This window comes from Dipodomys merriami, unplaced genomic scaffold, assembly GCF_024711535.1.
Source record: "Dipodomys merriami isolate MVZ:Mamm:240054 unplaced genomic scaffold, mDipMer1.0.p SCAF_10, whole genome shotgun sequence".
Classification (NCBI taxonomy): domain Eukaryota; kingdom Metazoa; phylum Chordata; class Mammalia; order Rodentia; family Heteromyidae; genus Dipodomys; species Dipodomys merriami.
The window spans coordinates 31,031,383-31,263,480 of record NW_027202271.1 but is presented as its reverse complement, the minus strand read 5'-3'; the positions used below and the strand labels follow the sequence as shown (position 1 = coordinate 31,263,480).

Here is a 232,098-nt window from a genome sequence, read left to right as displayed (position 1 = left end):
GAGTCCATCCATGCAGGCTGGACAGATATTTACAAGTTGTACTCAGCCATGCAGTAATAGGTAGTTTACTTTTAGATCAGTTATGTATTAGTAAAACATGAAGTACCTTAACATTGCTTTACAGATATCCTGTCATGACTCTCTATTCCTTTCATTTCACAAAGTTACTTTAGCTGCCACATAAAAATAGCAACACTGCTTAAGAGTGAGCTTGTGTTCCTGTTCTTTCTACCATTTTATATTTTTGTTTTTCTTTTCTTTTCTTTTTTTAATTGGTGCCAGTCCTGGGGCTTGAACTCAGGGGGCACTGTCCCTGAGCATTTTTGCTTGAGGATAGTGCTCTACACCTTGACCTACAGCTCCACTTCCAGCTTTTTGCTAGTGAATTGTAGATAAGAATCTCATAGATTTTCCTGCCTACGCTGGCTTTGAACTGCGATCCTCAGATTGCAGACTCTTAAATAGCATTATAGGCATGAACTACAAGTGCTCAGCCAGTTACCCCCCCCCTTTTTTGGGGGGGGGTCCAGTCGTGGGGCCTGAACTCTGGGCCTGGGCACTGTCCCTCAGCTCTTCAGCTCAAGTCTAGCTCTCTACCGCTTGAGCCACAATGCCACTTCCGGCTTTTTTCTTTTTGCTTACGTGGTGCTGAGGAATCAAACCCAGGGTCTCATGCATGCAAGGCAAGCGCTCTACCACTGAGCCACCTTCCCAGCCCCAATTATCCTTTTTTTTTTTTTTTTGGCCATGGGGCTTGAACTCTGGGCCTGGGCACTGTCCCTCAGCTTTTCAGCTCAAGGCGAGTGCTCTACTACTTGAGCCACAGTGCCACTTCCAGTTTCAGGGACTTTCTTGCCCAAGCTGGTATTGAACCATGATCCTCAGATCTCAGCCTCCTGAGTAGCTAGGATTGTAGGCATGAGCCACTGGCGACCAGTGGTTTTACTTTTTTTTTTAATGAAGTATTTTCAACACATAATAATTAAGATATTAAACAAATTCTGGTTAAAATTGATAAGGTTATATAGTAACCTGAATATAAACACATTGAAAATGATAAAGGACCAAACTGAGTGGTAAAACTGAGAAAAAGCAAGTAGAGAAATGTAGTCAGGAGAACTGTAATCTCTTATAACCTCTTCCCCCTGTGGGGGGGGGGAATACACAAAAGAGGTACTTGAGCATGTAGGGTTCTATCTCTGATAAAGGAAATCAAGTGATAAATTACTGTATATTTTTATGTTCTTTTCTTCATTTTAGAGAACAGTCTAATATTTCTATTTGCATTTTAACAGAAAGTGGACCTTGTAACATTGTTGTCACTGGATTATCTAAGGCGGTTTGCTTTCAATTAGGCATATAAACCTACATCATAAAGTAAGCAAGAATCTCCAGGTGCAACATCTAAGAGTTAAAGGCATTAAGCAGACAAGCAAAAGGTGATTAAGACTGACAACAAATAAAGAGGGACTGTATTGGAGATTGTAGTTTAAATATTTATTTTTTAGGGTTGTTGACAAAGAACATGTGGCTAGGATATAAAGCAGGTCCAATATTTTTGGTTAAAGGCATAATTTCCTTAAGTTTACTTTTTTTAATTTTTTTTAAGTTTACTTTTCTATTTGTGTGTGTGAACATTATTAGTGCTAGGGAAGAATGGGGAAATAAAATCTTCATGGCCTTTTGTGTTTGAGGATTATGCATGAATATGCATCATTGCCCCTTAGTATGAAGTAAGACTAAATATACATAATACTTTGGAACAAGAGCTGTTCAAGAAAAGTTAGACTTCTAAGGAACATTTCTGATTTGTTTTTTCTATTTTTGTCTTTTGAGATTTTATAGCTGGGTTTTTTTGGTTTTCCAAGCCCTTCTTACCAAAGGTGGTAGATCTGAACTGAGAAAAAGATTTTTCTTCCTGTCCTTTTTTTTTCAGGGTTCTATTCCATTGCTATTCAATGTTTACTTTCTACGAATGTTCCTTAGATGTATGTTCCTCAGATACATGTTTTTTCACTGTGGGGAAGAGGTTAGTGAACAGCCATCAATGAGCTATGTTGAACCACCTTGTCCTCATTCCTATCCTGCTCCACACTAAGTAATAGATACATGATACTTTTTAAGCACTTATTTAAGGTTTCTTCAATAAATACAAAGACTTTTCAGTTTTTCTGACTTTGTTTTTGGTCCTGGGCTTGAACGCAGGGCCTGGGTACTATCCCTGAGTTGAGGTACATAAAAATGTAGCTGTCTACCAGAAATGACCAAATGGATTCAGAATTTCTCTTCACTTTTCATTTAGTGCCCTTCATAGAAAGGACCTCTTAACATGTTCAAGAGTCCTTACTTCTTTAAAGAGACAGATTTTTTTCTCCCCCCCAGAATCTGTTCCTACAGAGATGGAAAAAAGGATTCCCAAAGGTACAATGGTCTTAACAGAAATAAAGTAAGAAAACATGCCAAGGAAACTTCTCCAAAGGGGCTCCTAACTGAAGTTGGAGGGTGAGAAAAGCTTTTTGAAGTGAACTATTAGCTAAATCCTGAATATGAGGAAAAATTGAAGTCAGTGATCTACTTACAAAAATTACATGTCATTGTAACCCTGCGTATTGTTAGGATTTGCACAAATTCACAAACCTGTACATTTGAAAAACTTAGTAAAAGTTTGGCTTTGTGTAGATTCATAACTGAGAATCAATATTAGGGTATCAGATAAGATATACAAATCCCCTTATATATCAGTGTTCCTAACTAGAAGAGTATTCTTTTCAGGCACCTGGGCTTGGAAACTCACATGAGTCTGCTTGTTTAAAACAGCCTCCATAGGGAAAGTCTGATCAGGGTTACAAACACTATAGCTTTACTTTGGTCTTCTTTTTTTCCCTAGCCTGTTGAATAATGCATGAATAAAATGTACGTTCAGGGGCTGGGAAGTTGGCTCAGTGGTAGAGCGCTTGCCTTGCATGCATGAGGCCCTGGGTTGGATTCCTCAGCACCACATAAGCAAATAAAAGAAAAAAGCCGGAAGTGGTGCTGTGGCTCAAGTGGTAGAGCACTAGCCTTGAGCTGAAGAGCTGAGGGACAGTGCCCAGGCCCAGAGTTCACGCCCCACGACTGGACCCCCGCCCCCCCCCAAAAAAAATAAAACACCTCTTTTAAAAAAAATGTACGTTCAGCCTTTACTAGCATTTTCAACATGCTGAGCACTATTGAATTCCATTGGAAACCACACACACACATTGAGTGTCATGGTTATTTCCTATATATATATATGGAAGATCTAGCCAGAGCTGAACTCAGTGCTTAATACTGGTTTTTCCAAATGACATATTTTATCCCAGTATCAGAAAGGTTTGCAATCAACTGGAAGCTAAGAAAATCAAAACTGGTTCAGTTGAGTAACAAAAGAATTTACACGGGTTTGGAATATGTACCTCCTGATTTCATCAAGAAAAAAGTTCCTATAATATCTGAGTCTAGTATGATTGTCTTCAAGTATGTGACTATGATGAATGCTGCTGGGTTTGGATTTTTCCTTCAGTGTAAAGACAAAACTCACTACATGGAAAACAATGTCAGTTATACTCCAAATACAGTAAATAGGGTAAATGTTTTATGCAAGGCTAAAACAGATTATACAGGCCATCTAAGACATACACGAATATGGTCTTTAAGATTCATCTGTGAACTAAGCCTAAATCTAAATGTGAAAGTTACTTATACAACCATTCTTAAAGAGTATAACTAAATTTTTCCTTTTTTTTTTTTTTTTTTTTTTTGTGCTGGACCTGGAGCTAGAACTCAGGGCCTGGGTGATATCCCTGCCTGCAGTTTTGCTCAAGGCTGGCATTCTCCCACTTGAGCCATTGCTCCACTTTTGGCTTTTTGGTGGTTAATTAGAGGTAATAGTTTCATGGACTTTGCTGCTTCAGCTAGCTTTGAGCCACAGTCTTCAGTTCTCAGCCCTCCTGAGTAGCTAGGGTTACAGGTGTGAGCCATTAGCATTCAGCTTGCTCTTTTAAATTGGTATACCTCAGGACTGATTATCAAGTGAGCTGAAATCAAAGTTGGGTTTACAGTATTGCTTGATCATTCAGGCAAATCAAATCATGTACATGGTCATGTGTAATGAAGTAAGCCTATGAAAATAATAGTAGCCTAAAGGAGATAAGTGACAGGTCTGGCAGTCTCTTTACATTAGCGAAGATAACCAGGGTATCTGCTGAGGCCAAACAATTTATAAGACTGACTGTGGATGGATAGGGCATTGTACACTGACTGAAATGTTTCAAGAAATAAGTGTGAACCAATGTGGGAGGGAAAACAAAGTAGGGAGAGGTGTGTGGTTTAGGCTTATAATCCTAACTACACAGGAGGCTGAGGTCTCAGGATTACAGTTCAAAGCCAGTATGGGGCAGAAAAGTCCAAGAAAAGCTTTAATCTCTAACCACTCAAAATAGCTAGAAATAGAGATGTGGCTCAAGTGATAGAGTGTCAACTTTCAGCCAAAAAGCTAAGGGACCTTGAGTTAAAGCCCCAGTACTGGCACTCCCCCTCTCCCCAAAATCCAAAAGTTCTGAACGTTAGACTTAACTATATCATTAACTAATGTATATGTGCACTTCAGAATGTTAAGAGATCATACAACTGAAATCTAAATACCTTTTGAGTTTGAGACACTTTTCCAAAATTGGAGGAGATGATGCAAAACAACAATTTACTTCTAGGTGTAATTTCATTACTGTTTGTTGAAGAACAGAAGATCCTACCAATGTTCAAGCATGAGGTAGTTGCTGTCTCTAAGAAACAACAGAGCCATGGGTTGCGGGAGGGGAGCAGTGGACAGCTCGTTGGTGGAGTATTTACCTAACATGTATGAAGCTCTGAGTTTGATCCTAGCATTCTGAGATTTCTCAGTATATTAGCTGCACTTCCTTTGTGGTGTAATAAAGGATAAAGACTATCCCTTATTTCAGTACAAGCCACTTTCTACATATTTTTTGGAGTTGCCTGTGAAGTGCCATGCAGTACTGATCAGTTTAAGCATACCTATAAGCAGAATGAAAATGCTTTCATGTGGCAAGAGGAATTACATAAAGTTTGTATTCTAGGTTCCGTATGCTTGAGGTTTACTAGCTGATTTGCCAACAACCCCATGAGATATTGTCATGATCTTCATTTCACAAATGCAAACTGAAAAGGCATTAACTCAAAAGTAGTAAATGACAAACCCAGGAAGGAAGGTGACTGCTAAAAGCATGCCCTTAATTAGTAGCTTTAAAAAATCCTGGGTGAAGTTGGTCCACTGAGAAGCAATCCTGAGAACTTCAAGGGAATCATTGCACAAAGGCATTATTATCTAGCTGGTACACTATAACGAGAATGTGGTAGCTACCTCTCAACACACCATAAACAGTCATCTGGGAATGAGGCCCAAGAGGAAAGCAGAACTGACCTGAAAAGAGAGACATTTCTCATGGTGACATCTGGACACTATCTGAAATCTCACACCCTTGGAGTGTTCTGATACTGATATTTTTTCATATCCACCTTTCAGTTTCTTTTGTGATTCAGAACAGGTTCTTATCCTCTGAGACACAGTAGGTTAAAATTCACCATTGGTACTTGTGGTTTGTTATCTCACCACTCAAGGTGCTGATATCTATGAATTGCAGTTCAAAGCCAGACTGGACAGGATAATCAATGAGACTCTTATCTCCAATTACCAAAAGCCATAAGTGGAGCTGTGGCTCAAGTGGCCTTCAGTGAAAAGGTCAAGTGAAGAAGCCCTGTGTTCAAGCCCCAGTACCAGGGTAAACAGATCTGTGCCAGAAGAATTTAACCTCACCGATTAGGCCTCAACACAGAACAGAAAATGGAGATAATTCTTATAACCTGAAATAAATGACCGAAGTAAAAACTTCCTGTTGAAATTGAGAAGTATGGAGACATACTTGGATATTTAGATATGTAGGGTGCAGGACTGAGAAGATAAAAGCTAAAATTCTCTTACGTTAGGCTCTCCTTGGATACAAAGCTTGACAGACTGTAAGAAAGTATGAGTAAATGAACATTTCCTCATTTGTAAGATGGGATCAGTACCGGTGTTTATCTCACTTGGGGATGTAAGGATAGACTAGCATTCATGTAGAGGGCTTTAAATAGTTCCTGGAACATGACAAATAGCCATACCAGGCATGTAAGTGCTAACACTGAGGTGGACTTAGAAAGATATTTTAGTATAATTAAGATGTGGTGGCGGAATCTACGCCATAAAACCTTACACTAGAGGAAGAACAAGCAGAGAGAGAGTGACTTAAGTAAATTTTAATTGGATCTAGATTTATTTGGCACAAAGAAAGTACTAGTAAAGGCTTGGAAACTGAAAGGGATGACACTTGGAAAGAGATGAAAAGAAACAGGCTCCTCTCACCCCCTTCTGTTGGATCTTCCCCAGGGTAGGGAATATGGTAGAGATTACAGCGATCTAGGCTTTTGCTCTTCTGCATAGTTCTAGACCTGTAGCATCATGATTGCCCGTGGGCTTGTTTGAGAGGCAGAACTTCAGATTCTATCCCAGGCCTATTGAACTAGTTGTGTTTTAATAAAATCCCCGTGTGATTTTTATGAGTATTTCAACTTGAGAAACTCTACCAAGAGCTCTCAAGACACTCTAGCCTCCTTGCTAGAGAAAATGCATGGATTTTCAATGTCTGACATAGAAAAGAATGAAGATCAGAAGCACAAATCACTGGGTCTTCTATTTTAATGTCTGAAATACAGAAGCTTTAAGTCACATTTTCTGTAGACTTAATCCTTCATTACTGTAGGCATTGTGTATACTCAAGTTCCATGGATTCAACCAACTGTGAGAGCCTCCGTTTCTCTAACATAACCTTGGAAATTGCATATCATCACATCTGCCATATGAGACTGGTCACACAGTTCAGCCCTAGTTTAATATAGAAGGAGATGGTAAAGATCAGTGAGACTCATCTTGGGGCATGGCAGCAACATGGAAGAAGTGAGCAACCAAACTCTCACTAGTTCCCAGTAAAGGGGATTCTTTAGTTAGGGAGAGGAGGGAGCTGAAACGGATTGACTTGCAGATTGTGCATCCTTGTTTAAGTTATTTCTAGGCCTTATCCACACAAATTTTAGTTTTAATTGGGTAGGAGGACAATACAGGAACATGGAAGTAGTTGAGCTGCCCTTGATTCCAAACTCCTTGAACGCAGAATTGTTTCAATTATCCTTTAGGTGATAATTGTATCAAAAAAGTGAAGAAGCACTGGAAACAGGTGGTAGAGGGCTGGCCTAGCAAGCATGAGGCCCAGGGTTCAAACCCCAGTATAACCAAAATAATGGTGGCTTATACCTGTAATCGGAGCTACTTAGGAGACTAAGATCTGAGGATCACAGCTTAAAGATAGCACAGGCAGGAAAATCCATGAAACTCCCATTAGGGACGGCACAAGTGGTAGAGCACTAGCTTTCAGCAAAACAGGACAACACTCAGGTTCTGTGTAAGCTCACACTCATGCACACATACCCCCACTCCCCAATACCACAAACTGGGTGACATTTAAAAAAAAAAAACATTTATGTCTCACAGTTCTAGAGGCTGGGAAGTCCATAGTCAAGGAGGTTACAGATTTGGTAACTTGATAACCTTCTTCACAGATGGCACAATGACACTAATTCCACTGGAGGACAGAGCCTCCCTAAAGCTTGCACCTTGTAGTGCCATTATTTTGGGGGTTAGGATTTTAGCATATGAATTTTGGGAGGACATGAACATGCAGGCAATAGCACCGGGCAGGTGCACTTTGTTGAAAGATGCCGTGTGATGTGAATATTTTATCAGCCTCTGTTTGAAGAAGAGCCATCTGAAGAAACGTACCCAAGATCACACTATTATTAGGAGTTGGAGTTGGGATCTGAACCTAAGCTTTCTGGATTTAGAATCTGATAACAAGACCCATCTTGGTTGTGTCCTAATAAAATGAAGTGTTTTGCAAAAAGCAGCTCATGCACACCCAGCAAATCTTCCTAGTAACTATTAACATACCACTTAAACATACCACTTAAACATAGTTAATAATGTAGTAGCTACTAGCAGTCAAAAGCTACTCTTCATTCCTGATACTTCTCTCTAGAGGGAGCTCCATTAATGTCAAAATCCTGGGTTCTCAGTTTACATAATTCTCTTCTCACAGGGCTGTAGGAATGGTTGGTTGATTTTATTGAAGACTTTGCCCTGTATTCAAAAAACAAAAAACAGCTGGGCGCTGGTGGCTCACGCCTGTAATCCTAGCTACTCAGGAGGCTGAGATCTGAGGATCGCGGTTCAAAGCCAGCCCGGGCAGGAGAGACTATGAGACTCCTATCTCCAATAAACCACCAGAAAACCGGAAGTGGCGCTGTAGGTCAAGTGGTAGAGCGCTCTCCTTGAGCTGAAGAGCTGAGGGACAGCGCCCAGGCCCAGAGTTCAAGCCCCACGACCGACAAAAAAAAAACAAAAACAAACAACAACAACAACAAAAACCTCGGAACTACCCTGTTCACAGGAACCACAAAATCTGCTATTCCATGGAGAGACTATAAAATCTGGCTCCATTGGGAAGGTTGAAGTCATCCATTACTATGATTAGGGAAAAAATATGGCCAGTTTTGGAAATCTCATTTGCTAGAATACTTAAGCCACAATGGATAACTACATTAAATTTATTATTAGAATAATGTTACAGAAATGTAATATGATTGTTTTTTTATATAGCTACATTATTTTTTTTCTCCCTCATTTTTTTAGAACTCAGACTGAGAAAAACATGTTATTCACTGGAACTCTTCTAGTTGAACATGAGATTTGAGCCTTTAGCTATATGATATTTTGGTGCTGGCAGACTATTGAAGATTTTAGAGGTCGATGAAGTTATGTTTTGACATAGACTGCTGCATTCTTTTTTTTTTTTTTGGTCCCGTTGTGGGGCCTGAACTCTGGGCCTGGGCGCTGTCCCTCAGCTTTTCAGCTCAAGGCTAGCACTCTACCACTTGAGTAACAGCGCCACTTCCGGGCTTTTTTCTTTTTTGCTTATGTGGTGCTGAGGAATGGAACCCAGGGCCTCAGGCATGCAAGGCAAGCACTCTACCACTGAGCCACCTTCCCAACCCCAACTGCTGCATTCTTAAGCACATTTAGAATATTCAAAAGCTGAGAAAGGACAGTGTCTTTTAGGAACATTGTATCACAGAGCTTTCTAAAGACTAAATCTCCTATCCCTTCTTATCCCAGGAGATACCCCAAGGAACTATATTTGCAGTTGGGAAGCAGCTTTGCAAAAGAAATCTTAAAGCTGTTTTGATGTATGTTTTATATCCTCCTCTTCAAAAGTGAGCCATATTTCCAGATAATCAGTCTTTGTCTTCTAAGTTAAGCCTAGTTGATTAAGTTTTTAAAAAAAGAATGAAGGCTATGAGGAGAAATCATACCCACCCTCTTGAAGTTTGCTTCCTCTTGACTTTTCCAGTAGGAGAATGTCCTAGTTCCTTGTTGTGGCTATAGTTAAATACTTGAGGCTGAGTAATGTACAAGAAAAGAAGTTTATTTAACTCACAGTTTTTGGAGGTTTAAAATCTAAGATTAGGAACTCTGGTCCAACCTCTGGTGAGGCCATTGGCTGCATTAAAGATAGCAGTAGATGGAATTATGGGAATGCATGGGAACTCTTAAGGGAACTCACTGCGTCTGTTGAAACTACATAATCCTGTCTAAGATCAGCATCACTGCTGACCTGACCACCTCCATTGCTCCCATCTCAGAAAGGATTTGAGACCTCTTAACACTGTTGCTCTCCTGCTCTGAGGAGCAAGCTTCGAGCACATGTCTCGTCTGCAAATGAGTGATGTATCTTGTTAGAATTCAGAACTAGGTCCCAAGAAGGTTAAATTTAAATCTGTTTTTCTATGCTGCTATTAAATTTGAAGAAACACACTTGGTATATGTGTGCGTGTGTGTGTGGGGGGGGATGTAGGTCTAGTGTTTTCTGTGACTTAGTGAATAAGTTTACCTAGACATCATAGTATTAGGAAGCCTACTTGATTGCAGGTAAAAGCCTTACTAATTCCTTTTTAATTGAATGTATCAGTAATACAGTGAATGTTTTACACCCATTTGTCCTGGTTTTCAATAGGTTTAAAGAGAAGGCTTAGGCAAGAAGTTTTGTTTTTATAGCCCATCCGAACACTGATTACACACATATATTGAGCACTTAATATATACTGAGTACTTTTTATATTAATAATTCTCACAGAAGGCTGTGTGATAACTTGTAGTCAGTCAAGAGATGGAAAAATTAATGGGTCTGGCTTTACATTCTACAGCAGGTCTCTCACATGTAGATTTAAAGCCCACATCTTTATCATTGATCACACAGAGTGGATTGACTGCCCACTCACTCATGGCCCAGAACTATGCATCCAGTATGAGGATGAAGATTTCAGGTCATACAGTCTTCCTTAGCAACCTCTGGAATCTCACATTCTTTCTAAGAAGGCATATATATGAAATTAGGAAGTCTACTCTTTCGGATCTAGCTTCTCATTCAACATGAAAAACTCCCCTTGAGATTTGAAATATCTGACTAATAATCTACAGATAAATTTTATGTGGTCTGAATTGTTCACCAGTTGCTTCTTGCTCTCTGAAAAAATAAGCTAGTTTACTTTGTGATTGTTGGGTTTTTTTTAGCTGCTAGTAAATAGAACCTGTGTTTTAGTTCTAGCTCCTGAAGGATCTTTGAATGTAGAAATTCACTTTTTCTCCCTACTTCTTCATTTGTAAAATGCCAAGGCCTACTTTTTTTTGGGGGGGTGTCCAGTTGTGGGGCTTGAACTCTGGGCCTGGGCTCTGTCCCTCAGCTCGTCAGCTCAAGGCTAGCACTCTACCACTTGAGCCACAGGGCCACTTCTGGCTTTTTTTTCTGGCTTTTTTCCCCCTGCTTATGTGGTACTGAGGAATAGAACCCAGGGCCTCATGCATGCAAGGCAAGCACTCTACCACTGAGCCACTTTCCCATCCCCAAGGCCTACTTTTATCATTTGACAAGGTTGTTGGGAAGAGTAGTGATAGTAACCAATTAGTTAAATGATTACTGCTTTGTAGGTACTGTGATGAGTACTGTAAATATACTGAGTGGGTAATACTCCCAGCCCAGTGAGGCAGGTGGTATTATTCCCATTTTACTGAGGTGTGTTAAGGCTGAGAAAAGAGTGCCAGAGTAACAGACAAGCTTTTGAACCCAGGACTGTGACCTGGGCTTCACCATTTTCCTATTTGGTCTGTTCTATCCTAGAACTTGAAAAAAGCACTTAGTAAATATTCACATATCTCAAATGTTTTCTGTTAGCCCTCTTTACTTCCAAGTGAAGCACTCCCCCCACCCTGATTTTTTTTTGACAATCCTTTAATAATTATTCCATGTTCCTGGCTCCCTGTTTCATGGACTATCATGTTTTCATTGTCCTTTTATACTGTAGTAACTAGAGCAGAGAAATCATGTCCACAATAACTTGTATTTCATGGTGCTCCTCTGTACAATGCATGCAATTTGTTTTCACCAGTTTTTCATATCCAAACAAACTACAGTTTTATTATCTGACTCAAAAGATTAGACTTGCTGAAACCTGTGTTGGAGACAAGTGATGAGCTTAGGATCTGAATTCAGCATCTTTAAACACACTCATAAGGAGAATATTAAAATTGGGTATAGTTTAGATATTTATTAAGAAGAAGCTACCATAAGAAAAAGCTAACTATATTTTAGGGTCTCTGTAGCCTGAAGGGAGATGGTCTGTTTTCTCTTCAGAGTTTAACTGTAAAGTAAGATTTCCAAGTAATGAAGAGCATGAGTGGAACAGAATGGTTACAATAAACTCTGGTTGATTTATTTAGGTCTTATTCTAGCTAATGGATCCAAGCTAAATGTAATAAGGCAATAAAAAATGGACATTGTTAATTTTTCAGATATTTGAGTTTTCCTAGTTCTAAATGAAAAGGATGTTCCTAAATTTATTTCCTTTACTACCACCCTGTTCTTTTTTCTCTTTTTTTGGACAAAACTAAATGAAAAGATGTTTTATATTTCATATAAGAATAACTTTTTCGGGCTGGGAAGTTGGCTCAGTGGTAGAGTGCTTGCCTTGCATGCCTGAGGCCCTGGGTTCGATTCCTCAGCACCACATAAGCAAAAAGAAAAAAGCCGGAAGTGGCACTATGGCTCAAGTGGTAGAGCGCTAGCCTTGAGCTGAAGAGCTGAGGGACAGCACCCAGGCCCAGAGTTCAGGCCCCACGACCGGACCCCCAAAAAAATATATTAAAAAAAAAAGAATAACTTTTTCAGGGCTGGGAAGGTGGCTCAGTGGTAGAGTGCTTGCTTTGCATGCATGAGGCCCTGGGTTCGATTCTTCAGCACCACATAAGCAAAAAGAAAAAAGCCGGAAGTGGCGCTGTGGCTCAAGTGGTAGAGTGCTAGCTTTGAGCTGAAGAGCTGAGGGATAGTGCCCAGACCCAGAGTTCAGGCCCCATGACCGGACCATAAAAAAAAGAATAACTTTTTCTTTAGGAACAATTGAAAAAAAATTATGTGCAGTCACAATCACCTAATATATTTTCCTATTAAAATGTCACTCACAATAGTTCGTTCTACAGGACATATGACAGAGGGACTAAAAATGATGCGTTTTCTTGATGTAACTGGTTACATGTAAAAGCGGAGATGGTCCCATTTTAAACATAAAATCTCAGCAATAAAGATGCCTTTCCAGATTTCCTGTCTCTGTATCTTCAGGGGAGTAGGAGATGCAGTAGTTTATGCAATAGTATGCCTGTTCATCAGAATTGCCTCAGTTCCTTCATTCATGTTCCTATTAGATATTTCCTTGTGTGTATTTGCTTGTTGTCTGTTTCTCTCGTCTACTGGAATACAAATGAGAAGTTTGGTTTTGTTATCTCCAGTGCATCAAACACTGCATCAAGTAGGCTTAAAATATTTATCTTATGAATGATTTTTTTTTTTTTGGTCGGTCATGGTGCTTGCACTCTGGGCCTGGGTGCTGTCCCTGAGCTCTTCAGCTCAAGGTGAGTGCTCTAGAACCCCTTGAGCCACAGCGCCCCTTCTGGTTTTCTGGTGGTTAGTTGGAGATAAGAGTCTCATGGGACTTTCCTGCCCAGACTAGAAACATGGGGTGGACCCACAATGCTCAGATCTCAGCTTCCTGAGTAGCTAGGATTACAGGTGTGAGCCACTGGTACCCGGCTTTGAATGAATGTATTTTGAAAATATAAACTTGTTACTTGGACAGCTAACTTTGCATTGCTTCTTTCATCATTTCTGCTGATATTCTTCCTGTATTTGTTGCAATTTCACCTATTCTCATGGAAGATTTATTCATTTGTTAAAGGGGAGCCCTTTCATAAACACTTAAAAGAGCTGTGTTTTGCATGAGATGTATTATAACTAGCATTTTGCTAGCAAAGTAATAAAACATTTTTAAATTTTTTTTGTAGTATCAAGAATTTGAACTCAAGGTTTTAGAAATTTCATGTACCAGTTGAGCCAAAACATAAGCCCACTTGAAGATTTTTGTTTGTTGTTTCAGAAAAGTGTTTGAACACAGGGTAAAGCAAGCACACGATCACTTGAGCTATACTCCTTATTTGATGGGGATCTTATTTTATTTTGATAATTTTAAGTAGTTATACAAAAGGGTTTCACTTCACCAGTTGGCTTATGAGTACAATCCATCTTGGTCAGTGTCATCCCTATTATCATTCACTCAAAGATTCTCCCAGTCTTTCCCAAGGATTTATTTTTAATGAAGAAAGTTGGAGCGTCCAAAAATGGTTTCCTTTTTAACGAATTAAATGTAATTGTGCTTTCTTGAACAGGAGAGACTGATGAGCTGTCAGGACTTGTTCCTAATTTTGGCTATCCAAAAATAAGCATACAGAGAAGAAGGACTGCGCCACATAGCTCCAGGGGTAAGTTCTGTGTCTGCTGCCTGGGTTAAGAAGAGCGAGGTGAAGAGGAACAAGCCCTTCTTTTATCTCACAATAATCGAAGCTCATGTTAACTAGGAGGACACTGAAGCATGTTGTTGATATCTGATGAGCAAGTGCTCTGTAAACATGAGCTGATCTTAGCAATACTTCTGAGCCACTTACTAAACCACACAGTTAGCTCAGGAATCACCATGGAGGTTGGAAGGGTCTGGCACAGTCATCCATAAAAATCACTTCACTTCTTACGTTTTGTATGATAGAACTGAAAGGGACCAGAGCATTTCTCTGAACTCTGACAGTCATGTGTCTGCAAATTTTGGGGCTTGACTTGGTCACAAAATGTGTTTGAAGGAAAAACTTATAGAAAACTCATGTTCTGCTGTATAATTTAAAATCTATTTGTTATTTATAAATATCTGTCTGATTTTGTGTATAAAGCTATATTTTGCCCTCTATATTGTGAAGAAAAAATTGGGACCAGTATAATTTCACTAATGACAGAACACTAGATCAGTATCAGGACAAACATCATTTACCAATCAAAAGTTAATGTTACTCCTGTAATCCTAGCTACGTGGGAGGTGGAGATCAGGGGATCAAGGTTCAAGGCCAACCCAGATATAAAAGCTTGAGAGACTCCATCATAACTAAATAGCTAGGTGCATTAGTGTGTAGTTGATATACCAGATGCAGAGGAAACACAACAGCTGGATATAGTTGATGTGGGTCTGTCATTCCCAGTGACAAAGGGAAGCACAGATATGAAGACTGCAGCCCAAGCCTGCCCAGTAATAAAACTGAGATTTTGTCTCAGAAATAACCAAGGAAGCAAAGGAAGCCACACTGAAAGTGTGGCTCAAGTGGTAGAACTCCTTGTTAGCCAGTGTAGGTCCATCCAGGATTTGGTGGTGATATTTTGATTTATTTTTATGAAAAGTTTAGTTTTTAAGGTTATTCCAAAGTATTAGAGTATAAATAATTATATAACAAATATACACCAAAATTAAAAACTGTAGGAAACTATAGGGGCTCAATAAATAGACTTGAAAATATTACATCTTATAGTCACACATTTTATTACAAATTCATTTTGTATCCAATAGAAAAGCAAATTTGGAATCTATTTACAAGGACAATATATTTACATATTTTATATACAGTTAACATACTGAAAGAAAATTAGAAGCACAACATATATGGAATAATAAGGCTCTGTACATGGTTTATTATCTTGGTCTTTTGTGTCAATGAACCTTTACTGTAGTAATAAATACAGTTTTACATTTACACATCTTATAAACATCTCATAAATGTATTTATTTCCAATTCCAATTTAAAACATCTGATCAAAATAAACATGCTTATACAAAAATAAATCTACCTAACAGCCTTCTGATTTGTGTGTAATGAAGCTAATGTAGGATAATAGAAGTTAAAATTTAATCTTTTGACTTCATATTTAATAATTTCTCTCTTAAAGTATCTAACACAGGTGAAGCAGAGAAATAATGCTCCTCACATCACATAGCTGATTCACAGAACACAGAGGTAAAACAAACCAAATAAACATAGTCTATTACCAAGTGTCAACTGAGTCTAAAGTGATGTCAGATCTTACTGCTGAAATTACTGGAGGCAATATGGGAACTTATATCAGTGGATTTAATGTATATCATGTCTGCTTTTGATATTATCTAAAGATGCACACCCATTTAAGTAAATGACAAATGTCTTGCAAAAAAGATGTATACTTACTTAGAAATCTTCCCCCCCCCCCCTGCCCGAAAACCCCACAGTGTTCATATTGCTTACTATCTTTTTTAGGTGTGTCCACTGCCAGCAATGGACTTTCTTTCTGAGCTTTGGACATCAACAAACAGGAGTGAATTAGACAAGACAAATTTTACCTATACATGATTGCCTTAGTAGCAATTGAAGAATTTCAGTTAATTTTCCTTTCAAAATATTTGTATTCCATTGAGGGTGGGGGCATTTTAGTGCCTATTATAAAACCCACTATCTCCTAAAATGATATGAGTATGAGTGGGTGATCCTTTCAATGGACTGGGCCTTGGAGGGATCCTCTTTGAGGAAAGGCAAAGAAAGAGTGAAATACCTCCATGTAGTCATTAAAACAAAATTCCTCCTCCTCCTCCTCCTGCTGCTGCTGCTGCTCCTCCTCCTCCTCCTCTTGCTGCTGCTGCTGCTGCTGCTCCTTCTCCTCCTCCTTCTCCTTTGTTTTGTGTGCATCCTGGGGCTTGAACTCAAGGCCTGGGCCTCTGCTCAAGGATAGCACTCTACCACTTGAACCATAGCTCCATTTCCAGCTTTTTAGTGTTAATTGGAGATAAGAACCTCACAGACTTTCCTGTCTGGGCTGGCTTAGAACCACAATCCTCAATTCTCAGTTCCTGAGTAGCTAGAATTACAGGCATGAGCTACCAACATGTGGCCATTAAAAAGAAATTCTAGAGACTACAAACCTTACTTAGTAATATACGCTATTTAAACCTTTATTTTCGTAATCTTGCTAACCATCTTTTAAGGAGTTTGGGAGTTTCAATCAAACCAATTTGTAAGTGCATGAGTTCTCCTAAGTCATAACTTTGGTTGAGTTGAAAGAAAATGCCATTAAAATCAAAGAAGATCTTTTTCTGAAGAACATTTCAATCTGCTTTGTCTATCCAGGCTCATCTATATAATGTGAACAATCTATCCCCTAACTGAACAAATGATGCAAGCAGCGTTTAGACTTACGTTTTCATTCTCAAGTATTAATAGGTATCAGCGTTTCCACTTTAACAAGTTGCTTACTTGGTTTCTAAACCAAGTTTCAGCTCAGCTCTTAGCTACTGTTCTGATGTCCTCAATCTCACATTTCATGTTTCCAACTTTTGAAAACTTTACCCCTCATAGACTAATTAGAGACAAGGGACAAATGTCACCGATGAGAGATGACAGCTTTCAGTCATGGGATAAGCCGATGACGATCCAGAATTGGAAGGCAGGTCGTAGGCTATGCTGGCACGGGTGAAAGTGACCAGAGCTTGGGTTGAGTCACAAGACTGCTTCTCAACATCATCCGAGTTAATAGACATCAAGCTTGGATGTTTTGATTTCGTCCAGAAGTGGGTTTGCTTTCCCAGGCTCCCCAGATCCTCCTTGAAATGGGGATTGAAGAGGATGTAAAGAAGGGGGTTGAGACATGCGGGAAGTGGGACAATCACTAGCAGGATAAACTTAATGACTTCAGGACTGATGAAGGTGAGGTTTAGCAGAGAAGAAAAGGATAAGAAAGCCACGGGGCAGTAAAGGATACAGTTGGTGAAGAGCAACAGGGCAACGTGTTTCACCATAGAACAGTCCCACATATTCTCCAGATCTCCTTTCTCCAAATTACAGTAGAGCTTGGTGTAAGCAATAGTCATGATGAGGAAGCAAACAGAGTTGAGCAAGACAAGAGCCACCATGTAGCCTGTGGTGCTGGGCTCTCCAAAGGGAAGAGGCAGGCAAAATGGGGAGGCGTTGTACTCACTGCCGCCCAGCAGTGGAACCGTGGCGATGGTCAGGGCTAGCAAGGAACAGAATAGAATGATCGCTTTCAGGCCAGAAAAGGGAATTTTCATTTCAAATTTTGCAGAACACTTCACAGAGAACCCACGTTCCAGAGCTGCCAGAGTAAGCAGGAAAACCGATGATTCCGAAGCAAAAATGGACAGAAAGCCAATGACTTGGCAACCGACCCCATTCTCCCACCATGCACCATGTTGTGCGAAGCGGCCGAAGGTGAATGCATCCACGACCGCCAGCATAGCGCTGGAGATGCCCATGAGCAGGTTCACCAGTGCGATGGCCCCAATTAACAGTTTTATGGAGGAAAGGTACAGAGCCGAGCGGAACACCGTTGAAGTCACCAGGGCATTACAAGAAAGTGCCAGAACTGCTATGGTCCACACTCCCATTCGGATCAGCCAGCTACCAAACAAGTGCTCACAGGGCTTGAAGGGGCCTGAAAGTCCAAAGAAGAAAAAAAAAAAAAACAGCATTAAGGAAGGGTTGTGATCTTTGGCCAAACCACCTTCTTGTGTGTTAGGACACCAGTCACAAACCAGAACTCACAGTGCCTGTGTGTCTGCATCACCTTCTCAAATAACCAGGCGCTACTGCTCCTGGGGGCTACACAGGGAAAACTGGTTTGTTAAAGCCCCCAAGACACAACAGTGCTGGGCCCATGTGAAAAACAAGATCTCCTGGGCTTTTCATTATATTCCACAGAGAGGAGAGAGAAAGAGAGGAGAAGAGAAGGAGAGAAAAAGAATCTTAGGGAAATAGGGAGATCTCAGCTTTGTTTTAGATGGACACTTGGTGATCAGACTAAGGAATGTTCTAATTATTAAAAATAAAATATTAACCCTTCATAGCTATCTGTGAATGTTGTTTCTGGGAATGGAACAATGAAGACCTTCCTTCCTCTTTCTTCTTCCTTTCTCTTTTACATATCTAATATTTGCCGTCACCAATTATTATTATTATCATCATCATTATTATTTAAGTGCTGGGGATTGAATCTAGATTCTTGTGTATACAGGTGCTCTGACCCCAAGCTACTTCCTTGGTTTCCACATAGTTATTTATATAAATGATTTAATTTACTTTCAAAAGTAAGTGAGACCACAACATACTGTTTCTGGCTAAGTTGCCAATGTCATGACATGTTTCATTCTTTAGTTTGTATTAACCTGAATCAGTAGTCCCTGATTAGTTTGCAAGAAATAGTATGCTAGAACACAGCTAGTTCAGGCTGAATCGCTAATGTCATTAAAAAAAACTCATATTCCTAATTACATGTTTTATTCTTTGGCTTACATGAACTTGAATTGGTAGTCCTTCACAAATGTTCTGTTTGTGAATAGAGTATAACTTTAAGGAATGAACACATGTTTGTATTTTAACAATCCTTATAAGAAGGGAAAATGATGAGCCATAGGGCATAGACAGATGTGGCCTCTGAACTACAGCTTCTGTGGTATCACTGGCCCCGGACATCATTGCTGATGCCTTCTTACCTGGGGAAGGTGAACACTGCACTGAATGAAGGGCTTTCAGGTCTTCTTCAAAGTCAAGCAGGAAATCTTCAAAGTCACGCTCATCTGTAAGGAATGAGAAGTCCTAGAACAATTAGTTCTGTCTAGACCAGATCCCTTTTCAAAGGATCAAATTTTCCCAGTGAAGAGTCATGAGTTGCCCTTGAGAAATGAATTGTCAAAAAGAAAAATGAAGGTAAGACTTTGTACTTTCTCTGCTCTTTTTGGCTTTCTTGCAAGTGTGTTCATATGTCCTGTTCAAGCTGCTGTGGCACAATTTTCCAGTACAACTGGGGCTGAAGAGAACAAGCAAGACTCTAGTGAATGAATCAAGGACTCTCTCATTGTTTTCTTCCTTAAGAGTTCAAGATGGCCCCATATCTCATTGACTAAATTAGAGAGAGGCTGGGGGTCTCTTCATTCAGGGCAGGGACCATTTTATCAGGTTTTCAAACACTACGATAGCTACAATACAAATGTTCTGGGCTGTGTTCTCTGGGCCTGAATTAGGTACAGTGAGTTTCAGCATTCCCTGGATATTTCTACATAAGAGAGAAAAAAAATCAGGACTTGGTGCTTGGTTTAGTGCCACAAACTAGAAATTTGATAATTTAATATGCTTTCCTAAAGATGCAGATTTAGTCAGCCTTTTGTGAGATGTGGGCAACAATATTTTTAAGTTTCTGTTTAATTCTCACATGCAATACAGGGTTGAGAAGCACTGATTTTGAAAATAAACTTCCAAAAGCACCCGATCTCTATTGTGTATCTTGAGAAGTTAGTGTGCTACCTGGCACAGAGTAGGTGCTCTCTCTTTATAATAGTTTTGTTTTCAATGAATAAAGTAGGTGACGCAGGATGAGCAAAACCTAAAGCAAAAATGAGATCAAGATATATGTGGTGGCCTAAAACAAAGAAAACCAAAGACCAAAATATAAGACCTGAATATTGCAGGAAGAAATGTTAAGGTAACCTTCCAATAGACCAGATCACACTTGCTTTGGAATCAACAAATAATTAAGGCCTAAAGAATGTGAAATCATTCTATTTAGACCCTGTACAAACTCGTAGGATTGGCAGGCAAAGGAGGGGCTGCTATCCAACGGGCCCCCTCGTTACCACAGGTGTGGTTGAGATGCATTGCTGTCTGTTTAAGTAACGTCTTCCTTCAAGGAAAGCCAAGCTATACAGACATGATCTCATTTCACCTTCCTGACAGATACCCCTGTGGGGGGTAAGAGGGAAGAATGATTTAGAAGTAGTTGGATAGGAAGGTGAATTCTTAAGCTCTTCTGCTGAAATTTGGAGGGCTCTAAAATGTCTGTGTTCTCCATTCTCTCCAGGCTGTAAGAATAAAGTGGATTTTGTTCCCACAGAAAAAGGCACAGAAGTATGCTTAAAAGAAGCATCAACAAGAATGGGCCCTTTCAGAAGTTTATTGTCCCTGAGGACAATGTATTGGAAGGAAGGTCTAATTATAAATATCAACGCTAAGAATTCAGAACAGAGATATTTTAGAATAAATTCCAAAGGAGCTCACTCTTTCTCTGCAGGTCTGTAGAAAGTGGGATTGGTTTTCCTTTTGCTAAGGTGGGTGTACATGTTCTGAGCTGAAGTTCAAATAATTAATCTACCCAATGAAATTTCAAGACTCTTCCAATCACAGTTTTTCACCAGGACATACTAGGTCTTACCTTGAGCCTGAAACATTCCAGGATCTTTCTTATGAAGGTCATCCAAACTGCTATTGTCTCCTTTAGTCCACTGATTCGAAATTTTATAGACATTCTCACACACCCCAAATGCACAACACTGGTAAGCATAAGGCATCTCTATAACTCTTTAAAGAGACAGAAATCAAAACCAAAACACACACTTAGAAAGACAGGTCATTAAATATTATCTTTATTGTTTTCCACCCAAATAATCCTACCTTTGGAGTTTAGCCTAAGTAAACAATCCAAAATATAAGCTCGGCTATAAACATGTTCACTCTAGTGCTATTTATAACCACAATGGAATTATTAGAAATTACTACCATGGAATGTTGGTAGTTGAAACTTCTATCACTCAGATGTTGGAAAAGTTCCATAATAAAAATATTTTTAAATGACTGCTAAGAATATTATAGCAATATTATGACTTAGTATTAGGTAACTGGCACATAAACTTCTATGAACATTTTATGCTAGTAAATACATGAAAAATGATTCTAAAAATACATGACACATAGTCTAGAGAGAAATAAAATGTTTAAAAACTTGTTTAGGAGTTCATATTTTTCTTCAATTCTAAAAATACATGAAACGAAGTCCAGAAAGATTTTTTTTTCAAATGTTTAGGGATTTAGTTTTTAGATATTATTCTCTTTTCTATTTTTGGAACTATCCTTGGGGGGTTATGGTATTCTCACCGTTTTAAAGGTATATAAAAGTGATTTAAAACAGATAAAATATAATCCTTCTTTATCATTGATCATAATAGGATTTTAAGGCATGATTTGCACAAATATTAATCTAAAATCTTTTATCAGAACATACACACCAGCCAGATGAATTAGAAATTATAAACAGAAGTAAATAATGTTATAACGTTATTTAATGACATGTTCTAGTTTACATCCCAGGAATCAGTGGTTTTCAAACTCTTTTCATGAAGTCTGTTATTCTAGAACTTTCTTTCAGAGGGAAAGGAAATGTGGTCAGGAAGACACATTCTCCCACTTAGGACTTGTCCTAACAATGTTCCAGGGAGGAGGGACTTTGAGGGCATGAAATGCAATTCAAAAGGGTCTCGTGACCTCATAAATTTAGAAAACAACCCTAACATGTCTTTTATTTTACATGACCACAAATGTATCTTATTAGTTTTAATGACAAACTCACTTGAGCTCTGGAAAGTTTTCAGATGATATCAAGCTCTGTAAGGCATGATTTCCTGTTAATTTTAAGTGAGTTAAACCATGTAACCCGGTTACAGGAAAAGACGACAGGAGATTGGATGATAGGTCCCTGCAAAACATCAAACAACAATTGGCGTTTTAGACTGTTAGCATAAAATGTTGATTTTTTTTCTTAAAAAAAAAAAGGAATCTAAAGATGATTAAACTGCTCAATAAAAACTTCTAAGCAGAATCTTTACTCTTTATGGTAAAAGTAACCACTTTGGCTTTAGCTCCTGATAACTTTTCTATTCACCATCAAAATTACAAACCAGGAAAAACATTTTAATCGCAAATTGTTTATTTGTCTTCATTTTGCCAAGTGGAGACCTCCACGACCAAGGAGAAAGTACTACTTTTCATTAAAAATGAATGGTAGCAATTGCTCCCTTTCTTCTCCTCACTTCTGTCTGATCAATCCCCAATTTCTCCATTTGATGAAAGAGAGGAAGAAGCAAGAGATTAGAAAAGAAGGGGGAAAATAGAAAGGTTTGCTCAGTCAAACAGCAAACAAGGGCTGGGAAGGTGGCTCAGTGGTAGAGTGCTTGCCTTGCATGCCTGAGGCCCTGGGTTCGATTCCCCAGCACCACATAAGCAATAAGAAAAAAGCCGGAAGTGGCACTGTGGCTCAAGTGGTAGAGCGCTAGCCTTGAGCTGAAGAGCTGAGGGACAGCGCCCAGGCCCAGAGTTCAGGCCCCATGACTGGACCCCCCCCCAAAAAAAAACAGCAAACAATACAAGGGATGCCGTTTACAAATGGCTTGACAGCTTATTCTATTCTGACCCATTACTCAACAAGAATCGATAACACTACTTAAATAACTAGAACCAGCTGACATCCAGCTCTTCAATTATACACTTAAAGGCCCCTAGGCCCTAGTCTAGGTTCCTCCCAGGTCCTGACCCAGATTTAGGTCTGTAGAATACATAGGACCAACAATCTGTATTGCAACCTTCTTCAGCAAAATCATCATTTTCATTAATTAGATGATCTCCAAGTATTAAAAGACATATCATACAAGAAATGATATACTCACAGCTTTATTAGAGATGGCAAAGTGGAAAATGCATTGGGGTGAATAATGGCAATTTTATTCCGAGCCAAATTTCTATTTATAAAAAAAAAAGACAAATGAAAACATGACATTAAAGAAAAAAAGAATATGAAGTTAACCATATGTATGCAGTCCTGTACCAAAATTTATTTCAGATCAGAAACCCTTAGCCCATTGAGTTGTACTTCCAATAGACACTGGTGGTATAAAATAACTAAAGGGAGAACTTTAAGTTAACTTTGTATAAAGCAATCAAGCCCAGTCATTCATGTAGATATTTTAGTTTTTATTGTGTTTTTGTTAAAAAGGTTGACTTTAACAGGGTTGTAAAATTTTATTAGGGCTTTTCTAAAATGAATATATGTAGGACAGTGGGAAGAGATACATTTCCAAGGATCTTCTTCTGATAAGCAAATTTTAAATTATAAAATATGTATAGACACCTCCAACCAGAAATGTGTGCACATTATCCATGTATGACAGGCCACACAGAGATGCTTTCGAGAAAATTTCCAGTACAGATACTGACAATTAAATTTCTGACTAGGATATGAGTAAAATAGGGGCAAACATATGTTACAAATAAAATCTTTTGATAGCATAGAAAAAAGTACAGTTTATGGGGAAATAAAATTCACTTGCCACACATGCAATGAAATAAAAACAACTTTTAGCAGTACTAAAGCCTTTTCCAAAAACTTAGATGATTCTAAAGAGATTAAGAACTTCTGTATTTTAAAGAACGATGAATTTTAATTTTTTTATACCAGATTGGAAAAAAGTCATAGAATTTAGAAATATAACATTTACAAAAACAGTAAGATAGAAATATGTTAGAATTAAATGTCCAGTGCTTCAGGATTTCAGGGAAAGTCCCATTCCCTACTGCACTTATGTTTTGCAATCACAAATCTGAAACGAATTTTAATTTTTAAAAAATGTCTAGCAATTCTCAACAAAACATGTATTGTTGGAGGAAGGTGTCATAATATAAAATTTCATTCTACTACAGAAGCAGAGTAACCAAAACAACATGGTACTGGCAGGAAAACAGACATGTAGACCAATGGAATAGAAGGTCCACAAGGTACAGCTATCTGATTCTCATCAATGTTGCCAAAAACACCTTAGAAAAAAGATAGCCTTGGGGCTGGGAAGTTGGCTCAGTGGTAGAGTGCTTGCCTCACAAGCATGAGGCCCTGGGTTCGATTCATCAGCACCACATAAGCAGAAAAAAGCTGGATGTGGTGCTGTGGCTCAAGTGGTAGGGTGCTCGCCTTGAGCCAAAGAGCTGAGGGACAGTACCCAGGCCCAGAGTTCAGGCCCCATGACCAACAATAAATAAATAAATTAATTAAAAAAAAAGAAAAGATAGCCACTTCAACAAATGGTATTAGGAAACTAGTTTCTACATATAGGAGGCTGAAACTGGATATTAATCTCTCACTCTATGTGAAAATCAATTCAAAAATAGATCAAAGAGTTTGCTATAATACAGGAGACTTAACATTTAAGATATAGACACAGGCAGTATCTTTCTTTTTTTTTTTCCTTTTTTTTGAGACAAGGTCTCACTATATAACACTAAATGGCCTAGAGCTGTCTAAGGTGGTTTGCATTCACAATTCTCCTGCCTATGCCTCCCAAGAGCTGGGATTTCAGGCATGTACCATTATGCCAGCTTGTATCAAGGACTTTCTAAGTAGGATTCCAATAGCAAGAGTTGACAAAGGGGATTATATCAAATTAAAAAAAGCTTCTGCATAGCAAAGGACAGAGAGTAAAGAGAAAGTCTACAGAATGGGAGAAAATCTTTGCCAACAATTCATCTGATGAATATTAATGTCCAGAACATATAAAAAATGAAACAACATTTAAATATCAAAGGAGCACATAATCCAATCAGTAAATGGGCAAATTGGTTGAACACATAGTTCTCGAAAGAAATGCAAATAACCAATAAATACATGAAAAATGTTTAATATCCATAAAGCAAATGCAAGTCCAAACAACACTGGTATTCCATTCACCCTGCTCAGAATAAGTATCATCAAGAAAAACTAACATTTGCTGATGAGGATGTATAAAGAAACTATTTGTGGGAATATAAATTAATCTAGTCACTATGGAAATAAATATGAAAGTTCCTTTAAAAACTGAAAATATGGCTGGGCAAAGGTGGCTTATGCTTATAATCCTACCCATTCAGGAAACTGAGAACTGAGGATAACAGTTCAAAGCCACCTCTGGTAGGAAAGTCTGAGAGACTCTTATTTCCACTTAACCACCAAAAAGCTGCTTTCAAAGCAGAGCTGTGCCTCCAGTGGTAGATCAACAGCCTTGAGCAAAAATAAAAACTTAGGGACAGCACCTAGGCCCTAAGCCCCAGTACTGACCCCGGAGTTTGGAGTCTGAAGCTGAAGAGTGGATCTGGAAAGTTTAGTCTTGATCTTGAATGTACCAAGGCAGTGATAGGAAGAAGGAAGTAGTAGATTTTGACTTAAGAAAGGTTGCTTGCTAGCTGGGTGCTGGTGAGTAGCATGAACTAGCTTCTCAGGAGGCTGAGATCCGAAGAGCACAGGTTGAAGCCAGCCTGGGCAGAAAAGTCCCTGTGAGACTCTTATCTCAAAAACCAGAAGTGGCACTGTGGCTCAAGTGTTAGAGCACTAGGCTTGAGCACAAAGAGCTTAGGAACAGTGCCTAGTCCTTGAGTTCAAGCCCCACACCCTACAAAGAAACAAACAAAAAAAGATTGCTTTTGTGGCTCTTGAAGAATGAGATCAATTGTAAGAGGAGGAAGGTGGTGATCTGGGTGAGTCATTAAAAGTGCCTTGTGAGCTGGGCTCCAATGGCTTATGCCACTCAGGAGGCTGAGATCTGAGGATCACGGTTCAAAGCCAGCCCAGGCAATAAAAGCTGTGAAACTCTTAACTCCAATAAACCACCAGAAAACCAGAAGTGGTGCTGTGGCTCAAGTGGTAGAGTGCTAGCCTTGAGCTGAAGAGCTGAGGGAAAGTGCCCTGGCCTGGAGTTCAAACCCCATGACTGACCTTGTGGTAGAAGAGTAAAGAGAGACTGACTTAAAGTTGGCAGTGTGATGAGTGTCTGGACAGGAGGCCTAAGGGGAGAAGGAATTCAGGGAGACTTGCATTTAGCTTCGAGTCTGTGCCACATACTTCTGCTAGCTTTAGATATCAGCCTTTTAAGATAGAACTGACATTTGGAAACAGCCAGAACTCTCTCTGCTGAACAATACAGGTAATAAAAGTTGTTTTGGCATGTGTGTGTGTGTGTGTGTGTGTGTGTGTGTGTGTGTGTGTGTGTGATTTATACCAAAAGAAAAGAAAAAGTCACAATTAAATTTAGAAAATAATTATTCTCAAAGTAAATGTTGGGGAGAAAGTGATTCATAAATGTAAAGCTAAAATATGTTAAGGAACCTTATTAATTTACCAAAGGTACTGTCACTGAAGCCGACAACCTCAGTTTAAACATTTAAGCATCATTATCATTTGTACAAGTCATGTTCAAGTACAGTTTCAGGATATAAAAGTTTTAATTGCTTTCATAAAGTGATTTGTTAGCAAGTTTTTTCCCCTAAATTTAAAATTTTAAAATTAAAATTAAAGTTTGGTATCCTTGCTTAAATTTTTTAAACTCTGTCTTTATGTACAAATGGAATTGAATAATTACAAACTCAATTGCATGAGCAATGAAAACATCTTCTGACACTTGTGCTTAAACTTTAGTGGATACATTTAAATACAGATTTTCAGGCACCACTAGGCATGTGAAGATCTGAAGTCTATGTTTTCACTGTTACCCTTAAGTGATTCTTAAACACTTCAAGATATACACTAGAAACAAAACAAAAAATCTAGCTTCTGCTTCATCAGGAGAGAAAAGCAGACAGGAAGAATTGTGTGGACATCATTTTTATAAGCAAAATAATCCCTGCCAGTTCCACGCTGTGGAACAAAACACATCCTGCAAACTTTCTGACAGTGTAGTCTCTCTCCTCTTCATCAGCATTCCATGTCTGCTGATTGGTACTGTACTATTTTTGCATTTATTCCTGGAAATTATCAGGAGCAACAGACTTACTTTTTCTTAGCAAATACATGCAAGAAGACCCAACAATATAAATATTCCATGAAAGGAAAAAAAAAATCTAGAGAGAATATCCAAAAGAGAAAGCAAGTGTTCTGTGTTGTGTTGTCTTGTGTTGTGGTGGTGTGGTGGTGGCAGGTGGTACTCACAGAGATCGGAGGCTAAGCAACTGCTGGAAAGCATCCGCTTTAATTTCATAGATTCCATTATGTCGGAAGTCACTGAAATGACAGAATTCCAAAAGATTTATTTCCATGTTACTGATTTCAAAAGATGACAGACTTCTGAGAGCTTTTATAGAAGGAACCTGCCCTCAATCAAAGAAACACATGAAGTGTGACTGTTTTTTGTTTGTTTGTTTAAGAAAGAACATTACAGTATATCCAAGGACTTGGGTTCAATCCCCAGTACTTCAAAACAAAACAACATTATAATTTATACATTTAAATAAGTACTGGCTATCTTTCAAAGCAGCTGGCTAGTTCTTTGGGAGGATATATTCTAAACATGCCATTATCATTCAAAACACTTGAAGATTCCTCTCCCTGCCTGACTCCCTAAGCCTGTCTTATCATCTTTGGAGGTCACTGGGAATGTCAAATCCTTACTCTTTAAAAGATTTGTGTTCTTTAGTTTTCTCCATTAAGAACCAAAGAATAGACAGTATTGTGTAGATGAAAATAGAACTGTGAAGATAGAGCGATGAAGGAGGTGATGTTTTATGGGAGAGAGTTTTAACAGAACTCCAAAATGTTTCAGGCAGAATGTCTAGGATGCCTCAAATAACATCTAAATGTGATTATTGTGAGATGCACATGTCAACAAACCCAGGCCACCCATATTTACACACACCACCAGTCTCTGGATATGTAAGTTTGGTTATACTTATAAAAGAGAAAAATTCCAATGCTCAGACTAGCCCAGTATACCATTAGACTAAGTTGGGGGCAGGAGGGCAGAGGCAGGGAGAAGCATACCTACTAATTGCTTTACTGATTTAAGCACATGTGGGGGTGGAGAAAGAATGCACTTGTAATATCCAGTGCATATTCTATGAAATTAAGAAAACTGAGGGGAGGGGTTGGGTTGGAAGGGATGGGGAGAATGATGAAAGGGGTGACATCAATGAAGATGTATTGTCCTATTTGTAAATTGATTGGCTGAATGGTGACTCCTTTGTACAACTACCTGAAGATAACAAAAATGTATAATTAAAAATAGCTTTGTCAGTTTTCCAGCTTTCTTAAGCCAACCAACATGGTCATATCTTGTATGTGTAAAAAGGAAAAGCATCAAATGTTTTGCTAGTAACCCACTGGCAAGTAAAAGAACCAACATTTTTACAAAGTAAAGTAAGCAATAACCCTTAAGAAATGTGAGTTTGGATCTTTTTTCCTTTTTTTTTGTGACTTAGAAAATCTTACAGACATACATTTTCTGAAGCTTTTGGCAGGCTGAAAAACTGGGTAAATCTTCCAATAGGTTGTAAGACAGATCTCTGAAAAACAGAAGGTAAAAAGAGAGGAAATTTGTTATATATTATTCATAAGGAAACCAGCTCTTCTCTCCTTTTCCCTCCAGAATGTTACATCCATCAAAAGACTGACTCCAGACATTTCCACAGTTCTGACATGGATCAAGTAGGCACAGGCATTATTCTATTAAGCAACAGACTCAAATATTTACTGAAGTGTAACTGTTATACTTTTTTTAACTGACTTAAATAATTTGCTTAATGAATTTATTTATATTTTGTTAGTAATCATCTGCAGTGTTCCAGCTATTACCTTACTGGAACGAGTGCAAATTAAATTAAATAATTAAACCTCTGTATCTAAAAGCTGCTATATCTCTACAGCAAAGAGAAATCATTGCTGGTTCTTTTCTAATCAACTTAAAACAAAACCCGGCAATTCAAAACATAGCACTAACTTTGAAATCAATCAGTTGGAGAAGGGAAATTCAAGTCTTTAGCCAAAATTCAACAAATTACAGAATAAGAAAAACATCTGGACATATTTATACTATAATATAACTAAGACAAACCATAGTAATTTTAAGAACTCCTTTTTAAAGAAAGCTGGTTAAGTAACACATATATGTGTAATTGTCTTACTTTTAAAAGTTATCAGCTAATCAATTAACACCTTTCCATGCCTGACTCTAATTCTTAAAACCAGATCACCACTAAGCAACTGAAAAATCCATACAATTTTCTAAGAGGTTTTCAAGTTATTCTCTTCTTATAATTAATCACGTTATTATCTTACATTTATAGAATAAATGTGATTTGCATCATGATGTATAATAAAAACTTAAGAAGGAAAAAGGGCTGGGAAGGTGGCTCAGTGGTAGAGCGTTTGCCTTGCATGCATGAGGCCCTGGGTTTGATTTCTCAGCACTACATAGTAGAAAAACCTGGAAGTGGTGCTGTGGCTCAAAGTGGTAGAATGCTAGCCTTGAGCTAGCAGGACAGGCCCAGAGTACAGGCCCTACAACAGACAAAAAAAAAGGAGGAAAATTAAAAGAGAAATACTATCTTAAGCAAAGAACAATGGAGAAAGAAAGATGATAGAGTTAACAACTTGAGATTTTACAAAGTCCCAGAAATTTCTGTTAGGGTTTAACATATTATAATTATTTAATCATATAATCATATATAATTATATAATCAATTTTGAAGATCTCCTGAAAGAGGTGGCTGCTTCTCCAGTTTATAGACTGAGAAACAGAGCCCCAGAAAAGAAAATAACTTGCTCAAGACACTGTGCCATGAGTGGAACTGGAAAAATGGGTTCTGGAGCCTTTGCTCCACTGGCCTCCACTCATGCAAACGTGGGTACTGTCACTCTGCAACACAGGAGAGACAGATACAATTTAAACACTGGCTCCCTATATATTAGCCACATACTCACTGCTTTACCGACTTAAGTACAGGATACATGCATGATACAATGGGGAAAGAATGCAGTTTTAAGTCCCAGTCATGTTACTGAGCCAGTTTCCTTAAGAAGTGTGGACAACTGGTTGGGTGCCAGTGGTTCACACCTGTAATCTGAGCTACTCAGGAGGCTGAGATCTGAGGATTATAGTTCAAAGCCAGCCTGGTCAGGAAATTATCTCCAATTAACCACCAGAAAAATGGAAGTGGCGCTGTGGCTAAAGTAGTAGAACTCTCTCCTGAGCTGAAGAGTTGAGAGACAGTGCCCAGGCCAAGGTCAAGCCCCACAACAGGAAAAAAAATAAGCGAGAAGAAATGTGGACAATTTTCTTCTTTGTGTGGTAAGCAGAATTCTAAGATAGGCCCCCTCAGATTTCTACCACTTGTTGTAAATGTATTTTTTCCCTCCCCATTAAATTGTATTTGAAGTCAAATGGCTATTGACGTTGACAAATATACTTAACTTTCCCAATTCTTAGTTTTCTCAGCATATCTATACCTCACATGTTGTTCTATACCTTCCTTCAAACAGGAATCTGACTTCTAGCCTTCCATATGGTGTTGCACCATACCACTGAGCAAATGAGATCTGGGGATGAGGTAAGGCAGAATTATGCCACAGACTTTGCCATTCTTTATTAAACATACATAATGCTGTTTGTTGTTCTGCTATTACGTAAATGGTGAAATTACAGGCATTCTCCAGAGACAGGTGTATACTCTGTGTGGGCAGAGTGATTACAAGAGATTAAGTCCCCAGAGGGCTTGAGAGAAGGCTGGTTATCGTGCAGTTGAGTGAGAACTGCAAAGGGGTACAAGGCCTAAACAAGGCTCTTTGAATACTTTGGGAAAGGGCAAGACAGGTAAACAAAGGCTTCAAGTTGATAGAAACAACACGAGAAAGCTGCCTGACAACTAGGTGAAAGATCAGAACATGGTATTGGGCTATACCATAAAAAATGTTTGGTCACTAGTTTGAGAACTGATTTTTGGTATTGTTGTGTGTTGTTCGTTTTGCATTCATCTTGCACAGTTGATCCATTATGCTATTTTGTTCTGCTTTGCAGCTTTGAGAAGAAGAAATAGTTATTTTCCTTTGTTCAAACTCATTTTCTAAAGAAAATGTCTATCAACTGTCATTCTAATGAGCACTTGAAAACCAAAGTACATGAACATTGTTACCATGCTCATGGTGGTAAACCTGGACTTAGGCAGACAATGGAGGAGTATTGACCTCCTAGAGACTTTCAAGGAAAGAACTCTCTGCTCCTGACAAGGATTATTGAAATACTGTCTGCCATTTTATTTCTAAATGGAAGCGCTGTTTATTCAACATGATTGCCTTCCTGATACGCACAGTACTTGGAGATTAGGTAACTGGTCACAGACGGTTTGAGGAAGAGATGAGATCTGTGCTCCCGTTAAAGTCCTGTGAAAACACAAACCAGACAAAATTCTTTCATTCACACATTATGTAGTGATGTATTTTGACTTGTTGATGTTAAGGCTGATCAGGCTTTAAGACTAGTGTGTGTTTTGGGCTAAGTTAAGAACCTATTCAATTAGGGGTGAGGAGGGTTGGGGGAAAGACATGGGAGAACAATGGAAGGGGTGACATTGGTCAAGATGCATTGTTCTCATAAATTGTTATGTTGAATGGAAAGCCCTCTATAAGACTCCGTAAAGGTTAATAATAATAATAACTGACTCAAGGACTTACAGACTCTCCAGGTTGGCAGTTCCAGTTAAATCAGGAAATACTGTTATTTGTGAGGCACCATTCAAAGTCCTAGAAGGAGGAATTTGTAAGTATTATTGGGAGAAGATCCTGGAAAGGAGATAATTTTGATTGCCATTTTCAAAGCACTTGAACCTAAGGTATTCATTGATCTTCATAGCAATCCAGCAAGGTGGGTAAGGGAATGGATCTATGACAGGAATAGACACTTACAATGTTCTTAGTTCAGGTAAATGTTGAAAGGCAGATCTTCCAACAAATTGAATGGGGTTGTCATAGAAATGTCTGAAAAAAATCCAACCATCAATGTCTTAATATAAGTTTGAATGACAGTTGATCATCTGTTCAAAAATGTCAATAAATACATTAAATGTATTTATAATAATGTATATATAATAGTGTATTCATATAACTTTGATGACACTACAGGATATGACATTCCTTACATTTGGTTCCAGACAAGTCTCAAAAGTGTTTAAACTCACATACTGAGACTTTTGGTAAGAAATCCATGCTATGTAAAATTTAAAATTTTTGACAGCAAGGTAGATATGACTGAAAGTTACTAACTAGAAAAGCAAGTGAACTTAAAATTTTTCTCTGTCTCCATCATCTGTTGGATATTCACTGACTGATTGATCACTAATTTAAAATACTAGCAATTGTATTATTAAATAAAGATGTAGAGGGAGGGGGTAACAAGTTTGACAAGAAATGTACTCACTACCTAACTTATGTAACTGTAACCCCTCTGTACATCGCCTTGACAAAAAATTTAAAATAAATAAAGATGTAATACACACACACACACACACACACCCCACATACACACATATTTAGAGATCCTATGCGCTGGTCAACTATTACTATTATATTAACAAGATACTTCAAATTATTTGGGAGGAAATAAGTTACTCTGGAGTGTATTGACTTGGCTTTTTCTTGGATAATTTGCTGCTCTAAATTGCTGGAACTTAAAGAATATTTGGTTTCATAGATGTTTCAGTATAGCTGAAGTGCATTCGAACTGCTTGGAGTCCCACACATATTTCTCAACAGAGACTTCCTGTTAGCTCAAAGAAATACAATAAATATTTATTTGTGTATATTATACTCGAAGTATGAGGGTGGATGTTGCAGGGATTTAAAGCTCCTTTATTAAATAAGCAGTCATTGAATATTTTCTTTGTGCCTGGATGCTGGTGGTGGAGGAGGATTGATAAAACATTACTGCTTGAAGAAGGCTGCAATCAGTTGGGATAAAACAAAGAACAGTATTTCACACACACACACACACACACACACACACACACACACTCACACAAGTGCATGTGTGAACTGATCCTTGCAGCAACTGTGACCTATAGTGTACATAATAATTTCTTCAGGGGAGAAAACTGAGGCTTCTATACCTTGGAGAACTCCAATGTTCTAAATTGTTACCCTGTGATAATAAAACTTCATAAACTTATAAGGGTTGTGTAGGAATTGAAAAGGTTAATGCATGTGTATCATGTAGCATAGTACCTGGGATGAACCAACACACCCATTTGCTTTTATGTCCTCCTACTCTCTACTGTCTTCTTTTCCCATGAGACTATCTAAACACTAAAGAGCTAGAGCTGGAATATAGGCTAAATGATTTTAAATTGGAGTTTTTCTTATTATATCATGATCCTTTAGTGATATCACACATTCATATTATATAATTGTGCTCACATGCATGCACATATTGATGCACACTGGACAAGTGTGAATGCACATGCTTGCATGCACAAGCAGAAAGTGTTACTCCGGCACATAAGGAGTTCCAGGGTTCTCTGGAGGTAGTTCTCACATGCATTAGGGGGAGAGTATGAAACAAAAAAAATAGGCACTTTGTAATGGCATTTGAGATGGGTCCTGGAAGAGAGAATTCCAATCAGTTTAGTGAAGGGATAGAATCCCAGGAACAAAGGAGAGAAAGAGCTTCATTCTGTGATCTCAGTGCTTAGTCTCATTTATGGTCTCACTGGGGGAATTATGGAGATGTGGTTGGGAGAGTTGGCTGTGGAGGGCTGTGAATGTCAGGGTCAGGAGTTTTATTTCATGTCAAGAGTCAATCCCCAATGTCTGTTTAACAGTAAAGGAGTGACAAGATGGATGCTGTGACCTTGCATTTAGGGGAGAGAAGAAGGAGGCAGCTTCATCTGCATTGGTAAAAATCAAGAAATGAGAGCTGCCTAGTGAAGAGGCTGGTAGGGGAGATAAAAAGATCTCAGTAAGCTGAGATCTGAGGATTGTGCTTGAGGATGGATGGGGAGGAAGCTAAGGGGACAGTGAGCACCAAAGCTCTGAGTTCAAGGCTCTAGTATACACACACACACACACACACACACACACACACACACACACACACACACACACACACACACACACACACAAAGGGATGGGGGTAGAAAAGGGGATTCGGGATTGATTGGGTAGGCCACAGGGCTTGGAAGGTATCCTCAGAAATGAGAGAATCAGAAGGGAATGTGGTGGTGAGAGATGAACAGGACGCAAAGGCTCTGAGAAGAGAGCTTCAAGGAGAAAGTGGCTAACATGGTCAAATTCTGGCTTGAAACTCAAAACACCTTCAAGGGCCTGTTAATGCTCCACGGGCTACATTAGCATATCAAAAGAGTGATTAAAAACTAACCTCAGGGCTACAAGGAAAGTGACATCAAGGCCAGGCAATTTGCCAACCTTTTTAATATGTAAATATTCTCTAATGAGGACTAATGTTTATTGGCTAGTACACTCCCAAACCTTTCGTTTGCCAAAATATTTCCAGAACATTTCAGAGATGATTAACTCTTGTGTTAGCTTTGTCTAGTGTTTCAATTCTTGGGGCTAACTGGGACTCCTGATCATTTGTGACAAATGCTACATGGTTCCAAAAAGTTCAGTGTCAAATAAACACAAGAAGGACATTTGTCAAGAAATGATCCTTCACTAGTGACCCCAAGCAAATACTATGCCCTATACCTGACTTGGTCAGGTGTCTTTTACTACTAGCCAGTCGAATATCTCTGCATCTTTACAATCTTATATATGTGTATAACATAAATCTCTTCATGCCAAATGTGAAATCAAATTAATTTCACTTTTTCTTCATAACTTTATTTTTATTATGTTATGGCATATAAATCTTCATGTTTGAGCTTGACAATAAATGGATAGAGACACACACAAAACATTTTTTTCCCATCCTACGTGCTTCCATCAATTTAGGCCACAATCAATTGCTTGCAAAGACCCCCTCCTGTGTATAACAGTTTCTAGTCCTAGAACTCGGGGGTTGAAGCTCTGAATGACTACACAGACTAACACTGGTGTTTTAAAAACCAATTTCATGTCTTAGAAAATAGAGATAACCAAAATAGAGATAACCAAAGCATTTATAAGATTAACAAGGCATCAGAAGATACCAAGAATAATGCAGCAGATATCACAAAGCCTTAAAAAAACAAAACAAAACAAAAAAAACCCCTTAATTGAAATCTGGCAAACATGTCCATGTCCATGTCTCTGTAGAGATGGCTACAACACCTGAGACAAATCTCAGGCAAATGCAGAACATTCATTGCATTATATTTAAAAGCACAACATATGGCTATATTTCAGGAAGAACAAACCCAAAAGCATGGTGTCACTTACATTGTTATAAGAGAAGGGTTGCCTGCAAATGCTTTCTCAGGTATCGACCTGATATTGTTACTATGAAATCCTCTAGAAAAAGAGAGAGAGGAAAAAACTTATTAAAGAATCACGTGTGGGGTAAAAGTGACTTACTAGCCCTCCCCACTCTCACAGGAGTAAGAATGAGCAACATTACTAAACAGAGTACAAGGTGGTTCTTTTCTGCTTCTTGACACTTGTCAAGGAGAAAAAGACATCCCAGGGTGTCATATTGAAAGAGATGCCGCAGATCAGACTGGTGTTTATGTAAATTTATCATCGAATGTTATAAAATGAAAAATCCATCTGTTAATACACAGTAGAGCTCTGTTGTGTAAGAGTCTGAGGAGTGGGAACTATCTTTGGAGAGATTAGGATCACTTCTCCTGACCCGGTTTGAAGCCAGAAAAAGAGCAAATTGACTTAAGCTGCAGTGAAGTAAAGATTTCAATAATCTCCTGAGAGGACAATATTTCCTGACTCCTGGACTCAGAAAGTCTGTAATAATAAATTGACACTCATCTCTTTGATTGAATGATAGAAGGGCAGAATCAAGGGCATTACACGGGCCTGTAGCTGTGTGTGAGGTAAGTGGTAGTCTTAAGGCTGCCTGACCTGGGCAGGATATGCTGAAGACAGCCCAGCAAAGCCACTGTGGGTTTCTTGAGGCATAACTCCTGAAGGCTTTTTGTTATAAACAAGCTCTCCTGTCTATTTTCTTTGACTATGTGTCTTATTTCTTACTACCAAGGCAATAAGGCTTGAAGTTTGTTTTCTTCTTGAAATGTTAAAATTTCCTTAGATTATTCATCTCTTTAAGTACAAAGAAAAGCTAGCTGGGTGCTGGTGGCTCAAACCTGTAATCCTGGCTATTCAGGAGGCTGAGATCTAATAATCATGGTTCAAAGCCAGCCCAGGCAAAATATCCATAAGACTGCTATCTCTAATTAACTACCAGAAAACCAGAAGTGGCACTGTAGCTCAAAGTAGCAGAGCACTAGCCTTGAGTGTAAAAGCTCAAGGACAGTGCCCAGGCCTTCAGTTCAAGCCCCATGACTGACAAAACAAACAAACAAACAAACTAACTAACTAACTAACTAACTAAAACTTATTTTCTAAAAGACAACATATGTAATTGTAATCTAGAGGCTGAAAGCTAGTTTTTCCTTAGGAAAATAGTGTTGTTTAAAAAAATAAGATTAATTCAGCATTTATAGAACAATATATAAATATATATACATAACATTCACATAGGAATATACATATGTATATAGACAGAGAGAGTATATTTTATTCATCCAGTTCTACACTTATGCAACCTAGAAACATTTGGATCCCTAGAAATGCTCAGCAAGTAAATGAAAGCTATTGTAGTTCGACTACATATTTATAAAATATGTAAATGTTATAGGAATATGTGTTGCTTAAGCAAAGAGAAAAGAGTACTGCTTAGAGACATATGAAATATATATTGCTTACATGTAGATTTGGGAACCCTTTAATAAATAAAGGATCTGAAATTTGCTGGTGATAGCAATCAATTGAAACATTTCAATGTACTTAACCATTATTAATGTTATTTTTAAACATATTTTTCAGGCCAATTATAATTATGGACAATAGTCATGCATATTCTAAAAGAGATGTACAAAGAATGTTTCTTTCATTGAAACTATCCTAAATACTCACAGTTCTTTAAGATTGGAAAGTGTCCTGATGGCAGTGGGGAATTCATCAAGATTATTATAATTCAAATCTCTGAAAATAAGGAAACAGTTATGTTCAGTGTTTCATTTAATAACTCATTTAAAAACCAAGCTCTGGTGGCTCACACCTATAATCATAGTTACTTAGGAGGCTGAGATCTGGGGATTGTGGTTTGAAGCCAGCCTGGGCAAAGAAAGTCTGTGAGACTCTTATCTCTAATTAACTACCAGAAAACCAATAGTGGCACTGTGGTTTAAAGTGGTAGAGTGCTAGCCATGAGTGACAAAGCTCAGGGACAATGACCAGGCCCTGTGTTCAAGCCTAAGCACCCACAGAAAACAAAAAACAAACAAACAAAAAATCCCTCCAAACCCTCAAATATACTTTATTTACAAGTGAGTCAAAGTTCTATTCTAATGGATGCACATCAGTGTTGAAGTTTTCCATTCCTCCTCTTTCTGGAGAGGTTTTCTTGGCTTGCTGACCACTAATGTCCCTGAAACACCTGCCTTCAAATGGTCATTATGCGGATGAAGAGAAATTTCAGCAAGGCTCAGGGCAGTGGAGCGTTGAAATAAGGGAAGGACCTGCAGCAGCATTAACTTCCGGGAAGAAGTGAAGCTTGTTTAGTGGGGTGTTGACAGCTTGCTGATGGAGCTCTTCATCTGAACCAGGCTCACTAAATTACTCGGTTGTATTTGCACTCTTGGGGCTTTGCTTCACATCCCCTTTCCAGTTCCTTTCTTCCTTCCCTTCTTGGAATCAGGACATCTTGTGGTGCTGCTTTGTTCCTGACTTACGGACAGCCTGTACCTCTCCCTAGCCTGAAGTCCAGGATGAGTCCTGTTTGCTGTAGAGGTTGATGGCTCTCAACAAGGACATCTAGTTTAGGATTTCCTCAGGGTCACAAATAATAATTTCTATCTGAAGTCTGATGTTTTGGTCTATGAGGCAAATCTCTATACTATCCCTTATACCTGAAGATGGAAGGACCAGACAACCTCAAATCATTAATCTATCTGTTATGACACAAATGGTTTTTCAATTCCATTACTCACAAGTGTTTTATAGGCCTACTCTACCTTATAATCTGAATCTTTGTATGAAAAAGCAATTGCCTCCTGGTTTCTGGGAATAGCAGATTTCCCAAATGACAGAGAAAAACCTTTTGGTAAGGCAATCAGCTGTGGTTAGGAGAAGAAATGCTATTTAATTTTAAGAGTAAGATAATTCGATGGAGCTAAACATGAATCAAGATTTCTACTTGTCTGGCACAAACTATCCTTAAGCTATACTGCAGGCAGGAAACTCGTGTCTTTTGTGGACATAAATTTTCTTCCTGTTTGTAAATCTCTCCAGATGCTCTGTTTTGATTAAACAGGGATTGAACCCTTATAAATTTCTTGGATTTCTGTGCAGGAAAGGAAGAGGTTGGAAATAGCCAATTTACTGATCCTTTATAGCCCTGGGCAAGGCAGGGGGGAGACAATAAGACTCCTAAATTTCCCCTGAAATGTTTGGTTTTGTGATATTTATGGGTACGCCTGGGTGATCACTTGGATTTGGGGCAAAAAGAAAACCTATGAAAATGCTCCTCACATATATCTTTGGAATGTAAGGTGAGGCACCGAAATGGAGGGTAAAGGGGAAAAAAATGCAGCAATGGTATTCACTGGATACTCTGTTGAGAATGAACTAAGCAACTTGTGGGCAGGGACAGGAGGAAAATCTGTGAGAGGGCAGGGGAAGGTGTGACTTTGTCCAGAGAGAAATGTACTCTTTACCTGACATGCAACTGTAACCCCTCTGCACACCACCTTCACAGTAACAATCAAAAATTAATAAAAAGAAAATAGAAAATAAACTCAATTGAAACTAAAAAAATAAAAATAAAAATGCCCATCAAAGCTCATTTCGTGGTTTTTTTTTTTCTTATTGTCCTGTTGGAGTAAAAGGACTACAAAGTGATCCCTAGCCTGAACTTGCACAGGTAAGAGAGAAGTTCTGATTTTTTTCCTAGTAGCTGTGGGGAACTGCTTGCTTTTGCCATACTGTTGATATCAAGGTCCTAACCAGATAAGTTCATCTTTTACATCTATGAGCAAACAACGATTTATGGAATCCTGGAAGGAAATGTTCCTGTTTCCTGGAAGGAAAGTCATTAATGCTAGTAGGTTACAAGATGACAAAAGATAAAGATGGGCTCCTAGAAAGTTAGGAGATCCAGACCTGGTTATATGCTAAATTGGCTAAGCTCTGTATGCAATTGAGCAATGAGTCCCAAGGTCAAGTACAAGGTGTCTTTGGTCATCTCCTGCAGTTCTAGTCATAGCCAACATTGTACACTCAGTGTCCTTACAGTTTATTGTATTTCAATACTAAACATAGGGGAATGGGGTCAAGGTATCACTACAATCACCTTCTCTTCCAGCATACTCATGATCCTGCCACCCTACCTTCATTGTACTTCTCCCACTCTGTGGTACAATATAGAGTAAGATCCTCCTCTGAGAAAAGCCTGGGGCCCTGGTGTGGCAGTGAGAATCTCTACTGTGGCTCTGGGAAAGAATCTAGGCTATGATCAACTGGCCAGATTCATTGCTATATTGTGGGTACCAATGAAAAACAAATTTATCTTCTTTTCTTCCCTTTTCCTTCCTTTCCTTTCCTTTTTTTTTTTTTTTGGATATGGGGATTTCACTATGTTGCTGGTCTGAAAACTCTGGGCTCATGTGATCCTCCTGCCTCAGTATCCTGAGAATCTTGGACTCTAAACCTGTACTATTGGGCTGGGAATGTGGCTTAGTGGTAGAATGCTTGCCTAGCATGCATAAAGTCCCGTGTTCAATTCCTCAGTACCACATAAACATAAAAAGCCAGAAGTGGCACTGTGGCTCAAGTTGTAGAGTGCTAGCCCTCAGCAAAAGAACCTCAAGGACAGTGTCTAGGCCCTGAGTTCAAGCCCCAGGATTGGCAAGACAAAATAACACAAAACCCCCTGTACTATTATCTTTTGCAGAATATTAAAGTTTTGAACTATTCTTTAGAAAGAGTGTATGGATAAACATAACATCAGACTAGAGAAGGAAGCAAACCCTAATTATGCCAGTGAACAAAAATGCAATGTTTGTAAGATAACCTCACTAGAGCCCAAGTAATATGTGCTCCCATCAGATGCATACAAAAGTGATTCAAACAAAAAAAAATGATCAAACATCAGTGCATGTATACATCAGTGCGTAGATACATGTAATAAATGGTAACTGTGATTGGCTTTTAGTTTTCAATTGCTTTAACCTGAAATGCCCCTATTTCCTCATGAAATACCTGTTCATCTCAGACTGAAGACTCAGGCATTGGACTAGTCTGCACTGTCATCCAACAGGGAGGACCAAACTCATGAATAATGAGCCTGACTGATAATACAGAGTGATCTTTGATAGAGAACACATGATCACTGCTTAGTAGAGAGCTTCTCATGTAACTTACAATTATTCTAATTTATTATTCTCATGAGATAAAATAAAATCTCAGTTTTTCTCTTAGTTTGGTGGCTGTGTGTGTGTCTCTGTGTGTGTGTATAAGATAAAACCACTGTAAATATATGCCTAAGGCAATTAACCCAAGCAAACAGCAAGTTTGGCTTTAAGGTTATTTTGATTCCTTCAGAATATTCATGAAAACACTAAAAAAAGGGAAACAAATAAAAGGTCAACTCACAAAGTCTCTAGGCTGTGGAGTCCATCAAAGCATTTCTTTCCCAGGGAGTGGATTCTATTGTTATGGAGATGGCTGTTGGAGAAATGGTACAGACAGTCAGGAAGGCTAACTGCACACAGAACAGTTAGGAACAACATGTTGTTTGCTTGTTGAAATCCAGAGACAATTACACAAAAGAACCCACTAACTATAAGAAAGTCTCTATGCCTCATTTCCTCATATTATAGGCTGATTTGAATCCATAGACTGTAAAAGATAATCTCAGTTTTAGTGTTCAGGCTTGATATATCAGGGAGTATACAGAATAATATGAGCTACATGATTGACCTAAGTGAATTCAGCATTTCTAGCATATTTTTCAATATGGTTTGTTCAGCATGGTTTTGTGAAACTGGCATTGATAGGTGGCGAAGAAAGGAAAGGTCATAGATGTATTTGACCTGGTTTCTCTTAAAGTTGAACACTTATAATGGCTATATCTCAGGGTTGTGCCACCAGACAATGGGAAACTATGTTACTATTTTAGTAACATAGAATAGGGATTAGGTTGGTTTTCCAGGGTGTTTTTTTTTTTTTTTGGCTGCTCAAGATTAGTTATCTTGTACATCTCACATTGTTGCAATGGGTCCACCTGTATCCCTATTTAAACAATTTGTTTTTTCACTTCCCCTTGACAAATTATACCAACATCAAATATAGTGAAAACAGGGGTTATACTGAAGGGGAGGGACATACAAAGCAACAAAGAAATCATCTTATAAATATGTTAGAAACAATAGCAAGAAAGAAAAACCATTTGAGTCCTTATTTTGGGGTTCATTTCACCTAACATCAACTTATCTGACCTTTTCTGCTTGTCTCAGACATATACTAGTTATTGAAAATAAGGGAAAGCATGGGACCTATGTTTCTTTGGGCCTGGCTTTACTTCACTTAATACAATTTTTTCTAAGTCTTTCCATTTCCTACCAAATGGGGCAATGCCATTCTTTCTGATGGGGGCATAGAATTCCATTGTGTAGACGTTATGTTGAAAAACGAACTTTACAAATTTGGTGCGGAGGGGTGGGGGAGGGGAAAGGGGGGAGATGGGAAGGGATGGGAAGGGGAAACAAAGGAGGAGGCAACAATGCTTGATAAGAAGTGTTCTCATTACCTTGCTCATGTAATTGTAACCCTTCTGTACGGTATTTTCACAATAAAAAAAAAAAAGAAAAGAAAAAAACAACACCCAGTACAGGAAACTATCCATTCATGGGTGAAAAAAGTCAATAAAAAAAAAGATTAGTTATCTTGACACAATATTAATGTGTACAACCATCCTGCCATCAGTTGGTAAATTAGGAAGGCCAGAGCCCATGACAGCAGCTGTGTCTGTGACTATAAATGGAACCCAACCCAAAGAGATTTTGAAAAATGGGTTTAAGGGAGATAGGGTGTAAAAAGCAAAAAAGCTGAATTTCTGTAAATTCCTTTCTTCTAATGGAGGAACAAATATTAAGGGCCACAACCAGTTTCTGGTCAGTCAGTTGCATCATCTATCTATGTGAAATTCAGTACAGATATTTGCTAATTTCTCCCCCAATTTTTTTCCAGACTAAGATCTTTGTTTTATTTTTTTCTTTTATTATTATTTTTTTTTATTGTGAAAATACAGAGGGGTTACAATTACATGGGCAAGATAATGAGTACATTTCTTTTTTAAAAAATTTTATTTATTTATTTATTTTTATGAACACACTGTACAGAGGGGTTACAATTACATGGGCAGGATAATGTGTACATTTCTTATCAAGCATTGTAGCCTCCAAGTTGTAAAGTTCGTTTTCGACATAACGACTTGTACATCTCATCGTTGCAATGGGTCCTCCTGTATCCCTATTTAAATGATTTGTTTTTCCCCTTCCCCTCCACAAATTATACTGACATCAAATACAGTGAAAGCAGGGGTTATACTGTGGGGGAAAGATCTTTGTTTTAATATATGCATTTTGATTTTAGGTGAGTATGTATCAGGTGAGGAAGGGGACAGAAGGGGACCAGAAACATGCTCTCAGAGAAGTACATACCACAGTGGAAGTGGCAGACACATAGTAAAGTGAAGGCAGCAAGTGGGCCTGTAAGCAAACATGGAGCAAAGGCAGTGGTAGCTCAGAGGAAGCTTTGTTAAAGACTCTATAACTGTCATGAGTTAGCCCATAGATGCCCATGTTGCATTAGAAGGTGGAAATGCCTGTAAAAAGTGGGACTAGGAAGCTGTAAGAAGCTAGGCCCTTGCCTGTGAAGGGGATATTATGACCCTAGACCTTTCCCCTCTCTCTCTCACTTTGTTTTGCCCTACAATGCACTTCCTACCAGTATGTTCTGTCTTGACACAGGTCCAAAAGCAATGGGACCAATGACCATAGATGGAAACCTCTGACACTAGGAGCCAAAATCAACTATTCTTCTTTGAAGTTGTTTATTTCAAATATTTTATCGCAGCAATGGAAAGCTAGCTCACACATGTAGGAAACTCATCTCAAAGCCTTACAAGAAAAGCCTTTTCTTCTATCAACATCCATCAGCTGTTTTTTTCTTTTTTTATACCCGGGGGTACATGATGTTGTTTTTAAAGGAGCATGATTATTTTGAAGCTATTACTTAGTTGAGAATTGTTTTGATTTATCAAAATAATGAAATCTAGGCCTCACAGGAGAAAAAGCTATACTTATGTATAGTTCTTCAAGGGTTGTTTCTCCCTTCTCTTTTTTAGCTTAAGAAGTATTATTCTTGGGGGGAGGGAAAGCAGGAGAAAAATGAAGGAAGGGGTAACAAGTTTGACAAGAAATGTACTTATTACCATATTTATGTAACTGCAACCCCTCTGTACATCACCTTGACAATAAAAAAAGAAGTACTATTCTTTAAAAATATATCACCAGAAAAACTAAAAAAGTACATGTACTAATATATAAATATATGTATTAATAAAGAAGTAAGTAATTATTAAGGCTTGGCTATCATTAGAGAGGGCCTAGGTTTGATCCTCAGAATCACATACATAAGAAAGAAGTATTGATTAGAGATTATTAATATATAATTATCTAATAAAGGCACCTTTCAAATTGACTTGAACTATTAATTATAAAGATAAAAAACTATGAACTCTGGTTGCCGTGCTAAGCCTATAGTGTGGTGATTTCTTGTACAATATACAAAGGGCTTCACTAAGGCAGAAGTCATATTATCTTTGTATGCCCAGTGGTGCCTGGCACTTATCAGGTACTTGACAAATGTTGCTTAAGCCATTTACACAATTGGAACATTTATGTTTTTCTGGGAAGGTGCTAGAGCCAGGAGTTCCTCCCTTAAAATGTCTCCATTCAGGCTTTGAAGAATCAGCATGTTAGGGCCAAGGTCTCAGAGTGAATTTAAAAACTTAAAAACTGTTGTAGGAGAGAACAAAAATCAATAAAACTTACAGAACTACCAAGCTGGAGAGGTTTCCAAAGGCATAGTCTGGTATGTGGTGTATTTTGTTCAGGGCCAAGGTCATGGCTTGCAATGCTGATAAACTTCTGAGAGCCTGGACAGGAATTTCTGTTAACGCGTTGTCATCCAGCCACAGGTGCCTCAGGGAATGTAGGCCACGGAAGCAGCTGGGGGGCACATAGCTGATGTGGTTGGCATCCAGACGCCTGTGGAAGCAAATGAGCAAGTAATGGATGAGACCAAAGACCAAGCAGAAGATGAACTTAGTAAACAAACAAACAAAAACCCACTCATATGCCTATTAACATGAGGGAGACAGAGCCAGGAGCTCCTGGCTCAGACCTTATAGGTAGCCTAACTACGAGATCTGAAGATCCAGGTTCAAAGGCAGCAAGAGCAGACAAACCCAAAGACTCTTATCTCCAACTAACCAGCAAAAAGTCATTAGTGGAGGCCTAGATCAGGTGGCAGAGTGCTAGGTTAGGTGAAAAAGCCCAGCAAAAGTGCAAAGCCTGGTGTTCAAGCCTCATTATCTCCTTGCTCCCCCCCACATCCTCAAAGGAGTGAAATAGAACATGAGGCAGTTTCCTCTTCTGATGGGCTCTCCTCTCTCATTGGTAGAACCATTGCTTTGTGGATCCCACTGGCTATGCAATACTATAGTGCTATGATCCTTTTCCAGGCTTGTGGGTAACATGATTTTATGCAGGCAAGGGGCCGGCCTCTCTACGGTGTATACTTCCAAGTGATGCCCCTTTAGCTCTCCTTTCTGACACCAACAGAGAACCAGCCTTCTATCTCCCTTGTCTCGTATCCCAAACCCAATAAATGTTTGAGACACACTAGATAGATTGTTTGAGACCCACTAAACATAGTAATCTAGTTTGTTCCTTAAGCTCTGAAAGGAATGGAGTCAATTTAAGAGGCTGGTACATATGTCTTGGGGAAAGGAGAACCGCTCCTACCCTGGCACCACATCTCAGCGCTCTCTCAGTACAGCGCGAAAGAGTCTGAACACTGTCTTGCTTATCTTTGGGTAAATTTGCCTTGGGCAGACATTTATTTTGCTGACAGTTTAAAGGAATAAGAAAATTAATAGCTTTTCTAGCTTTTGTTTCCTTTTTCAACATTCGCTATTTTATTTTATTTTATTTTTACTTCTTTTAGATGGTGACCCACATCTAAAAATAGTTCTGGTTAATGAGCTGTTGCCATTTCTGAGCCAGCAGAGGGAGTAGAATACACTTATTTTGCTCAAATCCAACATAAATAATGGCTGTAATTAAAATGTCTTAAATTTTCTCAAGAAAGTAGCAAAATGACACAGTTTGGAATTTTCTGTGCAGAGCATGAATGAAAAGCTCACTATCATGCATGCCATCTCTCACTCACCTGTACATACCACAGCCTCCATCCTTTTCTTTTTTTTTTTTTAAACAATCTATCTTTAAACCACATTTGTTTGCATTTGTGAAGCCAGGATTTTTTTTAAAGGAGTTACATTTTAAGCAGTTTATGTATTAGGAACGATTAGAAAATCACAAGAGGATTTTGAAAAATGTTTTCAGAAGCATTTAAGACTAAACAGATGCAGGAAGCACATCAGGATCATGAAATAATCGCCTGCAAACCAAATTTAGACAGTTTAGAAATAGAGAGCATGCTACTGTGGTAGGAGCTAGCCTCTCTGGAAAGTAATGTCCTCACTTCAGGTGACATATGTAACCCAGGCTCCCTCTGCTTCCTGTGTCTACCAACTGCTTGGGAACAAGTGACAGCCTTAGACCAAATTTTGGTACTAACTGAGACAAGGTCATCTGAAACAGTTTTTAGAAGTTGTGTAGCCCATACACACTTAAGTGTCTAACAGATCAATTTCATCATAGGACATAGACACAGCTTCCAACGTTGCAAGTTTCTGTCAACAAATTAACTAAAAATACTTAGGAAAACTCAATTCCATCTCTTACAGTGACAGTGTCTGCCTATGTTTAAGTAGTTTATAATCCCAGCACGGATGAGGAGGTGATTTATTTATTTATTTATAGAAATAAATATTTCTATTAGTATTTATTTCAGAAATAAAGCTCTATGTGAATTCTCCTTCCTATACCTTACTGTACACTATAGCCAGAGTTCTAGTTGACATATTGTTTGATTACTAGTTACTGGTATGGAAACAGTCTGTGAATAAGGAAGACTCGTGGATTGGAAAGGCTCTTATACAGGGAGGAATCAGTCTTGACTTCTTTGATATTTTATTTATTTTTATTTTATTTTATTTTATTTTTTGTTGGTCGTGGGGCTTGAACTCTGGGTTCGGGCGCTGTCTGCGCTGTTCAGCTCAATGCGAACACTCTAACACTTGAGCCACAGCACCACTTCCAGTTTTCTGGGCAGGCTTTGAACCGCAATCCTCAGATCTCAGCCTCCTGAGTAGCTAGGATTATAGGCTTGAGCCACCAGTGCCCAGCCTTCTTTGATATTTTAACTTGCTGTCAACAATATAGCCCTAGTATGAATTCCTATGTTAGTTCTTTGCTTAGGTATACTTGAAGAATCACTTTCTTTTCCTCACTCAGAAGGAAACTATTATCTTACATAAATTTTCAATCTGAAATGAGCAATTATTCAGAGTCCCACCACTTTAAATAGTCACACACACACACACACACACACACACACACACACACACACACACACACACACACACACACACACACAGACTTCAGAAATCCTGAGTGCACACTACAGTTCTTTCCTGCAAATAGTTCCTGTATTTATGAAACTCTCAATAGATAAGAGAAAGTTATGTAGGGGTGATTAGGATCAAAATAATGTCATATGTATGCATGAAAGTGTCATGTGAAACCCACCATTTTCTACAATGAACATATACTAATAACAAGATGCTGAAAAACAAGAAACTTCTAACAGGTGACACTTCTAAATGCAATGCTTTAGAGTAAATATCCACCTTATCTCAGTGGCTTCAACCTAATTCAGTGAGTGGTGTATTTTTCAACCTCAAAGACATCTGTTTTAATCTTACCTCCAACCTATATTACAATAGAATAGACAAAAATTATACAATGTGGTGTTTTGCTGCATGTGCACTTATAAAATGAATAAATCAAGCTAATCAACCTGTCCATTGCCTGCAATGCTTACCTTTTTGTGGTGAGAACATTTAGGATATAATCTGTTTGTAATTTTCAAGTACACAATACATTATTATTAAGTATAATCACCATGATGTATGATAGCTCTCCAGACATGCATACTCTCTAAATGAGATTTTTGCACCTTTTAACTAACAGCTATCTCCCCATTTTCTCAAACCAACCCTCAGCCTCAGGCTACCACTGTTCTACTTTCTTCTTCGATATCTGATTAAATCATAGCAGAATATCCCAAGGCTAAACTTGAGCATGGAATTAATTATCTAATTACTTATTCTGGTGGTTCATTAAGCTGTGGACAAAGCAGTTGGCAGAGCACAAGTTGTGTCTATTTAGTGAGTAAACAAAGGCCTCATATTGTGCCAATCTGGTCTTTTCAGACAACTGGACATTTTCTATTCATATGCTTGGAAAAATGCAATATTTAAGCAGCAAAGTGTAAGTGAAACACTATACAGTACAAGAAAACACTCATATAAAATATGCCTCAATTATATACTCATTAATGGGAAGAATAAAAATACATTATATGTATCTTTTGTGCCGGTACTGAGACTTGAACTCAGGGCATCTTGTCTTTGCTTGTTTTTGTTTTTGTTTTTCAAGGCAGGTACTCTATCACTTATGCCACTAGAGTAAGGAGCGTCTCACTAACTTTCCTGCCCAGGCAGGCTTAGACCTCAATCCTCAGATCTCAGGCTCCTGAGTAGATAAAATTACAGATGTGAACCACCAGTGTCTGGCTCATAGCTCCACTTTTTAAGTGCTTCATTGTTCTTTCTATTTTGTACAATGGATGTGTGTGCATACGCAGCTTAGTATCTGGGAATTAGTGCAGAGAATTGGAAATAAAAGTCTTTGGTTCAAATACCTTAGCAGCTGTTGGACCTGCTTAAGTTAATAGACCCTGCTTTAGCATGTAAAATGGAGATGACTTCTATCTTATAGCTGTTCTATCATAATAAGAAATGATACAAATGATGCTTGTAAATATAAAACTTAATGATTTTAGTTATTATTATATGAAGCTGTTAACCATTTGTTTTGTCTTTTGAGTATTAAACCATTAAGGACAAAAAAGAAGTTAGACTCAAATTTTGTTTGGGGGCGGGGGGATTTTGCTCAAAACAAGTGCTAGATTGTCAGTGAGTTTCAGTTCTGAGGAATGTAGGCTTGTTTTTCATTCCTCATAACTGAAATAACTAGAAAGCATCCGCAACCATACTGGCTACAATCAGTCTGTCCATAGTGTTGTTATTACATCTGTTATTACATGTGTGCATTGGGCTTTCTGCCTATTCTACTATGCAGGTATTTTATGACATGAGCCATACCAATCCTCTTTTGCTTTACTTATTTTTCTGATAAGGTTTCTCTCTTTTATGATTGGGCTGGCCTGAGAGCCTCCTATTTACACTTCCATCTAACTGGGATGACAAGTACACACCATCACATTCAGCTTTATTGGTTGAGATATCTCAGGGACCTTTAGGCCAGGCTCTCCTTGAACCATGATCCTTCCCATCTCTGCCTCTTGAGTAACTGGGATTACTGCACACAGCTTCTGCTACCTATTAATTCTTAGAGTTCACCAATATGTTCCCCCAACTGACATTGTGGACCACTTTTCACATCTATAAAGAAGAACCACAACATATCACAGAATTGCTATAGGAATTCAAGTGAGAAAATAAATGTACATTGAAAGTATTCATATAATAAAGTATCTTACAAACAATTGTTTTTATTATTTAAGGGGGAACTTTGGATTTAGAGAGAAGTATCATTTTCCTCTGTAAAAGTTTAATTTATTCTTCCCATAGTTCCTTAATCATCTGCAATTTCACATCTCTATCAGAGATTGATATTTTTGTTGTCATAGGCCTAGCAGAACTGTTGTTTCTTGATTCACCGAGCATCTCATAGTAGGATGTATAGTAGCTATGCTGTGTGTTTTGTTGAGGCTTACATCAGAGAGAAAAGAGACTCATACATCTTCTGTGTTACTGAAGCAAAACAATAACCTATGCTCCAAAAGGCTAGAATGCCTGAGTCAAAATATATCATCTGGCCCAAGGGCAGAACTCATATTAAATCTGCACTTCTGCAGAATAGCTGAAAGGAACACATCTGGGGAAATGGCCTTGCCATTTTGGGTATGTGTTGAAGAGGCTCAGTTTCCCAGAGAGAAGACATGGGCTTGTGGAATTCTGCCCTGCCAAATGGATGCTGCTGCTTAAGCTGCTTGACAAGGGGACTGTCTGCCACAGAGCTTTTATTTCTTTTCCTCATACCAGGAGCTGGTGTGACCATCTCTTTTACCCAGACAGGCTCCAAGCACTTGGAGTATCAAGGTAAGTGTTTAGAATTTGGATAACTTCACTCCAAAGGCTTCTGAGCCTATGAAATATGTCCCACCCTGTTCAAGAAAGCTCCAAGATTTCCCAACAAAGATTTCTCTGAGCTTCATATGTCAGTGTATATCTACCATCCCAGAACTAGTTAGGTAGAAAGATTATGAGTTTGAGGCCAGCCTGGACTATATAGTAAGACCTAGTCTGAAAAGGAAAACCCCAAAAAGTTATTCAGGCACTGTGGTTCACTATTATCCTACCTACTCAGGACAGTGAGATATGAGGCTTGTGCTTTGTAGCCAATCCTGGGCAGAAAAGTCTGTGAGACTCTTATCTCCAATTAACCAGCAAAAAAAAGCCCAAAGTAGCTCTGTGGCTCAAGGGGTAGAGTGCTAGCCTTGACTTAAGGAACTGTGCTCAGGCCTTGAGTTCATGATGCTGTACCAGCATAAGAAAAAGAAGTTTCTCTCTGCAGTGTCACACTGGGATGTCATTCTGCCTCCTGCCTATACACTCTCAGAATAGGTATACTATAGAAACTTTATTCTGGTAGCAGTGTGTAGGAGGCACTAGTGGGAAAGTAAGTGACTGAGGCAATTACTGCCATCAGGAGGAGGAAAAGAACTGCCTGGAAGAAGTGGGAGATGGAGAGGAAGGGCCTAATTTGAGGGAGGTTAATTAGTAGGCTTTGTAGAAGTTGGTGACTCCCACTGTGTAGCTGAGGGAGTCAAAGAAGTTATGGTGCTTGAGCTTTCTGGCCTAGGTATCAGACAAATGGAGACTATTCTAGAACAGGGATGAAGGTGACTCAGTCTTATGCAAAATTAAAAAAAGGCATAACTGCATCAATGCAATTCATTAATGTTGGTGTGTTTTATGGCACAGATTGCTACAAGATAACAGATAAAAATGTAATCTCTTCTGTATGGGCAGTGGCAAAAAAGTTCACTTTCCTTCTCTGTAAGTTTTATCTTTACTGTTTTTATGTCTGAAAGATTAACTGAAAATGTCCTCTTTTAGAGGAAACATTTTTTTCTCAGTTTTCAAAGAATAAATGACATTATTGTAGGGATCAGAGACTTTATGAGATCATTCTTGCTATCGTTCCAGAAAATGGTCCTTTATATATCTTGCATATAACACCTTGCTAATGTATCACATAAACTTATACCTTTGTTTGAGCATGTCTTTGATGAGCCATTAACTACAAGGAAGAAAGCTTTAGTCAAAAGATAAGCCATTGATCTTGGCTAATTCTACACTGAGATGCCTGTAATAATGTCAATTATTAACATAGATGACTGGGAAGGAAAAAAATCCAAAAGTGTGGAGAATATTGCAGCTGCATTATATAGCTTATGGGGATTTGTGTATCAAACACAATTATAAGATCCAACATTTTCATGCCTGACACTATTCTTTTATATTTTGGTGAATATTTTTCTTCCTAAGTTTTAGAGAAATGGCCAGATCATGCAGTTTTACAAATTTTTTTTTGGGGGGGGGTCCAGTTGTGGGGCCTGAACTCTGGGCCTGGGCACTGTCCCTCAGCTCTTCAGCTCAAGGCTAGCATTTCTACTACTTGAGCCACAGCGCCACTTTCGGCTTTTTATTTTTTTCTGCTTATGTGGTGCTGAGGAATCGAACCCAGGGCCTCATGCATGCAAGGCAAGTGCTCTACCACTGAGCCACCTTCCCAGCCCTGATTTGTGAAACCATTTGAAGAAATCATGATAGCTGGGAGATTACAGCAAATGGATTCATTTGTAAATGTTATGACATAAACGTTTTTGCAATTATTATTTCACCTGTTCAATAAATTAAAAGCATCTAGTTCCCAATCTATGTATAACATATTCAGCCAAGTATATAAATTCTCTGAAGAAAACATCTATGACACTATTCAGCAAAACACACAAATTCTCTGTTAGGATAAAACTTCACTCTTTTGAATTTTTTTTTAGGATAGAATGTTCATATTCAAACTTCTGGCTTGTTTCTTACATAATAATGCCTATCCTTTTTCTTTTACTTCAAATACTTTTTAAGCTTTTTCTGTCTGACTTTCAATAAGGTACTCTGCTCTTTTTACTTTTTACCAGTCGTGGGGCCTGAACTCTGGGCCTGGGCACTGTCCCTCAACTCTTCAGCTCAAGGCTAAAACTTTACCACTTGAGCCACAGCATCACTTCTGGCTTTTTCTGCTTATGTGGTGCTGAGAAATCGAACCCAGGGCCTCATGCATACAAGGCAAGCGCTCTACCACTAAGCCACCTTCTCAGCCCAACTCTGCTCTTAAAGAAAGAACTCTCAAGGTGATTCTTGACTCTGTACAGGTGTGTGTGATTGAAAGTTCTTCATGATAACTTAGTGCAGTGCCATCTCAGACCATCATTTTGTGGAAGGTAACACACACACGCACACACACATAGAGAACACAGCACAGCAGTATTTTTTCCTTCCTTCCTTCCTTCCTTCCTTCCTTCCTTCCTTCCTTCCTTCCTTCCTTCCTTCCTCCCTTCCTTCCTCCCTTCCTTCCTCTTTCTTTTTTAAAAATTAACTTTCAGAAGTTGTACAAAGGAATTGCCATTCAAGAAAGCAACTTATAAGTACAATGGGTCCAGATCAGTGTCACACTTTCAACTTTCTCACCCATCCCTCTCAGCTCTTCACTGTTCTCAATTTTGTATGACATACATAGAATTTTTTACTGTTTTGCAAATTTATGGCACTGGAATCACTGTATCATTGAGCCAAATTAGCTACAAGAGCATTACAATAGTATCATCGGGGAGACTTTTACCTCTCTGAACTCTTGTAAATTGAATCAATATTGATTTCAATGAATGCTCCATAATAATATGCGAGGAATTTTTGTTGTGGTGGCTACGGTTTTTAAATATTTATGGTATTACCACAATGTGAAGTTTCATCTCACATGAATCTCCCACAAACATGAAACATGTTATATATCTTAGGAAGATAGCTTAAGCATATGAATTCATATTCATAAAGACCATTATTTCTTAGATGGGCAATTTCTGCTGATTTCTTTTTTTCCCTTGAACTTGCCGATAAACCTAATGTGGCTTCCAGAAAAAAAAACTTTAGACCTAAGAAAAGATAACAATTCTTTTTTGACCTCTGCATTTGGGGTGAGATAATCCACAGATTTGTTGAAATGTAAGACTAGTATAAGAATTTGGAGGCTGATCAGCAGTCTTGACTATGAGATGGATGAAGAGTGTTCAAGGGAAACAAATCTGTGTTTTCCTGGCATCATTAAGGATTGTGAAACTCCAATGAAGACACACACATATATGAGAAATTAATTATTTTAAGTTATATTAAGTTGCTCAGTTTCCTGGAGGTCACAAATGTCTGACTGCTGTGCATTTTGTAACCAAAAGACAATCTACATCCAAAATAACAAAGGTAGCAATTTTGTTTTTACCAGTCCTGGGGCTTGAACTCATGGCTTCTTTGTACTCAAGGTTAGCACTTGGCACTTGAGCCACATCGCCACTGCCAGCTTTTTCTGAGTAGTTTATTGGAGGTAGGAGTCTCACAAACTTTCCTGCCTAGGCTGGCTTCAAACCACAATCCTCAAACCTCAGCCTCCTGAGTTGCTAGGATTACAGGTGTAAGCCACCAGAGCCAGGCAGAAGCAGGAATTCTTGTGTTTCATTTTTTTCTTGACAGACAGCAAAGATCCTATCTTTATTAGTGATATCATAGATCTCTAGGCACCAACATGGTTTGAAACCTAGGGATCAATTTTGAATCTTCTGTTGCTTTCCAGCCAATTGTTCACCAAGTTCTCTCCATTTATCTTCATTTTTGAGACCATCCATTTTGACTATCTGACTAAGTCTCTTATCTCTTCACACCTGCGTTGCTATAACAGCCTCTGAGCTGGTTCTTTTGCCTTTGATCTCTTATCTTGTCAATTAATTCTGTAGGCTGCTGCCAGATTAATCTCCCTAATATTTCATGCTATGTCCTTTCTCTGCTAGGCATCTATAGTTCTTTCCACATTACTGCTCCTTTCAAACCTAAGTTTCCCATTCTGATATGGAAGACTTTCTATTCACTTTATCTGGCCAAACTTTTCTTTCTTCAGTCCAGTCAACTCTCTTTTCTAGCTCATTCCAGGCTTTCTGTTCAGAAGCATTCCCTTTTCTAAATCTCATCTACCTTTCAAGATGTCATACCAGGCTCTTCTCCCATTCATCCTTTGAAGGGGCATTTCTTAGCTGAGACAAGAGGAAAACTAATTCCAGTCAATAAATCAACTCCCAAATCTTTGAAGAAAACACTAGGTTCAACTTTCCATCCAGGAAAGATGTGGGAAAAGCCAGGCTCTACAGATTATAGAGTTTGGAGACAGGGAAATGAATGAGTGTGGATTATGGGTCAAATGGGAAGATGAGATGATCAGAATGGCTGTCTAGAGCACAACATAGAGTTTGAGTGTTCAATTCAGTTTAACAAGTACTGCTTGGGGCTGACTTTATCCTAGGAACTATACCTAGTGCTGGAAAGCCAGCAATAAACCAGGCTGCTCCCAGACCTAAATCTTTTTTTTTAAATTTATTATTATTATTATTATTTTATTGTGAAAATACTGTACAGAGGGGTTACAATTACATGGGCAAGATAATGAGTACATTTCTTATCAAGCATTGCAGCCTCCTCCTTTGTTTCCCCTTCCCATCCCTTCCCAGCCTCCCCTCAGCCCCCCCCATCCTCCCCCCCCCCACCAAAGTTGTAAAGTTCGTTTTCGACATGACAACTTATACTTTAAACCTGGATTTCCATCAGTTACGCTAATGTACCTATGTACACAACCCACACTGATATATATGGATAGTATCCACAAGTTGCTTTGAGTGGAAATAAATTCCAAGAGACAAACTTTTAAGTCCAATTCTTTTTTTTTTTTCTTTTTCATTTTGTTGGTTGTGGGGCTTGAACTCTGGGCTTGGGCACTGTCCCTCAGCTCTTCAGCTCAAGGCAAGCACTCTACCACTTGAGCCCCAGCACCACTTGCAGTTTTCTAGTGGTTTATTGGAGATAAGAGTCTCATGGACTTTCCTACCGGGGCTGGCTTTGAACCTCGATCCTCAGATCTCAGCCTCCTGAGTAGCTAGGATTATACAGGTGAGCCACCTGCACCCAGCTTTCCAATTCTTATATGTATTACCTTTATCTAATTTATAGCCAGACCTAAATCTTATGGAGAACATTAACAAAAACAGTGTAACCGGACAAATATATAATTATGATGAGGTGTTTGGTGGAGAGCAATGCATGGTAAGGAGACCTACTGTAGGAGTTATTTATTTAGTTTTTTTAAAAAAATCTTTTATTTACTTTTTCCAAACAGACATTACTATGTTGCCTAGGTTGGCACAGAATTCTCAATCCTCCTGCCTCCACTTCCGGAATGCTGGGATTATAGGCTTGTGCCACCACATCCAACCGTATTTTTTTTTTTTTAAGTGCAGATATGGATTTCAAACTATGTGTTATCTCCATGTAACTGTTCCGGCTCAAACACAACATTCAAGACTAAACTTATTATCTGCTCTTCCCCATCACTCTAATGCTTTACCAGTGTTTCTTTTAGTGTGGTACTAAGGATTGAGGTCAAGACCTCACGTCTCTAGGCAAGCGTTCCAGCAGCTCTTCCAGCTTTTCCTTCCTTCTTTCCTTTCTTCTTTCCTAGCCCTTCCTTCCTTCCTTCCTTCCTTCCTTCCTCCCTTCCTTCCTTCCGTCCTTCCTTTTTTCCTTCCTTCCTTCTTTCTTTCCTTCCTCCCTTCTCTCCCTCCCTCCCTCCCCCCTCTTTCTTCTTTTTCTTTCTTTTTGCTCCTGTTGTTTCTCAGTGAGGGTTTTGTAATTTTACCCAGATCAGCCTCAGATGATAATGTTCCTACCTTTGCCTCATGATTTGTTGAGATTACAGTTGTGCACTACCACACCTGTCCTTTTTTTTATTGTTGTATTTGTTTTTGGTCATGGGTTTGAACTCAGGGCCTAGACATTATCCCTGAGCTTTTTCACTCAAGGCTAGCACTCTATCACTTTGAGCCATAGAACCACTTCTGGTTTTCTGGTTATGAACAGACTTTTCTGCCCGAGTTGGCTCAGAACCTCGACCTTCAGATCTCAGCATACTGCGTAGCTAGGATTGTAAATGGCTGCACAGTTGCCTGGAGCCTCGCTTATTTTTGAGACAAGTCTCACTGACCTTTTTCCCTGGCTGACTTGGAATTGTGGTCCTTCTATCTGCACCTTCTGAGTTGCTGGGTCCCTCTAATGCTCAAATTGAGAGGTACAGGCCAAAACTTTTCTTCCTGGTGAGGATTCACTGATTTGTATCTGGTCCTATGAAACAATCTGCAATAATAAGCTCCATGCCTTCTAGAGCACTTCACTCCATCTCTAGTCCAATGTGTTATACCTAATATATATTGGCACACTTTAGAAAGAAAACAAATGAATACCACAATGTATTTTTTTTATTATATATGTATGCTTGTGATCTCTCTCCCCGGAGACTATTTAATATGTGGAATAATGTTACTAATACATTACCTATTTCTTGTGTTTTAAAACCTTTGGATCCTTTAATCTCACCATTGCTGTGATCTCATCTTTTCTTTTTTTTGTCTGCTTCTGCGTCTTTGTGTTTTGTTACTTCCTTCCCCTTCTGAATCCAGGGCCTGAAACCCAATAAGCTTCTGCATGTTAATAGGAGAAACTGGCTGCTGGTCCTAAACTTGCCTTATTCCTGCTGAGACTGGGCCCCGCCTCTTCCTCTTCACCTCTTAATCTTGCTTACTCTCTACTTTCCTTGATGACGGTGAACAGAAACCCACTATGAAGAGATTGGATGAAATGATTTATATGATTTCACAGGGTCCATGGGTGGAATTTGTAACTTTGTAAATAATATTACAAGGATATATGGGCAGGTCCTGCATTAGACAGGAATTACATATTCAACTGGCATTTTAAATAGAATCCTATATTCTGAAGATAAATATCAGCTAATTGAAGAATAGAGAAATAATGATGTTTTATTCATTTTCCATTTTCTACTTTGTGATTATACATATTAGCTTCACTAATGCAGCTCTGGGATGAAATAATAACTGCTAAGTCATACTTGTACTAAATAATACTTTGATTAGTTGGCTAAACATGGATATGCAATTCTCTTTGATTAGTTGGCTAAACATGGATATGCAATTCTCTTTGATTAGTTGGCTAAACATGGATATGCAATTCTCTTTGTTTATCTGGAATTCTATATATGACAGTGAGATGCTTGAAATCCATTAATGACCATTGCAAATGAGGCAGTGATTTTTTTCATATCTCAGTTTCTTAACCATTAATACAGAGGTAAGAGGGCGTGAGACAGTTAAGTTTTGAGTTTGCATCAAATCACTGCAATCTGACTCTAGTCCTTAAATGTCTACCATGCCAAATGTTTCTTGGTGAAATACAACTCACTGTGAATTCTGATTACATTTCTATTCCTTTCCAAAAAAACAGAAAGGAAATTAGGTTATATTTGATTACATTACAAAAATCCACTCGGTGTCTGGGCAGTCATTGACATGTCAGAAGCCAAATGCAAATATTGTACAGGGCCAGGCTCTGGCACAGGGGCCTGAGTCCTTTTTTAGCTGAGCAATTTGTAAGCATCCGGACACAGTTAAAAGAACACAAGTGTATCTATGTGTTTTCATTATGTACAAGGCTTTTTTTTGTTTATGTGGGGCAAATGGAAAACTAGATCCCTTGCAACTTGAGTAAAGTTTGTCTCTTTTTCACAGCAATGTTACTAATCGCAATATATCAAGTTTCTTAGCTTCATTCAATGAAGCCAAATCTACATGGGTGGGGCAGAGAGTTCAAATGACCTATTTCAATAGATTTTTTTAAAATTTGTAAGCCAGTTGGTCAGTGCCACAGAATACTGTCCTTTCTGAAGTGTTTTTGCATATGAATCATGTAAGGTTTGATTAAAATGAAGACTCTTAATTGAGTAAGAACATGTTGGAACTTGAGTTGAAGCCCAAAGTTTGGCATAGCTCAGGTGGTCTGTGGACCACATCTGAATCACCCGGTAGTCTACCATATGGTCTCTTAACTTTATCAATCCTAGATTGTCAGTAGAATTAAGAGGCAGATGTGTACTGTTTCAATTAAACACAAGGCCTGACATTTATAGCCCAAGAGCAATATTAGCTCCTGCTAGGCTGCAAAGTATGGATTTTGTTGTTATTTCAAGTTTAAAAAGAATTGTCAAACAGTTTGCAGACCATCAGAGGGAACCCGGTAGGGTGCCTGATTTCCTAATCTACACTTTAAGAAACATTAAATGATACAGGAATACTAGTTTGAAAATAGCCTGAGATTTAATTGTTCTGGGGTACAGCCTAGGCTTTAGGCCTCTCCAGATGTTTACTTGACGCTACCACAGAAGCTCCACTGGAGGTTACAAGGCTAGGTATACATAGAGATGATGGCTGGTATGGGGTACTTCTTAGAGAGCAAATGTATAATACAATGAAATAAAGCATTAGAAAATAAGGATTCAAGAGAGAGAATTCAAGAGAGAGGAAAAAAGTGAAGGAACCATGTAGTACAGGGCAAAGTGTCTCTCTAAGGGCTGACTCTTAGCCAAAAAGGGAATGGTGGCTGAATGGAGGCCTCCCGGGTCTTGGCAGCACGGAGGAAACTGAGTCTCAAACCCTTGTCATGTCATTACTCTTAATGATTCAGAAGCAGCAAAAAGCTAATGCCTTTGTGTTCTGGGCTAATGGCTTGGAACATGAATGGAGAATGGATAAAGTCTGCAGGTTTGCAAAGACTATTAAACTCAACACGAATGTTTTCACTTTGGAACCACTTAAAGGGAACAGGAGAAATACAATGGAAGGCTTTAAGCCCAGGATAACAGTAAAACGGTAAAGGGGCTTACTCTCCCATGTCCCCCAGCCCTGCCCAGCTAAAAGGTGGTTTGACAAAAGCTTGAGACAAGGGCACCTTCTGTGGGGACAATACGGTCTATGGAGTTGGTTGTTCAGCCAATGTTTAACATGCTTTCTGATAGATTTTATTTTTCGTGTCAAAGCATAACAAAAAATATGAGTGTGAAAAAGTGGCAGTTCAGCACAACGCTTTTGCCAGTGCTGCATTCTGCACAATGGTTATCTGTGCTTGGGGCACAAGGCACCAAGATCAACATTCCCTCACTCAGCTAAGACAGTGCACTGTGAACTGCTGCCCGAGTATCTGCCTAGATGCTTCTTATTAGACACAGCAAATGTCATCCTCAAATATTCTCCCTTGACCTTTTCACAAGGAACATACACACACATACACACACAACACACCACACACACACACACACACACACACACACACACACACACACACACATACATATAATGTATTTATAAGGATTCAACACATAAGTTCTCTTTTTTCATGAACCAGACACCCAGGGACACCTGGTGAACAGCGAATATCTAGATGGCAAGAAACTAAATCTGACCCCTGTATCGAGAGGCACCACCCCGTTCAAGTGAACAAAAGATTCATGGTTTTCTCTTTCTCAAAGAGTTCACTTCTGTTTGTGATCTTCTTTCAGCCGATAGGGGCTTTTAGTTACCAACCCTTATCCTTCTATCTGCTGCTGCCTTGCAGCTGTTTAAAGTTCCTATTGGGCACTGTCATTATCTTGATTTCAATTTAGCCATCAGATCCCTGTGCCCTTATAGACAGTCCAAGCAGAGTCTGCTTTTGCTTTTCAGCTGCTGCTTCTTTCCTTCAGGTAGAGGATTGAGCAACAAAAGAGGAGCCATAGTGTCCTGTCATTAAGGAAATGTGACAGGCCCATCCCATGCCACAAAGGGACCTTTGTGGGCATGTTTATCTATAGGCTGCTGAAAACCTAGGAAGTCACTTTGTTTGACTGGAGTAAGTAAAATGCTCCAAATGATCTCAAGCTCAGATTTTCTTTCATTCCAAGAAAGAAAGAAAGAAAAAAAAAGATCAAAGGATGAAAGTATCTCCAAATCTCACGTTCTCCTTTTCTCTGGCGTCACCTCAGTAAAAAGGCATTAAGCAAACAATATGTAATTATTAACCAATGGATTTCTTATGAATGTTTTCAATGATAGCCTGCAATGTTCATTTGCCTTTTTGTGCATTTATTTTCCTCCTTTATTTAAGACCAGAAAGCAGTACCAGAATACCTATTCTGGAGGACGTGAAATTATAGACTACATTACACATCTATGTATCAGAAATCATACAATGTATTGCAAGCATCTATTCTGATGAGTGGATGATTTATGAAAGAATGGTGCTATATACTTGCCTAGAAATCATGGAAAACAGTTGCTTACAATCCAAGTTTCAAAACATCTAGCTGGTGAGAATGTTCTTTTGAATGAAGAATACTTATTTGTATTTATTTTGTGATTTGTTTGTTTTTTTGTTTTTGTTTTTTTGTTTTGTTTTGGTCAGTTGTGGGGCTTGAACTATGGCTCTAGGTTCTTCAGCTTAAGACAAGCACTCTACCACTCGAGCCACAGCACCACTTCTGGTTTTCTGTTGGTTACTGGAGATAAGAGTCTCATGGAGCATCCTGTAGCTAGGATTACAGGCATGAGCCACCAGCGTCTGGTTCTGTGATTTTTTTTTTTAAACTCAGTACATAGGAGAGGGGGAAACTCCTGATGGAAAAGGTGTAGATTTGGAGTAGAGACACCAATCCCACTGAGAATGTTTGTGTGTGAGTGTGTGTGTGTGTGTGTGTGTGTGTGTGTGTGTGTGTGTGTGTGTGTTGTTAAAAGGGTGATTATCTAAGTCTTGAAAGCAAACACTCTAAGTTCTCCAGTTTTGCTTTATTTTTTCATAGTTATTTTTGGCTATTCTAGGTTATTCGTGCTTCTATATAAACTTCCAAATCACCTTGCTAAATTCTGCCATACCTACCAGGATTTTGATTGGAGTTAAATTGAATCTACGGAGAGATTTAAGGAAAATGTAATCTTATGAATATTGTTTTCCTAGGCAAGAATGGAGTTTTTGTTTTTTTAACAATTTGTTTTGATTTTTTGAATTTGTATTGGCATGTTTGACAGTGTATGGGACACATATCTCTTTTTTTATTTAACTCTATTTTTTGAGTTTTTAAAAATATATTTTTATTATCTGTAGTTGTACGAAGTAGCTACCATTCAACAAGTCAATTTATCAATATAATTCATCTTGCTTTGTGTCACTGATTTCACCATTACCCTCTTCCCTCCTAAACCAACCCCCCAATTATTCTTAATTTCATAGGACATGCATTGACTATTACTACTGCATTCTCCTCTTTCTCTTTCCTCTCTTCATTCTCTAGCTCCGTCCCTTTGACCTTCTCCCACACTTTTCAAGTACCAGTTCTTGGTATTCATTTTGTTGGACTGTGATTACTCTAAATATTTTTATTCTTAAAAAGTAGTTTTGCAATCCTGAAGTATGAACTCAAGGCCTTGTACTTCCTGGGTTAGCAAGCACACTACTACTTGAATCACAGCCGTGACCCATTTAGCCTTATTTGTTTTTCAGACAGAGTCTCATGCTTAATGGTCTGGTCTGGGCTATGATTCTTCTATTTATGCTTCTCATAAAGCTACAATGACAAGCACAGCCCACCATGCTTAACGTTTGTTGGTTGAGATAAAGTCTTATTGAACTTTTTGCTGTAAGTTAATCTGGAACCAAGATGCTCTGGTTCTGTGCCACATGAATAGCTGAGATATAACATGCATGAACCAACACATTTGGCCAATTTTTTCATTTCTGATGCTTTTTAAAAGGGTATTATTATTTAAATTTCATTTTCCAATTGCTAACTGCTAGCATGCAGGAAAAAACCTTAAATTTTCTTCTCCTTTGAAATATTCAGTTACAAAGCAGCTCAAACTATTTTAAAGATAAAGAAATGGAAGACATCAACATGTCTAGATTGGGCCATCTAATTTTCTATCTTAAGAAAGAAAGTAGTATTTCTGATTGAATTCAAAACAAGAGTATGAAGGGGAATGAAAGGCAAGACTGTGAAGTAGATAATTTATCCTGAGACATGAACGTTTCTGAGGTTTTTGGTTGAAGGTGTTATAATGAAATATCTGCCTTACAACTCTGAACTCACATACTGGGCCTCCACACTCACAGTGTTTTAGGAGAATATTAGGCATTACTGAACTCATGGACTGTCACTGACTATTTAGCTATCACCCTTATCACACGTCAAAGAAAAGCAGTCAAAGGTACATCTCAGAGATCTTCCTGAATTGGATTTGACTATGTTTTTGCAATTATTACTATACTTACAGTGATTGAAGGCTTCGTAAGTTCTGTAGCGCTTCTGTGGGTACCTGTCTTAGCTGATTGTTCTGCAGCATACTATGTGTTAAAACAAATGAAGAAAGATGTTAAATAAAATTAACAACAGTTGACCACAAGTTAACAGGCGCTGTCCCAGGTGTCAGAGAAACAGTAGAGCATCAGGCAAAGCAATGGCTCCTGGGGAGCTTAAATTCCCATGGAAGAATGCAGATAATGAAAAGGAAATGAATGTATAACATATGCCAAGGAAAAGTCCTTTGAATAACAAGCAAATCATAGGTTTGGGATAGATGGTAATAGGGTAAAAATTTTATTTTACTTAAAATATTTTTTAAGCTATTCTTTTAGAAATTATCCTTAAAGAGTTGAACAAAGGGGTTTTAACTTCATAGGTCAGTTTATGGGTACAATAAATCTTGATCACTGTCACCCCTTCTATCTCTCCCCCCACCCCATGTGAAAGTTTTATTTTAAAGGTTGTTCAGGGATGGTCTCTTTGAAGAGGAGGTATTTGAATGGATCCAGAGTCAAGTTAAGGAGTAAATCTTGTATATATCTGAGAAGAGTACTGAGCAAGAGGAAAGAAAAACTGCCAACAGCCTGGTGGTATGTAGCTTGACTTGTTAAAGGAACAGCATTGACTGAGGGGGGAATGCGAGAGAACCCGAGATGGTTCCCGCAGGGCTTGAAGACATGATACAGTTTTAAGTTTGATGAGAAGTTTATTTAATGATTAAAAAAATCTTTCATTAGCATACCGTCAATGGGCAAGGAGTTTTATTATGACATTTCCACATATGAATTTTATGTACCTCATCAAACTCACCCTCTCCGCCATTCTCATCTCTCTCACTCATTAAAACAAGTGAAGTGTGTTCCATTGTTATATTTTCACATGTACATATATGTAAGGGTGTTTGACAATATTCATCTTCTTTTATTCTCTCTGTCTTCCTTGCTCCTGCTTGTATGTGCCCCCAACAAAACTTTTAATTTACTTTCCTGCCATATGTGTGTGTGTATTTTACCATATGCTACTTGTAAAGAGGAGTTTCACCATAGTACTTCCCATGTATTATATAAATTTTAGTAAGACTAGATCTTTTCTCCATCTCCTGTATCCTCTACTGCTTTTCAGCTAGCTTTCTCCTCCTCTCCCTCCCCCTCCTCCCCCTCCCCCTCCCCCTCCCCCTCCCCCTCCCCCTCCCCCCCCCCCCTCCTCCTCCTTCTCCTTCTCCTTTCAGTCCTGGGGCTCGAAAACTCTGGGCCTGGGAGCTGTTCCTGGGCTCTTTTTGCTCAAGGCTAGCACTTTGCTACTTAAGCCACTGGGCCACTTCTGGCTTTTTCTGTGACTAAGTGGAGATATGAATCTTGATCCTGCCTGGACTGGCTCTGAACTGTGATCCTCAGATCTCAGCCTCCTGAGTTGCTAGGATTACAGGTGTGACTCACCAGCACCTAGCTTGTTCTTCGGCTTTAAATGAATTTCCTTGTGCATCTTCATAAATAAACTCAAGGTATTCTGTTATTATTCATTCTTCATGTTTCTCTTTTCCTCTCCCACTTGTCTTTTTCATAGCCCCACAGTCAAAACTATGTTATATATATGCATATGTAAATCATATATATAGACATCTATCTATGGGTGTATAAATTACCTATCTGTATATGGATGTATACATTTTAGGTATATACTCTAGAAATAAGCAAAAGTGTGCATTTAGCTTTTTGAATTTGGCTTATCTTGTTCAACATGATGACCTCCAGTTCCCCACAAATAATGATTTAATTTTTCTCTATAACTGAGTAATATTTCATGTTATATGTGTATCATTTTCTTTATCCATTAATCAATTGCTGGGCACCTCACCAGATTCCAGATTGGTTATTAGGACCAAAACTTCAATAAACATGGGTATGTAGGTATCACTCTCGTATATCAATTCATACTTCCGCAGATACATGGACAAGCATAGTAGTAAAGTGGAGTTATAAGATAGATATATATTTTCATTTTCTGAAGAATCTTCATACTGATGGCCGTAGTGGTTGCACTAGTTTACATTTCCATCAACTTCGTATGACTTTCATTTACCCTACATCATTTATCTGAGGTTTTTAAAAGGATTATTGTGGTAGTTATCTAAGTAAAATTCAAATAAGGATAATAGTAGGGGGCTAGTGAAGATTTTCTCCCTTGCTATTTATGGCCCTATGTCCACATAAATAGATACCTCCCCACTCCCCCCACTCCCCACCCAGGAAGTGTTTCTGCCTTTGCTCTCCTAGGTTAAACAATTTTTTTCTGGAACATGAAGATTATGGAGTGTTAACACTTGGCAACAATGAAATAAAAATATAGCACTGCTGGCAGCAAGGGGTTGGTGGAGGGGATGAATAGCATGGAAAAGAAATCCATTAGATTCTTTATATGTTGCTACCTACTTCATAAATGTTTGCAACATAATCATCTTGCTGCATTTTTTTCTTTAGGTCCATGTAAGCCTGAGGCAGAAGATTAGTTCAGGAAAGTAGAAAATTGAAGGAAATATTTTAATTTGTAAGGTCACAGACTTATATTTGGCTTGCAGAAACAATGTGCCTTCCCTTCCCCTCCACTGGAAGTTAGTTTTCGTTAATCAACTGGCTGAGAGTCAACTCAGGTATGTCTTTGTGTATTTCTCTCAGCATTGGGCAGCATGCCCTTGAGCAGTATTTGTTCAATGCACAAGGTCCTCTGACATAGGCAGTTCTTAAATGTTTAAGTTCTCAAACCTGACTACCTCCGCCTTGGATGACCTGACCTTTCCATGCCTCAGTGCTCAGTTCTGAGACCCATCTACTTACTGTGATGGCTGTGTGGTCAGTGTCCAGATGAATGTTGCATCGTTTTATGTACCTAATAAATCATTTCTCAAACCGAATAGTATTGTGGGATTGCACTGAATGAGACATTTTAATTGAGCCAGAGAAAACTGAGACTATACAACTGGGGTTTTCAAACTTTAGGGTCCTTTTGCTTTTTACTGGAGGACTTGCTAAAATAAATTCCCAAAAGTTTCTGGCCAGAGGGTCTGGGTAGGTATCAGAGAATTTGAACTCTTAACAGATTATCATGAAATGCAGAAATCATGGAGCACATGCCATGCATTGAGAACCACTATTCAGGTATGCTATTTCTAATAGAATATTTTCATTTGAACTTGAAGCTATATTGGACTTGGAGATAAAGCCTCAGTTTTGATTCTTGGGGAGCAAACCCACTTGTATCTATTTACCTTTGGTGGTCTATCTATATAATGGAAACGATAGTGTCTGACTGAAAAGGTACTTGAGGACTAAATTATGAACATGATTGTGGTATTCTTATCTATGGAAATATATACTCATATACCAATAAGTCAAAAATATTTGGAGACCAGAAAGTTGATGCTTTTCTTGCCATGCCTAAGATTCTGTTTCCTAAAAATATAGTATTGCCATTTTTGTAACTAATGACATTATGTTAAACTTGGAATTCAACTAAAATTTTCATGAGTCTCAAACAAATATGCTGGATCCTTATGAATAAAGTCACGTTTCAGAGCCACCTCACACTCTTCTTGCCACCTGGGGATTTAGGAGAATTGCAATTGGAATTCCATATTTTGCATAGCCTCATCATTAACAGTTTAGATTTCCACGTTATTGTACACTTTTCCAAGAAGCTTCAATTCATTATCTAACTTTAGGTTTCCAAAAATGCTTTCCTTGCTTGGGTGCAGTGGACCATACCTATAATCATAGTTACTCAGGAGAAGGCGATAAGGAGAATTTATGTTTGAGTCCAGCCTTGGTAAAAAGTTACTGAGAACTCTCTCTCAACCAACACAAAAGCTGGCCATGGTGGTATACACCTGTGATTCCAGCTATGTGCAAAGAATACATAGGATTTCAGTCCAGTCTGGCCTGAGCATAAAATTAAGACTTGATTTGAAAACTATATAAAGCCAAAAGGGCTGAGAGCCTCTGTAGGGCTGTAGAGCCTTGACTTTCAAATTCAGTACTGACCAGAAATGTTTTTCCAAGATAATCAGTACATTTCATGATAAATTTAAGTGATATGATATAGATGACCAACTTCGCAAATGTCTAAAGTGGATAGATTTATTGGTATAAAGTATATATTCAGTCATCTATCTTTTCTAATTTAAAGGCAAAACTTAAAATGTGGTCTCTTTAAAATATGTGGAAGGGTTGGGAAGGTGGCTCAGTGGTAGAGTGCTTGCCTTGGATGCATGAGGCCCTGGGTTCAATTCCTCAGTACCTCATAAGCAAAAAGAAAAAAGCCGAAAGTGGCGCTGTGGCTCAAGTGGTAGAGCACTAGCCTTGAGCTGAAGAGCTGAGGGACAGCGCCCAGGCCCACAGTTCAGGCCCTATGACCCGACCCCACCCCCCAAAAAATTAAAATATGTGGAAAATTCAAGTACTAGTCAAGAGTTAGCTTTCCCTCACTGAACACTGGCAAGCTTTCTCAACTGCTTTATGTATCTGCTGTTAGAAAGTGGAATGTGATGTGTGTGTGTGTGTGTGTGTGTGTGTGTGTGTGTGTGTGTGTGTGTGTGTGTGTGTGTGTGTATATATTCTTTTTTTTTTTCTTTGCCAGTCCTGGGGCTTGAACTCAGCACTCTTCCACTTGAGCCACAACACTACTTCCAGCTTTTTCTGTTTATGTGGTACTGAAGAATTAAACCCAGGGCCTCATGCATGCTAGGTAAACACTCTACTACTAAGCCACATTCCCAGCTTAGAATGTGATATTTAATAAAGGAAAATTAGTTAAAACCATATTCAACCTACCTTTTAGTGATTTAATATTTCAGCTATAGCTATCAGGAAAAAAAATCCAAACAAAACTTTAAAAAACAAGTAAGAGGGCCAGGAAGGTGGCTCAGTGATAGAGTGCTTGCCTTGCATTCATGGTCCTGGGTTCGATTCCTCAGCATCACATTAATAGAAAAAGACAGAAGTGGCTCTGTGGCTCAAGTGGTAGAGTGCTAGCCTTGAGCTGAAGAGCTTAGGGACAGCACCCAGGCCCAGAGTTCAGGCCCACAACCAACCTCCCCCCCCCAAAAAAAAACAATTAAGACCCAATCACTCCCTATCTAAAAATCTCGTTTAAATATTTTTAAATGACAAAACAAGAGCAAATTATCTCTAGCATGTCCTTATAAGTCTCCAGTGAATTAATTAGAAAACTCTGTTTTTGTTTAAGACATTTCAGCTGGAGACAAAACAATCAAAGGGTTTATAGCACCATAGAGTGCAGTTAAAATGGAAAGCATTCCCATAGCTGCTGATTTCTTTTGTAAATAGTCCTTACTCTGACTCCATGGAATAAAAGCAGAAGATATAGATATATTCTTTATGTCTGTATATCTAGCAGGGACTTAAAAATCATTTCCATGTGGGCAAGAAAGGAATAAAAAACACTTTCTTAAGAGATAAAAGATGACTTCATATTTTAACTTAATTTCTTAAAATGCTCAAGATGCTCACTATTTCATACAATATTCTCATGTATCTCAAATTGTATGATTTTTGTTTCCTTTTTTTTTAAATTCCCCAAACAGGACTAAATGAGAACAAATAGAGTGAAGCAGAGGTAATGGAAACCATTTGTTGCATAGAGTGATAATTGATGGCCTAATGCTGGTGGAAGTGGTGAAGTTTGAGGAATATCTTATTGTCTTAGACTGCTTTCTTGCTGTTTGTTATAGCAAAATATCTGAGGCTAGATATTCTTTTTTAATAGGAAAGAGGTTTTCTTTAGCTTGTAATTGTGGAGGCTGATAATTCAAGATTGGCGGGAGCGTTCTGTTCAGTTTCTGATGAAGGTTTCAGGAAGGATGACATCACAATGGCAGGGGGAGGTGCAAGAGCAATCATATGGTACGACAGGAAGCAAGAAAGAGTCAGGAAATATGACTTTTCTCTTTCTCTTAGACTCGGGAGCCTTAGGAACTAACCAGGGTCCTGATGAAAACTACATTAATCCTGTCTGAGAAGACACTTCCAATGCCACAGCAATCTTCCACTAAGCCGTACCTTTTAAAAAGTCCCACCACTTCACCATTACCATACTAGGACCAAGCTTCTAGTTCATATCCAAATCACCATAGTGCCTATGATTTTCATTTCTCAATTAGATTAAGCCAATTCTTTTTAGAGTGTCCAAGCAACATGCACCATGGGAAGCAGCAAAATTTGTATAGAGTATTATGGGTAAGTAAACACGCTTTCAGGTAGAAACACATCAAGATATGAAAGCACACATTTTTATTTAGCAAATAGTAGATATTCCATAAACACGAAACATTGGTTCAATATTAGATATAATTAAGAGAATGTTGACAAATCTAAAGCTCCATTGTTTTTTCTGTGTCATGGGTTTGAACCCTTAATTTCACAAATATTTATTGAGTGCATGCTATGAGACAGGTACTGTTCTGGAGCTGGGGATGTATCAGTGACAAAAACAGATGTTATATTTAATTTCATATACCTTTAGTATTATGGGAAATATTCAATAGAAATATGGAGCAATTAGAAATAAACAATGTTATAACCAGAAAAAATTTTAATAAGGAAAACATATAAAACATGAACTGACTCAAATATAAGAATTCAGTGATTTAAATTATATTTATGTGTAATTAGTTCTAATGTAGTTCATATGTGCTCCTGTTATATAATTTATATGCATTTATATTTTCATATTTCAAATAAAGTGATGACAGCTATATAACCTGAACATAATAAACATGAAGTTTCCTCAAGGATACATTTTGTTAAGTGAATTTAAATTACTGATCATAGTACATTTATTTTATAAACATCCAGATTACAGAGTGATATATAACTTGACGTAGGAAAAAAATCTCTTTAGATGTTTTTCTCTAAACTTGCCTTTTATTTTATTTATTGTACTTTCTTCTTTTGTTAGTTGTGGGGCTTGATTCAGGACCTAGGTGCTGTCCTTGAGTTCTTTTGCTCAAGGCTAGCATTCTATCACTTTGAGCCACAGCTCCACTTCCAGTTTTCTGGTGGTTAATGGGAGATAAGAGTCTCACAGACTTTCATGCCCAGCCTGGCTTTGAACCATGATCCTCTGGTCTCAGCCTCCTGCTTCTTTTAGTAAAAAGATATGATCTCTCAGGCCAGTGAAATGCGCATTAACATTTAGTTCTTAATTGAACAACTTACAGAGCCCTAGGCTACTCCATATCTATCCTTAAGTAGAACACAAGCTCTGTATTAAGAGTTACTTAGCATTGCATCAGAAGGAAACAAACTTCAAAACTGATTTGATGCTGTGGTCTTACAATGTCTTCATTACAGTGATTTATATACTCAGCGATCAAAATTATTCACAACATGCTCTCAACTTTATAACATGAAATGAAACAGAAACATTTTTTCAAAAGTTCTGGTTTGTAAGGTGGTTATTTAGAGGTGGTCTACTTTAGATCTTAAAGTTAAAAAAAAAGGGAAGATGATTTTTTTCATATATTAATCTTGCCAGTTGTAAATCGTCCAACAGTATCAGCAGGTAGACTCTTATTTAAATGAATTATCTCAAGGATTTAATAGTTTATTAAAGGGCCTCAATATTTACAAGTTAATTAGAAGATAACTGACATTAAAATCAGAAATACACCCAATTAATATCCAGTTTACTTACAGAACTTTAAGACTGTAAAGGCCAGCGAATGCTCCCTTGGGAATGTATGTTAAAGCATTTCCAGCAAGACGTCTGTGGGTTTTAAAAGAGAAAGAGAGAGAGAGAAAGAGAAAAGGAGGGAGAGAGAGAGAAAGGGAGAGAGAGAGAAACTCAGTCATTACAATGTTAACAAATACAATATAAAATGAACTGAAAGCAATAATCTTATTTTCTTACATATTACAGAAACTTTCTCTCTCTATATATATTTTGTTTTTGGTCAGTTGTGGGGCTAGACTCAATGCCTGGGCACTGTCCCTTAGCTCTTTTATTCAAGGCTAGCACTTCATCACTTTAAGCCACAGTTCCATTTCTGGTTTTACGGTAGTTAATAAGAGATAAGAGTCTCCCAGACTTTCCTGCCCAAGCTGGCTTTGAACCGCTCCTCAGATCTCAGCCTCCTGAGTAGCTAGGATTATAGGCTTGGTGTCTATTTTTTAATAGAAATTTTGGCATATTGCCTAAGCAGAAATATTCAATTTATCTGGTTTATAAAATAGTTATATTTTATTTAATATTATTTAATAGCTTATAGTAGTATTTATGTATACATATATCTCTATCTGTCTTTAACATTTTAACAAACACTAATATTACATCATAATTTGCACAAAATTATAATGCCAGAATGTGACTCACATAATTTTTACAACTATTCTTTACAAGCATGGGTAAAATAATCCTATTTTGGTTGCAGTTCCACTACACAATACTCATTTTCTTATTGAGTAGCTTTACCTGCTTTACTTGAACAATGGCTTAAAAATAGAAACAGTTTAGAATGGTAGATGGTGACATGGATTATTAAATGGAAGTTTGTTTTTTTGGTTGGTTGTGGGGCCTGAACTTTGGGCCTTCAACTCAAGGCTTGCGCTCTACCACTTGAACTACAGTGCCACTTCCGGCTTTTTCTGCTTATGTGGTGCTGAGGAATGGAACCCAGGGCCTCATGCATGCAAGGCAAGCACTCTACCACTGAGCCATCTTCCCACCCTCTAATGGAAAGTTTTGACACTACTTACTGATAACATTTTAAAGTGTTATAACATCTTAATATTATTTTTCTAAGTAAAAAACAATTGAGGTGAGAAAATATTGAAAAAGCTCAATAAGGTATGTGTATCAAACATCTGGTTCTATACTTATTCAACAGCTATATTCAAGCCATAACTTGATATGTCTGATGGTCCCATAACAGGAAAACAAAGAACAATGTGACTCAGAACAACACAAAATCTTTAAAGGAGTGGATCTCATTCTAGGACAGTGGGTACCAGTGAAGATCCAGACATCATTGTCTTCTGTGGATGGAGATTTGGGTTAAGGGTGGAGTAGTTGATCCATTTGACCAGTGCTTTTCCTGAAAGGCCTAATGGCCTTAAATGTCTACTTTGTGTGTGTATGCTAGGAATGGAGCTTAAACTCAGAGCCTGGGCACTGTTACTTAGCTTTATTTCTCAAGGCTGGTGCTCTACCACAGTTCAACTTCTGAGTTTTTGATGATTACTTTGAGATAAGAGCTTCACAGACTTTCTTGACTGGGTTGACTTTGAACTGCATCTTTAGATCTCAGCCTCCTGAGTAGCTAAGATTACAGGTGTGAGCCACCAGTTCCAGGCTTAAATTCTCTCCAAAGGAGAGATAATTTATTCACTGAGGTCCACTGATTTGACTGGAATAAACTATTCATACAACTTTAAATATGTCTCATTGCTAGTCCCTACTACTGAAAACAGCTTATAAGTGAATATGTAAAGAAATACTGAAGTTATGCTACGAATAGAACTTCTGAATGACATTTATATTTAAGAGCATTATTTGATCAATCCAAACTAAACTAAATTAAAATAACATATCATAATTTACAGCATCCTGCTTTTTTAGACAAAACTCAATGCCTCACAGACTTGGATGTCTCCAAGAGTCTCCACTGGTGGTGCACCTGCAGTATCCACTTGCTTTGTGCTCTCAAGTTTGTAAAAATTGTTATGTTTCATTTTCTTACTGACTGCATGAAGTATTAAGATACAGTAACTTTTTTGATCCTTCCAGGTCTTATATTGTCTTGTGTGAAGAATTAGCCCTTATTCTGTATTCCTTCATCTTTCCCAATGTTGCTTAAAGAAATGTTTCTTCCTTGGGGTGAGGGAGAGATATAAATATTTAATTTATATTTAGTATTTTATCAAAACCAAAGAAGGAAAATATCCCTCAAATGCAGCCCAGCCTTCTGCCTTCTTCTTACAAGAAATGTTTTCTTAAAGAATAAATAAATCTAGGAGCTTAGTCTAGAATTAAGAAGAAAAAGAGTACAAAAAGAGAATGCCTTGGCCACATTGTTGCTTTATATGACCATTGTTTCCAAATACACTTGTGAAAATGTGCTGAGGGGAAGAAACTTCTTTTCTTCCTGTACATAGAAAAGTTTGAGTCACCACCCTAACCATGCCAGACATAAACGATAAACATGTATCAATAATATGTAACTCAGTTTAGTATTTGACCCAAGTGATTTTAGAGGTTTTGAATTTTTTTTTTTACTCTAAAGCTGTCTTATTAAAAAAAACTCTCAGTGCAGCTGTGGCTCAAGTGATAGAGTGCTAGACTGGAGTACTAGCAAAAAAAAAAAAAAAAAAAGCTAAGAGACAGCCAGGCCCTGAGCTTAAGCACACACACACACACACACACACACACACACACACACACACACACACACACACACACAACTCTCTACAATGTCCCATGTAAACACACACATGGCATATATATATATATATATATATATATATATATATATATATATATATATATATAAATACAATCAAGTTGACTAAAGCATAAGTGAAACTCCTTTGTGTTTGGTGTAAATCCTTTGAATAACTAACTTTGTAGTGTAAATAACTTTGAATAACAACTAGAGTTTTTTGTTTTTTCTGTTTTTTTGGTCAGTCATGGGACTTGAACTCTGGGCCTGGGCATTGTCCCTGAAATCTTCAGCTCAAGGCTAACACTCTACCACTGGAGCCACAGCACCACTTTCTGGTTTCCTGGTGGTTAATTGGAGATAAGAGTGTCATGGGAACTTTCCTGCTTGGGCTGGCTTTGAACCGTGATCCTCAGATCTCAGCCTCCTGAGTAGCTAGGACTACAGACATGAGCCACTCACTGGTGCCCAGGTAGCAGATGGTTTAATGCAATGAATATCAAGAAGTCAAAATGTGTTTTGGAAGTGGGGGGTGGGAGGTGGGTGGGAGGGGGATCATGGAACGAGGGAAGATGATGGTACAGGAAACAGTACACAAATACAATCATAGTATTCAATGTATATAAGGAAGTGGGAAACTTGGCCTGATGGTGGAGGAAGGGATAAGAGGAAGGGGGGAAAATACTGGAAGAGTTGATGCTGCTCAAGATGCACTGTGCACATAAGTGGACATGTTAAATTGTAACTCTGGCCACTTGTTGATAATAAATAATTAAAAGTAAAAGAAAAGAAACCCTCTGACCATCCATCTGGTCCCCCTACATTCAGTCTGTGCTACTCCTACTCACTCTGTATTCACTGATGGTCTTTGTACATCCAACTCTGATCCTATCACAAAATCTGCTGTTAATTTCCAGGCCAGATGAAAAGTCCTCAGCCTCTTCTCCCACATCTTCCTTTAGGCTGGAGCTAAACCAGGTCCTGCATCTTGCTGTCGACTTTCTCTTGTCTATTCCTTTGCTGCAGGAAATGCTTTTCTTCTATTCCCTTCCCTGTCTCAAAGCAACTTCATTTCTGAGACTCCTGATATTTGCACTTTGAACCAGATAATCCAGCAAAAGCTGCATTATGGGTCTCATAGTCTGTCTAATGTTTTACTGTGTGCCTATGCTATGTCACAGTGACTAGAAGGTGTCTCAGTTATCTACTCTAGAGTCTTACACAGTGTCAAACAAAATGGGTTGTCCCTGGATCATTCAAATAAATCACCCAAGAAGCAGAGACTGCCAACTCTCTCAATGTACCCAGTATCCCTTGTTGTAGAATAGATTTCCCTATACAGCATTTCAGCAGAGAACATGGCCACCCAGAGAAGGTCTCATTTTCTAGTCTTTTGTGAACTTAAACATGGGTACATGGTAATCTAAGGGCTAGATAAAGATTTTGCATCATTCCTTAAAAGGAAGTTTCTTATCCCCAAATGCCTCTGCTTCCACTGTCTTGTGTCAATGATGAGAGCATCAACGATTCCGTAAAAGAGACCATTCCGGGGACGGTGAAAGAAGAACAATAAAAGAAGATGGATATATGCTGGGCCCCTGGATAGCTTTGTGGAGCCCAACAGTCCAGCAGTCCTGAAGTCTGTTTTGGTTGTATAACTGAATCAGTCTGGGCTGATAACACAGGTGTTATCTTCTGCAAACAGGTTGATGATTGAAGGATTATTTAGCTGGCAAGGCTGTATCACACCTGCCTGGATGCTGGCATTAAGAAATCATGTTTACAAAGCTGTTTCAATCTTCTGTATTCACTGTCTTCGCTTTCTTTCCCTTTCATCTTTCTACTGCTAGCTTGAAGTGGGCACACCTGAACTAGCACAGCCTTGCCTTCTGCTGTTCTAATGGTCGCTGGGAAGAAATACACTTTTATTGTTCTTTCATACTACCCTCTCATATCCAACAAGAACTTATTGAGGACTGCTTTGTGCTGAGATTACTTCTATGACAGTGGCACAGCAGTGAATACTTGGCTTACACAGCCTTCTCCCCTCACAGCGTTTGATTCAAATGTGGGGAAATAGTCATTCAATAAGAAGATAAATGAAACATGAAAAATGCTCTGAAGAAAATAACAAATTAAGGCCAGGGGTAATAGTTGTAAGGGGGTGGTTAATTTAGAGAGGATGTATAAGGAAACCTGGGGGTATTTCAACAGAGGTCTGAGCTCTCTGGATTGTTGAAGAGAGGATTGAAAGCAAATAAATCCCTGAAGGTGGAGCATGCCTGGTAGGCTCTATAAGTTGCTGGGGGCCAGAGTGGCCAGAGTAGAATGAGCAAGGAAGAGGACAGAGGGCTGCTCAAGCCATGCAGGTGTCTGAAACTCGAGGAAAGACTTTGAACTGAGGAGTGATGTGATTGGATCTGTGTTTAATAGGGTCTTACTGATGGGACTTTGCTAACAGGCAGAATAATCTATGGAAGACAATAATCTATGGAAGACTATAGAATAATCTATGGAAGACTATTCAGATAAGAGATAGGAGGACGGTGTATCAGAGATGGAGCATGGTGAGAAGTGGAAGTTGGTGTAGAAGAAACACATAAACTAATAGGTCACTAGGGTCAGGGTAGAATATACGCAGTACAAATGAAAAGTGTCATTTTATATGTTTACAACTCAGATGTGTTGGATTAGCTATCCAAAGTACGACTACATGCAATACTGAAGTAAATGAGTTGTGTGTGAAACAAAATTGTTGATTGAATTAAGGTGGACTCAGGTCTGTTTGAGCATCACGGGTCAGACTAATCTGATTAGTATCTATTATTTCAGTCAAATGTCGCTTTCCTTCGCAGGTGTGATTCAGCAGTGACAAGGAAGATTTCAGAATACAGCTTTCAACTCATTTGATGACTTTTGAGATACTGAGTTTGAAAAGGAAAGGAGAAAAATAAACCTTTTTCATTATTTGTCAGAGTAGATACATATGACTCTTTCCTCAACTAGCTTTGCATGTATTGTTTTTCTTTTCTGGGTGGGGACTCTCAGAATCCATGAGTCTACATTCAGAAATGAACGAATGGGCTGTGTGCTCAGGACAATGTCTCAAAGCAAGGAAAGTTATCAGGTTTTCTTAGTTATTTTCTAAGCTGGTTTGGTGGTGATAAATGTAATCATTTAAGAAAGTAATTTCTCTTTTATTTCTTTGCTTTGTGAGGTGCTTTTAGTAAATTTAAACCCTAAGTACATATAAACTACAGGAGAAAAGATTTTATAGGGAAAAAGATTTGAGTGTGGTTCTCCCTATTTATGTACACAGTACTCAAATCTTACTGGTGATGATCTGAACTACTAGATTCCAATCATAGAGACGCACATAAGTATTTGGCTGAAGTTTTAAAAAAACGTTTCAAAAATTATTATTTTCTGGGACTGTCTCTTTATCTCCATTTCTTCAGGAAGGTAATATTTAATTTAAAAAGCATATAACTTTTTATATAATAACTTTTTATTCCCCAAAATTTCGCTCCACCTATGTCTCACATTTACCAGCATTGTTTAGTTTTAACTGTTTAGAGTTAATTTCCACAAAATGAGAAAAAAATTATGAAATCACAGTAGACAATTTACATATTTCTCTTTTCTGTCTGGGTTAGGTTGGAACTTTGATCCTCAGATCTCAGCCTCCTGACTAGAGAATATTACAGGCATGAGATAACAGCATTCTCTTCTTATTCTCTCTTTTCCCTTTTCTTCTTGTGTCTTGTAAGATTCCTTTCTTGTAGTATATCACGACTAACATTTAAGAAAGCTTTTTCTCATATTTTAAGTCAGGGAAGGAGGTCAGGGTTACTATTGCCCACATTTTTCATAAGAAGCTCAGAAAGGTTTTATAAAAAGTGGAGGGGGCTGGGAAGGTGGCTCAGTGGTAGAGCGCTTGCCTTGCATGCATGAGGCCCTGGGTTCAATTCCCCAGCACCACATAAGCAAAAAGAAAAAAAGCCGGAAGTGGCGCTGTGGCTCAAGTGGTAGAGTGCTAGCCTTGAGCTGAAGAACTGAGGGACAGTGCCCAGGCCCAGAGTTCAGGCCCCACGATCAGACCCTAACCCCCCGCTCCCCGCCCCCACCAAAAAAAGTGGAAAGCTGATACATTCCCACTTTCATTTAACAGTCTAGTCTTGCCATAGCAGAGCTACTTAAACAAGCAGAGCAGAATAAATTCAAACCTGGTAATTCTGTGCTTTAAAAGCAAGACATTTCATACTACTTGAAAAATTCATGCTAGTTCTTAGAAATTACTGCCTTACATTCTAACCTCTACAAAGTAATTTGATGAGGGCTGTCATAAGACGGAGTAGTTCCTCTCCCTCTTTTAAATTTACATACTGGAGACCTGGATGACACATTTCCAGTTTTGGGTACAGTTTTTCTTCTTTGATTTCTAAAACTGATTTCAGTAGTTCTGTTACTATTTCTGAATTTCTCTTTACTCTTCTAGGCTATAATTCAACTGAATATAAATTAAGGCTATGAATGGGGTTGGAAGGGATGGGGAGAATGATATAAAGGGTGACATTATCAAGATTCATTGTGCTCATAAACTGACTTGATGAATTGAAACCTCTTTGTACAACTACTTAGAGATAAGAAGAAGAAGAAGAAATTCACCTAAACCATTATAGTTAAACTATCATGTAAATGTGAAATTTATGCAAAGTTTTTTTCCCTTCTAAAGGGCAAAATATTCTCATTTAGAAAGATATTGCCCCAAAATAAAGTTAGCTAAAGCTAGCTAACTTTAAAAGTAGCAATTAGTGGCTCCCACCTATAATCCTAGCTACTCAGGGAGCTATTTCTAATACTATGTTTCTAATACTACAGCACTGTGAAACAAACAAGATCAAGTGGTAAAAGGGATACTATAGAGAAAAGAAAGGGAGGCAGACAGGTAGGACCATTTCAAAATAGTGCCTTGTCAATAGATTCACACTTACAACGTCAGATAGCTAAATGTCTATAACTAGTTGTATAGCTCATCATTTGAAAGAGAACCAAAATCACTGGCATGAAATAACGAGTTTCTAAGAGATAGCATTTATAATTAATTATGAAAACGAGAGTGTAGTTTACTGTGACCAAAGCCAACTGACATGAAGACTATTTGTGGCATGAAGATGTTTTCACATTACGAGCACAAATCAGTATGTACATTATAGTTTTCCAGTTTCCCCATTGCCATTTCACCGAGTCTTTAGGGGAAAAAAAGTAAAACCTGAAAAGACAGGAAGAGAGCTCTGGGCATTTTCAGTAACATGGCAAGGAACGGGCTTTCAGGAAGTTTGGTGATCCCTCTCGTTACAAATATTGTCTATAATAATAGGTATGTACTATCTGTTCTAGAGATTCTTCAAGGCCAACCATAATATGAGCAAATAGTTCCAGGAAACAATGGGAACTTGAAAATAGATTTCCTAGAGCTTCTTGGGTTTCTTTTCTAAATCAAGTATTTGATTCCAATAGCAGTGAAATCTGGAAAGATTTCCAAAATGCCCCTCAGAAATAAATACATTTAACAGCGTTTTAAAAGTGGAAATGACTCATTCCACCTTTGATTTAATCAGAATAGCAATTTCAGTTTACTGTAACTTCTCCATGCCACCAACAGGCACCATCTGCTCTTAGCTCTGAAAGTCCAAACCACACTTAGAAAGGCCCAACGTAGGATCTTTTATTTATTCACAAAGAACATGAAGTCCTTAGAGGGATGAAATCAATAAAGTAGAGGGAAGTAAAGTCAGAGACAATTGCAAATGGTGGCTTAAGTTGTTAAAATTACTATCCTCAATCACCTACATTCAGTAGAGTTCAGAGCTGTAGACAATTTTTATTTTTGCAAAAATTGGCTCATGAAATAGGAGATAAAGAGGTGAGAATCTTCTTTAAGGTGTTTTTGTTTTATTAAAACAACTCAAGCTGTAAATTGTAGTCTACCAAGGTTCTTGCAACATTATGTCATTTGATTTTTGAAGCATTCAGAATGACCAAATGGCTCTTTCATTGTCTTCCAAGACCTGGATGATCAACCAGCAAATGGCAAAGCCAGGATAGGAAATCCTGGAGCCTGCATATGCCCTCTTCTTTCCATAATGCAACTCACCATAAATTCAGATCTATTTTTCTTTGTTTTGTAAGTATCTCATTCATTCTCTTTGCGCTAGCACACCATCCCCAGCAGAAAGATGGGTCTATAGGCACTTGGTCAGCAGAAAGATTGTTCTACACACACTTGGCCATCTTGCAGAGTCATAAAAAAGTAAATAACAAGTAACAAACAAGACCCAAATACCAAAACATGTGCAAAGAGAGTAAATATTCTAGATTTAAGAGGGAGAGAAGGAGATCATTTACTGTGATGGCTTTTACTCTTCTTAAATATTTGTTCCAAATGCTCATCCAGAGTTACATGTTTTCCTTTTTTTTTTTTCAGAGTTTACTTAAGTTTTTTTTTCCTTTTTTTTAAACATTAACTTCATAAATATCTCTAGGGCTTTATGGATTCTCATCAGATTTTGAACTATGGAACCTCGGTTAAGCTTTAGTGATAGATGAGGGGTGAATCATGGCCGTCTACACAGTTTATAACATAGTTGAGGGAAGCAAACTAGGGAAGTAATACACTGGGTATTAAAGCCAGGGGGAAGCATAGTAACTTGGCTTCATTAATAGTGATTTTTTTTTCCCTTGGGTCTGGTTGTGGGCCTGAACTCTGGGCCTGGGCACTGTCCCTTAGCTCTTCAGCTCAAGGCTAGTGCTCTACCACTTGAGCCACAGCACCTCTTCTGGATTTTTCTGTTCATGTGGTGCTGGGGAATCGAACCCAGCGCCTCATGCATGCAAGGCAAGTGCTCTACCACTGAGCCACCTTCTCAGCCCATTAATAGTGATTTTTAAAGATGTATTTATTGGTTTTTTAAAATTAATATTCTAACCAATAGTATCAGTTGCAGTCTCTTATTTAATGTGCTAAGAGATAAATCATAATGATGAGCTGAGTAAGTTGAATGAAAGATTTCACATTTTCAAAGAGTGCCTTGTCATTTCACATACTGCACGTGCATGAATTTGCACTTGCGTGCACACACACACACACACACACACACACACACACACACACACCTACCCTAGACATCTATCTTTGGCTGTGTGCATGATCATTTGTAGTTCAAATAAATATTAGAGAAAGTATGCTGCTTAAGTATATATTTTTATAAGTAGAAATATTAACAAAGGTTTAAAGCAAGGTGTGGAAATTGTATACCTCAAGATTCTCATTGGCAACATATGATGTTAGTGGGTTCATAGTCTGAATATCTGATTTCTTCCCCATAGCTACACTATCTTTTTTGGCCTTCTTTCTTACTTTGTCTTTTTCATTACTTCACATAGATATAGGCACGAAAGCATAGATATATGCCTGCCATTACCCAACCCAATTTACTCAGCATTTAAAGCAGTCTGACTGTACCAAGTCCTGTACTAGGTACTTCAGGAAAAGAGGAAATAACAGGTGAATCATGTGCAACTCCATACTTTCTGCTTCTCTTACTTGCTAGGGAGGCCTCTGAAAGTAATTGTGAATCTTAACTGTGACTTGGACTTATTCCAGGTTTCACTCTTCGGAGTAGCTGGGATTATAGATGTGAGCCTGAGGTGCTGGATCAGGGTGTGTGTGTGTGTGTGTGTGTGTGTGTGTGTGTGTGTGTGTGTGTGTGTGTGTGTGTGTGTGTGTGTGTGTGTGTGTCCGTGTGTGTGTGTGTGTGTGTGTGTGTGTGTGTGTGTGTGTGTTGTGGGGTTTGAACCCAGGGCCTGGGTTCTGCCCCCAAGATCTTCTGCTCAAGGCTAGTGCTCTACCATTTTAAGCCACAGCCCCACTTCTGGTTTTTTGGTGGTTTATTGAAGATAAGAATCTCATGGACTTTCCTGCACAGGCTGGCTTTGAATATCCTCAGATCTCAGTCTCCTGAGTAGAGGATTACAAGTGTGAGCCACCAGTGCGCAGCTAGGAGTGCATTTTTTTTTTTTTTTGGTCGGTCGTGGGGCTTGAACTCTGGGCCTGGGCGCTGTCCCTCAGCTCTTCAGCTCAAGGCGAGCACTCTACCACTTGAGCTACAGTGCCACTTCCGGTTTTCTGATGGTTTATTGCAGATAGGAGTCTCACGGTCTCTCCTGCCCGGGCTGGCTTTGAACCGAGATCCTCAGATCTCAGGCTCCTGAGTAGCTAGGATTACAGGCGTGAGCCACCAGTGCCTGACTGGGAGTGTATTTTTAATAACAATTCTGCATCCAAAATTTAGCTTTGGAAACAAACAAACTAAATAGAGTTTATAATTTTTCAAAGCTTGGGATGAATTCTTTCCCCTTTGCCATTAAATGAATGATGCATCTTCAAAACATCACTGACATACAACACAGAATTGTATTTGGGAAAGCAATCTTGAATTTTAAATTTGGCAAGTTAGCCAACTCAGCTGAAGCAATTCCAAACCAGGCAGAAACAGAATACTTTTTAAATGGTCCCTCTCTAATTCTGAAATTCTGTGGTTCTAAAGTGCAGATATTTGATGGATTTCTAGAGACATAAAGGATGATAATAAATAGTGTTTTCATCCAATAGTTCTTCCTCCTCATTCTCTTGCCTGCATCTTTTAAAAATTTTTTTAGTACTAGGATTTGAACTCAGGGCTTTGTGTTTGCTATGCAAGTATTCTGCTACGTGAGACAACTAGACTTTTTGCTCTGATCATTTTCTACATAGAACCTTGTTTTTTTTTTTTTTGTCTAAGTTGGCTTTGGCTTTGAACTGTCTATTTATTGACACTGTAGTAGCTGGGATGACAGGTGTGTATAACCATATCTAGCCTTTTTTGTGTGATGGTACAGTCTCATGAGTTTTGTTGCCCAGGCTGGTCTGAAACTTCGATCATCCCAATCTTAATCCCTCTTAATTTGTACCTTTTTCTTTTTTAGTATTTTTTTTAAGACCTTTTGACAGACTGGCTTTAAAGCAAAGCATAAGAATACTTGCTTCATAAAGAAAAACAAGTAATTTTGAATGAGTTGGGTCACAGAGAAAGAAATTCTATTAAACCACATCCTTGTGGAAGTGAAGTACTTATTGATATAGTCTGTGGTCTAATTCAGTTTTGTGTTGGGGGAGAGGGCAGTATTTTGCCATGGAATATTAGAAGGAGATTAAAGTGGAAAGGATAGGAGATGTATCCCTTTGAACTATAGGGTAAATAAGGACATTTTTACATACTTACTGTATAGAGGAAGGAATTAAGAAAATATTCTGAAGTTTGATATTGTCTTAGAATAACCATAAAAATATTAACTAATGCAAATAGTGCAACCAAGCTCATTTCACATAGCTTACCTTCTCATTAGTTTACTTATCAAAAATTTATTATTTCTTATATATCAGCCATGATTAAGACTGACCTAGACTCAGTGTTATGAAGGTTAAGTCCTAGCCATGGAATGACCCGAGAGAAAAGAGAAGACAGAAAAAGAGAACCTAGAGTGAATATTCATTCCTTAAGTGATAAAAGCCCAGAATATGTTGATTTAGTGTTCAAAGATCCCTCCCTACACAACTGAAAACAAATTTGTCATTTTCAAACATTTCAGTAGTAAAAATACTAACGTTCATTTATTTTGTGCTAGTACTGGGCTTGAACTCAGGGCCTTGTGTTTTCACTTGGCTTTTTTGCTGATTGCTAAGTGCTCTACCACTTGAGCCATGACTCTAGTTCTGGCCTTTTGCTGGTTAATTGGAGATAAGAATCTCTCAGATTTGTATACTCTGGCTGGCTTTGAACTGTGACCTTCAGATCTCAGCCTCCTGAGTAGCTGGAACTATATAGATCTGTGCAACCAGTGCCTGGCAGTAAAAACATCATTAAAAATGTAATGTCTACAAAAAGAAATACACTATTCAGTTACTCAGGAGTTGGAGACAGGAAAAACCACAGTCCATGGCCAGCTCTTGCAAAAGTTATGATATTCTATCTCAAAAACAAACCAGGCATGGTGCTAAACATTTCCAATTCCAGCTAGTCAGAAGGCTGAGATAGGAGGATTGTAGTCTGAAGCTGAATGGGTAATACTTGAGCCTTTACCTGAAAAATAAAATTGAAAAAAGCATAAAAGGAACATGAGAGTGTAATTCAAGTGGATGAGCACTTGTTTAGCAAGTGGAAAACCCTGAGTTTCAATTACTAGTATGGAAAGACACAGAGACAGAGAGACAGAGAGACAGAGACAGAGTGAGAGAGACAAATATTTGACAATATTATTCTGTTGAAGAACTGCTCAATCTTGTTATAATGGAATGTTCCATTTGCCATGATAGTTTCTGTGGTGCATCCGCAAGTTAAATGCTCCTCAGATTGGAGCCTGTCTTTCAGATTTACAAAGTAACTATTTTCAAAAGAGGTCATTGCCTAAACAATTCCTTTAATCAACAGTTGGAGGATTTACTCAACTGTTGGTGCCAAATGACCTTCCCAAAGACTGCAGTGGTACAATTGTACATCACTTTCTTCACTCTACAAGGTTAAGAGGATCAAATGAATTCTTCAGTACAGAGTTTGTGTTTAAACAGTTATTTTTCATCTTCTTGAAAGTGATTCCCAGACTTAATCAAGCTTCCTCTGCATATCATTAACCAATCTGAACTTCTTCCTTTTTCATTTTTATTTTTTTAATAGAAAATTTAGGAAAGCCCATTTATAGATTCTCATGTCTTTCTGTTAAAAGTTGGGAAGGAAACTCAACTTACAAGCAGAGAGATAGTAAATTTAATAAGAAGTTTCGGTGCTATGTGAACTCGATTTCTCTGAAGTCACAAGTTGAGCCAAACATCAGGTTTTGGTTTTGATTATAGTTTTACTTGCTATTTTAATAAACATGAACTAGTATTCAAACATTTAATATCCTGCTGCTAAACTATTTCCAAAGTGTGCTCCAGTTTTTTAAAAATAGCCTTTGTTTTAAAATTTTAATTTGTTTGGCTCAATCTCACCTTAGACAGTTGTAGTCTCATGATAAACTCTTTTATAAGTTCATTTCCAGAATCATAAGCAATCCCTCCACCCCACCCCAGCCCCCCTCCTCCTGGGGCCTTTTCCAACTAAGTGTTTCCTCATGTGCCAAAGTTGCTGGTGCTGACAGCTTTCCTGTCTTGTTTTATCTCGTTCCCACAGCATGTATGGGAGACAAACAGAAGAATGTGTCCAGCGTTGACCGGACACATCAAAACTTCAGGGATGGATACTCACAACTCCTCAAGGAAGCGGAGGCTGTGCAGGGGATTCAGGAGCAGCTGAGTGATGTTGTTCATACTGAGGTCTCTGGAGGGGAAGACAGAGAGCATGTGAGGAGGGGCGTATGCCACCACAAGGAGATACAGCTGTTCAATTCACACATTTCCAAGTCACACAGCAAAGTGCATTCATTCCTCTGCTTGATATATGAATCACGATTCCCATCACCCCTTCCTCCCCTGCCAACCCCATGCACCCTCTACTGAAGTAGAGACCCTAAGAGGAACTCTCATGGCAGTCAGCATGATTTAAACCATTCACAGGCATGGCTGTAATTCTTCAGGTTTAGGATGATGTGTAGGGGACAGCAAAGGAAGCAGACATAACTCAACTTTGTGTCTTGCCTTCCATTGTGTGACAGAGACACGTCTACACCGTGCAACTCAAGAAGTCTAGTTTCTCTGGGATTTTTTTAAGCACCTTGTAAAACAAATGTTTTGATTCAAAGAGACTTAAAACAAAACAACACAAAACCAGACAAAAAACCTATTCCCTCCCTCTAACATGCTCCTTTTGCAGGTTCTCAGATTGCATTAAATAAGTGAAATGAACCATAAAACGAGGGTGTAAGGTGATCTGCCTTCGAAGCACCCTTCCTGCTGGGCCTACACAGTAGTTCCTGGCACAGGAAACAACAAGCCACTTTGGGCAGAACTCAATCAATTTTTGTTTTAAGTGAAACTCCGTGTAATTTGATTTTATTCTGTTTTGATTTCTCTATTTCTTTACTGTCTCTCACAGATCCGAACAGCATCCCTAGTGTTGGCTGCTTGTATCTCAGAAGGCAAAAGAATGAAAACTGAGCAGATATCCACCAAGACCAACTCTGGCTTCACTCAGTCAGCTATAGGTTCAGGTTCTTGGAAGAAATGACTTGTTGCTCCAACCTAAAGATTCAGAACTGAATTTCAGACTGCGGTGCGGGGGGGGGGGGGTTGTTTGTTTGTTTTTGTCTTGCTTGTGCTGGTACTGGAGCTTAAACTCAGGGCCTGGGCACTGTCCTTTAGTTTTTTGTGCTAAAGGCTTGAGCTCTACTATTTGCGCTATTTGCGGCACCCTTCTGCTTCTGGCTCTTTGGTGGTTAATTGTTGGTAAAAGTCTCATTGACTTTTCCGGTGTGGGCTGGCTTTGAATTGCAACTCTTAGATCTCAGCCTCCTGAGTAGCTAGGATTATTAGGCATGGGCCATGGGCACCTGGAGAGTTTTATTTATTTATTTTTCTGGTTTTTTTTTTTTTGGTAAAGTTTACTCTTCCATCACTTTTATTCACTTACGTATTATTCATTCAAACAGCACGTATTTATTGAATGAACAAGAGCTTCTCTTCAAGCTGAATTTCTCCTGTTGTTGAAGTGGACACACCAACTGTTTTTATCCAGTTGATCTCTGTGCTAATAATTTGGTTTCTTTACCAAACAACTTTATCTGTGATGCTAAGAACTGAAGGACCGCTCACTCTGTAAGATGTTACCGGCATGTTCAGCATGTTCAGTGTTAGAGAGTATGGCTCACAGCCTCTGACGAAGTGCTGCCCAGCACCTACAGCTCTTCAGAACCGGGCTCCATGTGTCTATTTCCATCTTGATCTCATGCCATTTTCCTCGAGGGAACATGTCTTCTGGCTCTATGGATCTTCTTGCTAATTCCCTTTGTCTTTGTGCGTGTAATTCTCTTTCTCTAGAACACATTATCCTTTCCATTCTCAAATGGAAACTTCACCATGACCTGCTCCACACTACGGAAGGTCTGGTTCAACAAGACCCTTGTGTGTGTGACTTAAACTCCTATCTTTCCGTCGTAGCTGCTCTCTATTTCAGCGGCCAGACTTTGATACTTGCACTATCAAAGCCTCATTCCCGCCTCATAGTTTTGCTCAGTGTTGCACTGGTCACCGAGATCACTGTCTCCCCAACACTCTGGACTTCTGAGATCTCATCTTCCATTTCAGTCCTTTGGCAAAATTCCAGCTTTGGAAAAACACCATAAATTGTTCTCTCTATGACTGTGTGAGGCCAGGATACTGGGTGCTACTAGGAAAGGAAAAAAAAATCACAAATCTACAGATTAGTGACTATAAATTCATGGCCTTTGTAGTTTTCCTAACACTATTGCACAATCCTATTATTTGTAATTGCTCAATTTACTCCTATGGGAACTGTTGCCAACCTTTACTAGTTGCCCTGAACCCCTTAATTAACAACCACTTCCATCGTGCCCAGGGGACCCTCCCACCTTACTTCATGGAAATCACTTCAAAGCACTGAAGATGAAATCAGCCAACATTTGAATTCTCCTTTGTTTCTTGCTTACTCTACCCAAACGTGCCTCCTCACTCAGCCTTTCCCAGGGGTCCTGTACCCTTTCGTTTGCTACAGCTCATTATTCCATGCTATGAATTAAATGTTTGTGTTTCTCTCAAATTCAGATTTTTAAATTCCTAATCCCCAAAGGGTAGTGTTTGGAGATGTGGAATTTGGGATGTAATTAGAGTAGGAAGGTGCAACACTCAGTGATGGCATAGTATCCTTGTAAGAACAGACAAAGAAGTCAGGAAAGGTGGAACATACTTGTAATCTTTTAAAAGATTTGTCTTTTGAAAGACAAACAAGCCAGGTGCCGGTGGCTCATACCTATAATCCTAGGTACTCAGGAGGCTGAGTTCTGAGGATCGAGGCTCAAAGCTAGCCACAGCAGGAAAGTCTGTGAGACTTTTATCTCCAGTTAACCACCAAAAAAACCAGAAGTGGCACTGTAGCTCCAAGTGATAGAATGCTAGCCTTGAGCGAAAAAGCTCAGGGATAGTGCCCAGGTCCTGAGTTCAAGACCCATCACCCACCAAAAAAAAAAAAAGACAAAAATCTCACAAACAAATATGTAACCTCCAAAGTTCCACATTAAAACAAATATAGAACAACTAAGACATGGGAGATCTCTGTTGCTTGCATGTGACAATACAATAAGATGACCACCTGAAAACTGAGGAAACAGATTCATTAGATTTGGACCTTGATCTTGGACTCTGAAGCCTCTAGATCTGAGAGAAACAAATATTTCTTGTTGAAGCCACCTAATCTATGCTAAATTGTTATGGCAATTGGAATTAAGGTATTCCATAAAAGTGATTGTTTCTTCAAATTCATCTTCGTTTCTTTCATCTACCTAACCTATCTCTTTTCTCCTTACTACTTGGTTATGCTGGTCCTCATTATCTCCAAACCAATAATCTGAAATGACACTCCCCCAAAAACTGTGTGGCTTACCGATACCAGTCTTGTCTCTCTAGCCTAACTCCCTCCCAATGACAGCTAGAGAGATATTAAAAAAGATGACAACACAGAATTAGCCAAATCACCACTCTACTTAAAACCTAGTGGCTAGCTGGGCGCTGGTGGCTCACGCCTGTAATCCTAGCTACTCAAGACACTGAGATCTGAGGATCGTGGTTCAAAGCTAGCAGGGGCAGGAAAGACCGAGGTGACTCTTATCTCCAATAAACCAGCAAAAAACCAGAAGTGGCAATGTAGCTCAAGTGGTAGAGTGCTCGCCTTGAGCTGAAGAGCTGAGGGATAGTGTCCAGGCCCAGAGTTCAAGCCCCAGGACCGACAAAAACAAACAAACAAACAAACAAAAAACAAAGAAAAACTAATGGCTCTCCAGCCTTCTGAATGAGGCCTATATTTCTTACATTGCATAACATTGCATACAAGCTCTATCATGGGGCATACTACCTCTTTACCAACCTGATTCATATTCACCTTTCAAGATTCAAGCCAGCTGTCATCTCACGCTAGATGCCCTTTCCAAACCCTAATGTTAGTGTAGATGATTTGCTCACCCTTTTTTCGTATCACCCACACACTTAATACCATCACATAGAAATAGTGTGGGCATGTGTATGTGTATCTGTCTCCCATGACATATTTTCATTCCTCATGGTTAGTGGCCACTTTTTCCCATCAGAGAAGTTCAATTCTTAGTGGAGTCTTGCAATACAGAATTTACTCATATCGAAGTGAGCCCTCTTCTGTGCAGAGATGATCTTGCCCAAGTCATTAAAAAAATCATGCTTCTGGGAAAACTAGAAAAGTCCCCAAATAAATTCATAGGGAGAAAAATCTCTTTGTGTCCACCTTCCACAATGATTCCTTGTGCACAATGAGGTTCCACTTTCTATTGATCCTATTGTTTTTCCTTAGAGATTCCTTAAAGATTCTCATTGATTGAAAGGTTCTTTCCAGTCCCCAGGCCTAAGCACAAAGATGTATTGCTGCATTTCTCTTCTTCATGCTCTTTTATCCTCCTCTGTTCCTTCTCTTCCTTTTCTTCCTCTCTTTTGTGACATTACTTTTAAAAATAATTTTTATGGATGTGTTTTGAGAAGGATGACTGTAATAAGTACCTTAGCCAACCATCTGATAATCCACAGGAATCAGTGAACAAGAGGCCCTTTCTCATGGTGTTACTATTAAACAAATTAAGAAACATTAAATGCTGGGACTCTATATTCTGCTTTAGCCAAAGATGAATATTGTCCCCTTTTGTAGCTCAGAGCAATTCCCATCTCTTCTGTGTACTATGATTTTGAATTTGTCTGGAGAGATTCAGTAGCATCGCTCTCTGTCAGATGCCTTTGTTAACTGAATCCAGGCTGGAATGATTCCAGCACTTTTTAATTGATCACTTTTCAAATAGGCTTCTAGAGAAAAGCTTTCTTGTGATTTACAAAAGAAAAGTGTAAACTTGAGCAGCGTTTTATGATATATGAGTAACAGTAAAGAAATTTCTGTATATTTTCTTATGTTATTGTTTCAAACTCCAAAACAATATAGCCTTTAAAATATACAAATGCTATGTCCAGCCTGAGGCCTTTTCAGTATGAACATGATGCTTAAACTAGAACAACTGTAAGCTTCTTTCAGAGTCCTTCTTGTTCCCTTCCATTCACTACTTCCCACCAACAGCAACCAGGTTCGTGACTGAAGATTTTATATTAGATTTCCTTGTTTTCGTTGTGTGTGTGTGTGTGTGTGTGTGTGTGTGTGTGTGTGTGTGTGTGTGTGTGTTCTCAGTAATGGGGTTTGATCTCAGGGCTTTATTGCTTGCTAGACAGGTCCACCAGACTTGTTTTTGATCCTTCTATAAATGGAATTGTGTGTGTGTGTGTGTGGTAGGTATGGGAGTTCTTTTCTCATTATATATATAATGTGTCACACATTTATTCATGTGTCACACATAGCAATAGTTTATTCATTCTCAGTGCAACACATCATTCCATTTTGTGATGAGGACTCAATATATCTGTCTGCTCAACCGTTGAAGGACAGTTCAGTTGTTTTTAGTTTGTGCTACTGTAAATAGTACTGTTAAGATCATCCTTAAGTGTATCTTCTATAACACGTCGGTGTGCATTTTAGTCGAGCATGTTTAAAGGGAAGGAATTGCTAGGTCTCGTTGTATGCATATGCTCAATTTTGATAGACATTGCCAAATAGTTTTCTAAAGTGGTTATATTAGCTGGGTCATACCTGTAAACCTAATTACTCAAGAGGCTGAGCTCTGAGGATCTTGGTTTGAAGCCAGTCTGGATAGAAAAGTTCATGAAACGTCTATCTCTAAGGAACAACCAAAATGCCAGAGTGGCAGTATGGTTTAAGTGCTAGAGTACCAACATTGAAGGAAAAAGCAAATTAAGTGTACAGGACCCTGAATTTATTCTCTAGTATTGGAAAGAAAGAAAGAAAGAAATTACATTGATTTGTACTCTCACCAGGTAGATTAAGAAAAACAAATATTTCACATCTATTGTTCGCATTTATTGTCAACAAAATTAGTATCATTTATCTTTAACAATTTTTAATCATTTAGGCAGGTCTACAATGGCATGCCATTGTGGCTTTAAACTGTATTTTCCTAAATTGGATTAGAAAACTAGAAGGAATAGTTAAGGTTGTGATATATGGGGTAGGAGGAACAATGACAAAAAAGGTGACACTGATCAAGATACATTGTATTCATAAATTGCCATCTTGAATAATGTATATGTATACTGCATGTATAATGTATATGTATAATGATTTGAAGATAATAAAAATAAATAAATGGCATTTCTCTCATGAGTTTGGATATGTCTCCTGCCTTTCAAGTTACCTTTTTTTTTTTTTTTTTTGCAAAGGGGTCAACAGACTACTTAAATCTTATTTGATGACCTTCAATTTAGAGATAAAACATGCTTGCTGTAAGTTGAACTATAAATGGATACTAATTCTTTCCTCCTCTAATATTCCTCCTGGGTTTCAAACTCTCTGAAGAGTTAGGTAACCTAGCCAAAAGCACATGTCCTAGAGCTAGTCTGCATTAGCATGTGGTTTTGCTACTGCTGAGCTGAGTAAAATGGCAAGTTAATAAAGTTCTGCCATCTATAATCAACTGTGAAATGGAGATAATGACAGTATCTACTCATAAAAAATGCTGTGAGAGAGAATTGAGGTACTTCATGTAAAATTTTCTTAAATTTGACCCAGCTCATTATAAGTATTATCTATTTTGGTCTTAGTATAATGGAACCTGTGAATGCTTTTACAAATTGCATCGCTTGTATATACTAATGTCTCACAACAAAGTGTCTGCTGCTGGACAAGATCCCAGCTGTTGGTCAAATTCTAATTCACTCGATTAGGTTTATCTTTCTCTAAACTTTTCTGTACCTATATTACAGTAAAAATGGACTTTATTCTCTTAGTGAATACTGAATTGAAGTTGATTCAAGAAGTATGTTTCTGTAAATTTTTCTCACAAGGGAAAGGATTCAGAGACTTCCTGTGTCTGGGACTTGCTGGAATTATCCAGACTAAAAATTGAAGCCTGAGTGTGGTACATCTGCACTAGATACTGCAGGTCAAGTGGCTGGCTTAAGGCCGTCACCTTCCAGTAATCAACCAGCTTAAATCCATTCATTCCTCATTGATTTCCAGTTTATCTACTTCCTACTTTAATTTCTGTCCCCCTCCATAGAATTCCCCACACAGCAGCAGAATTTCTTCCCAAGACAGACCTAGGTAATTCCCTGGCACTACTTAAAATCCTCCAGTGGATGCTCATTTGCTCTTAGATGACAACCAAATGCCTGCCTAACTTTCCATCTTTATCCTGAGTCTCTGTCCCTTTACTCTCTCCACTTTGCTTATGCCAACCACCCTGTAGCTCCTACACCCTACCTTTTCCTACATGCTATCTCTTTTCACAGATATTTTCTATGCATTTACCTTTGTCCACAACACTCATGTGTACCCATCCTGCCTTCCAATAGTTGGTCCTTCTTTATTCTGAAATACCACTTTTACCCATAAGCTCTCCTGACCGCTAGTGTAAAAACAGTCCTTTTTCATTGTTCTGTGTTCTGTTTCTTGCCTCTCTCTGCCTTTAAACCCTTTTTCCATTTGAATAGTTGTGACCAAGTCTTTACTTCCTGTCTTCCCTTCTTAAATGTCATGAGGGTGTGGGTGTTCTAAATCACCAGCTTTTAGCATAGCATCTGGCACAAGGCTGACACTCAATAAATACTCTGGTTGAGTGAGTGACTGGTTGCATGAATGTTGCATTCTCTAGCAGTATTCCTTTCCTTTCTCATTTCTGGGAAGGTGATTTTGAATAACCGTTTTTGTGTCACCAGGAGGATAATGTGGCAAAAACATTAGAGAAAACTGTATTGGCATTGTGTTTCTTTAACTAGTTGTTTAAAACATACCTTTACACTTGCCACCATGCCCATCTGTTTAATCAAAATATATGAATGGGCAGGTGACAGAAAAATGGAGCACAATAAGGCTCACTGTCTAATTTTAAAATTAGTTTCCTACTAAGTATAGATTTAGAAATATAATTACATTTTAAATCAAGTAGGACACAAATTCTGTTTATTGTTTTCTTATTGAATTGTTTGTGATTGCATTGATACATAAGCTTCTTCTTAAATGGATAGTTTTCCCCATAAAATGGAAGATATTTTACTGTTCATACCTCAGTCATATGGAAATGTAAATGTAATATTTATAAAGAATATTTTGAATGTCTGTGAGGTGCCCGTAATATGCTTACTGAGCTTCTTTCTGCAGTGCTTTCAAGGACTATAAACTAAAAACAAAGTAGTAAATAAAAGAATGTAATTTGTTAAGAGAATAAAATGCTGCAAGATGAATTCTGAATTGTATTTACCTACCCCAAAGCGTAATTTAAACATTCTTTTCCTTTAAACTAAAAGAATCCCATGAATATTGTCTTGCATTAGATATTCGAGAGGGAAAAAAGACTCTTTCTCCCTATCATAATTGTACTTTGAAATTAGTCTATGGGAATAATTTCCTAGCTTAATATTTGTCATTATCTCAACCAGGGACTGGATGATTAGTTCTGGAGTCACTACTATTCAAGTTCAGAACACTGTTTTTGCCTTTCAATTTAACCAAGATCCAGTAGAGGGAGCAGAATCAAAAATTAGAGAAGATTTCTCAAAACTCAAATACACAGTAAAAAAGACCAAAATAATAATTTGAGAAACATGTAAGACTTCATAATAACTACTAATAACAAGGCCTATTTACTCTTTTTCTGAAGTATTGCTGTTATAAAGGCATTTGTCTGGCTTTCCTTAACATCTGCTATAGAGCATTGGTCTTTTTTCATCCTTGTGAGGGTATTGAGAACTAGCAAGAGAGCGATACATTTTTGAAAACCAGATTGTTGGACCAATTGTTATTGGTTCAATCAGTTACAAAGTTTAAGAAAATGTAAACAAAAATGAGTTCAACATTTAACTAAACCAAGTTTAAGTACATATATAATCAGAAATTCAAAAGGCCAATATAAGTTAAATGTATACATGTATAAATGTAGAATTACTTATTTACTGAATAAAGATAGAAGAGTAGCTGGTTGATGTTGGCCCATGCCTGTAACCCTAGATTTTCAGAAGGCTGAGATATTAGGATTGCCAGCCCTGGGCAGAAAAGTCCCTGTGAGATTCTTATCTCTAATTAACCACTTAAAAACTGGAAGTGGTGCTGTGGTTCAAAGTGGTAGAGCACTAGACTTGAACAAAAGAGCTCAGGGACAGTGCCTACATCCCGAGTTCAAGCCCCACCATGGACAAAAAAAAAAAAAAAAAGAGGCTGAGATCTAAGGACTGGAGTTCAAAGCCAGCCGGGGCAGGGCCTTGATCCTCTATTTCCAATTAACCACCAAAAGGTTGGAAATGGAGTGTGACTCAAGTGATAGAGTCCTAGCCCTGAGTAAAATAGCTTAGGGACAGTGTCGGGGATCCGGGTTCCCAGGACCTACAACACACACAAAAAGAGAAGAGTAAAATAAAGGGAAAACCTCAAAAAAGAGAAAACACATGTTTGCATCTTTATGATCAATCCAGTTAAAGGAACTGAGTCATAAGTGTATATTTGACAAGTGCATGTTGATGATTAAGCTAAAGGGCTGCAAACAGAAAGAACTGAGGAAACGAGCTTACAAACCTTACGACAGATTACACAGTAAGAAGTAGAAAGCTGTACCATGCATGGAAATTTACTATGGCCTGTCACATTGTCAGTGCCACCTGTTCCAGAGCTGGGGCACACGGGCAGCCTTATGGCTATGTGGAGCAGTCCTAGCTATTATGTCCCATTTAATAGAAAAATCTCTGAGAGAGGGAAGATGGTAAAATAGAAGATACCCAGCATGTTCCTAAGCCTCTTTGAAAGGGAAACAAACATCAGCTGAACAATTATAGGAAGAAGTGGTAGAGTGGAAAGGAAAGGAAGGAGTGGAAAAGCAACAGTAAACAGAAGATAGAGATCAATTGAAAACAAGAAATAGTGAACTTCAGATGTACAAAAGAAACAGTGCAAAATGATAGGGTGTAGAGAGAATCCCCCATAGTGGCCCTGCAAGCAAAAAAGAAAAAGGCCTTGGAAGGTCCTACAGGTGCATAAGCTGTTGCTCTGCAAAAACTAACGTTAAGATGGTAGACCTGTGTACCATACAGCAAGCAGATGTGAGAAAAGCCCCCATTCCTAGATCCTTCCTAGCTTGCTCACTGGTGTCATGGAAGGGGATCATTATAGGAGAAGTTTTAAAGTCAAACCTCTTAGCTAGAGAAAGTAGAAGACCTTGATTTTTTTATCTCCAAACTCTGGGATGGGGTGGAATCTACCCTCTTTTTCTTGGCAAAGAAGAAATATTGACTCATTTTTTTAACTGTCTCTATACTTACTTTGTGTGTGTGTGTGGTTTTTTTTTTTGTTGGTCATGGGGCTTGAACTCTGGGCCTGGGTGCTGTCCCTCAGCTCTTTAGGTCAAGGCTAGGGCTCTAGCACTTGAGCCACAGCACCACTTCTGGCTTTTTCTGCTTATGTGGTGCTGAGGAATGGAACCCAGGGTGTCATGTATGCAAGTCGAGCGCTCTACCACTGAGCACTCAGTTTCTTATGCCTCTACCTTGCATATTTTTCTTTTCCCATATTCCTCTTTGTATTAATCATTAATATCTGTAGCTTTAATTGCTTTGTTTTCTAATCTTTAGAAAAGAAAGGCTAAATTCCTGCCACTTGAAGCACACCTCCACTTCGAGCTTTGTGCTGGTTAATGGAGCTCAGACTTGTCTCCCTGGGCTGGTATTGAACCTTGATCCTAAGATCTCAGTTTCTGAGTAGCTAGGATTACAGGCCTGAGTCACCAGTGTTTGACTTATTGGGGATATAGTTGACGTTTCTCTTTTTTAAAATTACATTTAAATACTTTGTTTATTTTTGAATAGTTGGTTTTGTTGTTAATGACGTCTTTCTTTCCTCTGTGTGGTAATGATGATCATATCTCAAGAAAAGGTTGCCTCCTAACAAAGTTCCCCATAAATACCTGAAGAAGATATTCATCTCAAAGGATGCACAAATCACAGTGTAGAACTTAAGAAATATAAAAAAGCAAGACAATGTGACTGGTCCAAAAGATCACAGAAACTCAATAATTGAATCCAAAGATATTGAAATGGTTGAAATATTGGAGCAAGAATTCAAAAGCCTAGTTTTAAACAATGATGAGTGACCTCAAAGAGAACTCAGATAACAGAGACATTAAAGTAAGGAAGTCAATTCAAGACCAGGATAGAAAGTTAACAATATGTATTAGAAATTCATCAAAGAAATAGAGATCTTGAAACAAGAAAAATATGTTATAAATGAAAAATGCAATAAACCAAGTAAAAGCATAGTGAAAAGCTCTACCAAATATTTCAGATAAAACTGAGTTGTACAATACAAGCTGCTATGTTGATAAAAGAACTTTACAATTTAGGTGGGGGTGGGGGGTCGGAGGGAGGGAATGTAGTTGAGGAGGTGGGAGGAAGTGATGGTAGGGGAGAAAACAAACGAGGAGGCAACAATGCTTGATAAGAAACGTACTCATTACCTTGCTCATGTAACTGTAACCTCTCTGTACAGAATTTTCACAATAAAAAACTTATTAAAAATAAAAACAAAACAGAAGAACGATGGGGCTGGGAAGGTGGCTCAGTAGTAGAGTGCTTGCCTTGCATGCATGAAGCCCTGGGTTCTGTTCCTTAGCACCACAAATACAGAAAAAGCCGGAAGCTCAAGTGGTAGAGCACTAGCCTTGAGCTGAAGAGCTGAGGGACAGCGCCCAGGCCCAGAGTTCAGTCCCATGACCAATAAAAACAAAACAAATCAAAACAAAAAAACAAAAACAAAAACAAAAACAGAAGAAAGAATATTATGGAGACAAGGTTGAGAGACGGGCATCCAGACAGAAATAAAGAAGAAGGAAGAAAAAGGCAATTACTTTCAAGAGCTATGAGACATGATGCAAAAGTAAGAATTCAGGGGCCAGAAAGAGGAGCTGAAACACAAACCAACTACTTAGGAAAACTATCCTATAAGATTATAGCAGCAAAATTTCCATAGATTTGGAATGAGTACATTTCTAAATAATGATGTGATAGTTAACTATGGGTGCTTAGAACACCAAATAAACTGGACCAGAAAAGAACCTTTATGTCTAATATTATAGTTAAGATGCCAAGACTACAGGAGAAAGAAAGAATCTTTCAAGCTCTAAGGAAGGAACACCAATTTGATTACAGAGGCAAACTCATTTGAATTGCATCTGATCTCTTACCAGAAACCCTAAGAGCCAGAAATGCCCAAAATAATACATTGCTAACTCTCTACTGCTTGGACCATGCATCCAGCACTTTTTGCTCTAGTTATTTTAAAAATGAGGGGTTCCCTTTTTACACAGACTTGCCTAAATCTCCCCTAATTTTATGATTCTACCATATCTGGGACAAAAGGCATTCACCAACACACACAGATTTTTTTTTTTGTGTGTGAAATAGGATGTCATGAACTTTCTCCTTTGAGTTGGCCTGTAACTTTGATCCTCTCAATCTCAACCTCTCATGAAGTTAGGATTACAGGCATGAACCACTGTGACTGGCTGAAGAAGATACTTCTGAATGAACAGTGTGTTACTAAAGATATCAGGATTCCTAGAATCAAATGAAAAATGAAAATAAAACTTACCAGAACTTTTGTGATAAAGCAAAGGTAATTGTAAGAAGGAAGCTTATAGCTTTGAGGGTGTGTGTTAAAAATGAGAGAGATCTCAAATAAATAAACTAATGATAGACCTCAAGATCTAAGAAAACAAGAACAGGCTGAACTCTACGTAGTAGACAAAAACAAACAATGAAGATTATAGCAGAAATTAATGAAACAGAGCCTAAGAAACAATAAAACAAAGAATCAGAATAAAATAAATAAGACTGATAAACTAAAAAAAAAGACTGATAAACTTTAGCCAGACTAAACATAGGAAAAAAAAGACAGAAGTTAATAAAATTAGAGGTAAGAAATTTAGAGAATCACTAAGAAATATTTTGAAAATTTATATTTGAATTGGAAAAGCTAGAGGAAATGGATGCATTTCTAGATACATATGGCCTACCAAAATCAGGCAGAATATTGCTGATATAAAAACTTAAAAAATTTATAATGAATGATGAAACTGAAGCAATAAGTCTCCCAACAACAATGAACCTAGGACTGGATGAATTCACTGATAGGTTTAATTTGGTCATCCATCAAAGAAGACTGTTACCAATGCTTATGCTCAAACTTTTCCAAAAATAGAAGGGGAAAGAATGCTACCAGACTTATTCTATAATGCCAGTATGACTCTGATACCAAAACCAAATAAACAAAAAGTAAAACTATAAATCCATTTCCTTGATGAATATAGATGCAACTCATTCCACTCCCAATTCTCAAAGGCATCTTCAGACTGTAAACCTCTGGCCTTTTATCAAGATTATTGCTTGTTCTGGGAATGTTGGGGGGTGAGAAGAAAGTTGTTTGGTCGAGTGAGCTGAGGGATGCATTTAACTGCTTACTAAGACATTCAATGGAAAAAACAAAGACTTTCAATAGATCTTCCTAACTTAAACAATGCTCTGGACTTCCCAAAGGTCCCCTTTCTAAGGTTTATGGAAGGAACTGATTTGCTTATTGAATCACTTCTTGTCATTTTCTCTGGTAAGTCATTTCTCAAATGTTAACATATCTATTCTAATTTTCTTTCTTATTTTTTTGGGGGGGGGAGTTATGCTTTTAAACATTTTCTTGCCTCTTAAGGTATACAGGTATTTTAATTGTTGTATTTTTTTTTTCTGATACATTAGCAAGGATCACATGCCAGCTATTTAACATCTGCTTGTTTTAGGTATAATGTTTTATTTTCCCAATTTCCACCAGCTTGATTAAAAATAGCTCCTACTCACACTTAGGAACTTTAGTTTCTAATATATTCCTTTTCAAAATCAATCTGGAAGTTTGGTCTTGGCTGGTAGGACTAATAGGCATGTTATGATCCACTTCTTTTGACCACAGTATGGGGTCTGCTGTGTACCCTTTCTTCTGTACTGACATGGCTTGGTGATGTGCCAAGATACTATCAGTGACCCACCAGTCAGCTGTCTGAGATGCTTAATTCAGGCATTTCTTCCTTGAGATTGACCATGGCTTACCTCCATGGCCAATGCTTCTGTCCTGACTTTATCTTTTCAATTAACCACAACTCCCTATGGGAATTTGGCTACTGACCTGATTAATAATTATTAGAGGGGCTCTGGATCCTTCACAGAATTTTCATCAGTTAAGATTGACTTTAACAGTAGCCACAATTTGGGTAAAAATTAAGAAATTTACCCAAAATGATTTCACTTATGCTGTAATGACTCTGAAAAACATGTCTTTATGTGTCTATGAAACTATCAGCACATTTCTATTGTCAAAAGAAGGTGAGCGTGGCTAGTGTTAGCTGGTGAGTTTGGGTGACTTCGCTGCACATCTACTGATTGGGTTAGATTTATAGAGTCCTAATTCCTTCATTAACATATAAATCCCATTTGACCTTCTGCTCAAAGAGGATAACTTCCTAAACAGGAATGCTGAGTATCAATCTTCAACACATTGGTCATTTCTCTGCCTTATTAGAATCTCCATGCTAAACAACATCCAAGGATGAGATGAGAGCTATAAAGTAAATGTCTATTTTCTTCTAATATTTTCCTGAACTTTGAGAGATTGTATAAGGGGTTATATCTTAACATTCCCATGTAATTGTCAAGTGCTTCTTGATCCAGCCATCATTCTTCTCCATCCTGTCTGTTAGACTTTTTTTTTTCTAGCTAAGAAAAAAATGGTGTAATTTTCTTAGTCCTATGAGGTGTACCTTCCCATAAAACCTATCTTCCCACAAAAATCTCATTCAAATCTTAGCTAGTTAAGAATTAATCTCTTCCACCAAACTTATAAAAATTGCTGTTTTACTTGTGTAAAATAATTAATAAGTTAAACAATTGATTACAAATTTTGTGCTCAGTGGCACTGACAATTTCCTCTGAGTCTTGATGAGATGTGTCAGTTCAGACAAAGGGAGGGGAAAAAGAGAAGAACATTGCTGGTAGGAGAACAGCATGCACAAGAACACTGAGGCATAAGAGAACAGGCTGTTGACCAGAAACTACAAATAAGCTGGCCACGTTGAATGGAAATGCTTATGCTGCAACATGACCCATTATGAAGCCCCCACACAGCAAGGCCCAGAATCAGATCAAGCTGGCCTTCTGTGTCATAGTGAGTAGCTCAGCTTGTCCTTCAGGCTCTGAGAGTCATCCTCAGATATTAAGCAGGGAAATGACGTCATCTTTAGATTTAGTAAATATCTTGAGTGGTGCTTCATTGTCCTTGTTTTAAAATCAAGACTAAAAGAGCAGTGATGTTTTGATTTTGGAAACTGTGTCATGTATTATAGTTATTATTCTTTCTTGATGGTGAACATTGTATTTCTTGGGTCATTTTTGGTGCATACTTCATAGTAACTTTGAATAAGACATACTAACAGACTTAAGTAAGAGCAATTTTCACGTGTTCTTTCTTTGTGTGCTTAAGCAATCTTTCCAGATAAATTTTTAGGAGACTTGTATCTCTGCTAGCCTCAGACTGTAAGAAACTTCTTGAATCCTACTTGCAATTCCAATTAGTCATAGATCAAAACATTTATGCGGACAGATTAAAGCAGAAGTCCTCATGCTTTATTTCCTAATATCATCTGTCTCTGCTTTGAAAGGCATACCAACGGAATCTTCTGCATCTATACACCCCAAAAGCAACTTAATCTCCTCTGGCCAACATGAAAGCTTCAAAGTAACTCTACGCTATGATGTAGTTTTCCTCCTTTTCCAAGCTCAAGCATTATATAATTCACTTTTTATCAGCTTCATTCTTGTAGACGACCAGTTGCTACATTGTTTATACTTTTTAACATCCTCTGAAACTTTTCAAGATTAAGTTAAGTAAATTGACCTTTTCATACATTGACATGTGAAATTGAACAGAGGCATAATCTAGAGTGTTTTTTCATGTTGCTTTGCATTTTTAAATGTTAATGCTCGCGCGCGCGCATGTGTGTGTGTGTGTGTGTGTGTGTGTGTGTGTGTGTGTGTGTGTGTGTGTGTGTGTGTGTGCATGTGTATGCCAGTCCTGGGGCTTGAACTTAGACCTGGGTGCTGTCCCTGGGCATTGAGCTTTTTTGCTTAAGTCTAGTACTCTACTTAAGCCATAGCTTCACTTTCAGTCTTTTGGTGGTTAATTGGAGATAAGAGTTTTACAAGCTTTCCTGCCCGGGCTGGCTTCAGACTGCCATCCTCAGATCTCAGCCTCCTGAGTAGTTAGTATTATAGGCATGAGCCACTGGTACCTGGCTTTAAAATAGATTTTCTTTAGAAAAGGGTTTCCTACCCAAATTGAAGCTTATCTTTATTTTTATTGCCAGTGTAAGAATTGAACTCAGGGCCTTGTGCTTATTCAGCCTGCTTTCTTAGCTGGCATTTAACCACTTGAGCCATTCCTAGCTCAGCTTTGTTTTTCTGGTTATTTTGGAGATGGAATCTTGCAGAATTTTCTACCTAGCATGGCTTCATAGAGAGATCCTTCAGACCTCAACTTTTAGGATTACAGGCATGAGCCACTAGAGCCCAGTTAAAGCTTATTTTTTAAAACACAGAAATACTTTCAACTTTAAGCTCTCACATAGAAGAAGTTACAAATTTTATTCTTTATTGTGTTTTCAAAAATAATTTAAATTTGATTCGCATAAATAGTAATCATTCATGGTTCCCATTGTATAAACATCGGCACCTGCTCTGGAGCATCTCTTGAAACTACTGAGTGATGTCTTGTCTACACATCAAATAATGACAAATGGCTTAAAAAATCTTTAGCTCATAAATCTTGGTTCTAATTTGGGAATTCTGCAATGGAATGGCTATAAAGGTGGTAAGAATTGCAGCTGTCAACAAAGAGTGAAAGGTATTTGCTTGGTATTTAATCTTTATATAATTGCAACATACAGTTAATGTACATTCAGAAGCCAAATAATCTAGTTTATTAGGATTATGTATAGAAGAAAACAAATAGGATTTAGTAAAAGAGTGAGACTTCCCCTTTTCTTAGTGTATGGATTGGTACGCTAATATTTACTGTTCTAAGTCTTATTTCTTATGCTGAGAAGTAGGACTTGTTACTTATCTTTCTGGTGAACTGACTCCTATTTTTTAATTGTTGCAGGTGAATTAAGTATGCTATATTGAAATCCTAGGATCTGTAGTTAAATGTTTCATAAATTATTTTGTTTTATATGTAATATCAAAATACTAGCAATCTAGTACATTGGACAATTATGTTTTGAAATGAAGTATGACTGAAGGTATCACTCCAAATGTGTCCTTGTTTTTAGCCAAATATTAAAATCATTTAAAAATAAATGAAATAGTCAAGATAATAGAAATGAATGAAAAGAAACATTTTTTCAGTTTCTTTCTGGAAAGTCAGCTTGCCATTTAAGTTATTTAAACATTTATCATTCAACAAATTAATAACCATTAGTTCTGGCAATATTTAGGTTTGAATTCAGGGCCTAATGCTCACTAGGCTCTGAGCCAGGCCTCTAACCCTGCTTTTGGCTGGTCATTTTGTGGATGGGACCTAGGGAGCTTTTCTGCCTGGGCTGGCCACAAACCACTGTCCTTCAGATGTCAGCCCCCTGAGTAGCTAGGATTACAGATGTGAACCACCGCCAACTGACTAACAAACCTTTTAAACTGTCAGAAAATGTTAATATCAAAGTGTGTTATGTAATTTCCTCTCACATCATAATTAATTCACTCACCCAGTCATTTATTTCCTCAATCAATATTTATAGAGAACTTCCTATGTGCAAGGTGCTTAATAAGTAAGTACTGGGACTACAAGATCCAAGAAGCTGTGGCCACTATTGAAGTCTTTCAGACTGGATTATAATCTCTTACAGAAGAAGTCTTAATGAAGATGAAGCACAAAAAATATGATCCTGTTCAGACATGAAGTATTTATAATATAATAGGGTATGCGGGCTGATAGGTAGGTTCATTGGATAATCTTAGAGAGAATTTAACCTGGAGCTATAAAGTTTGCTCCCAGATGTTCGCATTGAGCTCTGCCTTCCACCAAGGATTAGTTTTGCATTGTTGATTTTGGTCATAGGATGTGCTCCATACAATCAGATCATGCTGTGTATGCCTGTGCCATGTGTAACATATTTTTTGCTACTGACTATAGTGATTGAAGTCAGATGTTATAAGCTCTCCTTTAACCATTGCTCCTAATAGCATTATAATGCTGGTGTTGAGAGATAGGGATGACACCTTTGTGATGCAGACCTCCCAGGCTTTTCCTTTCTCAGGTTATATTTATTTAACAGCTTTCTTTGGACAAAGGCTCTGCCTAGTTCCCATTTCAAAAGCATATTTCTTACTGTCAGATTCCCCTTAGTTTGATGTGAGAGATGTGTTTGAATAAGAGAAGTGGAGGTCAGTATGCATGTTTTTCCCAGGTGTGATTAACCTCTTTGTTGGGTATGAATATGTGGGCCCACTTGGACACCAGCAGCCTGTCCTGTGCTGGAAAGGGCACCGGTTTGGGGATTAGATAGCTGCTGTTCTGTGAAGCACGGAATAGCAAGCAAGTTACCTTCACTGTAATGTCTTCACTTCTTTATCTATAATGCAGAGATAATACTAGTTAACTCACTGGGAGTTATATACATTTTAATTTTTTTTGTTGGTCATGGAGCTTGAGCTCTGTGCCTGGGTGCTGTCCCTCAGCTCTTCAGCTGAAGGTGATCACTCTACCACTCAAGCCACAGCACCACTTCCAATTTTCTGGTGGTTTATTGGAGATAAGAGTCTCATGGACTTCTCTGCCCGGGCTGGCTTTGAACCCCAATCCTCAGATCTCAGCCTCTTGAGTAGCTAGGATTACAGGCATGAGCCACTAGCACCTGGCTTACATTTTATATATGTATATGCCTGTATGTGTGTACATTTTATTAGAAATTATGCATGGAAATACAAGATGGTTTATAACCAAGAAGGACGTGCATGCTGAAGGAATATCAATTTCTTTGAGGCACAATCTTGATTGCTATGTCCAGGTTGGCCTCAAACTTATGCTTCTTTTACCTCAGCCTCCTGAGGGCTGAGATTATAGTCATATACCATTATGCCCAGCACGTTCAAATTTCTGCAAAAACAAAACAAAAACAAAACCTATGCTGAAGTTAACATTACAAGGATGTTAGGATATGTCATATTTTTTGCCTCATAATGCAGACTATTCTAATAGGCTTTTAGCAATGAGGATCACTAATATTCTTCAAGTATTACAATTTCATTCCACCAGGCTAGTTACATTCAGTCCTTACAGGTATCTTTTGTGGTGGGCACTATCATCACCTCTATTTTACAGAAGAGAGAAACTGGCAAACAGAAGATTGGGAAATCTTACCCAAGATCATCTGTCGACAAATCCCTTAGCTCTCTCTCCTTCCCTCCTTTTCCTTCCCTCCCTCCCCCTCTTTCCCTTAATAGCTTTATTGTGATATAATTTACATATCATTCAACTTAAACAGTAATTGATTTTTTTCCCCACAGTTGCTCAATCAGCACCAAAATCTGTTGAATGACTTGCTCCAAAATAAAACTGCTGTTCCACAGGCATGACTAAACAATACTTTCCCTTGCACTAAACCTTAAATAAACACTAATTTACTTTCTGATTCTATGGTTTCACTTATTCTAGACACATCAGACAGATGGAATGACAAATAAGGGTCATTAGTGTGGAATCCTTTCTTACCGCCAAGTAATATCTCATTGTGTGGATACACTACATTGCATTTATTCATTCACCAGTTGCTGGACATTTGCGTTGTTTCCTCTTTTTGGTAAAGCCCCATTTTTACCAATTAAGATCAACTTCATTATTTATAAAGCATACTATAGTATTATTACTAAGATTTTGGTTATTGGACATCTCTAATCATTTGAGATAAAAGAAAATTGTTCATTTATCACACATTTTTCCCCCCTCAATACTGTGTACTAGGACAAGGTGGATCAGAGATGAGAACAAAATTCCTGTCCTCATGGGGCTTGTAGAATAATTGAGGAGACCAACAATACAGAGCTTACAAGAGAGAAAAGTGTGCTAATGAAGATGTAACCGAGATGCTGTGCGCTTAAGGGGTCAAAGGCAGGATGGATAGAATGATGGGGCAGAATGGCATTCGCAAGTGGTGACCTTGTATGAACCTTAAAGCATAGAGGAAAATAGTGTGGATGGAAAGATTACCTAGAAGATAACACAGGCAGCAAGAACAACCGCATTTGACCTATCAGTTCTGTGCGGGGAATGATGCAGGCTTCGTTAGGGTGTTACCAGTGGCCCAGGGAGTTGTGCCTACTTGGAGATGGGGAAGGAGGAAGAATACAGAAGGATGTATAGACCATGAAAGGAGTTTGAACTTTATCTCATGGCTAGTTGCTTCCCAGCTTTGTTGTCTTGCTACCTAAGGGAAGTAGCAGAAATATTACTTTATGTTAAGAATATATATGTGTGGTGCTGCCTCGCTGTGAACCTAGCACCCAGAAGGTAGAGGCAGGAGGATCAGGAATGGCAAGCCACTTTACCTGAGAATGCTTGTCTAGCACACACACGACACTGGTTTGATCCCTAGCACTGCAAAAAATAGGATATTTATTTGTGTATGTAACTATATATCTGTCTGAGCACATAAACATGTATAAGTGACTTTATGTAGATGTATACATATATATAGCATAATGTGGATATAAATGGCCCTAAGAGGTTCATGTGCTGAAAGCTATGAACTCCATTAATGATTCCAATGTCTGAGAGGTGGTTGGATCCTTAGGGGTCTGCCTTCATCAGTAAACAAATCCCGTGATGGATTTCTAATATGCTAATATTATTGAAGGTGGTAAGGAAGTAGGAGGCGGGGTCAAGTTGAAGGAATAGGTCTCTGGGCTATCCCCTGGAAAGATAACCTCATCTCCCATCTCTTCCTAACTGCTTCTCTGTCTCCTAGCTGCCAACAGTGAGCTATTTGGGTCCTGTACATGCTCTCCAGGATGATGTTCAGCTTCACAATGGGCGGAGGAGCAATGAAGCCTGGTGACCACAAAACCTCCAGGACATGAGCCCAAACAACTCTTCCCTTATGTTGTTGTCACAGACATTTATTTTCACATTGACAAAAACTGTTTAACTCAAAGTGGATGCCTTTATAGACATTTAGATACATACAGACTCAAGTTACCTACAGAAAGCTAGTCGAAATGGAAATTTCTGTCTTTAGAAGTGACAGATCAACATGACTTGTCATAAATAAAAGGAAACTGGTAGAAAATATATAGAGTGAAAAACCAAACAATGTTCTTAAGTCCTAGTAGATGTACCAAGTCAAACTCAGCCTGAAGGCTGTTCTTCCTTTGATAGGAGGGGAATTTAGTGAGTCAAAGAGAGGTGCTGAAGGTGGACTAGTTTTCAAAGGCTTTCTCATTGGTGAAGCCAGAAAGTGGAAAACAATTAAAAATTGGAAAGGAGTAACTTTTCCTTTGTGTGATAAGATGTTTCAGATTCTATGGCCTTGTATCAACTAAGATCCCTCTGGATACATACAGCTGGCGGTTAGGGGAACCATGACAAGAAGACGTCTATCATCATTGTTATGGTGACCTGGCAAAGGAATTGTAGGGCAGGCCATCCCAAGGGAGTCTTCCCCATCATTCAGGTGAGAAGAGAAGAGCTGGAATAGGTTGTGTGTGCTTGTTTGTGCCCTATGATGCCACCCTGAGTAGGGAGTGAGCCTTTATCAGGTATGGAGCCTGTAATCAAGCAGGAAGCTGACTTCTAGACTCTCTAGCTGTGGTGGGGAGAGATTTGAGGTGTTTATGTAAAAACCCTTCTTGGGTCTTTAATTGTAATGGTGATAATGAAGTGGAGTGCACATTCCAGGGCTGGCTGCAGTGGCTGAGAAGCAGCTCCAAGCCTTCATGGGCTTGGCCTCACACCTTCCACTCCAGTGGATGTCCTCAGTTTCTCTGCTTTGATCTCATGCCTATCCCTCCTGTGTCTTTTGTGTCAATGTCATCACTTTCTGTCAGGTCACTGTTAGTAGCCCAGGGAAATGGGCAAAAACAGGGCTCCTGAACCCCACAATTCTGGCAACACTTAAGGTAGTGACAGGCAAGTGGAGTGACATGCCTGCCGAGCACAAAGTGACTCATCTCTCACTTCCTGGAGTGGGGGCTGGGAGGCAAAAAGACCTGAGCAGTCATCCTGTTGACAAAACCACCTCTGGATTTCTCTAAAGCAAGTGGAAGAAGCTGATGACAAAGAATGCTGTGGGGACAAATCTAACCTGCATTGTGAGTGGATAATATTTAAACACAGAAATCAGATTGTTTTTGCTGTATGTGAAAAAAAATACTGTGACTATAATTTCCTTGGAGGAAATTATTTTGGAGGATGAAAGCGTTTTGGGGGGGCCAGAAACGAATGCCCCAAAGCACCAAGAATGAAAGTGGAAAAAAAAACATATTTTGCCTCTACTCATTAAAATATGACTTTTAACACATAGACTGCTATGGCATTGTAGACGTCTAAAATAATCTATATGTTGTAGATGACTATACAATCATCTGTATATTAAAACTAAACTAAAACAAAAACATAAAACCCCAAATACTCCATACATCTTTAAAAAGGGTACATTCCTTATTTGAATGTTACATTGCAGTTTCTGTATGGGGGTTATTTATTGCTCCTATGTTAATAGAGAGATAATTGGGAGAAATATCTTCCAGGTGTTAGATTACCTGGCAAGAACTTATATAATTCTCTCTGTAGCTTAGATCTAGGTTGTGTGTGCGTGTGTGTGTATGTGTGTGTGTGTGTGTGTGTGTGTGTGTGTGTGTGTGTGTGCATGCGCACGTGTGCGCCAGTGCTGGGGTTTGAATTTAAGGCCTGGCCTTTAGTTTAGTTTAGTTTTTTAACTTAGCTGGCACTCCATCACTTGAGTCACCTTTCCACTTCTGGCATTTTAATGGTTAATTGGAGGTAAGAATCTGACAAACTTTTCTGCCCAGGCTGGCTTCCAACCATAATCCTCAGATCTCAGCATCCTGAGTAGCTAGGATTATACATGGGAGCCATTGGGGCCTGCCTGAATTCAGAGGTATCTTCTTAAAGGAAGACTACTGTCCATTCCTGAGCTTATGTTTAAAAATTCAGCCAGAATATGGAAAACAAAGTTGGAAAAGGAGAACCCAACATGTTCATACCTCAAAACTAGAGGCTACCAAAGAATCCTTCACAGTGGTCTGTCTTCTGTTGCGGGAGGATTTCCTTTAAGTCCTTTCAAAAGCATATGGCTGGCTTTGAAAGTGTAAATGGCATTTGTCAACCATCAGTAAATCTTTAAAATTGTTTCTACAAATAGACCAACTCAGAGTTTCAGCTTTTCCCATTAATCTGTAGGTAGGACCACTGAAGACTTTTTTAGAGAGCCAAGATAATGCCTTGATTAAAAGGTTCATTCAAGAGGGAAGGCTTTAGCATTCACCTTGATACATAGTCATTTCTCCAGGGTATTCATGGGCTGTTATTTCAACTCTGCAATTGTGCCCCAAACAAGATTTTTTTTTTTTGGCCACAAAGCTTTGAGTAGAGACATTCTTTAGTGAATTACTGAAACCTTGCCCTTCTATTTTTCACAGCTTTTTTTTTTTTAAACCAAATGTATTTAGTTCAAACAGGAGATTTAGCTGGACAACTTCACAATTGTTACTATTTTGAAACAGACAATTTGTTTTATTTTCTCAAGTGTATCAGGCATCCTGCTCAAACTACATGTTACCAGTGTGGGTGCTGTCTGGTTTATGAAGTTATTATTCACAGGATGGCTTCTAGTGATTAGTACAGAAACAAATTAAAACAAGTAAAGGTGAAAACATTAAATCCAGTTGCTTATCAGTTTTAAACTTTCTGTAATGCTAGTGAAAGATAACTTAATGTTCTCTGGTGCATATTATGGTATGGTGAAGCCTTCTTTCAATTTTATAGACCTAAAGAGATTTCAGATTAAGCAGTGAAATCTTTGGATGTAGTGTGATATACAGGTTTAAATGACTAAATGCTTGAGATTTTTCTTTTGGTTAAGCGCGCTTAAGAGATTTCATTAAAAAATTTCCAGTACTTATATTAGCATTCTCATGAACAGAACAAGTAGTTTTTAGACTCAGTGTTCAGAATTATAGCAACTAAAATTACTGTGTGGTTCATTTCCATGTAATATGCCAAACTGGCAGAGATTGTTCTAGGCTTTCAGGTCCATAAAAATATCAGCTCTGATCTCTCCCATCATTTCGAGATATTTTCTGTGTTTCCAGTATCATTGGAATCACAGGAAGATAACACTGTCTTTAACGTGCATCACTATTAACTGGCAAACAAATACTCAGATCAACAAACAACATGACTTTGATTTCCACAAGAAAGAACACAGTAATCAGAGAGACTGCTGACATGATACCAGCCATTCCTATGCAGTGGGCAAATGATGGCAGATGGGAACTGTTAAGTGCCTTCAGGACTGAATCCTCTGGAAAAGTACTTTTATTGCAGTGTAACCTTGGATAAGTCTCTCTCTCTCTCTCTCTCTCTCTCTCTCTCTCTCTCTCTCTCTCTCTCTCTCTCTCTCTCTCTCTCTCTCTCCAATGTACAATTACCTTCACTGCATTGAAAGTAACTTAAAACTTCAGCCTTCAGAAAGCAACTTACAGGGCCATCATAGATCATAAGAAAGCAAAGGTCACATTAACAAATTCATCTTGGAGTCCTGGGGAAAGCATAGGTTTCTGGAGTAAGACCATTTTCTTGTTAATTCCTTCTTCTCCACTATGACTTAGGCTTGTAACCTTGGAACTATCATAGCTTCCCTGATTTAGTTATTTATGGAACAGAAACAAACCTTACTAGTCTGTATATACATTAACAAACATATAGCACATCATAAATGGTAGCCATTTGCATTTTTCAAAAGCATAGCCCACATTATCTTGCTTTCGGTTGTCCTCATCTTCTGAGTAGTCAGACCCTACCTCAGATTAACTATCTTAGTAACTCTCATTATTATCCAAGAGTCACTGAAACTTTAAAGCCAGTTGCATTCTTCTTATTTCTAAGGAAGACATAGTGCCAACTTTACTAAATAAATAACTCCCCGAGGACCCATATTTATGTTCCTAAACCCTTAGTTTTCTTAAACTTGGGAAATCTGAAAATGACAACCAGGGTTTAGGTACCAAAGGAAGCCTTTTAGTTTCTCAACTCCTTGTATTACTCCTTAAATACATTCCTGTTAGTTCAGGGCAAACAGAAGGAATTATCAGTTACATATATAACCCATTTCTTTTGGCAGAAAAGCCAACTAAAAATAGTATAACAAATGAGAAAATCGTTTGTGTTTCTTTCTTTTTATTCCCCAAATAAGTAGATGGTTTTTATACAGTCTGCCACATTTACTTTCCATTTCTTTTCTTCTTTCGAGTCAACTTAAAGATGCCAATTTTCTCTGAACAGTGTCCTCACCTCTACCTCATCTAATATTTTACCGTGCAAGGAGCCATGAGTTACTACAAATTCTGAAAGAACATTTAAATGTGTTTTTTTAAATCTTTATTTGATAAAGGAACATCTTTGCTGAAGTGAAATGCACTTTCAGAGTTGATGACATAGAAGTAACATCATTTCATAATACTTCTTGCTCCTTCAATTCTCCTCTTGATTCATAAAGAAAGATTATACCAGTGTATTTTGTCCTCATTTAAAAAACACAAACAAAAAAACTGTTCTATTCAATGGATAATCCTCCTAGCAGTCTGTCTAGATGCTGTAATTTGTGACTTTCCTCTACATAAAGGCGCAGGAATCACTGAAGTACACCAACCATCTAGCTGGTGGCAGCCAGCCAGTCTTCCCAGGTGCAGTGCTGGAAAAAAAAATTATCTCATTCTATTGAGTTCTAACAGTGTGCTAGACATTGTGCAACGGGAAGGAGTACAGAACAGGTGCAACTGATGTCTTTAAGAGTTTATAGTAGAAAACCAACAAAACATACTTGCTGCTGTTTTGTTTCACTGAATTATTTTTAGTTAGATTTTTTTATGAGTGGTTAGGAAGTGGCTATTCAATAACCTCTGTGGTGCTGTGGATTACCAGAGACTTTTGTTTCCTCATTTCCAGTTAATCAGTTTATGTTACTTGAAAAGGAAGTTCTGAGGTGAGTTTTTAATGGAGAGGTTGAGAAACATACTTTTTGCCAGGTGTTAAATAGCAGAGGCTTACCCGATAGACAAGGGGAATACAAGTGTAGGAAAAGAAGTTCATGCAGCTGGTTGGGAGATGGAGGTATGTTGAGATGGTAGCACCGTAAGGCTCTGCTGAAATCCACTGAGGAATCCTGAGAGACAGAATTTTGTGTAAAAAGACTAGCTACTAAGGAGGCTGAGATCTGAGAATCGCGGTTCAAAGCCAGCCCGGGCAGGAAAGACCATGAGACTCCTATCTCCAATAAACCACCAGAAAACCGGAAGTGGCGCTGTAGCTCAAGTGGTAGAGCGCTCGCCTTGAGCTGAAGAGCTGAGGGACAGCACCCAGGCCCAGAGTTCAAGCCCCATGACCGGCAAAAAAAAAAAAAAAAAAAAGACTAGAGGAGGAAAGCTAAGGAGCATAAATATACTTTGGGACAGTAAAATGCACAATGATAACATGATAAGGAAAAGAAAAGAACTAGTTAGAAAGTTGAAGAAACCTATGGAATGGAATAGGAAGAAAATGGAGGAGGAGGATTGAAGTCTGAAATAGTTTTCAAGATCCTTCTGTGAGTTGGCTGTTTTCAGAGTAGCAACATTGGCTCATTATGGGAGGTCCACTTCAATGGCTTTCCCTTTCCTCTTCCACACTAAGCCCTTCTAGACCACACATATGGAATGTTATGGTATGCCCCCATTCAGGACTGAATTTCTTTCTCGTGCCCCAGCTAAAGCTTCAGCTGGGTGGCCCTGCTGGCGATTGCAATTTCCTTGCTCCAGAAGACTAGAAAGGGCTGAGAGAGATTTACACTCAGCAGCAGGCCAGTGTGACCAGTATAAAGGAATAACTTTTTTGGGTGGGCATGTACTGAGACTTGAACTCAAGGCCTCATGCTCCCTTGGCTCATAGCTGGTGCTCTACTGCTTGAGCCACACTGCCAGTCCAACCTTTTGCTGGTTAATTGGAGATGGAGTCTCACCTACTTTTCTGCCCTGGGCTGGTTGTACACTGTGATCTTTATCTGGGTGATAGCAAAGAATTATCTTCCTAACTTCTCAGGTGGCTGAGATCTGAGGATCATGGTTCAAAGCCAACCCAGACAGGAAAGTCCATGAGACTCATATCTCCAATAAACTACTAGAAAACTGGAGGTGGCTCTGTGGCTCAAGTGGTAGAGTGCTTACCTTGAGCTGAAGAGTGCAGGGACAGCACCCAAGCCCAGAGTTTAAGCCCCATGACCGACAAAAACAAACAAACAAACTCATGCTAACTTTTGCAATCAAGGGAAACTCCCCATTAAATATTAATAATGAAATGAATCAAAACAATTATGACATTGAGTGTACTTGTTCAAACAACCTAAGTGTCCTCCAGCTGTGTTGCCTATTCAAGTTCACTGTAAGATAGACAGGACTATTTCACCTCTGTCTCAGGCTATAATTTTGTATGTAATATAATTGTTTGCGGGATATAATTCTGATTTTTCTTAACCCAGTTATTCATGTCTCTTTCAGTCTAACTTTTGGAAAAATCTGGGGCCTATGTCTCCTCTGTTTATATTATTCCCTTGAGACAATCATCACATTACTAAAACACTAAGTGTATTGCATGGTACATGTTTCTGAATTTGGTGTATACCCCTAGCCAGATTATTAGAATTGACAGGTTGATGTTGCCTTAGTTTATTGTACTTGAAACTTTATATACAGTTCAAGGCTGGTTCTGTGCACTGCTCCTTGCTCCATGATATAAATATCTGAGTGTAGAGAGGCCACTCACCAATCTCATCTTCTTTTCTTTGTCTTGCTCTATTCATATTTACTCAGCACTCCCTTTGTGTCAGGCAAGATGCCACCCCCGAGTAGTCCGAAGTGAACAAGAAAGTTTTTGTCTTAATGATATACTTGAGATAGTTGTTGTGAAAATGGGTCTTAAACTCATCACAATTCTACATACCATAAAAGCAAATAAAGGGTATTACAATGCAACAAAATTATTTAAAGAAGATGGTTAAAAATAGCATTTAAGGGCTAGGAATGTGGCTAAGTGGAAGACTGCTTGCCTGCATGCATGAGGCTGTGGGTTCAATTCCTTGGTACCACATAAATAAATAAATAAATAGCAGTTAACTCCATCATATAATAACATATTCTAGCAGTCCAAATTGATACATCAAAGGAACACCAGTAAGTGTCTGAGATGGTGCTTTCATTTTTTTTTTCTATGGTGATAAAGGCCTCCAAACACTTTTAGTTTTAAATCCAGGCAAGAGTAATACCTTTTTGTCATTACTTTATGTACTGAAGATTACACTCGTGTGCACACACACACAGTTATATTACTTTATGTACTGAAGATTACACTCATGTGTACTCACACACAGTTATATTACTTAACAGACTACTGAATATTCACATATTCTATTTTGATAATTTGAAGAGAAATATGTGGAAAATTATACAAGTCAAATGATCAAATACTTCATGTTGATATTTTCTTCCATCCTGTTATAAGCTGGTCTTGCAGAGATAGCCAATTTCACCACTACCATGATCATGATAGTGGGCATTTTCTGATTGATTGCTGTATGTGAGGTGCTGTGCTGAGAACTCTGTAGATCTCATCTCATATTCTGTTCTCTACTGATAGGAATTGTTCTGCTTTGCTGATGTGGACACTGAAGTTAAGAAAGAAGGAATTTGCTCTAAGTCACACATCTAGTAGGAGACAGAGCTAAGATTCCAATCTAAATATTCTTCATGCTGGAGCCTATGTAAACCTTTTGACTAAGACTAGGAAATTGTGTAGTCAGAGTCTACTCTGGATCACTTCCTAGAGCTGTGCTGGGCACAGATGTACTCTGCATGATTTCTAGCATGTATGAAACCTAGGGATCCAGACCTTCTGGTTTATATCTACCAATACTAAATCAGAATCTTTGGGATAGCACCTAGGAGCCTGAGTGATTTTGATGCTCCCATTCTGAACAATGGACTGTGCTGTAAATGAACTCAAATATTTATCAAATCAGTATTCTTTATGGTAAATGCATAAACACAAAGTAGATTTTTAATAAAATATAATCATAGTGAAGTCTTTAAAAAACATAATTTTGCTTAGTTGTTCATTTCATACTAACAGATAGAGAAATTAACCCAGTTTGTGAAACAACTAACATGAAAAATGCAAGCTTCTTCTAGTTTCTTCCATGTATGACCTCAGCTAAACCAGCTAAAAATTTCCTAAAGATTGATTGGCAACTGAGAAACCTAATGCTATCTGAAACATTTTAGCGAAGTGCTCTGAAGCCTTGGCTAAAGATGTTGGATTTGAGGCACTGGACAATGTTCAGGCATGGAGCATCTTTAAGTAAGCTGTAGTACTGCTAAGACTGGCAAGAGGAAGACAAAATTGACCAAAGCTCAGAGGTGAAATCAGTGACACTGGAAAGGGAAAAGAAAAATTTTCAGTGGTCCAAATTAGACTTATTTGATATGAGTAAAGATGCCACGAAAGAGGAACGAATAACACCCATTGGGTATGGTAAGTCCTCTGACCATGGAGGAGAAGATGGCCCTTGAGAAAAGTCTGAAAGATATTTACACATGGAGAGAGTATGGAGTCAGTCCTGCCTGAGAGTAAAAGAGTGGACAACAGAAGCAAGTTAAATGGAAATGGAGCCCAGTCCAATGTGCCTGGACAGTACTGGAAACTTGAAGGGAAATGAGGTTAAAAAAATCATAGAATTTCAGACCTAAGAGCTTTAGCTTTATTTAACATTTTTTTCTTTCTTTTTTGTGCTTGGCTTCAACTCAGAGACTCATGCTATCACTTGGCTCTTTTGCTCAAGGTTGGCACTTTACCACTTGAGCCAAACTTCCCCTTCTGAGCTTTATCGTTAAATTACCCCATATTTCAGTCTGCTAATGAGGACACTAGAGACAAAGAGATACTAAATGACAACTAGTCAAGTATCAAGTGTTGCAGGGAGCAAACTCTTAGTTCCATGAGTTTGTATGCAGCATTATGTACTCGGAGTTTCCACTCTCTGGGTGTTGCTGAAGTTTTTTTGAACAAGAAAGTGGCATGAACATCATCATACTTTAAACAAGAGGTTGTTAAAGAATCAAGAGGTGTGTGCCAGACACAAATGATAGGCTTTATTAACCCCATTTTTCAGATAAGGAAACTGGATTTTGGACTATAGCCAAACCCAGGCTCAGCAGATTCCAAACCAGGTGCCTTCTGAGGCTGGAATCTTGCAGTTCTGGTGCTGCTGGAGATGAGAGGAGGGGGTGGCAGAGAGTGCTTGAGAGCAATCCAGGAAGACTGAGGGCTGAGAAAAGACCATCTGGATTTGGCACTGGGAGGTCATTGGTGGCTTTTAATAGAGGGCGATTTCAGCTGAATGGTGGGGGTGGCCGACTGATTTCAAAAAGGATGAAAGGGTGAGTGAGTGGTAATGAGATGGTGGCCATGAATGTAGACTTCTTTTTCAAGAATGTTGGCAGTGTGAAGAAGAAGAAATAAGGGAAACAGTGGAGGAAATGAGAGAGCAGAGAGAAGGCATTTGGTTTCTTTAAATGGAGGAACCCCTTCTTCTACTCATAGAAAATATTTACAGAACACTTGAATGTGGTAGGTACTGTGCTAAGTAGTAAGGAACAGGATAATAAATAGCCCTTAGTGGAGAAGATCAAGGATGCCCTGGGACTATTGTACTTCCATAGACATCCCTTTATAAGTATCAGGCCAACACAGCTGGAATGATACCAACTTTCTGGATATCAAAATTCTAGAAGAGAGCTAATGGAAATTATCTTCTTTTATTGTCTCCCATGGCAATTTGCATGGTATCTCAAAATTTGCTCAATGAAAAAAAGCAAAAACAGCATGGGTACTGAAAGGGAATAAAATAGCAAACTCAACACGTGGGTAGCTTTGGAAAAGAGGTAGGACATGTCCCTTCTGAGACAACAGGGAGAAGGGTGGGTTAGATTCAGAGGTCAGTAGAAACCCAGGGGTTTACACAAAACTCAGCTCAGCTCAGAAAACAAGAGTGAAGCTATGGTCTCCAAAAGGAGATGTTTTAGCAACAAGAACAGATAAGGAGCAAGCCCTGGGGAAGATCTGTCATGATCTTGTTTCAGCAGGGACAATGATGGATGAAGGGTCCCAGTAGTGAGTAGGATAGTATTTCAAGATAACAGCAGGGTTGAGAGTAATATCCAGAAACTGTCCATTCACTTATTCACTTATTTGGAGGAAGATGTAAAGGAGGAAGATAATTTTGTTTTACAATAGGAAGTGGGAGAAGAGTCTAGGGCCAGATGGAAATTGTCATGTAAGGGAGAAGGAAGAAATGGAACTGATTCCAAAGAAATCAGACCAGTTATGAAGAAAGCTTCCAAATCCAATTGCACTTCCACTGGTTCATGGACATGCAATGCCTGTGCATTACATATGAGCAGGAGCATTCATTTGCAAAGTAAATATCTCTTGCCACATATAAAGTTAATCTAAGGAAATGGCTTCAATAAAATGGACGCTGGGAGAACTCTGTCATTTAGCGGATAATATATCAGATCAGAAAGGGCACATGTTACCCTTTCAATCATGTAATTAACCAGTGGCAGGTCAAGATAAAAAACTCAGCCTCAGAGGCTTGCTGTACTCTGGAGGGCTCAATCATTGAGAACTTAGAGGATCTGAAATGTTCTTTGGCAGGCAATAGTCATGATTGGAATTGACCTTTTGCCGAGTTAGTGAGTCTCTCCACACTAACCTCTCAGCGTCTTCCCGAGAATCCTAGAGACTATGGAAGATTACAGTCTTCACAGCCCTCTCACTTGCAGTTACTGTTGCCTCATGTTCAGCAAACCTGAAGAATGTCTTTTCTTATGTGCTCAACCTCCAGTGTCTCTGCTGGTGTGGGTCATGCTTTATGGAAGACCTACTCCATCCATGTGGTAAAGAACATCCCCCCATTCTTCAGTACTATGGCTGGACTTACTGTTTGAATATGAAACCACCCCCAAAGGTTCATGGGTGACATTACAGGCTTGACTGCTAGCTGATGTGCTTTGGGGAAGTAATTGGATCCTAAGGGTTCTAGCTAATGAACAGATCAATCCTTGAATAGATTCATAATATGACAGCACTATTGGTAGATAGTAAAAAACAAAACAAAAACAACACCAAAAAACAATAAGGTCCAGCCTGGTTGGAGGAAATGAGTCACTGGGGATGTGCCCTGGAAAGATAGGACTTGTTCCTGCGTCTTCCCACACTCTCTTTCCTCTTGACTGCTATTAAGTGAGCGCTTCTCCTCCATCACTCTGTGCCATCAGTAGGTTCTCCCACACCATAGGCCCAGACACAATAAAGTCAGTCGGTGGGGACCAAAACCTCTGGAAACTGTAAGTCAAGATAAGGCTTTCCTCTTTTAAGTTGTTTGTGTCGGAGCAACAAAACAAGCAACGGATCAGTCTCCGTGAAGTATTTTCAACTTCAAGTAGAGTTAATGACTTTCTCTATGCTGTTGCAGCACTCTCTACCAGCCTCTGTTAACACTGGATTTTTCTACCTGCCAGCACTGTGCTAAGTGCTCTGTAAATGGTAATGTTCATGTCAGCCCTGGGACAAAAACATTCTACTTTACAGATGAGAGAACTAAAGTTACAGAGGAGTGAAGCAATTGGCCTAAGCTAATAAGGGTCAGTGCCGGGATTTCAATGCCATGCGATTGATGCCAGTCTGAAGCTCTTCAGCACTGTACTCTGTAGCTATTTTTCCCCCTGTTTTCTCCAATTAACTTGTGAACTCAAGAGAACAGTTTCCTGACTGTGCCTGACAGTAGATGATACATAAATGCTGAAGAGTTTGCTGTGAATGCTCTGCTTACAGCAGAGGAATAAGTCTCAGAAGATGCTCTGGGATTTAGGCAGTATAGTTGGAGAAGGCATAGAGGAGAATTCAGTTGGAGCTTAGATTCCATGTGGAAAGTCTGTCTAGAACATTGTTTCTTGGACATGAGCCAGAAGTTCTCTTCTCTACCGTCTACATTCCAGATTACACGTTACTTCCGCAGGGAAGTCTTTCCTGGCTACCAAGACCAGGCAACGTGCTCTTCTAGTGAACCCGGTCCTCATTAGAGCCCTTTCACAATCTTCATGATGCAAAGAAATCATTGTGTAATATCTGTTTTCCTTGTGAAGGTAGGGATTTTTTCTCTGCTGTACATTGTTATATATAGCACAAAGTAGGCCATCAATAAATATTAACAGTGGAAATGAACAAATGAATGAATAAATGCACGGACACAAAGTTGACACAATTAAAGGACTGCTTTGCATCCCTATCTTGACTTCTTAATCCTGAAAGCTGTCATTTTTAGACCTTCTGTCCAGTTGGTTGCTGGTGGCTCATGCCTGTAATCCTAGCTACTCAGGAGGCTGAGATCTGGGGATTGCGGTTCAAAGCCAGCACTGGTAGGAAATTCTGTGAGACTCTTAACTCCAATAAACCACCAGAAAACCGGAAGTGGTGCTGTGGCTCAAGTGGTAGAGCATGAACCTTGAACTCAAGAGCTGAAGGACAGCACCCAGACCCAGAGTTCAAGCCCCACAACTGACAAAAAAAAAAAAAAGTAAAAATAGGCGTATTGTCATTTATAAACGTTCTATAGTTAAAATGGCTCTAAGAATGGTGATAAAGGCATTAGAATATTTTTTGGCTGCAGAAAAGCACAAGGGAAGTAAATAAAAAGTCTTGTTAACTAATTTTAGAAGGTAGAAGGGTAGTCTTAACATTGTAGTTTCCTTTGGGACAATTTTACAATTGTAGTTTCTCTATAGTCTTAAAACTTGGTGAACTCCAGCCCTTTTGAAAGATACACTTTATAAGACACATGACATCTAACTTGAAATGCATACGTTGGTATCTAAAAACCCTGGCAAAGGCGATTAGTAGCCAAAAAAGCAATTGTGTTTACAGTAGGGGTACTGATAATATATCTGGTATAGCACTTTGGAAAACGAAGTAACATAAAGGTCACATAAACAAGAAGAAAATGTAATGCTAAATAGTAGAGGTGTTTTTTTTTTTTTTAAAAAAAACTAAACAAAATCTTATATTACCCAAATCTCTCCTTCTCATCTAATAACTAGATGTGGCTAGGAGTTTAGGAAAAAAATAAGAGAAGAAGAAGTGGCATTACTGACTGAAGTTGGTTCCAAATGCAAAAACTGAAGCAAGCTATGAAATGGAAGCATCTGTGGAGTCAGGTTCCTGATTAGCAGCTTTAATTTGATCTCAGAGCACATTTTAGTATATCTAAGATTGCAGGACCAACCCTGAGCTGTCCGCTAGCATCAAGGTGCACAGCAGCTTAGGGTTCAAGCAAATACAGTCAATAACGTACGTATGAGAGACAGGAGCTGTAGGAAAACCTAACCGTGGCTTCAGGACTAGTTAATAATTGTACATTTTCACATCAAAGAACAGGACTGTGTGACACAAATATCAATTATAAATCACCTTTGGTAATTCTGTTTAGTTCCCTAGCACTGTAGATTCCAGATTTCCAATGAATCTGCAGCCCATGAAACTATTTTCAGCTGGAGTTCCTCTTCTGTGTTAGCATCTTATTTTGAACAAACTGTGCTCTCAGATGAGCCGAAAAGATGAATTTAGCTCCCACCATTACAATTTCTGATCCCCTTTACTTCAGCTCTTTTGAAATGACATGAAAGCTTTGGCTTGCTCATTACTTTTATCCAGCCCTTAGAAAAATTAGTTTATCTTCCTGATCAAAGCAAATTAGACAGATCATGGTTGATTAGAATGCAACAGTAAAATCTCCATACTTGCTCTTCCATCCTCTTTTCTCTCAGAAATAGGGCCTGTGTCAAATATGTAGATATTTCCCACGGCCAGGCTGGACACTGTTTCCAACAGGGACTATGGCTTGGACAATGGTTCTTACACAGACACTGAAGTTCTTTAGTTCAGTCATTGTGTTCAGAGAGAACTAGTAACCCCTTTGCTAGCATTTGATGAAACATCTAGATTTACATATTTCCTTAATTGCATTTTTGAATGTGAGTGAGATTTATCTGACCAGAGTTAAATGCCCCCTTTATTCCCTTAACCAGGGCAAACTTCAACTCTATGCTCTTAAAAAAATGTAAGGTGGGAGGGGGTGTATGGAATCTTATTCTTCTCCCATCTTAATGAATTTTAGGTTTCAATAAAGTGGGAGGAGGGAGTTACGTTTTAGAAGACAAGAATGATCTATCTTTACCTTTTTAAGTGAAAAATGTCAGTTTCTAAAGCTTTGACTTGCCCAGCCCTTTCCAAAAGCATATTTTGATTTTTAAATGAGTGCTATTCCTTGTTGCTAAATTCACCAAATCAATTGCTCAGATGCTTTCAAATTATTTTCCTTCATCATTTCTCACGCACATTTCTACTCTGACTGTAAGAACTGGAAGGTTAAGTTGTAGTTTCCTTATTGATTTACTATAAATTAACAGTAAATCTTGCATTTAGCTCCATTTAAACCTCTCTCTGCAGCTGCCCACTGGAAAAATAAAATGGTTGCCTTCTTTCACTTCAGCGGGCACGGTACAAAACAGCCATTGAGTGTTCCCTTTATTGCAGCTGCCAATGCTCAGCCGACTTTTAACAAACCAACCAAGCGGAATCACAATGCAGCTGCAACATTTTATGGTATTTCTGTTGGTTCTCTTTTGAGAACTGAAGGTGTTAATTAGGAATCAAAGAACACAACCCTGCCAGCTTTCTTTCACAAACCATACCCTGGTCATTGCAGTTTTCAGAAGAAAAATAAATCTAATAAAGGGATAAAAATGTTGTTTGTCACACCAGTAAAGTGTACTTAAGACCCTTTGATCCAAAGCTTTTCATGTAGTCTTGTCAGATGGGCTGGAAATATTGTCCCTCCCACCCTTTTTTTTTCTCCTATCCTTATGCAGACTTCCCTGAATGCTGAAGTTTGTTGAAGGCTTTCTGGAATTTTAAAAAATGTAAGCATTTTCATGTAGGGGGAATCCTTTGGAAGTCCCTTATAGATTAGGATCATTTTGCTTCTTAGAAAAATTTTCACATGCAACCTTCTACCTTGTTACAGCTTCATACCACTGGGCCTTCTGTGAGCTTATTTGTGATATTCTAGCCATCAGTTTGTATGTGTGCAATTTAACTCTGTGATTGTCACTATTCTATTTAGCTGTATGGTCACTTGAGATATAAATCTCTGCTTCAGAGAATTTCTTTTTTGCACGCATAGAACTGGAGTATTTTCGCAAATTTAAAAACCACACAAACATACACACCTATGTTAATTTATCAAACAGTTTGTCATTTTTGTATCATCTTTGATGCATCTTGAGTATCATTCAATCATAACATAACAGCGTGAAGTCATTACCTTTAATCTTCAGTCAAAGTTAAAAGCTTGAAGTAAGTTTATGAAGTTAGCACTGCTGGGAATTAGTCAAGCTTGCTAGCTTTCTCAGCAAGAGGTTTTGCTCCTAGATGCACAAATCATGCCAAAATCCATTAATCCTGCTAGAGAGAGGCAGAAAGAAAGTCTGCTTGTTGATTTAATGTTAATGAAATGAATGGGCCCCTGAGGCTACCCAGGGAGGCCCTCTAAACTGTAAAACAAATAAAGTCATTTTAAGAAATGCTTACTGTAGGAAAGTAAACAATGCTTCCTGATTTGCTGGAAAAAAAAAAAACAAAAAACAAAAACAGGAGGTGTGTAGCTATTTCTACAATTCTGCTCCATTGTCCAGTTATAATGCCAGCAAGTGGCAAGCTGGTAGATTGACAGAACTATGGAGTTAGGAGATCTCAGAGCATGTATTCACATCATTATTTTATAAGTGCAAAAACTGGGGCAAGAGGAAATTCTTGTTGCTAGAGATTCTAGGGCCAATTAGTGGACTAACCTCCTCTAGAAAAATCAGTGATTTTTCCCAACTTGGCTATACACTAAATTTGCTTTGGGGAACTGAAACACATTCGGTGCTTTGCCCCTTCCTCCAGAGATTGCAAACTCGTCAACGTGTGTTGTGAGTTTTGAGATGATGAAATTAGCGTTCAAGTACAACTAATGTGTTACCAGTGTACCAGACTTCTTGCACATTGCTTCCTGCATTTTCTTGCTTGCTTGCTTGTTTGTTTCCTGCCCTGTGTTATTATTTTTCCACTTCTTAGGAGTACGTGTTATCATCCTATAGACAAAACACATGGATTTATTTTGAAATTATTTCCAAAATGAGTGCTTTGTTCTATTTCTTCCTCAAGTAAGTGTAAAGGTGTAGGCGGATGCCGGTGGTTCACACCTGTAATCCTAGCCACTCAGGAGGCTGAGATCTGAGGATCGCAGTTCAGAGCCAGCCCTGGCAGGAAAGTCCATGAGATTCTTATCTCCAATTAACCATCAGAAAACCAGAAGTGGCACTGTGGCTCAAGTGGTAGAACACTAACCTTGAGCTGAAGAGCTGAGGGCTCAGAGTTCAAGTCCCACGACTGACAAAATAAATGTAGAGGGGTGTGTGTGTGTGTGTGTGTGTGTGTGTGTGTGTGTGTGTGTATGTGTATATGTGTGTGTGTATGTTGATAGAGAGGCAGAGATAGAGAGAAAGCATGGACAGAGACAGAGAGACAGAGACAAAGAGATAAAGAAATAGAGAAAGAGAGAGACAAAGACACAGAGAAAGAAACAGAAAATACAGGAAAAAGATTGAGAGACACAGAGAAAGATACAGATAGAGACAGAGAAATGGAGAAAGATTTTGAGAGTATGTCACATGGAACCCTGGAGGGACTGAACTCTCTACCATGGTGACCATAGCCATGAGCCGCCATAGTTGGCAGGTTGTTTTCCTGCCTGACTCTTCTCTCTGTCTTGTACATCATTTTACCTTTGCATGTCTTAGAGCACTTTTTCAATTTTAGTTTTTACTTTCTAATTTGCCACCGTTTCCTCTGGACTGTCACTTTCCTTCACTACCCCCTGTCCAGTGAGAGAATTTCCCTTAGTCTGAAGGAGACCCATGTCTCCATTTGAAATTGTTGAACTTTTGCTTTCCTTTCTGCTCGTCTTTGGATTGATGGTTATTTAAGCTGTTTAATGATGGCACCGGGCTAACAGTGGTCCTCTTTCCAATCTGTGCTACTGGGAAACAAGTTCCTTTCATTTTGGTTTTGGAGTGGCAAAATAAGTTAGCTTCCTCATGGAGAGATATGAGGAGATTTCCTTTGTTCTTTTCAGACCTGCTTGTTTTCTCCCCCTGTGGTACTGAGGTTTAAACTCAGGACTTGTGCAATATCATCGAGCCATACCTGAGCCACAACCTGCTTACTAAAGTTGTTGCTGGAATGACAGGCATGAACCACTCTTTCCTTCTTTCCTTCCCACTTATCTTGGAATGATAGGCCCATATTCCTCTGCCTCGCTGTGGGCTGAGAGGAAATCTCAGAAACTTTTCTGCCTAGGCTCCACCTGTTCTCAACCTTTAAGTAGCTAGAATTATAGGTACGAGCCTCTGGTTTCCTGCTCAGACCTGCTTTCCTGATTTCAATGATTGTGTCCAAAGCAGCTCGTCTCTTCACAGAGTGTTCTATGGAGATGTGAGCACAGAGCCTACCCAGGACCCCTGGATGAAAGAGACTGTCTGCGCCAAGGAAGACTCAGCATCTTTCAACTCTGCTGGAGAGCACAGCACCTACTTCCAGAGGCCATCTGCTCAAAGTGTAAGTGGAGGTGGTGCTTAGGTGGTCATTTAACTCCCAACTCTTTTATGTGTGTGTGTGTGCTGGTCCTAGGGCTTGAACTCAGGGCCGGGGTGCTATTCTTGAGCATTTTGGTTTGTTTGTTTTGCTCAAAGCTAGTGCTCTACCACCTGCTCCACAGCTCAACTTTCAGCTTTTCATTTTTTCTTTTGGTGTTTAATTGGAGATGAGAGTTTCACAGACCTTTCCTGCATGGCCTGGCTTTGAACCAGATCTCAGTCTCCTCAAGAGCTAGGATTACAGGTATGAGCCATTGGCAACGCTTCCTACTTAATTTTGAATCCCTTCTTCTACACAGATTCATATGATATAAGTTGATTCCTTAAGTTTTTGTGCTTAGAATAGAGTTATTTTTTCAATTGTTGAGGCAGAATCTTGCCATTCAACCTAGTCTGGCTTTGAACTCATTATCTTCTTACCTTAGCTTCCTAAGCACTAGGATTATAGGCATGTGCTATGACACATATCAAAATACACTTTGCTGTATTGAGATCTTAATTTTTCCTGAATATATCTTTGGCTTTGAGGAAAAGCCTTTTCTCTACCTTTTCTCATGTCCCACAAATCTCTCACCCACCACTATAGCAAAAAGACATAGTCAAAAAGACAAAAACAAAAAAGCCAACAATCCCCCAAAACCAGGGGACTGAATGAGATGAACAGTGAGAAGATAAAAACATGACCAAGACCACAAATTGTAAGCCATTCATTCATTGTGGATGAGGGTGGATTTTTAACATTGAGCTTTTATCCTACTCTCCACGATAAAGCAGGAACACAGTTGTTAGCTATCTTGGAGATTTGTTCAGTGTTTAAACACTCATATACAAATAAAAAATTCATTAAACACATAGATTGTTTTATCTAAGGATTAGAGATGAAAGAATATTTTTTATTTCTGGCATGGTGGCCCACACCTGTAATCTCAGCTCTTGGAAAGTGGAGTCAGGAGGATTTCAAGCTCCAGACCAGCCTGGACTATGTAGTTAGACCCTGTCTCAACTCCCCTCCTCCAAACAGAAGTATTTATATTTCTAATAGAAGCTGAGGAATGCCTAAGAAGCTTCTTGCTTCCCCCAATCTTCTTCACCTAGAAAGTACCTCTCTGCTCTTCTTCCTTATGTGTGTGTGTGTGTGTGTGTGTGTGTGTATGTGTGTGTGTGTGTGTGTGTGTGTGTGTGTGTGTGTGTGTGTGTGCGCGCCTGTCCTTGGGCTTGAACTCGGGGCCTGGGCACTGTCTGAGCTTTTATGCTCAGGGCTAGTGCTCTACCACTTGAGCCACAGCTCCATATTCAGCTTGTTTGGTAGTCTCACTGACTTTCTTGGCTGGACTGGCTTCAAACTGTGATCCTCCTGAGTAGGTAGGATTATAGGCTTAAGCCACTGATTATAGTCTTGAGCCTATCTTTATTTTTAACATTCAAAATTTTTTGAATTTAAAATTTAAATTATTTGTCTTTTAAAATAAAATTTCAGGCCAATTAATTTGGCTATGTTAGGAAATAATAATAAGAGGCAACATGTACATTTGAAAACATAAGTTTAGTGTGATAACTCTAATACCATCAACAACAAAAGTACTAATACCTAACAGTTAATGCAAACTCTACGTAAAAGAAACTCTGTACTTTACATGTATTATTTTGCTGATCTTCATAACCATCAAGTGAAGTAGTTACTATTATTGCCATTTTACAAATGAAAACCACTGAGGAATTGAGAAAGTTCACTCAGTATGGAGCTGTGACCCTCCTCACACCTGTGATATTCTTATCTCCATAGAAATAGCAGCCATTTCACCAATTGCTATTAAGGTCAAATGTTCTTTTCTGTCTTGACAACTTACTAACAATGCAGTCTGCCAAATTTAGAGGAATAGCTTCTGTTTTCTATGTTAGCACATGATAAGATGATGTCAGAGATTATATTAGTTAGGCTCTCAGTTACACATCTGATAGTTAGAAAACTGTGCCTTATATCTAAGGTGTGCACAAAATCTAAGTTTTACTTAGTTGAAGGATAAAGGAAAGAGAAAGAGCTGACCTTCCCTTGGTGTGTTCTGGTCAGATTTCCTCTTGAAGCCCGTGGGCATGGGAAGTTTGCAAATGCAGTTTTTAACATTATTCAGGTAGGATGAAACCAATGGATCAGAAGACTACTGCTGCTGGCAATATAGTTGGTTAGTTCCAGTTTTCATGGCACCACCTGCCATGCAGGTGGCACAGGGGAGCACCGGGTCAGTCAGGAAGCAGAAGGAATGGGAGAAAGGATAAAAACATGGGCAAGAACCTCTATTTTGCATTTCATAGAAGGGAATAGGGAAGGCAGGGTTAACTGGCTTGGGTTTGGATAGCTTGTATGCTTTCAATGGGGCTTCTGATATGAGGATTATCCTAACTTGTCTGGTAGCTGACCTCAGGGTGTTTAGGACAGGGAAGATAGACCTAGAGTATAAGCATCCTGCAAAAGCCCATAAAGAAAGTGATGAGGTGTAGGTTTTGGATTGGTTAGTTTGCAGCTGAATGGCACCCTCAGAGGAGAGTCAATTCTATCTCTAGGAATTAGCCCAGGAAGGATCAGTCTTTCCAAGATCAATAAGCTTCTAGATGTCAAAATATGGTAAAATATAGAAAATAAAAAATCATGATTAATGCACCGGAATTCTGTATCCTGGTTCAATACCCAGGAGATTCTTTTCTTCTTTGAAAAAAAAAAGAAGAAAATCTATAACTCAACAAGTACAAAGTCCAGTAATGGAAAGAGACAAGTAGATCGAGTATTGTGGTCAAATATGGTAAATGCTTTGACCAAACGGGATTGGCATGATGTGGGCACATCAGAGAGGCTTCTAAATGGTCATTACAAAAAGCTTTCCATGGGGCTGAGGAATTTAGCTCAGTGGAAAAGTACTTGCCTAGAATGTTCAAGGGCCTGAGTTTGATCCCTTGAGGCTTCCCAGAAGAGGTGACATTTGAGTTTAAAGCCTCATAGATTTTAGCAAGCTGCAAAGGAAGAAAGGCATTCAAAGTAGAGACCACCACACGTGAACACTTGAGTGCATGAAATAAGGAAGTATAGAATGAAGTTTGATACGAGGTGCTATACTTTAGAAAGCCACAGGAAATCATTGAAGGATGCAATATAAAAGAGGTCAGGCCAAAGGTGCATTTTGGACAGACTAGGTAGAAGCAAGGACAGAGTAGGCATGTTAGGGCTGTTGTATACCATGAGAGTAGACTGCCACTTTATTCATGCAAAAATGGAGGAGATCCTGATGGGCGGAGTGGGACATATCTATAATCCCAGCTACTCCTGAGGTAGAGATGGAAGGATCCCAAGTTTGAGGCCAGCCCAGGTAAAGTTAGGGGAAACAAAACAAACAAACAAACAAAAATTGTCTATAAACTGAAATTTTGGAAGGTATGTTTTCCTCAGACTGATTGCTTTTTCTTATTCCACAGACTTTTCAGATAATACACAGATACTTCAGCTGTCTCTATTATCAACTAAAATAAACTGGTAATGATAGAGTTTAGGCCCATATCTAGACACAAACATCCATATTAACATGTATAAGTAATGGGATTTTTGGCATCACCTGGAGTTTTAGAATTCATCTGAGTATGTGGCAATTAAACAGAAAGGTGACAAGAAGGAAAACACTGGGTGTTTAGAAGATCTGGGTTCCCATTCTATCTTTTATTATTAAATAATTTAATGAAGTAAAATTAATGAATAAATTAATCCATTCATTTCTGGTACATCATTTAATTCCTTTTGGGGGGGGTCATGGGGCTTGAATTCTGGGCTTATGCTCTGGTCTCTCAGCTCTTCAGCTCAAGACTCTACCACTTGAGCTACAGCACCATTTCTGGTTTTCTGGTGGTTTATTAGAGATAAGAGTCTCATGGGCACTTTCCTGCCTGGGCTGGCTTTGAACCGCAATCCTCAGATCTCAGCTTCCTAAGTAGCTAGGATTACAGGCGTGAGCCAACGGCTCCCAGCTCATTTAATTCTTATGAACATTAATTTCATTGTCTGTGAAATGGAAGTATTAGATTAAAGAAACTCTGATATGCTCTGCATTCTAAATTCCATGGGTAGACATGGCTTTTGGCTGTGTCTATAAAATCCCTCCTCAACCATTTATTTGTGCAATGATGGTAATGTTCTAATCATCATGGTTAAATTAGAACACTGCGCTCTGTCATAGGGCCTTAGGAACTAACATAATCATTCTTGTACTTTGTGGCTAAAAGATTATCCTTTTAATCATTTATAGAACTTATTCTAAGTGTGGTTAGCTATTAGCTCAAACTCTAAATTGGTTTCATTATAATTAACATAAATCGACCCAAATAGCCTTTTGTTCCCAACATACAATTAATTATGTTTTTGAGACATTTCTACAGTTCAGGCAAACGGGGCTTCAAATTACTATGTAATAGTCACTCGGGACCAGACCATATCCACCCAAAACTTCTCACGACCGTAAAACCCTGGGGAAGTGAATGTTTTGCTTGAAGGCCAGCAGCTGTAAGGTGGAAGGTGGATATTTGCTGTCAGTTAATCACATCGCTAAAACTTTCGAGTTTTCCTAATGTGATATGCTTACACGCTGGGAGAATCTGGTTTAACTAGGATTTCCTTTTGCTACCCGAGCTTGAAGATTCAGTGAAAAAAGATCTTGAACTTCTTCCTGTGCTCTGCTGCACCGAGCCCCAGAGAACAACAGCTGCTGGGGGCACAGGGGCTGCAATGAGTGAAGATCATCACAGAAACGGCTTTCTCAAGTTAAAATCAAACACTCCAATGCGGATGGTATTTGAATCCCAATGGTGGTTCCTTGTAAGTTGTCCTCATCTTGTAGTCTGAAGGCCTGGGATAGAGGGTGAGCACCTGAGTTTATGAAGATGCATCCTTTCATTTTGTCCTCAGGCACATTCTACAGGTAAGGGATGAAGAACTGGAAAGAACTATAGCACCTGGGAACAGGTATCTAGCGGTGTTCAGTTCCTCACAGCTCTCAGTTTTGTCTGTACTGCTTTTCACTCAGTTTCTCTACCTCCCTTGTCATTCTTTTTTTTTTTTTTTTTTTAAGGCATCAACACTCTAAGAACTGTAGAATAGACCTATTGTAAAGGCAAGTATCTCGGCTAAAGATTCTTTCAGGATAGGGACAATGTAGAGAAATTAAAGATTTCTTAGCTGGGCGCTGGTAACTCATGCACATAATCCTAGCTACTCAGGAAGCTGATATCAGAGGATTGCAGTTCAAACCCAGCCTGGGCAGGAAAGTCTGTGAGACTCTGATCTTCAATTAACCACCAGAAAACTGGAAGTGGCACTGTGGCTCAAAGAGGTAGAATAGTAGCCTTGAGCAAAATTGCTCAGGTCCCAAGTTCAAGCCCTATGAATGACAATAACTAACTAACTAAATAAATCAAAGAAAAAGAAAAATGAAACCATTTCTTTCAATCTCAGATTTTACTAGAGGACTCTAAATTTATCTTGTAAATTAGTCAAACAAATACTGATCATTGTAAAAAAAATCCCAATAGCTATAAAAAAAAGATAACTAGGAAATGCACCTATTTTCATAGAAATTTTCATTTTTTATAATCAATATTTACTTCATATGAATTCAGAAATTGTAAAGTTATGTTTGTCCAATATATTTAAAGACTCACTGATTATGTAATAGAATTCCTTCAAGAGCCTCACAAAAAAATTTATAACCTAAAAAGTTCAAGTACCATGTGGTGTATTGTGTGTCAAACCAATAAATTCATTAAAATAACATGGGGTAAACCCAAACTCAACACAATGAAAGTTCTAACACAGCCCACAGTGACCAACCAACTTTAAAATAATATCTTTGTTATGTACTAAAGTTAAAAATCCAGCAAATTCTTTATATTTTTTCCACTTGAGATCATGTGTGGTTTTCTTCTTTCCTGTGAAGTACACTTTTGTGGCTTTTTTTTGATCAAAGGAAGGTTATTTTTGCGAATAGACATCTTTCATAGAGATCATGCTCTATTTAATCTAAGTTTCAAATAAAAAGGATGGAAGTATTTACCATTTGTGGGGAAGGGGAGGGAAAGAGGATGAGAGAGAAAGAAGTGAGGGTTGAGGAGAGGTGGAAGGAAGAAATAAAGAAATTTGGCTGCAACATTGAGTAACAGTTTAAAACACTTGGCTTCCAGTTGTGAAAGATGAGCAACACTGGGGAAAAGGCTGGGCTAACAAGGATCCACTTAAGGAGAGCTTAATCTCGGCTGGCAGGCTGATGAGGAAGGTCAGCTGGGAGCACGCGTTCTCAGCTGGAGTTGGGCTCCCTTTGCCAGGACAATTGTCTTCTGCATTTCAGTTTCTGAACTGAACCAAAGGTGCCTTCACACAGCCAGCCCCTCAGTCTTTCCCCTTAAAAAGGCTGACCCTCCACTGCCATGCTCTGTCAACATCCGTACGTATCATTTCTGCCCAGCAGTGGCACAAAGGGCAGTGTTGCTTGTTGGTGTGTTGGAGTATGTATTACGGTGTGCTTGAGATCACTCTCTTCTCTGTGATCACCATAGTCCTTGTCTGTTGTTGAAGCAAATCTCCTTCTGAAGGCAAGTATGTGAGAAAGATGTGCACACATTAAAACACAAAAACACCCCAAAATTACAGATTGCTGAAGAATTTCAAAGGATGAATGTTAACAAGAAACTAGTAGAGTTTCATTTTAAGAGATGTTAGAGATTGTGGCCTAATATTTCCTAATTTTCCCAACATTAGCACTTACTTGATGAAGAACTCTTTGTAGAATAATTTATCATGAATTGGTCATCACCTGTTCATGTTAAACTTTGTACTCCCACAAGTGATGAATATGTATCAGGTTTATAACAACATAGGAGTTGACAGGCTGATGAGATCAAACATTTGTTTAAAGGAGAGGATATTTCTCTGATCATCCAAATTCTAGCTGGCTTGGAAGACTGTATCATTGACATACTTGTTAAATTATAAGTAGTTTATGTTGAGAAATTTGATAAAACTGGGAAAAATTATTTATCCTGACTCTAATGATACGGTACCTTTTTGTGATTTCAATTCATGGCATCACTACCATTTTAAAGATAAATACATATTTAAAAAATTAACTTCTTAAGAAAGTTCTTATCTCTCAACTGAGAACTAGTTCCAAAGAAAGGATCCATTTTATTTGATGCATAAATCTCATCACAGAAAAGAACTATTCTTGTCTAGAATGTTGCTAATCCATTGGTTACAATATCTGCAGATATCATAACCTAACTTTGAGTTGGAGACAAGAAAAATTGCTCCTCTGGTAGTAAGAAAATAAATATATAAAAGACACATACTTACTAAACTTAAAATATTGGCCTTGAACTCTAACAAAATATTCATTGAAAGTTAAAAGTTACTTTTTGCTCTAAAGTCTCTGAGAAATATTTCTGAACTGAGAGCTTCATAAATTGTCTTCCTGTGAAGAAAAGTGAGCTGAAATATTTTATTACCAATTATAGTTATCATGAGACAACTATAAGTTAGAAGGCTGGTTATTTTGTGTTGTTGATAAAATGAAAAATTCAAATATATTTTCAGCAATGGAAATAGCCTTTCAACAATCTTCCAGCCTCCCATTTAGGAAAGATGATAGTGCCTGCATCATAAAGTTGTACAACAAGGGACTAAGTCCTGTATTCAGAAGAATGTCTGACACAATATGCACACTGTATAAACTTTTCAGCTGTTATTTTTATAAAAAGAAAGTGATTTGTATATTTAACTTGTGTGTGTGTGTGTGCGCGCGCGCGCACGTGGGTGCACGTGTATGTATGTTAAACAATTAATCATGTCATTTCAGTTGACAACAATTCAAATGTATTTCAAATGGGTCTGGACCAGAATTGTGGGATGGTAGGAGCCTGTATTGCTCTGCTACTTGTAGATTAGGACTCTTTCTCTGTCTTTTTCTTCCCTCGGTTAGCTGCTAGAATTTCAGCAGTGACTCAGCCAATTGCACTAAACATTACAAGTATTTATTAAATAGTCTTTTAAAAGAGTTAGACACTGATGTAGGTATCTGGGATCTAAAGCAGCAAATTTCCTGCCCTAGAGGAAGATCTCATAGCTAAGTGAGGAGAGTAAACTAAAGAGAGCTTGTCATTACATCCTGGAGTACTATTCCATCTGTCTTAAGGAAGATGTTTTCGCAGTCATGGCTGCTTCCTTTCAATACTTGCAAAGTAAATTTCAAATTCTTCAATTCCAGACTCAAACACTGTGAATGGAAGTCATCATAGAGGAAGTATTTCTCCTTTTAAATCATCTTTTAAATGCCTCTATCTTCCAATTTCAAGTAAGGCATCCTCAATGTTCAGCCAGTGTCATAGAAAAAGCTTTTATTAAAGTGATGAAAAACAATTCTATAGATTTTTAAAACAGGAACAGCTTCTCACTATGCAGAATTAAATTAAGTTTTGAATTATAAAACTTTTAATAAAAAGTTCTCCATTATAGCATGCAGAATGTCCCCCTTTCTCATAGATTATGCATTCTACATGTGAAATTTGACATCTAACTGTTTTATATAATGGCTGAATAAAAATGTGAGTTGAACGGGGAATCCAACAGTTGTGGGTTGTGAATCTCATAGGCAGATCTCACAAAGAAAAGTCTACTACATACATCAAACAGAGCAGCAGGACCAGATAAATGGCTTGTTTGGTCTGGTAGGTCATATATCAGTGAGGCTTTCACGACAGTATGATTCATCTCTCTACCATAAAACAAAATTTTATAAAGGAAAAATAAACAAAAATTGTAAGGGAGTGAGAAGGTTGAGTTGTGTGTGTGTGCGTGTGTGCTGGTCCTGGGGCTTGAATTCAGGTCCTGGATGCTGTCCCTGGGGTTTTTGGGTTTTGGTTTTTCTTTTTCCTTTTTACTCAAGGCTAATGCTCTACCACCGACTTCTAGATTTTTGGTAGTTAATTAGCGGCAAGACTTTCCTGCCTGGGCTGGCTTCAAACCATGAACTTCAGAGCTTAGCGTCTTGAGTAGCTCAGATTAAAAGTTAGTTTTGAGAAATCATAGACTAATTTTGTGTTTTTGAATGCCCTTAAACACATTCAATTGTGAATTGTCAAAATATGGTTTTATTTAGCTACAGAGATGTTTCTTTATTACAATCTTCTAACGTTTCTGATTGTCACCATTTGTTGCATTATCAAGTCTTCTTTTTCTTTGAAGAAAAGTAGCAAAGTAAAAAAAAAATCCTGAAGATGATTATTCCATACAAAAATTCACACTTGTCACACAAACTCTGCCATGCATGTATTGAACATATCCAACAACATATTTGTTCTATGACAATGCCACCAAATTGTCTGAATTAGAGCTTAGTATTTAAAAGAAATTACTCAGACTAATTTAGTCAATTAGTTATAATAATTGTCCTCAAAACACTACCAGAAAACTGAATCCTGAAGAATAAAACTTCATTAAAATGTAGGTAAGTTATTGATAAGTTATCAATATAATTCTGTTTTAAAAACCTTAAAAGTATGTTGTACATCAAGCAGTATAAATTCTGCTATTGTAATTGATCTGAATTTCAAGACTTATAATTCTCAAGGCTTTTGTAATTATTTCTAAAGTGTGAACATTTTCTTTCACTTAAGGGACCAGAAACATATCATTTTCAAAGAAGATTTTTATGTGATACTGCATCTTAAACACTTAAAATGTACATAGGATTCCGGGGCCATATTATTTTTAACTGATAAATGTTTTTGACCAGTTCTTATTAGCATCCATTTAATAGACTATGTATAAAATCTAATTCCTTTTCAAAACGATACATGCAAAAGTATCCACATCACACGAAATCTAACAAAACAATTCTCTCTCTCAATTCCTTTGGTTCAACAACACAGAATTGGTTCAAGCAACCATAAGGAAAAGCTATGTTTTCTTTCAAATATAAAATAACTCTAGTAGACAATTCTTTAAAAAATTTATATTAAAATTTTTATATTAAAATTTTTATATTGAGTTCTTTTTTGTATGGGTGTCACACTAAGTAAATGAAGGACACATCAAAGCAGAACATTTACTTTTTAAATCCTATTAGCAAAATTGTCCATATTTGATGTAGTAAAATAATAAGACTAACATATATTAAAACTATTTGCTTGACCTACTGTTATTTCTGGTTGACCACTACTGGTAGACTGAAATATACTGAACATTTTAAACAATTATTGTCTGCTTTTAAGTTTAAATGCTGACTTGTTTCTTATTTTCTGCTGAGTGAACTTTATTGGCCCCTATTAGCAAAATCAGAGCCTATAACCAATGGAAGTCAGTGGAGAGAGAGGAGATGGAGAGTGAATGGGAAGAGAAGGGAGAAGGAGAGAGAGAGAAGAGACCAAGACTGAGAATTTTTTTTTTCCCTCCCAGAGTTTCTACTCTGTTCAATGGTCCAGTGACAGATCTACTGGGGAATGCAACTCAGTAAGAAAAGAGAGTTAATATTAATGTTTCAACTAGCTTAAGATTTAGCTTTTCTGGGAAGAGACTATAAAATGGTGCATAAACAGTTCTTGCCTTCTGAAAAGAGACTTAAGGAACTTTCTTTACCTACCAGTCTGACTAGCCAGCTATCAGATTATGACAAATCTGTTTGCCAAATATATACAGCAGGAATTTGCCATGGCCAAATTTGTTGGAAGGAAATAAAATACTTGTACTTTTTTGTGGAGGGGGATTAGGAGATAACATTTTGACTAAATAAATGATGATAATCTACTACAAACAATAGCAGATAGTAGTTCTGGCCTCTTACACAAGTCTTTTCCTGCTTTAATTTACTCATGAAAACTTTAATTACCACTGGGCCCTAGTACAATGTAGTCAAAATTATGTGTGCCCTTCAAAAAAAATGACATTGCTTAAAACAAGAAAAATCAATAAAAACAGCGCTCATTAACTTGAGTACAAGTAAGTCAAAATTTCTCCTTTTGGTGATGACTGCACCAGAGAAGGCAAAAGCAGTCAGGTAATACTAGGTGTAGCCAAAAGAGGGCATCATTTACCCTTAAAGTCTGATGAAGAGCGCCCTCCCCCTCTCCCGTGGTGGTCAAAACAGAAAACCCCAACCCCTAAACCAGGTGAAGAAGCAACTTAGGCCCCTGGCATATCATACTCTTTAAAGAGATCAAAAACATGATGAGGTCACCTATGGTGAAGAACTCCAGATTGGCTCTTCACGGCATTCTACACTTTTACTCCCTTCAATGTTAGCCATGAGAAGCACATATTCAATGTTCACCCTACTACTTTTCAATGACACTCCAAGTTTAGTATTTTGTAAGGCACTGAAAACATTGTTCCTGAGACCAGGGTACAAGCTGTCATCAAAAAGCTGGAGAATAATATGATGATTCATTTGAAAATGATGTCTTAACTTCAAGGTGTTATCTCTCTATTTTCGTAATAAGGAACAGTGGAGGGAGGGAGGGAGGTGACAGCAAGCTCTCCTGAGACAGGGGGATGAAGTTAAAATACATTTGAGACATGTGGGAAATAGGTTAAAGTAGAATTTCAGGCTTTTCGCAACAGAAGTCCGACAAATATGTATTCTTTCAAGTGAGGGTGGTATGGTGTGTGTGTGTGTGTGTGGTGTGTGTGTGTGTGTAGAAGCACTCTGACACTAACCATAAATTGACATATTCTTAAATACATTTCATAATAATGTACGATTTAAATAGTGGACAACTGTCTTGATGGGGGGGTATTATCACTCTTGTAAATGGTGAATTTCTTCAGGGTGGTAGGAAAAGACAGACTCGCCTCTTAAGAGAAATTGCAAAACTGGCCTCAGAAACTCACTACACCGGAGAACACATTATCCTTGCCTCCTGGGTCTTAGTAGTTAAGCCATGGAGGTAAGGATGCATGCTCTGCTTTGGGACAGGACAGCTGTCCAGAAGGAGAAAATGTGGATTCTGAAAGAAGGATCATTTTGGAGAGCAGATTTCCATCCCTGGAAAAATACCATTACCACCAGCAATGACTGCAACTGAGGAGAAACATGGTGGGGAAAACCAATTTTAAGTTCTATCCCGATGGAGAAAAGCAACCAACACAGACCCAGGTAGATGAAGAAAGAGGTGATTGATCATACACACCCATTCTAAATTCTAGCGAGACCCTCCCTTTCTTTACATGCAGGGGGAAAGCCAGTCTTTTAGGGTTTCTTTTAAAGTTTGCTCTTCCTTACTGTTGCCAGAAAGAAAGGGGGGAGGGGTAGAGGGAGGGAGAAAGACAGAACAGCTATCTAAGTAGGAAATATTATTGTGAAAGCCTCTTTAGGTTTCTTTCCTCCAGAAAAACAATTAAATAGAAGAAAACTCAAGTTCCCAAACTTCCCCTCGCACTCCTGCCAAGGTACACCAGAGAGGCCGAAATTGGGAATAAATTGGTTTGGGATGGGCTCACCGCAGTGTTCTTGAACAAAAACCCAAATGTTACACTTCAGGGTCAAGAGCACATCCCCCCCTCCCCGCCCCCTCCAGGCCAGTCTGGACTCTGATCTTTTGGCCAAGAGAAGAACCAAGCCTCATCAGATTGTAACTGTTGAGTTGAGGGGGTAGTTACCTGGGTGTCCCCCCACTCCCCCTCCCCCCCACCAGAACAAGGTTGCTACCGGGTAACCTCATCCACCCAACCAACCACTTGTCACTTTTCCGCTCTGGCTTCTCAGAGACAAAGTTATGAGTCTGTGCCTGTGGGATTTTGGAGGTCGCAGTAGGGAAAGGAAAGAAAGGGCAGGAGGATCCCTAAGAGATGATAGAGAGCGTCAGGTCCTCCCCTTGGATGTTGGCGCTGCTGTTTACCCGCGCGGCCGCCTCCAGCCCCCTCCCCTGGCCTCCCCCCTTCCCCGCACCCCTCCGGGAGAGGGAGGGAGGGGGGGGAGATGGTTAAAGATTACTCTGGGGCCGCCGGCACTTCAAAGGGCGGCTCGGGCAGCCAAAGGTAAAGATAACGTTCTGGCAGCTCTAATCGCCGATTGCGGTTGCCACATTTTAATCACTTTGTTAAAGAAGGAAAAAAAAAAAAGAGAGAGACGAAGTAAAGAAAGAAAGAAAAAAGGTTACATTACGCTACCGTGCTAGGGATGCGGACTAAGCAAGTCCCTTGGGGACGAGTTGGATTTCTCTCTCCTGGGGTGGGGGGCTCGGGGACGGACTTCCCCGCTCGTCTCTTGGCGGTGGAATTCCAAATGAGCACCCAAAGGAGGTTAGGCCGGAGCCACACAGGTAGCCTGGCCTTGTGTGCCAGGGCACCTGGGCACCAATACCCACGCTGCACACCCATGAATGCCTCCTCTCGGAGGCTCGGCCTCGCCGGCGTGCCCGGGCGCCCCCGGACCGCTGCGCGGCGGCGCCCCCTCACCCCGATCCGCGGGGTGCACTTGAAGCGGTTTCTCCACCCTCGGAGACACGTGCGTTGTTCTGGAGGCCCAAAGGCGTCTAATTAGGATGCCCCGGGCGAGCTCGCCCGCCCTTCCCATAGCAGGAAGGCGCCCAGAAGCCCCCACCCCTCGCATTCCACCCCCCCCGCCCCCAGCACGGGTTCCCTTGGCCCTTGAAGCCCCCCGAGGGGGCGAGGTGGGGCGCACTTACAGGTAGGAGGTGAAGACGCTGAGGTTGGTGGGCAGCTCCGAGAGTCCCACGTCGGAGCAATCCACCCTGAGCAGCATCCTGCCGTCGGGTTCGCACTGACAGTGCGCGGGGCAGCCCCTCAGCGGCGCGCCCGACCAGGGCGAGCCGCCCCCGGCCGCCAGCTGCAGCAGCACGGGCAGGGACAGGAGCGCGCCGACGCGGGAGGTGTTCATGAGTGCCCGGTGGCGGGGATCCGCGAGCCAGACGCCGGCAGAGGGCAGAGCCCCGGGGCTGCGGCCGCTGATCGGGGCGCGCCAGGCGGGCTGGGGATGGGGGGGAGGTCCGGGGAGGGGGGGCGCTCTCCGCGGGCTTCCGCGACTCAGCGGGCGACCGGCAGCCGTGCGCGCCGCGCTCGGGGCGTCCCCGCCCGGGGCGCGGAGGAGAGGGTGTGCGGGGACTGCGGAGCCCGTTCGCAGCCACGCCGGCCTCCGAAGCCCCCCTCGCTGCTGCGGGCGGTCGGAGCGGTGTGGAGCAGCATCTCCGCTCGCACGCTCCGTGTTTTAAAGCGCTCCAAGCGCAAATTGCGCGCCCAGTGACGTCAGCGCAGCCTAGCTTTCCCAAGCACACCCCCCCCTCCCGCCTCCTCTCCATCCCCACTCCTTCAGCCCGGGCCCCACTTTCCCTCCTCCTGGTCCCCTCCCTTCCTCCCCCCCCCTCGACCCTGCTGCGAGGCTGCGGGTGCCGCGAGATGCTGGCGAGTCCTCCACTCCCTGCGCCCCTTCCAGTGCTCCGCGTCACGCGCCAGGCTGGGGACCCCCGCATCCTCACTCACCCTCACCCCGTCCTGCCTACTGGAGATCCAGATCTGAGAGCCCAAGGGGAATCTGCTTCAAAACGAGACAGGCAGTTTCTCTACCTAGGGACCCAAGGACGAGCCAAGCTTGTCCGGAGCTTGCTGCTCTTGGAATAAGGGGAGGTTGCGCTGGCGCTTCAAAAGCCAATCAACGAATAAAGGATTAACATCGAATTCCGAAAAGTAGCCATCAGTATCAGACCTCGCAGACCCTTCGGTGGCCTTTTTGATCCTTACTGTCACAGCACTGGCTGGCTGGCGTTGGGCATAAAAAGCAGAGCCTTGGACGTATTGCCAAATAAATACAACTCAGTAAGCACCCCAGCGTGGCCTCCTCACTCATCCTGGGTGGGGAAGTTGACATGATGATTTTTTTAAAAAAGTGTTTTAGAATCCCATGAAAGTCATCTGGGGACTTTTCATCCTAAGGGTCCCAGGATTCTCTAGTCAAGGAGAGACACCCACCCAGGTACGCAACTCTGTGTCCCAGCACACTCCACGAGGGATAGTGAACAAATGGAGGTTCTTAACACACTTAAAAAAAAAAGTCCTGCAGAGAATCTGCAGGAGAAAGAAGGCAAAGCTAGATTTCACGGTTTTCTTTTTGGAAAGAGATAAAGAAGTAGTTCCTACACTGCCCAAGAAAGGGCAAAATTTGACACCATGCTCCCTTGCTTCTGGAAGCCTTCTGATTTTTGAGGTCTCTTGTTCATTTACATTTCCTACGTATATTTTAAACGTTTTATTAGGAAGATTTTTATGTGCCTCTTTCATTTTTGGAGTGACACACATCCGTCCCACTTGCCTCCAAACCTGCCTGGTTGCTCATCGATGAAACTTAAAAAAATATCTATATCTATATCTATATACAGTTCTTTATCTAACTTTGTATTTTTGAACATGTTCTTTTCCTAGGCAAGCCCAGTTCTCGGTAAGTTTATGTTTCTCTTCTGTAGGACAGAGAGTGGGATGCTAGACTCCATCCTTTTCTATCCATCTCATTTTGCAGGTAAATCAACTGTAGTTCTGGATTGGAGAGAACTTAGTAGTGACATTGAAAACATCCCATTGCTATCCTTTGCTGTTGTCACATTAATTTGGTTTCTCTTAGCTATTCTTTCCATAACGCTAGAATGCCTACTTACTGGTTTTCTTCTTGCCATGAAAAGATTCACCCCTTGATTATTTTGTAAATTGAACTCAAGATTTACCCTTATCCACTTACCCACACAAACTGATAGAGCTGGATCTAGGAAGCCACAGTCCTAGAGAGAGAATTTACCTAATCCCCAAAATATTCCATCTCACTGAAAGTATGTTATAAACCCACAAGGTTGAGCCCTAGATATGCCCTGTGTTGTTTCCCCTACTTTAATTGTGATCTCTTTGGAGGAAGGGACAAGATCACTTAGCCCCCTCTTTACTGGTAGGACTCAAAGCTATGGACTCATAACAGCGAGCAGTTAACAAATATTTATTGTGTAATTGGTTCATTACCATAGGCACCCAGGTATAACTGTGCCCATTATCTATTTTAAAACATGGAGCAACACTTCCTTTGATGTCAAGGGTGTTCAAAGCATGCTAACACTTTGGTTGTGGAATGAAACCAGGCAGAACCATATTTAGATCTAGATTCTGTTTGATCACAGACACAGAAAGAAACTTAGTTACTGTCTTTCTCTGTCTCTGTCCCTGTCTCTCTCTCCAGGGGAGTATTACTTACGAAGTGTTATAAATGCTACAATGTCTGGAACTTGGCCTAAAGTTGATTTTCAACCTGTTAGGGCTTTTTCCTTCTTTTGGTGGAATTGAAGCTTGTTAACAAATGCTAGAAAAGCAGTGAGATTTCTGATTCAATTAAATGGGAAAGACAGATAATGCTGGATGAGGCCAGGGGTAATGAACATCTGTTACTTTTTTTTTCTTTGAACATACCCAGCATCTCCCCCTTACCCCTCCCAGTTTGGTAAGCTAACACCATAGTTTTCCCTTGGGAAATGACTTCTCAAACCTTAGGGTTGTCAATCACACCACCTCTTTGTCCTGAGGTAGGAACATATAAAGGTCTATCTGGAAGATCACGATGGGTCCTGGGAGGTGAGGGGCTTCTCCTACAAGCTAAGGAGTTGTAAGGACAAAATGCAGGAGCTAATGCTGCCTTCTGTTCTTGCCTTAGTGAGAGCATTGGGAATGGAAAGAAGGAAAGGTAAAGAAGAGAAAGGAAGAGAAGGAAAATCCCAAGGTCTTCCTTTAGACTCCCAGATCTAAAGCCACTTGTGTTCCATCCCCTCCCAACAGGATGAACAATTCTATTTTGTTTCATTTTGTTGTTTGAGCTAGTGAGTGTGTGTGTGTGAGAGAGTTGAGGTATGGTCACTTATGATTAAGCATGCTCAGTAAAGACTGAAAACACAGAAAACATGAAAGGACCTGTGAATCTTCAAGGTCTTGGAGCACGTATTAACAAAACAAAACAAAAATCACATGGTTTGAAAATAAGGATGGTACAGCTGATGGTAATTTTATTGCTTGTATGGATAATGTGTTATCCACTTGACCTTAGATAATAAGGTCAAAAATATAGCAAACTCAATGATTAATTTGCACACTAAAACAAAACAACCAAACAGTATCAGTAAGGCAGTGATCATTCTGTTGTGTAGAAAATACAACCAAATATGTTACTTTTCCTGATATGAATGATCACCAGCATGGAGAGATCCTATACACAGTCACATGTTCTTACATGGTCCTTTGAAGAGATGTATGTGATTCCTTTTCCCACATTTAATGGTGGCCACCAAGTTAAGGAGAAGTCTGTAACATTGTCATTTCAGTCTTTTGATTTTTTTTTTTTGTGGTGGTGGTGGTGGGGGGGGCTTGAACTCTGGGCCTGGGTGCTGTCCCTGAGCTCTTCAGCACAAGGCTAGTGTTCTACTACTTTAGCCACAGTGCCACTTCCGGTTTTCTGAGTGGTTTATTGGAGAGTCTCACAGACTTTCCTGCCCAGGCTGGCTTTGAACCTTGATCCTCAGATCTCAGCCTCCTGAGTAGCTAGGATTACAGGCATGAGCCACTGGCACCTAGCAGTCTTTTGATTTTTAAATCTTGTATGCTTTTCCAAATCATTTGGGAATATTAGCCACATTTAAACTAGATAAAATATTTTCTTCCTTCCTTCCTTCCTTCCTTCCTTCCTTCCTTCCTTCCTTCCTTCCTTCCTTCTTTCTTTCTTTCTTTCTTTCTTTCTTTCTTTCTTTCTTTCTTTCTTTCTTTCTTTCTTTCTTTTTTCCTTTCTTCCTTTCTTCCTTTTCTTTCTTTCTCCCAGGGCTTGAACTCCAGGCCTGGGAGCTGTTCCTGGGATCCTTTTGTTCAAGGATATCACCCGACCAATTGAGCCATAGCACCACTTTTTTGTGTGATAATTTGGAGATATGAATCTCACAGACTTTCGTTTCTGGGTTGACTTCAAACCATGATCCTCAGATCTCAGCCTCCTGAGTAGCTAGGATTACAAGAGTGAGCCATAGTGCCCAGCAAAAATCTAGATTTTCTTTTAATGAGAAAAGATTCAAATAGTTTTTATAAGTAGAACTAGTTGGAATAGAGAACAATAGTTTTCTTTTTAATATATATTTTTTATTTTTTTCTGAACTTCAAAAAATTGTTCAAGGCAGATACAATTTAACATGTCTACCCAAGTGTTAAGTGCTCCCTGCTTATAGTCACTCCTCCCATCATTCTTCCTCATCCTGTCTGTATATAGCAAACGTTCCTTTCTCTCTAAAATATATTTATTTCTGGTTTCCCTAAACAACAAGTTATACACAGGGATGTATATTATCAAGATGTCAGAGGAAAACAATACTCACTCTACCATGTGTTAATAAAAATTAATGTGGTAAAGGTAGATACAGCTAGCATTTTGTTTGTGTTTGATACTCTTATTTATGATTTTAGAAATTAACTTAGTAAAACATCTTAGTATTTCAGTAATAAACTGTGTCATGTCAGAATGGAAGTCACTCTTTATAGGTCCTTGCATTGCCAGCTCATAAAGTTGATTCTGCTGATGTGTATGTCTCATACTTGTCTGCATTCTGGGCTTGGTAAGTGGATGTTTTCCTAATTCTTTAATCTTTGATAGAAGCCCACAACGGAAAGCATTCACATACACCACAAGAATTGCTAATAAGCTTAGTTGAAGCATGCCAGGCTAATTTTAGTTAACAGGTAAGTCAATATTTCTTTTACAAGAATAGTGAAATAGTGTTTACACAACTGGTGGGCTATTATGGACTTATTTAACTTGCTTGAAAGAGTATAGAACCCATTATTTGCCCTGCTCATTTTACATTCATGATATAATCAGGCTTATGGTGAATTTCTTAACTTCCTTTCACTAACAAAGTGTAATTAATTGAGAGGGGAGGAAGAGGATTTAGGAATAAAGATGTATTTTCTTTCAGAATTATTTTGTGAGAAAGCATTAAGTCAGCTAATTCATTACTTTGAAAAAGCCTATTATGTAAAATCAATTGGATCTGTCTTTGATTTTATCCAACAGAAAGGCAACCTTTAACTATATCCACATGGTATAAAAGACAGTGGATCTATGCTATTATCAATTCTTTACCTCATTTTGATCCTTGTCTAAAGTGATGTATAATAATACACATATTTCCACTGGTGTGCAGCCTGCTTCCAGAGAACATGTGCCCAATCAAACTTGCGTGAAAACCAGGAGCAAGTGTCTTTTCTAACTAAGAATATAATTTTTTAAGACAGGTATTAGTGGCTCATGCCTGTAATCGCAGCTACTCAGGAGGCTGACATCGGAGGATCATGGTTCAAAGCCAGCCTAAGCAGGAAAGTCTAAGAGATGCTTATTCTTCAATTACATGAGAAAAACAAGTCTGAAGTGGGGCTGTGGCTCAAATGGTAGAGCATCAGCTTTGAGGGAAAAGACTAAGAGACACTGCACAATCCCTGAGTTCAAGCCCTAGTACTGGCTTGAGTGCATGCACACACACACACACACACACACACACACACACACACACACACACACACACAGAATATAATTAATGAAAAAAGCCAACATGAACACTTGAAATTAATCATTCTTACTGCTTATTCACTTGCTTTATTTAATTCTGCCAAATACTCCCTTAATATCTGCACAAACACTTCCATATGCTTAGTGGAATGGGTCTTTTTTTGGTCTTGTTAAAATTACACTTTCAGGGTTTTAAACCATCTATCACCTTCAAATGCTCATACGTAAATGGCAGCACTCAAAGATTAGGCTGTGCTTCAAAAGATGATGTGCTAACGGGTTCCCTCTGACAGAGCTGCTTTCCCCAAGCAGGTGGCTAGAACTGATGCAGGTTGGTAGTCCCTCATCTGTACTTGTTCAATTTTAAGAGCTTGAAAGCCTATGTTTTCTTTCAAGACACTCTCCTTACTATTTTGCCCAAGTTAATCTTGGACTCATGTATTCAAGCATTCTTCCCAGCTCAGCCTATCAACTTTATGAGGCAATATGTGTAAGCCACCATACTCAATAGAATATGTGTGTGTGTGTGTGTGTGTGTGTGTGTGTGTGTGTGTGTGTGTGTGTATGTATATGTATATATGTTGGCTTATTTTGAAGGGAATTAATATGAGTCTATTTATAGTCTTTTCTGGTTTATTTTAACATTCATTCACCTTCTGTAGAATGTGTTGATTATAAGATGCTTTCCCAGGCTTTCTTGAGGATTTTGCATAACCTAGAAATTAGCAAATATTCTGCATTTAGTCAAATGCTGTGGACATGTCTGTAAACCTAGCTATGGAGGAGACAGTTCAGAGCCAACCAAGGCAGGAAAGTCAAGGAGACTGTTATCGGCAATTAAGAACCAAAAATCCAGAAGTGGAACTATGGCTCCAGTGGTAGAACACCAGCCTTGAGGAAAAATTAAGCTAAGGGAGAATATAAGGCTCTGATTTCAAACCCTAGTACTGGCACCAAAAAAATGCATTCTGTAATGTCTGTGATCTTGACATTCAAGAATTATGGAGCTGTTTGCATCAACAAACATGGAATATCTATTTTCAGGAGAAAAGAAAACAAAATAGGACTGACTGAATTTTTTTGATAAGGAAGGCATGGGAAATGTTATCTGGAGCAAAATATAGATAGAGGAGAAAGGGAGTAGGTGGTCAGCTTAGGTGAGATAAATATCCATCAATGGGCATGGTCCTCTGTTGTATAAGCGTTAATGAAAAGGTTGCTAGAATATATTCTACCTCAAATTCTACTTCATTTTCAAATACCAGAGAATATGCTTAGAGAATAGTAAGCATCTTCCAGAAAGAAACGGCAGCTCTTGGGTACAAATTGTAAAACTAAGAAGGAATGATAGTACTCACCTAATTCATAGATTTTTAAAAATTCTGTGAGCTTACAGGATTTATAAAGTAAAAGAAATCAATATGATGATGTTAAGTGAAATGAACCTCAAAATAGGGACACAAGTAGTTTTTGTCTTTCTTGCTATTGTTTCTAACATATTTATAAGGTACCATGTGATTTTTTTTTTTTGTTGCTTTGTATGTTCCTCCCCCACAGTATAATCCCTGTTTTCACTGCATTTGATGTTGGTAAAATTTGGGGAGGAGAAGGGAAAAAACAAAATGTTTAAATAGGGATACAGGTGGACCCATTGCAACAATAAGATGTACAAGACCCTGTTGAACATCAAACTACAATTTAGGTGGAGTGAGGGGAGAGTGTAGTTGTGGAAGTGGGGGAAAAACAAAGGAGGAGGCAACAATGCTTGATAAGGAATGTACTCATTACTTTGCTGATGTAACTGTAACCCCTCTATACAGTATTTTCACAATAAGAAACTTATTTAAAAACCCTATTCAATATAATCACGAAAAGGGTAAACAAATGTGGCAAAGGTACTCACTGGATAGTATGTTGAAAATGAATCACACAACTTGTGGGTGGGGATGGGAGGGAAAAACTGGTAGGAGAGCAAGGGAAAGGCTGATATTTCCCAAAAGGAAATGTATTCTTCGCTTGACTTATATAACTTTAACCCCTCTGTTTTAGCATTTTCAAATGAAAATTAAAAAAAAAAGAAATCAGTACATTTCCCTAAATATTTTAAGCCTGGTGTATTTTAATGGCATTTTAATAGCATTTTACTACGATTACAATCTCATAAAGCTGGGCAAAATAGGTTGTTCAGACATTGCAATACAAGTCAATGAGTCAGAGTGCAACACTCTCCAGATTACTGCAATTAAATTGTACAAAAAAGCTTTTGTTGAATGTTATTTGGTTTGTGGCTGAATAAAACCAGCCCATTGGTCTTTCATTGGTCTTCAACAAGAAACAACATTTTAGTTTCATTGATTATTGTATAGATTTTAGATTGACACATGGCCAAAAAAAAATCTCATTGTAGTCTCAAAAATTAGCAATATGTCTTCTAAGACCTGATACTCTAGGATGCATAATCAAAGTTCATGCTCCTTTATTTGTATCATGCCTGTTTTTCTTTCCCCCCCTACTTTTGCATCAGTATTGCAAATGGTGTAAGGCTCATTGGTTCCATCACTCATTAGAAGGGCAGTATGCATAACAGAGCAATACAAGTTTTAAATTCTCACAGATTAGGATTCAAATCTTGACTCAATCCTTGACCACCTGTAGGAGTTGGAGCAACTCCTCTCTGAGGTCTAATATCTTATCTTAGTATGAGGACAATTTTACCACATCTGCAGAAATGTTAGGACTGTTACCAAGTGGACGTGGCATACAATAAGTGCTTCACATATGGCAGGAATACTGATTTTTCCATTCTTTTCCTAAAGGTTTTTCTCCTTAAGGAAATCTTTTTAATTCTATAGAAATAGGATGGCTTAAGAAGGCAAATAAATCTTGTTCTTTGGATTTGGTGCTTTTGCTAATGGCACAAATACTTAGAACATTTGTTATGTTTCATATGAAAGCAGAATGGGTCCATTCCATTGGGAGTAAGCTAGACTTAATGAATTATAGCTATAAGAGCTCAGTTTCCAGTTTTGATGAAAATCTTATTTCCCATTTTAACTAGAGTATGTGTGTGTTCAAAGGTTTCTATTGTTTATCCTGTAGATACCCAGCACTGGGCGTGTAGGATAAACATAAAGGAAGCCTACTTTCAAGCAATTCAATGTTGAGCTGACAAGAGACATGAAAAACAGAAAATTAAAAAGCAGTGTGATAGCAGAAATGAAAACATAGGGTTAGGGTGAAAAGGAGGAGAACTAGCCCTCCTTCAGAAAAGGGCTTCATAGGAAAAGTGGTAGTTGGGTGAGTTCTCGAAAGATCACTAGGAAATTGTTGAATGAAGAGGAATCTAGAGGCATTGCTGACATTGGATAGAGACAACATATAATTTGTAGACTGTAACTAGCAATGTGCTAACTTGGGATTAAATGTGAGGCTTAGAAGGCTAATATAAAGCTGGGTGCCCATGCCTCACACCTATAATTCTAGCTACTCAGGATGCTGAGATCTGAGGATGGCAGTCTGGAACAAGCCTGGGCAGGAAAGTCTGAGATTCTTATCTCCAGTTAACCACCAGAAAACCAGAAATAGCACTAGGGCTCAGCAAAAGAGCTCAGGGACAGCTCCCAGGTCCTGGGTTCATGACCAAAAAAAGAAGAAGGAGGAGGAGGAGGAGAAGCAAGGGGAAGGGGAAAAGGAAGAGGAAAAGGAGGAAGAAGAGGAAGAAGAAGAAGACTAGCAAGGTGAAGCTGGAGAAATACACTAAGGGTGTTGGATGCTGTGTTATTAAACTTGACCTTGGTCTTGGATACTCTGGACTTGGGCGCTATCCCTGTGCTCTTCAGCTCAAGGCGAGTGCTCTACTGCTTGAACCACAGTGCCACTTCCAGGTTTCTGGTGGTTTCTTGGAGATAAGAGTCTCACGGACTTTCTTGCCTGGGCTGGCTTTGAACTGTGATCCTCAGATCTCAGCCTCCTGAGTAGCTAGGATTACAGGTATGAGCCACCATAGGCGCCCGGCCTATGGCCATATTTTTGACTCTAGGAAAAGAGAACTCGGTTGGCATGGGGGATTTACTGGAGAAGTCAGAGACGAGTGGTAGGAGCAGGGGGCAGGAAACATGACTGCAAGAAATGAGAAAAACAATTGGTATGCAACAGTAAAATATGAGTAGACAGGTGGTAGAATTCTGAGATGCTCCAGGGGAAGAATTGGCAGCCCTAGTAACTGTGGGACCTAGAGGGAAATGGTGGCCATACTACCTCCATTGTTCCTAGCCTGGGGCATAAAGGAGGTTGTGATTATGAGCTACAAAAGAATTACCATTTTTACTGGGTGCCAGTAGCTCACATCTATAACCCTAACCACTCAGGAAGCTATAATCCAGAAGACTGAGGTTCAAAGCCATTCTGGCTATACAAGTTCAAGAGACTCTTATCTCCTATTAACTACTACAAGGCCAGATTGGAGGTGTGATTCAAATGGTAGAGTTCCTGCCGGACAAGTAAGCCTTGAATGAGTGAAACCCTGAGTTCCAGCCCTAGTACTGGCAAAACAAACAAAACAAAACAATACAAAACTAAACAACCAACCTCCATAAAAATATTTTAAGTCCTTATTTGTGCCAGGTGCTAGTCTAAGTGCCTTAGACACATTTTTTTCATTTATGTTCTTGACAACCCCGTAGGATAAATTTAATTATCTTATTCTTTTTACAAATAAGGAATATAAAGTACTGTTATTAAATAACTTTCCAAAGTCACTCTGCCTATACATGGCATAGCTGACATTGAACTGTGGTTTTCTTGACTCCACAGGCATACTTTTAAGCCCTGGGAGGGAAGCAGGCTTTGAAAACAAGATAATGAATTTTGCTTTGGATATGTTAAGTTTGTAGTCAAGAAAAGTTTCCAAGATGACATGTGTTGACGGTAACATGTACCTTTGTAGTATCAAATGTTTCTTGATGTGGATTCCTTGATTTGAGCCAGACATAAATTCTCAATCATAGACTTGATGTGGTGGTCTCTGCATTGTTCTGTCCAATTGGGTAGATCAGATGTAGCTCTCCCCAAAACCTGAAATTTGGGACCTGTCTCAGCATTCTAACCAATTTTTATGGCAAATATCTGAGCAGGTGATTTTTCATTTTCTTTGTCCTACTTAAATCTTTTCCAGTCACATTATGACTAAGATTTGATGCATTTGAGGCATCAAATATAATCAGTATCACCTTTTTTTTGATGGTACTGATTATATATTTTTTCCTAGTGATGAAAAAAACTGTTTTATTTTAGATATTGCCTTTTTCTTAATCTTTTTGTGTATCACCAGGCTGTAATTTAGTTCTGAAGGCAGTCTACAACTCTTGTTTGATGAATCAGTAACACAATGAATACAAGCTGGCTGTAAAAACATTGCAATATCAACAAGTAGAGTGCACAACAAAACCATCTTCAATGCTGGTATACTTGTTGATCATTACTGGTAACACTGTACTTGGTTTTCTTCAGTAATTTTAGTTTCACATCTTATCTAATTGTGATAACTTGTCACTTATAATGGGAAACAATTTTCCTTCATTGAATTAAAAATCTTTATAAACAGGAGTTTTTCCGATTTTGTGAGTTTTCTCACCAAACCCTACAGCTGAAAACATTTAAGCTCTGAGACCTTGAAAGACTGTCCTAATTTTGGTGGGCAAAGTGGTCATAGTTAGTATTGATAGAGGGGTGGGAATTCCTAAAATTGATGGTAGAGTAAACACTCAACATTTCTTGAGTGTCAACTGTACCTAAGGTATTATTCAAACTACTTGAGAGGTAATGTTTCACTTAACACTTACTATACCCCAAGAATTAGGTACTGACATCTTCATTTTGAGATGAGAGAGATTGAGATTGAGAGAGAGAGAGATTGAGATAGAGAGAGAGAGAGAGAGAGCGAGCGAGCAAGTGAGTGAGAGAGAGAGAGAGAGAGAGAGAGAGAGAGAGAGAGAGAGAGAGAGAGAGAGAGAGAGAATCCTGAGGAATGTTAACACTTAAAAGGAGATATCAGAGGAGAAGCTAGTGGGACCAAAGTGACATAGTTAGGAAAGGTTATTACAAAGCAGCTCAAGGATATTGTCTAGGGTCAAATACTACAGGTACCTGTAGAGTCAATGGTACATCATTGTTGGCTTTGAATCATATTCACCAAAGTGGTGTCAAATTAAGCACTTGCTGAAGGAATAATTATAAGTGGTTTTTAAAAAATAATTATTGCAGTATTATAATTAATAAATTGGTAATCCCAAATCCAACTTTCTAAAGACTATCTTCTTAATGTGACTCAATCAACATTTACTGATGATAACCACCACAGATTTAAGTGGAACTAGGAACAGATGGTATCAAAAGTCATTTATGAATTCATTGGATTAATATTGGTTGAGAATCTTCTCTGGTGACTACACTGTGAGTGTGTCGCTAAGAATACACTGATGAATGAAGCAAAAGGTCCCTGACCTATTGGAGCTTATGGTCCAGTGAGAGTGGAAGGCATTGATTTAAGCAACACACACAAATGTTCAGGAACTGTGCTGAGTTCCGTGAGTGATGTGTTTTGTTACTAATGAAGAAATAAAACAAAATGTCCTACAAAAATGAGCTACATGACAGGAAATGTACTCATTATCTTACTCATGTAACTGTAACCCCTCTGTACAGCATCTTTACAATAAAATAAAATTTTAAAAAATAAAAAAGAGCTACACATCTTACAATAATTTGTCTGCCATTAATTTGTTTAAGAATCATTTTTTTTTCACAAGTAGAATTTTCCCAAGCACTCATAAAATTATTACCCTTCATAATTAATGAGAGGCTGTTTTTATTTTTTTATCTACCTATTTCCTTGACATTTTGTGCTGCCTTTATTTTGCTTAGGCCTTATAATTGTGGTAGCAGGTTGTTCTTTTCATGTGCATTCGAGAAGCAAGCAAAGGAAATAGAGCAAGGAATTATGCATTGGTAATTCCAGCAGTGGGATGCTGAAGCAAGAAAATCATCAGTTCAAGGCCAGCCTGGTGGCTTTGAGTTTATAAAAAGGTGTGCATGTGAGCAATTGCATCTCCAGTAAACAGATTGGTGGTTACATTAAGCAGCTGGCTTTTCTTAGATGTTTATTGAATTGGAGAGACAGCTTGATGTTTTCTATGGAGTGTAGAGACACCCTGAGTGATCACTTCAGTGCCAACTCACTGGATGTTAATTGTTCATAACCTAGATATCGACTTCTAATGTTGATTTATATTGTTTATCTATGTATGAAATGTCAGAAGAGGTTATGTTTTTCCATGAAATTTAAAATGTTTGACCACGTGTTTTCTATTTCATTTCCAAATGCAAATGCTTTTCAACTTTCACACTGAAAGCCTGAGCTCACAGCTCAGGACAAACAACAGAGCCAGCTACCCTTTTGGAGGAACTAGTAAGTGTTTGAGTGATCAAGAAAAGGTGAATTTCACAGTTCTTGAACATGGAGAAAAATTTAAGAAGAAGGACCATTATGGGAAGAAAAAAATTATCCTAAGGTATAAATAGGAAACACAATTTATTTTTTTTCAGAAACCAGAGAGACAATCAGCTTTTAAAAATTGCTAAAAGCTATTTAAGATGTAAATTTTTGTTTATTTTATATACTGCAGAGAAAACAACAGCAATAATAATATAATAAAGTCTATAGTGGATAATTGTGTGAACAGAGGAATAATTCCTCAGGCAATCAATTTAGAAAGGCAAAAGAAGCCTCGTGCTCAAGTTTAAACTTGAAGTATAAACTAAAGTTAATGAGGCGCTGTAAAGGAATGTGCCTGCCCAGTGCACTGCATGTGTCTCTGTGTAGGTATATGCACAGTCCTGCATGCTAAGGGGCTAGCATTATGTGTGCTCTAATAGGCTCATTCATAGGCACATTCCAAAATTTTTAAATTGCCTTACTTAAGTGCCAAAAGCAATAAGGCTTTAATTATATTACGAAATAAATTAGCATCTATTCCTGGGCTAGGAAAACTGTCCATCCATCACTTATCAGACAGTTATTGGGTACCGCCTATGGGGGAACTGTGTTCTTAGTTGTGGAAAGCTTATAAGCAAACCTGAACTGCCCAAATCTCTCCTCTTTCCATCCCAGAGAGTTTAGGCCCTAGACAGGCAGACAATTAAAAACCAGATAACTCAAACCGGCAGACAATCAGATGGTGATGAGCCAGAACATCCGAGTGAAGACCTGAAAGAGCAGGACAGGCAGCCATTCAGGCATCCAGGAGGAGGATTTTCTTTCCAGGCAGAAGAAACAGCAAACACAAGGCCCTGGGGCTGGGCATGTGTTAGCAGGCTATATTTGATGAACAAAGGCCAGTGTGGCTGGAGTGCACTCTTGTGATGGTGGTGGTGGTAGTGAGGGCAGGTGGAGTTGAAGGTGGTGCCGGATGGGTCATTGTCAAGACTTCAATTTTGCGTGGGATTAGGAGTCAGTGTATGTGGGGGGGGCAGGGGGTGTTGAGCTGAAGAATCACTAGATCTAGCTTACTTATGAAAGAATGACTGTCTGCTGAAGGGGAATTGATGAAGGATGGAGAGATGTAAGAGAATAGGCAAGACCATTATAACCAAAGTCATGTCTTGAGCCAGGGTGATGTTGTAGAAGTGGCAACAAGTGATTAGACTCTGGGTATTTTCTGAAAACAGCTCACATAATTTGCTGAAGGACAGGATGTGCAGTTAGTGTGAAGGAGAGAGGAAACAAGGAAGAAGAAGTCAGGATTTTTGACTTGAGCAAGTAGAAGGATATACTTAATAAACTAGGATGAGTCCACCTGTATCCTTATTTAAACGACTTGTTTTTCCCCTTCCCCTCCACAAATTATACCGACATCAAATACAGCGAAAGCAGGGGTTATACTGTGGGGGAGGGACATACAAAGCAACAAAGAAATCATCTTATAAATGCGTTAGAAACAATCGCATGAAAGAAAAAAAAACATTTGAATACATATCTTAGTTTAAATAAGGATACAGGTGGACCGTTGCAACAATGAGAAGTCAAGTCGTTATGTCGTAAAAATGAACTTTACAACTTTGGTGGGGGGGGGCGGGAGGATTGGGTGGGGGGGGCGGGAGGGAGGATGAGAAGGGATGGGAAGGGGAAACAAAGGAGGAGGCTACAATGCTTGATAAGAAATGTACTCATTATCTCTGTACAGTATTTTCACAAAAAATAAATAAAAATTAAAAAAAACTAAGATGAAGACTGTTGGAAGAAAAGGAACTGAGAAAAAACAAGCAAGGTTGGAAAATATAATCTCTTAATTTTGAGAGCATATTCTATGTGCAGGTGGAAGGTTGGATGTGTAATTGAGTGTATCATCTGGCATTCAGAGAAGTCTAGGTTGGAAATGACAATGTGATCAGTTGTCAGACTCTAGCTTGTATTACTCTGTGAGGCCACTAGGGGAAGTATGGAGGTAGACGAAAGAAAAAATCCCAGGACTGAGCCTGAAACACCTGAAGTTGACTGCAGGGAATGGGGCTCAGATGCATCACCAGCAGCGATTGGGAATCAGTGAACAGAGAGTGTGTAAGGAAGTGACGTGGAAGGGCGTAGTCAGCACTAGAACATTTTCCTAATAGATTCAAGAGGGAGAGGAACTGTCCCTGGGGTTTTGCACTGTGAGGGTCATTAAGAGTCATTAATATGTGCAATTTGATACTGATGGGTTTCGGGTCTAGTAGAAGTGCATTTATTCAATCAGTTTGAAATGATCTGAAATAAATAACACAAAATATTCCCTAAGCAAAAAGACACTAGACATTTTTTTCAGCTATTAAGGGTAAAAACAACAATGATGATAACTAACATTTATTCTCTATTTCCAAACCTGTGAGCTGAATAATTGTTGTTTCCAAGGTGTATAGTCTTACTATTTAGAAATCAAAGTGGCATTTCTGTTCATTCTATTTATTTCATGTGTCTTTATTTTGCTTATATATTATTAAGGAATTATCTAGTTCTTTAATTTTTTTCTTTCGTTTGTTTGATTTTCACAGTGCTGGATTTCAAACCCAGGGCCTTGCCCATGCTACCAAAAACCCTGTATCACTGAGCTACATGTCTATTCTTGTCTAGCTCTTGTTTGTGTGTGTGCATGCGTGCATATGTGCGTGTATGTTAAGTCTCTCCATGTAGCTTAGGCCAGCCCTGCAACTTTTTTTTTGTTGTTGTTGTTGGTCGTGGGGCTTGAACTCTGGACCTGGGTGCTTTCCCTCAACTCTTCAGCTTACGGCTAGTGCTCTCCCACTTGAGCCACAGTGCCACTTCCAGTTTTCTAAGTGATTTATTGGAGATAAGAGTCTCACGACGTTCCTGCCCAGGCTTTTGAACTGCAATCCTCAGATCCCAGCCTCCTGAATAGCTAGGATTACAGGCGTGAGCCACCAGCGCCCCGCTAGCCCTGAAACTTTTGGTGCTCCTGTCTCAGCCTCCCAAGTGCTGAGATTTCAAGTAGGCAACACCATGATCAATTTATTTTATTTAATAAAGAGAGTTATCCAAGATATTTCAATTTGTTGGGTTAGATTAATATATTCAATCATATTAAAATATTATTAAGAACATTTCTAGAATGTTTTATTGCTTTTCTTTCCTTCCTTCTTTCCCTCTTTCTCTTCCCTCCGTCCCTTCCTTCCTCTCCCTTTCTCTCTTCCACTCTTTCTCCCTTTCTCCTTTTCTCCCTCTCTCTTTCTTTCCTTCCTTTCTCTCTTCTTTCTCCCTTCCTTCCATCCTCCCTCCCCCTCCTCTTTCTTTCTTCCCTTCCTTCCTTCCTTTCTTTCTTCCCTTCCTTCCTTCCTTTCTTTCTTCCCTTCCTTCCTTCCTTTCTTTCTTCCCTTCCTTCCTTCCTCCCTTTCTTTCTTTCTTCCTTCCTCCCTTTCTTTCTTTCTTTCTTTCTTTCTTTCTTTCTTTCTTTCTTTCTTTCTTTCTTTCTTTTTCTTTCTTTCTTTCTTTCTTTCTTTTTTTCTTTCCTTCCTTCCTTCCTTCCTTCCTTCCTTCCTTTCTTTCTTTCTTTCTTTCTTTCTTTCTTTCTTTCTTTCTTTCTTTCTTTCTTTCTTTCTTTCTTTCTTTCTTTCTTTCTTGCTTTCTTTCTTTCTTGCTTTCTTGCTTTCTTTCTTTCTCTCTCTTTTTCTCTCTTTCTTTACTTTTGGTGCCAGTATGGAACTAGAACTTAGGGCCTCAAGTTCCCTCTAGATTATTTTGCTCAGGGTTGATGCTCTCCCACTTGAGCCACATCTCCATTTCCAGCTCTTTGCTGGCTAATTGGAGAGAAGAGTTTCATGAACTATTCTGCCCTTGCTGGCTTTGAACCTGGATCCTCATATCTCAGCCTCCTAGGATTACACGTGTGAGCCACCAGTGCCTGGGTGATTTCTATTTTTTAATAGAAATTTATCTGGAGAAAATTTGAAAAGTGACTTCTTAGCATAAGGCATCAAGATGCCATTAGCTTGTAAGCTTGTAACATGTTCACACCATGGACCCAACACAAGCTCTCTGCGAGATGGATATTACTGTCATCTGCATTGTACACGTAGAGCTAAAGGTTTAGAGAAGTGAAGTGAATTGCCCACTCACAGAGCTTGTAAGTGGCTGAGAAGAATTGACCCCATGTCCCCTGGAATTACATTCCATGCTCTTTCCACTACAACATGCATGCAAATTCAGTTAATTCCCAAGCCTAGCTTGAAATATTATATCTCTACTCATCTGTGTAAAATTGATTACTCTCATTTGATGCACCATTATAACTCTAACAGCTGGTGCCACAGAGGCCCATGGTTTTAGGAAGCACGTACACATTTTTCAATTAGACATGTTCTCTCTGGGAAGCATGTGGGTGCGTTGATTTTGGTTTCTTGGTTAAGATTCTTTGTACATGATCTTAGAGCAGGAAACATGGAACTGCTGTGTGCCTAGTGGTGCTTTTCAAAGTTGTGGACCCTTTCTGAAGATGCAGTTAGGGCTGATATATTCACTGGTGGAGGACCAGGGTGAACAGAGATTATGACGAGGGTTGGAGCGTACCCTGATGAGCTGAGGGAAAGGTGACTTTGTTTGTCGAGAATGATTCCTCTAACTTTCCACAGTCCTTCACTCTGATGTCCCTCTCCCACCAAACTTGTTAAGGCTTCTTTATGTTAGTGTGAACTTCCCACTTCTACTTGTTAGCCCTTTTGATCAGAATGGTGGAATCCACTCTCTCCCTACTCCCCACCCCCACCCCCTATTAAAAAGTGCAACTACAGGAATTCAGTCAAGTGCTTAAGATTAAGTTCTTCAACGGTTGCCCATTATAGTTAAAATAACGATTAAAAAAAACCACATGGCCTACATGATCTGATTCCTTCCCTACTCTCCCATCTTTAGTTATGCTGACCACCCAAGCTCTCCACCCCTTCATGAAGTTCTTTTCTCCAAGTCCTTTCCTTGGAACACTCGCTCCTCTAATTTGGTGTCAGGGCTACCTCCTCAGAGACCTTCTCTGACCATCCACCCTAAGTAAGGCCTTGTGTTTTCATCCCTGGAATTACTTTGCACATTTCCTCCCATGTAGCCATTATGATTTAGAATTGTATTTTATTTGTGCATTTATTTCATATAATGTCTCATCCTCTCCCAACGTAACCACATGAGCACAATTTTCGTATGTGCTCTTTTTTTCTCCCACCACTTGAATAACATCTTGAATAAATGAACCGCCTTGCACAAACTACTTTCTCAGCCAGAGTTTCACAAAATAGCCAATATTTGTCTTGCACTAATATCTTCAACATTGTGATGATGTCACAAACCAGTTGGTCTTGGCACTGGAACTAAGATGGGAGGTGCAAGTATGTTTCCTGAACCCATCAGGATGTCTGTGGAAGGGATGCTAATTCTCTGCTCGTCTCTGCATCTCACTCACTGCCTTAAAAACAAGTGGCCACAAAAGATTTTTTTTTGGTACAATCAAGAAACTGAGATGTGTTAGTGGACCATTATGGTATTATTTCAAAAACATGGACATTCATATCAATTTTCAATCCTCTGGGCAGGGATAAATAAGGATGAAACTAAAGTAACCCTTATATTCTCTAAAACTGGAAATGGTCTTTCTCTGTTCTCTCAGGATAGATCATTCCAAGTGGAGGTTAGTTAAAGCTGTCATTTTAGCTCCCTCTGCTGGTAGTGAATGATGCTTTTTAGCAGAAAACTAAGGAAGAGAACGTAATGTTGCTCAAAGCTAGGATTGAAACCTCTTTGCTTCTGTTGATACACTTCCCTTCATCCAAGTGAGAAGCACACATGATCCTTTTAAAGCAACATTCACAGCCCTACTGAGGTGTAACTTGCATACCATAACATTTTTATTGTCTAAAATGTACTAATTTTCGAAAGGTATTTATATAATTGTACAACTCTTACTATAAGCTATTTTTTGTACATTTTCATTTCATTTCATCTGTTTAAGGATTATGCATAATGGTGTTTTGAACATTAGTGTATATTTTCATCTTTTCTGGATAATCTCTAAGAGTCAAATTGCTGGGTCAAATCTATGTGTAACTTTTTGAGAGGCTGCAATATTGTTTTCCAAAGTGAGTGTGCCATTTTATAGCCACATACCTATGCTCCGTTTGAAGAGATTTTAGAAGTAATGCCTAGGACAAGCAAACTTGAATGTAACACTCATCATTTCTTCTTTTATTTTCTGCTTTCCTATTGCATTGTTTGCTTTTATTTTTACGCAATCTAACTTTCCTTCTCCATGACCACTGGGAAATCTCTAGTTTTTCTCCCTATAAATACAGATTGTTGTGTGATGCCCTTACTCCTACCTGGCTAAAAACATAGGTGAGGATGTTGATTATCATATGTTGATTTCTAACTTTCTTGATCACATTTCTGTGAACTCCGTCTGAAGAAGCAGACCATAATGGCTTGGAGTAGACACTCTGGATTAAGTTCCTCGATCTATCACTTTCTACAACACTGGACAAAGATTTATTTCCCCCTGGCTTTATTGAAGTGTAACTAACAAAAGTTTACATGTGTACTGCATACAATGTGATAACTTTGATGCATACACACATTGTGAAATGATTGCCACAATCAAACTAATGACCACACACATCACCTCACACAGTAGTCTTTTCTCCTCCCACTTTTTTTTTTTTTGGAGATTATAACATTAAATTCTTTGGTGGTGAGAATGTAAGATCAACTGTCTGAGCATATTTCAAGTATACAATAGAGTACTGATAATTACCATGACTTATATTAGATATTTGAAAATTATTCTTCCTGTCCTACTGGATTGTACTCTTTGATAAACATCTTCCTATTTTCCCATTCCTCAGCCCCTTAGTGACCAACATGTTACTCAGAATTCTACTTTTGACAATTCTATACAGAATAGCTTATACAATGTTAGCTTTTCTATACCTCATTTATTTCATTTACCATAACTTCTCCGGCTTTATCAATGTGATTGCAACACCAGGATTTCCTTGTTTTTTAAAAGCTGAAAAATAGTCCATATATTACACACATACACATTATGAAGCCACCCATCCACCCATCTGTCCATCCTTCCATCCATGATCACTCAGGTTCATTCGATATCTTGTCTACAATGAATATGGAGGTGCAGATACTCCTTTAAGGTTTGATTTCCAAGATATTGGACATACTCAGAAGGAGGGTGACTGGGTCATAACGGTTTTATTTCTAGTTGAGGGATTTCAACTCTTTTTAATTACCATACATTACAAGAGGGAGGGGTTATGTTGAGTTATCTTAGGTGTATAGTTTGCAAATAGGGTCAACTTGATTGTAATTAGAGAGAATGAACCACTGTTCTACTGGGAAACTTGTCTGATAAGTTAAAGAGGTAGGAATGCTCACTAAGATCTCCTTTTCTGCACTCTTCTGGAAGTCCATGTGAGTTCCAAAATGCCAGTACTAAACAAATGCTTTCTCCTTTCACCCAGACTTCTCTTGAAAACAAAATGTGAAGCATGTTAAATTGGACACTTAGTTCTAAATGTGGAAGAACAAGGACCAGATTTCAATGGCCTAACATAACTTTTCTGTGCTCTACATGTATTTACAATTGTGACTGTATGCTTGCTGTCATAGCTGATTCTTCCAGAGAAATGATTTGTTTTTCTGTGAAATCTAAAATCCTGCCCATTGATCTGCCGTTGGCTTAAACAAGCCTTCCCAAGGAGGAACAGCAAATCCAAGAGACTCAATTTACTGAGCTTGGGTTTCAGGAAACATGTTTAATAGCAGATAGTTCCTGTTTCTATTGTTTTCCATTTAAGTCCTACAAAATCGGATTGTCTTTAAATAGATGTTGCTGCCATTGGGACAAGATTCAGTTTCACATGCTTGAAGAAATAGAGTCTTATAAAAATTGACTCTGCCTTGGCTACACACAAAATGGGCCTAAGCAAAGCCAAGGATCAAGATGAGTATCATGTTGAAACAGCGATGGAGTAATACACCCAATACATACCCTTTTTAGATTCTAATGTAGCCCTTCGGGGCTAAAGAATAATTGCTGGTATATGAAGGTGAAAAGGAATTTCCTTTGAGACCAATTTCATTTTGACTGTTTTAGAAGCCCAATACAGGCCAGTATTAAAAGATTTCTGGAGAAAGAAAAGGGAAGTAGTTTGAAAAACGGTTGCTTTTGCCTCATCTCATCATTTGGAAAAGTCCTGGGTTAGGCAGGATTCCTGGAGTTTTGCTTTGAACAAGATGAATGCTAACCAAACAATGATGATGATGATGATGATGATGATGATGGCTAATTTGGATTGAATACCTAGTATATATTACAAGCTATGCATATAATATCTCATTTAATAGAAGATTAAATTGGATTACTACCTCCACGCTGGATGGGCACATAGTGTGATAATTCAAGGAAGGTATAAAGGTTTTATTTCTTCTTTTACTACTATGTGACTTGAAGTAAGTGTCACTCAGTTTTTGTTTCATAATCTATCAATGACATATAAAGCCTAACTCCTATAAGGATTAAGCACAGGCCAGTAGCTGAGACTGACTACCCATTCTACGATTTAAATACTTGGAGATGGAGTGAGATGGAGTGGAGGACACTGGAAGCAGCTGACATTTCAGGAGGACTTTCTGTTCTCCCAGGACATTGGGGATTCAGGATTTCCTGGGTGTATGTGTGGGGGATGAGGGCTGTGTTCCAACTGATAGCTTGAATGATGTGGATATAAGTGGATATAAGTCAGGAGAAAGTATGATGAGTGCATTAGAGTTGGAAGGAGTAACATATTTTGAGGCATGTTGCATGTTGTAGCTCTGCTTTGTGTGAAGAGAGAGGGGCAAAAGAGAATTGAGTCTAGAGCTCTGGTCTCTAGAGAGCATTCTAGAGAGTTTCCATCTTCCCTTTAGCTCAGAAGAGAGCCATGAAGAATTTAAGTAGAAAAGAGATAGAATTAGGTTGTTTTGGTGATCACTCTCATTGAGCTTGAAAATATCATAAACAGACTCTTTCTTGACCCCATGATTAAGCAAACCCATGGCCTTGAACACTTGGCTTTGAGGACTGTCATCAAATTAGCTAACAGGTGTTTGAACTCTTGCTCTGAGAGAAGCGGTGTGGTTCAGACAATGTGAAAGGAGCATCTCTCCACTCACAGACACAACTGAAACACCCATGTGCTCTCTTTCTTCAGTTGCCTATTGTCTGTTTGTGGATTATATATTTTATATATTTAACTTATTAAATATAGTGAAAATAGGATCTCAGGTTGAGTAGCGATTGTTTTCTTTTGGATTGAACACTTTTCTAATGCTAACCTGCCTAAAGCCCTAGTAAAGGACATTTGCAAACTGTTTTTGCTTCTTGCCTGCAGCCTGGCGTCTGGTTGCTTAGGTACAACATATAGTAATAGTAAAATCCAGTTGCATAAGTGATGTGTTTATAGGGAATGGATTATCTGTGTTCTGCTTACTCTGACTAGGAAATTGACCCATAATCTTCTAGTCCAAGAAGATTGCAAGAAAATTATCCTTTTAGATAAAAAAATCAGATAACAATGTGCTCCTAGTTCATACTTTATGGACTATAAACTGCTATTTTATAAAAGCCCAATCAAAATGCCAATATCTGAGTAGTTATATGATTAGAAAAAATAAAAATGTAAGAAGGCATTACAATATTAATGTCCAAAAATATTTGTGTTACGAAGCAAGCCTCAGCATGTCAAAGTTCAGGTGAAATCTTATTTAGAATTTGGTATGTTCTAGATTTGAGGCAAAATTAGAAAGTTGTTCACTTAGCCACAAATAATAATCAATGAATAACATCCAAATATAGTGTGATTTTAAGAGAAACAGTGAGAAGTTTGGGTTGAGACTTTCATTGGAAAAATTTAGAATTTCTTGAGAAAGACAAGTATGTAGAATGGAAGCAGATATATTTGCTTTGAGTCGTTCACAGAGTGACTTAGCAATCTGGAGCATTTTATGTTTTACTAAGACCGTTAGATCCCATCTGGTGTTTGTAAAATCTTTTACTATTCCCTGCTGGGACAGGCAGACATTGGCTTGCATGACTGTGTGTTCCCAAAATATTTTTTAAAAGTATCTAGTGGCTCTGTCCCAGCTACAGCAGGATGATAAAGGCCCACATTTCTATTATGATGCCTTCAGGAACGGAGACAAATATCTTCAGGTTGCAGAAGATTCATCAGTTTTACCCTGTGTGACATTTAGGGAGGGATGTGAATAATTAGTAGTTTCCAGAAGTTTTTGGAATTCCATATCCTATGTCAATATTACTTGAAAAATATTTATAGGCTGTGAGTCAGTGAATTGCAATTTATTCTCTCCGTGGAATTCATTCTACACTGTGGGGAGTGTTGTCTCAATCTCCAGTCATTCCACTAGATTCCCTGAAAGCATCCATGTTGTTAACCGATAGATTGGTTAAGAGAGATCTTCTATTGTAAAGTCAACAAGACTTTGGATGAAAAGAAAATAATTGTATTTGGCAGGCATTTGTTGAATCATTTCTATTTCAAGGCAATATGATAGGCACTGGGAAAAATATCAAGATTTAAATGTGATCCCGGTCTTCAAACAATTCATAGTCTAGATTGGAAGGGTAGATAAAAGCAAGGCAAGCTAATTTTCAAAAGTGAAATACAGTAGAGATGTCACACCAATAGAATGATTCAATTTGATTGGGGTTTGAAGGAAAGCACTATGAGGCAGCTAAGACAAACCTGAAAATGTCTTGTTTCAATTGAAAAGGGGTGGTATATTTATCTTATGTATGCATATATATGATATATATGTGTTTTTGTGTATGTGATATATGTGTGGGTGCTAAATGTGTGTGTGTGTATGTGTGTGTGTATGTGTGTGTGTGTGTGTGTGTGTGTGTGTTGTGGTACTGGGGTTCGATCTCAGGGCCTCACCTTTGCTAAGTGGGTGCTCTTACCTCTGGGACTTCAGTGCAGTCATTGCATATAATTTGGTTTATAAATTTACTTTATAATATGCTAATATATAGTGATACAAAAATCAGAATATAGTATAAAGAATTTTCAGATGGCCACTTAAATTTAATGTTGGATTGGTGGCTAATGGTGTAAGCTTAGGAAGCTCTGTCCTAGTACTAAGTCCAGGCATTGTTTTAGAGGCTGGGCTTGTAGAACTATAAGTACCTAAGAACATGTATTTTAGTGGGAAGAGATTGAAAGAAACTAATACAAAAAAGTCATGCAAAAACAAACCAGTGGTTTGTTACTAGGACTGTAATAAAACCGGATGAAATAATAAGGAGCAGAGATTGGTACCAGAAAAGATCTAAATAGAAGTGTTTTGTGTGGGCATGCCTGTGTGTGCATGTGTGCGTGTGTGTGTGTGTGTGTGTGTGTGTGTGTGTGTGTGTGTGTGTGTGTGTGTGTGTGAACTCTGGTATCAGAGCTCACAACTTCATGCTTGCATATACATGGTAAAAAGTTGGGATATATTTTAGGTAGGGTGGGTAATCATTGAAGTGTTTCAAGGATCACTTTGGCTGCTGGGTTAGAGAGCATGTCCAGATGTAGAGATAAGTCAGGAGGGTCTTTACTGGTCTGGTAATCAGGGTGGCTGTTTGGATCGGCAGGTGTAGGGGAGATGGAGATGGATAAGCTCCAAGGACAATACATACAGGTGTCTAGCTTAGACAGAGGAGCTGTTCTCTATATATCTGAAAGGACAGCCCATGAGAAGACATGCTTGAAAGTTGGACACTGGGAGTTTACACTTACAATCCTAGCTACTCAGAAGGCTGAGGCCTGGAAGATCATGATTCAAAGTCAGCCAGAAGAAGAAAAGTTTGTGCAACACTATCTCTAAAATAACCAGCAAAATCCAGGCTGGGAGTCATGGCTCAAGTAGTAGAATATCAGCAGTAGACAAGTTAGTGGAGCAAGCATGAGGCCCTGAGTTAAAAAACCAGCACTTATAATGAAGATGGAAGAAGAGGAAGAGGAGGAGGAGGAGACATACTTGGTGTGGTTAAATCAGCCCATTTCATAATACCCACTGGCCTAAATTTAATCTTAAGATAGTTGGACAATCAACCCACATTATTTTATTATTAGATGTCTTTGAAATTGGGTGGGAGGCAATTAGGTCATTCACACAATTAATGACGTAGCTCAGAATAGTTGATCTGTGTGTGGATTATGTTTACAAACTAAAAAACACTATTCATTGTACAGAAGCAAAATATAGAGGTCTTATTTCATGAATATTTAGTACATACTTAATATGCACAGTATATTGGTCTAGGGGCTGGAGAAACATTAACAAAACAAGTCTGTGTTATCACGAAGCTTATATTCCAGTTCAAGAGAAAAATGATGACAAGTTAAGAAATATTGAATACGATTTAGGATCATGATAAATGCTTTGAGGAAAAATAAGGCTGGTTGAAGAGAAAGAATTTAGATCAACTAGGCATGCTTTCATAAGTGACAGTTGAGCAGAGACTGGAGTGAAGTTAGAGAGCCACCTATTGGCTCCCTGAAGGACAAAGCTGTTTATCAGAAGCAACTGCACCATTAAAGCCAGGAAGGAGCCAGCATAGTAAGGTACCACCAAGCAGCAGCCAGGGGGCCAGTGTAGAACGAAATGAGCAAAAAGGTGAATTGGAAAGTATTGTATTAAGTTGTACTTATTGATGAAGATAAGGAATCTAGATTTTTATTTAGAATGTGATTTTTAAAAAGCCTTTGAAAGTTTGAACACAGAAATGATAAGAAAAAGCAAGTTTGGGGTGGATGAGTAGAAACAGAGTCAAATGGGTTAGAAAAATTTATAGGATTCCTATGATGCTTATTGTATTCAGTAACAGACTTATTTCCACTTTACTGATGTATCCTTGAGGAGTAGAAGTACAAATTCAGTTCTCCAGTATCAAAGATAGTAAATGGCATAGCCAGGTTTTACTCTCCTAGGCTATCTGACCCCAAACCAGTGAATTGTGAATTGGTGGGCTTGTGAATTGGTAGGCTTGTGAATTGGTGGGCTCTTCTGCCAGCTTCTGCCAGCTAAATCAGGATGCTTTCAGTTGCCATCTTTGTTTGGTCTACTGACATCAAGATAAATGGAAAATCACACAGAAACTTGAGCACTAATTACTGGATTGACGGTTCATATCAGGCTATAGTCAGAGAGAGGATTCTTGAGTTTCCAAGAGAAAAGGTTCTATATTTTAATATGCAGTGATAGATTTGGTCCACTAGAGGACACTGTAGAGACAACAGCCTTGAGAATATAGTAAGCACCCTCACTAGGCTTAAGTTTTCAGTCAAGAGCACCATCTTTTAGGGCTTAGGAAAGGAAGTTGTCTGACATACTAAAGCTGCGTGTGACAAATTCTCAGTGCTATTTTGAGGTTTTGCCTTTGTCTTAGGATGGTGCCCATATTACAGATGTAATCTCAGGATAGGTTTCTTCTGCTCCTTAGGGCTTTCTTTTCACTCAAGTGGGTAATTCTCTAAGTACTATACTTTTCTGGTGATGCTGAATACACTCTTCACTGGCTCATGTGTCAGATAAGTACCTCTACTAAATTACTTAAATTATGCTTATTATTCATTCCCTTTAGTTCTGCATGTGAGTTCTCATATAATTTAACTATTACCAAAAAATTCTAGGATTGGCTAGTGTTTTTTTTTTTTATTGTGAAAATACTGTACAGAGGGGTTACAATTACATGGGCAAGGTCATAAGTACATTTCTTATCAAGCATTGTTGCCTCCTCCTTTGTTTCCCATCCCTTCACATCTCCCCTCCCCACAAAGTTGTAAAGTTCATTTTTCGGTACAACAACTTGTACATCTCATTGTTGCAATGGGTCCGCCTGTATCCTTATTTAAATGATTTGTTTTTTCCCTTCCCCTCCACAAATTATACCAACATCAAATACAATTAGTGTTGTTTTCTATACATTTAAGGGTGTTCATGTTTATAGCCATTTGACTAATTTTCAAAAGTAGATTAAAATAGAATTCAACAACTATCACACTGGGTGCTTAAAATACCATTTAATGATGAAGTTGATTAATATTTATAGTTGAAATTAAACAAAGGCCAATCATTAAAAATTACATTTCTGTAGATAAGAAACTTAATTCCATTTATTGATTCACAATGTACTTGTCGTATTCCCTGGGTATTAAAAGACAGAGAGATAGTGGCACTGGTGGCATCAGGTGGGTGGAGCTATGAGGTTCTCAGGGCAGGGACAGAGTTTTGTGTTCTCTCAGCCTTGCAACAAAGTTAGTCTGAGAAAGAAAATCTCAAGTATTTTTGTGAGTCTTAATTTAGCCCTTTAAAATAAAAAATTAAAATATATTCACTTTTAGGATCATTTAAAAATAAATTATTAAAAATACAATAAATAAAAAGACAATAAACTTATTTAAAATTTTTAAAAATAAATTCACTTTTGGGATGATTTTAATAATTTAAAATAAATTCAGTTTGGATAATTTTCTTCATAGTTTCAGAACTAGGGAACTTAAAGGTAGAGTATCTATGAAATCAACATTTGTGTTATAACTAAAATAGTTGTAAGTTATGAAATATATAAAAACTCAATCCAGTCAATTATATTTCTAATTGAAACTCAGTATTAAACCTTGGGATTTCCAAGGTACATGGAATCTGTGGATATGATAAGGGCAAAGCAGGGATCAGATGATGAAACAAAGGAAATACAAAATTAGATAATTCTTGGACTTACCGTGGGAAACAAACTTAGGAGCTAATAGTAGCTGAAATTTAGTATTCCTTATTCTTTGCTATTGAGGAGCATTTGTTTAGAGGGAGGGAGTTTTTCACAAAAATAAAGGCAGGCAACATTAAAGTTCAGCAAAATAAAGCACCAGAAAGTGGGAACTCGAAATGCGTAGAAATGAAGAGAAGAAGAGAGAATGCAGTCAATATAGATGATGTTAGGTGAAATGAACCCCAAGATAAGGACACAAGTAGTTTGTTCTTTCTTGCTAGTGTTTCTAACGTATTTATAAGGTGATTTTTTCTTGCTTTGTATGTCCCTCCCCCACGGTATAACCCCTGTTTTTACTGTATTTGATGTTGGTATAATTTGTGGAGGGGAAGGGAAAAAACAAATCGTTTAAATAGGGATACAGGTGGACCCATTGCAACAAGGAGATGTAGAAGACTCTATGTTGAAAAACGAACTTTACAACTTTGGGGGGTGGTGCAGGGATGGTAGGGGAAAAACAAAGGAGGAGGCAACAATGCTTGATAAGAAATGTACTCATTACCTTGCTCATGTAATTGTAACCCCTCTGTATGGTATTTTCACAATAAAAAAACTTATTTTTTAAAAAAGAATCCAATATATAGCCTATGAAATTAAGATGATGAGGGAAGGGATGTGGAGGGGAGGGATGGGTGCGAATGTTGAAAAGCAGGACATTGACCAAGATATATCGTATTCATAAGTTGTATTGTTAAATGGTAACGTCTTTGTGCTACTACTTAAAGATAGTAAAAAGAAAATAAGGGTAGGGAAACAGCAGAGCACATGGTTTAAAGACAGCTGACAATGACATGAAACTAACTGAGAGAGTCCTCAGAGCATCTGAGCTGTGCAATGTGCGCATGGAATCTAAAACTCTTTGCTTTTGAAATTTCTTTTGATTATTTATTGATATGACCACACTTGGCCAGAACTCTGAGTAATAAATCTGTGAGGAAGGTGGGCACACTGTAATTTTATCATTTATTCTATTTACGGAGCTTAGGAGTCAACAACATTTCCCCCTCCCCCCATTCTCTCTCTCTCTCAGTCCAGACTGCTTCTGGTGATGAAAATTCTCAAGAGTCTTGTGATCTGCATATGTGCCGGATTTACTTTGTTAGACAGGATTTCTACAAGTCTTTCCTGAATAATTTCATTCTTATTTTTGGCTTTTGCTTAGATGGCTGAGGGGGGGGATGAGTCACATTTCAGTGTTTTTGAAGAACTTCTTATGTGATGGAACACTACAAACTTTTGACCCTTGCAAATCACATCATATACATCTTGATACTTATTTGAGAATATATATATATATATATATATATATATATATATATATGTGTGTGTGTGTGTATGTGTGTGAGTGTGTATATATATATTATATATAGCTACACATAGATATAGATATAGATTTGGCATGTAGAGGCATTCTTGTAATCACTACCCAAATCATACTACAGAAAAATTCAGTTCTCCCAACATTCCTGTGTGTGTTTCCATTCACTCTGCTCAGCAATTCCTTGGAGGCAATGATTCTTATTCTGATTTCTGTCATCATAACTTATGGAGGTGGTTCATTCTTCTATTTTATGTAAATGGAATTATACTATATGTACTTCTTTATGTATGGCTTCTTGACTAAAGTAATATTGCTGATGCTCTCTCTCTCTCTCTGTATGTCTCTCTTCTCTTCTTCCTATTCTCTCTTTCTGTGTGTGTGTGTGTGTGTGTGTGTGTGTGTGTGTGTGTGCATGTATGTGTATGTGTGTGACCACTTTCAGTTGCTAAATACTATTCCACTGTATTTTGCAAGTGGATCCAATAAGTGTGCCTAAAAGATTGCATTTTGGCTATATGAGAAAAATGCTTAGAGATGACTTTAAGGCTTTTGGTTTGAATAACCAGAAGTGGCATTTATTAAGATGGAGGGGACCAACTTGTAGGTAAATGTTAGAAGATAAGGCCTTAAAATGTGGGAGTGTGAATCTTGAGATGTTGTACTCTAGATATTCAAATAGAGATACCAAACAGGCATCTGCACATATGACTTTGGAGTTTAGGAAAGTTATCCAAACTAATGTTGGGTCTTGTCAGCATTTAGGCAATATTTAGAGTCACACAAGTTTAAGCAATCCACTTAAATGGGTAAGGGTAAAAACAGAGTCTTGCAGCCCTGTAGCACTCCTGGTTGGTAGGAGATGAGTCAAGGTGAAGTCCATAAGGCAGATTGAGAAGGAATAATTGGTGAAAGATGAGAGAAATCAGTAATATGTGTTCCCCTAGAAGCCATCTTGAGCTTCTAAATGAAACTGTAATAATAATAAATGCTTATTTTGCATTTAATTTATCTTAATGTGAAAAGATTTTTAAAAGTGGTCCTTAAGAAATTTATGAGCAGATCCTTTCATAACATTTTCCAGGAATACAGTAGTGAACTGATAGCCATCTCAAAAGTGGTCTACAAATTATACCTCTAAAAAATTCAAAATGACCAGGGATCTATTAATCAATATTCTTTTATGATGACTGCTTACTTTGGAATTAAATTTCATGCTTTGGGCTTTATGAGTCTCCAAAACTGAGCCTCTCTTGTAAAAATAAAACAAAACAAAACTGGCCACAGTAAGTTTCACAGGAAACATTATAAAACCAGAGGCCCAAGAAAAATATTTCAAATCCATACAGCATCAAATAGAGGTTTAAAAAAATAGTCTTGTCATTCCACAATAACCAGTAATCCACATGTATAGACCTCCCCACCTAACAATTAGGCTTTCATTGGATTAGGCTCAAAAGATGCACTTGGATAAAGCAGGGCTAAGCTAATTTCCACCCAAAGCCCGCCGAATGCCAGTCAAGTGATACCTCGATTTTGAGTCTCTGCCAAATGATTGTCAGCTCTGTTCATATCTCACATTTGTTTGCTGGCTTTGGCTTTCTTATGAGAATAAAATGAGGCTTAGAACTAGGCAGTTGCCATGAAGTTTCTTTTCTCCTTCTTTTATTTTTTGATGCGACTGTAAATGCATCACCACCACCGAAACTTCTGTTGCTTAGGATGCACTTAGGAGGCTTGTGAGGTTAATGATGAGAATCCCATGTGTTGAGTGTGATGGCATCACCTGAAAACTACCCCGGAAACTGGAAAGAACACACTGTGTCACACTGTCCACCTTAAACATTCGTCCTGTTTCCCAGACCTGTTCAGCACAATGCCGCTGTGTGACCTCTGAGCCTTCAGAGAGGAAGTGCTATAGAATCTGCCTTTCAGCAGCTTGACTGAGGACTTGTTAATGATGACATGCAGCCTGTCTTAGCATGAGATTTGTCAGCAGCCTTTTAAAGGCTGATCACGGGGTGATGTGGTCTTTACTGCAGGTCTGCGTTGAACCAGGTCTGCCTTCCTGGTGGGTAAATGTTTGCTATTTTAAATGTACTTTTGGAGGTGAGTCAAGGAGGGTATTGTATTGCCTGGAAGGACTTTGCATCCTATTTTAAAATACTGTCTGGCTGAAAATTGTATTTTATATATTGAGAATAAAGTTGGGGCCAAATAATCAAATATCTGAGCAGAAAACGAAGAAGCCATCAATAAGTCTCTTATCCTGTATCGTTTCTCCTTAGATGTATATGTAAATGTGTGTGTGTGTGTGTGTGTGTGTGTGTGTGTGTGTGTGTGTGTGTGTGTGTGTGTGTGTGAAAAGTAGCTTTGGAAATGTGGAAGGATTTCTTTTATGCAGATATTACATATCAAATAAAGAATATGGGTACTCAACAATGCATCAGAAAAAATCCATTTATGAATTCAGACTAGATTACTTGGTGTTACAGTGTAACTCCCCCTTTTCTTTTTCTTCAGTACAGCTCTTGTGCTTTGTTTAAATTAAAGTACCTGGTCTAGAGGAGAGGGTTCATTAATCTTGATAAAATTTAGTTGGGAAATTGAATTGGGCTGACCCAGCAGTCTTACCATCATTTCAATTTCTTTTCAGCTAGTTTGTCTATGAATGACTTCATTTATCCACTTATTTTATAATTGAGGTTTCATGCTGATGCATTCCAGGTTCTCTAATGCAAAGAGCATGACCTGTAGCTTGAAGTCAAACTGTTTACAATTGCAAGTAGAAGATGGCATATAAGCAATAAAATAAAGTAGAAAGTTATTGCAGTAGAAAATGTATTCTGAGTTGCAATTAGGAGCTTATTGATTATGGCAACTACAAATTCAGAGCCACCGGGTAATAATATTGATGTGTTTCTTTTTTTGCATATTTACTTATTTTCCATTTGAAAGAGATGTCATTGGGATTTTACTTCATGAGGTAACTTCCTTATACAGGCCACTTCTCCACCAGGTCGGCCAGTGCTGCCCACTTTTCTGTAACAATGAAGAGTCCTCATGAAATCTAGCTACCTTATCCTAGAGACAATCTGTATTTAAAATATTTAACACTGGAAATTTAAAACATGGTAATGGGCTTTTATTTTATTTTGCATCCTAAAATTTTTCATAACTTTCATGCCCCAAATGCAGCCATTTAAAAGATTATGTTGTTCTGGTTGCTAGTGACTCATGCCTATAATCTTAGCTACTTAGCTGCTGAGATCTGAGGACCATGGTTTAAAGCCAGACTGGGTAAGCAAGTCTGTAAGCCTCATCTCCAATTAATCATCAAAAAACCAGAAGTGGAGTGGTGGCTTAAAGTGGTAGAGTGTTAGCCTTGAGCAAAAAAGCTCAGGGACATTGACAGGCCCTGAGTTCAAACCTCACGAGTGTCCAAAAAAACTCCAAAGGTTATGATATACAATAAACACCAATGGATATTACTATCTTCCTGTCTTAGCAATTCCATACTTTTTGGTACAAATTTTGCCATGGAATACAAAAGACCACACAACAGAAAGATGATATAGTAAATACAACATGGTCTCCTAAAAGCTGACACGATTGCGATTCTTCTCTTCTGAATTCCATCACATTGTTTAGCTGAGAGGCTTATCCTCTGGGCCTATGTATGGGCTATTGTTTTCTTCCATCCCCTCTCCATTATGATAGGTAGAACTTGGTTTCATGTAGACCAGCATTTGAATCTTGAGCCTGACATTTAAAGAGCTAGTCAGCTGGGAGCCTTTTTGTTGCTGGGTCATGAAGAGGGCTATGGGATCCAATGAAGCTGGAGGCAAGGTACATGGGGTGCTTGGGCAGCCAGTATTTGCTAACCAGCAGGAGTGTGTGTGTCAGTGCTTTGACTCTATGTAAGTATCCACTATTGTAAACCCAGTGGATGGTAGGTCTGTGAGGAGTTCGTTTTGCTCATCTACACAATAAGCACAAAATGTCAACTCACACAGGCTTGTCTTGTCTCATAGAGTGTTTTTTTTTTTTTTTGGTCAGTTGTGGGGCTTGAACTCTGGGCTCCAGAGCTGTCCCTAAGCTCTTCAGCTCAAGACGCACACTCTACCTCTTGAGCTACAGCACCACTTCTGGTTTTCTAGTGGTTTTTACTGGACATAAGAGTCTCAAGGACTTTCCTGCTCTGGCTGACTTTGAACTGTGATCCTCAGATCTCAGCCTCCTGAGTAGCTAAGATTATAGGTGTGAGCCACCAGCACTTGGCTCATAGAGTTATTTTTTGTTAATACGTTGTTTATTGTAAAAATACTGTACAGAAGGGTTACAGTTACATGAGTAAGGTAATGACTACATTTCCTATAGAACACTGTTGCCTCCTCTTTGTTTTTCCCCTCCCCTCCCCCAAAGTTGTAAAGTTCATTTTCAAGCATTTTGGTTTTTTTTTTCCTTCCCCTCCCCAAATAGAAAAGTGTATATACAAGATGCAGGGCATCAGAATCAAATACAGTGAAAATAAGGGTTATACTGTGGGGGAGGAACATACCAAAGGAACAAAAAACAAATCGCACAGTACATTATAAATACATTAAAAACAATAGCAAGAAAGAAAAAGCCGTTTGTGTCCTTAACAGAGTTTCTGTGAGACCCAAATACAAAGGTTGTGAGGCAATATCACAGCAGGTTGAACCTAAAATAAAAAATATATGAGCTGGGGCTGGGGGTTTAGCCCAGTGTGCAAGGCCCTGGGTTTGGTCCTCAGCCCTGGGAAAAAAATATGTATGAGCTAGTGTTAGAATTCTCATTGCAGCAACACAAGGAGACAGGTATATATAAAGTAGAAGAGGTCAATCTAACCTGATTAAATAATTTGCCTCAAATCACCTTAAGGGTTAGTTTCCAGGGTTAGCTGGGAGTCAAATACTGATCTCTTAAATATGAATGTCAAAACCATATATAATAGAAGACTAGTTGTGTTAGTTACATGACTCTTGTGATGCTATCAAAGTTTACATATCTATAGCTCAGACTAGAAATGATTTGAGTCCTTTCCAGATGACTGCTATTACATTTTATTCTCCTGATCAAAATTTGCAAAAAAGGGAAAACCTGGGAGGTAAAAAAAACACAATTAAAAGTATTTTAAGTTGGGAAAATGTGTTCAGACTTTTAGTTTAGTTTGGAACTCAGTGTTATATTGGCAAGAAGTTCTGTCTTTCAAAGTGAAGTTTTCAGTTACTTTACTAATAAATACACCATTAGGCATTGTATTGCCTAAGTGGTAGATCTGATAAAAATGTTCAAACATTGTACTAAATAGAGAAACTCTAGAAACCTTGCCTTTAAGGTCAGTAACAAATAAATGTCTGCTAGCATCCTTCTGTTTGACAAGGGACAAAATGTTCTGGCTATTGATATATGAGAAGCACAAGAAATAAGGGATAAGACATACTATCAGTATGTTCTGAGGATTTAATTACTCCATTAAAAACACAAGGGAATCAGCAAACTAGTAAAGATAAAAGAAGCATTTGACATGCTGACTTAGCAGAAATCAATCAATTAAAATTAATATAATTGTTTTACATCTATAACCAATTAAAAGTGTAATACACCACAAAATTCAGTTTATAATAGTGAAGAAATCTATACAGCACTACAAAAAGTTATAAAAATGCAAAAGTTATTGCCCAAGAATGTTAAAAAAGTTTAAAGACTACAGAGCAGACCAAGTAGAGAAATTCTAGCTTTCAGAGGGAAGACAGCGCTATAAAGATATAAATGATTTTTTCCTAAATTTTAAAAGATCAATTCAATGTAATAAAAATAAAAAGTACAAGGAAAGTGAATTAGGCACATAGAAATCCACAAAAAGTTAAAACAATGCTTTGGAAATACTTGGATTAGGGCCTTGTGCTTGCTAGGTCAGTGCTATACCACTACAATCATGCTCCTAGCCCTTTTTTGCTTTAGTTTTTTTTTTTTTATACTTTTTTATAGTAAAAATACTGTACAGAGGGGTTACAGTTACATGAGTAAGGCAATGAGTACATTTCCTATGGAGCATTGTTGCCTCTTCCTTTGCTTATCCCCTACCATCCCTTCCTTCCCCACCTCCCCAACTCCTCCCCGGCCCTTCCCCCCACCCCTTGCTGAAGTTGTAAAGTTCATTTTCAACATTTTGGTATTTTTTTTTTTTTTTGTGCCGGTCATGGGGCCTGAACTCTGGGTCTGGGCGCTGTCCCTCAGCTCTTCAGCTCAAGGCTAGCGCTCTACCACTGGAGCCACAGCGCCACTTCCGGCTTTTTCTGTTTATGTGGTGCTAAGGAATCGAACCCAGGGCCTCATGCTTGCAAGGCAAGCGCTCTACTGCTGAGCTACCTTCCCAGCCCCCATTTTGGTATTTTTTTTGTCCAGGGATGGCTTCAGACAGTGATCCTCCTAACAATGCCCCCTGTATAGTTGGATTTTACAGATGTGTTTCACCATATACAGCTTACTGATTGAGATGGGAGTCTCTATCTAGCAGACTATTTTGCAGATAGGATCTTATGTTTTCTCCTGGGCCAGCCTCAGAATGCAATCCTTCCAACCTCCCACATAGACTGTATGATAGCTATCTGACTTCACTCCTTCTGCCTAATAAAAGGAGACATCAGAGAGAGCACATCATTGTCTCTTGAGAGTGGCTGGAAAACGCTGGTATCCCTCTCAGGCTTTTATTCAAGACAATGTTGAGTTTGCTTTCTTCCCTCTATTCTGACATCCTCATGACTCAGTTTCTTTTTTTTATTAATAATTTTTTTATTGTGCAAATACCGTACAGACTTGTTACAATTACATGGGCAAGGTGATGAGTACATTTCTTATCAAGCATTGTTGGCTCCTCCTTTGTTTCCCCTTCCAATCCCTGCCCTCCCATCTCCATCCCTGCCCCTCCCTCCCACCCCAGTGCCAGAGCTGTGAAGTTCGTTTCTCGACATAACATCTTGTACATCTCATTGTTGCAATGGGTCCACCTGTATCCCTATTTAAACAATTGTTTTTTCCCTTCTCCTCCACAAATTATACCAACATCAAATACAGTGAAAACGGGTTATACTGTGGGGGAGGGACATAAAAAGCAACAAAGAAATCATCTTATAAATATATTAGAAACAATAGCAAGAAAGAAAAACCATTTGAGTCCTTATCTTGGGGTTCATTTCACCTAACATCAACTTATCTGACCGTTTCTGCTTGACTCACACATATACTAGCTATTGCAAATAAGGGAAACCATGGGATATGTTTCTTTGGGCCTGGCTTACTTCACTTAATATAATTTTTTTCCCAAGTCTTTCCATTTCCTAAAAAATGGGGCAATGTCATTCTTTCTGATGGAGGCATAGAATTCCATTATGTGTATATACCACATTTTCTTGATCCATTCATCTACTGAGGAGCATCTGGGTTGGTTCCATATCTTAGCTATGGTAAATAATGCTGCAATAAACATAGTTGTGCTGGTAGCTTTAGTATGGTCTTGTCTGTGATCATTTGGGTAAATGCCCAAAAGTGGGATTGCTGGATCATAGGGTAGCTCTATATGGAGTCTTTTGAGGAACCTCCATACTACTTTCCAAAGTGGTTGAACAAGTTTACACTTCTACCAACAATGCAGTAGGGTTCCCTTCTGTCCACATCCTCTCCAGCATCTGTTGTTATTAGAGTTCTTGATTATAGCCATTCTAACTGGGGGTGATTTGACTTGATTATAGCCATTCTAACTGGGTGTTTTGATTTGCATTTCTTTTATGGCTAGGGAGGTTGAGCATTTTTTCATGTGTCTATTGGCCATTCTTATTTCCTCTTCAGAGAAGTTTCTCTTTAAGTCTTTAGCCCACTTATTTATTGGGTAGTTGTTTCTTTGAGGATTTGTTGTTGGGGGATCTAATTTTTTGAGTTCCAGGTATATTTTAGATATGAGACTCTTGTCCATTGTATGGCTAGTGAAGATCTTCTCCCAATCCATGGGCTTTCTATTGATCTTGCTAGCTATGTCCTTTGCTATGCAGAAGCTCTGCAACTTCATGCAAATCCCATTTGTCCAACCTTTCTTTGATTTGTTGTGTTTCTGGGTCTCTATTAAGAAAATTTCAGCCTGTGCCAAGGAGACCTAGGGTTTCTCCTATTCCATCCTGTAATGTTTTCAGGATGTCTGCTTTGACTTTGAGGTCTTTGATCCATTTGGAATTGATTCTGGTGCAGGGTGTTATATAGGATCTAGCTTTAGTTTTCTACAAGTGATTAACCAATTTTGCAAGCACCATTTACTGAAGAGACATGACTCCATTTCTTAACTTTCTTTTTCCTTCCTTCCTTCCTTCCTTCCTTCCTTCTCTTCTTCCTTTTGTGCTTTTTGCAAAAATTTCTTCCATGATTTCCCTTCCTTATAGGCATTTTGTCTCTTTATATGTTTTATCTTGCTTAGCTTTGTGTTTGACCTCCTGGGCTCAAGTTGAAATTGCAAATTAATTATGACTCAGGAACCCAAGGTCAGCATCTTGACCAACCAGGTTGAAACTAGCTGCAAAAGAGATATTATTATAAACACTTTGCTTCCCCTTCTTAGAATCTTCTAGATTCTGGGCTGGGAAAGTGGCTCAGTGGTAGAGTGCTTGCCTTGCATGCATGAGGCGCCGGGTTCAATTCCTCAACACTACATAAGCAAAAAGAAAAAAAAGCTGGAAGTGGCACTGTGGCTAAAGTGGTAGAGCGCTAGCCTTGAGCTGAAGAGCTGAGGGATAGCGCCCAGGCCCAGAGTTCAGGCCCCACAACCAGACCAAAAAAAGAAAAGAAAAGAAAAAAAAGAATCTTCTAGATTCTATAACCTTCCAGGACCCTGGGTGGGGTTTTATAGAAAACAAAACCCTGGATAGGAATTAATAACCAATCAGAATGCTGCTACCTTCCCCAAACCCCCTACTTTTGATAAAGGCAAACCAATCAGAGGACAGCCCAAGTTATAAGAATCCCTATTTCTTTTAAGAAAGTTGTTGGGATTTTGATGGGTATTGCATTGAATTTGTATGTTGCTCTGGGTACTATTGCAGTTTTTACAATTTTAATGCTTCTCATCCAGGAACATGGGAGTTTTTTCTATTTCCTTAAATCTGCTTTAATTCTATTTTCAGAATTTTAAAGTTTTCAACCTCTCTGGAAAGCAATATGGAGCTTTCTCAAAAGACTAAATGTAGAGCTACCCTATGACCAGCAAGTTCACTCCTGGGCATTTAATAAACACAGACAAAGCCACACTAAAGCTACCAGCACAACCATGCTTATTGCAGCATTGTTTACCATAGCCAAGATATGGAACCAACCCAGATGCCCCTCAGTGGTTGAATGGACCAGTAATTTGTAGTATGTATACACAATAGAATTCTTTTTTTTTTTTTTGAGTCCGGTCGTGGGGCCTAAACTCTGGGACTGGGTGCTGTCCCTCAGCTCTTCAGCTCAAGGCTAGCGCTCTACCACTTGAGCCACAGCACCACTCCGGCTTTTGTCTTTTTGCTTATGTGGTGCTGAGGAATCGAACCCAGGGCTTCAGGCATGCAAGGCAAGCGCTCTACCACTGAGCTACCTTCCCAGCCCTACACAATAGAATTCTATGTTTACATCAGAAGAAAAATGATGCTGTACTATTTGTAAGGAAATGGAATGTCTTGGAAAAAATTATATTAAGTTAAGTAAGTCAGAGTCAAAGAAACAGAGTTGCATGATTTCCCTCATTTGTGGTAACTAGAATGTGCTTATAAATCTACAAGTAAACACACTGAATGTTTAAAAATATAAATATATATATAAATATGCACACACACACTGGGACATGATAAATGATACAGGATTCTAGACATTCACACACTGAGGCCAAAGGAGGATATGTATAGGAGTAGTTGACAAAGGCTCAATAGCTATGTGCCTGTGATCATATAAAATAATGTTTTATGAAATGAACTCCAAGAAAAGGAAATAAGAGATATTTTTGGTTGCTGTTGTTGCTATTTTTGTTTGCTTTTCCTGTTTTTGTTTGTGTTTGGGAGGGTAATGGGGCCATAGAAAAGATGGAACAAAAGGTGAACAACTACAACAGTGGTGCGCATTAGACACTATGTGGAAAATGTACCTCATGTGGGTGGAGATGGGAGGGAAAAACTGGGAAAGAGAGAGGGAAGGGAAGACATGGTTCAAAAAGAATTGTACTCATTACCTGATTCATGTAACTGTAACCTCTCTGTATATCAACTTTGCAATAACAATTAAAAATAAAAAGAAGCCCTAGACTAAACAGGCCAGGAAAGCAGAGACAGAGCGGCCTGAGGAACTTGATACTGGGCTGCAACCCTCGTGGGCTCTGTCCTGAAGGGCAGTGTGAGTCTGTTGCTTTGTGTGTGTGTGTGTGTGTGTGTGTGTGTGTACATGTATGTGTGAGGAACTGGGGCTTGAACTTGGAGCTTCTTGCTAGAGCTTGATGAGTTTTTTTGTTTTTTGTTTTGGCTGTTAGGTACAAGGGCTTGACTTGAACTCAGGGCCTCTGTCTTTTGCTTGGCTTTTGTGTCTGCTCTTTGTGTGTGTGTTAAGGTGCTGAGGCTTGAACTCAGGGCTTCTTGCTTGGTTGCTTTTTCTTTTTTTTTCTTTATTTTTTTGTGAGCCATGGGGCTTGAATGCAGGGCCTCTTACTTTTGCTTGGTTCTTTTTATTTTTGTGGTAATGTGTCAGGGCTTGAGCTCAAGGTTTCTGGCTCTTGCTTGACAGTGTGTGTGTGTGTGTGTGTGTGTGTGTGTGTGTGTGTGTGTGTGTGCGCGTGTATGTGTCTGTGTGGTGAGGTACCAGGTTTTGAAATGAGGGCCTATTGCTCTTGGTTTATTTCTTTATTTTTGAGTTAAGGTGAGGTACTAGGGCTTGAACTCAGGGCCTCTCACCCACATCTTTTGCTTGGCTTTTGTGTGTGCAGGTGTGTATGAACTTGCAGGCTCATCTTTGCCAGTTGTGGCTCTCCCTCTTGCTAGTCGTGTGTGTGTGTGTGGGGGTGGTATGTGTATGTCCACACCAGTAGTGGGGCTTGGAATCAGGAGCTCTCCCTCTTGCTAGTCATGTGTGTGTGTGTGTGTGTGAGTGTATGTGTGTGTGTGTGTATGTGTGTGTGTGTGTGTGTGTGTGTGTATTTGCCAGTACAGGGGCTTCAACTCAGGGCCTCTCACTCTTGTTTGGCTTTATTTTTATGCGGTGAGGTGATAAGGCTTGAACTCTCTGTCTCTCTCTGTCTCTCCCTTTCTCTCTCTCTCTCGTGCTTGGCTGGTATGAATACTTGAACTCAGTCAGTTCCTCTTGCTGTTTGGCTTTTGTGTGTGTGTGTGTGTGTGTGTGTGTGTGTGTGTGTGTGTGTGTGTGTGTGTGTATGTGGGTATGTGTATGTCCACACCAGTAGTGGGGCTTGGACTCAGGGTGTTTTTCTTCTTGCTTGTCCCCCCACTCCGTTTTGTGACGATGGTATGAATATGTGAACTCAGGATCTCTTGCTTTTGTTCAGCGTGTGTGTGTGTGTGTGTGTGTGTGTGTGTGTGTGTGTGTGTGTGTATCTACACCTTGTATGGGGTAGCTAGCATCATGAGTGTCATGACCAGCACCTTATGGGTTTTAAGGCACAGCTCACAGGCTTGCTGGAATGAATCTTGTCACTCTCCTTCTCCGCCTGGTGGAAGAAGACTTGGAGCTGTTACTTCTGTTTCTTTTTGCAGCCATGGTTTCTGATGTTTGGAGTCAGGATAGCATTTCTGGAAGCATCTTTTGAGTTTTTGGCTGAGGCTGGTACCTAGTGTGTGTCTGGGACTCCAGGGACTCCAGGGAGCCCCCAAAATCTCTTGTGGAAGCCTGCTTTATTTGCTAACTTATTTTTTATGTCTTTGCCCAATGGTAGTGGCCCAGGCAGTTCTTCAGTTCAATCTAGCACACCCTTTTATGTCTGTTACTTTTTTACTTTCTTGTGGTCCAAGCCTTGGACTCTGCTTGACTTGTTCCTTTATTGCCCTTCTCAGTCCTTAATTGCTTCTCTGGGAAGCAGATGTCTAGCTTCCTGGGAAAAGTTTTGGGTTCCATGTGTGTTGGCTTTCTGTGGTACCCACCAATTTTTTATTTTTGTTTTTTGGTGCTGGTTCTGGGACTTGAACTTAGGGCCTCTCCCTGAACTTTTTTGATCGAGGCTAGCACTCTACCACTTGAATACAGCTGTACTTCAAACTTCTTTTTGGTGGTTAGTTGATCCTGAGTAGCCAGGATCACAGGTGAGAGTAACCAGTGCCTAGTGCACACAGATGGTTTGGGGAAGGCTTATTCCTTGTGTATCTGGTCTTGTTTGGGCAAGGCTCAAGAGATTTCTTCTTTGCTACTGGCTATGTATCTGTTTACTAGAGTTCATACTATTATTTCATACTAACTGGAAATATTTGACATTGGGACAAGAATCCAAAAGTATGAGGGTTCTAAAGTATTTTTAAGAGTTAAAAAATGAGCTTTCTCCTGGGGATGGTTCTAAAAAGTGGTGTGTGTGTGTGTGTGTGTGTGTGTGTGTGTGTGTGTGTGTGTGTGTGTGTGTGTGTGTGTGTGTGTGTGTGTGTGTGTGTGTGTGTGTGTGTGTGTGTGTGTGTGTGTGTGTGTGTGTGTGTGTGTGTGTTGGAGGATTGAGGATAGGGAATACAAAGGCTGACAGAAAAGGTGTGGAAGATGTAACCAGGTCTTGGAAAATGGAGAATAGAGTTCAGAATGTGTCCTGGAGGGTTTGTGTGGGATGAAATTGATTGCAATTTGGGAATTGCCTAAGGAGTATTCAGAGGTTAATTTAAGAGGCCAATGTGAAAGCATCTTCTCTAGTTAAGGTTGTTTTGAGATGGTTCTGCTTTTGTTGACACAGAACGATACCAGTCACATAGAATTGTCTCCTTTTCTGAGGTATGGGTTCCGATTCATTCTTGTGTGTATTTCTTGGATTTTAATCACCAAGATGAAACTGGTTTGAAATTGCAAATATTTGGGGATTTTTCTTTTTAGTTTAAGCAAGAAAGTTAAGTTAGAATGTGATAAACACTCCAAATTTTAGCTTTTCTTTAATTAAAATGGTACTGTGTAAAGCAGGCCTATATATTTAAGACAAATTTCTGGGTGTATAAAATGTCCTATTTGGGATATATTGATGACTATTCTGTCCTTGGTGTCTACTGCTGTGTCTAAATAAATGAACTCACAAGATGTTGCTTTTCATACTACAGCAAATGTTGCAGTGATGGAGTTTAAGCATTAGAGATAGGAAAACATGCTTCTTTAGAATAAACATAAGTTTTGGGAGCTATAAAAGCTATACTATTTTTCTTTTGGGTTCGGTCTGGTCGTGTGGCCTGAACTCTGGGCCTGGGCACTGTTCCTCAGCACTTCAGCTCAAGGCTAGCGCTCTACCACTTGAGCCACAGAGCCACTTCTGGCTTTTTCTACTTATGTGGTGCTATGGAATCAAACCCAGGGCCTCAGGCATGCGAGGCAAGCACTCTACCACTGAGCCACCTTCCCAGCCCCAAACCTATACTTTATTGGTCTTTCCCCTGTTTAAAGGTTTTGTAAGCTTCTTTAGTCAAAGAACATTGTAAGACATGTTTGGCTTGTGAAAGTTTTCCTTTTAGTTGTAGTTTGGTTTGAGCTCATTACATCCTAGGCAAGTGTTGAATTGCTTGACTTACGCCTCCAGACCTGTTTGCTTTAGCTCTTTTTGAGTGTGTCACATTTTGTCTGGGCTGTCCTGGGCCATAGTTTACTATTTATGCTGTGCACAGCAGGTGGGGTGGTAGTTATGTACTCTCCTGCCCAGCCTTTCCTGTTGTGGGGGTCCTCCTGAACATTTTCCCCCAAGGATGACTTGCAACCTTGAATCTTGCCAATTCCAGCCTCCCAGTCTCAGTGAGCATCACGGGTATTTTAGCTTCTGGATATGGAAACTGATTTCTTTACGTCAAATTGCAAAACTCGTTTTCTGATTGTTGCTATAGTACTTTGACCCTTGTGACACTTGACTAGGTTCCAGATAACCAGAATTGGAACATTTCCAAAAGCGATACAAATAGTAACTGCCAGTAACCAGCACTGAAGAAATTTTGACCCATATGCTGTCCTTCCATCCTCTACAATAGTTCTGTTTCACTGGTCCCCATGTGTATCCACTTGAAACATGTTATTTGAAAAGACTGAAGACTTTACCCTTTCAAGTTTGATGTGATACTGAGTCAATAAGGATTTTTTAAAAAAAGAACGTAGTGTGTGTGTGTGTGTGTGTGTGTGTGTGTGTGTGTGTGTGTGTGTGTGTGTGTGTGTGTGTGTGCGTTTTAAATGATTTTTTAAGATGCTAAGTCTCTCCTTGTCTTTTCAGAATCACAACTCTGGTATCCTACTGTTTGAAAACATGATTCAGATTCACCAGTCACTTTGAGATGCTGATTAAGAGTTTGAACTACTAGTTAAGAAAATGGATTGGGAAGGTGGGGAGAGAAGGGATGGTAGGGGAAAAACAAAGGAGGAGGCAACAATGCTCCATAGGAAATGTACTCATTACCTTACTCATGTAACTGTAACCCTTCTGTACAGTATTTTTACAATAAAACCACACACACACATATAGAAAATGGAGTTTAAGAACTAGGTACCTGGAAGTGGTGCTGTGGCTCAAGTGGTAGAGGAACCAGCTCTGAGCACAGAAGCTCAGGGTCAGTGCCCAGGCCCTGAGTTCAAGCCCAGTACCAGCACAAAAACAAAACAAAAGAACTAGGCACCGATGGCACATGCCTGTAATCCTAGCTATACAGGAGGGTGAGAGCTGAAGATCACGGTTTGAAGCTAGGCCAGGCAGGAAAGCCCATGACATTCTTTTTTTTTTCTTTCTTCACTTTTTGTCTAATACATTTCTTTAAATAAAAATACTGTATGGAGGGGTTACAGATACATGAATAAGGTAATGAGTACATTTCCTATTGAGCATTGATGCCTCCTCCAATGTTGCAAAATTCATTTCATCAGAGTGTCTTGTACATCTCATTGTTACAATGGGTCAACCTGTATCCTTATTTAAATATTTTGTTTTTCCCTTCCCCTCCCCAAATTAGAAAAATGTATATACAGGAGGCTGAGAAGTGAGGGTTGCCATTTGAAGCTAGCCCAGACAGGAAAGCCCATGACATTCTTATCTCCAATTAACCATAAAAGAAGCCAGAAGTAGAGCTGTTACTCAAGTGGCATAATGCTAGCTTTGAGCACAAAAGCTCAGGAACAGCATCCATGCTCTGGGTGCAAGCCCCTGGATTTACACACACACACACACACACACACACACACACACACACACACACACACACACACACTCACACGGAGTTTAGGTTTAGAATCTTATAAAATAGATTAGGTAATGATCATGAGATTGTTGTTAACTGCAACAGAAGTTTTGAGTTAGGAGAAATCTGTTACATATTAGAGTATATGTATATATACTTCTAAATACAGAGTCAGTCTCTGGAAATTTGTTGTAAGTTGAAGCTAAAATGTCCTCTATAGGATCCTATGTTACAGCCTTGGGTGTCAGTTCATGGGGCTGTACTGTGCATACTGTGAGTTTTTCTAGTGAGTAATTGAAACTGAGGAAGTTGTGACAGTCCTTAGAAAGAAATTATAGTTAGCTGGCTAGAAGTACAAGAAGCTTGGGGACCTTGGAACTCATAGCTGGCAACTAAACTGAGGTCGTTCTTATGAATGACCTGTGCTCTCAATCTGAAATTTGGCATAACTATGATTAATTGTTATCAGAAATGATCAGAGCTTATTTCTAGTTAGCTCTTCTCTCCCTTTTCCACTCAAACTCTTTGTTCATCAAGTGCAGGTAAGCATCAATGTTCTGTTTGTTTGCATAGTAGAAATTAAAACTGATAGAATTCAAAATGGTTATTGAAAAATAGTTTTTAAAATTGAACCAATAATCAAAAACATGTTTTAATAAATTATTTTTTGGTGAAAAGTTACTAGTTTTCCAAACAAGTGAGACAAAAGACAGTAGGTTATATTTTTGCAAATCTCATATATTTTTGCAAATCTCTTTAATGTCTGACTTTAATAGGAGGCAGCTGAATTTTCAATTCTGTTTGTCTTTTGAAAGTGTTAAACATGTTGTTTTGGTTGATGTATAGAAAGAAAAGTTGGCTTCATAAAGATATAGATTTCCTAAAGGTAATACGTTGATAGCCTCTGTTGATTATTGTGGACATTCTTTTATACTACTGTTCTAAAAACTGACAAGGATGGTTTTTAAAAGATTAGCTGCAAAGTGAAAATTGGAAGGATGCTTAATGTGCTTTTTGTACTCTGCTACATTTAAATCTGCTGTACTCTTTGGTACTTCGAGTGTGTAATTTTCCAGCGCATTGTTTTGAAACATTATCTATTCAGTCACTTAGAAACTATTCATTAACTGAATGATTATCTCCGAAATGGAGAACTACATAACTCCATCTCACCAGACAGTATGAAAAAAATCACATTCATTAATGTCACCATCTATCTGGACCTGCTGGAAAACTCTCAAGTGAATGGAGAGGGAAGCAAATTCCAAAATTCTAATTTTTGCCTGAAAACTCAAATAGGTATTATTGTCAAAAAAACCCCACACATTTTCAGTTGTCTTTGAAATGACAGATTCATTTCCTCCATATTCAAGGAACTGCCTGCCAAAATATCCAAATCTGTCTGCCAGTCATTTTTTCAAGTAAAAAAGGGTTGCCAATGAAACAAAAAGAAAGCTGCTGGTTCCATTACCACCCTGCCCCATTTAAGGACCAGGACCACATCCCAAAAAGGTGACGTTAGCCAGGCCACTCTCCCAGGCCTTTAGGGCCTAATGTGGTCCTTGCATGATATCCTCCCGCCAATCCTTCCCTTGCATTCGCGCCCCCTCACTCCCTGCTTCCCTTCTCCTTCCACTCCATACTGTTTTTCCCCCAACCCTACATGGTTTCCTCCCCTGCTCTGCAGGCTTACCTCTTCACACCATTTCTCCCCAATCCTACTTACCTACTTCCCTTTCTATCCCTCCCCTCATCTTCTCCCATGTCCCCCAGGCATTGGGAGGGACACGTGGCTTGGAACATAATGAGGTGGAGCAGCTTTGGACCCTCCACTGAGCCCATCTTGGTAGGCAGCTCATCCTGCTGGTTTGCATATTTCCCAGGCCCCTCTGCTTCTCTTCCCAGAGCCCCAACCAGGATAGTCCTGGAAAGCTTCCTCGATCTGCTTTGTAGTTTCCAGGCTTTGAGTTGCCCCTTGCCTTAGCTTTTGCATTGGCTCTTCTTCCTGTTCATAAAGACACTCCATGATGTCTTTGGTTTTATCTTTTTGACCCCTTGTATAGCTATACATAGTCCATGACCTTAATGATAATAACATCTGCAGTCAGTTAACGCAATCGTGCTGGAAGGCCCTCTTTGTGTAATGGAAAATAGGCGACTGTTTCATTGAGTTTACAACAATAAGAGAAACTTTCAAGACTCAACACTATGGAAAAGGTTTCATCTAAATAATTGGCTTTGTTAAGTATACTTCCTCAGGGAGAATTTATCTACTCTTTGAGAAATTTAATGAGTAAATGTGTTAATCATCAGTGAAATCACTTTCTAAAACTTAAAAAAAATGTTTTTGTTAATCTCCTAAAGTGTCTGGCTCACACAGATGCTCAGTAAATATTGACTGTTTTTGGCTTTATTTTGGCCAATAGCGCTCACCCATCTGAAAGTGGTAGAATCACACATTGTTGTAGTAAATTCTTCACATAGATTCCAGAAATGTTTTTCCCATACCACTGTGTGTAATCAACAGAGATGTTTAAGTGGACCTGTTCATTCATTAAGTCAGACTCAGAAGCAGTCCCTTTATTTTGCGGACTTTCTGGAAAGTACCCTCCTGTGTATAAGCCTCAGCCTATGTTTTCAAAGACTGGAAAAACTGGTAAATGTAGGAGGCTGTGGCTTGAAGACAGATGCTGGGCTTGTGGCAGGAGTAAATAGGATTTTTGTGGCTGGCACCTCATTTCTGATGAAGATCAAAAGAATGGAAGGAAAATCTGCCCAGTGCTGAGGAAAAGAATCTGGGCCTTTTTTGATCATCATTGCAGCCTTGCCCAGATGTGTGGCTGGGAAGAATCCTCTGGTGCATGAACTCCAAAATGTGAAATATTGCAGGGCTACCTGGACAGCACCACTGAGCAATGCCACAGGTCTCTATCCAGGCCCCAGTTGTGGGTCTTACTGACCACGTGATTCCAACAGCCTTTACCAATTGATATGTCTCTAGGGGAGAGAGAACGATTTGGGAGAGATTGTAATTCTGATTTTCTTTATTTTGGCATCTGGGTATCTTTTTGATGTTACAGGAAACTGAAACTCCCTTTCAAAAACATTGTGCTTATCAAATCATAAGACTTGGATGGCATTGCTTATTTGCAATGCCATGTTGATTATTTTGTACCAAAAGCTAAACTCTCTCTCTCTCTCTCTCCTCTCTCTCTCTCTCTCTCCTCTCTCTCTCTCTCTCCTCTCTCTCTCTCTCTCTCTCTCTCTCTCTCTCTCTCTCTCTCTCTCTCTCTCTAAGCTACTAAGCTACCAGCTGTGACAGTTGCTTAAATAAAGGGAGAGTTTCTGAAAGGGAATGGAAAAATATAAAACCTTTCTGGGAAAAGCTGATTTGAAAACAAGTTCTCAAAACGCAGTAATTTCTCTGGGGAAAGGGAATCAAATTCTGTCAAAACATTGGTTGACTTCACTTAAAACTAAATCAACTTCCAAACTTTTAGCTAAAACCACTGTAAGTTGTTTAAAAAAAAGCAACCAGATGGCAGCTTATTTGATGAAACCGAAATATTAAAGCTAGGGAGGACACTTACAAAAGATAAATATGCATGTTTCTACTTGGAGCAGTTTCTCAAAGGTCAAATATGTGCAGAATCATTGCTTAAGTTTAATATATCTCTTAACAATACTTTCAAAACAAGAATAAACTTCCCTAAAGATAATCTGGTGATAAATCATGAATAAAAGACAGATTCGTTTTTGGTATGAAATTAATTTATGTTCTAAGGATTCAGTAAATGTTTTCTGAACTGAGAAGTTACTTTGTATCACTCTGAGGAGTAATTCGGACTGATCTAGAATAGTATCAGAGGCTTTTGATGATTTTTTATTCCTTAATCTGTGGGAATACCCACTGTGTGTTAGGTGCTTAGAGTTACAAAAGCAAATACTTCTCTGATTTCATCAACTTTTTGATTCAAGTCAGGGGTGACAAACTGGCCCATAGGACAAATCTGACTCATCATCTGTTTTTGTAAATAAGTGAATAATTGTCAAAAAAGTTATATAACTCACAAGCTTAAAATACTATTAGATTGAAAACCCATTGCTGATAACGGTCTATGTTATTTTGGGAGGAGCAAATCTGAAATAGAAAAGTAAAGAAGAAAGATAATTTTTGTAATTTTGCAAAATTCAGAATGCAATATATATCATATATTTTGGATGCTGAATTACTGATTTTTAAATCAGTTGGAAAAGTAATTTTCTCACAAGCTCAAATAATTATAAAATAAAAATAAGCCCAGCTCACGTCTGGCTTATCCTCTAATTACACCTCTCTTTTGATTACAATGTAATCTATCAACACAATCATCAATTCCAATGAACAATGAGGCAAATTCATGGAGCCAATTGGATTCATATCTCTATGATCGCCTTGGAAGCTATTTTAATTGAAAAAAAAAACCCAACCCTGTAGATTCTCATCTTATGAGAAAGAATTCAGTAATAAAAAGATAGTACCAGCTGTGTATTATGAAACTCTTCTGATAACTTTTAGTGATAACTCTCTTTTGCCATTTTTGCTTTGAGACAGGGTACTACTATGTAGTTTGGAATGGCCTTGAATTCATGATCCTTCTGATATATCTCCTGAGAGTGTTAGGATTATAGATATGTGCCACCATACTGGGCTGGGAAGTGGAAGGTTTGCTAAGCAGGACGTGGGACTTGAGTTGAATTTCAAGTTTGTTTGGAATGAGAATCCACCTTTACCCTGCCCCACTAGCTGTCCTGATATCTATGACGCACACACACCCTATAAAGACATGGAGGTAACTGTCTTCTTATGATTTCCAATGAGCAGAGAGATGCTAGAGTTTTTCCAGCTTCTGCAAATCATGACTAAAGGTATCATTCCATCCTCCATCACAGATAGAGGCTAAATTCACTCTCTGCGCATATGAGATGTTCATCAACTGGCTTTAATGTTGTTTGGAAATGTGGCCTCAGTAAAAATACTTTGAGTTGGAAGAAAAAAATGAAAAAAAAGAACAACTTTAATTTCATTAAATCATCAAAAGATGGACGACCTCATTCTTCAATTAAATTAGCTTCACTGGTTCATAGTTTGATTTATTGTATCAGACTTAGTAAAACATATAAATTGTGACCAATTCAAGAAAGTAACTTCATTTGATGCAGGAAAAATCAAGTCAATAATCTGAAGGGAAAAGTAACTTCCCAGCAGAATAAATTTATTTAAAATGGGGAAGCTTAGTCGATTAGGCAAACTATCTGGTTTCAGAATTCTGGCCATGAGTCCGGGCCTTGTAAGCTCCTTTTGCTCTCTTGGTTAGATTCCTGCTTTTACTCTGTTGTAGGATGCTTTTTTTTAAAAGAATTTTTAATTGTTCAAAAACCCTACACATCCCAATTCATTAAATATATAGTTTCCTCCATTTTCTTCTTCTTGAAAAAGGAACTTGGATTTGAAAATGTAATTCCTTTCCTTGAGAAAAGTTCTGTAATAATATTATTCTGCATAAGAGTTCCCCCCCCCCCCTTTGGCCAATGGAGGCTGATGTATACAAATACAAAAAGATTTTGTTCCCTCTTAATTTACTGCTGGATCTTTCTTGTGCTTAGGTCCTTCAGCTCTCTATCCAATTTGATCAAATGACAACTAGCATGCTTCCAATTTTCCATCTAGCTTACTTAGGGTTGGGGTAAGAACATTTTCTGTGGCACTGTGTTTCTTTTTTTAAAAATAGATCGTACTAATAATTAGGTTTCTCATGAGGATTAAATATCCCTAGCTATGCAAAATATTTAGTAGATTATCAAGCATTTAACATCAAGTAAGCATTTATAATTCTAAAGTCTAACTTATGCAAACATTTCTCTATCCAACTAATGTCTGTGAGATGGAGCGTATCTCTTGTCAGAAACCAGAGTTCATGGGTTTGATATCAATACAGGATGCTAATTTTTTTATGTCATGGGACTCCATCCTATTTCTGTAATTGAAAATAATTTCTATTCCCCTAGCCTCATATCTCCTGGGTACAGTAGGCCATTTTCTCCTGAGCATCAGGGCAGAGAGGAAGTTACTAGGAATGAAGAATGTGGCATGGATGGCATCACTATTCAAGCTGGCTTTGTTGTTAAGTCCAGAACTCAGTTAAGAAGCATAAGGAGGAGCCCCTGGAGAAGTTAGATATTTCTGTTGACATGCCTTTGCATCTCCAAATTAGGCATGGGGATATTGGAAGGGGATCTGGCATAGGCTGGGGAAGGCAAATTATATACTTGTTTACTAGGGCTTGGTTTGTAACAGTGGAATTGAATCATCATTACACTTTCCATGAAGGAAAGAGGATATACTTGAACTTGTCCAGACTGCCAATTGTGGAAGTTACCTCATGTGAGCTTCACGACAAGTGAAGAGATGGTGGCTGCAATTCACAGATGAGCGATCACATGTGACAAGCCTGACCAAACAAGAAAATGGCAGAGCTGGGAGTACAATTTCGTTTGCAACCAATGAAATCTGTGTTCTTTAAAGAAATATGACATTAAAAAATAGGATAGCCAGACCGGGTGCTGGTGGCTGTAATGCTAGCTACCCAGGAGGCTGAAATCTGAGAATCATGGTTCAAAGCTAGCCTGGGGCAGGAAAGTCCGTGAGACTCATCTCCAATAAACCCATTAGAAAACTGGAAGTGGTGTGGTAACTCAAGTGGTACAGTGCTACCCTTGAGCTGAAGAGCTGAAGGAGACAGCTCCCAGGCCCAGAGTTCAAACCCCATAACTGACTAAATAAATAAATAAATAAATAAATAAATAAATAAATAAATAAATAAATAAATAAATAAATAATGTAGGATATTCAGACATAAAGATAGGAAAACATTTGGAGACAATTCTAACACTATGGGATTATGAGAATTAGAACTAGATTTGAGGAGAATCCCAAAAGCTCAAAGCACAAAGAAATGGAGGAGAGCCAACAAGCCTAATAGAGGCAGGTGACCAGGAAGCCAGCCAGAGCCACTGTGTGTTTTACTGGTCTTACATTGCATCTGACATGTCTCTCCTCTAAAGCATGATATAGTGGGAAAAGCTCATGCTTCAGTGATGAATTGCTTTGGGTTGAAATATTAACTTTGCGCTTGCTGCTCTGTAATCCTTCAGACTAGTACTACTTGCAGTTGAAAAGTAAAATTATACAAACCTAATTATAACATTAATTATTTGTAATTTTGAAAATACCCTGCTTTTTCTGCTTTCCCTTCTTGGCCTTTTCTTTGTTCCTAGAGATATAGTCTATGAAATGAAAAGTTGCATGTAGGAAGTTTATTAGGGAGGCCTTTAATCCTAGTAAAGGAAGAGAGTCAATGGGGGGATAGTCAATGCTATCCCATAGGTCATTCTGAAGATGAGATAGGCCTTTCTGAAAGTTTTTGAATGGCTGCTACTTGTAGGAAGAGTGCACCATTTTGTGAGAGATACCTGTATTTTATTAAGGGGCATTCCAAGGACTCAGGTTCGAGCTGTGAGAAAGCAACACACTTGGTTGGGATTCATTCCCGCTGCAAGTGGGGCTCTAGTTGGTATATCACAACATGTACCACATCTTATTGTCTTGGATATAGTATCACTCTACTTCCTTCCTCATTTCTTCTTTCTCCTGCTCAGTCCTGAAATATACAGCCCCGAGGATTCATATTTACTAGGAATCTCTTGATTGTGTGCTTGTCCCTTAGGTATGTTTGTCACTCACTTTACCCTCAAAACAGTTCTAAGAATTAAGAGGAAAAAAGTTTGCTGAGTAACTTGCTCAAGCTTGCAAGAGTGAAGGTTGGGACTTGCATGTAAAGCATTTAAAGACTCTGCCCTTCCCACACATCTTCCTGTCTCTTCTTCGCCACTAAAACTTTCTACTTAGTTCCCTATATTCTATTTCTAAAATTCCTTCAGTAGATATCTCTAAAATGTGTTTCACTACAGAGTCTTTCTGTCATGGCTTTAAAAAAATCTTAAAATACCTATGCCATCCCTTTAATACACAATATTTAATGGAGATACACAACTTAAAATCTGGAAACCAGGAGGGATTTATGAATATTAAAGTGAAGTCAAAATAATTGCATCATGTTCATAAGGAGCTCGCTTATTTAATTTTGAATTTCTTATCCAAACAATAAATCTCCGAATGGGTCTCAGTTTCTTAGGACCGCCACATAATGAGCTAAATGCTGTTTTCCTTGAACTTTTGGAAATAAGGATTATTTAAAACAATACCACAAGTAGGAAAGCTCAGTTGACAACAGCAAAGTGGGACGTGTGCTTCCCCACCACCAATGATATTAACGTGATCTTAACTTAGAATAGATCCTTTCTCCCCCTGACATTTTTTTGTCTGTGAATTTTTACAGAAGTTTATAGCTCAAAAGAGATCATAGTTCATCTTCTTCCTTTTAAAAATACTAAAGGGAGAAATGTTTCAATCTGTTCAATCTGACAAATTGTTGATTATTCAATGAATTTCAATCCAGTTTCCAATTTTGTTTAAAGTTCCAGTGAAATCTTTTAAAAAAACCTCTTGTTGCTAGTTCCAAAAATTACTTCTAAAATATATTGTTTTGAATCAAAGTTTCACATCATTGGCATTTTTTCTCTATTGGAAAAGGTGATATAATTATTTAATATTCCTAGCCCACTAAATTTCTAAGTGCTAGAACTCATCTGTCAAGACAACAAATCCTCTCATATTTGTAGACATATATATGAAATGTTGAGACAATCATATCGTTCTTTTGCATTAATGGAAGACACTTCAGTTTTGTTTTTACTTTTTTACATTGCCTTATGAAAATTGTGCTCTTCTATTCTAGGACTAGTGATAGGAGTGAGCTCCGGTTTCTTATCATCTGTTTGGGTCCTAATATTAGATTTGCTTTCTTGGGTAGTTCACCCTAATCTTCATTCTTTGAATTTTACTCTAAGGCTGCCATTGCTAAGAATCCTTCTCTGCTGGACTTTTCTCAAGGCATAATTCAAACAAAGAATCTTTCAATGTTATAGTAACAGAACTCCTGATTTCTGTCAGAACATCTGACAGCCTTCTTGGTTTCTTAATGCCATCTTCTCTATTCTTGTGTTTTGTTGAAGATTAGTGGTACTCTTTCCAGTACCTTACTGGTTAAGCATTTTCATCAGTGTTTAAAAAGGAGAAAGTGCTTCTCGGTTTTGACCACCCTGATTAGCAAAAACATTACAGCACAAGAGGATTTAAAGTTTGTATGTGTTAAAGATCAAGTAATTAAAAAATACCCTTTGTTCTTCGTTTTTATGTGTTGGAAAATGTTGAGGTTAATTCTCTGACCATGTGGGATAATTTGACTCTCAATCAGTAAATTTAAAAGATCTTTCATAACATAAAAAGATTCAGCCTGGCCAAGGACAAATGACTGGCACTGAAATTCCTTTGTTAGCTTAAGTCATTGATATGTAAAACAAAAGAAAATTCTTTGGCAGAGAACGGTGGAATTTCCAGATGGTTTCTATCTCATTGTCTCATTGATTGTATAATTAAAATCCCCTTTAATCATCAGAAAAATTGAGATAGAATGTTTGTAATATAACAGTACTATGTTTTAAAGAAATACTTCTTCGGTGGTATGTTTGCTAGTAATGAAGTACTGGCAGCAGCTATTTTGTGAATTTGTTTTATGGAGAGGAGAGAACCAGATAGTTCTCTTCATGAGGCAAATGCCTCTTTGTAGTATTTTAATGGTTATGCCAAGTAAGATCACTCACTGATCCATCAACATGAATATGAAACATTGAGGATCCACTAATTTTCAGTGGTGTTTTTCTTTAACTGAAGAAGAATCCACACTTCATGGATTTTGACATGGGCTAGTTTATCTGTAAGGTGAATTGCTAAATGAAGCCCCCATCAACTAGTTATGTACTTCTTGCTCATATGCTCAATGGTTATGGTATGATATTTGTTTATCTAGGGAATCTTGCCCTAATTTTGCAAAATGGTATGCTTGATGACACCATTCAACAGAATTAACATTTCCATATGGTCCTTCTAAATTCCATTTACTGATTAGTAGATTCTTAATACTTCACATACACACAATGTGATATCTATGCATGGTTTTAGTTGCTCGATGATTCTTTTTATGTTGGATGACTTTTTAGAACATTGGGGTTACCTTGCATGACATTATCTAAATCCATGTATATGTTTATGTAGTGACAGCTATATCTCATTGTTTATCAATAGTGTCAGTAATGATTTTAAAACGGGAAAACAAACACAAACAATTCAATTGATAATTGAACCACCATATCTGAGTCTATTTATTTTCTTATTTATTTAATTTACAGGTTATTACTAAGTTCTTTACTTTGAGCTAAGGAACGGATAATATTGTCATGACTTGTGAAATGATAGTGAGGGGAAAAAGGTGCAGGAACATAGGATCTCTTTCCTAGCAGTTATGAGATAAAAACAAAAGGTAGATCTAGTACTAGGTAGATTGGTGGTACGGTTCTAGTTGCTGGGTATAGGAGAAAGGCATGAAGAAGGATATGAAGAGGGCTGAGTTCGTTAGAGCTCTTCACAAGCCTGTGTGGTTCCTTTTGGGCAGTGGCTCATGTAATGGAACCTAAAACACGGGAATATAAGGTAAAAGCTCATCAAGCATTTTGTATACATCATTAGCAAAGGAGTTCACATGGATGATCTCTGTTGCAAAGGCACTATCATTACAATTCCATCGCTAAGGATAGGAAAGGCTTAGAAAGGTTAAATAATTTGGAGGACATGAAATCCACCTTTGACTTGAGATGTAACCTTTCTCAATCATTTTTTTGTTCTACCTTAAACAGTATCTCCACTGTATAATCCAACAGGAGCGTTCATTCCCATTCTAGTTAGACTTCAGAAAATCCATGATCAGTACCAAGGAACATTCTTCTTCCTAATGTTTGCTGCATTCCTTTGGCTTCCTTTTCCCTCCCTGAAACTTGACGGTTCAATGAGTGATTAATGTTCACAGGAAAGATTGAAAAGGGCTGGGTGGCACATGGGGTTTGATCTTGATTTACTCTACTTGGCAAGTACATGTATATCTCATTAGGTAGTTGTGATTTCTGAACCAAGTATTGCTTTTGTACAGGTTTTATATAGTTTCAGTTATAATGAACTTGTATAATTTAGTTGTATGATCATTTTTGTTGTTGCTGGCTGATATGGTGACCCTGTGGGCATAAACTATTGTTGAGCACATCCTTTCTATAATCCTAAGAGGCAAGCATTACTATATTTCATAAATTTGAGGACACATTTCTCCTCCTTGTACAGATTTTTAAGATTGCCATGTGAAGATGTCTTGGGTAATCGATGATGTCTTTAGTTTAGTTAGAACTACTGTTTTCTTTCTTAGTGACCGTGAAATACTAGGGCTGCTTAAAAATGATGGTGTTCTGAATACAAGGAGAGATAGTATCTCCATTCTTATAGAGCCAACTGTAGAGTCTAATTTCTTCTACATTACTTAAGTAGAGAATGATTGTGATATCTGATGGGTAGTTGTGGAGAAAATCAGTTTCCTTTCATCCGGGGAACAGTAGGTTTACAATTTCCATTTTTCCTTGCACTTAGATTTGGCATAAGACCGAGTTCTGGACAAGGGATTATAGGTGGGTAACTGGACTCATAAAAGGCCGTTTGCTTTTCTCCTCTGTTTTTTGCCACTCTTCCAGCTCTGGATAGCAATATCCAGGGCAATCCTGAGAACCATGTCGAAGCTGACTTACCTTCTGTAATTTAATGCATAAATGATCATGTGGAACATTTACTGCCTTCTCCATTCTATCTAGCCCACACATTAATTTTACATGAGAGATAAACATACTGAAGTCTTGAGGTACCTTGCAAATACATTCTGTGATCTTAACATGAGAGAGTTTAAACCTTGTCCTTCACATCTAAAATCTCTCTCTCTGTCTCTGTCTCTCTCTCTGTGCACGCACGAATGCACGCACACACATGTGTGCATGTGTTTGCCAATCCTTGGACTTGAACTGAAAGCCTGCATTCTGTACCTGAGATTTTTTGCCGATACTGTTTTCAGGACAAGGTTTGAGAGGTGTCTCTGTTCACTAGTATGTTCCCAGTTCACTGGCACTATTGCATATTAGGCAGTCAATAACCATATGTTTCTGTTGTTAAAGAGATAGAATGTAGAGTAGAATGAATACTGATTTAGCTGTCACAAATTGCCTCTAGTTGTTGAAATTTGTGAGTTGTAATCTCCTTATTTATAAAATACAATGCTTGATAAGAAATGTACTCATTACCTTGCTCTTGTAACTGTAACCCCTCTGTACAGTATTTTTTACAATAAAAACTTATTAAAAATAAAATAAAAACAATGCTGTTTATATTTTTTACTTCAAAGGATTTTGTGATGATCAAAAGAAATAATGTATGTGTGAGAAATAATGTACATAGTAAGCTTGTTTATAAGGTACTCATACTATTATGAGAATTAAATAGTGTTTGATTGACTATTGTTGCTACCCACAATTGTTAGGCTTTTTATGAGCTTTACACTGTATATATATATATATGGGTGATAAGATGAATGGTAGGTCTTTCCTATGTGGAACATGAGAAAGTCGAAATTCAGAAATGTCTATGCCTTTACACTTCCTTAACTCCCAGAATCAGTCTGTTTTTCAGGATATACCACATAGCTACATGGAAGTGCATTTTGCCAGTGTTTGAAAGAAAAACTCCAGAATTACCAGAATAAGATAGATAAGAATCACTTATTGAGTAATCCTTTAGATTATGGGGGCAAAAGAGAAATCAATTTGGATTTTTTTCTTCCTTTCTGAACTTTGTCTCAGAATGAGTAACACATTCATGATCAAAAACAGATTAATGTTTCAAGTGTCTTTCCCAACAGTCCTTGATTTCTCTTTGGTTCTGTATTAGAAAGATTCACTACTTTCACTAGCATAAGCTTCTCATTTGGAAAAGTACTTGGATGAAGTGTGCCCTGTGATACTGAATATTTTCTCCGTTAATATACCACATATATTGGATGTGTTCTTATGTTTAGTTGGCCCCTCTTTAAGTGTGAGTGGTGAAATTAAATTAGACTGCTTTCTTTCAAACATCTATCTTTCATCACTCTGAATCAGATGTTTTTATTGCCAAACGACAAGGCCACATGTGTGGGTATTTTCAGGCAGCAATATATGATGCTGTAGTAAGGAAAGAAGTAAAACCCTTAGATTTTGGTAATGCACTGAATGGTCAAGGGACTGACTTATTACGCTCTTTTCCAAGAAACCATTCCAGAAACAAAATGTTTTCTCCTAAGTAAATGAAAAGCAGATACTACAAAGACTTTAAAATGAGAAATAATAGATTCACTGGCAGCAGGTACCAAAGGAGTTGCACATTATTTAGACATTTCAAAAAAAGAAATTGGCCTTTCTTGTTAGCTGGGGGTCCAAAAATTCTCTGGAAATTATTTTCAATGTTAACCATAAAACTACTAAACAGTTTATTATTGTCAAATTCACTTAAAATGGATAACCTTGATCTCAAAGTCATTGCCTTTAGAGATTAGCCTGTGGTTAGAATATATTTTAGAAGTTCATTGTTCAGCATCTCAATAAATCAATATGATGCAGGAAAATCTGATATTTCAATGGAAATTTCCATGCTTTCATTACTCTTTCATTATTATTAAGGGTGGTGATTCCTATGCTAAAGAATCTGGGACTTACACTTTTAAGTTGAAAATATAGCTTATGAATGCTGATGGAAAGAATGTTACTGTGGAAATTCATTTTCCTGACTGTGCATTATCTATCTTCTTACTCTCCAAGTTTTCCTTATACTCTTGTCAACCTAAATTAGTTTTGTTATTAACTCACAGTTCTTGCCTGAATATTTGCTATCAGAACAATGTAGGCCTCAAATATTTGGTTTATCTGATGGAGTTTGATGTAAGTTATTGCTGAGATCATAGAGAGAATCTACGACGTAGATTTTAGCAGTAAGTAAACAGCCATGCCTGTTTATCTAGTACCGAGGGGTTTTGGAACAGTTGATCTTCCTCTTGGGTCAGTAAGGTAATTTAAAAAACTGCATCGACAATATCTAATCCAACAGCATACCAATAATTATGAACTATTTGTATCCAGAAAAATCTTAAACTTTTTTTTTTACTGGTATGGAGTTTGAGCTCAGAGTCTCTTGTTCTCCTTTGGCTCTCTTGCCCAAAATTGGCATTCTACCACCACTTGAGCTACACTTCCACTTCTGACTTTTTGGTGGTCATGTGGAGATAAGAGACTCAGACTTTTCTGCCCATGCTAAGTTAGAACCTTGATGATCAGATCATAGTCTCCTAGTATAATAGACATAATCCACCACCGTCTGGCTAGATCTATAGTTTCAAAGAGATTGTAGCCAGGGATTGAATTCATTCTTTATATATAGATCAATAGTCATCAATATTTAGTTATTGATCATTGTTTTAAAAAAGAGATAAATGAGTGCTTCAGGCTTTCAATTTTCTTTTATGACATGGTATCACATGCCTGCAATTATGAATACTTGAGAGAAAATAGGAAGATGGCAAGTTCAAGGCTGGCTCAAGCAAAACAAAATTAAAACAAAAGGCCGAGGACATAGCTTAGTGGTAGAATACTTTCCTAGTATGTGTGCAGTTTTGGGTTCAATTACCTAGATAACAATGCATTTTACTGTGTTCAACACAGAATTTTAACCTTTGTACATTCTTGTCCTAGTTTTAATTCAATAAGACAGAAGAAATTACAGACCTAGACCCATAACAAAACACAGTCCTTCATATCCTTGTGTTCTGAATTCATGGATTCACTAAGAAGGAAAATATCTGAAAACACAAAATTTTACATCTCTACTAAATATGTGCAGATTTTTTCCCTTATCAAAATCTCCTAAATAATACAATACAATAGAATAGTTGTATACATAGCATTTGCTTTTGGTTAGGTATTATACTCTGGGAATGATTTAAAATAATCAAGATAATTTTCAGAGGTTATACACAAGTGCTGTGCCATTGTATACAAAGGATTGTGTACCTGCAGATTTTGATATCTACGGAAGTCCAGGTACCAATCTCTTATGAATACTAAGGGACAACTCTATTTTAAAATCATTTATTTTCCCAATTACTTCTTTTCTATGTTGTGATGCTTACTTTTAGGAGTCATTAAACTTATGTCTTCTTGTCTGTCAGAGTAATAATAAAGTTCCTTATGCCTAGCTTTTGTTGTGACTCTGATATACACAGGTTTTCCATGTCTGAAAAATAAATAGCTTGTCAACACCTCTTATTTTTTTTTTATTTTCACAGAGCACTGGCTTGTAAAACAGGATATGTGTTGGCTTTCTCTTAGAGATGTTTTGCTTCCTCTCATGAAATGTAGTAATCTTAGGCCCCAAGGGCTTAGGCTATCCCAAATGGTGGATATTTTAAGATGCATTAGTTGGGGCAAAGAATACCCACTAGATTCCTTGAGACCTACCTACATTTTGTTCTGAAAGGTTTCCACCTTTCAAGCATTACAAATGATTAGTTTTATTTTATAGGAGTAAAAAGAATCTTAGTAGTATGTCCTGTCATTTCTTTTTTACCTCAATTAGTTGTCTATCAACAATATATAATGAAAAGCTTCATAGGATTTTTTTTAGTTTTGCAAGCATAAATTTATATAATTTTTTTCCTTTGGATGGTAACAAAAAATCCAGAGAACATGAGTTTTAATTCCTAAGGAGCATCCTCAAGATTTTGTTTCCAGATCATCCTTTTCCTTAATGTTTACTGGTTTCCCCTGTGGCTCTAAGCAATGTAGAACAAGTTATCTACGTTCTAAGAAAATGTAGATCACAAATTACTTTTGTTCAAAAAATACTTTTTGGGTTTATCTCTCCAGCAAATTGTGTCTTGGCCACATGTGATAATTATTCATTTCCATCTGTCAGTATTTCCAAATGGAAGCACTGAGGAATCCTGAAGTGGCCAATGCTTAGCTATGGATATACATTACGTACAGTTAGGCATTCCTTCCCAAGTGTGCAGCACGACAGACATTAGGCTTCAGGTCTGGGCAAAAGCAAGCTTAGATCTCAAGAGGCAATTTCAAAGACAATGGTTATAGTTTTTACACCCAATTTTTATTCTGAAGCAAATGAATTGTCTTATATTTGTGGTGCCCCAACACAAGGTTTCTGAGTCTCCCTTCTTTATCAAGTAACTGAACTAAATGCAAAAAAAAAAAAAAAAGTCCACAGAATCCTAGTTTTCAGAATTTATATTTAGGAAATAAACTCCAGGAATCAGACAACATTGTGAAAGGTGAGCCCGTGAAGTTCTCAACAGCAAAGCTGGAGTAAACTGCTCTGGTGGTGCTCTTTATGACTTAATATGTTCTGAGTTCCTCATGTCTTCCTGAATAGTCTTTGAAGCGGTGAAAGAACTTGCTGTTCTTTGGAAGTGCCAAGATCCCGTGCTAAGCCCCAGGGGCTTTGTATTTGCTGTTCTCTGCCAGGAGTACTTTCCCAAATCCCAGACTGGTTTATTCCCTCCCTGCATTCCAGCCTGAGCTCAAATGTCTTCTCCCTAGGCAGGCTTTGCCCTGCTGCTCACGCTGTCTGTCCACTTTGGTGTTTTCATTAGAGCATTTATGACATTCATCCATTTATCATTTGTCTTTGCCCCTAGAATGTAAGTTCCATGTGGGACAGGACTTTTTCCAGTTTATGACTGTGCTCTCAGCTTTGTCCACATCAGGGGCTTGATACATGCTTCTTAGTGAATGAATGGCTGAACTTAGCATAAAGCCCCACATATAACACTCATAGCTCTGGCACTATGAGAAGATATTCTTTATTTTTTTCCAGTTCAAATCACAAAGGATCTACTTCTGTTTCTAATATATGCAAACAAATACCAAGTGAGAAATTGCAAATTGCTTATAAGAGACACCTGGTGTGTTGTATGTGAATGAAGGCCCAACTGAAGGAAAAAAAAAAGTGAGTCTTGTCCAGAACTCCTGAGATCTAAATCAGAAGCAGATTCTGGTCTTCCTATGCCGGCAATCAGCATCACCACCATCATCACAGGAACACATGTGTGTTAAACAATGAAACTGTACCTCTCTTTTGAGAATATCTTGCGATAACAAGGAAGAAAGCAGGTGCTGCCTGCAAGTGGAAGTGAATATGAGAAACTGTAAAGACGTCCCCTGCAGGAGATCTTGGCTACAAGTCTCTTTTCAGTCCATTTTAGTTCATCTCCCAAGAACACATGCCACTGATTCTTGAAAGTATTCATCCCTCTTGCCTTTTATTAAAATGTGATCTCTTGCTATTTGTCCACTGCTCTGTTTTCTGTGCTCGCAATTCTTTCTTTTTTTTTTAAATTTAATTTTATTTTATTTGTGAACATACTGTACAGAGGAGTTACAATTACATGGGCAGGATAATGCGTACATTTCTTACCAAGCATTGCAACCTCCTCCTTTGTTTACCCTTCACATCCCTTCCCAGCCTCCCCCCTCCCCCCCAATCCCAATCCTTCTCCTTCCCCCCCTTCTCCCCCCCCCCCCCCGTCCCCGCACCGACGTTGTAAAGCTCGTTTTGGACCTGACAACTTGTATTTCTCATTGTTGCAACAGGCCCACCTGTATCCTTAAACAACTGGTTTTTCCCCATCTCCTCCACAAGTTATACTGACATCAAATATAGTGAAAGCAGGGGTTATACTGTGGGGGAGGGACATACAAAGCAACAAAGAGATAATCTTATAAATGCGTTAGAAACACATGCATGAAAGAAAAAAACATTAAAATACATATCTAAGGTTTCATTTTCCTGACATCACATTATCTGACCTTTTCCGCTTGACTCATACATATACTAGATATTACAAATAAGGGAAATCATGGGACCTATGTTTCTTTGGGCCTGGCTTACTTCACTTAATATAATTTTTTCCAAGTTTTTCCATTTCCTAACAAATTGGGCAATGTCATTCTTTCTGATGGAGGTATAGAATTCCATTGTGTATATATACCACATTTTCTTGATCCATTCATCTACTGAGGAGCATCTGGGTTGGTTCCATATCTTAGCTATGGTAAATAATGCTGCAATAAACATAGTTGTGCTGGTAGCTTTAGTGTGGTCTTGTTTGTAAACATTTGGGTAAATGCCCAAAAGTGGGATTGCTGGGTCATAGGGGAGTTCTATGTGAAGTCTTTTGAGGAACCTCCATACTACTTTCCAAAGTGGTTGAACAAGTTTACACTCCCACCAACAATGAAGTAAGGTTCCTTTCTGTCCACATCCCCTCCAGCATCTGTTGTTGTTAGAGTTCTTGATTTTTGCCATTCTAACTGGGGTGAGGTGATATCTCAATGTTGTTTTGATTTGCATTTCTTTTATGGCTAGGGATGTTGAACATTTCTTCATGTGTCTATTGGCCATCCTTCTTTCTTCTTCAGAGAAGTTTCTCTTTAAGTCCTTCGCCCACTTATTTATTGGGCAGTTGTTTCTTTATAGAAATGGGAATGGCTTCTCCAGATTTGGCTTCAGATATCAATTCATTTGTCTCTCCTGCAAACTCCTTATTTTCATCAGAAAGAAATTTCAAGTTTCTTTATGAAAAGACTGGAAAGTCTTCTGCCAAACTCCAAAACATATCTTTGTACTTTGACTTGCCTCTCCAGACTGTCCACACCCAGTTTGGTTAGACCATTGGTTTCCAATGGGCATGCCTCAATTTGCTCTCCTCTATATCCTTAACTATACTGCTTTCAGTGTCTATACCTTTTCTCCACCCTTCCTAGTAAGAAACTTGAGATCTATGTTTAATGTCTTCTAGGATCCTTATTCTGCACTTGCAGAGCTCATGCTTTTTTTGTGTGCAACTAAAAACCCCAATCTGATCAGCTTCCTTCCCTGTCTTTCTCGTTAAAAATTTTTTTGGTTGGGACTTGAACTCAGGGCCTGGACACTGTCCCTGAGCAATTTTGCTCAAGGTTAGCACTCTACCAGGTTGAGCTCCACTTTCAGCTTTTGAGTGATTAATTGGAGTTGAGAGTCTCATGGGGACTTTCCTGACTGGGCTGGCTTCCAACAGTAATACTCAGATTTCAGCCTCCTGAGTAGCAAGGATTACAGGTGTGAGCCACCAGTGCCCAGCTTCTTACTTGTCTCTTTTTATAATCCTAACCTGTACCTCCTAGTATAGTGTCTTGTCAACGAGACACTCAATAAAATGTTCAATGATCTACATTGTATACACCATGGTGAATGCCTGTATCTATCTTGTCTTCTGAAAGACAGCTTTGCTGGTTTTAGTATTCTTGGTTAGCAGTTTTGTTTTTTTCTTAAGCACCTTGAATATATCCTTATTTTCTCCTGGCCTAAAGTTTTCTGCTGAGAAATCTGCTGATAGTACAGATTCCCTTGTATACACTTTTCTCATGCTGTGTGCAAAGTTCTCACTTACCTTTTTTTTCTTTTTTTTCTTTTTAATTTGTTTTTTTGAAATTGTGAAAATACTGTACAGAGGGGTTACAATTACATGGGCAAGATAATGAGTACATTTCTTATCAAGCATTGTAGCCTCCTCATTGTTTTCCCTTCCCATCCCTTCCCATGTTCCCCACCCCCTCATCCAATCCTCCTCCCCCACAAAGTTGTAAAGTTCGTTTTCAACATAACGACTTGTACATCTCATTGTTGCAATGGGTCCACCTGTATCCCTATTCTCACTTACCTTTAATATTTAACATTTTGATATAACATGTCCATGAAGATGTCTTTCTGTTCAACTTATTTGGGGTTCTTTAGGCTTCTGGGATCTGGATGTTCATTTTCCTCTTCAGATTTGGTAACTTTTCTTCAATTATTTCTTTAAGCTTTCATGCTCTTTCCCTGCTCTCTTTTGCTTCTTCAGGAATAGATTAGTCCATTACTTGATGCTTTCCTGCAAAGTCTCATATGCTTTCCCTATTCTTTTCCATATTCTCTTTTATTTTGTTCATATGACTGGATAGTTTCAAATTATTTGTCTCAGAGTTCACTGACTCTTTCTTAGGCTTGACTGAGTCTTTGTTGAAGCTCTCTTGAATTTTTCAATTCAGACATTATATTATTCAGCTCCAGAACTTGTTTAGTTCTTTCATATTGTTTTATCTGTTTCTTGAACTTCTAATTCAATTTCTGTGTTGTTGAACTGATAAACTTTAGTTTTCTCTCTAGTTTTCACTAGAATTCTTTAAGACAATTATTGTAAATTCTTTATCCAGCATTTTGTAGTTTTTATTTTATTGGAATTAGCCACTGAAACTTCATTTTATATCTCTAGGATGTGTCATATTTCCTGATATTTTTTGTTATTTTTGAAGGTTTACCTAGCTGTTTTTATATCTGAATGAACGGCTCCATCCTCATGTCTTTACTATTTTTAGTAGAGAAACATTTTCATTAGTGGGCTTTGCCTAAATTCTGTGGTTTCTGATTTCTTCTAATCTACCTATTCCATTCTTCTACTTCACTTTAGGGATAGGGATGGTTTGTATGAATTATTTTAAACTTGCAAAACAAAAATTTGGAACTGAGAGCTTCTTGTTACTTGAGTCATCGGAGGTTATACATTTCCCCCCCCAAATCAACAGAATTGAGCTGGCTGCTAATATCTATACTTGTTGATATGCCTGTTGCCAAAGAGACCTTACACAGGCCGTGACGTAGCTGTGTAAAATCCCATTCATAAGTCTTGGAGGCCATAAATCAGCTGGTTGGGGTTCATAGGCAGGCTTTTTGGTGGAGTCCATGAACTACTTAGCAGCATATGTAGGTAGATATTGAGAATCATTAACCAATTGTTATATATGCCTATATTTATGTGTTTTTTTTTGTTAGTTGTGGGGCTTGACCTCTGGGACGGGGTGCTGTCCCTGAGCTCTTCAGCACATGGCTAGTGCTCTACCACTTGAGCCACAGTGCCACGATAAGAGTCTCATGGTCTTTCCTGCGGGGGCTGGCTCTGCACTGTGATCCTCAGATCTCAGCCTCAGGCTAGGATTACAGAAGTAAGCCACTGGCACCTGGCTTCTGTTACATTTTCTGATTGTATATTCTGGGTGGGATGACACAGGAATAGCTTTATTGGTCAGTATCCTGTAAGAGTAAAGAAACTGGGTACTCTGTTTTCCTGATGAGATGATCATGAGCCAAGGTGAATGTTCAGTAGTGAGCTGTTGAAAATGCTCCCTTGATTCTCTTGAGTGTACCCACTCTTGGATTTTTTTCTCTACTATGTGGTTGGAATGTCTCAGCTAGACTCCAGCTATGTGTGATTGCCAAAATTAGTGTTTTGGCTAGAACATTCCTACTTCATCATCTTGCTGATGTCACTTCCTGTGGGACTCTCATATTCTTGAAAACTACTGAAGGAGTATTTATGTTATAAATTTAAACTGAAAAAAACAATGAATTTTCATACAACCATAATGGATACATGTGTGTTGTCCCTGAAAAAAACAATTTAATGAAAACCAATTTAAATTTTTTATGACAATGAGAAAAGTAACATTTCCCATATTTTTGTTAATTTCTGAATTATATACAAGGGTTTTTATTTCTAATGATGTATTTGATCTACTGAACTTTATTTATTTTGTATTCCCCTAGAAACCCTTATTGCACAATGATGGCAAAGTGTGATTTTAAAAAGAAATAGATACTATGAAATTAGTTTGACCTTTTCTGAGCTTCAGTATTGTATCTGGAGAATTGTTATCTCAGAAAAAATAAATTTGGATCATTTCTGGCTTTGGTGTTTCTGATTATTATCAAGGAAATGTTCAGTAAGATGCTTCTGGTTGTTAACTTTCTAATTATACTTATATCTATCACTCCTTATTCTATTTGCACCCATTCCCTCCTCTCCACTTCTAACTTTTAGTACTTTCACTAGTTATCTTCCTAAACTTACACAATAACTTTATGTAATATCCTTGCATTCCTCCCAAACAGTATTAGTAACTTTTCTTTTCTTCCAACGAAATAAGATGAACACTTCAGTATGTTTACATGCAATTCTCTCCCACTATTTTCTTCCTATCTCTTTGAAAATTTATTAATCAGACCATTGCTTTTTGTGCTCAGTTTTGCAACACTTACATTTTTTCCCCTCTCTCTAATAAGGACTTTTCCCCCTGTAAATTAGACTTAAAAATGTAAGATAACAAAGCTTACTTTTAAAATTGCAATGATGGTGTAAATAAAACATTAAAAAAGAAATCCAGTCTTTATTCATGGATCTGTAGTGCTAGACAGATGTGTTCCTGGTTTGAAGGTAAACAAATTCTCTGAGACGGCTCTTCTTCAAAGATATTTTAATATGCTTCTTACTTGGATTATGATTTCTTGCATAGTATTTTTTGTTTTCCGTAGAATATCTAATTACCCTCTCTCTCTCTCTCTCTCTCTCTCTCTCTCTCTCTCTCTCTCTCTCTCTCTCTCTCTCTCTCTTTCTCTCTCTCCTTCTCTCTGTGTTTGCAGAAGTAACCTGCATCTTTCTAAAAAAAGTTGACTATACCCTTAAGAAAATTCAGATAGCACCTTGAATATTGCATTTTATGGAGGTAAAAGTGCTCCATTTTCACATAGCAGAAGGAAGAAGGGAAAAGAGATGAAAAGGGAGTACATTTGTGGTTATATAACAGCAGTAATCCTGCCAGTGAGGGCTGAACTCTAAAGCTCTGGTCACCTTTCAAAGGCCCTACCTTTAAATGCTGCTAAAATGACAACCACATTTCAACACGAGTTTTGGAGGGAACAACAATTCAGACACTATCATAAGACAGCTGAATTTTAACAATTTTACCATTGTTGGCTTAACTGGGTGCACATGTCTTTGCTGTACAAGAGAGATTGGGGAAGTCAGCCAACACATGTTCTCAACCAGTTCTTCAACCAGTTTCCCTGGTTTTATTTCCTTCATTCTTCTTACTCCCACTGCATGTTCATTCTTATTGTTACTGTCTCTTTATCTGCTGCCTGCAGTTGAGGTGGGGCTGGAAGACAGCTTGGACAAAGGCCTCCTCTGATGTCTTCTGCTAGGAATAACAGGGATGCAATGATAAATGTTCTTTGGTAAAAATTTGCCCCCAGTTAAACAAGTTATTCATTAGATCACCCTTTAGTCTGGTTCAAATAGTTGGTCTAGTGGATTCTTGTCTACTTACACTCTCAGAAGATGGTACTGGAGTCTTATGATGCAGATGAGAATCTAGGCAAGCCCATTAAAGTGTGTCACTGACCAATTAATTGTAGAAATGTCCTGCTGCAGGATCTTTCAAACATTTTCTTTGGAACCTGACCCTCAGACTTGCAACCTTGGCTCAGAGAAAGGTGTGGACTCACCTAGAGGCACGAACAGTGCTTCAGAATATAAATTGTGCTTTTGGACAGGAGATAAAACATCTGCACATGAATTAAAGGAAACAATTTGATGCAGTAAATGCATGTGCCTTCTTAATGATGTACATGAGCCCAAGGAACAAAACGTAAGCGTTTGCCAAATGATAGTTTTAGGATGCATTTAATGCATACCAACTTGTCTGTATTACACCAAAACAAACAAGGCAAATGCCTCACGGATGTCAGCAATAGCTTGTAAACCTCAGATGCGAATTCACACCCAGAAATTGCTCCATGCCCAGACTACAAACCATGTGAAGGGAATTCCTGGCATCACTTTTAAGAGTCCTTTGAGCATAGCCACACTGTGAGCTTCGTGTGGAGGGTAGCAAAGAGGCAGCTGGTAAGTACATAATGCGTCTCGCCTCTGGAGGTCTGAGTCCCTAACTTAGATTGGCTTTCACCAGCAAAAAACATGAACTTTATTCATTACTTTTCCTACTTAGCCTCATTAGAAAACCGCCACACCATTTAGCTTAGTTTGCTCCAACTGGCAGTGACTGCTGACCACAGGCCAGGGGCTGGGTAAACAGGCTCAGCTGAGGTGCGCTGGCTCCGGCCAGTGGAATCCTGCCTGCCACCTGCCTGGACTCAAGCTTTCCTCAGGCCAAGCACGATTAATCCTTTTCTGTCATGAACACTAGGTCCATGTCAACCCTTTTCTGTTTTAACTTAGAGCTAATTCGGGAGGTATTTGTTTCTTCTGAAGCTGGAATCTGTAAAGGTTTTGAACATGAGACCGACTGGTAAGCACAACTGTCTACTGGAATGGAGTCCTGTTTTTGCAAACATTTTGCAAAATGGGCTCCCCAGCTATTCGTTTATTAGTGACATCTTTGCTGGACGTTTGAAATGAGTGTTTTAAGGTTTTCCATCTGAGACTTTAAAAATAATGGGCAAGAGTGTAAGGCTTGAGAAACGTTGACAAGCTCCGACCTTTCCACATCATTAATCCTAAGGAACTTCTTGATCCAATAACAATATGAGTCCAGAAATGTTTGAGATTTGAGGTAGACAGTTCCCACATTGGCTTTTCTTCTTTCCTGAACAAGGGAGACCCCTGCTTAAGCCCAAGCAGGCCCATTTTTTGTTTGTTTTGTTGTTCTGTTGTTTTGGCTGCTATCATCTTCCTCCTTCTTTCATGTCTCTGACCAACTTGGCCATCGTACATTCGCATCTTCAAAGGGTCCCAAAGTTAGCTGGGTTCTAATGGTGCACGTCTGTAATACTAGCTACTTAGGATGCTGAGATCCGAGAATTGCAGTTTGATGGCAGCCACTGGAAGAAAAGTCCATCAGACCTTTACCTCCAATTAACCACTAAAAAACTAGACCTAGAGCTGCTGTTCAAGTGGTAGAACATGACACCTTGAGCCAAAAAGCTCAGGGAAAGCATCTAGGCCCTGAGTCCAGGCCCCAGGACCAGCACACACACACACACACACACACACACACACACACACACACACACACACACACACACACACACACACACACACACACACACACACACACACACACACACACACACACACACACACACAGGGTCCCAAAATTAGCCTCAAATTTCCTAAATTAAAACTTTAACAGAACTAAAAAAAAAACTTCTCCTGAAAATAGCATATTAAATTATACATTTCAAACCAAATTATGAGGAATCTTTCCTAAACTGGGGAGAGACCAGCAGTTTTAAAAATATTTTCTATATTTAAAATAATAGGACGTGATTGTTCCCTGACAGGCAAGTTTTGAAATGAAGATTAAACAACCTGTCATTCAGTTGACCTCTCAGGAGGAAGGAAAACCACATTTAAGAGGAAGAGATTGTCAGAAGAGAATCCCCAGCAACTTGTAATCTAGCTGATACAGTCTCTGAGGCGACATCTGTCATTCACTCGAAGCAAAGCAGAAAAGATGTATGGCATGCTTCTGCCAGCCATAAAAATGACAAAAGTACTTTTGAACAGACTTTGTCTGAGAGATACACTCAAGTTCAAGTTCAATTGCTCACAGCACAGCAGAGAGAAGACTGGATCCGGGGGATATATCAGATATCAGTTCAAGTCTCACTTCTTTCATTAAATGTTTAGCCTTGAAACTTTAGTGATTGCTCTTCCCACTTTGATTTCACATATTGGCTCCCCACTTACTAAAAAAAGATGTGTTGGCATCCTTTGTTGAGTATATATTGGTTTGAGTGCTGGAGAAACATGTGATAAATAAAGCAATAAATTAGAAATGTGGCGAGGTTCACAGTTTCGGCTTGTAAAAGTTGCTGGCATTTCGTGTGCGTGCATGACAAGAATTGTGAAGGCTCTGAGTTTCCTCCAGTGGCAAAAAAAATCTGCCACGATTGCATGAATACTGTCACTAGAGACAAGACTCCACAACAAGGATAAAGGACAGAATAACAAAAGCCAGCCTAATAACAAGTCAAACTCTAATGTAAAGGTTCCATTAATCCAAATTAGTACAAGGTGAAGATGAAGAAGGCCAGATGATAGTTATACATGCAGGAGAATGAATTAAAATTTAGAAGCCTCTTGGAAAAGGGCAGCAAGCACCCTTGCCCTTTGTATGGAAGTTAAGTCACCATCTGGACGGTGGTGGACAAAGAGCAAGCTTACTTTTCCCCTTAGGGAGATGGCATCTTGTCTTCTACGGTTGCCCATGACACAGACTCCTTGGAAAGGTAGCTTAGAACACAGAGTTGCAGCTCTTCATCTGCAAGATGTACAGAAACATAGAATATCTATGAAAACCTACTTTTCAAAAGTTCAAAACAATAGGCTGAATGGTTCTCCCGCTTTCCCCCCATTAGCTTCTGGTCCTTGGGTGGGACATTAGAGGAGCAGGGCTGAGCCAAGAGCATCCCCAGTAAGAAAGTTCAATTGGCAACTCCAGGAGAACTTCACACTCTAGGCACAGCTTGGAACATCAGTTCTGAAACACAAGGCCAGAAGTGTTGGGCTGCAAGTGCCAGCCAGGCAGCTATAAGGGTGACCAGACACCCACTCAAAAGGAGGCAAAGATGAATGAGAGAGAAATGAGATCCAATCATGGCATAATTATATTATGAGACAACAAAACATCTTACTCATCTATCAGGAAGAAGGCTATTATGTCATTTGCCAGGAAATGGATGAACTGATAAAAAATAATCATGTGACATAAAATAAGTCAGGCTCAGAGAAACACAAAACATGCTTTCTCTCATATATAGAAGCTAGATCTGAACTACAAATATACATATATATGTAAATGTAGATGTAAACATATACAGGGTCCTATGCATATTCACACAAACATTAACTAAAGTATTGTATATGTAGGGGAGGATTCCAGCGGTGTAACTCCTTTGAACAATGAACTTATAGTTTGATAAAATGAAAGCAGGAACTTGTGGTGGTGGCTGGGGACCCATGAGGCTCAAGAGGAGGGGAGTAGATAAAATTAGAATATTCAATATATCTATGCAAAGATTGAACTAGGAAATTGGAGGGGATAGGTAGGCTTGGGAGAGATGGGGGGGGGGAGAATGGTGACTTGGTGACATTGATCCAGGCACACTGCCCTCATAAACTGATGTTCTGTTGAAACCCCTGTAAACTACTACTTAGCGATAACAACAACAATAACAACAAGAAACAAAAAGAGGAAAGTCCCTGTATTTGAACTGATTTAGCCTAAATATGTATCTCATGCTAGCTAAGATTTTTCTTATTTAAGCCTGGTACACAGGGATTTAGAAATAGTCCATATGGAATTTCTTGAAGGCTGGTTAAAAACAAAATGTGCTTCTAAGTTGTTTGCCAACTTTCAGCCTTTAGTTTATTTTTTACAGAGGAGTTTTCAACTACTACAGAACAAATGCACAATAAAAGTGCTGATGTTGACACAAATCTAACTAAAAAATCATGCAGTGGAAGTATGAACAGACATCATGGTATTTTTTTAGGAGTTTGATAAAGGTGCATGTGATATGACAATAAATTTAGCATATAGAAAAATGAAACAAAATATTGAGTTATTGTATTAGAAGTGAGGAGGTTGTGTAACACGAATAAGAGAAACTGATAAATCAGAAATATGTGTATGGAGTTTTTATTTCCTGAAATATTTAGTATATATGTATCTTGAATAACAAATTGATCTAGTGCTAATTGTCTTTGAATTCTTAAACTTGCAGCCTAAATTATTTGCCATATATATGCTGAAAAATAAAGTTGTGTATTAAAGATTTTCAAAATATTACTTTTGCATACATTGCTCTATTTGATCTTATTTGGTCTTAGCAATGATATTTTGTATCAAAATATTATCTTCTATTCATAGATGGGGAGAATGAAAGAAATAGAACTAGATAGATTGCTTAGAGCCATGAAATGAGTGATAGTAAAGAAAAATGGATTTAAAGTATTACGAGACTGGAAGTATGGCTCAAGTGGTAGAGCACTTTTCCTAGCAAGCACAAGGTTCTAAGTTTAGTCATTCCCTCATATAATATCTCCAAATCCATTCTACCTTCTATGTAGTGCAATGAATCTTTAAAAAAAAATCCGCAGGAGTGGAATAGTTTATGTCTGTAATTCTGGCTACTCAGGAAGCATAGATGGGAGGATCCAGGTTTGAGGCTAGCCCAGAGGAAACAGTTCACAACAGATCATAATGGAAAGCTTGGCATGATTGCATGCTTATTATTGCTGCTGTGTAGAAATTGTAAATGGGAGGGTACTCATACAGGCTACCTGGGCATACACATGAGGTCTTATTCTAAAAATTACTAAAATCAAGCTGAGGTTACAGATCAAGGGGCACAGGACCTAAGTTCAAATCCCAGCACTAAAAAAAATTCAAACCCACACAATAACAACAACAACAAAGACAAAGCACACTGATCAGGTTACCGTTGAGTCAACAAGGTTAAGTAAACAGCTTGTTTACCTAGTGGGATGGTGATTTCCATATAAACATGGTTAAAAAAAAAAGTATGGCTCAAGAGATAGGGCACTAGCTGTGAGCCAGCAAGCCAGGCATGCTCAAGGTCTTGAATTCAAGCTGTGGTACTAGAAAAACAAAGCCAAATAAAAGTAGCAAACATAATATTGTATCACATAGTGTAACATATCACAGTGATGGGTCAGAAAATCCCTGTTACCTAAGGATATCATAGCACCACAGTGAAGTGCATTATTCACATTTGTGATACTGATTAATCTGCTGTACTGCTAGCCATAGAATTGTTATGTACAGCATTGGTACTTGTAACTTGAAAACAAAAAATAAAACATTTCTAGTTTGTGTATTTACTTTGTTGTAACTTTCATTGTTATTAGAGTGTACTTCACAATTGTAGAATGTCTACTGTAAAGCAGCATGCCACATTACACTACAGCCTCAGGCATCTCTTGTTTACTGTGTCTGTTGATTACTTCAGAGGCCAGATAGGTTGCTTGACTTACAGTATCCTCTAGGTTTGGGTAAGTAGACTCTATGTTATTTTCACAATAATGAAATGTAATGATGAATTTTTCTGAATACATCCCTGTTGTTAAATAATCCGTGTCAGTGTACCTTCACACACAGGTGTTCCAAGACATGTTTTTAATGCAATAAAATAAGTCACAGAGTAAAATAATAAGAATAATCTGAATAATCTTCATTTTCAACAAGAATCAGTTAGTATTCATGTGTATGAATATACATGATGGCATGTTTTTGATGAATCTAGAGACAGGTGGAAGAGGATAGATATCAGACATAACGTTGGTAATCTTTAGGATAATATATATTAGGGTGTAGAAATTATTAGGTTTTGCTTCTGTATTTTTGTATTTTGTGTGTGTGTGTGTCTCTGTGTGTGTGTGTGTGTGTGTGTGTGTGTGTGTGTGTGTGTGTGTGTGTGTGTGTGTGTGTGTGTGTGTGTGTGTCAGGGCCTGGATGCTGTCCCTGACCTTTCTTCACTAAAGGCTAAGGCTTCACCATTTAAGTTACAGCTCCACACCCACTCTATTTTTAATTGTTTAATTTTCTCTGTTTCAAATAATTTTAATAGTAAAAAATGGATCTTCACTCATAAGGCATATTTACTCATAAAAATAGTAATATGCTAGATTTCTTAGGTAGGTAGAAACTCCAGGAAAAATAGTTATATAGACCCTAAAAGTACACAAAAATGTCTCAGGTATGAGGAAAGAAAGAGGTAAATGTTATACGAACTTTTGCTATTTCTAGAAGACAAAAAATTTCCAATTTTTATGATACTGGATAGCCAAGATTATAGGGTGTTGGTTCTTCTTCTTCTTATCTTATAGTTATAAGATAGTTGGTCAAATAGAGTTAATATTTAAAACCATGCAAAGAATATGTGACAGGACCCATGAAGACTGATTCTTGTGATTGATCGAATGGTAGAAATCTGGAATTATTTGTTCTAACCTTTGAGTCAGAAACATAACTGCTGGTCAATATTTTTATCAGATATTTTTCAGTCTACTGCTCACATAAAAGCCATGGCATTATTTTCTAAATCAATACATGACTGAAAGAATTTTTATGAGAAATTAACAAAGAGGAAACTATGACTCAGAAATGTCTCATTTGCCAAAGTCCAGGTGAGTCAATGGTGATATTATATAGGTCTCAAACACTTAAAGTAAAATTCTCTTTCTACATGCTTTTCTGTATTTTAGGTACTAAGAATAGATTTTGTAAGATTATTACCTCCCCCCACCAAAAAACCATAAATAATGTTTTTTTTCAACTCAAAATGAGCACAGGATAAAATTGTGCTTGTTTGGTTTTTTAAATACCCACATAATCTCATTTTTAGTTTGGTTTCAATAGTCAATGTATAAACTGACTAGGTTAGCAGAGATTTCTATCTTGCAGATACCTTGTACTTGTTTTTTCTTGCATTATGCAATATAAATAAACATGTGAGTGTTTATCTAAACTCTGTAAACAGATAAGGTTAATTTATTACATTCTCTGCATGTTTAGTCATTCTCAGAAAGTACTTGCTGTATACACTTAATGACCCTTATATTCATGGGATAACCATTATTTTTTCTTTTTTAAATAAAAGATTACTGAGTAAGAAATTCTTTGAAAACAACAGATATATAAAAAGGCATTATTCTACTCACATTGATAATAAAGGTCTTCAAGCTTATGACATGATGTGGGAATGCCAGATTAGCCACAGCACATTGAAAACTAGAATATAGTTACTATTTGTAGGTATTTTAGATTTAGTCTTTTATTTATTTGTTTAATTTACTTATTTTTATTGTAAAGGTGATGTATAGATTGGGTACAGTTACATAAGTCAGGTAATGAGTGCATTTCTTTTTGAACAGTGTCACCTTCCCCCTCATTTTCTCCCAGTTTTTCCTTCCCAACTCTCCTCCCCCACAAGTTGTGTAGTTCATTTTCAACACAGTGTCCAGTGAATATTTCTTTGCCCACCCTTCGCCCCACCATTTCTGTGTGCCCCCTACCCTCCCCCAAACATAAATTTACCTACAAGACAAAAGATACAGAAATATAGTGTTTTGTACATCTCATTGTTACAATAAGTCAACCTGTATCCTTATTTAAGCATTTTATTTTTTCCCTTCCCCTCCCTGAATTAGAGAAGTGTATATACAAGATGCAGGGTACTGACATCAAATTCAGTGACAATAGGGGTTGTACCGTGGGGGAGGAACAAACAAAGCAACAAAAACATCATATGGTACATTATAAATACATTAGATAGAGTAGCAAGAAAGAAAAAAGATACTTGTGTTCCTATCTTGAGGCTCATTTTGCTTGACACTTTGGTTGGAGGGGGATAATTGTGGAGGTGGGAGGGAAGAGATGGTAGGGGGAAAACAAAGGAGGAGGCAACAATGCTCAATGGGAAACGTACTCATTACCTTGCTGATGTAAACATAACCCCTCTGTACAGCATTTTTACAATAAAAAATGTACAGAAAAAGAAACAAATAAAAACCAGCCGCAAAGGGGAAAAGCCAAAAAGCAAAGTAACAAAAAAAATCTTGTTTCTATTTCTTGGAATTCATTTCAATGCATATCATTTTATATGGTCACCTGCACATAGCTATTGAGCTTTTGTGATCCTCTCCTAAGAATACCCTCTTTTGGTCTGACTGTGTGAATGTCTAAAGTTCTGTACAATTCATCATGTCCACATGAATATTTTGTCTTTCACCATCCATTGTGTTTACTTGTAGATTTATAAGCACATACTAGTCACCACAACTGAGGGAACCATGAAGCCTATGCTTCTTTGGGTCGGGCTTACTTCATTTAATCTTCTATTTCTATTCCTATTTACAAATGGTACAGTATAATTTTTTTCTGATGGAAGCATAGAATTCCATTGTGTATAATATACCACATTTTCTTGATCCATTCATCCACGGAGGAGCATCTGGGTTGATTCCATGTCTTGGCTATGGTAAAGAATGTTGCAATGAACATGGTTGTGCTAGTTGCTTTAGTGTGGCCTTGTTTGTGGTCTATTGGATAAATATCCAGGAGTAGAATTTCTGTATCATAGGGAAGTTCTGTTTCATCTTTTGAGGAACTTTCATACTGCTTTCCAGAGTGTCTGAAAAAGTTTACATTTCTAATAGCAGTTTAGTAGTATTCCCTTTTGGCCACATCTGTCAGCATCTGTTGCTGTTTGTTTTCTTGATAATGGCCATTTTAACTGGCATGAGGTGGAATTTTAATATTTGTTTGCTTTGCATTTCTTTTATGGCCAGAGATGTTGAACATTTCTTCATGTGTCTATTGAGATCTAGTCTTGTGAGCTTTGGAGAAATGACTAGATCTGTTCTTTACAGAAGCAATTGAATTGTGTGAAAATATTAACTGCATTGGTGGCATGTATTGGAGTCTAGGAGTTTGGAAACTACAGCCCACTTGTTTTATGTGGACAAGTAGTTAAGAATTGTTTTTACATTTTAAAAAGTTGAGAAATAAAAGACAATTATCTGATGATACATACATTCAGAGATCATACAGGCACATTTGTTGATTATGTTATTCATGACTAAAAGTTTACCATTGGGCCCATTACAGCAAAAGTTTGATGTCCTTGGATTGGAAATATCCCTTATTTGCTATAGGAACTTGTATGTGTTATTATGTGGTATGTTGTATGATCTTCATTCATTTATTCATATTTTCAGTAAAACCTTCTTTGAGTACCAACACTGAATGAGCACAAGAATAGAGACATGTAAGACAAACTTTTTCTACCTAGAAGAGATTATTTAGTTGATCACACAGTATTAAGAGTTATACTAAAGACTCTTATGCAGTAAAATTTATCATGGTAATTTAGTCTATACAAATTATTTCCTGAGAAGAACTCTATCATGACATTTGCTGTGTGAAGTTTTCTTCCTCCCTTCTATATCAGCATCTTGAACTTCTCACTGTCCCCACCACTGTGTACACATTCGCTGTTTGATTGAATTGAGTACCATGTTTTTCTGTTACAATGGTTTTAGAGACACAGATTAGTAGGCACCATCACTGAGCTTTCTTCATGTGACTTTACCCCAGTGATAATAGTTTAAGTCTTATGCTCTACAAAGCTCATATTATCACCTCCATTGTTTTTCTTTTAATGATGGTCCAGGAGCTTGAACTCAGGGCTTGGGTGTTGTCCCTGAGCTTCTTTTGCTCAAAGAAAACATGGTAGCACTATACCACTTCAGCCATAGCTATACTTCAGCTTTTTTTTTTTTTTTTTTTTTTTTTTTTTTAGTTATTGGAGATAAGATTCTCACAGATTTTCCTGCCTGGGCTGGCCTCAAACCATGATCCTCAGATCTTAGCTTCCTAGGTAACTAAGATGAATGATCCTAAGATCTCAGCCTCCTGAGTAGCTAGTATTATAGACATGAGCCATCAGCACCTGGATTATCATCTCCATTTGTATAAATGAAAAAAACCCCTAGTTTTCAGAAGGTCAGGAAACTGAGGTTAAATAGCAGAGGCTGGCTTCGACTGTAAGACTGCCTATTTTCAAAGCCATGCTTTCTCTTCCAGTTTACTGCTTACTTTGTTTTTCAGTTCAATCGTATCATCACAGCACTGTCTTAAATGATTATTCTGGAGATAACCAAAAGTTGTCCGTTCTTAGATAACTATCTTGGGCTGAGGTTATGTGACAGTAAATAAATATTTATCAGGAAATACTCTGTGTCCATCTTTGTGAGTGGGCAATGTTTCTATACAAGAACCAGTTACATCCTGATTTCCAGTTTCATTCTTACTTTTGTTTCTAAAATACTTGTGTTTACCAATGAGAATTTTCCAAGCAGTCAGTGAGGCACTCTAGTCTATATCCACAGCCTTGATTCAGTGGAACAAGAAATATAGATTCACATTTTCAATCTGCTACTTTCTAGATGTGGGCCCTTATTAACTCCACTCCACTCCCTAAGCCTTGGTTGTTAGTGTTTTTAAAATTTGTAAAGCCCCATGTGGTAGAATTTGAGGTCTCTGTCTACTTTCCATATGCAATGGTCATGTTTAACATCAGCATCCATTGAGTTCTACAATAGTGGTCCCTGGCTGGTAGAAAATAGAATCTCAGTGTAGGAAGGAACATTTAATGTAGGGTCTTCGAATATACCCTAAGATCACGTCTGGCTGAGAGATCAGAGCTTTTGTCCTCCTCCATGTGAAATGAGGTCAGTACCATGGCCATAGCAATTATAGCAGTGAGTAGTATTCTGGGTGAGAACTATGCTAAGCACTTTATGTGAATTGATTGATGTGCCCTCATAGCATTTCTATTAAGTTGTTATGAATATGAACCCAAGTTGCAGAAAATGAAAATGTGATGCAGAGAGGTTTAGGAATTGGGAAAGCCTGTCTTTGAAACTTGGAAGTCTTATTCTTTTTTTTTTCCCCCGGTTGTGGGGCCTGTGAACTCTGGGCCTGGGCACTGTCCCTCAGCTCAAGGCTAGCGCTCTACCACTTGAGCTACAGTGCCACTTCTGGATTTTCTGCTTATGTGGTGCTGAGGAATCGAACCCAGGGCCTCATGCATGCAAGGCAAGCACTCTACCACTGAGCCATCTTCCCAGCCCCCGGCAGATTTATTCTTAATCCCTATCCTTAACAATAGCTCATACAAGAATCTGTTAAGAGTCAATTAAGAATAATACACAATGCCCATAATGTAGAGAAGATTTTCAGTAAGTCCTGGGTGACTTTCTTTTGAATAATGTTTTTAATTTTTTGTTAAAAAATGGATAGGTAGCATTGAATGTATTTATCATAGCATAATGTTTTGAAATATTTGTGCAGAGCAGCATGGTTAAATATAGTTAATTCACAAATGCATTATCTGCATCATATTTTTTAAACAATTCACTTTTGTGTACATTGGAACCAACAAGTATAGAGGCTGGATTTTTCTATAAGGCTTGGATTGCAAACTGGATATACTGAGTGTGTTGAATTCTAAATTTTCAAATCAGCTGTCCTAGTTGAATTTTGGTGCACTAAAGCATGAGAAACTTCGAATAGCTGATTCTAGTTCACTCACAGAGGAGAAAAACTTCCAAGTCATTGCGGAACAATGATTCCCAGGCTCAATGAGAGTTCCTGGATGGTGGACATCTTCTCTTACAAGGCCATTCATCACACTTTTTTTAATACTTTTTTATTGTAAAAAACTGTACAGAGAAGTTACAGTTACATGAGCGAGGTAATGAGTACATTTCCTATCAAGCATTGTTACCTCCTCCTTTGTTTTTTTCCCTATCATTCCTTCCCTCCCACTTCCACAACTACACTCCCTCCTCCCCTTCTCCCCTCTCCATAGTATCTTGTACATCTCATTGTTACAGTGGGTCAACCTGTATCCCTATATAAGCATTTTGTTTTTTCCGTTCCCCTCCCCAAGCTAGAGAAGTGTATATACAAGATGCAGGGCACAGACATCACATACAGTGAAAACAGGGGTTATACCATAGGGGAGGAACATACCAAGAAAGAAAAAAATCACATGGTATGTTATAAATACGTTAGGAACAATAGCAAGAAAGTAAAAACCACTTGTGTCCCTATCTTGGAGTTCATTTTGCTTAACATCATCTTATCTGGTCATATGTATATAGCTTTTGACCATTTCTGCTTGTCCAGACATATACTAGTTATTGTAAATAAGGGAAACCATAGGACCTATGTTTCTTTGGATCTGGCTTACTTTACTTAATATAACCCCACTTTCTTTTTAAATTTAGAGTATCAGAAACATCTTCCTTATAACACATTGAACAAAAAATCTCCACCTTACTTTATCTTGATGATTTACTCAGCCGGCAGAGTCACAGAGTGATTCTAACAGGAAAGTAATGGGAAAACCACCAAGGGTCCATTGAGCTCAGAGATTGGTTCTCACAAGCCTGGTAGGTATAACACAGACTCTCAGGTAGAGAACCAAGGAGAAGGTTCTCAAACTGATATGTGTTCGAGTTCAGGGAAGAAGAGACTGCAAGTGAGTCAGACAAAGGAGTCTGGTCAAAGGGAAGGCAGATGATAACATTGTAAGGGAAATGAACAAGGCATTGAGAACAAACAATCAAATGCTGAAGTGGATGATGGAGTGATTGGTCACAGTGACAGGACAATCCTCAAGGTCAATGTGGGGTCACTCACAAACTTGATTGACATGGACACAACTTAATGACTCAATTAGGGTTCTTTAAAATGTCCCTTAGTGTGGTCAGGATTCATGCTTGTGACCATAGAAGGCAGTAAAGATGTTAAATCAGTAAATAAAAATGGTGGCTAGGTGGTTCCAGGCATGGAGATCGGAAGAAAGGGGAAATGGGACATATTTTCTCAACCCAATTATTAAAATATTCAAAGAAAGCCTTTCATTCTCCAGCCTAAACATTCTGAGTTTTTCCAGCTGTTCGGCATGGGAGCATAGTATTTGGTTTCTGGAGCTTTTTCCAGTTGGCAAGCATCTTGGTCAGATGCTCCAGTTTGTCAATATCCCTCTTGAATTGTGGTACCCGGAGCTGACCGCAAGGTGCTGACATGAGGAATGACAGTGGGGAGGGCTTTAGGCTCTCTTGTAGTTTTGTTTTATGGGATAGACTGCTACCTTAACCATTTCCTAATTAGGCAGGCTGTACAATGTCAATAGCTCACTTCAGCTGAAGCAGCCTAAGATCATAGTAGCTTTTCCAGCAGCCTAAGAATGCACTTGGCTCATATGAAAAGTTCTCTCAGTGAAATCTCTAAAGCTTTACCACACGAAGCACTACTAAACTAAGACAAATTTGGTTTGTGTTTGTGCAACTGAGTGTCTTTACATTTTTACAACTGAGAGTTTTACATTTATCTCTGCTGAATTGTACCTTGATAGTTTTGGCTCAGTAGTAAAAGGTGTGGAGGTAATTTAAAATTATATTTCTATCAGACAACACATTTAGCCAACTCTTTCATCCTTGTGACACTTAAAATATTACTGATCCTTCTATAAGCCTTAGCTAAATCATTAATTAAAAATATTTGAAAGTAATAGGTTTGTTGCATTTTTCTAGAATCTTCTTTGCACATCATATTATTTCATTTGTCAATATTCTCTTAGGTACCTATTGTGTACCAAATGCCATGTTATGTCCTGGGAGTAGAAATGTGAACATTGCCTGGTCCATGCTCTCAAGAGAGTCACACCCTAATGAAGAAGGCTAACAAAGGAGAAATGCACTGCAGCGTGATAAAGGATGCACCAGAGGATTGTACAGGATAATGGGAGCATCAGTACTTGGGTAGAGTAATGAGAGAATGATGCAAATCCGTGGAGAGTCTAGCAGACCTAGATCATTTGGAAGTATTTCTAATCTTACCATTTCCTTTTATTTCACTCTTATACATCATTAAAACTTACAACCACGATTTTTAAAAAAATAATCTTTAAGAGGAAAGCTAAGCTGTGGTATGAGCTTTGAGTGTTTTTATCAGCTTATTCAGGGAAGTTTAATGCCATCACTTATTGCCCTTCTGTGAATATTTTCGACCCCTTTTCTTTTTATTTAATTCATCGATGCTTCCTAACCTCTTAATTCTGTTCCCATAACTGTGACAGAGGGTCCTTCATTCAGTGGTAGATAAAAATTGGCTGCTTCCATTTCAAATTACAGTTGTGTGTCTATGTATCCCTGGGTTTTTATTTTTTAGATATGTTTTTCCCTTTGGGTAGTTGTGCAAGGGAGTTGCCACTAAACAGCAGTTTATGAAAACAGTGCCTCTTGATCAGTGTTACCCTTCTTAACATTCCCACCCACCCCTCCTGCCACACTCTTTCCCTTACTTTTCTTAATTTTTAAGTTATGTAATGGCTTTTTAAAACTATGTTCTTTCAACATTGATGACTCTCTATGGTCTTTCCCTCCTGTCTTGCTTGAACTATGTTGGCTTTGAACTTGTGATTTTTCCTGCCCCATCTTCCTAGTCAATTATTGGCATGCAGCAAGAAGGTTTGCCAGCCTTTGTTATGTTATAATACTAAAGCTTTTTAGAGTCATCCAAATCAGGTTTCATACAAATAGCAGAATAGTTGGAGAACCAGTTAGCCTGCTTCTCTCCCCCTACTCATTAGTCAGCCCCAACCTGGCATGGACATTCCACGGGGAAAAAAATCTTATTTTTACATATTCAAGTCAGTTCTGAATTAGATTGAACATCATTTGTGTCATCATCAAATGAGGTTAGAGAGATTTGGATAGTTACCCAGAAAGAAATTGAAATAATTCACTGTGTGTTACTTAGATTGATTCTAGTCATTCCTTGTTTAAGTGAGCAAGAGAGAGAGACAAACAGACAGATAGACAGAGAGACAGAGAGAGACAGAGACAGAGACAGAGATACAGAGAGAGAGGCAGACAGACAGAGACAGAAACAGAGAGACAGAGAAAGACAGAGACAGAGACAGAGACAGAGAAAGACAGAGACAGAGACAGACAGAGACAGAGAGACAGAGAAAGAGAGACAGAGCCAGAGAGAGCCAGAGACAGAGAGATAAAGAGAGAGAGTGTGTTTTCTGTAGATTGAACACTGGTGCTGGAGTATTAAGCTTACTAAATAAAAAATTAATTTCACTTAGCATTTCATTAAAAAATTCTTTTTGCTCTTGATTTTTCTCCTTAGGGTTATATTTCTATTGCTAATTTAAAGGTGGTGCATAGATTACAGGTTTTCTTCTTAAGTTTGGTGAAATTAAGGTATCATTATGTTTTCTGTAGCTATGAGAACTGGGTAGATTATGATTTCTCCAGGCTTCAAGGTTTTTTTTTTTTTTTTTTTTTCAGATTGTGAAATGTGGACTGTTTCTTCTTCAATGGGCCATTGGGCCCGTTGGGAGAATTCTCAGGATAGCACACCACATTGGAGAACTGCTCCCTACATGCCAGCTTTTCTGTTGTTGATGTAAAGTTAATGCTTTGGGTGATGAAGCTGTGGATTCCCACATTCTACAGTTCTATAGCTCTAGTATGGTTCTAACACTGCTTCAGTGAGTTTTTTTTCTGAGTGACTGATTGACAAATTGGCCCAAATGATTTGTGTTAAGATTTCCTGTGAGGTGATAAAGTGCTGTGCTGTGCATTACAGAGCATTTAGCAACCTACTTCGTCCTGCAGGTCAGATCCTTATTTCTTACTCCTAGTTGTGACAACCAAAAACGTCATAAGATATTGCCAATTATCTCCTCCTCCTTCTCCTTCTCCTCCTTCTTTTCCTTCTTTTCTCCTGAAGGAATTTTCCTTAACAACGAATGCCATTTTGAATAAATATTCTTAGGACTCATTAAAGGCAAAACACCAAGTTAGGGGAAATAAATGGTAGAAAAATGATATTCACATAAAATAAATGTGCTAATTGGCAATCGTGGTTTAAGCGGATTTCATGGCTCTCCAGACACTTTTGAAAGTGTCTTGTTCCCTGCCGCCTGCCCCGCACCCCTTTGGCAACACAGTGTAAAAATGGCTTCTTAGAGTCTGCTGATGACATTTTGTTGGATTACAAGACTTATTGGTTTTAGATTTGTGATCTGCTAGAATTCCATCTGCGCCATGCCCTGGAGACGGTGCCACTGATGATGATTCCAAATGGTCGTCTCTTCTTGTTTACTTACCTGATGAGTAACCAATTAAACTGGAAGAACAGATTAATTTAGTTTGGAGAACTGAGTCAATTCTTTCTTTTCTTTTTCACAATAGGTTGCTTGGGACAAAAAGGGATCCACCATTTGTATAAAGGCAGTTTTTTTTTCCTTTCTTTCTTTCTAAACACACAGAGAAGATTTGTAAAGAAACCCTGGTCAAAAGACCTTGCTAGCAGGTAAATGCTAGAGGCAAATAGCATCATAAAACCCACAATTCTTGTAAATCAATTACTTTTGCCCATATTCCAGATTTAATGAGTCGATACCACTGTTTTCTGATGCCACAGCTCTCCCAGGAGAATGAAACCTGAGCTGTGGGTTCAAATCTTCGGGGACCAGTTATATAGCTTTGGTTGACAGCTTTTGTCATGGCTTCTTAAGTATCAAGGCTTTGATATATCTATTTGTAACTGCAACCTTACATTTAAAAAATACTACTACTTTCTTTGGCAGCCATCCTAACCTAATTAGGAACTAATGCAGACTTGTGCATTTCTTGTAAACACAGCAGCTAACCATAAGGATCTGTCCGGGGTTAGAGCGTGACTTGAGCTTGATTAAGGGGTTTATCTTTTTTTGTTTCCTACAATGCATTTATGGGTCTGGTTTATATTCAGCAGAGCTGATTTTCCTTTTATTTCCCAATTATGACATTATGATTATTCTCATTCTCTCAATCTTACTCCTCTCTGGCATGAATTTTGTCTTTGTCTTTATTTTGCCCTTATTGATAGCATTAAATTTTTTTAAACAACTTTTTCACTTTAATCGGTATAAAAGGCAGTTTTACCACAGAGATGAGTGTAGTGGCCCTTGCCACTTAGATCTTTGTCTATCATCAGGGAGCAAGACATAACTATAAAGTTGAGTTGTGAATAGTAACAACAATATTGATGTCTGATTGAGAGAGTTAACTATGGGCCAGGCTTATTATTATTGTTGTTGTTTTTATTGTTATTGTAAAGGTGATGTACAGAGGGGTTATGGTTATATAAGTCAGATAGTGACTACATTTCTTTTTTAATAGTATTACCCTCTCCCTCATTTTCTCCCAGTTTTTCCCTCCTGACATCCCATCCCCAAAAGTTGTATAGTTCATTTTCAAGATGGTGGCTAGTATCACTGCTCCTTCGTCTTTTGTCCCACCGTTTCTGTGCTTCTCTTACCTTCTCCCAACAGATAAATTTACCCACAAGACAAAAGATACAGAAATAAAAAACAGCAACAAAGTGGAAAAGCCAAAAAGCAAAGTAACAAAAAATGCTCTTGTTTCCATTTCTTGGAGTTAATTTCAAGACATACCATTTTATATGGTCATATGAAGATAGCTATTGAGCCTTTGCGATCCTCTCTTAAGAGTATCCTTTGGTCTTACTGTGTGAATGTGTGGAGTCCTGTATAATTCATTGTGTCCAAGTGTGTTTTTTTGTCTTTTACTCTCCATTGTGTTTACTTGTAGATTTACAGGCACATTCTAGTCACCACAACTGAGGGAAACTAGGCAGCCCGTGTTTCTTTGGGTCTGTCTTACTTCATTAATATAATTTTTGCAAGGTTTTCTATTTCTATGTACAAAAGGTACAATATAATTTTTTCTTATGGAAGCATAGAATTCCATTGTGTATAATATACCACATTCTCTTGATCTGTTTATCCACTGAGGAGCATCTGGATTGATTCCATGTCTTGGCCATGTCAAATAATACGCAATGAACACGGCTGTGCTGGTAGCTTTAGTGTGGCCTTGTTTGTGGTCTACTAGATAAATTGGGCTAAGTTTATAATGAGTACGTGGTATAATCTTCATGAGCTCTTTACAACAATACTATGAGGCTGAAAATAATTTTCACTACCACTTAAAGATAAAAAAATGGAGTATATTTTTATACATTACACACCAATAATCTGAACCTCTAACCTGTAATATCAGTTACCATATTTGACTATCTTCCCATTACTCTGAACATAAAATTTGAAAATAATTATCTAGACTTGAATCTTTCCTATCCCATTGGATTTTCATGAGGGAGAAGTGTGGGAGAGTTGCACACATAGCTCTGCATCTATTGTTCTTTCAGCCATTCTCTCCCCGCCAACCCCCAGTGGGCACCAGTGAGCCTCTGACATCTCACAGTCTGGTTGCTGTCAGCACTCTAGACCTCTGTTTGTCTCTACTCATGTCCAAACTCAGTCCCAGTGGTGAGACAGTCCTGGGACTGGAGCTCAACTTGCTGTTATGCTTACTTGTTCATCCCATCAAGTCTCCAATTAAGGAATTTTTCTTTCTATGCTCTATCATATCTTCCTCCAGTCTGTTCTCTTTTAGGGAACCCCAATCTCTTAAAATGTGCCCAAATCTGAGCCTCAGTTTCTGGCCAGGATTTTGTTCTTTCCCCCAGAACTTCTGAGTCCCATAAAAATTGGGATCTTTGGACATTCATGTCAGAACACACAACAAGCCTCTAGGGGGTAGTATGGCCTGACTCTTGAAATCAACCCAAGGGAGGCTTAATTGGAAGGCAGCCCAGAATACTCTTACTAACATTCACATTCCCAGCCTCTGCTTGAGTTTCCATGTGAGAGAAACGGTCACTTTGGAAGCAGAAAGCCCAGAACATGTAGATCTTATAAAATGATAGTTTTTTTTTGCATATTCAAATAAAAATGTGTTTTGTGAAACTACCATCAATAAAAATATCAGTGACTACAAACAAGGCCATACTAAAGCTACCAGCACAACTATGTTTATCACAGCATTATTCACCATAGCTAAGATATGGAACCAACCCAGATGCCCCTTAGTAGATGAATGGATCAAGAAAATGTTATATATAATATATAATATATATAATATATATAATGGAATTCTATGCCTCCATCAGAAAGAATGTCACTGCTCCATTTGTTAAGAAATGGAAAGACTTGGAAAATATTATATTAAGTGAAATAAGCCAGGCCCAAAGAAACATAGGTCCCATGTTTTCCCTTATTTGCAATAACTAGTATATGTCTAGGACAAGCAGAAAAGGTCAAAAGCTATGTACATATGACCATATAAGATGATGCTAAGTGAAATGAACCTTAAGATAAGGACACAAGAGGTTTTATCATTCTTGCTGTAGTTTTAATGTAGTTATAATATACTATGTGATTTTTTGGTTTCTTTTGTATGTTCTTCCCCCGTGGTATAACCCCTGCTTTCACTGTATTTGACTGTGGTGCCCTCCATATTGTATATACATTTTTCTAATCTGGGGAGGGGAAGGGAAATAAAATGCTGAAATAAAGATACAGATTGACCCATTGTAACAATGAGATGTACAAGACACTATGTTGAAAAGGAACTTTACAACTTCGGTAGGGGGTGGGGGGAGGAGGTGGGGAGGTGGGGAGGGAAGGAATGGTAGGGGAAAAACAAAGGAGGGGGTAACAATGCTGGATAGGAAATGGACTCATTACATTGCTCATGTAACTGTAATCCCTCTGTACAGTATCTTTACAATAAAAAATATAAAATATCAGTGACAAAAATTTTAAAAATCACACAAACATCCTAGATTATGTTTTCTCTAAGCTTCAAAGAAGAATGTTGTAGTCAAAGGGGATAAACTTGGTACACATTGTACGCATACACTGACCTGCTGAATCAAAACTCCTTTGCACAACTCCTTAAAGATAATTTTTTAAAATGTAGAGAAAAAGAATGTTGCAGTCTTCATGATTTACAGACATATGCAAAGATCCATGGAACATTATTTTTTCATAATATGACATATTAATAAGATAGTTTTTTTCACAAACATTTTTAATGATGGTGGGAAATATTCTATGAAGTGTTGATATGAAGATACCTATGACAAGAATCTGTTGTTCTCTCAGAACTCACAAGGTAGTAGTTTTAGAAGTTGATTAGACTATAATTTAGAGGGCTTGAGAATCCAGTCACTTCACACCCACCAAAAGTTGATCTTTCTAGTGTAAAAGATGAGGAAGGACATTTGTCTGTGGGAGGCCAAAGGCAGAAGATCATTCATAAATAGTGGGGAAATCAAATGTGTGTATTCCTAAAAATAATACTATATTATAAAAATGCAATCCTGGCATATATAAGGGAGGTGGAGAGTCATGGGAATTAATCTTATTTTAGAAGAGGTTTTGATAATAAGCTAGTAAGTAAGCATGAGAAAACAGCTAAGACTAGACCAAACTAAGAACTTGCAAGACTGAAAACCAAGGAGGTATCCAGACAGCAGGATAGGAATGGTAGACATCAGCAGGATAGGGATGGTAGACATCAGCTATGGTCTGGCCCTTCTCCTTATGAGGAAAGACTAAGGCAGGTCATTTGAGTGTTATAATATCGAAAGGGAGGTGTTTCTAAAATAACAATATGGCCAGCAGCCCTGGCTTGTAGTTACAGAAGTTCTGCTTTCTGGCTGAGCTTTGTCTTATTGCAAAACAGAAAGAACAAGTGACTAAAGAATTAAGATTCTTTTTTTGGGGGGAGGGGGGAGTCCAGTCATGGGGCCTGAACTCTGGGCCTGAACGCTGTCCCTCAGCTCTTCAGTTCAAGGCTAGTGCTCTATCACTTGAGCCACAGCGCCACTTCCGGCTTTTTTTTTTTTTTTTTTGCTTATGTGGTGCTGAGGAATGGAACCCAGGGCCTCATGCATGCAAGGCAAGTGCTCTACCACTGAGCCACCTTCCCAGCTCCAAGAATTAAATTTCAATTAGCAATAATTGCGCCTCGAATAAACCTCATTGGCTACGATACTGCCACCGCGTAAAGCTAAGAATTAAGATTCTTAATAAAAGTATTATCAATAACAAAAGTCTCTTGCAATGTGAAGTTTATTTTGTATGAAAAATATCCCAAAGTTGATAGGATTTGGGAGGATGATACATGATTACTTTTCCAGTTTTCACTTTATGGAAAAAAAATCTTTGGTCAAGTTGAATGGGATAAGAAGGCCACATCAACTCCATCTGCCTACAGAATCAATTCAGTTTAGTTGCCATCCCAACATGGTCTTTCACATATGAAGAGGAATTTATCGAATGGCGATTAGGAGAGAGTATGTTGTGGATTCCCCTTGGCGATGAGGTAATGGGGATGCAGCACTACTGTCTCTTGATTCTACACAGCTACAGTGGTGGCTAGCAGATATAAAAGTGTGAAAGGGCCAGGCGCTAGTGGCTCACGCCTGAAATCCTAGCTACTCAGGAGGCTGAGATCTGAGGATCAAGGTTCAAAGCTAGCCTGGGCAGGAAACTCCATGAGACTCTTTTTTTTTAATTGTAAAGATACTATACAGAGGGTTCCATGTAAAGATAGTATACAGAGGGTTCCATGAGACTCTTATTATCTCCAATAATCCACCAGAAAATTGGAAGTGGTGCTGTGGCTCAAGTGGTAGAGCACTATCCTTGAGCTGAAGAGCTGAGGGACGGTGCCTGGCATAGAGTTCATGGCAAAAAAAAAAATGTGCAAGGCACTTAGAACATAGAGACTCATAAATGTGCTTCCTTTAGTGAAACTTGAAGATGGGGAGAGAAGGGAATAAATAAGAAAAAAGCAATATTAACTAGGATACCTTTGCAATAAAACTAACGTCTACCTTAAGAGATAAACTACTAACCCACACAGAAGCCTAGAAACTTAACAGTATGTGTGTCAACTCCAGGTTAACTGGAATCAAGGCAATTCAGTGAAAATCAAATTCTCCCCAAAACATCAATTTGACAACACTGATGAATTTGGGAAGATGTCTTTTGCAAAGTTGTAATTTCACAGTCATCCTCCTAAGTGTTTCTTGATTCAGTTTAGCTGCTAACTTTACTTTTGTCAAAATCAAGTGGTGACAACAGAGCTTCCTGTAATTTTCAAATACTTGGCTTTTCTTCTAGGTGGTCTTGTGGTGTTACTATGTGGTAACATGGTTTTCAATATTTTTTTCTTTTTTTTTGTTGGGACCTGAACTCTGGGCCTGGGCACTGTCCCTCCCTCAGCTCTTCAGCTCAAGGATAGTGCTCTACCACTTGAGCCACAGCACCACTTCCAGCTTTTTCTGTTTATGTGGTGCTGATAAGTATCAAACCCAGGGCCTCATGCAAGCACTCTACCACTGAGCCACCTTCCCAGCCCCTCTATAATATATTTTAAGGAAATATATTTTGGGGCCATTCCTGGGGCTTGAACTCAAGGCCATGGCACTTGAACTGTTTTTGCTCAATGCTAGCACTCTATCACTTGAGCCACAGCTTTACTTCTGTCTTTTCTTTTTGGGTGCATAATTGGAGCTATGAGTCCCACAAACTTTCCTGCCTGGTTGGCAATGAACCTGTGATGCTCAGATGTCAGCCTCATGAGTGGCTAGGATTACAGGCGTGAGCCACTGGGGCATAGCTATCAATAAGGTATTTTATTTATTATTATTATTATTTTTATTGTGAAAACACTGAACAGAGGGGTTACAATTACATGGGCAAGATAATGAGTACATTTCTCATCAAGCATTGTAGCCTCCTTTGTTTCCCCTTCCCATCCCTTCCCATCCTTCCCCCCCACCCCCCACCCAATCCTCACCCCCCCATCAAAGTTGTAAAGTTTGTTTTTGACATAACAACTTGTACATCTCATTGTTGCAATGGGTCCACCTGTATCCCTATTTAAACGATTTGTTTTTTTCCCCCTCCCCTCCACAAATTATCAATAAGGTATTTTAAAAATAAAGTTAACTCAGAAAAATTCAAATGAACCCAAATATATAAAATTAGCTCCATTTTCTATTTTTTCAACTGAAGTCTATAATTTTGGAAAATGATAGAAATCACCTCATTTTGAATTGACACTTCATAACTTTTCATTATTTTTTCCTGTTGACATTGATGATATCATTCAACATAACCCTTAATGTACTTTTTAAAAGCTTACTAGTCAAGGAGAAGCTTTAATTTAGTAGAATTTAAAATGAACAGGGTTTTGGTATTAGGAGCTTTGGTTTCAGTTCAATATATTTAAATAATTTCTTTAATTTCTTAATACTCAAGAATTTATTTGTCCTCCTTGTAAATGACATTGCAAAGGAACTTGAGATAAAGATGTAATGGCTGTGATTGTTGGGACTCAAACTGTAGATTAATTGAACTTTATTTAGAACTCATCAATTTTGTGTATTTAATGTTTTTGCTTTTGTTTTTGTCTGTTCTGGGCCTTGAACTCTGGACCTAAAGGCTGTCCCTGAGCTCTTCAGATCGTAGCGAGTGCTCTACCACTTAAGCCACAGCGCCACTTCTGGTCTTCTGGTGGTTTATTGGAGCTAAGAGTCTCATAGATTTTCCTGCCAGGTCTGGCTTTGAACCGTGATCCTCAGATCTCAGCCTCCTAAGTAGTTAGGATTACAGGTGTGAGCCACCAGCAGCACCTGACTGTGTATTTAGTGTTTACCTAGCACTTCTGTGCAAGAAATGGTGCTTTCTTACTCATGGCTGGCACTCTGCCACTTAAACCATACTTCTAGCCTATTTTCTGTTGGTTAATTGAATATGGGATCTCATAGACTTTCTGAATGAATGGCTTTAAACCTCAGTCTTCCAGATTTCAGCTTCTTGGGTAACTAGGATTATGGGTACAATCCATAGTGTCTGAGAAGCCCCTCCTCTTCTTTACTAGTTAAGTCCTTGTGATCTTCCTCTTCGTTTTCCTTCCTCTATCCTCTTTTACATTGATTTAGGGGTTCTTTTGTATGCTTCCATTCCCTTATACATTTGTATTTTATATTGTGACTAGCTGCTTTTTTTTTTTTGTTGTTGTTGTTGTTGGTCATAGGGCCTGAACTCTGGGCCTAGGCACTTTCCCTCAGCTCTTCAGCTTAAGGCTAGCACTCTACCACTTGAGCCACAGTGCCACTTCCAGGTTTTTCTGCTTATGTGGTGCTGAGGAATCAAACCCAGGGCCTCATGCATGCAAGCGGAGCCCTCTACCACTGAGCCACCTTCCCAGCCCTATCTGCTTTTTTTTTTGTTTGGCATCTCCCCCCATTTCATCTGCAAGCTGTTGTGAGTTGGGACTATTTGATTGATCTCTATACCTGTGGCAGCTAGCATAGTAAGCAACCCCAAGGAGATGTCCAATAAATGATAGATGAATTAAGTAATTTGGTAATAGTTGTGTTCCTAGAATTTCTATAAATAAAATGCAAATTTTATGCAAAATTTCTTGCAAATAAAATGCCAAAGAATTAAACCCTTAGCTGACAAGTCAAGGATATTAACCTACCCCACACATAAATCTAGCAATATCGTTATAGCAGATATATGACAGCAAGTTCCATATTTTAGATGTCACTGCCAAAAGATTTCAAAACAGAAGGATATCTCACCATGACACCAGTCAGGGAAAGCTTTATCTCAGTTAAAGTAATCCACAAGAAGGCAAATTTTATGCCTGAGAAAAGAGAACAAAGAAAAGAATAAGGTCAATTTTGGGCAAAGTGTACTACTTAAGGTTTATCTGTTGTTAGGATATAACAGATTATTTTCTTTCAAGTCCTTCCTCAGATTGCCTGAGATCTAAGCAAAGAATTAGAAGGCAAAGTAAGAAAGGGAAAATCTATTTGAAACCATGAAATACGGACATCACAGAATTGTTTCAGCAATGTTTTGTTGTTAGAAAAATATTCAAAGATAAATCAGTGTGGGCTGCCTAGAAGTTATGCTATGGGAATGTTGATTATCAAATAGCTAAGAACGTCTTCAACTAGCATATTTGTAGCCATTCCTTGAGAGAGATGAAAGAAAATGATGTAAGCTTCAAGACTAAAGTAATATGTGATATATTTTGGAAGAAATAACTGGAAAAAATAACAAGAACTTCTGGCTTGATCTTACAGAAATACAGTTAAGCAGTCCAAGATTTTATTAAAAGAAAAACTGCATATTACAGAAATGAGAAGGCAACGTTGTGTGGGCAAAGATGCACTGTGATGTTCTAACTTGGCTAAACACAATAGGACATAGTAATAGAAATATGAATAATAGATATGGCAAAGGGTACCAGGGGAAAAAAGCATGCAATTTTTTTGTTTTCTGGAAACATATAGTAATTTATGTTGATAAATAAAATCACTGTGAACCTGCTCTTGTAAGTGAATTCGTGAGCATCGACTACTTGGTTGACATAATCTCATGTGGTTATAATATTAAGGAAATTGTATATAGTGCAAGATAAAAGTAATAATCTTGAGAAGAACAAATATATTTACTGTTGGCCTTTCACATAGATCATGGAAACATTTTCAAGTATGATACAGCAACCTAATTTTTATTTTGTAACCATTAAATGGTTCAAGTTACTAACATGCCTTCAGTGTTTAAATTTTATTTTTAGCTATGAAAAAAACTAAAAGGACACTCATAACTAAATTTTTCTGGTAAAATTATGACAAGATGTGGATTCTAGAAGTTATATTTTATATATAATGAGGGCAAGATTCCATGCAAATAAGATATAAAAAAGAGAATTAACTAATAAAAGCAGTCACTCTAAGTATGTTCAGAAAAAGACAATGAAAGGTGAAATGATGCTGGGTAATGCACTTATTTGCCCCCAAATTATCAATGAAAGGTTTTAAAAAACTGAAAATATGGGAAAACATGTTGTGTCAAAGGCTACCATTTATTCCAACGTGTATTAATAGTAAAAATGTAAGCCTCTTTGTATTTAGTTTTTTTTAAATTTAATAACAAAGTGCTGAAATAAGGATACAGGATAACCCATTGTAACAATGAGATGTACAAAACAGTATGTTGAAAACACATTTTACAACTTTGCGGGGGGGGGGGGGGGTGGGGGGTGGGAGGGGGAGGGAGGGGGAAGGGAGTGAGGGAGGGGAGCGAGGAGTTGGGGAGGTGGGGAGGAAAAGACTGGTAGGGGAAAATAAAGGAGAGTGTAACAATGCTCCATAGGAAATTGACTCATTACCTTGCTCATGTAATTGTAACCTCTCTGTACAGTATCTTTACAATA

At 38.5% G+C, this 232,098-nt stretch overlaps 1 protein-coding gene and 1 pseudogene across 2 annotated transcripts; both read right to left on the bottom strand.

Moving 5' to 3' along the window:
• Positions 1-15,126: 15,126 nt before the first annotated feature.
• On the bottom strand, positions 15,127-137,429 carry Lgr5 (leucine rich repeat containing G protein-coupled receptor 5). 2 transcript variants are annotated; one of them, XM_069988675.1, is made up of 18 exons: positions 137,218-137,429; positions 84,308-84,379; positions 70,223-70,294; positions 62,485-62,556; positions 44,525-44,740; positions 41,061-41,132; positions 37,323-37,391; positions 35,613-35,684; positions 32,145-32,216; positions 31,914-31,982; positions 31,551-31,622; positions 28,685-28,750; positions 27,402-27,473; positions 23,125-23,196; positions 22,032-22,157; positions 20,841-20,986; positions 19,129-19,212; positions 15,127-18,071 (listed from the first exon to the last, which is right to left on the bottom strand). In XM_069988675.1, the coding sequence occupies exons 1-18, from the start codon at positions 137,427-137,429 to the stop codon at positions 16,984-16,986; spliced, it is 2,724 nt and encodes a 907-aa protein (XP_069844776.1). In that variant the 3' UTR covers positions 15,127-16,983. The 2 variants fall into 2 exon arrangements, with proteins under 2 accessions (XP_069844776.1, XP_069844777.1); XM_069988676.1 differs by lacking the exon at positions 32,145-32,216.
• An 89,355-nt stretch (positions 137,430-226,784) lies between these two features.
• LOC138806472 (U4 spliceosomal RNA) lies at positions 226,785-226,862 on the bottom strand (annotated as a pseudogene).
• Between the last annotated feature and the right edge of the window lie 5,236 nt (positions 226,863-232,098).

Excerpts from the sequence above, each read along its gene's own strand:
- Lgr5 (XM_069988675.1), bottom strand. The coding sequence starts at position 137,429 with ATGAACACCTCCCGCGTCGGCGCGCTCCTGTCCCTGCCCGTGCTGCTG. Across the intron at positions 62,557-70,222 it reads CTTTACAGTCTTAAAGTTCT|TATGCTGCAGAACAATCAGC; the intron begins GTAAGTAAACTG and ends TTTAACACATAG. Across the intron at positions 20,987-22,031 it reads GAAAACTTTCCAGAGCTCAA|AGTTATAGAGATGCCTTATG; the intron begins GTGAGTTTGTCA and ends GTCTCTTTAAAG.